Here is a 288,358-nt window from a genome sequence, read left to right as displayed (position 1 = left end):
AGTACAAACACATCAATTCTTTGGCGCTCAACCTTCTTCACAGTCCAACTCTCACATCTATACATGACCACAGGAGAAACCATAGCCTTGACTAGACGGACCTTAGTCGGCAAAGTAATGTCTCTGCTTTTGAATACACTATCTAGGTTGGTCATAACTTTTCTTCCAAGGAGTAAGCGTCTTTTAATTTCATGGATGCAGTCACCATCTGCAGTGATTTTGGAGCCAAAAAAAAATAAAGTCTGACATTGTTTCCACTGTTTCACCATCTATTTCCCATGAAGTGATGGGGCCAGATGCCATGATCTTCATTTTCTGAATGTTGAGCTTTAAGCAAACTTTTTCACTCTCCTCTTTCACTTTCATCAAGAGGCTTTTTAGCTCCTCTTCACTTTCTGCCATAAGGGTGGTGTCATCTGCATATTTGAGTTTATTGATATTTCTCCCGGCAATCTTGATTCCAGCTTGTGTTTCTTCCAGTCCAGCGTTTCTCATGATGTACTCTGCATAGAAGTTAAATAAGCAGGGTGACAATATACAGCCTTGACGTACTTCTTTTCCTATTTGGAACCAGTCTGTTGTTCCATGTCCAGTTCTAACTGTTGCTTCCTGACCTGCATACAGATTTCTCAAGAGGCAGGTTAGGTGGTCTGGTATTCCCATCTCTCAGAATTTTCCACAGTTTATTGTGATCCACACAGTCAAAGGCTTTGGCCTAGTCAATAAAGAAGAAATAGATGTTTTTCTGGAATTCTCTTGCTATTTCCATGATCCAGCGGATGTTGGCAATTTGATCTCTGGTTCCTCTGCCTTTTATAAAACCAGCTTGAACATCAGGGAGTTCATGGTTCACTTATTGTTGAAGCCTGGCTTGGAGAATTTTGAGCATTACTTTACTAGCATGTGAGATGAGTGCAATTGTGAGGTAGTTTGAGCATTCTTTGGCATTGCCTTTCTTTGGGATTGGAAGAATTCAATAATTTTTTATGCATTCTGGATGCAAGTTCCTTATCAAATATATGATTTGTGAATATTTTTTGCCATTTTGTACTTTATCTGTTCACATTCTTCCTGGTATCTTCCGAACAACATTTTTAATTTTGAAGAGGTCCAATTTAGATTTTTTTTTCCCCTTTGGTTTTTGTGCATTTGATGTCATATCTAAGAAACAATTGCTTAACACAAGGTCACAAATATTTACCCCTACATTTTATTTCAAGAGTTTTATATCTTCAGTTGTTACTTTTAGGTCTATAATGCTTTTGAGTTGCTTTTTATATACAGTATAAAGCAGAGAATCCAACCTCACTCTTTTGCATGAGTGTATATCCGATTGTCCCAGAAAAGTTGCTTAAAAGATGATTCTTTATTGAATTTCTTGTTAAATGAATTGATGAACATTGTAAGAATGTATTGTACTTTTGGTTCTATTCCATTGTTGTAGAAGGCCTTTCCTATGGTAGTGCCCTACTGTCTTGATTACTAGGCATGCATGCCTGCTAAGTTGCTTCAGTCAAGTCCAACTATTTGCGACCCTGTTGACTGTAGTCTTCTGTCCATGGGATCCTCCGGGTAAGGATACTGGAGTGGGTTGCCATGCCCTCCTCCAGGGGATCTTCCCAATGCAGGGATAAAACCCGCATCTCTTACATCTCCTGAATTGGCAAGCAGGTTCTTTGCCACTAACACCACCGTATAGATTCAGAGTAAACTTTGAAATCGAAACACATGAGTTCTCTAATATTGTTGCTCTTTTTCAGTATTGTTTTGGCCAATGTAGGTCTCTTGCATTTCTATATAGATTTCATTGTCAGCTTATAAATTTCTCCAAAAGTCATCTGCTGGTACTTTGATAGGGATTGTTTCACATCTGTAGATCAATTTGGGGAGTATTGTCATCTCAACAATATTGTCTTCTGATACAAGAGCCTGGAATATATTTAGGTCTTTAATTTCATTTAGGTCTGTTTATTTAGGTCTTTAATTTCCTTCAACAATGCTTTATAGTTTTATAAATCATTTATTAAGTTCAGTTTACCCTTAAGTATTTTAACATTGATACTACTGTAAATAAAACAGTTTTCATTTCATTTTCAAATTATTCATTACTAGTATATAGAATGCAATTGATTTTTGCATATTGGTCTTGTATTGATCTAAACCACGCCAGTCACACAAGTACAACAGTAAACAGAAAACTGGAACTGCAATGTGATAAATTTACAAGTGAACGATGCTAAATTTGGTAGAGTTTGTAACCAGTCTGCTAAAAGGATTCGTTAGAATTACATTTTAAGCTAGTATTTATCAGAAAATTAATTTTGCTTTTTGAGAAGACATTGTCAGAGAACTTAGAAGTATGAATGATGGGAAGGAGCAGGCAGGCCAGAGCAGCAGCACGACAAAGGACCTGGAGGCAAGATTACGCTCTGTTCTGCTGGGTCCTGCCAGTTACCCTACAGTTTTATGCCATTTGTACATTCTCTTAATAAAAGAGCATTAAGCATAGAAGTACTTTTCTTCATTAACAACATCCTAAGTCTTTTCAACATGCTGTCCTCAGAACAGTGTTTTTCGATTGTAGTGAAACCTAAAGAAGTAGATTTTTGTTCAATCTGCGCTTCTTGTTTTACACAGTTTGTGTGTATTCTCCCCAAACCACTTCTGCTCCCATTCCCCAGGGACTCTATTCCATTTTCAATCTTAACTTCATTCTCGTTTTCAAAATCACTCATGCAGTACACAGAAATAGAAATGTAGGCTGCCTGAGTCAACCTGAAAAAGTAACCATCCAGTGCAGCCTCACCCACAAATGAGTCTGTTACACTTTCACACTTCGTGCAGACCTCCCTTCCAGCCTTTCTCACATGTCTTACAGCTTTCAGTGCACTAATCTGTCCCCAGAAACCCCCCTTAAATTAAAAAAAAAAGCATGCCTTTTTCATTGCTGCATCCCTAGGGCATAGAGCATATTGTCTGGCCCACAATAAATGCTTAGAAAATGTTTTGCAAATGAGTGTGCAAGGGAACTGTCTCTTGAGACTCTCGTTTTCCCTTCCCAAGTCCCCAAACAGCTCTACAAGCACAACTGCTTTGGAATAAATTTCTAAGCATTTCTTCTGACATTTCTTTAGAGAAATACTTTTACCAAAAGTCAACAGAGTTATTGAGCACCTGCTGTGTGAAAGTCTCTGCCATATGGTACGAGGGGTACAAAGAACAGAGCTTTTGATCTAACTGGAGGCACAGCTTATTGACATGAGAAAAATAAGTGCAAACATTCAGCAACTGTATACGATGTGCCAGGCATGGGGATTTGATGAATGTGGTGGCAGTGGCTTAGTTGCTAAGTTGTGTCCAACTCATTGTGACCTCATAGACTGTAGCCCACTAGACTTCTCTATCCATGGAGTTCTCCAGGCAAGAATACTGGAGTGGGTTGCCACCTTCTCCTCCAGGGGATCTTCCTGACCTAAGGACTGAACCCGAGTCTCCTGCATTGCAGGCAGATTCTTTAACAATTGAGCCACCAGGGCTGTAACTCAATTCTTGCAGCAAGCTCATGAGGTGGACACTGGCAAAGTTCTCTTCTACAGTTGACAGGATGACCCACAGGTGGGATAAGTAGCTTGCACAAGGTCATTCATCAACAGCCAAACCAGGATTTGACCCCCAGACCATCCTTGACTCCAAGATATGTTCACTTAATTCAATGTACTACTCTGCATATACAAGGCCACAAATGCAACTGGCAGGTAAAAATTTTAATTTCTCCAGCATTTAAGAGGAACAAGTAACCACCTTAAGGATGTTCACTGGAGGACTCAAAAAGATGGTAGATTTGAGTTGACGGCAGAGAACTAAGCCAAATTTAAAGACAAAGTCAGGGAACTCTAGGCAAAAGGGAGATGTGGACAACCCTACAGAGGCAGGGGTTCCTCCAGTCGTTGTGGTAATAATGAGTAACAGTGCTCAGCGCACGATCTAGGCAATGAAGATTGCACAAGACAAACTTCCTTCTCTCATTAACCTTACAGAAAAAAATAAATAAATTCAAAAATAAAGCACTATTGTCTGGTGGTGAAATGTGCTTTTAAAAAAAATTATAAAAGGGGATAGAAATGAACACAAGAGGTGTTCCTATTTTCCATCATGCTTGAAGGAAGCAGCCTTTCTGACAAAGTGACTTCACCAGATACCCAAAGGAAGAAGAGGAGGGAGCTGCGTGGAAATATGGGGAAAAGGCAATGCTGGGAAGAAGAAATAGAGAGTCCAAAGACAAGTACTGTGTTATATCACTTATGGACTCTGAAAAATATGATAAATTAGTGAATATAACAAAAGAGAAGAAGACTCAGATACAGAGAAGAAACTAGTGGTTACCAGAAGGGGAAGGGCTCTACAGGAGTGGGAGAATGGGAGGTGCAAACTGTTGGGTGTAAGACAGGCTCAAGGATGCAGGATAGAGCCAATATTTTGTAACAACTGTAAACGGAAAGTCATCTTTAAAATTTGCATTGCATTTTTTTTTTTTAATTAAGAGAAAAGATTCTGAGTGAGGAGAAATCTGGGAGGTGAGACCCAACAAGTAGCCAAGGTCAGGTTGACAGAGTCTTGTGGACCATTGCAAAGGCTCTGAGTCTAAAATGGAAAATTTGGAAGACGTGCATGCTGCCCATGCAAGGCTTCTAGCTGAAGGCTCCTTGTATCAAGAATAAATGAACAGGAACCAGCGACATTGGAGGTACAGTCTTCTTAAATGTTCATGTAGAGCAGCAAGGAGCAGTGAACTGGAGAAAGTAGAATGGAGGTGGACTTGGCCACCATGCTGGCAAACTTGGGCGCTGACTCTAAGCACTTGAAGGGTTGGAGGCAAACTCTGCCAAGTACATGATACAAGGCTCACATCTCCTGACTCAAATGTCTTCCTATATTATGAATATTATGAACATTGGTGAGGTTCAGATTACTACTTTGACTAGATGAGACACAGGAAACCAAAGAGACTCCAAATTAGCAAGAATATAAACATCACTGATCCTGGGCAGGGGAGATATATTTCAGAAAAATTCTTAGTGACAGCAGACACCTTCTGAGCATTTCCTAAGATGGACCATAAAGAAGGCAGAGCACCAAAGAACTGATGCTTTCAAACTGATGCTGGCAAAGACTCTTGAGAGCCCCTTGGACTGCAAGGAGATCCAACCAGTCAATCTTAAAGAAAATCAACCCTGAATACTCATTGGAAGGACTGATGCTGAAGCTGAAACTCCAATACTTTGGCCACCTGATGCAAAGAGCTGACTCATTGGAAAAGACCCTGATTCTGGGAAAGATTGAAGGCAAAAGAGAAGGGAGCATCAAAGGATGACATGGTTAGATAGTATCACTGACTCAATGGACATAATAAATTTGAGCAAACTCCAGGAGATAGTGCAGGACAGGGAAGCCTGGAGTCCTGCAGTGCATGCATCTCAGATAATTGAACACAACTTGGCGACTGAGCAACAAGGAACTCTGATGTATGCTTTTTTTGGATTGTCTTTTGAATCTTTATAAGAACTTGAGAAATCTAGTGCATCTTGATTTCACAGATATGGGAATTGAAATAGGTGAGGTTAGATGACTTAGTCAGAGTTACAAGATAAGGGTGAAGCCTGGGAGTGTTTTCATTAAAGAGGATAATTGCTTTACAATGTTGTGTTAGTTTCTGCTGTACAGCAAATTGAATCAGCTATCAATTCAGTTGCCCAGTTGTGTCCCACTGTTTGCAACCCCATTGACTGCAGCACACCAGGCCTGCCTGTCCACCACCAAGTCCTGGAGTTTACTCAAACTTATGTCCATTGAGTTGGTGATGCCATCCAACCATCTCATCCTCTGTCGACCCCTTCTCCTCCCGTCTTCAGTCTTGCCTAGCATCAGGGTCTTTTCCAGTGAGTCAGTTCTTCACATCAGAAGGCCAAAGTATTGGAGTTTCAGCTTCAGTCCTTCCAATGAATATTCAAGATTGAATTCCTTCAGGATGGACTAGTTGGATTTCCTTGAAGTCCAAGGGACTCTCAAGAGTCTTCTCCAACACCACAGTTCAAAACCATCAATTCTTCGGGGCTCAGCTTTCTTCACAGTCCAACTCTCACATCCATACATGACCACTGGAAAAACCATAGCTTTGACTAGACGGACCTTTGTTGGCAAAGTAATATCTCTGCTTTTCAATATGCTATCTAGGTTGATCATAACTTTTCTTCCAAGGAGCAAGCATCTTTTAATTTCATGGCTGCAGTCACCATCTGCAGTGATTTTGGAGCCCCCCAAAATAGTCTGTCACTGTTACCACTATTTCCCCATCTATTTCTCATGAAGTGATGGAACCAGATACCATGATCTTAGTTTTCTGAATGTTGAGTTTTAAGCCAACTTTTTCACTCTCCTCTTTCACGTTCATCAAGAGGCTCTTTAGTTCTTCTTCGTTTTCTGCCCTAATTGTTGTATCATCTGAATATCTGAGGTTATTGATATTTTTCCCAGCAATCTTGAATCAGCTATATGTATGTACATATATATTTTTTTTTCTTCCCCTCCTTCTGGAGTCTCCCTGCCACCCTATCCCAACCTTCTAGGTCATCACAAAACACCAAGCTGAGTTTCCTGTGCTACACAGCAACTTCCTACTAGCTAGCTCTTTTACACACTATAATGCATATATTGTCAATGCTACTCTCTCTATGGTCCTTTTCTGGATACTACCATACAATTGCATGGGCTTCCCAGGTGGCATTAGTGGTAAAGAACCAACCTGGCAATGCAGAAGACATAAGAGACATGGGTTGAGAAGATCCCCTGGAGGAGAGTATGGCAACCCGCCCCAGTATTCTTGCCTGGAGAATTCTGTGGACAGAGGAGACTGGTGGGCTACAGTCCATAGGATCGCAGAGACTGAGACACGACTGAAGCAACTTAGCACACTTGCCCACACGTATAGATATTTTACAGCCATGCTGCTTAACCCAGGGTTTATGAGCAATCCCTAGCAACTCCCAAGAAACTGTCGATAATGGATAAACTATTTCTCTGTGACGCATAAACTGAAAACCTGGTTAGGAGTTGGAAGAGAAAGTGGAGGAACAGTGGGTCAACTGAGACACAAGGGGAAACTGAGAAGAATGTGGGATTCGTCAGTCCAATCTTGGTGATATTAGACCCAAAAATGGTCATAAAGTCAAATTCAAAGTTTTTAAGACAAGACAAAAATTTTAAATATATAGTTTCCTTTATAGGATTCTTATGGGTATCCAAATAATTACTCAGAAGGAAATCCACTGAGAATTTAATCCTCATTCTTCACTTCTCAAGAGTTAAGAATGGCTTGCCCACAACTGGAGAGTCTTAAGTTATACTAGCTCGAGGTACTCCTCTCTTGTCCTAGGGTTTATCTCATTGCCCAACTCAGAATGTCATATCTGATTACCAGTCTAACCACTGTGAGAAGAGAGACAGAGTTTCCATATTAGCCATCCACCAAAACCCCACACTTCACTCCTAAAGAAAATAGGGCTTCTTTCTGGCTCTGTGTGTTGTGTTCAATGTTGTGGGCTGGAAGTTTTTTCCTATTACATGTGACTACCCCTGATTTCTCTGTAAAAGTCTGACATGAGAGTAATGAGTCCTTCATACTAATCCTACAATATATAAGCAGAAGCAGGGTGTCAGGGAGCTTCCCCTTGGCAATATCTTTTATCCATTGCTTTGATTTCACTTAGCAGAAAAGACCTCAGGGCAAGGGGGCAGTCACCTCATTCTTCCCAACTGTGATTAAAGGTGATGCCTACTGAGGCATCCCATCTTATTTGTACAGTGAATGGATTTCTCACCACCTAAACACTTAATATATGTCTTAACCACATATAATTGGCAAAACATATTTTGGTTTTTTTATACTAGTTCAAAGGAAACCAAATCACTTGTAGGTGACTTTGCAGAAGAGAGTGCTGATTAAATTTAATAAAATCTGGTTGAGTTTCTACCTTTTCAGGCAGAAGATAAAGAAAAGAGCCAACAATTCAAAATAAATAAGATGGGTGGTCCTTAGACGTTTCCTAAGAATGGAATAGAAAGGTCATGGAGGAAGAAAAAGCAATGGGATAAGAGGACAACTTTGGCGTTCATTCCTCCTCTTAGCTCCATCTCTGTGTATACACCACCTGTGTATCCATCTGCCTGTGTATCCATCTGTCATTGTCCTATCCATATTCCTTCCCCACTTATTATCCATTGTAGGTATGGATAATTTATATAGTTTTATAACTATATATAGTTTTATAATAATCAAACTATTGTAGATATGTCTCTACTCATCCATATCTCCACTCTTAATTTTTCTTCATTTTATAGGCATTTTATAGGCATATACTGTAAACTGGATACTTAAGGCCCCAATCAGTTCCTCTATTAGAAAATATATCATAATCAATGTAGTAAAAACGTGCCCTCAGTTTACAACACAGATGGGGAGAATCTGACACGTTGACTCTGGTGACAATTCAGAGGGATAATCAAAGTTAGCAGAGGTTCTTAAGGACTCTGAGTGGGTGATGCCTGAAGGAGATTCAGTGAATAGAAAGCAATTAAACACTCAGGAAAGGGAGGTGGAAAAGTATGTGGAGAGAACAGTGTGCACCAAAATAAGGAGACATAAAAGAGAAGTCGGAATCTGTTCAATCTGGAAAGGTGCACACAGGACCAAGTTAAATCTTTGGTTCCACTTTGAAGTTGTTTTTCAACAAAAGTCATGAGTGTAACTGGAGCTCTGCCCAGAGCACCTGCAATTCAAACGTAAATACTGCAACCGGGCTTAATTCATATTGCCAGAAATAGGTGAAAGCTGATGTCATGTAAAACACTCAGACCATCAACAAAGGCTTGAGTGTACTTTCAGTTTAGATTATAAACATGAAAGCTAGGATGTCATTTGACCCTATCAGGAAAACACAGTACTGTTAAGAGAGGAACTGTTAAGAAAGGTGGGGGAAAAACCAGAGGGAGAGATAGAAACAAAAAAAAAGGCAACCAGCACTAGATATATGCATTCTTTATCACCTCTTGGAGAATTTGTGTTTCCATTTAATATGTTGCCGTCCCAGGTGAAAACAATTGAGAATTTCAGTTATTTATCCAAGTAGGATTAAGAATCTAGTTTCAACACTGACATGCAGATAGAACACGCTTTCCTCTTTGGATTCAGTCTTTTAAACAGAGCGTATTAAAAGTCGCTTTAATTGGCATTTTGCTAGAAAGTTAATGCAAACTTACCAAAAATAGCTTGTGAGAGAAGCAGATAAGAACACAAAAGACAAATGCATTCTAATTGCATAAATTCTTTTTCTTTCATTCAAATGCCCTTTCAAAGGCAGTTTTAAAAATAGTGTTTGACTAACTTAGCCTTGGACAGTCTTGTCTCTCTGGCAGACTCCATTATTCCTTGAGGGATCTCTTTTGCTCCTGCTTCTAAACTTCTGTTCATATATTGTTGATTAGGAGGTTTCTTACTCACTCAACCAATATTATTGATGATGCTTTGCATAGTTCTTGCTACATAAAATCTCAGTTTGTTTAACTCTCTTCTGTTTATCCCTTTGACAAGAAAGCTACATTTTCATGTGTATCCTTTGAGAACAGATTAAAAATCTTGTGTGGTAAGAGGTTTCTGGAGTCAACTTTAATTCTTTTCACAAACACAAAGATTCATGAGGTCTACTACGTGCCAGGTAATAAAGGTAAAATATACACAAAAATCCTCACCTCCAGAAAGTTCACTTTCTTATGGGCAAGATAAATAAATAGAAAATTACAGCAAAAATCAGTATGTGAGGTCTTGAAGATCTATACTGAGACAGACAGAAAGGTTAAGAGACACAGTCTTAGAAAGTGGAGAATGAAAAGTTTCTATCCCCACTACATAAAATATGGAAGGTCTTTTGCGTCATGAGACGGTATTAATCCTGTGGGTCACTGGGCTTGTCCAAGGTCTTCTTAATTGTTCCCCCCCTTTTTTTAATAAACTCTTCATTTGCATACTTTTTTCATATAATAATCATATAATTGGGCTTCACAAGTGGCACTAGTGGTAAAGAATCTGCCTGGCAATGTATGGGATGTAGACCAGGAAGATCCTCTGAAGGAGGAAATGGCAGCCCTCTCCAGTATTCCTGGCTGGAAAAATTCCAGGGACAGATGATCCTGGCAGGCTACAGTCCATGGGATCACAGTCAGACTGAGCAACTGAGCACAACGCAATCACATCATTACCTCTCTCCTGAAGCCACAAAAAAGCCATTGAGTATATAAATTAAAGTCTACTTCATTTGGCTGTCTCTTTTCTCTAGTTTGGATTTCTCTTGCTTTTCTACCTTCGTTACATGTGCCCTTTTCTTTCTCAAACCCACACACCTGCTCTTCTCTCTCTGAAGCAAGTGTGCTGGTAAGACTATCACTGTATGACTCACAGAGCACAAGATGGCAGCATAGGCACCACCATGCCCGTCATGGTGACCGTCACGTCTGTGGAGCACTGGGTAAAATGTGTAGTGTGATACTGATACTCCTCAGGAAAACTTGTGTCTACTCCATGAAGATGAGATTACTCTCTTCGCTTGCAGATGAGGAAGTAGGCGTTTGGAGGATCCCTACACTTGACCAAGGGAACTGGGGCATAGGCCAGGGATGGGGGACAGACGCTGGGTTAATCAAAACAGGAGCTCAAAGGCTGGCTCACAAGATTGAGTCTATGAGTGGTTCTGTGCTGTGTGCGGCACTTAGTCACTCAGTCACTCAGTCGTGCCCAACTCTTTGTGACCCCATGGACTGTAGCCCACCAGGCTTCTCTGTCCATGAGGGTTCTCCAGGCAAGAATACTGGAGTGGGTTGCCATGCCCTCCTCCAAGGGATCTTCCCAATCCAAGGATCGAACCCAGGTCTCCCCAGTTGCAGGCAGAGTAGTTCTAGAACTGCCTAAATTCTTCCTTCCTGGTTCTTGGGTAGGGGAAGGAAAAGTAGAGGAAGGAAGCAGGAAGAACTGACAAGGCAAGCCTGAGCGTGAAGCTAGGAGGACTGGCCCTGCATCTCTTGCTCACCACTGCTCTAATCTCATTTGACTGTCATGGCTGCCTGACCTCTCACAGAGGGGCCAGCTTTGTCCAAGATCCTGTAGACGCATAGGGCCCGGAGGGGCTTTAAACCTCTGAGGTGGTACAGCCTGCACCCTCTGCTCTACTAAAGCTGTATGCAACACATTAGCTGAAATTCCTGAGTGTCAGGTCAGCTTTGCTCTAGTAGCGTCTGACCTTCTACCTCGGCTCTGGAAATAGAGCTTCCTTGTCACTTACAAGGCCAACTTTCCACGTGATGACCCAGAACCAGTCCCAAGCCCTAGTCTTTTTTTGCGTCTCTCTACTCCAAGATTGATAACTAGATTTCTACCCCAACCCATCAATTACCCATTACCCTCATTATCCCCAATTTTTCAAAGGCTAAGCCCCAAAGTTTCTCTTCTGTATTCTCCTTTATGTCTTCAGGTAGAAACTTCTGCTAAAAGCCCATATCCTTAATGTAAAACTTAGCCAATGCTACTATCTTACCTGCCAATTTGTAAACATTTCCTGGTTTCTTCTTTCTGTTATTCTGTCTTTCACCCAAGCCTTATTTTACTATTTTATGTATTTTGACCCTGATGCTAAATAAAAGAGAATACCACAGACACCCCACAACCTGCAGAATAAAGTCTCAACTTCTTAACATACACGATGTGTCCATGATGATGATATGAACCCCAGAAACCTACCCAGACTCGTCTCTTACCATCATCTCTACACACGTGATGACACAAGGCCACCAAACTGCCTGGATTTCCCTCAGCATTCCACTCTGTTCATCCCACTCCCCATCTGTATGCCTCGAGATATTCTTTTTCCTGCTTGGTAAACTTCTGTTCACCCTTCAAAGCTAGGGCTCATGCCTTCTCCTCCTAGAAGGTGAAATTGGCCTGCCTTCTTGAGGGGAGAGAGAAAATGTGTGTATTTGTACTAGCTTCTGATAATCTGTACCATCCTTTTTCCTTTCGTGAACTTTTGTCTTTCCATTCATCTATCCTCAGAGTTTCATCCAGTGGCTACATTGATAGAAACGTGAGCTGAAATCCATTTGATTATTTACCTAGCTTATTTCAGGGCACAAAATGACAGTCCTGGGGGCCCTCATGGTTGTCAGATGTCCTTAAAAGATCAGGGTGCTCTCTCCTACTGAGCTGCCCATGGTCTCAAAAACATTTGTAAAGTAATGCTCCAGGCAACCACCACCAACCAGTATGAGATGGAAGTTGAACCTCTGTTCATCAAAAGTCTCCATGAGAACAGTGAGAAGGCAAGCCTCATCCTGAGAGATGATATTTACAACGTACATCACAAAAGACCAGCCTCCAGGCCTTATGTAGAATGCTGGCAAAGAAAGAAAGAAAAGAAATGGCACATTTGCTACCTTTACCCTAGAAAGGAAGATTCCTGGCCTGAGAACAGTGGGGAGACCAGTTGCCTAAGCTTAGCCTTCGTGCACAGAGAAGAAGAGCACTATGGGATCACAAAATTGTTTGATGTCAACAGCAGGTGTGAGTCAGGCTTGTGACTCCTCCTTGGCTCTGCCCACCTGCTTTGTCCCAGAGCCAGCCAAACCCAGACTCCTAAGAGCAACTTTGTGTCCTTGTAAATAGCTACCAGGGACTTCAACCTAAACTTGGCTCTCCTTGATCACTGTACCCATCAAATAAACCAAGATATTTATGGACCAAGATCCTTACAGGGGATCCAGAAAGGAAATAGACTTTCAAACCAGCACTGACAAAAAACATTATAACGGTGAAGACCAATGATTCTCTTTGTTGTGGCAACTGGGATTTGGTCATAATCAAGAAGACAGACAGCAGATGCAGTTGCAAGTTGTTGAGCTGTGTTTCTTACTAAATTTCTGTGCCTTCAATGGTGAGTCCATTCAACTTTTTTGCTGTTAAGTTTCTCTGTGGGGGAAAAAAAAATTGTCACCCTGATCTGCATAGTAGAAAACCTGAATAAACAGGAGGGGAAACTTGAGCTGGGGGATGTCAGGATTCCCTCACCTGACAATACAGTGCTTTTGCTATCATGTCTGAGAGGTGATGAGTCTTGGTTCAAAGCCAGAATGTTAGAACTGCAGATGATTTGTAGATTGATGGCCCTGCAGGAAGCAAAATGGCTAGGCTTTGGTGTCTGGGAACCCAGGTTCAGGCTTTGCAAATGCTGGAATTGAGGGCAAGTTCCTTAACTGCTCTCACCTTTAGCTAACTCAATTATAAAACCAAGTGAAGGATGTCTTTGTACACGTTTGCTGTCAGAAGGAAATGATCTAATGCCTGTAAAACCCCAGATTAGTACAAGCCTACACAGATGCTTGTGGTGTAGTCGTCTGTCCCCTCTTATTAGCACTTCTTAAAATAAAATTTAAAAAATGAAATGAGTATGTTTATCTAATGCCATAGAAAGAAAAACCCATAGACTAACTTTAAACATGTACTTTAAGAAAGTGAGCATGGGTGACATGATCCAAAATTGACCCTTTAGGAGAATGACACTGATGTGTGGTGATCAAGAAGGTCCACTCTCTGGGGCAGGGGACATCTCTAGTCATCCTCTGATAGATCTGCTAGCTCGGCTGTAACACAAGGCTAATACTCTCTGAAAAATGATGAAAATAACTCTGGGCAAATTCTAACAGGCATCCGGTAAAGAACTTCTATAAATTACCTGACCAGCAAGGTAAATACAACACGAGGTAAAGTATCTGGCACATAGCAGATACTTAGAATGGATGAGTAAGTTAATGAGTCTTTGGAAAAGGACATAGGTGCAGGGCAGGGTAGGTAGCAGACGAAAATAATAATCATAGAAGGTAGCATATTATCAATTGTTGATTGTGCTCAGTTCAGTCAGTTCAGTTCAGTCACTCAGTCGTGTCCAACTCTTTGCGACCCCATGGACTGCAGCACGCCAGGCTTCCCTGTCCATCACCAACTCCCAGAGTTTACTCAAACTCATGTCCATTGGCTCGGTGAGTTGATTGTGCTAGGAATTTTGAAATGCTCATTCCTTCTACACCTAACTTGGGAGACAGGGAGTATTCTAGTCCTCATTTTATAGAGAGGAAAACAGAAGCCCTGAGAAGTTCCCTAGCTCACCCAGTATCCTATAATTAGTACATAATGAAGCAAGACTTTGACAGTCTTCAAAGCCATCTTTCTTAAGGCTATCTCAAGCCGAGACTAATAGAGACTTAAACTCTCAGTGGAAAGTGAAGGGGAGAAGGTGGGATATTGTCTCAAGTATCAGTAGTAGTGGCCTGAAGGGGATGGTTCCCAGGGGATGGATTGTAGCCCTGGGTCGAGGCAGACATGGGGTGACCTGGCTTTGGGGTTCCTGCGGTGGGTGGGGAGTGCTGCAGGTCCTTCAGAGGCATCCCAGAACAGCCAGCTGTGGAGTCAGGAAGCCCTGTGTCTAAAACTTGGAGGGCAGGAGGAGTCACAGAAGACAACGCCATAGCTACTGGGGTAAATAAAATGGAGCTCTCCAGCAGATTATTTTTTCTTCTCTTCGAGGCTATTCATCAGCTTTTTCCTAATCTTGGGTTGTACTCTCTGAAATCTCTCGCACAATGAATTTCCGAAAATGAAATGTTGCAGCGTTCATGGTCCTATTCACTGCCCCCAAGAGGGACTGGCATAAATAATTCACATTATCCTCTTTAGGATCACATTGGCAAAAATATATTAGCCGATATAATTGTCTGACACTTCGAGGAAGTGAGGTTTCAAAAATAGGAGCCCGTGGAGAATGAGGGAGGGAGAGAGAGAAAACACCTGACTCCCTTTGCTTCCTGTGGTTATTTATTTTAAAGATAAGACTTTTTTGGCCTCAAGTTTCTGGCATATTTATATATCTACTTATAATGTGCAAACCATTTCCAGGTTCTTAATGCACCAGTTCTCACATCTTCTACCTGTCCTCAGAAACTTCAGTCTTAGTTTGAGTGTCATGGCATTTCAGAATTGGAAGAAATTTAAACAGCATCTAGCCTCCAGTCAGAGCTATAACCCTTCTCTCTCTGTGTTTAGCTAAACTTAGCCAAAATCACTCAGTGACAGCAGGAACCATGCCCCAACACACAGTCCTTCCACAACAAAAGTTTCCCAAGAACAGCCTATAAACCTGCAGAGGCTACACTTGTTATTAGGATAAAGAACAAAAAGCCTTAGCAACCATCTCAAGCTCCTTCTTACCACAGGACTTGTGCACATGTTGCTACCACTGTGTATTTTCCATGTTTATTCAAATTCATCCAAACTTTAGTCCTGTGCTGGATATAGCTTGCAAGGACTCACAAGGGCTGACTATCATACTTCCAGGAATGGTTCATGCTGGTTGTTAAACAGAACTGTTATTCAAAAATGAACTTACGAAAACTCATGAATACATTATATTAAAACAAAGATAATAAATACTCATTGGAAAAGACCCTGATGCTGTGAAAGATAAAAGGCAGGAGGCGAAGGGGACGACAGAGAACAAGATGTTTGAATGGCATCACTGACTCAGTGGACATGAGTCTGAGCAAGCTCTGGGAAATGGTGAAGGACAGGGAAGCCTGGCATGCTGCAGTCCACGGGGTCACCAAGAGCCAGATACAACTGAGCAACTGAACAAAAACAACAATAAATACTCAAAAAAATCATCATCTCCTGATTCTTTTATTACCCTTTCCTACACCTTAATTTTTCTTTCCAGATTCATTGGAGATGTAATTGACATTTAACATTATGTAAGTTGCACAGCCTGTTGATTTGATGTTTATATATTGTGAAATACTTACACCATAGTGTTAGCTACAGTATCTCCATCATGTCACAGATTTACTGTTTCTTTTTTTGTGATGAGAATATTTATGATCCACTCTCAGTGACTTTCTAGTATATAATACAGTGTTATTAATTATAATCACCTTGCTGTACTTTTAGGTCCTCAGCACTTATCCACCTTAAAACCGGAAGTCTGTGCCCTTTGGTCAGCATCAGCCCCTGGCAGCCACCATCAAACTCTCTGTTCCTGCAAGTTCAACTTTTTAGATTTCACATATAAGTGATACCACATAGTATCTATTCTTTTAAGTTCAATTCTGTGTGATCAGAACACTCAGTTCAGTTCAGTTCAGTTGCTCAGTCATGTCTGACTCTCTGAGACCCCATGAACTGCAGCACGCCAGACCTCCCTGTCCATCACCATCTTCCGGAGTTCACTCAAACTCACGTCCATTGAGTCGGTGATGCCATCCAGCCATCTCATCCTCGGCCGTCCCCTTCTCCTCCTGCCCCCAATCCCTCCCAGCATCAGGGTCTTTTCCAATGAGTCAACTCTTCGCATGAGGTGGCCAAAGTACTGGAGTTTCAGCTTCAGTGTCAGTCCTTCCAATGTGATCTATATGATGGCAATTACCATACCTGGCTTTCCAACTCCATCTTCAGACATACCCAATTGAGAGCCTGAAAGCAGAAAGACCATTTGAAAACTCAAAAATGATAAACAGAGCTTTTTTCCCCCTCTCCTTTCCCCAGAGAGCTGGTTGTTAAACCTTAATAGCACACCACTGCTTCAATATCACTCACTTCCCATAGACGCCTGTCTGGATCTCCAGTCTAGGTCTAATTCGTATATGGTGTTATCTCAGAATTTCTCAATAAATAGCTGTAGAGTGAATATCAAACTCGAGTTATTAGAAATCTCTAACTTGAGTTGAAATCTTCAGCCCCTTTTAAAAGAGAATAATAATTTAGCATCTTAACACATGAATGATAGTTTCTTTTGAGAACTATCTTCTTTTGAAGTTACATCAATAAGTTATTTGTGGTTAAAGAGAATGCCTAGGACTGGGTGTTAACAGGAATTAAGGCACAAAGGATGTGGTTAAACCACCTGCCTGAGAGGAGAGGAATGGGTAAACTGAGAGCATAAGGCCAGAAGACTAGGAGCTGAGAAGTGCCCAGTGAGAAATCCCCAGTGGTTGACTGGCCAGAGAGTATTTAAGAAAAAGAATATCTGGCATTTTATTTGAAGTTTTGTTGATATTATGTAGATAATGCTGGTCTTCCTCTCTGACTGTGGTTACACAATGGCATGAAGTCTTCTATACACAGAAGTTGTGTGTGTGCCTATGAGTGTAAATTAAAGGAAGGGCCACGTTTTGTCCTTGAATTGATGCCACAATTCAACTGGTGTATGACAGCAAGATAATTGATAACCTGAAATGATTTAACATAGACTGGACTTGAGAACTAGAGGTGATTATAATAAAGTAATACTTGGAATTTAGGAAAGACTCCTTGCCAGCTTTAGATTTCCAATTCAGAAGACATATAAAATGGGGGATTGGTTGTTGTTATTGCTTTTCCTTGGATCTTAAGGTGTTAGAAGATGGGAAACATTGACCTCAGTAGTGATCCTGTTTCTAAATTTAGAGAACAGAAAATGGTCATTTGTGGCTGGAAGTCCTCTTTGTATAAATAGTATAAACAGTAGAATATGAAAGAGAGTGAAAGTGAAAGTTGCTCAGTCATGTCCAACTCTTTGTGACCTCATGGACTGCAGCCTGCCTGGCTCCTCTGCCCATGGAATTCTCCTGGCCAGTATACTGGCCAGTATATATATATTGAAATAAGGAGAAAGGATACATTGCAGAATAAGGACCATTGAGTAGGTAGCAAAATCTGCAGCAATTTGTTAGTAAAGTGTCTCTTGACCAAGGTGGAGCCTGGATATCTTGCTTTAGGCATTTGTTGTTGTTGCTTAGTCACTAAGTTGTGTCTAACTCTTCTGCGGTCCCATGGACTGTATCCCACCAGGTTCCTCTGTCCACAGGATTTCCCAGGCAAGAATACTGGAGCAGGTTGCCATTTCCTTCTCCAGGGGATCTTCCTGATCCAGGGATTAACCCATATCTCCTGCAGTGACAGGTAGATTCTTTACTGTTGAACCAGTAAAGGAAGGCTGCTTTAGTCACTAAGTCAAGTTATCTCCAAAAGCTAAGGTCAACTATGCAAAAACAAGTATATCACATATGCACAAAGAGAAAATATTGCCTCATTGATGCTTCTTCTCAACACAAGATCTAATAATTTAAAATAATTCCAAACTCATCACATGCATGCAGTCTTCTAAGCATAATTTGGCAAATATTGTTTGGAAGAGACAAGAGAGAGGCTCTGTGTAGGAGGTATCAGGGTTTTGCAATGTCTTCACCACTGACACCCAGGGCTTAATAACCCTCTATTGTGTGGGACTGTCCGGGGCATTCTAGGATGCTGAGCAGGATCCTTGGTGCCAGTTTACTAGATGCCAAAAGTGCTTCCCCAGGTGTGAAAATGAAACATGTCTCCAGACATAGTCAGCTCTCCTCTGGGAAGCAAGATCTGTAGAGAATCAAGCTAAACTTGAAGATGGGAAGGACTTGAGAGGCATCTCTGCAAGTTTCTGAGCATGTGACCTGGGGAAAATTTCCTAAGCCTTCTTTCTTGGTCTCCTCATTTCTGAGTTCAATGTTTGATGTGTCGTGGGTTTCCTGGGAAAATCCAGTGAGGTGGTGCATGTAAAAGACTGAGAACCACGTCTAACAAAACATAAGGGAAGGTCTTGAGCAGTGCTATGCTTATTGTATGGATGTGAGAGTTGGACTGTGAAGAAAGCTAAGCACTGAAGAATTGATGCTTTTGAACTGTGGTGTTGGAGAAGACTCTTGAGAGTCCCTTGGACTGCAAGGAGATCCAACCAGTCCGTTCTAAAAGAGATCAGCCCTGGGATTTCTTTGGAAGGAATGATGCTAAAGCTGAAACTCCAGTACTTTGGCCACCTCATGCAAAGAGTTGACTCATTGGAAAAGACTCTGATGCTGGGAAGGATTGAGGGGAGGAGAAGGGGATGGCCGAGGATGAGATGGCTGGATGGCATCATGGACTCGATGGACGTGAGTCTGAGTGAACTCCAGGAGATGGTGATGGACAGGGAGGCCTGATGTGCTGCAATTCATGGGGTCGCAAAGAGTCAGACACGACTGAGCGACTGAATTGAACTGATGCTTATTGTTAATTATCTTTCCCATTTTATCTATTCATTTGTGTAGAATCTCATGTACATAAAGTTGAGTCAAAATCACTTCTTGGATCATGGTAAAATATCAGCATTTGCTTACACAAGCCTCAAAGCTTCTTTCTTTCCTTCCTTTTATCCCTCATTCCTTCTCACATTTAACTTAAGTGGAAGAAATTCATCAGAACAGGCAATTCTACCATCAGATACTTTTTGTACATGTGCATGGCTTTAGTTTTAACAGTCCATTGAACAGTAAACCTCATTTTCTGTCTTACTTTTTAACCTATGACTGTGTTTTGTTTTCATATTTAAATTCTATTCGAGTATAGTTTTGGAGTATAGTTGATTTGCAATGTTGTGTCAGATTCAGGTGTACAGCAAAGTGATTCAGTTATCCATGTGCATATATTCATTCTTTTTTTCAGATTATTTTCTCATATAATTATCATAGAATGTTGAGTAGAGTTCCTTCAGTAGCTGCTTGTTGGTTACCTATGTTATATGTAGTAGTCTGTGTATGTTCGTCCCAGTCTCCTGATTTATTCCTCCCCATCACATTTCCCCTTTGGTAACCATAAGTTTGTTTTCAATATCTATATGTGACTATGTTTCAATATCTCTGTGTACCTCTACTTCAGTGGTTCTTAACTTTGAGCACATATCACAATTCCCTGGAGGGTGTGTTAAGACAGAGGGGTAACTCTCAGATTTTCTAACTCATTAAAATTACAGTGGGGCCATTCATCTGCATTTCTAATGAGTTACCAAGTGATGCCTATGTGTCTGGTCCCCATACACAGTTTGAGGATCACTGCTCAAGTTCATTTCTTCTAGCTGCTACCTAGAGCCCCATTACTGCATCTTCAGTATTTGACTCATTCATTCCTTTCATGATGGCTGACCTGGCCATCTCCACTTCTCTGAGCCCACAGACAAGGCTGCCATCAGCACCATCCTTACATATGTCCCTGTACACATGGGCGGGACAGTCCCTATGTCTGTCCCCAGGAAGAGCATTGCCAATCCATAGGGCAAGAACACACTTTATGTTCATGATACTGCCCGATCACTCTGGGATGGCTGAGCTGGGCTAAGTCCCCACCAATTGTGACTAAACAGCTTTTCCTCCATTTAATACAAGAGGAGGGCTTCACCAATGGCTCAGCAGATAAAGAATCCACATTTCAATCCCTGGGTCGGGAAGATCCCCTGGAGAAGGAAATAGCAACCCACTGCAGTATTTTTGCCTGGAGAATCCCCTGGACAGAGGAACCTGGTGGGTTATAGTCCATAGGGTCACAAACAGCTGGACACAACTGAAGTGACTTAGCATGCACACAACAGAGGAGAATCCAGGAAGGAGGAAGATAATGAAGCTGACCCTCTCCTCCTCGACCAGGAACAGAGCTAAAGAGTGAAGAGTCTTGGTGACAACCGTGATCTGACTCCACCCAACTAGTTTCCTACCAAACAATCTTTCGGTGGCTTTGAGTTCCACCACACAATTTTCCATGACTCTCAAACCGACCTTTATTATTCACTTCACCCTTAAAGTGTGCTTATTTACCCTCCCTGGTCTCACAGCCTTAAACTGGCAAATAAACAATCTTGCTGTTGAGAGTTTTACCAGTTAAAAGAGTAAAGGCACTCGGTCTATATGAACTTTCCTCAGGGCTGGGTTGGACCGCTGCGCCCAGTCAAATTCCAATCTTTTATGGTGTGAGTCTGTGGCATATTTCCCATTTGATCCCATGAGAGCCTCAGACCTCTGCCTTGGCTTTCACAGAGTGGGGTGGCCGGGACCGTGCTGTGTCTAAGGGAAGGATTCAAGACTGAGTGTACTGCTCAGAGCTACCTATTGCTTGTGACCTTAGAGAAATTACCCTTTACTCTTCTATGTCTGTTAGAGGTGATAAAACAGCTTCATGGCAATGGTTCCATTTGACCTTTATCCCCCATACCAGGTAATTCCAGGCAGGCACTTTCTTATGCAAGTAGGGGATGGAACTTCCAGTGGGTGATTCTAGGTCACATGGATATAAGAGGCAGGGCTGAAATCCTGAAGTAGGCAAGTCCTGTCCATTCTACAGCACTCTGATACATCTCTGAGCTTCAACTTTAACCTATATAAATAAGAAGTTGAAGGATTTATTGGTTTCTCGACCTCGATGAGTTTCCAATCGATATCTTAGTTATTTTGGGGTGTCATTGTCACCCCCCACACACACACATCCACGTGTTGAATTTCTAACCACTAGCATCTCAGAATGTGACCTTATTTGGAAATATGGTTGTTGTAATTAGTCAGGATGAGGTCCTGTTAGAGTAAGGTGACAGCACACAAGAGCATAAAACAGAAGCCAACTGTTGCCTGCAAACCACCAGAAGCTGGGAGAGAGGACTTCTCTTTCACCCCTCCAAAGGAACCAATCCTGCCAACACTTGACTTCAGACTTCTGGTTCCCAGAACTATGAGAGAATGAATTTCCATTGTTCTAGACCTTTCAGTCTAGAAGAAAAACTATGACCTTGGAAGAAAAGCTATGACCAACCTAGACAGCATATTAAAAAGCAGAGACATTACTTTGCCAACAAAGATCCATCTAGTCAAACCTATGGCTTTTCCAGTAGTTGTGTATGGATGTGAGAGTTGGACCATAAAGAAAGCTGAGTGCCGAAGAATTGATACTTTTGAACTGTGGTGTTGGAGAAGACTCTTGAGAGTCCCTTGGACTGCAAGGAGATCCAACCAGTCCATCTTAAATGAAATAAGTCCTGAATATTCATTGGAAGATCTGATGCTGAAGCTGAAACTCCAGTACTTTGGCCACCTGATGCACAGAATTGACTATTGGAAAAGACCCTGATGCTGGGAAAGATTGAAGGCAGGAGGAGAAGGGGATGACAGAGGATGAGATGGTTCGATGGCATAACTAACTCAATGGACATGAGTTTGAGCAAGCTCCGGGCATTGGCGATGGACAGGGAAGCCTGGCGTGCTGCAGTCCATGGGGTCACAAAGAGTCAGACACAACATGACTGGGCAACTGAACTGAACTGAGACTTTCCAGTACACAGCACTTTATTATGGTAGCCTTGGGAAACTAAGACACCCTCTAATATATTTACAGTACCCCAACTGGCAGACCCCTTCGTTTTTCATTCTAGTTCCTACCTGTGGCACAGGGTTTCCCTTTAGCTGAGGGATCGGGGACATGAGGGTAGAGCTTTCTCTTTCTACATCTAGGACCCATCTAGGGGGCAGTCCCATCTGGTACTCATCACCAAGGAGCAGGCAGAGTTGTCTCTGCAGGTGCTGCCAACTTGCCAAACAGTGACATAAAAGTCCGAGTCCCTCATCTGGTATAAAACCACCAAAAATTGATATTGATAGCAAAATGGAGATTAAGTGCCTGTGTAAAGTGATTACGCACAATTAAATGAATTTTAAAGAACATTTCATCCCTTAGGCTACAGGCAGTCACTTCTGGCATAAGCAGTTCTTTACCAAAAGGATCCCCTTGCCATCTCCAAGGTGTTACAAAAAGCTGGAGGAGAATCATGCCCCTTGTCTCATTGCTTTGGCTCTTCTACTTTGCAAGTTAAATAAGCTCTGAACTCAATAGATAGAGGGTCAAGGAAACCCACATGTGCAGTTGCCCCCCACCTCTCAAATCCCAACCACAGGTCTCTCCCCTGGACCCTTCCTCTGCAGGTGTCCTGTTCTCACATGTGTATTCTTGTCTCCACCCTCTTCCCCAGGATTCAGTAAACACTGGCCTCAGAAATAATGCATGTCAGTTCTCCCCATAGCATCTGCTTGAGTCTTAAAATTTTTCAAACAGTTGCATTTGAATGACCTTTCTCTTGAGCTTCCCAGGTGGCCCTAGTGGTAAAGAAACTACCTGCCAGTGCAGATGTCAGAGATGTGAGTCTGATCCCTGAGTCAGAAGATCCCATGGAGAAGGGCACAGCAACCCACTCCAGTAGTCTTGCCTGGAGAATCCCATGGGCAGAGGAGCCTGGAGGGCTACAGTTCACAGGGTGGGAAAGAGACACAGGTGAAAGGACTCAGCACGTACACATGGCCTTTCTCTTATCCCCATTACTAAGCCTCCTCAGAGAGAAATCATGGGTTCTATAAGTGAGTCAGATGAGTCACCAGGAAAAGGGGAGGCTCCCTTCCCACACAGTGAGTTGGGGAAGAAGCCCTGGACGCTATCTACTTCTCCCTGGGAGAGTCTCCAAGCAAACTCATGTCTTCCTCATCGGGGCAATTTCCTCTGCAAAGCTCCATCTGATTTATTCTTTTATTCACCCCATATTGAGCATCTTCTGTGTTCTAAATGCTCAGTATACAATGGTAAACAAAACAGATTAAGCCTCGGTGAAGTTTATGTTCTAACTGGGGATATGGAAACCTAACTATGAATATGACAACCAGGTGAGGCATAGAACATTCCAGAAGGTGATTTGAGCTATTAGAACAAGGAAAGGTAGACAAGGAAGAGGAGGAATGAAATTCTGAGGATGGAAAATAGATACTGTAGAATTAAATATGGATGCAGCTGGGCCTCTCCCAGGAGGGACATTTGAGCCAAGACTTGAAGGATGAGGTGAGGAAGTCATCCATGCAGATATGTGGCAGAAAATCTGGGAAGACGGAATATTGGGAAAGATGGGACCATGGTTGGAATAGTCAAGGACAAGAAAAGAGGCCAGTGTAGCTGGAGTAGAGTAAGCAAAAAAGAGATATCTACATGACCTATGTGATAGATTCATGTATATGAAACTTTATACAGTTTTTCTTCCTAATCATAGTTATTCTGAGAGTATCCTTCAACACCTTGGCGGTGGTGGTTGTTTAGTCGCTCAGTAATGTCTGACTCTTGTGACCCCATGGACTGTAGCCTTCCAGGCTGCTCTGTCCATTGGACTCTCCAGGCAAGAATACTGGAGTGGGTTGCCATTTCCTCCTCCACTCAACACCTTTATTTCACATCAAATATCTCACAAAATATCCTATGCTACAATTTCTGGGCAAGCTCATATGTCCATCCACAGTCAAAAATAACCAAAGCCACACTGCCTTCCCTTCCCCCTCTCTTTCTCTCTGCCCCCTAGGCTCCTAGGCCCTCTCTGGACTGCTCCAGAGAATACTAGAATTTCAGTCAATGTAGATTAACGTGATATAACTGGAAGAGACACAAGAAGTCCTACAATTTAAAGATTTCCAAACAAGCTATTTCAATAAACATTATCTACTCTGTACCAGTAAGTAAGATTTTGAATGACACACACCTTTTTTTTTTTTTTTTTTGGTAATGTTATCATTGCTGTGCAAGAATCAAAAATACTAAAATGAACAAATAATAGTCCCTGCCTGGAGAGAAAAAGGAAGTGGCCAGAAATGCAAACAAAGAAAAGATTTCCCTTAATATAATAAGAGCTAGCATTTCCTAATCCTACACACATTTTGAGCAGTTTTCTGAACACATTCTATGTGTTATTTCTGTTAACCTTATATCAGTTCTGAGACATGATCCCATTTGCATCCATTATGTTACAAGGAGAAAGATTCTGAGAGGTTAACAAGCTTCTCTGAGTTAAAACAATCGGTAAATGGGAAAAGTGAAGTTCAGTTTCTATCAGCGCTACCCGTTTGATCTCTGAGCCTCCTAACACGCTCCACTGGCACATGATTAGAAACTTAACAACATCTATACTCAAGTGCTGTGGGAACAGAGAGTCAGAGTCAGCCACTCTCCCTCCATGGAATAACCAGAAAGCCACCCAACGCTACAGAATGGGTTTACAAGTGCGGAAAAGAACACACCTGTGGAAGAAACATAAGCTAAGGGAATGAAAAACACAGAGATTTCAGCTGAATTAGAAGGAGATGAGGCAGGAAAGGGGGGTTAGGGGCATGCCGTGAGATCCTAGTGATTCCTGTTTAGGAGCTTGGATTTTATACAGAGGATAATCCATAATAATAATAAAATAATAATTTTATGCAAGCACAGTGGTAAAGAATCTGCCTGCAAAGCAGGAGACTTACAGGAGATTCGTGTCCCTGGGTTGGGAATATCCTCTGGAAAAGGACATGGCAATCCACTCCAGTATTCTCGCCTGGAGAATCCCATGGATGCAGGAGCCTGGTGGGCTACAGTCCATGGGGTTGCAAAGAGTTAGACACAACTGAGTGGCTGAGCACACAATGGTATTCTATCCTGATGAACGAGCGATTTTACTCATCCCTCCACACAGAATTGGTGAATTACTCCCATTTTTCATTCACCTTATTTCCTGACTTATTCAAAGACTAATAATTTGGCATCCACCTCTGAAAATAAGCCTCATATGCAGTCAATAAGCAATTATTAAATTCATGGCATGTATATTCATAGTTTTATGCCAAGCAGTAAGGCAGGCTTTCGGGATAGAATAGGCATTTATAGACATTGGCTGATTATTTGGTTAGTTGGTTGGTTGGTTGTTTGTATTGGTAATGTACTTGATAAATGGAATGTATAAATGAATTACTGTGAGCTCCCTAAATTCAAAGCCCATGTCAAACTTGTTCTTGCATCCCCCTAGTGCTTAGTACTGTACCTTATATACTGTTGGCCTCAATAATTATTGTTTGAATGAAAGATAAGGTGAACAAGTATTCACCCATGATGAACGAAGGAATGTATGAGCATATAAATAAGTAGAGGAATTGATTGCATGAAGAAATGAAGGAATAATTAAATGTGCTCACGTTCTACCCTATCTCTGTCTTCCCCTCAAGGAAACAGACTTTTACAAGCACGTAACATATTATCTCTACACTTATTTCAACCTCTTTCCCCAAAACACAACCCAGAAGTAACCTATATTCCTGGTTAGAGGAATGTGTCAATGTGTTCTTTTTATTTTTTCTAATTAAACATTTAAAATGTAAGATTACTATAGGTTTTCATACAGTTGTTATGAAAACAAAACAAAACAAAAAATAGTGTGCCCTTCACTCAGTTCCTCCCAATGGTAATATCTGTGAAACTATAGCACAGCATCACAACTGGGATGTGGACATAGATAACAGTCAAGACACAGATTTCCATCACATGGATCCCTCTCGTTGCTCTTTCATTGCCACATACCCCTTCCCCCCAAGCCCCATTTCCTCCTCAACCCTTGACAACGACTTAACTGTTCTCCTTTTCCATCATGTTCTCACTTCAAGAATGGTAAATAAACGGAATCAAGCTAGAAGTAAACTTTTTTGAAATTGTCTTTTTTCACTCATCATGATTCTCTGAGGAGTCATCCAAGTTGTTGCATATAGCAACAGTTTGTTTCTTTTTTGCTGTTTCCACATATAATTTTTTTAACACCAAAAATAATTTCTATTGTGATATAGCCGATTCACAATTTATTTTTTTACTACTAAGTAAAAAGAATTTATTTCTTTTTACTTGCATATGCAGATGACACTACCCTTATGGCAGAAAGTGAAGAGGAACTAAAATGCCTCTTGATGAAAGTGAAAGAAGAGAGTGGAAAATTGGCTTAAACTCAACATTCAGAAAACTTAAGATCGTGGCATCTGGTTCCATCACTTCATGGGAAATAGATGGGGAAACAGTGGAAACAGTGTCAGACTTTCTTTTTGAGGGCTCCAAACCACTGCAGATGGTGACTGCAGCCATGAAATTAAAAGACGCTTACTCCTTGGAAGGAAAGTTATGACCAACCTAGATAGTGTATTCAAAAGCAGAGACATTACTTTGCCGACTAAGGTCCGTCTAGTCAAGGCTATGGTTTTTCCAGTGGTCATGTATGGATGTGAGAGTTGGACTGTGAAGAAAGCTGAGCACCAAAGAATTGATGCTTTTGAACTGTGGTGTTGGAGAAGAGTCTTGAGAGTCCCTTGGACTGCAAGGAGATCCAACCAGTCCATTCTAAAGGAGATCAGCCCTGGGTGTTCTTTGGAAGGAATGATGCTAAAGCTGAAACTCCAGTACTTTGGCCACCTCATGCAAAGAGTTGACTCATTGGAAAAGACTCTGATGCTGGGAGGGATTGGGGGCAGGAGGAGAAGGGGACGACCGAGGATGAGATGCCTGGATGGCATCACGGACTCGATGGACGTGAGTCTGAGTGAAATCCAGGAATTGGTGATGGACAGGGAGGCCTGGCGTGCTGCGATTCATGGGATCGCAAAGAGTCGGACACGACTGAGCGACTGAACTGAACTGAACTGAACTGACTGAAGTAGTGTTTGATGTTATGAAAGTACCAGATTGTTTAATCGCTCACCCATTGAAGGACATTGGCATTCTTTCTAGGTTTTTACTGTTATGAGTAATAACCTGTATTTGTGTATACATTGTTGTGTGAGCATACATTTTCATTTGGGGAGGACAAATGCCCAGGAGTGCAATTGTCAGACATTAGTGTTTCAAAAAGTGGTAAACAATTTTCCAGAGTACCTATACCACTTAGCATTCCCACTAGCAATGTATGGGTGATACAGGATGTGGAAAAACTAGATTGCTCAAACATCACTGGAATGCTACAGACACTGTCCATAGTCATATATTTTATTTTACCTGATCTAACAGGTAACACTATCTCATTGAGATTTTGATTTGCATTTTTCTGATAGCTAATGATGTTGAACAGTTTTTCATGTACTTATCTGCCATCTGTGTAACCTCTTCTGTGAAATGTCTGTTCATGTATTTAGCTCATTTTTTTTTCTAACTGAATTCTTTCCATTGACTTTTGCAAGTATTTTACATGGTCTAGATATCAGTTCTTTGCAAGTATGCGGTTAACAAAGGTTCCCCCTCACTCTATAGTTTGTACTTCATCCTTTTAACAGGATCTTTCACAGAGCAGAAGTTCTTCAGTTTTATGAAGTCAAATTTATCCAGTTTCCTCTTATCAATTATGCTTCTGGTGTCAAGTCTAAGAACTCCTTGCTTAGTCCTTGATTCAAAGACTTTATCTTATTTTTTCCAAAAATGTCTTATGTTTTACATTTAAGCCTATGATCCATTTTGAGTTAATATTTATATGAAGTGTGAGCCTCAGGTTAGGTTAAGTTTCTTTTTTTTTTTTTCATTGCCTCTGTTGTTCATTCGCTCAGTCATGTCTGGCTCTCTGCAACGCCATGGACTGCAGCATGTCCGGCTTCCCTGTCCTTCACTATCTCCCAGAGTTTCCTCAGACTCATGCCCCTTGAGTCGGTGATGAAATCCAATTGCCTCTGGGTGTCTAACTATTCCAGTACCATTTGTTAAAAAGGCCATATTTCATCTATGGATTCACTTTAGCACCTTTGTCAAAAATCAGTTGGGCATATTTTCCCGAACCTATTTTGGGGTACTCTGTTCTGTTCCATTAATCTATGTGGCTATCCTTCTCCCAGTACCATGTAGTCTCTTTCAATATTTGTATTCTTTTATTTGTGTTTTCAGTATTGCCTCATGTCTCAATTTTTTTTCAAATCTCTTATTTAAATGAGGGTAATTCAAAGTGAATATTGATATTCTCAACTCTTTGTATTTTTTAAATTGAAGTATTGTTAATTCCAATATCACGCTAGTTTAAGGAGTACGGCACAGTGGTTCAGTTATACATGTGTATTTGCTGAAGTTTAGTCACTAAGCTATGCCGGACTCTTTTGCAATCCCATGGACTATAGCCCGACCAGCCTGCCCTGCCCATGGGTTTCCCAGGCAAGAGATACTGGAGTGGGTTGCCATTTTCTTCCTGACCCAGGACTTGAACCTGTGTCTTTTGCTTGGAAGGTGGATTCTTTACCACTGAGCCAACAGGGGAAATGGTGCATACATATAGATAGGTAGATAGATAAGCTAGCTAGATAGATAAGCTAGATAGACAGATAGACAGATAGATGATAGATAGCTTTTAGATTCTCTTCCTTTATAGGGTTTTTAAAATATCATGTCCAACTCTTTGCAAACCCACTATACAGTCCATGGAATTTTCCAGGCCAGAATACTCGAGTGGATAGCCTTTCCCTTCTCCAGGGGATCTTCCCAACCCAGGGATCGAACCCAGATCTCCCACATTTCAGGAGGATTCTTTACCAGCTAAGCCACCAGGGAAGCCCCCAAAATATTGAGTATGCTATACTCTAGGCCCTTGTTGTTTATTTTATATATAGTAATTGTGCATCTGTTAATCCTAATCTCCTAATTTTTCTCTTCCCCCATCACCCTTTCCTCCTTGATAACCATAAGATTTTGGAGCCCCCCCCCAAAAAAAAGGTCAGCCACTGTTTCCACTGTTTCCCCATCTATTTGCCATGAAGTGATGTGACTGGATGCCGTGATCTTCGTTTTCTGAATGTTGAGCTTTAAGCCAACTTTTTCCCTCTCCTCTTTCACTTTCATCAAGAGGCTCTTTCGTTCTTCACTTTCTGCTATAAGGGTGGTGTCATCTGCATATCTGAGATTATTGATACTTCCCCCAGCAATCTTAATTTCAGCTTGTGCTTCACCCAGCCTGGCATTTCTCATGATGTACTCTGCATATAAGTTAAATAAGCAGGGTGACAACATACAGCCTTGACGTACTCCTTTTCCTGTTCGGAACCAGTCTGTTGTTCCATGTCCAGTTCTAACTGTTGCTTCCTGACCTGCATAAGATTTCTCAACAGGCAGGTCAGGTGCTCTGGTGTTCCCATCTCTTTCAGAATTTTCCACAGTTTATTGTGATCCACACAGTCAAAGGATTTGGCATAGTCAATAAAGCAGAAATAGATGTTTTTCTGGAATTCTCTTGCTTTTTTGATAATCAAGCAGATGTTGGCAATTTGATCTCTGGTTCCTCTGCCTTTTCTAAAACCAGCTTGAACATATGGAAGTTCACAGTTCACATATTGCTGAAGCCTGGCTTGGAGAATTTTGAGCATTACTTTACTAGCGTGTGAGATGAGTGCAATTGTGTGGTAGTTTGAGCATTCTTTTGCATTGCCTTTCTTTGGAATTGGAATGAAAACTGACCTTTTCCAGTTTGGGACATGAGTTTGAGTAAACTCCAGGAGTTGGTGATGGACAGGGAGGCCTGGCGTGCGGCAGTCCATGGGGTCACAAAGAGTCAGACATGACTGAGCAACTGAAATGAACTGAACTGAACCATAAGATTGTTTTCTATGAGTTTCTTTCTGTTTTGGAAATAAGTTCATTTATATCTTTTTTTTATAAATTATGCAAATGACAATAGATTAATCTCCAAAATATAAAGATGGCTCATACTGCTCGATATCAAACAAACAGACAAATCACAGAGTCTTCATTACAGTAGCTATGTAAGTCTTGCAATTGGGTAAACTGATTCCTACATTTTGTTCTCTTGCTCGAAACTTCTGTTGGCTGCTCTAATTTCTTTGCCTTCTCATATGAATTTATAATAATTTTATCTATATATGCCAAAAAATCTTGCTGGGATCTTGATAGTAACTGTGTTACACCTATATATCAACTTGAAAAGAATTGAGACCTTTACCATATTGAGTATTTCAATCCATGAACCAAATATATATCTATTTAGATCATCTTTGATTTTTTTCATCAGCATTTGTGGCTTTTATCTTACAAATTCTGTATATATTTTCCTAACCTTATGCCTAAGCTTTTGTAATAATTGTAAAAGTTCTTTTTATTTTGTTGTCTGTATGTCACTGTTAATATATTGAATACAGTTGATGTTTTAATGTTTATCTTTTATGTTGGGAACTTGCTGAACTGATTTCTTAGTTCTAGAAGTATTATTGGTAGATTCCTTGTGTTTTCTATACAGGCAGTTATACCATCTACTGATAAGAACAGTTTTATTTCTTCCTTTCTGATCTGTTTTACTTGTATTTTCTTTTCTTCACTTACTGCATTGGCTAGAAATCCCAGCATTATGTTGAATAAGAGTGTTGAAAACAGATATCTAAGGAGAAAGGAGAAAACATTCACTCTTTCACCATCAAATATGATGTTAGCTATAGTTCTTTTTTTTTCTTTTGTAGATGCTCCTCAACAAGCTGAAATTTATCCTTCTACTCCTATTTTTCAGAGATTTTATAATGAACAGGCATTGAATTCTGTTAAATGGTTTTTCTGCATCAATTGATAAGATTTTGTGATTTTTTTTCTTTAGACTGGTCATATAGTAGATTACGTGAATTGATTTTTAAATACTGAACCAGACTTGTGTCCCTGGAATAAACTTCATTTGGTCATGATATATAATTCCTGGGTAGTATGTTAAGACTCTGGATCTTCAGTTCAGTTCAGTTCGGTTCAGTCACTCTGTTGTGTCCAACTCTTTGTGACCCCATGGACTGCAGCACGACAGGCCTCCCTGTCCATCACCAACTCCCAGAGTTTACTCAAAACTCACGTCCATTGAGTCGGTGATGCCATTCAACTATCTCATCCTCTGTCATCCCCTTCTCCTTCTGCCTTCAATCTTTCCCAGCATCAGGGTTTTTTCAAGTGAGTCAGCTCTTCACATTAGGTGGCCAAAGTATAGGAGTTTCAGCTTCAACATCAGTCCTTCAATGAAAATTCAGGACTAATTTCCTTATTTAAACCTATGTTTTAACTGGTCTCCTCTAATACAACTCTGAGATGGGAGGATACCACACCATTAATTCCAGGGATAGTATAAAGTCTAGATACCCCACATGACCTCAATGTTACCCTTTGTTTTTGCTGGATAAGGATGGGACATCACCCCACCATACCTCATGCATACCTCCTTGTTTGGGGGAGTAAGAAGGTCTCATTATGACCCCCTTCTGTGACAGCATACCAGTGTGTGGGGGTAGGGGAGAGAAATGCATTACTGCCCCAAAAGTTTGGAGACCCACGCTGTCTCCACAGAGAGATGGGGAAGAGGCTCATTACTGCCTGGTAGGGGTGAAAACCTCAGCTTCCCATTTGGCCTCCCTTGACACCACCCCAGCAGGGACTTGGGGTCCCCTGTTACACCCAGAAGTGTAGAAGCCTAGGTTCTTCACTCAGTCTTCGCTGCTATGGGTGGGCCATGGGTTTTCATGTGGTGTTTGGCTGCAATAAAGTGGTTATTTCCTAGAAGTTTTCTGTTGTCTAGCACACACCCTTTTCCTACTCCTCTGGGTAGAGAAGGCAGGCTTTGGTTAAGGTGTTTTTTCTTTTTCAGTTTTTGGTTTTTATCTCTGCCTGTTGGCATCTCGGGTGGCTGGCTTCTTCAGCTCCAAGTCTGGGATATGCGAAGACAAAGAAAATTCAGGGAACCCATAACTTTGTTTCTCTTTAGGTCCACAGATTTCTAGCCAGTCCATCATCTTCTTCACACACTGCAGAGTTTTCTTACATTATTCTTGATGTAACATCTAGTGTGTTTAGCTGGACTTAGTGGAAAGACTAGGTCCAAGTACAATTACCCCATCTTCCCAGAAGTAGAAGTTTCCAGATGTTCCTCATGGTTTTCCTATTAAAAATATTAAATTGTTCACATCCTTGGCCTCAACAGAGACATCCATGTATTTCTTATTAACCAATTTACTTGGCTTTACCAGAATTCTAAACCTCAAAGCTGCCCCACAAAAAAAAAAAAAAAAAGTGAAATGAAAAGAGGAAAAAACAAAGTTGTGGAAGTTTTCCTGAGCCAGAGAGTGCTAATGTTGCCACTTATAAAGAAGCCTCTTGAGAATTAATTCAGATAAAAACTGCTTATTTTGATTTAATATTGCTGAAGCCTCAGTTCTGGGGCATTCATTCAGAAATCCCAATTTTAAAAATAATCTTGCATGCTCAACTTTTGGTTAGATATCATTAAAAACTTCCCTACCTTTTCACACAGTAGAGACTCGGGAAAATAATTCATCTCTTCTTGATGACTCAGACCCCAATTCTAAGCTGCTGGGGCAGCTCTCCTCTCTGCCAGGCAACTGCAAGCTCTTAATGCACGTTTCCACAGCTGCCTTTCCCACATCCCTAATTTCTGCTCATAATGTCCTAGGGAACTGGAATAAAAAAACCTTTCCTGGTAGAGCTGTGGGTAGACACAGAGTCAAATGCTTGGTCTAAGGACACAGGGTCTCACCTACCATACAACAAGTAATTGACTCGTGGTGAGTTTCATAATAATTATAGTGTAACTGAAGAAAGGTAACCTTAATTTAATGTTCTCAGTTATGCTCTGGGTGGTTGAGCTTGCCAAACAAGGTAGAAGAAGAGGAGGAGGACAAAGGAAAGAAAGAAGAGCAACTAAGTGTCATTTTGACAATGACGAGTATGCTGTTATCTTGTTGGAAATATATGAAGGGTTGTTATGAACCAGATAGTACACTGGACCCACTACAGATATTATTATTCTGGATATGTCTTACTCTAAAGAGTCACAATAAAGCATATTATACACATTTTTAAAAGGAGAGAACTGGGGCTGAAATTAAGTGGATCAGTTGCCTGAAGTCGCATATCTTGCACACAAAGTAGCTGGATTAAACCCAGTTCTGCTCTTATCCTTGCCATGATAATGGTGTCAGGGTAGGAGTCCCAGGTCTGGCTAAGCACACAGATGATAAAACCCATGCTAAATACAACACAGCTACCTAGAAAAGTGCTTCTCAAACTCTAATGGCTACACAAGTTGCAACTCAGTAAGTCTAAGAGAAGTCAACCCTGAATATTCTTTGGAAAGACTGGTACTGAAGCTGAAGCTATGATACTTTGGCCACCACTGGCTCATTGGAAAAAAAAAAAACTCTGATGTTGGTGATGTTGGTGAAGTTGGTGATGGACAGGGAAGCCTGGCATGCTGCAGTTCATGGGGTTGCAAAGAGTCGGACAAGACTGAGCAACTGAACTGAAGTGAACTGATGCTGGGAAAGGTTGAAGGCAAAAGGAGAAGGTGGCAGCAGAGGAAGAAATGGTCAGATAGCATCACTAACTCAATGGACATGAATCTGAGCAAGCTCCAGGAAATAGTGAAGGACAGGGGAGCCTGGCGTGCTGCAGTCCATTGGGTTGCAAAGAGTCAGACATGACTTAGTGACTGAACAACAAAAATAGCTAGGGCCAAGAAAGTTAACTGGTAAGAAAAATCAGCCAGGTTCCGAGTGGGAAAGCTGGAACCAGGCCAGCTGCCCTGAAGAGCAGACTCCTCCAAGGACTAGGAAAAAGACAGAGATTTCAATATTTTAAAAATCTTTTAAAAAGAAAGATAATAAAAAATATCATTTTTTTTAACATGGAACTAAGCCAGGGTGTCAAAACAAAAAGATTTGGTGAAGAAAACATGAACGGTATGTGTCTCCAAGACGCTGTGTCCCAGGTTTCTCCGAGACAGTTTGTTTTATGGATTAGTATATATTTTCATGTCTCAAAATTATTTGGCAGCTATTCTTTCGGAGAGGATGTTCTGTGACCCAGCAGTGTTAGGTTAGAAGGGCTTCTGTGAGATAAAGACCAAAGTCAAAGAGCACTAGCTGTTGCTAAGAGAAAATGATGATGTTCGACCCTGTGTTGGACACCAGGTCCCACGCTGCATTAAAAAGCTCAATGCTTCCCTGCCCCCAAAGCCCATGATGTTGGTGCCACAAGGCAATTAAGAGCACAGCTGCTCCAGACCTAGGGTTGGCCACCGGCTCACACCTTTAGAGAAAGATGAGTATGTGGGCTACAAGGTCTAAATCTGTGATGTTATCTACAGATTCTCCTCTTTGATGAGGGGGTACGACCTTCACACCTTGAGCTGGAAGCTACCCAATAGGTCAAGCCAGATCCCAGGGCTACAAATATCTCACATCTCATTCTCCTAGTCAAAGGCCTCAGCATGGAAGCAGGCTTCTAGCATCTGGTTTCCCATTCCTAAAGCAAATAGGATGTCCTACTCATCTGTTCTGTGCTGCCGTCTTGTCAAATCATTCATTTGGCTTTTAACGAGTAGGTAATATGCTTGAAATTCAAGGGAGATGTAAGGGACGATGTAAGGGAGATGGTTGGATGGCATCACTGACTCGATGGGCATGAGTGAGCAAGCTCCAGGAGTTGGTGATGGAAAGGGAAGCCTGGCGTGCTGCCGTCTGTGGGGTTACAAAGAGTCGGACACAACCTAGGGACTGAACTGAACATGTTTACAATTGCCTGTCTTGCTAATAAGACAGGCCCTGAGTTTGAGGAGGTGGCAATGTAAAGGGAGACAAACCAAGAGCAGCTGCACATCCCTCTAATACGAACCTGTGTGTGTGTGAGTGCTCACTCAGTCGTGTGCTGTTTGCGTTCCCATGGATTATAGCCCACCAGGCTCCTCTGTTCATGGGATTTCCCAGGCAAGACTACTGGAGTGGGTGTCCCTTTCCTCCTCCAGGGGGTCTTCCCAACCTGGGGGTCGAACTTGCATCTCCTGAGTCTCCTGCACTGGCAAGTGGATTATTGCCACCTGGGAAGCCCATCCCTCTGATAGTATCGAGAGTAACCCAAAACACCCTCTGGGACACACCCAGGTAGTTTGGGAGAGAGCCAAGCACTCCGGGGTTGAACACATCACAGCTGTTGCCAGGAGTATGGCGATGCCATTTCTTCAATCAAGGACCTTCCTCTCCAAAGCAACTGTTTCCTCTGCTGTCATCTGGGGACCAGGGCCGTGCTTGCCTTGAGGGTCTGTTGTGAGGCTGAAATGAGTTGATACTTTCAGATGGCCTGGAATAGGGTCCATCAGGTAACTAGGGTCAGACAAACATTAGCTCTGATTATTAGAAAGGACTATGATAAATGTGCCAATAATAAACATACAGAGAAGCCTGGTGTCTTTTCATTTTTGTATTGAGTGTTTCTTAGCCCACTTCTTTTCCCTCTATTTTTATTTGTGGCCACCTTCACATTCACCTCCTTCTTGGGAAACTGGACATCCACCTTGGCTGTGGTCAGTCTCTCTGAGTCTTGTCCCTCCTGCTCCCCCATCGCCATCAGACTGATGAGCACGAGAAGCAAGCATTGTCAATACCTCGCTCCGCTGCTAGAAATCCAAGGGATGTGTTGCTCCCACAGCCTAGATCCATGCCCTTTCCTCAATACAGCTCCCACAGAGAGGAGACCTGGGTTAGCTCTCTTTTGTTTATTACCTTGGTGGACCTAATTTATCCTCTGTTCCCTTTCATAAGTGTTCTGGTCTGGTTAAGAGCATGGCTGCATCTGAATCCCAGCTCTGCTGCTAATTAGCATGTAACTTTGGACATGTTGCTAATACTTTTATTTTTGCATTCGATTCTTCATCTATAAAATAGGGAAAGGTGAGGTGAAAGTCGCTTAGTCAGGTCTGACTCTTCGTGACCCCATGGACTATACAATCCATGAAATTCTCCAGGCCAGAATACTGGACTGGGTACCCTTTCCCTTCTCCAGGGGATCTTCCCAACACAGGAATCGAACCCAGGTCTCTCACGTTGCAGGCAGATTCTTTACCAGCTGAGCCACAAGGGAAGCCAAAATAGGGGAAGGGTGGTGCCTAAAACAAGGAGTTGAGAATATTAAAGAATTAATAGATATGAAGCACTTGGAATAATGTCTGGAGATAATAAGTGTGATGTTAGCTCTCTTACTATTGTCTGCTACATTAGTAATAGTCATAGAATGATGCAGAAACATATTTCTGCTTCCAGAAGTAAAAACCCAATGGACATAAAAATTTAAATAGCAGCAATAAGTGATGCTGACACAAACGGGATGTGAGCCCAGGTCTCTCTGACATCAGCATTGACTACTGTCCGATAAGCCACTTTTCCTCCCACTACCTCCCTCCATCAGAGGGAACCACCTACTCTTCTCCGAAAGAGCCAGAGCATCTTTCCCTTCTGTTCCATTGCCGAGAAACCCCGCATCCCACTTTGGTCCAGGCCTTGGTACAGCAAAAGCTTCCTTTGTTCTCAGCATTTAGTGCAAGCATAACTTCCTCCTAGGAAGGGACTAACCATCTCTACACTGGCTCAGGTGACTCCCTTGAGTTGGAACACACCTTGCACTTTGCACCATCATGACACATGCTGCCCTGTATCACTGTAAATCTCTACCTCTGTGCTATCGGATGCTGAGAGTGGCATCCAGCTCACCTAAATGAATAAATAAATGAGTGAACCTTGGCTGGGTCCTTAGGAAACCTATGACCCCAGGCATTAGAAGGGGTAACTCAGAGACCTCACAGAAGGAAAGGAGATTCATGGTGCATTGACCTTATCAGTGACCAGCTGGGTAACTCGGACTCCACCTTTTAAAATTTATCTATTTATTTATCTTTGGTCATGCTGGGTCTCCACTGCTGTACACTGGCTTTCTCTAGCTGCAGCGAGTGGGAGCTGCTGTTTGTTACAGTGCGTGGGCTTCTCACAGTGCTGGTTTCTCTGGTCGTGGAGCACAGGCTCTGGGCACACAGGCTCAGTAGTTGCAGCTCACAGGCTCTAGAGCCCTGGCTCGGTAGTTGTGGCCCATGGGCTGAGTGGCTCCAGGGCACGTGGGATCTTTCTGGACCAGGAATCGAGCCTGTGTTCCCTGCGTTGGCAGGTGAATTCTCATTGACTGTACCTCCAGGGGAGTCCAGACTCCACCTTCTTTATCTGGATGAAAGCGATAATAAAAACCCCGCCTCGGTACATTTACAGATTTTGGAGGAGGGATCAAGGAGGAAAAATGAATGCAACATGACAACCTTGAGAGATGTGCACAAATGACATATATTCTCTTGTCCCAGTCATGTCCCCACAGCTGAAATCAGACCCTGATATTTTCAGAGATGCTTCAGGAGTAATTGAAGCTTGTCCCTTGCCCAGTGAAACCCTAGTGCTTACATTGGCATCTACACTGGGGAGCCCCAGCATGTGGCCCTCGGAAGGGAACTTCCCTGTGGAGTCAGTTCAACACAAAAACAAGCCCAGGGGATGTCTCTAACTTTCCCCCAAATGGGCCTCTTTAGCTTTGTACTTACAGTGAGAAAAGCACCACCCTGGGGAGGGCACTGGAGACCCAGGAGGTCATACCGTAGATGACCCTCTTGAAAAGGAGTATGTCAAGGCTGTATATTGTCACACTGCTTATTTAACTTCTATACAGAGTACATCATGAGGAATGCTGGGCTGGAGGAAGCACAAGCTGGAATCAAGATTGCTGGGAGAAATGTCAATAACCTCAGATATACAGATGACACCACCCTTGTGGCAGAAAGTGAAGAGGAACTAAAATGCCTCTTGATGAAAGTGAAAGAAGAGAGTGGAAAAGTTGGCTTAAACTCAACATTCAGAAAACGAAGATCATGGCATCTGGTCCCATCACTTCATGGCAAATAGATGGGGACACAGTGGAAACAGTGTCAGACTTTACTTTTGGGGGGCTCCAAAATCACTGCAGATGGTGACTGCAGCCATGAAATTAAAAGACGCTTACTCCTTGGAAGGAAAGTTATGACCAACCTAGATAGCATATTAAAAAGCAGAGACATTACTTTGCCAACAAAGGTCCATCTAGTCAAGGCTATGGTTTTTCCAGTGGTCATGTATGGATGTGAGAGTTGGACTGTGAAGAAGGCTGAGCCCCGAAGAATTGATGCTTTTGAACTGTGGTGCTGGAGAAAACTCTTGAGAGTCCCTTGGACTACAAGGAGATCCAATCAGTCCATCCTAAAGGAGATCAGCCCTGGGTTTTCATTGGAAGGACTGATGTTGAAGCTTAAACTCCAGTACTTTGGCCACCTGATGTGAAGAGCTGACTCATTGGAAAAGACCCTGATGCTGGGAGGGATTGGGGGCAGGAGGAGAAGGGGATGACAGAGGATGAGATGGCTGGATGGCATCACTGACTCGATGGACATGAGTTTGGATGAACTCTGGGAGTTGATGATGGATAGGGAGGCCTGGTGTGCTGTGATTCATGGGGTCACAAAGAGTCAGACAGGACTGAGTGACTGAACTGACTGACTGAACTGATAGAGGGCCAAATTGAGAAAGAGAAAGGGGGTGAACTGCTGAAAGACACACTTGGCCTGATGCTTGGAGAGTGTGAGACAGGTGGGCTCTCCACTGCACCTGTCTCCTACTTTCCTTCCTCTTGAAGGATGATGTCTGGAATCTCTTTGTAAACATGCAGGCGTGTTGCCCCAGCCAGGGAACAGAGCAAGGCTCGCACACACACACCCTGCCCCTGCTTCCTTCTCACATGGCACTCGCTCTGTCTCCAGACAGGGCTGCTGATACCCGAGTGAAGAAACAGGGAGCCGTCAAATAAGATGAACTAGCAGATCACACAGATTGTGGGGCTTCCCTGGTGGCTTAGATGGTAAAGAATCTGCCGGCAATGCAGGAGACCCGGCTTTGAACCCTCAGTCAGTAAGATCCCCTGGAGAAGGGAATGGCTACTCACTCCAGTATTATTGCCTGGAGAATTCCACAGACAGAGGAGCCTGGCAGGCTACAGTCGATGGGGTCACAAAGAGTCAGACACAACTGAGTGACTAACACGTGAACACTGACGCACAAACCAAAGAACTTGGCTTCTGAAACTAGTCTAGCACCTTATACTTTTTGCACACCCTTCATCCAATGTAAACAGCACATTTGTGCAACAGTGCCAATAGAAGATAGAAGAACAGCCCCCAAATATGTCTATGCCTTCATTCCTGGAGCCTGTAAATGTGTCATATCACACGACAAGATAGAGTTAAAGTTGCAAATGAAATCAAGGCTGTTAAGCAATTGACCTTAAAATAGGGAAATTATCCTGGATGATTTGAATGGGCCCAATGTAATTACTTCCCAATGTAATTACAATGTAATTGGACTTCCCTGGTGGTTCAGACAGTAAAGCATCTGTCTACAATGCGGGAGACCCAGGTTCAATCCCTGGGTTGGGAAGATCCCCTGGAGAAGGAAATGGCAATCCACTCCAGTACTATTGCCTGGAAAATCCCATGGACAGAGGATCCACGGCTACAGTCCATGGGGTAGCAAAGAGTCAGACATGACTGAGCGACTTCACTTTTCCTTTCCAGTGTTATTACATTATCAGGGCTTCCCTGATAGCTCAGTTGGTAAAGAATCTGCCTGCAATGCAGGAGACCCTGGTTCAATTCCTGGGATGAGAAGACCTGCTGGAGAAGGGATAGGCTACCCATGCTAGTATTCTTGGGCATCCCTTGTGGCTCAGCCTCAGCTGGTAAGGAATTCCCCTGCAATGCAGGAGACCTGGGTTTGATCCCTGGGTTGGGAAGATCCCTTGGAGAAGGGAAAGGCTACCCACTCCAGTATTCTGGCCTGGAGAATTCCATGGACTGGATAGTCCATGGGGTTGCAAAAGAGTTGGACACAACTGAGTGACTTTCACACATGCAATGTACTTACAGGGATCCTTAAGTAGGAAAGAGGAGGGAAAGAAAGAGGGAGAAAAGAGTGACAGTCAGAATGATGCAACATGAAAACAACATGAAGTCAACTTAGCTGGCTTTGATACAGGAGGGGCCATGAGCCCCAGAATGCAGGCAGCATCTAGAAGCCAAATAGGTAAGAGAAAGGATTCTTCCTGAGAGTTTCCAGAAGGGAACACAGCCCTGCCCACATCTGAATTATAGCTTGGACCCATTTTGCGCTTCTGACCTCAACAACTATTAGATTAAAAAATATATATATATTGCTTAAGCCGGTAAGTGTTTGGCAATTTGTTATAGTAGCAAATAAAAAAAGTAATATACTGTCTAAGAATAACTAGTATGTCCCAGAGTCACACCAGCTGGGGGACAAATGAGTCCCCACAACATAAACGTGTATTTTGTTCATCCTTTCTCTCTACTTCCTGGAGAGGGAACCATCAAACAAAATGAATTAGCAAATCTCATAGCTCACAGGGCTTCCCTGGTGGATCAGATAGTAAAGAATCATCCTGCAATGCAGGAGACCCGTGTATTTTGTTCATCCTTTCTCTCCACTTCCTGGAGAGGGAGCTTCAGCCTCCAGACTCTATTCCTCTGACCTTGTCACCATTGGTCATTCCCAGGAGTGTTTTAACTGAGTTGACCTATAAATGCTTATAAAGAGGCCCAGACAAAATCTTACTCTCTTCAACCCTTTACCAATGTCCACTCCAAAGTCCACCACAGCTTTCCTGGCTCCACAGAGGCACTTCTTTGCACTCACTCTCTGTTCTTGAACCAAACCATCCTGTTCTCTCTGCGTTCAGACGCCACTCTGACCACACTGTTCGCACAGAGCCATGGGAGTGAGCCCCTGATGCAACCAAGAGAAATGTTATCCCATCAAATCAGGCATCCACTGGGTCCAGCTTCTCCTCCCTAAATCTATCAGCCAGCTCCCCATGGACTCGTGTCCAGGAAAAAATCCGAGGGCCAAATACCATCTCATATAAGGAAGCCCTGCTTTCTGACTCCAGAAACATTTCTGTAGATCAACGATCTCTGTGTCCAACAGGATGAGTTTACTGGGAGTTCCTTGCCTTCTTCATCAAGCTCACGGGGCTCAAATCCAGATAGACCCATTTAAGGCTTAATTTAAGAAAAGTAAGAAAGCCAGCTGGCTTCCCAGGTGGCTCAGTGCTCACGAAACTGCCTGCCAGTGCAGGAGCCACAGGAGATGCAAGTTCGATCCCTGGGTCGGGAAGATCCCCTAGGAGGAGGAAATGGCAACCCACTCCAGTATTCTTGCCTGGAGAATCCCACGGACAGAGGAGCCTGGTGGGCTACGGTCCATGGTTTTGCAAAGAGTCAGACGCAACTGAGTGTGCACACGCACACACACACACACACACACACACACAAGAAGGCCAGCAGGAACCAGTCTGCTTTGATTTGTATGCCCTGCAGATCCACTGTGTGCCAGGCCTTCTACCAGACTCTTTATATAATTGTGTTGCTTATTTTTCTCGGTTCAGGGCTCTGAGCTTCAGAGAGTTAACCCTTCCCACACCCCTCCATCAGGAAGCAATGCGCTTAGAACATCGGACTCAGGGAGGCTGGACCCTATGGGAACAGAGGCCCCGCCCGCACCAGCTGCCCTGGGCAAAGATGTCTCCTCCTGCATACAGGGGCGGGTCTGCTGTCCTAGCAGCTCCGCCCTGCCCAGCCTGCGGAGGAGGTGGCGGACTCAGCCCTCCTCCAGCATACGGTTGATCAAGGAGGAGGGAGGGGACGGGCTGCAGGTGGCACCATCCCCAGGGCCTCAGGGTAGGCAGCTGACATCAGCCGGTGAGAAAAAAAAAGAATCCATTTTTAAAACAGCATAAGAAAAATTAAACTTGCAGGTCCAATATTTCCTATAAAAAATCAAGTAAGGAAATAAAAATGGTTCCAAGTTATTTTATTCTGAATTTATTTTTAATGCCAATGACAACAAAATCGCTCTTTTGCGTGAGTCATTTTACAAAACAGAAAACATGATTTCCTGAAATCGCATTTTTCAGAAGCTGAAAGGAAACCACACTCTGACATGAGGAAGATGGAATGTAGCTAACTCTCTTCAACCGAGGGTCTCTTTCTCTGGAATGTTCTCCCTTCTCTAGCTAACTCCTGGTTCTCTCCGTAAATTTTATTTAAGCTGTTACTTTCTTAGAGAATCCATTTCTGGTCACCCCTCCTTTTAAATGAGGTCCCCCACATTACACAATCTCAGAAAACATTGTACTTTTTCTTCATTGCACTTCCTGAAGGTGTGTTCATTATTCTGTATGAGTTCGCGTGCCAGAACTCTTGTGACGTGATGAAGTATGTCAACCCAGACACAGCCCTGCTGTCTTAGAGCTTATGGTTTAATAGGGGGAGCAAGAAAGGTTCTGTGTCTCTCTCAGTCAATAACACTAAGAGATGCAGAATTCCCCAAAATGAATGTCTTTAAGTCAAGAACTCTGAGCACACAAAGCAGAGGACTGTGTTTACACATTAAACAAAAATCAAGATGTATAGCTCTCCTACCAGACATGTTCACCCCATATATGTCCCCCCAGCCACTGACCCAGTGTTAGGCACATGTTAGATGCTCAATAAATGGTTAGTGAAACTCAGTGAAATGGAAAGTTGTCTACTTCTGACACATAGGTTAGTGGTGTAGGTACTGCCTGTGGCTGTGAGTTCAAAGCTGAACCCAACAGGTCTAACAGACAAATATGTGGACTATTATCACTAATGACCCTGCAAAACACATGCCAACTCTCATCCTTGGCATGGAGTCCAAATCTAAAGAAGCATTTTTCAGCTTTAACTTCATTCTTCTCTGGACTGGGTTGGGTCCTGCTGACATGGCCTTCTGGAGAAAATGCACCTGAAATGACATGAGCTTCTGCTGGGCTTTTCTTCATCTCTCTCTGGCTGGTCCTTCTTACCATCTTCTTCAGCCGGTTTCTAAGATGCTGGTCCTGCTTAGACTCCTCTCCCTCTCCTCCCACCTGAGGCCAGCAGGCATCAAGTGGAAAGGCACAGGTCAGCTGCCATCTAGATGAGGTTTCATTTATCTGGTTTGCTTAACAAGCACTCGTTCAGCAATGACTAAATTCCAGGCAGTGTTTTAGGTGCTTTATAAATAATAATTCATTTAGGGTTACAACTTAACCATATAGGATTAAGGGCTGGCTGGTGGCAGAATTCTAGACTCGCATCCAAGAAATGATGGCACAAGGGAGTAGAGTGAGAGTCTGGCTGTCCCACAAGCCTCCATCCAGCACCTCCTTCCTTGAGAAACAGCCAGTTGGCTGTATCCCTGTTCTATAAACACAGCTGCAGAAGCCCCCAGTTACCACTTCTGTCCAAATAGTATTCTCTCAGCACCTCCAACCTGATGCTAATCCCACTGTATCCATTCTTGTTGTATGTGAATCATCCCAGGCAGATCACCCAAGTACTGCCAGCCCTGAAGATCTCAGATTGGACTGTCTCTGCCTCCTTGCTCCATCTTACATGTTTCTTTTTTTTTTTTTTAATCAGAGTATAATTGATTTACAATGTTGTATTAGCTTCTGCGTACAATAAAGTGAATCAGTTATATGTATACATATATCCCCTCCCTCTTGGACCTCCCTGCCATCCATCGCACCCTTCTAGGTCATCACAGGAAACCCAGCTGAGTTCCCTGTGCTCCACAGCAGGTTCCCACTAGCTATTTATTTTACACTTAGGAGTGTATTTATGTCAAGCCTAATCTCCCAATTCACCCTACCTTCCCCTCCCTCTCCTGCATCCACACATCCATTCTCTACATCTGTGTCTCTATTCCTGCCCTGGAATTAGATTCATCTATACCGTTTTTCGTGTTAATATACAATATCTGTGTTTCTCTTTCTGACTTCCCATATGATTCAGCAATCTCACTCCTGGGCATGTACCCTGAGAAAACCACAATTCAACCAGTGTTCATTGTGACACTATTCACAATAGCCGGGACATGGAAGCAACCTAAGTGTCCGTTGAAGATGAATGGATAATAATGTGGCCCAGCTACACAATGGAATATCACTCAGCCATAAAAAAGCACAAAACTGGGTCATTTGTAGAGATGCGGATGGACCTCGGGTCCATCTTACATGTTCCTGAAGACCCATCTAACTTGGCCACAGTCCTCAGAATCTTCCTCTTCTCCACGGCCCATCAATTCTACTTCTCCCCTGTTTCCCAGCCCACCTTGGGCTCTCTGCTCTCTCCCCCGGCACCTTCTTTCTGTCCCTTGGCACCTGGAGAGTTGTAAGAGTCTCCTCGCTGGTCTCTCCTTTGGGTTCCCACACACAGAGGCTTTCCTTCGCATCTCCTCCAAATAACCTAACAGATAATGGAAATCAGATCATGCTACTCCTCTACCTAAAATCATCCGATGGCTTTTTATTGTCTTCAGAAAAAAGCAGGGACGTCTTTGCCTGGAAGGGGCAAGATAAACACACTGAAATGTCTAGCCTCACTCCTTGGCATTGTGTCTTCAATACCTGTGTGTCACAAGTATCCCAAGATGCAGGTTTCCATCCCTGCCTTGCTTACCTGTCCCTTTTGCCCCAAATTAGGCAACTCTCTCTACATGGAATGTGTTTCCTCTGACTGGTTAATCATTCCCTCCCTACTGACCACAATTGAGATGGTGTAGGATAGCAGGTAAGTGTACAGAATGTGGACCAGTCTGTGAGTTCTAAGTTGCTTCAATTGTGTCTGACTCTTTAGGACCCTATGGACTGTATCTTGCCAGATTCTTCTATCCATGGGATTCTCCAGGCAAGAATACTGGAGTGGGTTGCCATGCCCTCCTCCAGGGGGTCTTCCTGGCCCAGGGACTGAACCCACATATCTTGCATCTCCTACATTGGCAGACAGGTTCTTTACCACTAGCACCACCTAGGAAGTCCACGGACCAGTCTATCTGGATTCAAATCTCCAGTCATGTACCTGCAGTGTGACTTCAGTTTGCTCGCCTTCCCATGCCTCGGTTTCCCCATCTATTGATATGAAACAGAAATGACATAACCTACCTCACTGAGTTATTTCAAGGACCAAATGAGCTCCTATATGTGAAGCCCTTATTATGGTGGCCCATGGCAGGTACTGTGTATGTTTTTATTATGATAAGTTCCCACATATTACTAGGTTCATTCCCAAGCCCTTATTCATCTGTTTGCTCATTCACCAAACAACTTGTCTGCTTATTTTCAGTATCTCTTACTTCACAGCAAATTCCTTGAGAGCAATGGGGACTGAGTTTTATTTGTCCTTCTAGTATTTAGCATAGAAGATGGCAAAGACCAGGAATTTGGTAAAGGTCCATGATACATGCAGGCATGCAAAGTCACTTCAGTCGTGGACCGTAGCCCACCAGGCTCCTCTGTCCATGGGATTCTCCAGGCAAGAATACTGGAGTGGGTTGCCATGCCCTCCGCCAGGGGATCTTCCCAACCCAGGGATTGAACCCACATCTCTTATTTCTCCAGCATTCACAGGCAGGTTCTTTACCACTAGCACCATCTGGGAAGTCCCAACATTTGTGGTACTAGTGAATAATACTTGTTTTCACCTGTGTTCTCAACCTGGTATAGAGGGGCTGGGACACACACCTATCATGTAGGACATTTAACCACACTAGTTAGGAGAAAGGCAAGGAAGGAAATATTTTCAAGGGGAGCATTTTGGTCTATGTCTCCAGGCAAGAGATGCAACCAAGCCTGAAATAGCTAATGTCTGCTTGCAATGTCTGCAGCATGACTTTAAGCATGTCCTTCCTGGTCAAAACACTGAAAAATAAATAAAACAAATATATCTTACTCTTGGTTAGAACAGTTGGATGGCGGTATCCTCATGGACATCTTTATAGAAGAAATGGAAGAATTAATTCAGGGCTTAAAGAAATCTTGACTAGGCAAGGGTTAAAGCTGGCCAAACATTTTACAGACCCAAAAATGATCACCATTTTTCACTAAATTGAAATCACTACAATTTGCTAACATGTAAGCAGTAAACCAGTTAAATAACTTAATTTCTAAAAGCAGATTCTGTGTGTGTGTGTATATATATGTATATATATATATATATGCAGAACTGTAGCCCACCAGGCTCCTTTGTCCATGGAATTCACCAGTCAGGAATGCTAGAGTGGGTTGCCACACTCTTCTCCAGGGGATCTTCCAAATCAAAGGTTTGAATCTAGGTCTCCCACATTGCAGGCAGATTCTTTACCGTCTGAGCCACCAGGAAAGCCCACGTGTATATATAATAATGAGTATTTATATTATGGTATGTCATTGAGATATATACATATTGAGGTATATACATATATACATATATACATATTGTACAGATCATTGTACATAGTCTGCCATGTCTTCTGTGCTTAGTCATTCAGTCGTGTCCAACTCTTTGCCACACCAGGGACTGTAGCCGGCCAGGCTTCTCTGTCCGTGGGGGTTCTCCAGGCAAGTATACTGGAGTTGGTTGTCATGCCCTCCTCCAGGGGATCTTCCCAACCCATAGATTGAACTCATGTCTCCTGCATTGCAGGCAGATTCTTTACCATCTGAGCCCCCAGGGAAGCCCAAGAACACTGGAGTGAGTACCCTATCTCTTCTCCAGTGGATTTTCCCAATCCAGGAATCGAACAGAGGTTTCCTGCATTGCAGGCAGATTCTTTACCAGCTGAGTTACTAGGGAAGCCCCCATAGTTTGCTGTGGTAATAGCATGTTCCTATTTGCTGTAGTCTACACAAAACTGTGTTTCTTCTACTTTGTGATAAACAGAGATATGTTTGTAGGTAATTTTCCATACTCATTACCATTGCCTTCTCATTTCCTATAAGAACCTAAATTCTTAAAGAAGCCAGCTCCTCTCAATAGAGATGAAGTACATGGCTTGGAGCCAGGAGGTCTGAGCCCCTGTATCACCACTGCATTCAAGATGCATGATTAACAACTCACTTCTCTAAATCTTGAGCTTCCTTATCAGTAAAACTAAAAATAGTACCTACGTCCCAAGTTAGGTTCTGAGGTTTCAGTGAGGTAATGAGTGTTAAGTTTTTGGAGACTCGGAAACACTGGGAATGCATAATAATAGCCCACCTACATCCCTCGTGCAAAATAATGGATAATTCCAGGGTCTCTGTAAAGTCATCATGAGTATTTATTTGCTTTTGGAATTAGGCTTGGTATCCTTTTCCAGCTTCCTTTCAGTTCAGTTCGGTTCAGTCGCTCAGACATGTCCGACTCTTTACAATCCCATGGACTGCAGCAGGCCAGGCATTCCTGCCCATCACCAACTCCCAGAGCTTACTCAAACTCATGTCCATTGAGTTAGTGATGCCATCCAACTATCTCATCCTATGTTGTCCCCTTCTCCTCCTGGCTTCAGTTATTCCCAGCATCAGGGTCTTTTCCAAGGAGTCAGTTCTTCAGATCAGTTGGCCAAAGTATTGGAGTTTCAGCTTCAGCATCAGTCCTTCCAGTGAATATTCAGGACTGCTTTCCTTTAAGATGGACTGGTTGGATCTCCTGTCTGTCCAAGGGACTCTCAAGAGTCTTCTCCAACACCACAGTTTAAAAGCATCAATTCTTGGCCACTCAGCTTTCTTTATAGTCTGACTCTCACATCCATACACGACTACTAGAAAAACCAAAGCTAGATAGACCTTTGTGGGAAAAATAATGTCTCTGCTTTATAATATGCTGTCTAGGTTGGTCATAACTTTTCTTCCAAGGAGCAAGCGTCTTTTAATTTCATGCCTGCACTCACCACCTGCAGTGATTTTGAAGCCCAAAAATATAAAATCTCTCACTGTTTCCACTGTTTCCCCATCTATTTGCCATGAGGTGATGGAACCAAATGCCATGATCTTAGTTTTCTGAATGTTGAGTTCTAAGTCAACTTTTTCACTTCCCTCTTTCACTTTCATCAAGAGGCTCTCTAGTTCTTCTTTACTTTCTACCATAAGGGTGGTGTCATATGAATATCTGAGGTTATTGGTATTTCTCCCAGCAATCTTGATTCCAGCCTGTGCTTCATCCAGTTCAGCATTTCTCATAATATACTCTGCATATAAGTTAAATAAGCAGGATGACAATATAAAAAGGCAGAAAGATAGGACACTGAAAGATGAACGCCCCAGGTCAGTAGGTGCCCAATATGCTACTGAAGATCAGTGGAGAAATAACTCCAGAAAGAATGAAGAGATGGAGCCAAAGCAAAAACAACACCCAGTTGTGAATGAGAGTGGTGATGGAAGTAAAGTCTGATGCTATAAAGAGCAATATTGCATAGGAACTTAGAATGTTAGGTCCATGAATCAAGGCAAATTGGAAGTGGTCAAACAGGAGATGGTAAGAGTGAACATTGACATTTTAAGAATCAGCAAACTAAAAGGGACTAAACAGATGAATGTAACTCAGATGACCATTATATCTACTACTGTGAGCAAGAATCCCTCAGAAGAAATGGAGTAGCCTTCATAGTCAACAAAAGTGTCCAAAATGCAGTACTTGGATGCGATCTCAAAAATGATGGAATGATCTCATTTCTTTTCAAAGGCAAACTATTCAATATCACAGTAATCCAAGTCTATGCCCTGACAAGTAATGCTGAAGAAGCTGAAGTTGGATGGTTCTGTGAAGATCTACAAGGCCTTCTAGAACTAACTCCGAAAAAAGATGTCCTTTTCATTACAGCAGGGGACTGGAATGCAAATGTAGGAAGTCAAGAAATATCTGGAGTAACAGGCAAATTTTGCCAGAATACAGAATGAAGCAGGGCAAAGGCTAATAGAGTTCTGCCAAGAGAACACATTGGTCATAGCAAACACCTCTTTCAACAACACAAGAGAAGACTCTACACATGGACATCACCAGATGGTGAATGCTGAAATCAGATTGATTATATTCTTTGCAGCCGAAGATGGAGAAGTTCTATACAATCAGCAAAAACAAGACTAGGAGCTGACTCTGGTCAGATCATGAACTCCTTATTGCCAAATTCAGACTTAAATTGAAAAAAGTAGGGAAAACCACTTGCCCATTCAAGTATGACCTAAATCAAATGCATTATGATTATACTGTGGAAGTGTCAAATAGATTCAAGGGATTAGATCTGATAGATAGAGCGCCTGAAGAACTATGGATGGAGGTTTGTGACATTGTACAGGAGACAGTGACCAAGACCATCCCCGAGAAAAAGAAATGCAAAAAGGCAAAATGGTCATCTGGGGACGCCTCACAAACAGCTGTGAAAAGAAGAGAAGTGAAAGGCAAAGGAGAAAAGGAAAGATATGCCCACTTGAATGCAGAGTTCCAAAGAGTAGCAAGGAGAGATAAGAAAGCCTTCCTCGGTGATCAGTGCAAAGAAATAGAGAAAAACAATAAAATGGGAAAGACTAGAGATCTCTTCAAGAAAATTAGAGATACCAAGGGAACATTTCCTGCAAAGATGGGCTCAGTAAAGGACAGAGATGATATGGACCTAACAGAAGCAGAAGATATTAAGAAGTGGCAAGAATACACAAAAGAACTGTACAAAAAAGATCTTCATGACCCAGATAGTCACGATGGTGTGATCACTCACCTAGAGCCAGACATCCTGGAATGTGAAGTCAAGTGGGCCTTAGGAAGCGTCACCATGAACAAAGCTAGTGGAGGTGATGGAATTCCAGTTGACCTATTTCAAATCCTGGAAGATGATGCTGTGAAAGTGCTGCACTCAATATGCCAACAAATTTGGAAAACTCAGCAGTGGCCACAGGACTGGAAAAGGTCAGTGTTCATTCCAATACCAAAGAAGGCAGTGCCAAAGAATGCTCAAGCTACCGAGCAATTGCACTCATCTCGCAGGCTAGTGAAATAATGCTCAAAATTCTCCAAACCAATCTTCAAAAATATGTGAACTGTGAACTTCCAGATGTTCAAGCTGGATTTTAAAAGGCAGAGGAACTAAAGCTCAAATTGCCAACATCTGCTGGATCATGGAAAAAGCGAAAGGGTACATCAAGGTTCCCTTTGCTAGGTTTCTTTTTTATTCACAATGACCTTTGGTTTTCTGTAGAGTAATCCTATCAAATCTTGGGGTTTACTGAATAATTATAGTGTTGGATGCATTGCATAGATTATATCATTTAATCATCACTGTAGTTCCACTTCTTTTACTCTCAAAGTCAGCACCTTCATCTCTATCCCATGCTTTAAATCCCATAGATATTTTCCCCTTTACCAAACCTGTTTCTTCTACAATTCCTATTGAAATTCAAAAACTTTATACATGAGTTTACACCCAGGGTTATCCACAGATAGATAGCTAGATAGATAGACAACCATGTAGATAGATAGACAGAAAACAAATTGAATCATAAAATTGTGGAGGCTAAAAACGTTCCAAGATCTGCTGAGGGAGACCCAGGAAAGTCAATGGTTATTAAAACTTCCAGTCTGAGTCCAGAACCCTCAGACTCAGGAGAGAAATGATTTAAGTTTCAGTTTGAAAACCGATAGCTTCAGGACCCTAGAAGAGCCAGTGTTTCTGTCCTGAGTTCAAAGGCGGGATAAGCCCAATGTCCCATCTCAAACCATCAAGTGAAAAATGTTCCCTCTTTTGTTTATACCCAAATCTTCAAATGAGTAGCGAAAGCCCACTCAGGAGAGGGCATTTGCTTTACCTTTACCTACCATTCACTCTGCTGTTCAAAAGTCTATTTTAGCTTTTCCCGCCAGAGTCCTATCTATATCACAGAAATCAACACAAAGCAATCAGCTCTCCCATAGACACATATTCTGTTCTTGTCTTCTTGGCCCAGTTTGATGATCATGATGGTGAAAATGATGATAACACTTAACTATGATTTTTTAAAATTCCTGCAACTTATCACAATCCTTTCATAATTTGCCTCACTTCATTCACACAAGCTGAAGCACACTGCCCATTGTTTAAATACGCAGACCAAAATTTAGATACAGGGACTAGTCTGCTCAATATATCCAAGAGAATGAAGAGCCCAGTTGGGTTTCGAAAGTAATTTCTGTGTGACTCCCTAGTCCCTTCTCCACCTAGCACATTAGATAGCTTTGCCAAATGTAGCCAAAAGAAAGAAAATCAAAAGCAAATTTATCCATTACATATCCAGTGGACCTGCTAACTGCATAAAGAATGCACTCTAGTATAAGAAGTCACTTGTGTTGAACCCTTGAACTTAAACAGTGAATGACTTGGGAGAAAAGAGGCAGTCATGATATTCTCCTTCACAAGTTTATTCACCACTGTAATCTTATTTTCATTGCTCTTATAGATACCACCAGTAGCTTCTTTTGCTTACTAAGAGAGATGATTGGCTGAAATTTCTTGGCTACCCCAGGGTTAATTCTGCAGGGAACCTTTCTAATTATGTCAGCTGTGCAGACTTTTATAAGATTGTCTTGGTTCTCAGGAAGTCTACCCATTCAAACATCCACGTCCCCAGACTTCAGATGCTAAACGAACTGTGCAAAAGCTCAGCAATTCCTCATGGGTAACATTGGGGTGAGAGCAGGCAGAGGGCCAATGGCAATAAGATTACTGCCCTGAAAGTCTCTGGTACCCTCTGGGGATTCCACTGACTTTTCTTGAGTGGAATTTAATTAAGATTTCTTTTGCTATCACAGGCATCTGTAATCATTCACCTGTAGCAAGAAGTGTATAGGTTGAGGGAATGATAGGTTTGTAAGAGATTAGAGACAGAGATTTCTCAGTTGTTCCAGGAAAATAAGATGCCAAGGATTATGTGCACCACCGGGCTTCCCTCATAGCTCAGTTGGTAAAGAATCTGCCTGAAGTGCAGGAGATCAGGGTTTGATCCCTGGGTCGGGAAGATCTCCTGGAGAAAGAAATGGCAACCCACTCCAGTATTCTTGCCTGGTGAATCGTATGGACAGAGAAGCCTGGCAGGCTACAGTCCGTGGGGTCACAAAAGTCAGACACGACTTAGCGACTAAACCACCACCATGTGTAAGATAGCTACTTGGAACCTGCCATACAGGGAGCTCAGCTCGGTGCTCTCTGATGACTTAGATGGGTGGGGCATCACGAGGGAGGTGCATAACGGTGGGGGTATATGTACGTGTGTGTATATATACTGATTCACTGTGTTGTATGGCAGAGACTAACACTGCATCATAAAGCAACTATACTCCCATAAAAAAAATAAAAAGCTGCCATGTGCTGATCACATAACCTGCCCTTCTTCAGTTTACCCTAGACTAGTACACTGGTTCTCAGACTAGACTGTGATGTGCATGAGAGCAAGAAAACATGTTTAGAATGCACAACCTGATGCCTGAATTCCAGAGATTCTAAATCATAGATCTTAGATGGGGCCTTGGAATCTACATTTTAATGTGCTTCAATGATCCAGAGAAAATACTTTTAACACCTACCATAAAGGGAATCTGTATTAACCTGGTTTTCCAGAACACAAGAGCTTAAGGCATTAATGGTTGATGGCTTTATTGGAGAAGCTGATCTTCAGTTTAGTTCAGTTCAGTTGCTCAGTCGTATCCAACTCTTTGTGACCCCATAAATTGCAGCATGCCAGGCGTCCCTGTCCATCACCAACTCCCAGAGTTCACTCAAACTCACATCCATCGAGTCGGTGATGCCATCCAGCCATCTCATCCTCTGTCATCCCCTGCTCCTCCTGCCCCCAATCCCTCCCAGCATCAGAGTCTTTTCCAATGAGTCAACTCTTCGAATGAAGTGGCCAAAGTATTGGGGTTTCAGCTTTAGCATCAGTCCTTCCAAAGAACATCCAGGACTGATCTCCGAAGCTGGAATGAGGGCAAATGGGAATATGATATGTTCAGTTCAATTCAGTCACTCCGTCGTGTCCAACTCTTTGCGACCCCATGAACCGCAGCACACCAGGCCTCCCTGTCCATCACCAACTCCCAGAGTCCACCCAAACCCATGTCCATCCATTGGTGATGTCATCCAACCATCTCATCCTCTGTTGTCTCCTTCTCCTCCTGCCCTCAATCCTTCCCAGCATCAGGGTCCTTTCAAATGAGTCAGCTCTTCTCATCAGGTGGCAAAAGTATTGGAGTTTCAGCTTTAGCATCAGTCCTCCCAATGAACACCCAGGACTGATCTCCTTTAGGATGGATTGGTTGGATCTCCTTGCAGTCCAAGGGACTCTCAAGAGTCTGCTCCAACACCATAGTTCAAAAGCATCAACTCTTCAGGGCTCAGCTTTCTTTATAGTCCAACTCTCACATCCATACATGACCACTGGAAAAACCATAGCCTTGACTAGACGGACCTTTGTTGGCAAAGTAATATTTCTGCTTTTTAATATGCTGTCTATGTTGGTCATAACTTTCCTTTCAAGATGTAAGCATCTTTTAATTTCATGGCTGCAATCACCATCTGCAGTGATTTTGGAGCCCAGAAAAATTAAGTCAGCCACTGTGTCCACTGTTTCCCCATCTATTTGCCATGAAGTAATGGGACCAGAGGCCATGATTTTAGTTTTCTGAATGTGGAGCTTTATGCCAACCTTTTCACTCTCCTCTTTCACTTTCATCAAGAGGCTTTTGAGTTCCTCTTCACTTTCTGCCATAAGAATGGTGTCATCTGCATATCTGAGGTTATTGGTATTTCTTCTGGCAATCTTGATTCCAGCTTGTGCTTCATCCAGCCCCGCATTTCTCATGATGTACTCTGCATATAAGTTAAATAAGCAGGGTGACAATATACAGCCTTGACGTACTCCTTTTCCTATTTGAAACCAGTCTGTTGTTCCATCATGGGTTGCTGCTGCTGCTGCTAAGTCGCTTCAGTCATGTCCAACTCTGTGCAACCCCATAGACGGCAGCCCACCAGGCTCCTCCATCCCTGGGATTCTCCAGGCAAGAACACTGGAGTGGGTTGCCATTTCCTTCTCCAATGCATGAAAGTGAAAAGTGAAACTGAAGTCATTTAGTCGTGCCCGACTCCTAGCGACCCCATGGACTGCAGCCTACCAGGCTCCTCCGTCCATGGGATTTTCCAAGCAAGAGTACTGGAATGGGGTGCCATTACCTTCTCCATGATGGGTTGGGAAAGTGAAAAAGTGAAAGGTGTTAGTCGCTCAGTCGTGTCTGACTCTTTGTGACCCCATGGACTGTAGCCTGCCAAGCTCCGCTATCCATGGGATTTCCCAGGCAAGAATACTGGAGTGGGTTCCCATTTCCTCCTCCAGGGGATCTTCCTGACCCAGGGATTGAACCCAGGTCGCCTGTATTGCAGGTGGATTCTTTACTGTCTGAATCACCAGGGAAGCCCCAATAAGTTAGAAGGGAATGTCCATATGGTAAGATGGCACCAAGCTGGCTAATCACCTTATGTCACTTCCAAGAAATTATTCTATCTCACTCTCTCATGATATTCCCTTCCAAGTGTCTTCACAAGTCACTGTGCTCTGGACAGTCTCTTTGGGGTTATGAAGAAGAGCTTATCTGATAACTTGCATTTCCCAGTGTCAAAGATAAACCCCAAAGAGGTCAAATTCCCCTGTACTTCCACTTATTCTGCCTGGGCCTAGGTGAATCCTATAGCATCTCATCCTTCAGCAGCAACAGGGGTGCTCAGTGTAGCAGGTGAGAGGCTCAAGGTGTGGCTATGAGGCTGGGGGCTGGCAGGCTGGGAGGTACAGTGGGATAAATGCAGAGAACAAGGCTAAGGAAGCTCCTGTAGAATGTGACTATAGCTGGATCTGGGTCTAAACAGATAGCGAAGGGGACCAGAAGTGGCACTTAAAAGCCACTGGATATATATTCCAGGGCGAGCCTCTTTACCCCATCTACTTGGGGAAGACACTCTAAATGTGGACAGGAACAAAACAAAGGCAAACCACGGGGACTGAGCTCTCTGTGAACGAACTATGAAACTCTGAACTGGAAACCCCTCTGTTTTCTTCCCCACATGCTCCTGTTTTGAACAAGTTTGACTGGAGAACTGTGTGCCTGGAAAGTTGACCTGGACCAAGCTGAGAGGAGAGGAAAGCAAGCATTGAGGGTGTCACCTGGTGGGAAGAGGTTTTATTCCCACTTTGTATCTCTCTCCTCTGTCATGATATGATCCAGATGGCCCTGCAGGGTCAGAGTGAGCATAAAGAGAAGCCAGTGTACAACAGGACCTCGAGTTTAGTCTGGGAGGAAAAATGGAGCAAGGAAGGGCTTTGGAGTTGGCCAGGTAGAGTTAGGTTCAGTCCAGACTCAGTCACTTTCTGGTTTTGTAACACAAACTCTTAAAGTACAGTCTGTTTCTTTTAAAATAAAGGGTAGTGCTCACACACAATAATATACACAGAATACCTGGGGCCAAACAGGTGCTCAACTGGTATGAGTGCCCTTGTTCCTCACCTTCTGGCCCAAAGTATAGTGTAAATGTGCAAACGTAAGCTGAAGGCCCACCCTTGGTACCTCCTCTGTGTGTGTGTGTGTGTGTGTGTGTTCACGAATGCTCAGCTGTGTTTGACTCTTTGCAATCCCATGGACTGTAGCCCACTAGGCTCCTCTGTCCATGGGATTTCCCAGGCAAGAATATTGGAGTGGTTAGCCATTTCCTCCTCCAGGGGATCTCTCCAACTCAGGGACTGAGCCCACATCTCTGGAACCTCCTGCATTGGAGGGGGGAATTCTTTAGCCACTAGTGCTGCCTGGGAAGCCCTTGGCCCTTTCTAGTTTTATAGAAATTAAATAGAATTTGGGAATCTTGTATGAGTCAGCAAAAAAAAAAAGTGAAGAATACATTTGCTTGTGCTTATGCCATTGGTGTTTATGCTGCTCAAAAGACTGATGTAGCAATTATAGGGTATTTGTGGATAATTCAGGGGTGGGCCCTAAAAATGGTGCCCTTACGTCTATCACAACCAATAGCAAAAAACCTGAGGAAACCAGGGCACCGTATTGAGAAGACAGGGCAGTCTACGTGTTGAAAGGCCCCAAATGCATTATCTCAAGAGCTATTTAAACAGGGATACAGCTGGTCTTCCTAGGATGTCTGACCACTACCACCACAAGGTGATTTAAAAGCTGTGGCCTCCCCACCCCTGCTATAATACATGGCTATAATCTATCATATTTGTATTTCTACAGGACCTCAGATCATTTATTTAAAATTACATTATAAAGGCATTGCTTCAATGAGAATAAAAGTATATTTGGAACTGGGGATTTATGGTCTTACAGTATGAAGATTGTTTTTACACAGGAATTTCCAAAATGATGTTTCAGAGTAAGTACCACAAACTGTGTGGCTTACAACAACAGTGATGTGTTCTCTTACAGTTCTGGAAGCTAGAAGTCCTGAACCAAGGTGTCAGCTGGGTCAGCCTTCCTGCAAAGCCTCTCTCCAAAGCCTTTCTTTGCATCTTCCAGTTTCTTGGAGACTAGGTATTCCCTGGCTTGTGGCAGCAGAACCTCAATCTCTGCCCCTTCTTCATGTGAATGTCTTCTCCTTGTGTGTCTCTGTGTCTTCTCAGGGTGCTCTCTTTTCTGCGTGTCTCTCCTCTTTTTTTAAGAACACCAGTCATCCTGGTTGCTGCTGCTACTTCTAAGTCACTTCAGTCGTGTCCGACTCTGTGCGACCCCATAGACGGCAGCCCACCAGGCTCCCACGTCCCTGGGATTCTCAAGGCAAGAACACTGAAGTGGGCTGCCATTACCTTCTCCAATGCACAACAGTGAAAAGTGAAAGTGAAGTCACTCAGTCGTGTCCGACTCTTAGCGACCCCATGGACTGTAGCTAGGGGTCACATAATGACCTCATTTGAAGTTGATTATATCTTCCACGTGGTGCTAGTGGTAAAGAACCAACCTGCCAATGCAGGAGATGTAAGAGATGCGAATTTGATCCCTGGGTCAGGAAGATTCCCCTGGAGAAGGAAATGGCAACCCACTCCAGGATTCTTGCCTAGAGCATCTCCATGGACAGAGGAGCCTGGAAGGCTACAGTCCATGGGGTCACAAAGAATTGGACTGATTGAAGAAACTGAGCACACATACACACACGTACTGGGGATTAGGACTCAATTCAACCCAAAACAGGCTTTAAAGACAAAGCATAACTAAACAAATAATGTTTAACTACATCATTTATGTTTCCTTCTGAATCTTTTCTTCCATCATCATCATCAGAACCACTGTCACACTGCTTCTTATGCACTCTCATTCCATTCACACCAACTGTGATGGTACGCTAGATCCAAGCAGAACTGTCATGTAATAATGGAATATTACTCAGCCATGAATAAGAGTGAAATAATGCCATCTGCAATGACAAGGATAGATCAAGTGGTTATCATAGTAAGTAAGGTAAGTAAGACAGAAAAAGGTAAATATCAAAGGTATCACTTCCATGTGGAATCTTAAAAAACGTGATACCAATGAACCTATTTAAAAAACAGAAATAGACTCATAGACACAGAAAGCAAACTTAAGGTTTAAAGTGAAGTCGCTCAGTCGGGTCCGACTCTTTGCGACCCCATGGACTGTAGCCTACCAGGCTCCTCCGTCCGTGGGATTCTCCAGGCAAGAGTACTGGAGTGGGTTGCCATTTCCTTCTCCAGGAGATCTTCCCAACCCAGGGATCAAACCTAGGTCTCCCGCATTGCAGGCAGACGCTTTACCATCCAAGCCACCAGGGAAGAAAAGTGGGCTGGGGTAAATTGGGAGTTTGGATTAACACTAATATAGTAACACTAATGTATATATAACAATCAACAGGGACCTACTTGATAGCACATAGAATTATATTCAATATCTTATAATAACTATAATGGAAAAGAATCTAAAAATTATATATATATAATATATATATATATTATATATGTGTGTCTGTCTGTCTGTCTGTGTGTAACTGGTTATTGTTGTTTAATTGCTAAGTTGTGTCTGACTCTTTGCATCCCCATGGACTTTAAGCTGCCAGGCTCCTCTGTCCATGGGATTTCCCAGGCAAGACGACTGGAGTGGGTTGCCATTTCCTTCTCCAGGGAATCTTCCCAACCCAGGAATCGAACCTGTGTCTCCTGCATTGGCAAGTGGATTCTTTACCACTGAGCCACATAATATATATAACTGAATCACTTTGAAGTACATCTGAAACTAACATAACACTGTAAATCAACTATACTTCAAATAAAAATAACTACATTTTTAAAAGGAGACCCAAATAAAGCAGCAGTTCTGAAAACCCGATAGCTTCCCTGATACCCCAGAATTAGCAATACTTCCCATCTGAAACTCTGTTACATATACAATAGACTTATAATAAAAATCCTGTCCTCTAATGAAATAAATGTTTAGAAGATGTAGTACATATATACAATGGAATATTACTCAGCCATAAAAAGGAACAGACTGGGTCATTTGTAGAGACGTTGATGAACCTAGACTCTGTCGTACAGAGTAAAGTAAATCAGAAAGAGAAAAACAAATATTGTATATCAACTCATATATATATGGGCTTCCCAAGTGACACTAGTAGTAAAGAACCCATCTGCCAACGTGGGAGATGTAAGAGACACACATTCAATCCCTGGGTCAGGAAGATCCCCTGCAGAAGGGCATGGCGATGCACTCCAGTATTCTTGTCTGGAGAATCCCATGGATAAAGGAGCCTGGTGGGCTACGGTCCATAGGGTCACGGAGCGTCAGACACAACTGAAGTGACTTAGCACACAGCATAACCCATATATGTGGAATCTAGAAAAGTGGTACAGATGAACCTCTTTGCAGGGAAGAATAGAGATACGTACATAGAGAACAGACAGAATGGACTGTAGACATGGTGGGAAGGAGACGGTGGGGCAAATAGAGAAAGTAGCATTGACATGTACACTCTACCATGTGGGAACTAATTAGTGGGAAGCTGCTATGAAACACAGGAAGTCCAGCCTAGCACTTTGTGATGACCTATAGGAGCAGTATGGAGAGGTGGAATGGAGTCTCAAGACGGAGGGATATTTGTATATATGAAGGCTTCCCTGGTGGCTCAGTGGTAAAGAAGTCACCTACAATGCAGAAGACACAGGAGACTTGGGTTCAGTCCCTGGGTCAGGAAGATCCCCTGGAGAAGGGCATGGCAACCCCCTTCAGTATTCATGCCTGGAGAATCCCATGGACAGAGGAGCCTGGTGGGCTGTAGTCCATAAAGTCTCAAAGAGTTGGACACAACTAAGTGACTCACACACACACACACACACACACACACACAGCTATGACTGATTTGTGATGTTACACAGCAGAAACAAGTACAACATTGTAAAGCAATATCCCTCCAATTAAAAAAAAAAAAAAAAAACATTGAAAAGCTACCGGTTGGGACAAGCAACCTGAAGCTAAGAGCTGGGAGTTTGTCCTTGCTCAATGGTTTGCCACTTGTGGATCCTAGGCAAGACTTGTAACTGAACTTCTTTGAGTCTCAAAGAGACGTTGTGGACCAAGATTCAAATGAAGAGATCCAGTGTTTAGAAGAGAGTCTGAAAATAGTAGTTACTCTACTGATGTCAGCTATCGTTATTCTTCTTTCCTTAGAAAAGTAATGTTGGTTTCCTTCTCCTTCCCTTAGAAAATATTAAAGAGAGTGCATTAAAGAGATTAAAAGCCCTGTCCCTACTAAAAAACCAAAGGTCCAATTTCATTTTGAATGTTGAACTTGACTTGATTCCTCTGTTCTTCTACCCTCCACAAACTGTTAATCACACAGGCTAAGCGAAGCCTGTCGAGGACTCTAAGGCAGCGTTTGTGCTGTTTTCTTTTTTTCTTAATTCAATTCTTACTTCAAGACCTAAATTCAACTGATGTGAAGACAGATGGCATAAGGCCCTTTGCCCTGCCAATTTAGCAACCCTGGCAATGATTCAGGTCCTTCGTGGAGAGATAGCAATTTTGCCTACATGGTCTAAAAATACTACAGTGTTTTTAACCTCTGGGAAAAATGTTTGGCAAACAACCTAAAGCAGATTTGGTGTGTGTGTCAGGGAGGACTGGGGTGGGGAGGATGATGTCATATTCCCAGCCAGGTTTGTCTAAACAAGGCTCTGCTCACAATTTACATGTAGAATTAGGATACATAGCTGGACTGGGCTGGCAGGAGATTTGGCTAAGACACTGGGCTTTGGTCCACTATGTTGGTTCTTCCCCAAGTCACCACAGTGGCTTGGTCACTTCACCTCAAAAAAACTCCACTTCCCTATTTTAAAATGAGAGGTTTAATCTACAGCCAATTCAGTCCAACAATTACTGGATGATGCAAGTTCGGTTTTTGGTATTGTGATGAATTCCAAGATGAGAAATAACTACAATCACCCTCAAGAAATGTACTAATTTATTGAGACATATACACTCTCAAAGCTCATCGCTTGGTTCCCTCTACTCAAAAATCTCTTCTCTCCAAAATTACACTTGGCTGGGTTCTTTTCAACACTCAGGCCTCAACTGAAAAGTCACCTCTGCAAAGACTCAACCCTAAATCACCTGATATAAAGAAACTCCTAACCCATACATCCTTTGTCACTCTTTGTCCTCTTATCCTACATCATTCATTCATTGCACTGTGCTTTCTTTTAAGAATTTATTTATCATTGGCATCTCTTCAGGGAGAGTAACCTCTACCTGTCCCATGGTCCTGGTAGAACAAAGCAACTAATATTCTGAAGGCATTATGGTGCCAAAGCCAGGAAGGGACACCTGGAGATGAGGGGGCAAATGAATCTATCACCAATGTGGTGAGAACCTAATGATTCTGAGGTTGCTTTTTTCACAGTGTATACATATGCATGCTAAGTCACTTCAGTCATACCAGACTCTTTGAGGCCCTATGGACTGACACCCAGCAGACTCCTTTGTCCATGGGATTCTCCAGGCAAGAATATCAGAGTGGGTTGCCATGCCCTCCTCCAGGGGATCTACCCTGCCCAGGGACTTTTTCACAACAGTGAAATTCGCTCAGTAGTGTCCAACTCTTTGCGACCCCATGGACTATACAGTCCATGGAATTTTCCAGGGGAATCCCCTTCTCCAGGGAATCTTCCCAACCCAGGGATGGAACCCAGGTCTCCCACATTGCAGGCAGATTCTTTACCAGCTGAGCCACAAGGGAAGGCCAAGGATACTGGAGTGGCTAGCCTATCCCTTCTCCAGCAGATCTTCCCGACCCAGGAGTTGAACCAGGGTCTCCTGCATTGCAGGCAGACTCTTTACCAACTGAGCTATGAGGGAAGCCCTTTTCACAATAGGTAATAGCAAAAATGACACCAACATCGAGGCATTATTGTGATGATTACATTATGCCTTTAGGCATAGGACCAAGAACAATATCTAGTATATATTGAGGTTTTAACTTTTCATGTTAGTCCCATGAGGCTCTTCTGGGGAAAATTAATGTGAGCTAGGCAACAAATTCAAATTTAATGGAGATTTATTAATTGGTAAACCACCTGACATTCTGTGAACAATGAATTATAGGAGCCTTAGGAACCTGGGCAGAGATTTTAAGGAAAATCTCTTTCTGCATTTACTTACCACCTTCACCTCTCTGATGGCTAAAGAACCTTAGCATGGAAGCAGCAAAACTAGGCCAGGAGATAAATCCAAAGATCAGGAACAGGTTATGTTCAAAATAATGGTTTACCTCTGACCCATGAGCTGTGACACTGAGTCCTGAATTTCCCTTTTTTGGAGTCAGCCTTTCTGTGAGATGTGTCAGAGTGGTTGGGCCAAGAATCAGAGAAAATCTGAAGACCCTTTTTGGAAAGAAGAGACTTCAATGGGACAATATCCACTGGCTCTAGTTCCCCAGATATGATCAGATGTGTTTGAATGTCAGCTGTGTTTATGCCTGAGATTTTCCCCAAGAATCTATTTCTTGGCAGTCAGGAAAACTGACCAATGGGCAACAGAGATGCAGGTGAAATGGAGCACATAAGAAATACAGAAGAGGATAAGCCTTAAGTTCAGCAGAGGTTCTTCCCCATCCAAAGATATCAGAGTGATACGAGAGGGAGAACACGTGGGGGCCTCATGGGATGTGTCTTAAAGGAGCTAGTATAAGAGATGAGAAGGGAAAGGCAATCAGTGTGAGGCAAGTCCCATTCAGGGGCCCATGGTCAGACCACCCAAGGCACCCACAAAAACAGATGCTGCTGCTGCTGCTGCTAAGTCACCTCAGTCATGTTTGACTCTGTGCGACCCCATAGACAGCAGGCCACCCGGCTCCCCCATCCTTGGGATTCTCCAGGCAAGAACACTGGAGTGCATTGCCATTTCCCTCTCCAATGCATGAAAGTGAAAAGTGAAAGGGAAGTTGCTCAGTCGTGTCCAACTGTAATAAATCAGAAATTGCTGTTGTTGCTGTTTAGTTGCTAAATGGTGTCCAACTCTTTACAACCCCATGGACTGCAGCATGCCAGGCTTTCCCGTCCTTCATATCTCCCGGAGTTTGCTCAAGTTCATGTCCACTGAGTCAGTGATGCCATCTGCCATCTTATCCTCTGCCATCCTCTTCTCCTTTTGCATTCAATGTTTCCCAGCATCAGAGTTTTTCTTCCAAATCAGAAATACAGGTGCCAATTAATCCAAGTTTTCACACAGTAACTCCCATACTATTGGTAAAAAAAAAAAAAATCCAGAGATTTTGATCCATTGCAGGAAACAGTGCTCTCAACCAGGGGTTTATGAAATAATCAACGCACCTATCATTGGCGCTGGACAGTCTCTTATGTTCCCAGGATAGCTCTATGTGCAAGTTGCAAAGTACAATCCCAGGCTGACACCACCCGATACCAGCTGTGTGACAGGAAGCTGAACTTGGCAGTCACCACCTACTGAAAGGAAGACACCCAAGACCACATGGGGATATTGCGATGCTCACCCTGAACCCACAAACTGATCGCCTAAATTTGTTTTATTCAAACACTTTCAAGAGAGACATGAGGAGAGTGGAAGAGTAACAGGAAAGTGGTAAAGTTAGGCCAGACCTTGCTCTTCTTTTTCTCCTGCAACACTTTATCTTGGCCTTAAGAGAAGAAGTAAACTAAGAATAAAATCTGTTTCTGCATAAAATGGTTATGAGAGAGTTAATTCTTAGGCAGATTGATTCTTAAGAGTCCAGGACCCTCGAGGAGGAGAAAGAGGTCCGGGCTCCCAAGGAGAAGGGGACAAACATTATTTTTCTACATTACTCTGTCTTAGTCACATAGGACATTTTTTCTTAAACTCTGAGTTGTTATAACAACAAACTTTCTTTAAGCCTAATGATTACACAATAAACAATTAATTCATCTTGCTCAAGGGTATGTTTTTCCTTAAGCTCTGTACTAAAGGTTATATAAAAACAATGTGTCTTGCTAGAGGATGTATTTCTCCTTAACAAGAACCTTTTCTAAATCCAGCTTGAACATCTGGAAGTTCATGGTTTATGTACTGTTGAAGCCTGGCTTGGAGAATTTTGAGCATTACTTTGCTAGTGTGAGATGAGTGTGATTGTGCGGTAGTTTGAGCAACCAGAGATCAAGTTGCCAACATCTGCTGGATCATGGAAAAAGTGAGAGTTCCAGAGTTCTACCTACTTCTGTTTTATTGACTATGCCAAAGCCTTTGACTGTGTGGATCACAGCAAACTGTGGGAAATTCTTAAAGAAATGGGAATACCAAATCACCTGACCCGCCTTCTGAAAAATCTATATGCTGGTCAAGGAGCAACAGTTAGAACTGGACATGGAGCAACAGACTGGTTCCAGATTGGGAAGGGAGTACATCAAGGCTATATATTGTCATCCTGCTTATTTAACTTATATGCAGAATACGTCATGAAAAATGCCAGGCTGGATGAAGCACAAGCTGGAATCAAGATTTCCAGGAGAAATATCAATAACTTCATATATACACATGATACCACCCTTATGGCAGAAAGCGAAGAAAAACTAGAGAGCCTCTTGATGAAAGTGAAAGAGGAGAGTGAAAAAGTTGGCTTAATTACTTTACAATAACCTCCAATTAAAATAAATAAATTTATATTAAAAAAATAAATAAAGTAAAAGATCATCGGCTTAAAAAAAAAAGTTGGCTTAAGATCATGGCATCTGGTCCCATCACTTCATGGCATCTAGAAGGGTAAACAATGGAAACAGTGACAGACTTTCCTTTTGGGGGGGCGGGACTCCAAAACTACTGCAAATTGTGACTGCAGCCATGAAATTAAAAGACACTTGCTCCTTGGAAGAAAAGTTATGACCAATATAGACAGCATATTAAAAAGCAGAGACATTACTTTGCCAACAAAGGTCCATCTAGTCAAAGCTATGGTTTTTCTAGTAGTCAGGTATGGATGTGAGAGTTAGATTATAAAGAAACCTGAGTGCTGAAGAATTGATGCTTTTGAACTGTGGTGTTGGAGAAGACTCTTGAGAGGCCCTTGGACTGCAAGAAAATCAAACCAGTCCATCCTAAAGGAAATCAGTCCTGAATATTCATTGGAAGGACTGATGTTAAAGTTGAAACTCCAATACTTTGGCCACCTGATATGAAGAGCTGACTTGTTTGAAAAGACCCTGATGCTGGGAAAGATTGAGGGCAGGAGGAGAAGGGGACAAGAGAGGATGAGATGTTTGGATGGCATCATCAATTCAATGGACATGAGTGTGAGTAAGCTCTGGGAGGTGGTGATGGACAGGGAAGCCTGGCGTGCTGCAGTCCATGGCATTGCAGAGACTGTGACAGGACTGAGCCACTGTGAACTGAACTGAACAAGAATCTTCGGACTAATTTGTTATCTTATGTTGTGGCAGTGGGTCTGGTAAAACATTCTATTGTTAGCTCTAATCTTGTTAATTTAAGGTGTGTGTTGTGGGAGTGGGTCTGGTGAAAGTATAAAAGGCCTGAATGAGACTTGGTAAGTGGGGCACTCTCTAATATCTATGTCAGAAGCTTTCGGTGTCTTTTTCACTGTAATAAAACTACTGCCACACAAGAACTCTGAGTATTCAAGCCTGGGCCCTGATCTCAAAGCTAAACCTTCTTTCAGTGCAGTTCAGTCGCTCAGTTGTGTCCAACTCTTTTCGACCCCATGAATCGCAGCACGCCAGGCCTCCCTGTCCATCACCAACTCCCAGAGTTCACTCAGACTAATGTCCATCCAGTTAGTGATGCCATCCAGCATCTCATCCTCTGTCGTCCCCTTCTCCTCCTGCCCCCAATCCCTCCCAGCATCAGAGTCGTTTCCAATGAGTCAACTCTTCACATCAGGGGGCCAAAGTACTGGAGTTTCAGCTTTAGCATCATTCCTTCCAAAGAAATCCCAGGGCTGATCTCCTTCAGAATGGACTGGTTGGATCTCCTTGCAGTCCAAGGGACTCTCAAGAGTCTTCTCCAACACCACAGTTCAAAAGCATCAATTCTTCAGCACTCAGCCTTCTTCACAGTCCAACTCTCACATCCATACATGACCACTGGAAAAACCATAGCCTTGACTAGATGGACCTTTGTTGGCAAAGTAATGTCTCTGCTTTTGAATATACTATCTAGGTTTGTCATAACTTTTCTTCCAAGGAGTAAGCGTCTTTTAATTTCATGGCTGCAGTCACCATCTGCAGTGATTTGGGAGCCCAAAAAAAATAGTCTGACACTGTTTCCACTGTTTCCCCATCTATTTCCCATGAAGTGATGGGACCAGATGCCATGATCTTCGTTTTCTGAATGTTGAGCTTTAAGCAAACTTTTTCACTCTCCTCTTTCACTTTCATCAAGAGGCTTTTTAGTTCCTCTTCACTTTCTGCCATAAGGGTGGTGTCATCTGCATATCTGAGGTGATTGATACTTCTCCTGGCAATCTTGATTCCAGCTTGTGTTTCTTCCAGTCCAGCATTTCTCATGATGTACTCTGCATAGAAGTTAAATAAGCAGGGTGACAATATACAGCCTTGATGTACTCCTTTTCCTATTTGGAACCAGTCTGTTGTTCCATGTCCAGTTCTAACTGTTGCTTCCTGACCTGAATACAGATTTCTCAAGAGGCAAGTCAGGTGGTCTGGTATTCCCATCTCTTTCAGAATTTTCCACAGTTTATTGTGATCCACATAGTCAAAGGCTTTGGCATAGTCAATAAAACAGAAATAGATGTTTTTCTAGAACCCTCTTGCTTTTTTGATGATCCAGCAGATGCTGGCAATTTGATCTCTGGTTCCTCTGCCTTTTCTAAAACCAGCTTGAACATCTGGAAGTTCACGGTTCATGTATTGCTGAAGCCTAGCTTGGAGAATTTTGAGCATTACTTTACTAGCGTGTGAGATGAATGCAAGTGTGCGGTATTTGAGCATTCTTTGGCATTGCCTTTCTTTGGGATTGGAATGAAAACTGACCTTTTCCAGTCCTGTGGCCACTGCTGAGTTTTCCAAATGTGCTGACATATTGAGTGCAGCACTTGCACAGCATCATCTTTTGGGATTTGAAATAGCTCAACTGGAAGTCCATCACCTCCACTAGCTTTGTTTGTAGTGATGCTTCCTAAGGCCCACTTGACTTCACATTCCAGGATGTCTGGCTCTAGGTGAGTGATCACACCATCGTGATTATCTTGGTCGTGAAGATCTTTTTTGTACAGTTCTTCTGTGTATTCTTGCCACCTCTTCTTAATATCTTCTGCTTCTGTTAGGTCCAGACCATTTCTGTCCTTTATCAAGCCCATCTTTGCAGGAAATGTTCTCTTGGTATCTCTAATTTTCTTGAAGAGATCTCTAGTCTTTCCCATTCTGTTGTTTTCTTCTATTTCTTTGCATTGATCACTGAAGAAGGCTTTCTTATCTCTTCTTGCTATTCTTTGGAACTCTGCATTCAGATGCTTATATCTTTCCTTTTCTCCTTTGCTTTTCGCTTCTCTTCTTTTCACAGCTATTTGTAAGGCCTCCCCAGACAGCCATTTTGCTTTTTTGCATTTCTTTTCCATGGGGATGGTCTTGATCCCTGTCTCCTGTACAATGTCACGAACCTCCATCCATAGTTCATCAGGCACTCTATCTATCAGATCTAGGCCCTTAAATCTATTTTTCACTTCCACTGTATAATCATAGGGATTTGATTGTATAACCATACCTGAATGGTCTAGTGGTTTTCCCTACTTTCTTCAATTTGAGTCTGAATTTGGCAATAAGGAGTTCATGATCTGAGCCACAGTCAGCTCCCGGTCTTGTTTTTGTTGACTGTATAGAGCTTCTCCATCTTTGGCTGTGAAGAATATAATCAATCTGATTTCGGTGTTGACCATCTGGTGATGTCCATGTGTGGAGTCTTCTCTTGTGTTGTTGGAAGAGGGTGTTTGCTATGACCAGTGCATTTTCTTGGCAAAACTCTACTAGTCTTTGCCCTGCTTCATTCCGCATTCCAAGGCCAAATTTGCCTGTTACTCCAGGTGTTTCTTGACTTCCTACTTTTGCATTCCAGTCCCCTATAATGAAGAGGACATCTTTTTTGGGTGTTAGTTCTAAAAGGTCTTGTAGGTCTTCATAGAACCGTTCAACTTCAGCTTCTTCAGCATTACTGGTTGGGGCATTGACTTGGATTACTGTGATATTGAATGGTTTGCCTTGGAGATGAACAGAGTTCATTCTGTCGTTTTTGAGATTGCATCCAAGTACTGCATTTCAGACTCTTTTGTTGACCATAATGGCTACTCCATGTCTTCTGAGGGATTCCTGCCCGCACTAGTACATATACTGGTCATCTGAGTTAAATTCACCCATTCCAGTCCATTTTAGTTCGCTGATTCCTAGAATGTTGACGTTCACTCTTGCCATCTCTTGTTTGACCACTTCCAATTTGCCTTGATTCATGGACTTGACATTCCAGGTTCCTATGCAATATTGCTCTTTACAGCATCGGACCTTGTTTCTATCACCAGTCACATCCACAGCTGGGTATTGTTTTTGCTTTGGTTCCATCCCTTCATTCTTTCTGGAGTTATTTCTCCACTGATCTCCAGTAGCATATTGGGCACCTACTGACCTGGGGGGTTCCTCGTTCAGTATCCTATCATTTTGCCTTTTCATACTGTTCATGGGGTTCTCAAGGCAAGAATACTGAAGTGGTTTGCTATTCCCTTCTCCAGTGGACCACATTCTGTCAGACCTCTCCACCATGGCCCGCCCATATTGGGTTGCCCCAGGGGCATGGCTTAGTTTCATTGAGTTAGACAAAACTGTGGTCCTAGTGTGATTAGATTGTATAGTTTTCTGTGAGTATGGTTTCAGTGTGTCTGCCCTCTGATGCCCTCTTGCAACACCTACCATCTTACTTGGGTTTCTCTTACCTTAGGCATGGGGCATCTCTTCACGGCTGCTCCAGCAAAGTGCAGCCACTGCTCCTTACCTTGGATGAAGGGTATCTCCTCACCACCACCCTTCCTGACCTTCAACGTGGGACAGCTCCTCTAGGCCCTCCTGCACCAGCACAGCCACTGCTCAAATCCAATATTGTTCACCATAAGCTTTCAGTTATTTTTAAGAAATCAATTTCTAAATAAAACTATATATCAAATTTGCTCTGGAGACCAAATTAGCATTAAAATTTAGCACGTTCTTTTTTATGGCTGAGTAATATTCCATTGTATATATGCACCACATCTTCTTTATTCATCCGTCACTGGCCATTTAGGTTGTTTCCATATCCTTTACCCTTTACCCTCTGAGTCATGCAGGATTTTCCATATCCTGGCTATTGTAAATAGTGCTGCAATGAACTTGGCCTTAAAGCCTGTCCTACAGAGTGAAGTACTTTAGAAAGAGAAAAACAAATAGTGTATATTAACACATGTGGAATCTAGAAAAAAATAGTATTGATGAACCTATTTCCAGGGCAAGAATAGAGATACAGATGTAGAGAATCAACAGGTGGAGGAGAGTAGGATGAATTGGGAGATTGAGATTGACATTAATACACTGCTGCTGCTAAGTCGCTTCAGTCATGTCCGTCTCTGTGTGACCCCATAGACGGCAGCCCACCAGGCTCCCCCACCCCTGGGATTCTCCAGGCAAGAACATTGGAGTGGGTTGCCATTCCCTTCTCCAATGCATGAAAGTAAAAAGTGAAAGTGAAGTTGCTCAGCCATGTCTGACTCTTAGCGACCCCATGGACTGCAGCCTACCAGGCTCCTCCATCCATGGATTTTCCAGGCAAGAGTACTGGAGTGGGGTGTCATTGCCTTCTCCCGTTAATACATTACCATGTACAAAATAAGCTAGTGGGAACCTGCTGTAAAGTACAGGGAGCTCAGCTCTGCTCTGTAGTGACTTGGTAGGGGTGGGTATAGGGATGGTGTTCTAAGAGGGAGAAGATACATGTATACCTATAGCTAATTCACTTTATTGTACAGCAGAAAGCAACACAACATTGTAAAGCAATTATACTCCAAAAAATTAATAAAATTAAATTTAACCATATGTTATAGAATAAAAATAAATAAAAATTGCTTTCAAAAAGTAAATAAAGATAAATTAAAATATTACTTTGGGGGCTCTAGAATGGTATCTCATTCTGATTAAATTTCCATTTTCCTAATTATAAATGAGATTGAGCAAGAAAAACAAAAGAAATAATTTCTCTAGAAAAATTGAGTACTTTTTGAACTCTATACTATTTTGGCATTTTCTTATGAGTCTATATTTATTCTAAAATAAAAAGTTTAAAAATAAAATTATTTTTAAAGTATAGATGAAAACTTCAGTATCTCCTCATAAGCATTAAATTCATAGAAGTTGAAAACATATCTTAAAATCTGTCTGAACGGGTTCCATGTTGTTGACATATTTTCTGATCTACATGTATTTGTGAGATAATTTTATCATTTCATGCACTGAAAAAAAATGCTACGAGGTTAGGAGTGTCCCACTCCCTTTCACAGGCAAGAAACAAGAAAATTGGTTAAATTAGATAGCTTGCTGAAATCCATTCAATTAGTGGAGCCAGGAGGGATTTGAGCTAAGCTAGTGTAACTCCAAAGCCTGACAGTCTTGGAGCTCTGCCTCCCAGGGGCGTTGCAAGAGCCAGTAAAGGCCTTCTTTCTCTCCATCTCAGAATCCATAGTCTGACTTGAATATGATTGGACTTTAAAATTCCTGCTTTTTTTGCCATTCTCCCAAATCATCCCACCCTCTCCCTCTCCCGCAGAGTACAAAAAACTGTTCTATACATCTGTGTCTCTTTTGCTGTCGCCGTATATGAAAGGAATCGGCAGTCCAGGTTTGATGCATGATACTGGATGCTTGGGGCTGGTACACTGAGACGACCCAGAGGGATGGTATGAGGAGGGAGGAGGGAGGGAGGTTCAGGATGGGGAACACGTGTATACCTGTGGCAGATTCATGTTCATGTATGGCAAAACCAATACTATATTGTAAAGTAAAAAAAAATTAAAAAAATAATATGCAAAAAAAAAAATCCTGCTTTTTTTGTAGGATTTTGTTTTGTTTTTTTCTGTAAGTCTTTCTTGTGACCTACCCAAAGGCATCATAGCTTGAGTGGACTACCTAGAAAGTAAAGACTGGATAAACTCACAGTGGGCTTCCCTGCTGGCTCAGTGGGTGAAGAATCTGCCTTCAATGCATTAGACACAGGAGACATGGGTTTGATCCCTGGGTCAGGAAGATCCCCTGGAGGAGGGCATGGCAACCCGCTCCAGTATTCTTGCCTGGAGAATCCTGTGGATGGAGGAGGCTAATGGGTTACAGTCCATGGGGTTGTGAAGAGTCAGACTTGACTGAAGCGACTGAGCATACACAAACTCACCTTATCAAGTGCTGACATATGATTGTCCTACTCAGACTCACAGGCGACTCTGAACCCATCCTGGATCCTCTACTCGCACACGTGGGGGGCCACTTATCCATCAGCTAGCATTGCTGGTGGCCCCGTGTTCTGCTTTAGTGGCACTGTGAGAGACCCCAGGTGAAACCAAAACACCCAAGGTTAATTAGATGCGAGGTGCAGTACCGCACACAGGAGATAAGTAATCTGACCTCGCATTATCCCTCCAGGTAAGCATGACCACCCTCATTGCACATGTGAGACTCAGAATTGTCGTCTTTGCCCCAGGCCAGCTAGTCTTTCAGGGGTGCATCTGGGTAATTGTGATCTGGCTGTCAAACCCAAACTCCTCTAGATTTTCCTAATACCCTCAGGGACAATGGACCCAATACACTGGTTGAGGGGAAGAGTGTGGTGGACAAGAGATAAGGATTCATGAAGGAATTAATACAAAAGCAACTGTTATCCAAACAGAAGAAGAGTCATTCTCTAAGTATGGTTCTGTTTTGTAAATAAATTCATTTGTATCATTTCTTTTTTGGATTCCGCATGTAAGGGATGTCATATGATATGTCTCTTTCTCTGTCTGGTTCACTTTACTCAGTATGACAATCTCTAGATCCATCCATGTTGCTTCAAATGACATTATTTCATCGTTTTTAATGGTGGAGTAATATTCCATGGTGTATATGTACCATGACTTATGATTACCAGGTGAGAAGGCCAGGGGGAAGGTGTAGTTAGGGAGTTGCACGTACACACTGCTAGATTTAAAATGGATAACCAACAAGGACCTGCTGTATAGCACAGGGAACTCTGTTCAATGTTATGTTGTAGCCTGGATGGGAGCGGAGTTTGGGGGATAATGGATACATGTGTATGTATGGCTGAGTCCCTTCACTGTGTACCTGAAGCTATCACAACATTGCTAAGTGGTTATACGCCAACATAAAACAAAAAGCTTAAATTTAAAATTAGTTAATTTAAAAAGAAGAAAATTAATATGAGAGATTCTTTTGACCATGGAATGTAGGATATAGATAACAGGAAAAAGGGAGGGATGGGTTGGAACTTGTGGGTAGCTGGGCTCAGGCTCAGAGAGAATTTTCCTTGTCCATCCAGCTATGTCTGTATCACACTTCGTTTTTAGCATTCCAAGCCCCTTTTGCTTTTCCAGGTTCCCCCACTGAGCTCCTTTGTCTCTTCCACCCAGGCATTTAGTCATACAATTCTTTTGACCTTGACTCTTCTTCCTGACATTAGATTTACTCTTCCTCCCTCCTCTCCTCTTCCCTTCCGACATCCATTCTTTCTTCCTTCCTGCTTCCTTCCCTTCCTCTCCCCTCCTCCTTTTCCCTTTTGTTCTAGCAAATCCAACTCATCTTAGAGGCCCTGACTTTAGCATCACTGATGCTCCCAAGGAAAGTCATTCCTGAATCCAGACTAGAGCATATTTTCTTGTAGTGCGCCAAAGGGCTTTCTTTGTTTCTGTCTCAGAGGGGCATCACCCTGATCTTTAATTTGTGTTCAATGTGTCTCTAATCCATTGGATTTTAAGCTCCATAAGGGTAGGGACAAGATTTTCTTTTTTTACCTCTGTATCCCACACTTAGCCAGTGTCTGTCAAATAGCAGGTAGGGGAGGTCAAGTGTTGCTACCTGAATGGGTGTCTGATTAGGTCATTTCATTGCATTTACCACAAGTTGCAGTTTTATAGATATTTGTGAAGTCCACTCATTTATTTTTTCTTCCTCTGACTTGAAAGTTCCAGGAGGACAAGATTAGCTTGTCTTTCACCAAACTGTATTTTCAGCACCTAATGGACTGTTTGGCACATAGTAAATATTCAGTAGATAAGGGATGGATGATGAGCTAACAAATGAATAAATGAAATTGCTGAAAAGCTATAAATATCACCTCCAGTATTAGCCATATTTTCACTGTACCAAACTGTTTTCTATTGTTTGACATGAAGCAGGGAGTTTCATAGACATGGGTTCCCATTGCAGTCCAGCCACTAACTAGATGCAAATATAGGCACAATGATCTCCTTTCTGTTTCTACCCTTCGTGTGATCTTCTCCCACACTCCTTTGGATTTGGCCGTGCGTTTAGCTTTGGCTAAAGAAGCCATAGTAAGCAGGATGCAAGCAGCATCTCAGAAAAGGCTTGAATCCTGAGACTTTCCCGTTCTTGCTGCCCAGGGCGCATCGGGGGTGGATGAGTCCTAGCTAGCCTGCTGGATGATGATAAGCCTTGAAAAGGAGAACTCGGGCATCTGGATGACCTCCTGACAACTGACAGAAACACGAATGGGACATTTCTACATCGCCCAGCTGCCTGCCAACCCACCAGCAGACACCTCATGGTCAGATTGTCCTGGCTGTGTCCGCCTCCCCACATTTGTATATTAAAGTCCTAACCTCCAGTGTCTCGGAATGTAACCTTACCTGGAAAAAGGTCTTTAAAGAAGTGCTGTTGTTCAGTTGCTAAGTCATGTTCAATTCTTTGTGACCCCATGGACTGCAGCGCTCCAGGCTTCCCTGTCCTTCATCCCCTCCCAGAGTTTGCTAAACTCATGTCCATTGAGTCAATAATGCCATCCAGACATCTCATCCTCTGTCATCCCCTTCTCCTCCTGCCTTCAATCTTTCCCAGCATCAGGTTCTTTTCCAATGAGTAGGCTCTTAAAATGAGGTCATCAGGATGGGACCTAATTAGACGTGACTGGTAAGCTTAAAAAAAGGAAATAATGTGGACATGGACAAAGGAAGAGTCCTGTATACACATGACGACCATTGATCCTTACCTCACGTCCCTTGGAAGAAACCACCTCTGCCAACACCTTGATTCCGATTCTAGCCTCCAAAACTGGGAGACAACGCATTTCCATTGTTTCCGCACCCACTTTGGGGAACTTTGTTATCACAGCCCCAGGAAATGAACGCAGGTCCAGCCCAAACTACCGACAAAGCGACCCACACAGCAGCAAACTAAATGAATGGTTATTGCTTGGAGCCTCTAACGCAGCAAAAGCTAACTGATTAGGTGGATAGATTATGGAATCTCTCTAGGCTGCAGTTTTCACAATTACAAAGGGATTTAAACAGACTTTCCTTACCTGACTATCAGGAAGATTTAGTAGAATAATGTCTCCAAATTGCTCAGGACACTACCTGGCATATGAGTAACACTTAACCAGTGCTTGGGGCCTCCCAAGTGATGCTAGCGCGAAAGAATCTGCCTGCCTGTGCTGAAGATGCAAGAGACACGGGTTTGATCCCTGGATCGGGAAGGTCCCCTGGAGTAAGAAATGGCACCTCACACCAGTATTCTTGCCTGGAGAGTTCCTCAGGCAGAGGAACCTGGTGGGCTACAGTCCCTGGGGCCTCAAAGAGCTGGACATGACTGAGCATGATGCGTGACAAGTACTTACCTTAGCATCACCTTTGGAGTGTATGGCAAGTCAAAATCAGAGTTCTGTATCTCTGAAAATATAAACTTCTATACCTTTGAGTATATTTTAAATAATGATGGAATTCAACATCATTTTATATAAAACATCAATTTACATAAAACTAGAGTATCGAGTGGTGAGCACCAAGAGAACAGCAGGCACTTTACAAGGACTTGCTGTCAGTCTAAATGAACTCAGATTAAGGCAGAACAAAATTAAAATATACTGAGCAACTAAAATGTTCCCCAAACTTTTCCCCATGCATTTATTGAACAAATGAACATCATTCAGTTCATTTCTTGGAATATCTCTAAAAGGTAAACATTACTATTCCTCAATCATAGACAGGGAAACTGGTTGAGAAATAAACTGTGACTTGTCCAAGATCACATCACTAATCATTTAGTACAGCAAGAAAAAGACCAGACTCCACTTTCTCTACATCATACCTGAAGGATTCAGTCCACATGCCTTGCCTGGGGAAGGGGGGTGTCTCAGGAAGCCATCAGCAACATCATGTCACAAGATAAATCAGTGTTCCTGAGCTGTGTGCTTAGTCATTCAGTCGTGTCTGACTCTGTGACCTCATGGACTGAAGCCAGCCAGACTCCTCTGTCCCTGGGGGTTCTTCAGGCAAGAATACAGGAGTGGGTGGGCATACCCTCCTCCAGGGGATCTTGCCAACCCGGGATCAAACCCACATCTCCCGCATTACAGGCAGATTCTTTTCCATCTGAGCCACCAGGGAAGCCCAAGAATACTGGAGTGGGTAGCCTATCCCTTCTCCAGAGGATCTTCCTGACCCAGGAATTGAACTGGGGTCTCCTGCATTGCAGGCAGATTCTTTACCAACTGGCTACTAAGGAGGCCAAATCAGCGTTTCATGTGTATATAAACCCACATGCTTCCATGTTACTCAGCAATGTTTCCAGATGTTCTGGTAATTTCAAAGTGCCACATGAAGACCTCATGTGTCTTTAAGGACACCCTTCGGGTTGGAGACCTCAGCCTCCTATAGCTTCATTTATTGCACTGAACTCAAGAAGAGGAAGTCCCAGCCCTACACAGGTCACACCACCCAAGCTCTGCGGCTGCATTTCACAGGAAACCAAACCTAAACGGACCTAGGAAGAGGGTTCTGCTGAAGGACACTGCTGAACATTGAGAATATTTCAACCCTCTGCCTCCTGGATTACCGGCTCCTGGAGTTCTCCGTGATGCCCTCATGGATCCCTCATGCAAGAGACATCTCAGCACAAGGCTGTTTGCACTCCCAACACTGCTCAGGTAAACCTTGTAGGCCAGCCTCATCTCACTGTCATAGAGGACCATTAAGAGAGAGCTGACAGCAAGAATAAAAGGTGTTTTCTAACATGAATGATGGGCCATCTATAAAGCATAGAAAAGGAGAAAAGAAACCAGCTCCCTTGATCGGTTTTTAAAGATCCCTTTCTTTGCCGGAAGAAGGAATCAAGATACTGACCCACAAAAATTTAAAAATGAAACGTTTTCAATCTTCTCCTGACTGTTGGCAACTCAGATTTAAGGTCAGGCTGGTCACCAGCTTTCTTGACTGATGTTCATGACAACAGCCACCTGGAAAGGCAACCTCCATTCAAAGTAGGCCATTGAAAGTAGAAGTTAACTCCTGGAGCCTCTGTGGGTGGATATTTCTTAAATGTTCTAGATTGAAGCGGTTTTTTTTTTTTCTGTGTTGGGCTCAAGGAGTGTGGACTTTGCAATCATGCTCATTGTCTTCCCTCTCCAGGGGCAAGGAGCTCAAGAGGGAGAGTGGAGTTGGAGTGAAATGCCCACCCCTTATGGGTGCCAGGAGGCATCTCTTTTAGATGTTTCTTCTTCTTAGAGATAAACAAATGATAGAGTTAGAATAAGACAGAAAAGAGAATGTGTCATCAAAGTGTCTATACTTCAAAGGATACTGATGTAGCTGGACTCCATCAGTACTGATTTCACTAGGATGTACCCATTAACTTACCTAATTATCTCTATTGTGGTGTGTGTGCATGCTAAGTTGTTTCAGTCATGTTCAACTCTTTGCAACTCTATGGACCATAGCCCACCAGGCTCTTCTGTCCATGGGATTCTCCAGGTAAGAATACTGGACTGGGTTTCCATGCCCTCCTCCAGGGGATCTTTCCCACTCAGGGATCAAACCGTCATCTCTTACAATTCTCCTGCCTTGGCAGGTGGATTCTTTAACGCCACCTGGGAAGCCCCTCTATTGCAGCACGACCTCTCAATGCTGTTACTTTGGATCTTCAAGAACCACCCAGACCACAGGGAACAGTTATGTCAAAAATCAGAAAGTCAGTTGTAGGTTAGGAACAGTTATCTCAAAAATCGAAAAGTCAGTTGTAAGTTAGGCAAAGGTCAGCAGAGAAAGAACAAAGTTTCAGAGATTATCTGAGAAACTTAAGATAAAACGTGCCCTAGAGAAGCAAGAAGGTTAACTGGGGTTTATTTATCTCTTACCAACCAATCTATGGCAATCCACTCCAGTATTCTTACCTGGAGAATCCCTTGGACAGAGAAGCCTGGTGGGCTACAGTCCACAGGGTCATAAAGAATCAGACATGACTTAGCAACTAAGTGAACCAGTCTATATGCATTAACTCACTTAATCCTTACACCCAAACTTGAGAGTTAGATATTGTTTTGCCTGGTTTACAGATGAAGAACTTGAGTGGCCAAGTTAATATTCAAAGTTGTCCCATCACTAATATCGGTAACAGAGTAGAAAACTACCCTGATTTGCACCTGATTCTGGCTGATATAAAAGGTGGCCACTGTTTCTTCACAGCATCATAGAGCTCACTTTGAGTCCATTCCTAGAGGGGTTTTTACACTGGCCCTCTTTTTAATTAATTAATTAGTTATCATTATTTTTGTCTCTACTGGGCCTTTGTTGCTGTGCACAGGCTTTCTCTAGTTGCAACAAGTGGCCACTCTTGATTGCAGTGTGCAGGCTTCTCATTACAGGGCTTCTCTTGCTGGAGAGCACAACCTCAGTAGGACTGCACGCTCAATAGTTGTGGCATACAGGCTCAGATGCTCCATGGCATGTGCAGTCTTCCCAGACCAAGGACCAAGCTCGTGTCCTTGGCATTGACAGGTATATTCTTAGCCACCTGGGACATCCTTACCCCAGCCCTCTTAATGGTGACATTGCTTTTCTTTTCTCCAAGGAGCTCTTTCAGATGATTTTATGAACAACTCCATTCTAAAACCAAAGATTATGGTTTTCTGTACCGCCTGGCCACCCTGGCTTAATGCCCAGGAACCTGTCTCTAGCTCGCTTTGCCATAAGTCAGGTGCTCTCTTGAAAAGACTGTAGGATTTTATACCTGAGTAAGCTGATCAGGATCCAAATTCCACAGCTTGACCAGATATGCTACTTTATTCCCTCCAGTCGTACATCTTTATAATGGAGCAAGAGCACATCACTAGTACTGACAACTTTTTTTAGCCTCTATAATATGATACGTATATTAAATAACATACAGCATATATTAATATCAGGTTGGCCAAGAAGTTCATTTGAGTGTTTCCATAAGATGTAACTGAAAAACCCAAACATTTTGGCCAACAATACTTAGTATGCACTCAATAAATGTTGTTGTTGTTGTTGTTGTTGTTTTTCTCTTTCTCATTGGAAAAGACTCAGATGTTGGGAAATTGAGGGCAGGAGGAGAAGGAGACGACAGAGAATAAGATGATTGGATGGGATCATTGACTCAATGCACAAGTTTGAGCAAACTCTGGGAGATAGTGAAAGGGAAGCCTGGCATGTTGTAGTTCATGGGGTTGCAAAGAGTCAGACATGACTGAGCAACTAAGTAATAACAATTAAGTATGTGCTCAATAAATGTTATTTTTTTCTCCATTACTTTCCTTTCCTTACCCCACATCAGCTCTGGCCTTATGCTTAAAACATGCTCACAATCAGCATGAAATTTATTAATATAGAAAATTTATGAATATTTTATTTTAATAATCTCATTAGAGAATATATACCACAGTTGCATAGCCTATAGAATCAGCAGAGTCCTTGGGCACTTTTTTTTTTTAATTTAATGATCTTAACAACTTAACAAAGTAGGCAGGGCAATGTTAGATTTTGAAACTGAGGCTCAAAAAATTGATGAGGATGGACAGTATGGTGATATGGAAAAGAGGCTTTGAGATCAGTCAAAGTGAATATGAATGTGGTGTATGATTTAAATATGTGTTTGGGGGTAAATGACTCAATCTCTCTGAGTTTTGGTTAGCTGTTGTTTGTATTATGTAGCTTGAAACAGTGTGGGTTAGTACACACTAGAGGTTGCTATGAGGATGAAAGTGAAGGCATATATTGTGTCTGACACAGAGGAGACATTCAGGAAACAGATAAATGGCAACTGTATAGTGTTGCTGCCACATCACAACAGGTAGCTGAGCTAGTGCTGGAAGTACCATTTTACAAATGCCATCACACAAAGCAGTCAAGCTCACCCTCGTAGGCAATCACCAAGGTCCACCAAGACTTGAGTTCTGGATGGTTGCTCCGGGCTATGCCTACGCTTCCTAGCATGAAATAAATGTTCAAAGGAATTAAATTATTGAATAGAGATAAATAGTTAAATCTAAGTCAGATTTAAGATTTTTAACAGATTGAACAAAACTTTCAGCAGTTTGGGGAAGTAACTTACCAATAAGGCTGAGAAACATCAGATTATACAGGCTAGATAGGAGTGGCTTGATAAAGAAAAATGATCATGAAAACCAGAATTACGGGAAACAGTAATCATAGAAATTTTGCTATTTTTGTTACTTTCGCAGACAGAATACTTTGGGAATCATCACCCTGTTTATTCAAAATTAAGGTTAAGCGGTTTAATTTTAACCATGTTCTCCAAATACCAGTGACCAGAAAAATTGCCATTTGAATGCCTGCTGTGTTCTGGGCAATGAACATTCACTGTTTTCCACTGTTTTAGTAGATAAATTAGTTCTCACTCTGTAAAAGAGGATACCAAGGTTCAGAGAGAATCCATACACTGTCCATTTCACAGCAGACAGAGGAGCCATGTCTGTTGAAATCCCAAGCTCCTGCTCTTTGCACTACATGCCATCAGGGCCCTGCTGAATGTGTTCAGGGTCATGATCATGGCATCACTTTCCTTCCAACTAACCAGTAGCATTTTAGGACTCCCAGATATACCATTAGCAATAGTAAAATATGTGTGTGAGTTTGGATTTTTGTACTTCATTGGTGATGCTCACTGAAACATTGCCTCCCAAACATCTACGCCTGGGAATTAGAACCCCACCAGTTTAGATGGCTCTGTGAATAGCTATTTGCCCTATGAAATAAGATGAGCCAAAAGGTCTGGACATAACATAGTAATTCAGTAGCCATGTGTTTGAGGGCACAGCCCTTATTGTGATGTCTTCTCTGTTGATTCTAGCAAGAGGTAAAGATGAAGGATGGCCAGTAGTCAAGCCCAACATCTGAAAGAATTGAGCCTTTAGAGGGCACCCAAGGACCCATGTTTCATCATCAAATCAGCAGATTCAGAAGACTAATTTTATACAAGGCACTCTGAGTTAACAGGACTTGAGGGCATTGTCTCACTCTGGTATTCTGGCCCATACATCCATCTTCTGTGACTTTGTTCAAGTGTGAAGGGTGTGTTCAAGTTGTAAGTTCCCTCCCAGCAGGTAAATCTACACGAGATATCAAATAACTGTCAGGAGCTAACTTGATGAGCACAGAGTACGAGCTGTGTCATTACAGTAGCTGGATTTGCCCAGTTACTGATGATCTAATGACTTGATAGGCACCTAGGAGCCAGTCTGTGCCCTACCCCCCACCCCATGGCTAATTATCAATATTCATAGAGCTGGGCGAGTCTAGGGATCTGCTGGCCAGCTCCATCTCCCTCCGGTACCCTCCCAGAGTCCCTCCACACTCTGCTCATCCCAGACTCCTATTTCTGTTCCCAAGTTCTCCCTACTAAACCACCCCATCCATCTGTTGAGAAATAGATAGCCTGGGTTTGAGTTCAAACCTTTCCTTCCTAGCAGGATGATTTTAGACAAGCTATTTAACTTCTCAGAAACTCAGGCTATTATTTACAAATTGGAATTGGCAATACCTAACTTCTGAATGTGTGGTGAGAAATGAGATGTAGTATGTAAAATTTACATACTATAGTGTCTAACAAGTATGAAGTGAAATATAAATGAGAGTGGCTACATTATCATTTTTAGCACTGTTATCGTGAGTTATTTTATATTCAGACAAACTATCATTAGAATCTTTGGGAGTTTGGGTCTCTAAGAATGTTGACCTAAAGAAGTCTTATTATAAGGTGATTTCTACAGAAAGGTGATCTCGTCATTTTTGCATTTATTTTAATCAGCCATTTATCAAAGCCTTAGGAGTATCTTCCAACTCCCCAAATGTACTTATCCCCTGAAAACACAAAGGTTTAATGAAAAATTGATGCCAATTCCTTTAGAATACTTTCCTTGTCAATTTTATATCCTCAGTATTCTTCATGGTACATAGAAATTGCTCAATAGTTACTTGTTGAACTAGATTTGCCTAACGGTTAATAGTTTACAAAATACTTTCACTTCCATGATCATGAGGTCTTATATCCCTATTTTTTTCAGAAGAGAGATATACAAGCTCAAGTTGTACAATTCACTGTACTATCTGGCATACCTGGACTTAGAGACCTGACTTGCCCCTGGCTAGGGAAGTAATCCTGAATAGAAAAGGGGATAAAGAAAACCTTAATTACATGGAGGAAGTTCAGTTCAGGAGTTAAGTTCTAAATGCATTTGAAGTCACAAATTAAGTGATGGTCTCATCTGAATCCATCCTGTGAATGTGTCTGCTGGACAGATTTGGCTCAAGAGGACTTGTGCTGAACACAATGACAGAATGGTTCAATACTGAAAAATCTGGGTCACTCAGATTGTTGCCTTACAATGGAGTCTAAATTACACAGGATGTCCTGCATAGTGTTCTGGCACTCAGTAAATAGTATCATCATCATTATCATTATTATTAGATTATATTACTCTTGAAAGTGAAAGTGAAAGTGAAAGTCACTCAGTCCTGTCCAACTCTTTGCAACCCCATGGACAGTAGCCCGCCAGGCTCCAGGGAATTCTCCAGGCTAGACTACTGGAGTGGGTTGCCATTTCCTTCTCCAGGGTATCTTCCCAACCAGGGATTGAAGCCAGGTCTCTCACATTGCAGGCGGATTCTTTACCACCTGAGCCATCAGGGAATACTGGCTTTTCAGGCCTCTTCATGTATTTTTAGGTTTCCTTCAAACTTCTTTGAAGTCCTTATGGTGAAACAGGTCCTCAGAGATGACTAGCATACAGCAGGTGTCTAACAAATGACTGCTTGCAGAATAACAATGCTTTCACCATTGGACATGAAACATCCGTGGGAGGTAGGCTGTCCTGTATGTTCTGATTGACAGATAAATAGATAGGCCCATCCCTAAATCTCAGTTTATTTTCTTACATCTTTCTTTTTCCCAAAATTTGCCTCTGGTTCTGCCCTAATGCATTAATCAGTCAGTGGAGAATTCATCCCAGTTGGGACTAATCTGGGCCTGCAGTTGTTGTTTAGTCACTAAGTCATGTCAGACTCATTTGCAACCTCAAAGACTGTATCCCACCAGGCTCCTCTGCCCATGGGATTTTCCATGCCAGAATACTGGAGTGCATTGCCATTTCCTTCGATAGGGGGGTCTTCCCAACCCAGGGATCGAATTTGTGCCTCCTGCATTGCAGGGGGATTGTTTATCCCTGAGCCACCCGGGACCCCAGGCCTGGCAGTGCCCACCCCTGGTCAGTGTGCTTCCAGCATCATCTCTGAGTGCCAAATGAGAAAGGAGCGGGGTCGACAAGTAAACTTAGAAAAAATAAGAAAACACCAAACTAGGCTCTTGATAATCTGCATTTTATTTTGCTCTCGTTCCATTTTATCTGAACAGTAAAATAATACTAAGGAGAAAAGAGCAGAAAGGGGAAGGGTGGAGGGAAAGGAGGAGGAAGTTGAGGAAGAAGGAAGAAGGACAAAGGGAAGAGGGGAATATGTGAAAGCAAAATGAGCGAAGGCGGAGAAGAGAGGCTAGAGAGGCCACAGACTACAAAGTAAGGGGGGAGGGGGCAGGGGAAGATATTACTAATTTTGCTACTGGAAAAAAAAGGAACTCTTTCTGCAGAAGAGAAAAAGAGATGGCTTTGAAAACCAAAAGCACTAAGAGGAATAAATTCCAAAGCAATAGACTGCACCCAGTTCATTAAGGGTGTTTTCAAAATCACTTAAAATAAAAAATGGATGCACGTGAACATGGCCTTAAGATATTGAAGGGAATTATTTGTTATCAAGACAGTTTCAAAATCTTTTTAAAAATATGTCCATACTTAATAGAAAAACTAGGAAAGCAACCTCCCATATTCCTTTAAAAAACAATCTATAATAGCAATCCGCTTGACTTCAAATGCCTCCATTCATCGAAAATCCAATAAAATTAAAAGTTAAATTAAGTTTAGCTGATTGTCCTGACCAGGACATAGAATTAGAAATCCAATCAGCATATATCTTTCTCTAACTATGTGTACCTTTAAAATGTAACTTTCTCATTTGTGATAGGAAAATTACATATGGTGGGGACCAAATAAATGAATATCTGCATCTGAGAAATCTTGATTTCAATATGTTTGCTCAAAATTTGTGCACCATGCACACACAAACACACACACACACACTTCCTGCCCCTCTTCACAAAATATACAAATGTCCACATGTCGCACCCTCCTTCAACTCCAAATAACAGCCGTCACTCTATATATATTGGGTGTGATTGTATAGGGAATTAGACGAAGGTTGCATTTACTTTATATTCATTTCTTTTCTTGTTTTAATGAGAAAAAGCATCCACTTTTAATTTAGACCTGTTCCTCCAGCCTTGACCCAGTTTTGGTTGCAGATATACACCTTACCCTTATGACTGATTCTAACATCCTCTTCAGCAATTCTTAGCTTGCTTCTGGTCATTTCCTATATCTATTTAAGTACCTTATCATTATTACAACTATGTTTCTTAAACTTTGCAATAAACAGAGGCTAGTATTTTTATAAGCTTCATCTTTGAGGAATAACTGAGAAATGCTTGAGAGCAAAAAAAATTTCCTTACTGCAAAAGCATTGTTTTCCCTTCATGAAATATTAATTTCAGATCAGGTTGAAATGCAGCAGAAATATTTATGATAAAAATGTCTCAGTTTGGTAGCATGGGTGAACTCCCAGTGGAGAACAAGAGTTCTCCTGGATAACAAGGAAATGTGATTTGTTACTTTACATGTTTCCAATTGTTTAAACTGCTTATGATACCATAAGGGTATTAATTATTTAGGGATTAAGATTCTCCCCCAAATTCCATCTATTTATAAAGCAATTCTTTCCTTCCTAACACATCCACTGAGACCCCAGGTGGGTTACGAGCTCAGAAGTAGCTTTTCTGCTTTTAATGCCCAAATTTAATGTACATTCTTTTGGAGGTCTTAAGCAGGCTCCCAGTCTATAGAATCTTGTTTCTTTAATTTCAGTTTTTTTCTGAAATAGTGATGTGTTTTAACCATCAAATTCATTACCCTTACGAAATACTTTTCAACCTACAAAGTGAGCAAATCTTTGGGATCATCTCCAAAATGGTGGGATTAATGGCCCAAATGGATGACTAGGGTAGGAACCCCTTTACTCTCAGAATCCCAGTCAAGCCATGCACCTCTCTTGACATGGCCCTCTTTATACATTGTGGGAGGTGAAAGAGACTTATAGGGAGGGCAGGGTAGGATGGAACAGCTATTTGTCAAACAGGTTCATTTTGGATTCCCAGGGCACCCCAGAAGCCTAGGGGTCTGTAAACCCCAGGGAAACTGTATTACTGAAATGAAAGCATAGATGCACAGGGCAAAATAAATTAATGACGAGCATATTCCAGCCCTTTTCCTTAGGCTTTGGAGCCTGGTACACATTCAGGCAATTCTAGCACTCGGCGTTGCATTTATGATTAGCCCTGTGTTGGCTTCTACCTCTTAATGCAGTTGGTATTTTCCCTTGTTGGAGAAATAAACAGGCATCATGAAAAAGGAAAAAGGTATCTTCTTCCTGTGGATTCCCAGAGGGCCTAGGGGCTCTTCCTGCTCAGACCGTTCCTGACCTTGGGACCTAGGAAACCGGGTACAGTCTCTTGGTACAGGCAGGATGCAGGCAGCATCCCCATGGCAGAACCAACTCTGGACATGTTAGCACCATTTGTAATAAGCCCCCTGCTGTGACTGACAGATGGTACTGGAGCATCACTTCCCTTTCAGCAAGAGCCATGCTTTGGCTTTATTTCTGTGGCTAACTGGGAAGAGAAACTGAAATCAATGCCTCAGTTCCTATAGAAAATGAATGCACAAAATGCGATGAAATTTCCTCATTTCTGGGGTGCTGCAGCCTCTCAAGGTGCCTGAATGAAGGCAAGTACCTCATGATGCTATTTTATCTCAGAATCTCAGATCACCTCTAGATCCTGGAGAAAGACCTGCAGGCCTGGGGGGTAGCAATGAGGGGTGTGGGGAAAGGTTCCTCAGCCTGGAGACACTTCCTCACTCCCATTATCATGTCCCAAGTAGGGGTCAGGGTTATTTCTAAGGAAAATTATAGGGGCCTCGGGAAGAAGTTCTTGACCCACAGGGAGCTGGTGGATCCCCTCTGGGCATGCCTCTGCTGTATCCCACTAGCTCCTTATGTTCCTCTAGTACTTATACAGCATTAATCTCACTCCCTCACAGTTATTTATGGCACTATGGAGAACAGTATGGCGGTTTCCTAAAAAGTAAAAATAAAACAACCGTATAACCCAAAAGCAATTTCCCTACTGAGCACATACCCTAACAAAACCATAATTCAAAATGACACGTGCAAGCACATGTTCATGGCAGCACTAGTCACAATAGCCAGGACACGGAAACAGCCTAAATGTCCATCAACAGAGGAATGAAAGGGAAGATGAGGCATTTATATGCAATGGAATATTACTCGGCCGTTAAAAAGGAACAAAACTGGGTCATTTGTGGAGACATGGGTGGACCTCAAGACTGTCACACAGAGTGAAGTCAGAGAGAGAAAAACAAATAATGTATATTAATGCACGTATGTGGAACCTAGAAATGTAGTACAGATAAACCTATTTGCAAGGAAGGAATAGAGACACAGGCATAGAAAACAGACGTGGACATGGTGGGAGGAAGGAGGGATGAGCTGGGAGATTGGGGTTGACCTATGCACACTACAATGTGCCAACCAGGTACCCAGTGGGAACCTGCTATTACAGCCCAGGAAGCTCAGCTCAGTGCTCTGTGGCGACCAAGAGGGGCAGGGGGAAGGGAGGATGTGGATGTGTACATACAGCCGATTCACCTCATTGTTCAGCAGAAACTGGCACAATATTGTAAAGCAACTATACCTCAATAAAGCAATAATAAAAAATAAAACAAAGTACTATGGAAAAAGCAGACAAATGCTATGAGGACAGAGCCTTGCTCTGTGGTGTCTAATCCCTAGTATCTGGACCATGTCTAGCACTTAGCAGACCTCAGTACATGTTTGCTGAATACATGAATAAATTCTGAGCAGGGAATGGCAACCCACTCCAGTATTCTTGCCTGGAGAATCCCCATGGACAGAGGAGCCTGGCGGGCTGCAGTCCATGGGGTCTCAAGAGTCAGACACGACCGAGTGACTAAGCACACCACGGTCGTGTGGACTTGGATTTTACTTACTCTTTGCCTACAGACAAGACCTGACCTAGAAGTTGCTGCCTGGCGGCCTTTACCACTCTGACCTGTGTCGTAAATGTTGAGATAGAAGCAGATTTCCTTTCAAACTTTCACTGGAAATTAACTCAGAAATAACTCTAAACATATGCAGGATTCTTGCTGACCTGTGAGTTCCTGAGTTTCCATTTATGATGAGCTTAGGACTGCTGGGGGTGGGGGGTGGGGTGGGGGCTTCCCTTGTGGCTCAGGGGTAAAGAATCTGCCTACAGTGAAGGAGATACAGGTTTGATCCCTGGGTCAGGGAAGGTCCCCTGGAGAAGGGCATGGCAACTCACTCCAGTATTCTTGCCTGAAGGATCCCATGGACAGAGGAGTCTGGCAGGCAGTCCATGGAGGTCACAAAGAGTTAGACACAACTGAAGTGACTGAGCGTGCATGCAGGACCTTCTAGGAGAATCAAGTGTGGTAACTGTACTTTCTGTAAGAGTGAGAAGCGTTAGCGAATGGTAGGTGCTGAGCAGATGGGAATGAGTAGACTGAGGTTCCTACATCCACTTCCTCTGCCTCACTGCCCGGTAACATGCCTGGGGTATTTAAAAAATACCAATATCTGGACTCCAGCCTGGTAAAGCTGACCCAGACTTTTGGAGGCATCAATATATTGCTTTGGCCAAAAAGTTTGTTCAGGTTTCCATAACATATTACAGAAAAATCCAAATGAACTTTTTGGCCAACCCAAGAAAGAATCCACACCTCCCTCATCTGGTGGTCATGATTTGCAGGTAAGCATTTCTTATTTCTGGAGACTAAAACCCAAAAGTGACATAGGGCATTTAATTATAAAAGTTCAAGTTAACGTGAATCACCATTTCTCCATGTCTTAGCTACCTTCTGTTCTCATGTCTTCGCTACCTTCTGTTCTCATGTCTTCACTACCTTCTGTTCTCATGTCTTCCTGACAATAGTCTTACTGACAGCTATTATGTTACCCCCATTTTACAGATAGGCAAACTGAGGTTCAGAGCAGGTAGACAAGGTGTCCCAACACCTAACTGAAACATTTGAAGGCCAATGGTTTGTAAAACTATCTTGTAGAGCAGGCTACCTACCACCTGTGAATGTTTGGTTTGGTTTTGTATAAAATAAGGATGATAATACAGATCATATGGGGTTACTGTGACAGCAGCTGGGGACGCACAGTGGATGCTCAGTGTTCGTTCCATCTTTTTAAAAAGTGTATATGTTGGGAAGGGACGGGCATGGTCTTTAATAGGTCACAACTGTAGAACTGACGGACATGAAACTGTGTCTGATTCACCACATCCCATTCTCACCACATCCTTTACAAAAATGACTCAGGTCAGGTAAGACCTCAGCGCTCTCAGACGGGGCTTAGACATTCTGAGTAGAGCACAGCCCTGTACACCTCATGGAGTGTCATCCATCCTGTCTTGTGGACAGCACCACTTGGCTGGCTCATCCTCTGATATGGGTCAGTAAGACCCCAGTTTTGCTTTTGAAATGCCAGAGAAATTGGGCTCCCTTCATAACATTTTAAAATTCTTTTTGTACAATGGATTGGTCACATCTCTTAAAAGCTGCTAGTAAAATCTCTCGTTTAAACTTTTATTAAGATTTTAAAATATAAACCTAATAAGCATTGATGTTACAGACTGCATAATTTTCAAAGGTTTAGGTACAAAGCAAAAGCTAAGAATTCCTTCCGCAGCCGCTCCTCTGTCCACCGCTGATGCCCTAAGTGTTAGCACTTTGTCAGAAGTCTTTCTGCAATTTTGCTCTGCAAGAAGCTCTATTAAAGAAGACACTAAAATGTGAGAAACATAACAACATACGTCCAACTTTTTAAAACCATTCTTTGTCACCAAGTATGGAGGGATTGCAGTTTTTTAATGGATTTTTTAAAGGAATCTTTGAGCTGGAAGAGATCTATTGGGCCCAACCTTTTCATTATTCAGATGAAAAAAACAATGAGGTCCAGAATATTCCAATGTTTTGTTCAAGGCTACACCGGGGATGGCCGGAAAAGAGCTTTCCTGACCACCTCCCCAAGGCCTCTGATCCTAGGTTATAAGCTTCAGAGGAAAATACCCTGTATTTGTGATTCCTTCACACTGTACATAAGCTCAAGCCAAAAGCTAGGCACAGGGGTGGGTAACCCTCCACAAAGATAGCCTTATTTTGACTCATTTCAGCATAACTTAGAACTCCTGGTTAATGCACTCAAAGGAATGAAGGAATTATAAGCAAGACATTCAAAATCATAAATGCTCCCAAAGTGGGAAAGGGGTTACAAATTTGATGTGCATTACTGTAATCAAGTCACTGAATTCCTCTAAATAGTAATATCCAAAAATCAATGTCTATAACCATGCTCTGTGCTTAGTAACTCAGTCGTGTCTGACTCTTTGTTACCCCATGGACTGTATCCCACCAGGATCCTCTGTCCATGGGGATTCTCCAGCAAGAATACTAGAGTGGGTTGCTATGCCCTCCTCCAGGGCATCTTAGCAACCCAGGGATTAAACCCAGGTCTCCCACATTTCAGGTAGATTCTTTACTATCTGAGCCACCAGGGAAGCCCAAGAATACTGGAGTGGGTAGCTTATCCCTTCTCCAGGGATCTTCCCAACCCAGGAATCAAACCAGGGTCTCCTGAATTGCAGCCATATTCTTTACCAGCTGCACTACCAAGGAAGCCTGTCCATAACCATACATATCCAAATATAATATGACCAATGTTAAAACAACTTGCAAGCTTTACTTTGTTATGCAAGGGAATGCACATCCATATTTCCATAATGTTTATAGTTTGTAGGATATTTTCAGAGGCATCAGCTTATTTCACACTTAATACTGGAAAGGGATGACATGGACATCCCCATTTATAAAGGAGGAGAGGCCAAGTGCTCCTACAAGGTCATGAGCTGGTTATTGACAGCACTGGAAGTCAGTTTTCAGTCCAGGATTCTTCCAGTAACTGATGTCCACTGTTTGTGTTATATTGATGAAGTCCTCTTCCTCACTGGACAAAACTACTTACAAAGAGGCCATGAACTAGACACTCCACACTCATCCAGAGAGAATGGCCAGAGTACCTAATGGCCAACCCCCCTTTCCCTGTGTCCTTTGTTGACCTAGAAGCACAGGGTGAGGGTTGCTGTGGGGTAGGACATAGAGTATCTGGGGAACTGGAGTTTAGTCCCAGTTTTTTAGCAACTTTCTTGAAGTCAGTGGTCCAAGATCACACAGCTCAAGTCCAAATCCCATCCTTTGTTGAGCATGGTCCTTGACAATCAAAACCCAAGAGCCCTTCCCAGGTTCTTTTCCACATGCTACCAACATCCAAGCTGCTGGCCTCTGTGATCCCATCAAGCCGTGCAAAGTCTCTGTGTCACACTATATATTCTTACATCTTCACACCCTTGCACATGGCACCCCATTTACCCAGATCAACTTCTGTAAATCAAGAAGATGCTGACTTAATCTGCAAGATCCAGATCAAGTATGATCTCCTTTATGAAGATCCCCTGGGCTGTCCAAGACAGAGTCAGAATTCATTCTGTTTTATCTGCATCTGTTTTTACAAAGCACTTTGCTAACAACAATCGTAGGGGGAGTTAGAATAGAATCTACATTACACTGAGTTTTGGAGAAGGAAATGGCAACCCACTCCAGTACTCTTGCCTTGAAAATCCCACGGACGGAGGAGCTTGGTGCAGGCTACTATCCATGGGGTCGCAAAGAGTCGGGCACAACTGAGCGACTTCACTTTCACTATATTGAGTTTTAGGCATGCCTGGAGGGAAGGCACAATATTTGAATAAAGTTAGTTTTCAGTAAATGGCTATTGGATAGATGAATGAATGGATGGGTGGATGGACAGATGGACATATGGGTGGCAGAATGATCTAGGAGTACCTAAAGCTCAGTGGGCAATATGGTTGAATTGCTAGGAAATGGAATGCTTGAGTCCTGTAGATTTGGGCTCTTACTGCAGATGGGTGACCTTGGGTGCATAATTTAATCTCCAAGGATCTCATTCTTTAAAAGTGAAATCCATTCTCTACCCCACTGCACTAGCTGGGAGCGCTAGGAGGCTGATGGATAGAAGTCATATCAATGGCTCCTCACACTTGGCTTCCTGTTGAGTTTGGTCAGTGGAAGAGATTCAGGGCAGGAGACCCATGAGATGTAGATTCTTATTCCACCCACCACAGCTCAATCCCTGCGAGTCCCTCACCTGAAAGTCACAGTTCTTTTCCCACCAGCCCTGATTCTGGATCCCCGTGACCACTGGCTCCCTTGACCCCTCCTGGCACATGCACAGTCACAGCCCCTCAGGTCCTTCACGGTCCTTCGGGATCCCCTACAATCTGCCCAGATCTTTTAAACCATCTATTAAACTGTTCTCAAATTACCCAATTTGAGGGTGCCATCTGTTTCTTGCTGGAACCCCAACTGATCCCATGGGTAATATCGTTTATACCTCCCAGAGTCTCTGTGCAGCTAAATGGGGATCATGGATGTAAAGTCCTTGTTGAATACTCTCAGGGTCTCTGCTGCTGATTTATATGGTAAGTGGGACTAATGATCTCTCCAACGCAAGCAAATACAAGCCACAAATAAACTGTGGTGTCCTACGTGAAGCGGTATATAAATGTAACTCCCAATAAATATTTCATGGCGAAGTCACACTCTGAAAGGAAAAGCATCCTTTCTGCACGCACATGGCTCCCCAGAGCAGAGCTCCGGCTAATGCGCCCTGGGCGCCCCGGGGAAGCACGCAATGGCAAGTCAGGCAAAACCAGGCTTGCTCGGGATAGGTTTGCCCAGCTCCCCGGGGGGCAGATTGGATGAATACTGACAGAAAGAGGACAGCATGTCAGGGAAGACGTCCTCTCCCCCATCCCCTCCTGAAATAAACCAATTATCAACCTGGATTGGTTCTCTCTCTGTCGTTTCCTCTAAGCTGCCACCTGTATCCCGTTTTAACAGGGAGCGACAGGAGCCTGTTCACCAGAATTAAAACATGATGGGGAAGGCCCAGCAATGAGCTTGCTTTTGTTTCCACAGGCTGAGTTGAAGATCCCTCTCATTTGCCGCGTGCCAAGAAAGATGAACAGACGGTAAGTACCGCGAGCGCACATCTTGCGTTTCCTCCGTGGGGACGGGAGTAGGGTGCTGGGGAGAGCTACCGGAAGGATGCAATGTGCCCACGTGGAAAGGCCAGGCTTGAGGATGTGTGGGTGCTCAGCGATTTCTGCAGGAGGTTCCTTGTTCTTCCCCAGTGCAGTTGGGGATGTGGGGTTAGGCAGAGACTAGATACCCAGCATTGGAATGCCAGGAGGGCATCCAGAAATACCTCCCATCCACCTCCCACCAGGGTGTGAAATGAGAATTAATAGAACCGCAGTATGCACACTTATTCCCACAGCAGAGAGCCTGGAATCCAACTTTCTGTCTGTGGAACACCCAGAGCGGATGCTGCGGCTGGTTTAGGATACTGTCTCAATGTGTATCTGTATCAGCAAAAAGTCATCCCATTTTGGAGGTAGTAAAAAAGATAGCAGGCCTCCAAAGTGTAAGAAATATTTATGATGAAAAACAAAAGTCCTTTAAATTGGGGTATTGGGTGCCCTGATTTTAAAATCAACCTGCTTATTTATTTATGGGCTTTATTTTGCCTTTGGAGAGGCAGCACTGTTTTTCTCCTCTGTGTGAAAAGAGCAGTCGTGTGAGAAAAAACAAGGATTACAGGGTCAGGGAGACCTAGTATCAACCCCTTGCTTTGCCCTGCCGTTTTATAGCCGTACAACATTCAGGAAGTTTTACCTGTTAATAACTCCCTGGATATTTAACCCTTCCCCTGGGAAGAAGGATCTGGCCTGGAGAGGAAGACTGCCTAGGGGTAGCTCATGGTAACCAGATGATGCCTGGGTATCACAGGTGGGCACTGGACACATGGTTGACACCAGGGTGACACAGAAGCACAGCCCAACAAGAGACTTAGACCCCTCTTGGGCGGCAAAGTAGGGTTAGTTTGACAGTCTCAGCAATATTTGCTGTGGACATCTATCTGGCTTGGACGTCGTGAGTCCCTCCCCTTTAGTCCTTGCTTCTGTTTCTCTCTGCAATTCTGCTCTGTGCCAATAATCTCCTTCCTAAATAGGATAGGTGTCTCCCTTTCATGACTTGAGATGGCTTTGTTTTTAGCCAGATCTTGGTCCCTCAGCAGTTGCTCTCATCAACCTTCCCAACGGGTAGTTTTTTTTCAGCTGTAGAGTCATATTGGATGTGAAGCTGCCCATACACAGGCCAGAAAACAAATCAAATCATCATAACATCATAATCATGAGTTTTCTCCTCTGAGGATGTTGAATCTGAATCCGTACTTTCACAAGATCCCCAGTTGATTTATATAACCTTGTTAAAGTCTGAGCAGCATCTGATTGTAGAGGAATGGTTCACAGAGCTGTCTCTATCGCACTACCTTGCAGAAGTATCTTGAATACTTGTCAACTCGGGGAAGGCAGTTACGTATCAAAGTTTACATGAGTGTAATATGGAAATTTTCTTCCCTCCCTCCACACACACACACAAATATACACACTGTACATACACACGAGATTTTGTTCTGCTACACCTTGAAGGGAGCATGCCTTCCTCTGTGAAAATCATTAACCCAGTTAGTTCAAGGCAGTAGATTTTAAATCTGACTGATCATTAGAATCATCAAGGAAGCTCCAAACAAAATTTCAGCAACTTTCCCCAGACCAAAGAAATCAGAATACCTGAACAGTGGGCCGTTCTATTAATGCATAACTGAGTCTAACCTGCAGCTAAGCTTGCAAAATTCTGGTCTAAGGTATCTTACGATTCCATAATCTAGAATTCTGATTTTCTCATGTGAAATTCTAAATGGCCTTTGTAACTACAGCTATTTACTCTGAGCCACTGGGCATTTTTACAAAGAATGAATAAACATAAATGAAAGGATGATATAGAAATAGATTATATATTTATGCATATCCACACACATATGGGTACATGCACGGTGCAAATATATGCACACGCTTTCCCCTTCAAATATATCAGCTGGGTCAAAAGCATTTACTGTACTTGATTTTTATTGCTTGTTTCACTTAACATAATCTCTTCAAGCATCATCCATCTAGTGTCGATTTCTTTCCCTTTTTTTTAATTCCTTCGGTGAGTTTATTTATTTATTTTTTGGCTCATTTGTTTTTGAGAAGTACAGAACAAAATACAATTATTTGAAGACAACTGCTCTACAATATTGTGTTGGCCTCTGCCACACATCAACACGAATCAGCCACAGGTATACATGTGTCCCATCCCTCCTGAACTGTTCTCCCATCTTCCCCACCATCCCAGCCCCCCCTCAGGTTTCACAGGACACTGGGCTGAGCTCCTTGTAGAAGGTAGAACGGCCATTGCCAGTGACTGGGGCAGGGCAAATAAGTAGCTGTTTAAAGTATACAGAGTTTGCTTTGGCAAAATGTTGTGAAGTTTGGTTGCACAATAGCATGAATATACTTACCACGACTGAACAGTATACTTTAAATGGTTGAGATGGTAAATTTAAGCTTTAAATTGCTTTTCTGCTATTTAACATGAGGTTCCTTTGGGATGGACATGTACAGTCTGTTGTATTTAAAATGGGCAATCTACTGTACGGCATAGGGAACTCCACTCAGTGTTGTGTGGCAGCCTGGATGGGTAGTTTGTGGGAGAGTGGTTACATGTATGTCTATGGCTGAGTCACTTCACTGTTCACCCAAAACTATCACAACATTGTTAATCAGCTGTACTCCAATATAAAATTAAAAGTTTAAAGAAAAGGAAAAAAAAAAAACATTTACTGAATAGTATATCCTATGCCGGGCACTAAGCCAGGCCCCTCCCTTATGAAGATGAATAAGGTCTAGCCCCTGCCCTCAAGAGCATTAGCTGTACATTAAGCAAAGCATTTTAGTGTTAGGTAAAAGTGATGGGAACACTCCACAAATGCTAGAGTCCAGCTGTCCTGATTCAAAATTGCTTCTGAAATTAGCAAGCTATTCTACATTTACTGTCTCTGCAACCGGACTCCTTAGTAATCGATCAAGCTACACAAAGCCTCATTCCTTGGAACAAACCGGTGGAGTTAGGGTAGACTGATCACATTGGCCCACTGCTCATGACACCCTTGGGGCTGGATACGGGAGTCCCCGATTTGGTTTCCAGTATCTCTCCATCATTCTGGACAGAACAGATAAGAACTGTGGTGCTGCGGTTCTGGATATTCTGGAAGAGACCATTAGAGTGATCGCTTCTAGGCCTTTCCAGTAAGAAAATGCCCTCCCTGGCCCAGCTCCTTTGGGAACTCAAACATTCAGATCAGGGACTGATGAGGGAATAATCACCCCCAATATGCCCCCTTTGAAATGTGCTGAGAGGGTGTAACAGTAAGCTCACTTTGTTTACCTTTAAAATGATTCTTAGTTCTGTGGAAATTTCAGAAAATATACAAATATACCAAGAAGAAAACAAAAATCACCAATTACCCTAGGACCCAGAAACAACCGTGTTTTGTTACCAATCCTTCTCATTGTTCTATGTCTTGTGTAATATTTGGAGATTTCAGGAAGTCTATTTTTAAAACGTATATTGTTTTCAGTTATTCGTTCAATAACACTGTTTTATGTTATAATCACTGTCCCACGTTAGTAAGTTCTCTTCAAAAGCAGAGTGTTTTAAGGCTTGTGTTGAAATAAGATCGGCAATCCCATAGCCATAACTGCAAAGTCAAGAGGCTTCCAAATACTGAAAAATTTTGGTGACTGGAGTGAGAACAAAATTTGATCCTCGATGAAGTGAAGTTATGGACGTTCGTCATTTATCCCACTTAGTGTGAAAACCCACCCACTTCATGTTTAATGACTACTTGCTGCTCCAGAACTTACTGTAAATATTACACAGTATTCAATACATGCACAATATTACTTTTCTAAATTCCAAAATATCTGGACTCTCTGGCCCTAAGGAATTTAGAAAGCAAATGGTGGATCTGTATTTTATCTGGTGGATTGTTTTATCTTGACCTTGGCTTTGGACATATCACTGGTTACCTATAAAGTTTTATGAGGCAGTTTTATTGCTGAGATCTAACTTAATACTTTATACTCTAGGAGTAATAGACTGTTTCACTATGGTCCCCAGCATGCGACGCTGGGTGTCTTATCACAGGTAATACAATTATCCTGTGATAGTCTAGTATTACATAAGAACACAGGCTCAATCAAATCATCTAACAAAACTTACTACATTTTTTTTCTTGCTTTGGGCAACTTGTCTCTCATGTCTATTTTGGAATGAGTTTCGATGGCTAAAAAAAGTTTGTCTCTAAAAGAGAGAGTCTTAATGGTATGGAACTCAAGTTTCCACATATGGTTGTAATCCCGTTAGTAATAGCTCTAAGAGATAGAATTAAAACTCTCCTTTTTTTCTTCAGCATGCACACATAATCTTTATTAGAACCTATGAAAAAGTGAAAGTGTTAGTCACTCAGCTGTGTCCAACCCTTTGTGATCCCACGGACTATGGCATGTCAGGCTCCTCTGTCCATGGGATTCTCCAGGCAAGAATACTGGAGTGGGTAGCCTTTCTCTTCTCCAGGGAATCTTCCCGGCCCGGAGATCAAACTCAGGTCTCCTGCATTGCTGGCAGATTGTTTATCACCTGAGCCACCAAGCAAGCCCCCATTAGGAACTGTATACTGTGTTTAAAACCAACCACCAAGCCTGTTTCACCTTTTAGTTAATTCAAGATCACTTTACCTCCAAAACTTTTCTATTTCTGTTCTGTACCATTGTTGTCGTTTTGTTCAGTCACTAAGTTGTGTCCAACGCTGCAACCCCATGGACTGCAGCATGCCAGGCTTCCCTGTCCTTCACTGCCTCCCAGAGTTTGCCCAAACTCAAGTCCATTGAGTCAGTGATGCCATCCAACCATCTCATCCTCTGCCGTTCCCTTCTCCCCCTGCCTTCAATCTTTCCCAGCATCAGGGCCTTTTTCAATGAGTGGGCTCTATGCATCAGGTGGCCAGAGTATTGGAGCTTCAGTTCCAGCATCAGTCCTTCCAATGAGTATTCAGGGTTGCTGTTCTGGAAATACATTTTTAGATGAGTGGACCCTATACACAAATAGAACAGGAATGACTGGTTAGATCATTCCCACTTGAAAGCTTCTTCCTCTCTTTAAAGAGTTCAGTGGTTTTTAGTATATTCACAGAATTGTACAACCATCATCCTCAATCAGTTTTAGTGTTTTCATATTCTTTATACATTATAGATACAAGTCCTTTATCAGATGCCTGAACATTTTCATCAACTCCAAAAGAAACCCAATTAGAGACTCTTCTTGAATAGTCTTAGGATAAAAGGCTCACTACCTTCTGATATAGTGAGTTTAAAAATTATAAGAAAGGGTATCTTTGTACTGACATCAGCAAAGCCAGCTTCAGGTCAATGCCAATCATTAATCATTAAGCAAAATAATGATACTTTCCCACAGTAATTTACTCACTGGAATTCAGCATCTAGTTATGAAAATATGTGCTTAGTCATTCAGTCGTATCCAACTCTTTGTGAACTCATGAACTGCAGCCCATCAGGTCCTCTGTCCATTGGATTCTCCAGGCAAGAATACTGGAGTGGGTTGCCAAGCCTTCCTCCAGGGAATCGTCCCAACCCAGGGATCGAACCCAGGTCTCCCGCATCGCAGGCAGATTTTTTACCAACTGAGCCACCAGGGAAGTCCAGTTATGAAAATGAAAGGGTAGAAAGAAAAATTCCTACAGGCCAGTAGGCCCTACAGGCCAGGCACCCTACTAGTCAATTTGCAGGAGGATCTCTGCCATGCTAACTGGCTGTTCAGCACTAAAACATGCTTCCCATATCGCCACATAAGATCTGCCACCTTGGATAACCACCCAGTTTGGAGTCAGTTGAAGCCACATCTCTCTGACTCCGAAGTCCATGTTCTTTGTGCCAAATTGAGCTGCTACACAATGATTAGGAAAATAATCCTGTGTAATCTCACCAAGGACACATTCCCAACCTGAATGACTGCTTTCCTTGTATGGGCATATTTTCTCTTTCAAAATTCTCCTGATGAAATTCTCTGCGTCACTGGGTGGCAATGGCTATCAGCTTCTCTCGAAAGGGTTCAGTTCAAAGTTTAGTACACAGGAAGTCCCAATAAATATTTCTCTCTATATGTATTGGATGTGGCATATCAGTTTTATGATGAAATGATAAAATCTTGTGTAGACCCCAGGTCATTATTTCCCTTCCTGATACATGTGAACACCACTGCCTTTGACCTCAGGGAGCAACTGAGTTTTGATTTGCAGGAATTAATAAGTGTAAATCCCACTGAACCATGGGGAAATGAGAAGCAGCGATTTAGGCATCCTGAGATCAGAGCCTTGCATCCAGCAGGGGAATCAATGTGGCTGGCCTCCCAGTTACTCAGTAGTAATTACGAACCAACTCTCGGGGCAACCAGGCTCGCCCACTGGTGCTATCAAAGTCATGGAGCTAGGATTCAGCTTCGTGGTTGGCTGGCAATTAAAAAGCTACAAGCTGTGAGAGAACATAGCTGAGATACAGGGCGAGAGTTTGACCGAGGTTGCAGACAAGGCCAAAGACACTATTGCAAGAGTAGCAGGTGTGGTTAGTCCTGAGACGTATGAAGATGGGTGGTGATGATAGACTTTCTTCTCTCTTAATGGCTGAATTGCCAGCTGGGGATGGAACTAGCTGACTGAACTCACCTACCACCACTTGGGAAGCTTCCAGATGAACAAACTTAGTCTCCTGCTAACTAGCCATAAGGCTGGACTTTTCTTTGTATGGGTGGCCTTTAAAAACATCACAAAAAGTAAAGAAGGTTGTAACTTATTTTCATCTTTGAGTTTATTGTTCTCATTCAAGTAATATATATTCACTGCTAAATACAAAATATATTTACATAAAGAAAAATAGCACTAATCAAAACCTCTGAAAAGGAGTCAACATTACTGGATTTTTGCTTTATGGCTTTTTCATACAACTATGCATCCTATTTTATTTTTTTAACTTGAATGTATTATAAATATTTTCAAATGTTACTAAAGTCATTTTCATAGCCATAGAACCTTCCATCATTTAAGCAGCTCATATTTTATATTCTTCCACTGCTAAAAAATAACACAACCCACAGACAAATTTGACAAACTCTATTCATCTAACCATGTCCAAATGTTAAAATGCTCTGTTTCGTTACCTGCAATGAGCAAATCCAGCACACCCAGGGAAACTTACAAGTCTGGCCAGTGTTTGGAGAAACTGACCCAATGATAGCTTATAATGATCACATAGTATTTTATTATATAAAGATGCAGAGAAATCAGAAATAAGAACGAACATTTATGGTTGGATACTGCATAAAGATCAAATTACCAGTTGCTTGCATACTCTCCTTTACACACACCTGACATCTAAAAGGGGTTTTGAGACAGTTAAGCAACAATGTACGCAATAGGTGTAGCACCCTGTCTGGCAAACGGGAAGCCAGTAGATATTGTAGCAGATGGTGCTTTCTAACCATGGCAGCAGTAACATCTCCCACCACACTTGCTCTAGTGCGTGACCTGGACACTCCCTATTCAGAAGTGAATCAATTTCTCCACTTCCCTTAGCTTATGAGGGCCTATGGCAATGTTGATCGATGGTATATGGCAGAAGGGACACTACCCAGTCTGGGCAGAGGCTTTAACACCAGGCAACTCTGCTTTCTCCCTTTGGAAGACCACGTCCACCTGTCACATGCTATGACCGTCAGGCTGTGAGGAGCTCCGATCTGTGGATAAGTCCTGGGGAGAGAGATCCCATGGAGAGGCAAGGGGCTGACGGTCACTGGGCACCAGGCTTAAGATCAGGAAGCCTTCTGGGGCATTCAGCTCAGTCCAGTTTTGAGAACGCAACAGCACGATAGAACCTGAGAGGAACCCATCCAGCTAAAAGCCAAGAGAGAAAAAAGTAAACTGTTTCTAAGGTGCTGCTTTGGAGGAGGGTCTGAGGTAGCAAGAGGTGACTAGGACAGATATTGTCCTTTTTATTTACATATTTTTATTTGTTTGGCTACTCGGATTCTTCTTTGCTGTGCACAGGCTTTCTCTAGTTGTAGCAAGCAGGGGTGCTGTTCATTGCGGTGCTTGAGCTCTAAAGCAGGGGCTCAGAGGTTGTGGCACACGGGCTTCATTGCCCTGTGGCACATGGGATCTTTCTGAACCAGGCATCGAACCCACATACCTTGCATTAGCAAACAGATTCTTAACCACTGGACCACCAAGAAAGTCCTTTGTCTGATATTTTTATCATCATTGCAGTTATTACCACAAGCTAGACTCTTTGCTGTTGGATATTCAGGATTCAACTTAGATATTTGTAGGACTTGGAAAAACATCCATTCCAGAGGAGAATGACAATAAACAAACAGCTCCTTGCGGGCAAGCAGAGGGCCAGTAAGGAGTTCTTTGTTCCATGTGTGTGCAAATTGCTAAGGGCGCACAGAAGAGGTTCTGGTTATTCTGTGAGAGAGCATATCTTGGGAAAGGGTATGGTGGTATTAGAAAAGACATCCTCAGAGGAGGTGATAGTTGAGCTGAGCTAGGGGAATGATGGGAATTTACCAAGTAGCAAATAGAGGAAGAGTAGGGATAGACTGAAGAAATCACTGCAGCTGGAAAAGCTCAATCAGGATTTAATATAAATGGTAGTGTTACATTGACTGATAACTTGAATTTTGTTGCTTCAGAACTGAATCTAAGTAATTGAAGAGAGAATTTCTTGGCAATTTATGATGGCTGGTGGAATTCTATTTCCCATATCTCTTTAACGATGGGAAAAGAAGGCCCTTCAATCCATAACCAGAAGGAGGATAAAGGCCTGAATCTCGGTTACAATGCCTAAAATCTCATGTTGGAGGGATGGATGTTTGCTGCCCTGCCATGTTCTTTGTAAACAGGCTGCAATTAGAGCATTTATCCTACCATTTGGTGCCATTTTGTTTGTTTAAACAAAAATGCTTTGAATAATGAAAATTCTACACAGGTCAGTTTCTGTAGACTTTTCTAAGGATTCTGTCAGCAAAGATACAAGAAACTTCTTGAGGAACAAACTTGAAGATTTTTTCTGCCATTTCGCAAGGTTTCATTCTCTTCCTTTATTATCTGCAATTGCTTTAAATATTGAATAGGAACAAAAGAATAGCCATAAAATATGCATGAGGTATAAAGAACAATAAAACAGTCGATATGTTCACTCGTTCTCAGTTTTTTTAATTACTATTATTTTTGCAGTTTTCATTCACTTTTCTGTCATCACAACTCCCTACCTCCAGCCCTTCACACACAGGGGAGCAACTGTCCTGAATTTTGTGTTAATCATTCACTCACTTTTATTTTAAATTTTACAATATATGGCTATATCATTAACAATAATTTGGTTTTGCTTGTTTTTGAACTTCAGATCAAAAAAATCACACCAGAGGATCTATTGTGCACCCAGACTGCCTGGTTTTTAATAACTGTTTCCTTTGGTTCCCTTATGAGATCTTGAAAGTTAAAGCGATTGTCCCTCAGTCATGTCCGACTCTTGAGATCTTGAGTGTTAATAAGTGTCTGTTTTCTCAGCTACAAAATGAAAATAATAGCAGTGCTTTCTTTGTAGTGGTCTTATGACCATTAAATGAGCTGACTGATATAATAAGACATTTATACATAAATGGAACATAATCTGGGTTCTATATGTAATAGTCATCATCATTCTACAATCTGTTTTATGACTATCCCAGCTTACATTTCAGAGGTAATCCTTTGCTATTGTGGATAATCATAATTCCTTCAGTTTCATGCCTATGTAAGATTTTTTTACGTGCATATAATACTATTTATTGCTGTCTGATCAATAGACATTTGGATTGTTTTCCAGATTTTCCTTTTGTCAGTGCTGCTAAGAACACTCTTGCTTGTGTCTTGGAGTATATGCTCAAGAGTATCTGTGTATAAGGGCTTCCCTAATAGCTCAGCAGATGAAGAATCTGCCTGCAAGGCAGGAAACACAGAAGACACAGGTTCACTCCTTGGCTCTGCAAGATCCCCCGGAGAAGGAAATGGCAACCCACTTCAATATTCTTGCCTGGGAAATCCTCCATGGACAGAGGAAGCTGACAGGCTACGGTTCATGGGGTGGCAAAGATTTGAACATGACTGAGCAAATAAGCACACACACACATCTGTATATAAAGGTACATTCTCAGGATGGAAATTTCTGGATCACAAAGTATGCCCAGCTCTAAATTCCAACAGGTCATGCCACAGTTTCCAAAGTCAGCAGGCCAGTTTGCACTCCCACAAGTGTGTGTACGTGTCCTATTGGCTATCCCATCTCATCAATCGTCCATACTGGCAGTTCTCTGTTCACCGAACTGGTAGGTGGTTTTAATTTGCCTTTTGTTGACCACAGATATGGTTAAGCATCATTTCAGATACCTATTAGCCATTATGCTTTTCTTTTTTGCCCACAGTACCAGTTGAAATCATTTGCTCACTCCTCTGTAAGGCTTTTTGTCTTTTTCATATTGAGTTATGTGAGTTATTTCTTTATTCTGTACATTTTCCCAGTTTGTGACTTAAGTTTCATTCTCTTTTGATGTTTTCTTTTGCATAATTTTGAGGCAGTCAAACATCAACAACTTTTCTTTTTTTATTCAATTTTAGTATTGTTTGAAAAAACTTTCCTTATCCTGACATCAGTAAAGTAGTTCCCTAGATTGAATTCCAAAATCATAAAATTTGCTTTTAATCAGCCTGCAATTGATTACTTTGAGTATAACATGAAATCCTAAAGGAAATCAACCCTGAATATACACTGAAAGGCCTGAAGCTGAAGCTGAAGCTGAAAGTCCAATACTTCAGTCACCTGATGCAAACAGCTGACTCATTGGGAAAGACCCTGGTCCTGAGAAAGACTGAAGGCAAAAGGAGAAGGGGGCAGTAGAACCTGAGATGGTTACATAGCATTATCAACTCAATGGACATATCTCTGAGCAAACTCCAGGAGATAGCAAAGGACAGGGGAGCTTGAGTGCTATAGTCTGTGAGGTTGCAATGAGTCAGACACTACTTGGTGACTGAACAACAAAGTGAAGTAGGGGAGAATTGTTGTTTTTCATACAGATAATTTACTCAGCAACATATAATAAAAAGGCCTACCTACCCTTTCTACACTGATTTGCAACATCATAACCAAATTTTCTTACACAGGTGGATCATTTTCTGGCCATTCTCTGCTGTGCCATGCTTCCCCATGTCAATTACACAAGTTCTAATTACTATAACTTTGTAGTAACTCATGGTATCTAGAAATTTGCAAACCCCAGTTTGCACTTTATCAATGAATTGGCTCTTGAATATGTATTCTTTCAGCTCAGTTCAGTTCAGTCACTCAGTCATGTCCAACTCTTCACGACCCCATGGACCACAGCACGCCAGGCCTCCCTATCCATCGCCAATTCCCAGAGTTCAGCCAAACTCATCTCCATCGAGTCAGTGATGCCATCCAACCATCTCATCCTCTGGCATCCCCTTCTCCTCCTGCCTTCAATCTCCTCCTGCCTTTCCCAGCATCAGCATCTTTTCCAATGAGTCAGCTGTTCACATCAAATGACCAAAGTATTGGAGTTTCAGCTTCAACATCAGTCCTTCCAATGAACACCCAGGACTGATCTCTTTTAGGATGGACTGGTTGGATCTCCTTGCAGTCCAAGGGACTCTCAAGAGTCTTCTCCAACACCACAGTTCAAAAGCATCAGTTCTTCAGTGCTCAGCTTTCTTCACAGTCCAACTCTCACATCCATACATGATTACTAGAAAAACCATAGCCTTGACAAGATGGACTTTTGTTGGCAAAGTAATGTTTCTACTTTTTAATATGCTATATAGGTTGGTCATAGCTTTTCTTCCATGGAGCAAGCATCTTTTAATTTCACAGCTGCAGTCACCATCTGTAGTGAAAAAAATAAAGTCTGCCACTGTTTCCATTGTTTCCCCATCTATTTGCCTTGAAGTGATGGGACCAGATGCCATGATCTTCATTTTTTGAATGTTGAATTTTAAGCCAACTTTTTCACTGTCCTATCACTTTCATCAAGAGTCTCTTTAGTTCCTCTTCACTTTCTGCCATAAGGGTGGTGTCATCTGCATATCTGAGGTTATTGATATTTCTCCTGGCAATCTTGATGCCAGTTTGTGCTTGATTCAGCCCAACATTTTGCATGACGCGCTGTGTATATAAGTTAAATAAGCAGGGTGATTTTATACAGCCTTGAGATACTCCTTTCCCAATTTGGAACCAGTCTGTTGTTCCATGTCCAGTTCTAACTGTGGCTTCTTGACCTGCATACAGATTTCTCAGGAGGCAGGTAAGGTGGTCTGGTATCCCCATCTCTTGAAGAATTTTCCATAGTTTGTTGTGATCCACACCGTCAAAGGCTTTGGCATAGTTAATAAAGCGGAAGTAAATGTTTTGTGATTTGCTTGATCTAATAAAATAAAATTGACTTTAAAGAATTTACCCAACTTATAATTTGTATAATTTCTCAATTTGTTACTATACTTTATATTGTCTTTCCATTTCCTTGTCCTTTTTTCTTTGTTTTTTCTTCTTTTTGGTGTTCAGTTTCTTTTTTCTGGTTTTATATGCACATATGCCTGCATGTGTGCATATATATTTTTTCTCACTCCATTATACCTCTACTGGTTTATTAGGTATGACTTATAATCCTCTTTCTGTGATCTCCTTAGATATCTTTAATATATAATTAAATTACAAACATCTAAGGGACTCCCCAGATGGCTCAGACCTAGGTTCAATCCTTGAGTCAGGAAGATCTCCTGGAGGAGGAAATGGCTCAGCTGGACATGACTGAGCAACTAACACTCATTTTCAAGGTTATTTAACCCTCTTTTAGAATAATATATGCATTTGTCAATACTTTATTTCTAATCATCCATTCACAATTTATATGCTACTGCAGTCATATATTTTAATTCTATATTATTTGTTAACCCCTTGAAACCATTCAGTTCAGTTCACTTGCTCAGTCCTGTCTGACTCTTTGGGACCCCATGGACTGCAGCATGCCCACTTCCCTGTCCTTAACCAACTCCCAGAGCTTACTCAAACTCATGTCCATCGAGTCGGTGATGCCATCCAACTATCTCAACCTCTGTTGTCCCCTTCTCCTCCTGCCTTCAATTTTTCCCAGCATCAGGGATTTTTCCAATGAGTTGGTTCTTAAGACTGTAGTATTGTTTTAAACAGTCAGTGCTTTAGAATATTCATCCCAATATTTAATGTATATTTGGTCATTTTTTTCTTTTTATTTCTCATATATTCTTGTGAAGATCACTTACTCTCAGTAGAGCACAATTTGGAATTTTCTTTCATGTCAAGGCCCCCCATAAGAATATTAAAATGTCTTTACTTTTCCCTCATTCTTAAAATGATATCTTCATTGGACAAAAATTCCAGATTGACCGTTATTTCCCCTCTGAACTATAAAGTTATTTTTCTACACTCTGCTTCCAGCCACTGTTGGGACTGAAAAATTAATTATCAGTATAATTGTCATTTTTTTGGAGGTAATATTTCTTTTCCATCTGGATGCTTCGAGGGTCTTCTCTTTGTCTTTGGTTTTCTGCACTTTCACTATGATGAACCCAGTGAAACTTATTGATTTGTCTCATTTTGGACACACTGACTGTGTGTCCCATGGACAGAGGAGCCTGGTGGGCTACAGTCCATGGGGTTGCAAAGAGTCAGACACGACTGAGCGACTAACACTAACACTTGTGTGGGGGCAGGATCTCCTACGAGTCCCTGAGCACAGAAAATTTTAAGTTCTCAATATTTCAAATTCTCAATGTTCTATGAGGCCATAAAAATCAAAGCCCATCCGCCACCCCCATTTTAGCAATGCCATCAAGGACAGGACTGTTTTCAGAGTTCCGTTTCCATCTCTGAGTTCTCCCTGCATTTAAATCTGAGCTCTCTCAGAGCAGTTCTTACTGTTGCCAGCAATCGATTGCAAATTTTTTTCAACTATTTTCTACGGAAGTTTTAGTCAGATTATCTTGTTCATTATGCCACAAGAAATAATTTTTTTCCTTTCACCCTATGGAATTCAACTTTTTAATTTATTTTGGCAAAAATTTTTTTCAGTTTTTTTTAATTTAAATTTTATTTTTTTACTTTACAATACTGTATTGGTTTTGCCATACATTGACATGAATCCACCACAGGTGTACATGAGTTCCCAACCCTGAACCCCCCTCCCACCTCCCTCCCCATATCATCTCTCTGGGTCATCCCAGTGCACCAGCCCCAAGCATCCTGTATCCTGTATTGAACCCAGACTAGCGATTCATTTCTTACATGATAGTATACATGTTTCAATGCCATTCTCCCAAATCATCCCACCCTCTCCCTCTCCTACAGAGTCCAAAAGTCTGTTCTATACATCTGTGTCTCTTCTGCTGTCTCACATATAGGGTTATCATTACCATCTTTTTAAATTCCATATATATGTGTTAGTATACTGTATTGGTGTTTTTCTTTCTGGCTTATTTCACTCTGTATAATCGGCTCCAGTTTCATCCCCCTCATTAGAACTGATTCAAATGTATTCTTTTTAATGGCTGAGTAATACTCCATAGTGTATATGTACCACAGCTTTCTTATCTATTCGTCTGCTGATGGACATCTAGGTTGCTTCCATGTCCTGGCTATTATAAACAGTGCTGTGATGAACATTGGGGTACACATGTCTCTTTCAATTCTGGTTTCCTCGGTGTGTATGCCCAGCAGTGGGATTGCTGGGTCATAAGGCAGTTCTATTTATAGTTTTTTAAGGAATCTCCACACTGTTCTCCATAGTGGCTGTACTAGTTTGCATTCCCACCAACAGTGTAAGAGGGTTCCCTTTTCTCCACACCCTCTCCAGCATTTATTGCTTGTGGACTTTTGGATCCCAGCCATTCTGACTGGTGTGAAATGGTACCTCATTGTGGTCTTGATTTGCATTTCTCTGATAATGAGTGATGTTGAGCATCTTTTCATGTGTTTGTTAGCTATCCATATGTCTTCTTTGGAGAAATGTCTATTTAGTTCTTTGGCCCATTTTTTGATTGAGTCATTTATTTTTCTGGAATTGAGCTGCATAAGTTGTTTGTATATTTTTGAGATTAGTTGCTTGTCAGTTGCTTCATTTGCTATTATTTTCTCCCATCTGAAGGCTGTCTTTTCACCTTGCTTATAGTTTCCTTTGTTGTGCAGAAGCTTTTAATTTTAATTAGATCCCATTTGTTTATTTTTGCTTTTATTTCCAGTATTCTGGGAGGTGGATCAGAGGATCCTGCTGTAATTTATGTCGGAGAGTGTTTTACCTATGTTCTCCTCTGGGAGTTTTATAGTTTCTGGTCTTACATTTAGATCTTTAATCCATTTTGAGTTTATTTTTGTGTATGGTGTTAGAAAGTGTTCTAGTTTCATTCTTTTACAAGTGGTTGACCAGTTTTCCCAGCACCACTTGTTAGAGAGATTGTCTTTAATCCATTGTATATTCTTGCCTCCTTTGTCAAAGATAAGGTGTCCATAGGTGTGTGGAAAATTTTTAATTAAAAATAGAATAAAAGAATTTCCATGTTTTCAGTTTTATCAATGATGCTTATTTTTATATAAAGTAACACATCCCTGGGATTGATGTGTTCTTTACTCAATATGATTCATCACAGCTTTGCAAATGCTCATTCAAGGAACATGAATTAAGTTCTTACTACTTGCCAGACTTGTGTTATTCATATTTGTGTACAGTATCTCATTCCATGTACTCATCAGAGATAGAGGATTCTAGGGCTGCCCTATATATTAAAAAGGAAAAACAGTATCAGATAGAAGTCTGTACAAAGCTACTATTGCTTGTTATGTGCCTGCATTAATAGGTCTATATATGTTCTACCAGTTAATCCTTGTATGCATAAATGAGCAAACAAATAAACATAGCAATAAATAAATCCAAAATACATGAATGACCTTAATGCTGTGAGGGCTTCCCTGGTGGCTCAGAGGTTAAAGCGTCTGCCTCCAATGCAGGAGACCTGGGTTTGATCCCTGGGTCTGGAAAATCCCCTGGAGAAGGAAATGATAACCCACTCCAGGGTTCTTGCCTGGAGAATCCCATAGACAGAGAAGCCTAGTAGGCTACATACAGTCCATGGGGTCGCAAAGAGTCGGACACGACGGAGCGACTTCACTATCACTATAATGCTGTGAACGAATGGTTATGGAGTTTGGGCTCTAATACCAGCTATGACAATTCTTAAGACTAGAAGGCTGGACTGCTCATGTCATTTCTCTGTCCCACAGTGCCCAAATCAGTAGGAGATAATAATACTCCATCTAATGTAATAAAAGGCATCCCCAATGGCTCAGTAGTAAAGAATCCACCTGCCAATGCAGGAGACCCGGGTTTGACCCCTGAGCCAGGAAGATCCCTTGGAGAAGGAAATGGCCACCCACTCCAGCATTCTTGCCTGGAAAATGCCAGGGACAGAGGAGACTGGCGGGCTAGAGTCCATGGGGTCACAAAGAGTTGGACATGATTTAGTGACTAAACAACAACAATGTAATAAAAAGATGGGTTAAATAAATAAACTGTAAATAACACCAGTACTAGGTATCTCTTTCCTCTTAATCAAGTTATCTTTGATAACTTATCAGTTGTATGAGCTTGGACAGGTTACTAAACCTCTGTGCACCTCAATTTCTTAATCTATGCAACGTAAATAATAATAATTAATATAATTATTTTATCATCAATATAATAATTATTATATTATTGTTTTATTACATTGTCCTGATTACTAAATGACTTAATATATGAGTGCTTAGAACATTATCTTGAACATGGTTTAAACCTTGATAGATTTTAGCTATTCTCAGCAGTTACGGTCTCAATTTAAGAGAAACTCTAAATTGTACTAGCTTTTTCAACATAAGAAATAACATTTTAAAAAATTTATTTCCTCTAATTGTAAAATAGGAACACATTCATATGACACACAAAGATAAATCAGAAAGGCATTTTTAAAAAAAAAGTAAAAGCAGCCAAAAATGGCACTCCTGTTAAAGATTGCTGTAACATTTGAGGTTTAGAAAATTCTGAACTGAACTGAGACATATCTAATTGTCTCTTTATAATTCAGCCACTGAAATAGGGCCAGTTCAGTTCAGTTCAGTTCAGTCACTCAGTCGTGTCCGACTCCTTGCGACCTCATGAATTGCAGCACGCCAGGCCTCCTTGTCCATCACCAACTCCCGGAGTTCACTCAGACTCACGTCCATCAAGTCCATGATGCCATCCAGCCATCTCATCCTCTGTCGTCCCCTTCTCCTCCTGCCCCCAATCCCTCCCAGCATCAGAGTCTTTTCCAATGAGTCAACTCTTCCCATGAGGTGGCCAAAGTACTGGAGTTTCAGCTTTAGCATCATTCCTTCCAAAGAAATCCCAGAGCTGATCTCCTTCAGAATGGACTGATTGGATCTCCTTGCCGTCCAAGGGACTCTCAAGAGTCTTCTCCAACACCACAGTTCAAAAGCATCAATTCTTCGGCGCTCAGCCTTCTTCACAGTCCAACTCTCACATCCATACATGACCACAGGAAAAACCATAGCCTTGACTAGATAGACCTTAGTCGGCAAAGTAAGCAATGTCTAAATTAAGACTTTAATTGATTCAGTCCTCTATTCTCTTCTTTCTCCATCCATATGTTAATTCAATCCAGCATCTATATTCATTTGTGCATCCATTCATCTATTTATTTCCTATGTGCAAGGCTCTGTGCTGGCTGTTAGGGACAAATAGCGGGAGATGTCTCAGTCCCACATTTAACAATCCAGTAGAGCCAATAGAACAATGGATCAGTAAGCAAGGAGTTTCCAAACAGTGTCGTATATTATGTGCCAGATGAAAGCGCAGGGTAGTGCAGGAACTCAGAAGTAAGGGCACCTGCATCCACCCCAGAGTGGTAAGTGAGAGGTGCTGAGCTGCGGAGACTTAACGTGAGACTCACAGAAAGTTTTATTCAGAGCTTGTATTGAAGACAAGTCCCTGGCAGCTCAGCAGTAAAGAATCCGCCTGCAATGAAGGAGACCTGAGTTCAGTCCCTGGTTCAGGGAAATACCCTGGAGGAGGAAATGGCTACCCACCCCAGGATTCTTGCCTGGAGAATTCCACAGACAGAAGAGCCTGGCGGGCTACTGTCCATGGGAGTTCAAGGAGTCAGACAGGACAGAGTGACTAACTCACTTTCAGGAGTTTGCCAGGTACAACACTTTCAGGAGTTTGCCAGATGAGAAATGCATTCCTTGGATGAGAATGCTTAGTGATGTCTGGAAAACCTGCTTCCTTCTAAGCCAATGAAGACTGCTGGTTCTGTCCTCCCAGGAAGACCAAATCTCCCTTGAGAGCTGAAAGTAAGGGCATTCAGTCCAGTCGCTCAGTCCTGTCCAACTCTTTGCAACCCCATGGACTGCAGCAGGTTAGGCTTATCTGTCCATCATGAACTCCAAGAACCTGCTCAATCTCATATCCCTCGAGTCAGTGATGCCAACCATCTCATCCTCTGTCATCCCCTTCTCCTCCTGCCTTCAATCTTTCCCAGAATCAGCAGCTTTTCCAATGAGTCAGTTCTTCGCATCAGGTGGCCAGAGTATTGGAGTTTCAGTTTCAGCATCAGTCTTCCAATGAATATTCAGGATTTATTTCCTTTAGAATTGACTGGCTGGATCTCCTTGCAGTCCAAGGGACTCTCAAGAGTCTTCTCCAACACCACAGTTCAAAAGCATCAATTCTTCAGCACTCAGCTTTCTTTATAGTCCAACTCTCACATCCATACATGACTACTGGAAAAACCATAGCCTTGACTAGATGGACTTTTGTTGGCAAAGTAATGTCTCTGCTTTTTAATATGCTGTCTAGGCTGGTCATAGTTTTAATTCTAAGGAGCAAGCATCTTTTAATTTCATGGCTGCATTCACCATCTGCAGTGATTTTGGAGCCCAAAAAAATGAAGTCTGTCACTAATTCCATTGTTTCCCCATCTATTTGCCATGAAGTGATGGGACCAGATGCCATGATCTTCATTTTTTGAATGTTGAGTTTTAACACAGCTTTTCACTCTCCTCTTTCACTTTCATCAAGAGGTTCTTTATTTCCTCTTCGCTTTCTGCCATAAGGGTGGTGTCATCTGTGTATCTGAGGTTATTGATATTTCTCCTGGCAGTCTTGATTCCAGCTTGTGCTTCATCCAGCCTGGCATTTTGCATGACGTATTCTGCATATAAGTTAAATAAGCATGGTGATAATATACAGCCATGATGTACTTCTTTCCCAATTTAGAACCAGACCATTATTCCATGACTAGTTCTAACTGTTGCTTCTTCACCTGCATACATATTTCTCAGGAAGCAGGTAACGTGATCAGGTATTCCCGTCTCTTGAAGGATTTTCCACAGTTTGTTGTGATCTACACAGTTAAAAGCTTCAGCATAGTCAATAAAGCAGAAGTAGATTTTTTCTGGAATTCTCTTGCTTTGTCTATGATCCAATGGATTTTGACAAATGATCTCTGGTTCCTCTGCCTTTTCTAAATCCAGCTTGACCATCTGGAATTTCATGGTTCATGTACTGTTGAAACCTGGCTTAGAGAATTTCGAGCATTACTTTGCTAGCGTGTGAGATGAGTGCAATTGTGCAGTAGTTTGAACATTTTGGCATTGCCTTCCTTTGGGATTGGAAGGAAAACTAACCTTTTCCAGTCCTGTGACCACTGCTAAGTTTTCCGTATTTGCTGGCATATTGAGTGCAGCACTTTAACAGCATCATCTTTTAGGATTTCAAGTAGCTCAACTGGAATTGCATCACCTTCACTAGTTTTGTTTGTAATGATGCTTCCTAAGGCCCACTTGACTTTGCATTTCAGGATGTCTGGCTTGAGGTGAGTGATTGCACATTGTGGTTATCTGGAAGAAATGGATTGGTGGTGGTGGTGGTTTAGTCGCTCAGTTAAGTCTGACTCATTGCAACTCAATGGACTGTAGCCCACCAGGCTCTTCTGTCCTTGGGATTTCTCAGGCAAGAATATTGGAATGGGTTGCTATTTCCTTTTCCAAGGGATCTTCCCAACCCAGGGGTCAAACTTGTATCTCCTGCTTGGCATGCAGCTTCTTTACCACGGAGCCTCCTGAGAAGCCATTGAATGGATTATTAGTAAGTAAAACTGAGTTTTTTTGTTTTCTCAAGGTTTGGGCACCAAGGTTTAGAAGGGTAGAACAAGAGGACAGCCATCGGCTCAGAACCAGAAAGCCTGAGCCTACATCCCCTGTCTACCATTCACAAGGTGTTTGAACCCAAGCAAGATCTTTATTCAATGAGTCTTGGACTTCCTTATCTAAAAAGAAATACAATAGCATCAATTTTCTCCACCATCTTTCCTTTGCTGGACGCTTAAAATGCCAACATGTTTGATTGTGAGGATAAATGACTGCAGCTACTGTAAAAAGAGGTTATGCAAAAAGAGATTAAGCTTTGAAATCAACCAGACTACAGTCCCAATTTTTGCTCTGCCACTGGCTAGATAAGGGTTATATGATATGCAGTATGTAAAGCACCTGGGAAATGGCCATCGTCAAATCCTCTTCACTGTTGGTTCTTTGAACTTGGAGTCATAAGACAGTAACACCTCCAGCATTTAGTGACATTTTGAGACTAAGATAAATTTCCCTGTTACCTCATCTATAAATAGAGATGTCTCACAAGATTTTGGCCCTGTGATGTCACTTTAGGTAATATGTGGGGAACGTCTTAATCAACTCAATGGTACTGAAAGGATGTGACCAATCATTACATGGTAATTTGTACAATGAGATATATTGCTGACAAGATGAGTAACATGGTGAGGGCCCTGTCCTACAGTACCAGAATGAGGACAAGAAATGAGACATAATGATGTTTCTCCTGCTTTCTGATCTATGCAGAAGGTAAATTGCCAGAATCTAATGTCCAGAAAGGGGCTTCCCAGATGGCTCAGTGGTAAAGAATCCACCTGCCAATGGAGGAAATGTGGGATTGCTTCCTGGGTTGGGAAAATACCCTGGAGGAGGAAATGGCAACCCACTCTACTATTCTTGCCTGGGAAAACCCATAGACAGAGAAGCTTGGCAGGCTACAGTCCATGGGGTCACAAAGAGTCAGACACAACTTAGTGACTAAAGGACAACAAAGTACAGAGAGGCCACAGCAGAACAAGTGGATCCAGTATAATTGGATGTAATGCAATGGACACTAATTTAGAATCCAGGGCCCAGATTTCTTTTTAGATTCTGACCCATACTGACCTTTTGAAGATCAGAGCAGGAGCATCTTTGGACTGTAGGACAGATGACTTGCCTGTGTTTATCGGGCAATTGTTATTTTATCTTGGAGAATAGCTGATTTACAATGTTGCATTAGTTTCAGGTGCACAGCTAGTGATTCATATACATACATCCTTTCTTTTTCAGATTCCTTCCCCATACAGGTTACTACAGAATATTGAATTCCCTGTGCTATACAGTAGGTCCTTATTGATTATCTGTCTTATATATAGTAGTGTATATATGTTAATCCCAAACTCCTAATTTATACCTCTCTCCCATGTTTCGCTTTTGGTAACTACAAGTTTGTTTTTAAAGTCTATGAGTCTGTTTCTGTTTTGTAAGTTAGTTCATTTGTATCTTTTTTTTTTAGATTTCACATATAAAGTGATATAATATATTCCTTCCTCTTTCTGATTTATTTCACCTAATACTATAATCTCTAGGTCCACCCATGTTGCTGCAAATGGTGTTATTTCATTCTTTTTACAGTTGAGTAATATTCCTCTGTATACATGTACCATATCTTTATTCATTCTTCTGTTAATGGACACATAGGCCTTGCCTACATGTAAATAGTGTGTTCGTTACCATCACCTAGAAAAGTATCTTTTATGAGTCAGCTGAATGAATAAATGAAGCCCTTTTTACAATTAATTTTCTCCCCTATGCAATGGAGATCATAATAGCTGTCTGTTAGAATTACTGGGATAAACAAAAGAGGTCTCGCCTAGGACACAGTAGGTGCTTGACATAGAGCACGTCTCTCCTACACTGATGAGAAGCTCTGTCCTATCTTGCAGGAGGATTTAATATGGCCTTTCCTACAAGTTCCACCAGAGATCTCTTTGTATGTCCATAAGTTAAGTGCGCTTACAACTTCCAAACGGCTCTGTCTTAAGTTGCCTTCTTCATTGGAATTAATGATAAACAGAACAAATCGTTTCTGGTAATAACACTCAAGATACAAAAAGGGCAGATATCTAGCTATTCCCCATCCTTAAAAATATTCAAATTCATAATCCAGCATCTTAGAAACCTCATATAAAATAATCAGATAAGAGAAAGGGATGGAAGATTTTGAAATTTCCCTAATAAGCCTTAGATTATAACTGCAGTTGCTAAGTCCCCAGTTTTCATCAGAGCTATAGAGGGAAACCATTGAGAAAAGGAATGATTTCTTGAAAGACAGCAAGTTCTTGGAAGTAAACTCAAGGTTAGTCTGGGATAAGTCATGTCCCCTGTGCATCATACAGAACCTGGACCCAGGTGAGAAGTGAGGCCTGATCCCTGGGCCAAGGACCTGACACATAGGAAAAGCCTGGGAGGTGGAGAAATGGCAACACTGCACAGGAAATCCTGGGGTCAAATGTATACAATGTTCAGTGATGGCAGCAAAAAGACTAGAAAACGCTGCCTGAAGATAAAGAGAAAGGTCCAGAAAGGCTGTCTCAAGAGTATTTTCTTCAGTGTAGTCTTAACAATAAGAATCTTAGCTCAGCAAAGTCTTCATATTGCCAGATTCATAGCTTTGAAAATAATGCTGGGATTAACCAAGCTTCTATCACTATACCTGTGTAAAGTGGGTCCTAGTGGGCAATAAACAGATAGGAATAATGGTTTGAATGCTGGGCTATTTGAGTTCCTGTGAGTCATAGAAAGTTTCATTTGCCCATGAAAACACCCAGAGTTTTAGATACAAGAAAAAGAAAGGAACAGGTAAGAGGAGACAGTCTGCCTCCATCACATCAGCATGGCTCAGAGAGACGGGACTTTATCAAAGTAGTGTGTCAAGAGAGCCACGTTTTTCTGCCAAGAAACACATGGCTTAGTTGCCCACTTCTGTCTCCTCCACTCTGTCTTCCACGGGCCAGGTTCACTGGCAGTGAGAAATTTTGTCCTGACAAAATAGATTTGTTTGGGCTCATCTGCTCCAGAGCTGATAATATGTCCTAGAAACACCTCACTGGGCCGTGTCATTTTGCACTTCAAGTCTTGGGTCTATTTCCAGAATTGAAACATAAGCGACATAGACTGTCTCTTCTTCCAAAGCTCTCTGGGTCTAAAAATAAATCTTAACCTTGCAAAGCTCAGTCTGTGATTCACCTTTGCTTTAGTTTTGTTTAAAAGAAATATTAAAGTTAGCAGAACTGCAATCAGAATTTTAAAATTTCAAAATGAATATCTACAGATACAACCATAATACGTGTGTTGGAATGTGTGCATGTGTGTGTGTGTGCATGTGTGCCATTTCTAAATTACCAGTGTGTACCTGATACAAGCATTATGTCATAGGATGATCCTAAAGATTATATGTATTATTATATATTTGCCATCACTTCATGGCAAATAGAAAGGAAAAAAAAGGGGGAAATAATGACATATTTTATTTCTCTTGGCTTCAAAACACTGCAGACAGTGATTGCAGCCATGAAATTAAAAGAAGCTTGCTCCTTGGATGGGAAGCTATGATAAACCTAGACAGTGCATTTGAAAGCACAGATGTCACCTTGCTGACAAAGGTCCATACAGTCAAAGCTATGGTTTTTCCAGTAGTCATATACGGGTGTGAGAGTTGGACCATAAAGAAGGCTCAGTGACGAAGAATTGATGCTTTTGAACTGTGATATTGGAGAAGACCCCTGAGAGTCCCTTGGACTGCAAGGAGGTTGAACCAGTCGATCCTAAAAGAAATCAGCCCTGAATATTCATTGGAAGGACTGATGCTAAAGCTAAAGAGACAGTACTTTGGCCACCTGATACAAAGAGCCAACTCATTGGAAAAGACCCTGATGCTGGGAAAGATTAAAGGCACAAGGATGTGGGGACAACAGAGGATGAGATGGTTGGATAGTATTACCCACTCAACGGGTCTGAGTTTGAACAAATTCTAGGAGATAGTGAAAGACAGGGAAGCCTGGCATGATGCAGTCCATGGGGTCACAAAGAGTTCGACATGAAATGGCTACCCAACAACATCAACAACACATGTATTATTGTCTTCAAAAGTAAGCTAGACAAAGTGCTGTGCGGTGTGCTTAGTTGCTCAGTCATGTCAGACTCTTTGCAATGCCATGAACTGTAGCCCATCAGGCTCCTCTGTCCATGGGGATTCTCCAGGCAAGAATATTGGAGTGAATTGCCAGGCCCTTCTCCAGGAGATCTTCCCAACTCAGGGATCGAATCCAGGTCTCCCACATTGCAGGCAGATTCTCTACCATCTGAGCCGCCAGGGAAGCCCAAGCTAGACAGAGTATGTACACTCAAATCTATCTGATTTTAACGCTGTGTTACTTCTACTTAGCCATGCTCATTTATAAGGTTCTTACCCTCAAAAGGAAAGGAATTGGTATTTTAAGAGCCACGTAGAATCTCAGGACAATAGAGTTAAAAGTTTCCTTGAAGCACATTTACTCACATTTCAGGCATCGAGTGAACTGTCTGTTACAGCTTGGGCACCGAATAGACACTAAGCACAGCCACGTGGATGTATTGTCAGTCATCCCTTCCGGTGTGTCATCACACCCTGTCATTAGCTGTTAGAGGCAACACGTGCTGTGACAAAGGATAACGCAAGATGCTTGACATTTCAGAGAGGAGCATCCACCTCAGGCTGGGGCAGGAGCCCAGAGATGAGCAGCATCAAGGAAAGTCTTTTGGAGGAAGTTTTCTGTTTTCACCCTCCTCCCTTTGGGGGCTTTCCAGGTGGCACTAGTGGTAAAAAAAAAGAAAAAGAAAAAGAAAAAAATCTTCCTACGAATGCAGGAGACACAAGAGATATGGGTTCAATCCTTGGGTCAGAAAATGGCATCCCTTGGAGTAGGAAATGGCAGCCCACTCCAGTATTCTCGCCTGGATAATCCCATGGACAGAGGAGCCTGGTGGCTACAGCCCATGGAATCGCAGAGAGTCGGACACAACTGAGCAGCTGAGCACTACTCCCTTTTATGGTTTGAGGTCTTGCAGAACGATTCACAGTAGTCAAGATGTGAAAACCACCTAAATGTCCATCAATGGATGGATAAAGAAAATGTGATACATGCATGCGCTAGAATATTATTCAGCCTAAAAATGAAAGGAAATTTTGCCTTCTGCAATAACGAGTGAACCTGGAGGATAGTAAGCTAAATGAATTAAGCCAGCCACAGAAAGACATACTGTGTCATTCTACTTCTCTAAAGTATCTAAAATAGTTAAATTCATGGAATCAAAGAGTGGAATGGTGGTTGCTGGGGCCTGGGGAGAGGAAGAAATGGGGAGATATTAATCAATGGACATAAAACTTCAATTAAGCAAGATGAGTAAGTTCTATAAATGTTTTGTCTAACATGATCCTTACAGTTAACAGTGTACCATCCATGTAAAAATGTGTTGACTATAGATCTCATGTGCTTACCATGACCAAATAATTAAAAAAAAAAAAAAAAAGAACCAACTCAGGAGTCATAGCCAGGGAAAACATTACCTACAAATTCAGGGAGACCCATGACAGGCACCCAACCATCAACTGGCATCTTCTAACCGTTGCCAGCTAGCAAGAATCAACACGAACACCCTCTCCATGCTATGCAGAAGTGGAAAGCTCTACCTAAGAATTTCACAAATCTCAACATAAGTAACTGCTCAGAGCTCTCTCTGGTTCAGAATGGAGAACAAGAATTAAGAAGCAGCAGGAAATTTTATCTCCACTTAGAATCGTGCTGAGCCACGTTGGAACAAGTGGGAAAAGAAAAATCTGAAATACTGATCCTGTCTTTACTTTGAGATTTTATATTTCCTAATAGTGGACATTTTGCATTAATTTTAAAAAGTCGTGCTCAAACTATGCTTGGCTTGATTACTGAGTTTTTTGGTGCCCCCTTAAATTTTGTTTCCAAAGTGTATGCCTCACCTGCCTCCCCCTGATCTCCATCCTAAGCCTCTGGTACATTCTGGGCTATAGTGCATAGACTCAAAATTGGGCTCTGCCTCCTACTACTAGTGACAAAACCTCACTGTGCCTCAGTGCCCTTATCTGTAAAGTGGGGAGAATGGGAGCACCTCTCACTGAGTTGTGAGGTTTAAACTGAGTTAATACCTGGGCTGTGATAGAACGTGGCCGGCCCCCTGGCAACTACAGCATTAAGTTATAACAAGGACACACCATAAGTGTGAGCCATCGTCATCCTGCTCATCCCCATTTCTCACCATAGCAATGACCAAGATAGCTCTGGTGTGTGAAGCAAGGCTTGTGGCTGAAGATTGAAAAGCGAAAGAGAACAGAAACTTCATGGCCTCCACCACGCGCAACTTAAACCTCACAGTAGACGTTCGTCCCCTGGGGCCTCTTTTCATGAGGGCTCCAGCCCTCGAGATGCTCAGCTTCCTACCCTCCTCTTGACCCCTCCCTCTGTCCTGCTCTGTGTCTCCTTCTCACCTTCTTGCTCCTATGCTGTCCGAGCTCTTGTCGATCTGTACAGAACACGGCGGCCTTCTCCAGTCCCGTCTTCCTGTGTGAGGAAAACATGAGGCCGGTGTGTTTAATCGAGATGCAGACACAGGGAGCGAACTTGTGGACACAGCGGGGGAGGAGAGGGTGCCACTGACACGTATACGTGGCAGCTGCTCTTCAGTCACTAAGTCACGCCTCACTCTCCGTGACACCAGGGACTTAGCTCTCTAGACTCCTCTGCCCTTGGGATTTCCCGGGCAAGAATACCAGAGTGGGTTGCCATTTCCTTCTCCAATATATACATTACCATGTGTAAAACGGATAGCTAGTGGGAAGTTTTCCAGGTGGCGCTGGTGGTCAAGAACCCGCCTATCCGTGCAGGTTAGACGTAACAGAGGTGGGTTCAATCCCTGGGTCGGGAAGAGCCCCTGGAGAAGGGAAAGGCTACCCCCTCCAGTATTCTTGCCTGGGGAATCCCATGGAGGGAGGAGGCTGGCGGGCTACAGTCCACAGGATAGCACAGAGTTGGGCATGACTGAAGCGACTTAGCACAGAGGGAAGCTGCTGTACAGCACAGAGAGCTCAGCTCAGTGCTCTGTGATGACCTCAGGGGTGGGATGGGGATATTAGTGGGAAGGAGATCCAAGAGGGGGGTATATATATGCAAACACTTAGTTGATTCAAGTTGTTGTATGGCAGAGACTAACACAGCATTGTAAAGCACTTATCCTCCAATTAAAAGAGAAAGTGTTTAGCACAGGGCCTGATGCATAAAAAGAACTCAGTAAACCCTACTGTTTCATTATTTATTATCATCATGTTTTCAGTCGCTAAGTCGTGTCTGACTCTTTGTGACCCCATGGACTGCGGCTACTGGGATAGCCTTCGCTACTTGTCCTTCCCTCCATTTCACTATTAAAATGATATGTTATTGATATTAAAAAAAAAAAGACTATGTACATGATAACTTGCTGCACAACAGGGAGCCAGCCACCCACAAGGAGTCTGCAGGGAGCTGCCTTGGTATCTGATTTCCCAGCCCGGGGTGGTTTTGATTGGAGACACAGTTTCAGTGCATCCACACAAAGGAAGTAGAGTCACTGGGTTTCTTGCTTAGAGATCCCAGAAAAGGTGTGCAGTGAACAAGGGAAAGGGCAGTCCTCTGTCCCGGGTCACAAGAGTGCAGGAGACGGACAGCAGGGTAGCAAGCACCTGTTATTTACAAGGTGGTCGGGGAAGAGGTCACTAACTCCGCACAGACTCAACTTGAAGTGGTTATTTTAGAAGGTGCCCTGAGCAAGGAAAGCAGGAACCTGTAGCAGGAACCCCAAGCTCAGGTCCTTATCTGAATGTCCAGACTCTAGTTGGGAGCAGGTAGTCACAGTGTGAGATGCCTGGACAGTAACTCAAAATGTCTGTTTTCTCAGCAGACAAGCTCAGGTTCAAGCCAGCTAATGTAACTTCTTTTTTTTTTTAAATGTGCAAAAAGAACATCCCAGAAACAGAAGAGGTTTTAAGTTATTAACAAAGAACCACTACATAAGAAAGCCCCCTCTTCACTTTGTAAATAGGAATATAGTGCAAATAGATGTAAAAGGAGATGAACACTTTAGGATTAAATGCAAACCCTAAAGTTGTATTGAGGTTGAGATTTTCATTGCTGTTGACCAAAAAAAAAAAAAAAAAAAGCTGGGGGGATTTCCATGTATGATGATGTAAGGACCTATGATGATAAATATAAGAGTGTCCAAGAACTTGTTGTTTGTTGTTTAGTTGCTAAGTTGTGTCTGACTCTTTGTGACCCCATAGACTGTGGCCCACAGGCTCCTCTGTCCATGAGATTTCCCAGGCAAGACTACTGGAAGGGGTTGTCCCTTCCTTCTCCAGGGGATCTCTCCAACCCAGGAACTGAACACACATATCCTGCTTTGGTAGGTGGATTCTTGACCACTGTGCCACCAGGGAAGTCAAAGAACTGAGATTTTGGTGATTTTGGTGACACCAACCACAAGATACTTGGTGTCGGTGATTCCCAGAAACATATCAGAGGAATTTCCCTCTGGGACATTTGGACTTTCAATAGTGATGCTGAGAGTTTACACTCGTGTTGTTACTGTGGAATGTGAAGTCCTAATTTTGAAAGCTGTTGGGGGCATGTTAGAAAGTGGAGGGATTTTGAGGATGTAGGGATACTAGTGGGCTTCCCAGGTGGTGCTGGTGGTAAGGAATCTGCTTACCAATGCAGGAGACATAAGAGACATGGGTTTGATCCCCACGTCAGGAAGATCCCCTGGAGGAGGGCACAGTAACCCACTCCAGTATTTCTGCCTGGAGAATCCAATAGTCAGAGGAGCCGGGTGAGTTACAGTCCCTGAACTTAGCTTGCAAGCAAAGACCAAGTCCTAGGCGGTATATGTAACTTTGGGGATTCCCCGGTGGCTTGGATGTTAAAAAATCTGCCTGCATTGCAGGAGACCAAGATTCAATTCCTGGGTTGGAGAGATGCCCTGGAAAAGAGAATGACAACTCACTCTAGTTTTCCTGCCTAGAGAATTCCATGGACAGAGGAGCCTAGCAGCCTACTGTCCATGGGGTCGCAGACAATCAGACACAACTGAAGTGACTTAACACACAGACAGACACTAGTACAGCCACTCCTCCCCCCAGCCAGACCCTCCTAGACTATTATACTCCTACGCACGGCAGCGAGTAGAAGTATCTTTTCTTAATGTGCTATCTTTTGTTGCATCATCATCTACCATGGTGGCAGCAGGAAATTCTGAGATGGTAGCGATCGATAAGAGAAAGGAAATCAGTCATTATCAGGCAACCACCAAAGGCTATCTTGCTGCTTCTGGACAGTGAGCACCATCAAGATAAGGGCGCCGTCTCTCTGGGTCACTGCTCTATCCTCAGTATGCAGCTAGACCCTGGCACAGAGCAGTCTTTCAGTAGCAATTTGTTTCATTTATTTTATTGAAGCATAGTTTATTTTCAATTAATTTCGGCTGCACAGAGAAGTGATTCAGTTGTAAGTGTATATATACATTATTTTTCATTTTCTTTTCCATCATGGTTTATCACAGGATATCGAATGTAGTTTCCTGGGCTTTACAGCAGGACCTTATTGCCTATCCATTGTAAATGTGATAGTTTGCATCTTCTAACCCCAGACTCCCGGCCCATCCTTCCTCCACTCCATACCCCTTTGACAACCACAAGTCTCTTCTCTGTCAGTACATTTCTGCCTTGTAGAGAAGTTCATCTGTCTCACATTTTAGGTTCCACATATAAATGGTATCTGGTACTTTCCATAGACATTGATGGATGGAAGTTATTGCCAGTGCAGCTGAAAAAAAGGAACCTAACGATGGAATCTCATGACTGATGTCATAGGAGCTCTTCCCTCTACCGTCATCCCGGGGAGGAGAAACCTGCATTTACCTCTTTCAGGAAAAGCCATTCTTATGCAGGTGACATAAGTTAGAAATCCAGCACCAAAGAAAACCATGATAATAGCCCAGATCCTGAAAACTTACTTCCTAAAGTTGGACCAGCCATTTAAAAATACCATGTCTGTCTCTCTGTCCCCCTTCCTGTGGGCATATAGCCTGTTCTGTACTTGATAGATCTATTGATCATCCATCAGTGTGGATTTGCCAGGTATATACTAAAATAATTTTTAAGTGTGACTTAGAGTTTTGCAGTGCTTAACATTTTGAATGTCCTTCAAAGTCCACTGTTTTACCTAGTCTTCCCAGGAGCTCTATAGGAATATCAAGGCATATATAATTATTCCCACTTCAGGGTTTAAGGTAACTGATGATTTAAAGTTAGATGACTTTCCCAGAGCCATTCAGTTAATAAATGACAGTGCAACCCAGTGAGATAGATTATGGTTTTTGCTTTATTTGTTTTCCATTTCTGTTAAGTAGATGGGGACACAGAAGCTCCAAGATTGCTTGGCTCACCCGAATTCATTCAGGTGCCATTGGTGGCAGTACCAGGACTCAGGCCAGCAAAGTCAGATGACCTGGGTTTTCTTTCTAACATCCGTGCTGCCGTGCTGTCTTCTCCTTCTTCATTCTCAGTCCCCTGCCTCTGTCCTGTCTGGAATGACCCCCCTTTCCCAATAGGTTCACCTTTATGATGTAAATCACATCACTGTCTGACAAAAAAAAATGTGTCCCTTATTCCTTCAGACCTCACCGAGCACCCTGTCAGTACCCGCTCGCCCTGACTTTGCATTTGTCCATTTTGCCCCTGTATCTCAATCCAAAGCTCTCTGAAGGCAAGTGCAAGGTCTTGGCCATCTCTTCATATCCCGGAGAACTCTGGGATGGGCGCCAGGTACATGGCAAGGGGCACTGAACATGAAGTCTGAACATATACGGCACTGCAAGCTGAAAATGCAACGAGCTGTATATATGGCAGATTCATTTATTCATTTTTACTCTTACATATACTTCGCTTTTTTTCCCCCAAAACTGATGCTAAAAGATGTTTTTCATGTATTCGTGACTGCAGTTGTATTCTTGAGAAATTGAAAGTGAAGTCACTCAGTCATGTCTGACTCTTAGCGACCCCATGGACTGTAGCCTACCAGGCTCCTCCGTCCATGGGATTCTCCAGGCAAGAATACTGGAGTGGGTTGCCATTTCCTTCTCCATAACTGAGAGAGCCATATTAATGGGTGCTGTATTAGAAGAATGCACTTTTGTCATTCATTCCTTCTCTCACAAGTTCATTCTCTCAGATGAAGAGGTCTAACAGTTGTCTACAAGTATCCTGCCCAGCATCTGGGGGAGGGGGGCTCCTTCAGCCCCACAGGACAATCTGGGTGGGGCATCACACCATCCAGTACAGAGAGCCTTGGTGTAACTTGGATTCTTTCTCAGGCACAATGGGGAAGCCCGTGGAGCGAGCCTGGTATTTGCAATTGACCCGTCACTCCCTGTCAACTCTTGTTTTCTGTTGACATGATGCTGAGCCCTTGGTGCAGACCCAGATTGAATCAGCGACCCAGACTATGGGAAGCACCAGACTGTTTCTGCCTCCTTTGAGGCCTCTGCTCTGAGCAGCATTATTCCAGTCATGCCCCTGCAGCTACCCATCCCCCGCAAGCATGCCATCCACTCCAGGGGGACTGTGACACCCCACTCCACTCCATGTGACCTGCCACACACAACCCAGCTGTCCCTGGAAAGCCAATTCCTTTCTACGTAGAGGTCTAAAGCAGGCTTCAAAGCACAATCTTACTCCCCTATAGCTTTAAGACATTAGGGCAAAAATCACACATTCTGATCTAATACTTGATTTTTTTTTTTTTTCATATGAGAAACAGCCCCGCCACGCTCAGAGGCTGGGGACTGGGCGAGCTTCCAGAGGCAGCTGCCTTGAGCCCATCTTAGCTGTGGCTTCACTTCCAGCTGTAGCAAAGGTCTGCCTCTGAAGCTCCAAGTACGGGCTCCCAGGCGGGCGCTGCCTGCTGGCTTCAGGCATCTGCCTTTCATCTGCCTCTAAGTAGGTTTCACGTTGCTGTTTTTAGTTCTTGCTACAAGGACAGCTCTTGGGCGGGGAAGCAGACACCCGCAGCGCTGGAGAGAAAGCAGAAGCGTGATGATGGGAGAGTAAGAATAGTCTCATAGCAGGTCATTCTTGTACAGCTCTGTGTAGTCTGTAGACTGCATCTTCAGTCTCCTGACAAGAGCTAATGGCCTAGCCATAGCATCCCTGTTTTACTTAGGGATTAGAAGTGAAGAATGTTTATGCAGCTTGGTTAAGATTGCACGGCATTGAGCACTCAAGGAAGAACTGTGATACTCAAGGGGTGTGGGTGTGTGTATGTCTGTTGCAGAGAGAGGCGAAGAATGAATGACACAGGTGCAGAGGCAGAATCAGAGAGAAACCTTTCAGATCTCTTCCAAAAATTTCAGTCCAGTCCCTGACCAATGCAGGAATGTCCTGGATAGATGCCAAAAACCAAAAGCTTACTCATTACCTCTCAAGTTAGACTCCAGTGTTGTTGACTCTAAAGACCAAAGAAGTGAAAATGTTAGTCACTCAGTTGTGTCTGACTCTTTGGGACCCCATGGACTGTAGCCTGCCAGGCTCCTCTGTCCATGGCATTCTCCAGGCAAGAATACTGGGGTGGGTTGCCATACCATTCTTAAGGAGATCTTCCTGACCCAGGATATTAAACTGAAAATAGAAGGTAGTGAAACAGAACACAGACTCTAAACGATGGGCAGTTCTGGAGCTGAGTCTCAGCCATTCCACTTTGCATGTGACACAGAAAAGTCAAAGTGTTAACTGCTCAGTTGTGTCTGACTCTTTGTGACTCCATGGACTGTAGCCCACCAGGCTCCTCTGCCGATGGAATTCTCCAGGGAAGAATACTGGAGTGGATATGTTACACAGAAGAAGAGCTTAATATTGCTGCATCTTGGATGCTTCACCACACAGTAGTAATAATGTCCTTCGTGAGAAAAGCTATGTAAAGCTCCTAGAACTTTCCAGGAGAACTTTCTGTAATGATGGAAAATGTTCTAAATCCGGACTCTCCAATATGGTAGCCACATGTTACACATGAATATTGAAAGCTTAAAATGTGACGAGTGCAACCGAGAAACTGATTTCTTGAGTTAATTTTGAGTAACCACAGGAGCATGTGCAGATCTGGGAACTACAAATCCATGACCCCGTTTGTCCTCCGTGACAGCTCTGTGACTTATACGATGCAGAGATGATGCATGTTATTAAGGAGGAAGTTGAGTCTCAAAGGAGACCCTGCTGAAATCTCACATGGGCACCTCATGTCATCAGTGGGCTCCTAAGTTTGGGAGCTGTAAAGTATCCCCACCCGCCCAGCTCAGTAGGCACACGCAAGCCCCAAGGCCAGCCAGGCATGGCCTGAGCAGAGAAAGTGTTTTGCCGAGAGTGCCAAAGCCACTGACTAAGTATTATTCATTGTGTCAGTGTTAAGGCATTCTGTCTAAACCATTTCCCATCACTGACAGGAAAGAGTTGGCTGGGGAAAAGGATCGGAGTTTCACGCAATCAGTTTCACGCAGCCTCACTCAGCAGGGCAAGAAAGAGCTTAAAATTTGATGCTAGACTATGTTCTGCATTAGCCAGAAATGGTTCTAACTCCAGATGAAGAGTATTCTTAAAATTCCTTCAATACAGTGGGTTTGGGCCTTGATATATACCAACATTCCTTGAGGAGAAAAGCATCTATTATGGGATGAAGTGTATCCTCCACACCCACCAAGTTCATATGTTGAGGCCCTAACCCACAGTACCTCAGAATGTCACAGTATTTGGAGATAATCTCTTTAAAGAGGTCATTAAGGTTAAAATGGGCCTTCCCCGATGGCTCAGCAGTAACGAATCCATCTGCAATGCAGGAGAACCAGGAGACGTGAATTCAATCCCTGTGTTGGGAAGATCCCCTAGGGAAGGAAATGGTAACCCACTCCAGTACTCTTGCCTGAAAAACTGTATGGACAGAGGAACTTGGCAGACTACAGTCTATGGGGTTGCAAAGAGTCAGATATGACTGAGCATGCCCACAAGGTAAAATGAGGTCATTAGAATGGATCATAATCCAGTATAGTCAGTATCCCTGTAAAAAGGGGAAATATGGATACAGATGTACAGAGGAAGACCAACCCAAGCAAACTTACACTGTCATCCTTGGGTTTCTATGGAGGCTTGTTTCCAGGCCTCCCATAGATACCAAATCCATGGAGGCTCAGGTCCCTTACATAAAAGAGTATAGTATTTGCATAGAAACCACACACATTGTCTGGTATAATACCTAGTAGAATGTAAATACTATGTAAGACAGCTTACCAGGTGGCACAGTGATAAGAAACCCACTGCCAATGCAGGAGACACGAGAAACAAGGGTTCTGTCTCTGGGTTGGGAAGATCCCTTGGAGGAGGGCATGGCAACCCACTCCAGTACTCTTTCTGGGAAAATCCCATGGACTGAGGAGCCTGGCAGGCTACAGTCCATGGGAGAGTCAGACACCACTGAGCACACACACAATTGTAAATACAATGGAAACGCTACATAAATGGTTGCTGCTGCACAGCAAATAGAAGTTTTTCTTCTTGAGACTTTCTGTAATTTTTTTCCAAATATCTTCTATCAGTGGTTAGTTGGATCCATAGAAGCAAAGCCTGCAGATACGGAGGGCTGACCATACAGCATTTATATGATCAGTCTTCCCAGATGATTCTAGAAGCACCACAGGTGAAGAACCTCAGCGTTAATTCACCAAGGGACAACACTCATTACATAGATGTCAACAGCAAGGATGATAATAATAACTTAAAGCATTATAGCTTTTTAGAATTAATACAGCATTTTCATATACATTTTTACAATGTTGTTGTGAGAATTAATCATCTTCCCAATTTACAGAAGAGCCTCTGGAATCTTGTTTCAGTTCACAGAGTCTGTAATTAATAAAGCCAGATTACCCACACTACTTCCTGGACTACTCAATCCTGGGCAAATCCATTTCATCACTTTATCTGCTTTTCGCCAAAACCGTCTTTCAGTGAATGTGTATCCCAGTTTGCCCAATGCACTGCGTGTCTACTGCATTTTCCCAAAATAATTATGAATAACACCCTCTTTCACTCTCAGAAGCATCTGTGTTTACACGATTTATCTTATGATCAACTTACAGACAAGGCACTTTTCCCAGTAAAAGGTTTCCTGTGGTGGTTGTAGTGGATGTTGTTTAGTTGCTAAGTCATGTCTGACTCTTTGTGACTCCATGGACTATAGCCCTCCAGGCTCCTCTGTCTATGGAATTTCACAGGCAAGAATACTGGTGTGGGTTGCCGTTTCTTTCTCCAGGGGATCTTCTTGACCCAAGGATTGAACCCATATCTCCCACACTGGTGGCACTGAGCCACCTGGGAAGCCCATGGTAAGGGAAGGTCTTTGTGCAATTCATGGTCTCACAGGCACATCTATTGGGTAAAACATAGACTGAACAGTGGGCTGTTTTATAGAGAACAAAGCACACCCAAGGGCCCAATTCAAGAGACCAGGACCCTGATTTGACCTGCTTCAGGCTTGCAGTGGGAATTTAGATAAAGAAGAAGGAATTCAGCCAGATGAATCTTAGTTCAATTCAGCTTGAATTCTCTGGTTAATTTGATGAGTACTTAGTGTGTTTAAGCACCATCCCTACTGGCTCAGACAGTAAAGAATCTGCCTGCAATGGAGGAGACCCTGGTTTGATTGCTGGGTCAGGAAGATCCCCTGGAGAAGGGATTGGCAACCCACTCCAGTATTCTTGCCTGGAGAATCCCATGGACAGAGGAGCCTGGTGGGCTACAGTCCATGGGGTTTCAAAGAGTTGGACAAGACTGAGTGACTTTCACTTTTCACTTTCATTTTCAATGTGTTTAAGGGACTGTGAGTGGGAGTGGACAGTAAAACGGGAATGATCAGGGTGTTCTGGGGCCTTTGGGGGAAGGAGGACATATAGTGATGATGATGATTTGCACCCAGACATCTGAAATCTGCATTCATTAGTTGGTTACAATAGCAAACGAACCCCAGAAAGATCAGTGGCTAACCATAAAAAAGTTTATCATTTTGTTCATGCAAAGTGTGTGGTGATTCCCGTGGTGCCCAGGGTGGACCCCTTCCAGTGGTTCAGGGATGCAGCCTCACATCTGGCAGCTTCACCCTTTGGAGCAGGTACCCGAGGCAAGGACATCGAGAGCCAGGCAGTGATGACCCCCTTCCTGTTTTGCTCACACTCCATTGACAAGAACTAGTTGCCTGGTTCTGCCTAGGAAGTGGGTTACCTGCTAAACCCCACCCTTTGAATTTCAGTCCCCAGCTAGCATTTCAACCCTGTGGCCTACACTTTCCTGCCTGCCTCCCCAGCTCCAGACAAACTCTCAATGGACAACACAGAAGTCGTCCCCATGCCTTAGGTTTCTACTGTCCCCTCCTGCCTTTCTTAACCTCCCTGTCCCTCAGCCCAACACCTAAGTGATATCTGCTTGTATCCATTTCCTAAAGACGCTACAGCAAATGACCACAATTTTATAAATAGCTCAAAGCAATAGAAACGTGTCCTCTAACAGGTCTGGAAATCAGAATTCTGAAGCCAAGGTTGTCTGCAGACAGTGCACTCTCTCCTAGCTTCTGGTTGCTGGCAATTCCTGCTGCTTCTTCACTTGCAGCTGCCTCCTCCATCTCTGCCTGGCCATTCCGTGGCCATCTTCCCTCTGTGCGTCTGTGTCTTCACATGATGTTTCGCTCTCTGCGTCTGACTCTTTTTTTCTCTTCCTATAAGGTCCTGAGTCATATTGGATTAAGAGCCCACCCTACTGCAGTATGAACTCAACTTATATTTTAATCACACCTGCAAAGACCCTATTTCTAAATAAGGTCATATTCACAGGTACCAGGGGTTAGAAGTTCTACACACTTTTTGGTGAACACAGTCCAACCCAAGTCACTGTTTGAGAAGCCTCCTCAGGTGCCCTGGAGCAGAATTACCACCTTCTGCCTCTGTGTTCTCATGGATCATATGCCATATACCACAGGATGGCTTTGTTCCAGTGTGGGAGTTACTGGTTTGCACACTTCTCTTTCCCATTTTGTGGACAGGGATGATGGCTTGGTATCCTTGACATCTTTCTAGGAGCATTTCTCATAATGCCTGATGCTGTAGTCTTGTCTAGAACAAAGGAGGGGTTTTGGCGACGGGTATTCCCTTGAATTCCAATCTTGCCACGTCCTTGCCACATCCTAGCCACGTAGTTGGAAGAAAACATTTAACCTATAAGATTTTCAGTTTCTCCTTTTTTTAAGTTGAGAACCCTAACCCAACCAAGCCAGCTGAAGCCACAAAAGGAATTCATCCTTTCCTGAAGAAGACCCAGTCCAACCTCACCTTACCAAAGTTCCCTCTAGCGATTATATTCTCTGGACCTTCCTCATCTCTGATGACTTTCACTAATCTGAATGGACCCGAAGGGAAAAATCAGATTGTTCTCCTGAGCTCTGCCCAGGTAGGAAGCTAAAGAGCTTCAGGAGGCTTGAGCAGTGACAGAGATTTCAAAAAACCGAAGTTTGACTGGGAACGCTGGAAGCACAGAGGTGTCTCTGAGAAGCAGTAGGGCAACTCACACACAAAGTAATTAGCGCTTCCAGCATACAGGCTGGCAGAGAGCAGCATAAGCCCACAAGGCAGGATTGGGGCTACAGCATTATTTTCTCTTCTGTTAGATCAAATGCAAAAAGGTAGACAGCGTGAAGCTTGAGTTGCAAGGGGAAATAACAGGCAAATGTAGTAAACAGAACTAATTAACTTCAGCTTCATTCCCAGGTTACAAAGGGCCAAGTAGGCACAGCAAGCTGGCGGGGTAACAGTGGGGTCTCTGGCTTTGCCTATTGACCCAAAGATAACTTGTAAGATACCTCCCAAAGTGCCTGCCCAGGTGTCTCCTTTTATATCCAAAGTGTCCAGTGGAATGCTTTTTTTGAGACAAGTATTCACCCTTCCTCCTTCATCTTTCCTCATTGTCTCCTCTTTTCTCAGAAGCCTTCTCTTAAATCCCCGCTGGCTTCTGTCCCCATTCTCTGAGCTCTCAGCCAGAATCCAGTGCTGACCAAGACAGGGAGTGTGACGCAAGGTTACAGGCAGGGTTCAGGACAGGACTGTCTGTCTGGACCCAGCTCAACCTGTGTGATCTTAGCAGGCAACTGAACCACCCTGGATCTCATTTCCTTTGTCTGTAAAATGGAAATTCTAATGCAACTTCACTGGTTTCCTAAGTATGCACGGGAGAATGCAAACGCAATGCATGACCATCCTCTTCTCATGATGGGACCCAACATGGTTTACCCTTGTCCCCTTCCAACCCACCTCACAGGGCTGCCACGGGGAGTCAATGAATTATTGCATGTGAAGGCACATCACAAAGTCGAGCACTTTTTATGTTGCAATTGCTGGTCCTATTGCAATTATGTCTACCTCTTATATGTACAGCTTTCAGCCCAACTCCATCTCTACTGTCCAGTATGGTGTGGAGCAATTATAAGGGCTTGTGGTAGGAAGATGACCAAACTCTGGATCTTCAGAGAACTTGTAGAGATCCAAGAAGGCATCGTGGTCGAGAGGAAAGAGCATTAGTTCTGGGATCAGATATACCTGGCTTAAGGTGTGCCATCTTCTTCAAATTGTTCACCTCCTTTTCCTCACTTGCAAACTATGGTCAAAATTGAACTTCCTACATAGGGAATAATGATAAAATGAGAGAATGTATTGAGTTGGCCAAAAAGTTCATTCAGGCCCAAGAAAACTTTTCAGCTAACCCAAAGGAGTGTTAACATACCACTCTGAATATAGTAAGTACTGAGTAAACATGCACTCTCATCAGATCCTCTGAGAAAACGCCAAACCACTAAAAATGGTGAGGAAGATAATCACAATTAACAGCACAAGTGATGGTGCTCTCAAGCTGAAATAATGTTCAGTTCAGTTCAGTCACTCAGTCGTGTCCGACTCTGCTACCACATGGACAGCCAGCGCTCCAGGCTTCCCTGTCCTTCACCAACTCCTGAGTTTACTCAAACTCATGTCCATTGAGTTGATGATGCCATCCAACCATCTCATCCTCTGTCAACCCCTTCTCCTCCTGCCTTCAATCTTTCCCAGCGTCAGAGACTTTTCACATGTGTCAGCTCTTAGCATCAGGTAGCCAAAGCATTGGCGTTTCAGCTTCAACATCAGTCTTTCCAATGAATATTCCAATCCTTTAGGATTGACTGGTTAAATCTCCTTGCAGTCCAAGGGACTCTCAAGAATCTTCTCCAACACCACAGTTCAAAAGCATCAATTCTTCAGCACTCAGATTGCTTTATAGTCCAACTCTCACATCCATACATGACTAATGGAAAAACCATTGCCTTTACTAGACAGACCTTTGTTGGCAAAGTAATGTCTTTGCTTTTTAATATGTTATCTAGGTTGGTCATAACTTTCCTTTCAAGGAGCAAGCATCTTTTAATGGCTTGCAGTCAACATCTGCAGTGATTTTGAAGCCCCCCAAAATAAAGTCTGTCACTGTATTCACTGTTTCCCCATCTATTTCCCATGAAATGATGGGAACAGATACCATGATCTTAGTTTTCTGAATGTTGTTTTAAGCCAACTTTTTCACTCTCCTCTTTCACTTTCATCAAGAGGCTCTTTAGTTCTTTGCTTTCTGCCATAAGGGTGGTGTCATCTGCATACCTGAGGTTATTGATATTTCTCCCGTCAGTCTTGAGTCCAGCTTGTGCTTTATCCAGCACAGCACTTCACATGATGTACTCTGCATATAAGTTATATAAACAGGGTGATTTTATACAGCCTTGATGTACTTCTTTCCCAATTTGGGACCAGTTTGTTGTTCCATGTCCAGTTCTAATTGCTGCTTCCTGACCTGCATACAGATTTCTCAAGAGGCAGGTCAGGTAGTCTGGTATTCCCATCTCTTTCAGAAGTTTCTACAGTTTATCGTTATCCACACAGTCAAAGGCTTTGGCATAGTCAATAAAGCAAAAATAGATGTCTTTCTGGGACTCTCTTGCTTTTTCCATGATCCAGCGGATGTTGGCAATTTGATCTCTGGTTCCTCTGCCTTTTCTAAAACCAGCTTGAACATCTGGAAGTTCATGTATTGCTGAAGCCTGGCTGGGAGAATTTTGAGCATTACTTTACTAGCATGTGAGATGAGTGCAATTGTGTGGTAGTTTGAGCATTCTTTGGCATTGCTTTTCTTTGGGATTGGAATGAAAAGTGACCTTTTCCAGCCCTGTGGCCACTGTTGAGTTTTCCAAATTTGCTGGCATATTAAGTGAAGCACTTTCACAGCATCTTTTTTTAGGATTTGAAATAGCTCAACTGGAATTCCATCACCTCCACTAGCTTTGTTCTTAGTGATGCTTCCTAAGAACACTTGACTTCACATTCCAGGATGTCTGGCTCTAGGTGAGTGATCACACCATCGTGATTATCTGGGTCATGAAGATCTTTTTTGTATAGGTCTTCTGTGTACTCTTGCCACCTCTTCTTAATATTTTCCGCTTCCATTAGGTCCATACCATTTCTGTCCTTCATTGAGCCCATCTTTGCATGAAATGTTCCCTTGGTATCTCTAATTTTCTTGAAGAGATCTCTAGTCTTTCCCATTCTATTGTTTTCCTCTATTTCTTTGCACTGATCACTGAGGAAGGTTTTCTTATCTCTCCTTGCTATTCTTTGGAACCCTGCATTCAAAATCTGCATGGCTTAAGTTAAGAACATTTAACTTAGCTTTCATTCTATAAATGAAAAGAAGTTCCAGATCTTAAATGTTTCTGTTATGAGTAGCCTCTCCATATTTGCTTACCTGGGTCTAAGTTTGAGGTATTTTTAAAATATTGCTTAGTTAAAGATATGTGATGAATGCAGGAGTAGTAAGAACATTGAAAGTGGTGGAAATAAAATGGAGAATTTTTATGTGAGAAAATGAATAAAAATAATGAATGTCCTGGGTTTATTTGCCATGACTCTTTCAATAGTAGGAACATTCTGAAAGACAAACTGTGAATCTGTTGTGTTTGAAAAGTGTGGTCAATATGCACCAACAATATATATCAAAAGAAGAGGAGAATGATTGTCAGACCCTGGGCTGGACTGGGTCTAATAGGATTCATGGTAAACAAAGAGAGCCAACCCGTGCTCTTGTGGTATTACAATATGGTGGAAGAAACAAATGTTCCACAAAGAGTCACACAAAGGTCAGATATGCTCAATGAAAGTTGTATGTTTGGATATGTCTGAAATGCTCTGCAGATTGCAAGGACAAAATAGAAGTCCCCTAATTTCTTCTTTGGTACTCCTTTACATGGAGCACTGATAAGTGCTAAGGAGGCTGTCTGCACACTTCATGGACCAGGAAGCCAGCAAAAATGATGGTGGATGTAGAGGAGGTCAGATAGAAAGAAGTGGACTGAATTAGGAGGTGGTTTGAAGAGAAACTTTCCAAGACTATGATGGCTTGATCTGGAGGTATTAGATGGTTGAAGATGATTTCTGAACTCTTTTATTTCACAACTGGATAACAGAAGTTTCCATTTACAGAACCAAGGAGGGCTGCAGAGATGGATGTCTGAAAGATAAGAGTCACATTTTGAATATTTTAATATTTAGATGCTTGTCACCCATATAATTGCAGATATCAGGGCCCCCCCTACACAAGGGCTGTTCATGCTGTCAACCACCATTTAATACTGTAACACAAACTTTGAAACAGGTAATATACATATCAAGCCCTCTATTCAGAAAGAAAGCTGGGGTTCAAATAAAAAGATCTCTAACCAAACATATTGGAGCTTTTATTCTATTGTCATTAACTGCGTGACATCTGGAGGAAAACCGGGAAAATCCTTTTGTGGTTCAAGCTTCACTAAAATCTGGGAATAATCCCCACATCATCAAGTGATTCTGAGAATAAAAAGAGAAAGACATTGTTTTATAGCCAGACACTATAATTTCCCTGTTCACTTTTCCATTTCTCTTTCTTTCTCCTATTGCCCTGTTACTTGGTGGTAGAACTGGAGTAAGTTATTATCAGATGTGTAATGAAAGATTGTTGAAACTGTTTGGGAATGCTAGAAAATTATTTGCCTTACCCCAAGTTCCTGACCAGTTCAGACAGAGATAGATAGATGATAGGTTAAATAGATAGAATTATATAGATCTATATATCCAAGAGATATAAATATATCAAGTGTCCTCATCTTATTTTGGAGAAGGCAATGGCACCCCACTCCAGTACTCTTGCCTGGAAAATCCCATGGATGGAGGAGCCTCGTAGGCTGCAGTCCATGGTGTCTCTAAGACTCGGCCACGACTGAGCGACTTCACTTTCACTTTTCTCTTTCATGTATTGGAGAAGGAAATGGCAACCCACTCCAGTGTTCTTGCCTGGAGAATCCCAGGGATGGGGGAGCCTGGTGGGCTGCTGTCTACAGGGTCACACAGAGTCGGACATGACTGAAGTGACTTAGCAGCAACAGCATCTTATTTTCCAACACCACAATGGTCTGAACCCTTTCTAGCTCCCTGTAATTGTGATCTCCACTCTCCAACTGTTTTGTCTTCTTTCTCTTCATCTGAGCATCTGAGGCAGAGGCAGTATCTGTATTCTTTCTCACCTGTCTCTAGTCTACAGCCTTCTGCTTTACCCACTGCTGCCCATGCTAGAGCAGAAGGCAATTAAAGGACTTCAGAAGGCAACTGGAGCTCAGCCTTCATGAGAGACAATGTGTACCTGTGACGCCTTGGAAGTGCTTTTCGATCAATATGCTCCGTGCAGGGGTCACTCAGAGGGTACTTAGATCCTTTGGAGTTCTTCAGGAACTGAGCTCGGCATGTTGACCCAAAGCTGAGTAGACACCAGGAGGAGCAGGAAGGAAATGGAGGCCCAGCAGAGAAGGTTTTCATTAAGCTGTCATGGGAAGTGAGAGTGGATCAGGAAATGTTGATTCCCAAAGCGGCTCTGGCATTTGGCAAGATTGCTATGAAACAGGAGTGAGGAGAGGGCATTGTTTTGTGTTTTTCTCCTCTACACTTTCTGCAAATACCTTCCTCACAGCCCTTGTTCATTTCCTATCCGTTTGTTCAGCAAATGTGCATGGAGATAAATGTGTATGGGCATAAACATCACCCTCAATTCTACTGACATATTGTACGGGACTGCCTACTACGGCATACATACAACAACAGTGCCTGCCTGGCTTGTGGGAAGCTTCCCATAAATAGAATTTATTGGTGTGATCACTAAAGAAGCCTATGAACTTACGAATGAATGGAAGGATGGATCAATGGATGAATGAATCAATGAATGAATGAGAAGGAAAGGAAGGATACTCAGCCTAGCCTATGAGATTGCGTAAGGAATAAGAATGAGGTGAACTAGAACAAAGAAAGATAAGCTTTCTCTCTCAAGCTGTGTTGGTGTAATTTTATTGGCTCCTGCCTTCTCAGAGTTCAAACTTCATTTGGAGAGAGCATGCACCCATCATTTCTGAATCCCCAACACGTAGTGCAGGGCTCTGCAGAGAGTGAGAAGAAACGGGGTATGTACCTGGATGAGGAGATGCAGGTTAGAATCCTGGCTCAGCCACATGCTACCTGTGAGAGCTCAGCTCTGGGCTCTTTGTTTTCTCCTCCACATAAGAATCCACCTGCAATGTGGGAGACCCGGGTTCGATCCCTGGGTTGGGGATAATCCCCTGGAGAAGGGAAAGGCTACCCACTCCAGTATCCTGGCCTGGAGAATTCCCATAGTCCTTGAGGTTGCAAAGAGTCGGACATGACTGAATGACTTTCACTTAACTTCACTTCCACATAATAAAGGTCATGAGAGCCTCTCTCAGAGTATCTCACAGAACGGTCACAAAGCCCAGAGGGGGACAAATACATGTCCCCGTAAGTTGTCAACCATCAACCGCTATTTTGAGGCAAACTTGTGAACAAGACATCAGCAGGCTCAGGAGTGAAATGACAGAAAAACAAGCCCAACTGAACTCATGATACAATACTGAATCAGCAGCCAAAGGGCTGGAGAATTTTCAGAGAAAATAACCTGATTCTCAGAGCAGGAGCTTAGGAAGGCAGTTCTCTGGTGCATCCCTTAAGTATCATCCGTCTTCCGTTACTTCTGACTCCTGCAGGCCTCAGAGGTTCTCAGACACTGTGCATCGACTGGGGTGGCTAGCAGCAGCAGAAACACCAGGCATGGCTTTTTTTAATTTTCCAAATTTTTATTAAATGTTTCTGAAGCTTTGAAAAAAATAGATGTTTGGGCTTGTGGAGGCTCTAATTCCATAAGTCTCTAGAGAGACTGTGACTGTTTACTTTAAAAAGGCCCCCAAGGAACAGTCACAGTGGGGACCACTGTCCTGCTCACCACCGTGTTGCCTTACCACCACGTGCCTTGCTGCTGGGAAGATGTTGCCATGAGACCTGCTTAGGTTTATGAGACATTGGTCTGGGGGGTAGGGGCAAGGAGCTCCTCACAGGTAGACCTGCATGTTCTGTGACGTTAGCTGGAACTCCAAATCTTGGGTTAAGGTCTGTCTGGCCATCCTCTCTCCAGCCTTGAGAGATGTTAGCATCTCCTCACCCTGGCTGGGTCAGAGTTTACTTCTGGTTCCCAGAATGAGTGAACTGTCAGGGGATCTCCCAAGTGAACACTCTATTGCCTTGAATCTCAACTGTCCGTATGTTTTGGGAAGTCAAGCCCCCTCTCATCCCTCCTCCTTAAGTCCAGGCCAGTTTAGCTCTAGTTAAACCACTAGTGGTTATAACCACTAGTTACTGAGCAAGGTCCTTTATACAAGCCCACGAGGGAGGCTGGTTTTGCTATCTTCACTGAAGGTGTCAAGACAGAGGCTAACACCGTTTTGTGTGTCCCAGGCAGCTAAGAGTGGAGTTCACCTCTCCCTGACTCCAACCCTTACCTCCCAACCCCTCTACTCCATTCTGCAATGATGCTGACACCTTTCTAGGGGCTGCCATATCCTGGTGAGTAAGGTAGAAACAATCCCTACCTTTTAGAAAATGAACATTACTTCAGAGAGAAAAAAGGAGTAATATCTCAGAAGTCATTGTTATTATCAGTCACTTAGTCGTGTCCAACTATTTGCGACCCCATGTGCTGCAGCACCCCAGGCTTCCCTGTCCTCCATTATTGCCCAAAACTTGCTCAAACTCATGTCCATGGAATCGGTGATGCTATCTAACCGTCTCTAACGGGCAGATGATGAGATGGTTAGGTAGCATCTCAGAAATAGATATTTGCAAACTCCATGAAGTCCAGGTATGATGTATAAGAGGGGGCACTGATGTCATCTGAGTTAGAATGTTACCTTGCATTGAAATCCAAAGGACAATTGGAAAACAAAGCAAAGAGTGAAGAAAGATAAACAAACATCCCACCTGGAGGAACCACGTGCAGAAAGACTTTGAATTTGAAGGGATAATGGCCTTTTTGAGGAAATGAAAGGCCAGGAAGGCCTGAGTTAGAGAGGAGGCTTGGCGTCAACCTGCAAAGATCAACAAAAGACAAGCCATGTGGTCTTTGCTCTGAGAACAAGGAGACGCCGAAAGTGTCAGGCGTGGAAGTAAAGTGTTAGTTTCTCAGTCATGTCTGACTCTTTGCAACCCCATGGACCAGGCTTGCCAGGCTCTTCTGTCCATGGAATTCTCCAGGCAAGAATACTGGAGTGGGTTACCAGTGGGATGAACATAAACAGATACATTTTAGAGTATCCGTAGGCTGCTTTCTGGAAACAGACTGGAGGGGGACAAGAAAGAGAGAGTGTGGCAAGTCCCTAAGAGGCTCCTCTCCAAGTGCCAGATGGTGCTGAAGTCCACCTCATTGTCCGCTAAACCTCATACCCAACATCAGCGTCTACAGAAGCAGAGGCTGCAACAGGGATTCACGTGCGAGTAACTTACGGAACTCCTGCTGGCAGGAGAATCCTGCAGGGGGGAAGACACAAGGAGGGGCTGGAGAGTTATAAAAAAGGTTTTCCTGATCCTGTAGGAAGCTCCTGGGCCTGAGTGTCATAGAGATTGTTGAATACAGAGGCAGGGAGCTGAGTCAGCAGCTCAGGATGCCCTAGTGGGTGAGAGTGAACAATCCCTCTTCTCAGGCATCACCAGAGGGCTCCAGTCAGTGAAAAGGGTGCAAATCTTAACAGTTACCCCCCAGCAGCAGAGGAGGGGTGTGCCAGTCCAATAAAGGACCCAGTGGGGTCACCAGTATCATCTGCTGCACTTCTACTGTGGACCCAAGTGGTCATATTGTTTGAATAAGTGAGTCAATATAAAACAAACTTATGGTTACCAGGGCATAAGAGAGGAGAGGAGGGGTAAACTGGGAGATTGGGACTGATACATACATATTATTATATACATATGTAATAAGGATCAACGGAATGGCATAGTGAACTCTACTCAATACTCTGTAGTGACCTATATGGGAAAAGAATCTAAAGAAGAGTGGATTTATGCATATGAAATGGCCACCCACTCCAGTTTTCTTGCCTGGAAAATTCCCTGGACTGAGGCCTGTAGTGGGCTACAGTCTATGTAGTCTCAAACAGTCAGACAAGACTGAACAACTGAGCATAACTAATTCAGTTTGCTGCACACCCGAAACAAACATAACATTGTAAATCAACTATATTCCAATGAAAATTAATCTTAAAAAAATATTGTGGTGTGGTTTAGTCGCTAAGTCATATGTGACTCTTGTGAAAGGAGTCTTATTTCACGCAGGCTCAGAAGGTCAGTCAGAACACCGGGCACTCACAGGCCTTCGCTACAAGGCCAGGCTTGGGAAGTGTGTGTGATGAGCCTCGTCTTCTACATAAAGGAGGTATTTGTGCTCCAATGTCTGGAGCTGAGTCTGGGTCCACAGTTCTGGGGCTGAAAAACTCAGTTTTCACCAGTAAAACAGATCCATTCTCTGTGACTGTCAACCTTCCTGCCAACCATGGAGAGGGGGAAAAATAAAGTTTAAACCCTTGGAAGAAGAAGGCACAGCTGACGTGGTCATGCCTCTGACATTAGGTGATGTCTACCCAGCATAAGTAAACCGGAAACTAGGAAAGCTGGGTTCTAGAGCTAGATCTATGAAAGAAAGTGGGCAAAAAGCTCTCCCTGCCTGTGGTGCAGGTGAGGAAACTGAGGAACACAGAAGCAAAAAAAGCCTCCTCAAAATCCCATAGGTAATGAGTGTCAAGACGAAGTCATTTTTGAAAGCACACACCATGCATTTGGGACATTGTTATAATGTAGTCTAAAAGCTATATTCTGAAATATTGTGCAGCCATCAAGTATCATTTCATGGAGGCATACTGCACAAGCAACATACACACACACCCTTAGCACAATAAGTGCCCCCCTCTCTTCATTCCATTAACCCTAAAGGAAATCAGTCCTAAATAGTCACTGGAAGGACTAATGCTGAAGCTGAAGCTCCAGGAATTTGGCCTCCTGATGCGAAGAGCTGACTCACTGGAAAAGATCCTAATACTGAGAAAGACTGAAGACAAAAGAAGAGGGCAACAGAGGATGAGAGGAATAAATTGGAAGCTTGGGATTAACATACACAGGACTATATATAAAACAGATCATTGTTGACTAAAAAGAGGCACAATGTGAGAGTTGCGAGTTAAGTTTTATTTGGGGCAAAAAGGACTGCAGCCCAGGAGGCAGCCCCTCAGATAGCTCTGAGAGACTGCTCCCAATAGGCAGTGGGGGAAGGCCAATATATACGATTTTGGTGAAGGAAAAGTTCAATACAATTAAGCATTCATTTTACAAAAGATTTTCTACTAGTCTTGAGGATCTGATGTCATCATGAAGAGATCTAGTGTTTTTCTAGATATGAGGAGATGCAAGGATTGGGATCATAAAATCTGTTCCTGAAAATATCCAACTGTATAAAGACCTGTCCCACCAGATTCCCTGGAGCAGAGTGACTCACTCCACCCTGAAATCCCTCAGGGGGTGTTGAAGGTCAGCAGCTGCAGATGTATATCTGAAACTAACTCAACATGGTAAATCAACTCTACTCCAATAAAATATTTTTTAAAAGACATCTTGAGATTAAGGTCTAGCAAAGCACATTGGTGTTTACCTGTCCCAGTATCACTGCCCTCCCTCAGTTCTAACACTTTGGACTGTTTAAATATGACCTAAACTCCTCAGGCTCCATACTTTTCCACTTGGAGTGGGGAAGAGAGAGTTCAGTTCAGTCGTTCAGACCCCGTGGACTACAGCACACCAGGCCTCCCTGTCCTCCTTCATTGTCTCCCCAAGTTTGCTCAAACTCACATCCATCAACTTAGTGATGCCATCCAACCATCTCATCCTCGGTCATCCCTTTCTCCTCCTGCTTCAGTCTTTCCCAGCATCAGGGTCTTTTCCAGTGAATCAGTTCTTCGCATCAGGTGGCCGAAGTATTGGAGCTTCAGCTTCAGCATCAGTCCTTCTAGTGAATATTCATGACTGGTTTCCTCTACAATTGACTGGTTTGATCTCCCAGCATCAGGGTATTTTCTAACGCATCGGCTCTTCACAACAGGCAGCCAAACAATCTATGCAAACAAAGGGTTAGTACTCAAAGACATTTAAGTATTTTCTACTCCTTAAAATCTTCCAAGGCCTAGAATTTAAGGACTCAAATGTCCAAACAAAAATTTTTTCTGGTCTCTAAGCAACCTTTGTTCCCAAACCACTTGTCTTGATCACCTAGACTGCAAATACCAAGTCCTGTTTGGCCCAGATGAGAACCATTCAACAGTTGTACATTTCTCAGCATTGCAGTCACAGAAATACCTGTACTAAACAGCTCAGTGCTGATCCACAGTGAAAATTTGTGGCATGTTCAATTACCCTTAGAATTGTTCATCTCTTACCCGTGGAGCCCCAGCGTCTAATCATGGAACAAGAGGCTTCAGTTGGAAAGTTGTTCGCTGCACACAAAGGCAGTTCAGTGAGAAGCCATGGGCTCTGGGCCTCCCCAGTGCAAAACAAGTTGTCCATTTTCAAACCTGAATCATCCTTCTCTTGGCATTTTGTTCCTAACATCTTCCTGAGAGGACAGAATAACAGTGAATCTGATGTCACTATAGGGAATTTCAGGATGGAAAGAACTCAAGGAGTACAAGTTTCAGGGGCTACCATTTGTGGGTCTTCACTGGATGTAGTCTGTTTCTCGTGTAGACATGAGCCATGTTTCTAGAAGCAAGTCTATCTAGCAAAGCTCTATGCCCCTGACTCCAAGGACCCCTATGTGGAAAGGCCCCAATGACACTTAACCTTATACTGAGTTAGAGATTTATTCACCCATTTCCCTATTTAAATTTAGTTTGTTTTATTGAAGAATAGTTGATTTACAATGCTGTGTTAGTTTCAGGTGTACAGCAAAGTAATTCAGTTATACATATGTGTGTGTGTATGTGTGTGTGTGTGAGAATATGTATACATATTCTTTTTCAGATTCATTTCCCTCCTATTATTGTTGTTTAGTTGCTAAGTCATGTCCAACTCTTTTGAGGCTCCATGGACTGCAGCCTACCAGGCTCCTCTGTCCATAGAATTTCTCAGGCAAGAATATTGAAGTGGGTTACCATTTCCTTCTCCAGGGGATCTTCCCAACCCAGGGACTGAACTCACGTCTCTTGCATTGGCAGGTGGATTCTTCACCACTGAGCTGCCAGGAAAGCCCTCTTTTCCCTTATATAGCTGCCTATGCCATATTGTAGGTCCTTGTTGGTTATCTATTTTGTATATGGTAGTGTTTATATTACCCATCCATTTCCTATTTCACAAATGTTTAATGAATATCAGTTATCTACCAGTAACCAGATAGGAATTAGAAACCAAATGAGATCCAGTCCCTGCCCTGAAGAATCTCCCGAACTCAGTTACACTGCTACTCTTCCGCCCTTTCCAGAAAGACGTTTATACTCTCTCTCAAAGGACAGACAGACAAGGAAGTTAGTGCTTATAATCTGATATGCAAAACATGATGAGGAAACAAACACAGACCATGAGATCCAGGAGAGAGACCGCTTAACAGGGCAGGCCGGCAAGCTAGACTGGATCTTGGTTTTGAAAGATTTGAAAGTAAGAATCAGCCAGCTGCCTTACAATCTGAGCAGAAGAAACGCTATGGGTATGAGATGCAATATTCCATGGGTGTGAACATGGTACCTTTAAGGGAAAATGAAGGGAGGCAGACCCTGAGGTTAGAGAGAACCCCACTGAGCAGCTCCAGATGTAATCAGCGAGGATCCTGAAACAGTTAAGTTAGCGTCTAAGGGAGGTGATTCTGTAATACCTGGGTTTCTGGCATCAATGTTAACATGGATACTCTGGGTACAAAACCCCACTGAAAAAGATGAAATCATTGGTCCCTCCCCCCAAAAAAGGCTCAGATGCCCAGTAAAATGGTGCCCTTGGGAATGGAGGTTGCTCTAGCTTGTGTGGGTTGAATGTACTGTTTCCACTTCTGAGCTTTAAGTTTCTCATTTTTACAGTGAGGAGCTGTGAGCTCCAAGGGATGCGGGGTAAATTCAAGGAGATGGATGCATGCCTCCCTTTATCTTGATATATAGAATTTCCCTCATAGCTTGGATGCCCAAGGGGTAAGAAGGAGTGTCCAGGCTGTAGATTGCCCACATTCTTTTGCGCAAAGAAAATCGGGGCTTGTTATCTAGGTGCCTTCTTTCTACGCCACTTAGAACCTCTCAGTGAATACTAAGTCAGAGCACTATGGAAAGAATCTTGGGCTTTGAGTCTAAGAGGAATCAGTTTAGATGGCCCTGCCACTCATCACTAGGGGACAGGGTGTTATATGCCTCTTGGCCTCAGTTTCTGCATCTGCAAAACGGGGACAAGAACACCAGTCCTCTTAGAAGGAGAGCACCTCAGTGTCTGTCTCCCTTCATTTTCCCGTAAAGGCACCATATTCCTCACCCATGGAATGTTGCATCTCATATCCATAGAGTCATCTCAAAGGACTCCCTGAGCTGCTGTTTTCCAGTCACTAAGTTGTATCTGACTCTTTCTGATACCACTGACTGCAGCATGTCAGGCTCCCCTGTTCTTCACTATCTCCTGGAGGTGGCTCACATTCATGTCCATCGAGTCAGTGATGCTAGCCATCTCATCCTCCACCACCCCCTTCTCCTCCTGCTTTCAATCTTTCCCAGTATCAGGGTCTTTTCTCATGAGTTGTCTCTTTGATTCAGGTGAACAACGTATTGAAGCTTCAGCTTTAGCATCAGTCCTTCCAGTGAATATTCAGGGCTCTTTTTATTTTTTTGTGCTTTGACTTTTTGTAGAGTCCTTTTTAATATTGTGGAAATCTATTCAAACCCATTTATAATGCTGATTGTCCTCTTTCCTTGCATTTTTATTTCTTTTCTTTTCCCATTATACTCCCTACCCTCATATCTCTCTCTCTTTCTCTCTCTCTCACACACATGTCTGTGTTTCCGGCAGAAATGAACCCAATTTTAATAACTAGTGAGGTCATGGTCACACAGAGACCAGCCAAGGTGCTCTGAGAAGGACAGCAACCCATAACATTTAATTTTATTCCAACAAGGTGTTGCCCACATCATTATTACCTAGACATGGTCCTAAAGAGGCCATCTGTCTAGACTTGATACCTATCCCTGGCTTACTGGCAGCAGCCTGAGAACTCTGACTGTTTAGAAAACACAAAGCTTCTAAAAACAGAGGGAATTCATTTTCCTAACAGGTGATTACTATGCTTAACTCTAATTTAACATGAAAGGCTGGGCAATTGCTTTCAGAGATAGCTGGGTGTCATTAGAATGAATTACAGCACTTGGTCCCTGGGTACTCGCCAGTACAGCCACAGAGGCTAAGCCTTTAGGGAGTTTCAGCTGTTTAGTAGAATTATCGATTTGTATGGCCATCACCATAAAACACTTTTACATTTCCATCATCCCCATTTACTATTAATCCCTGTCTCCCAACCCCCACCCTCTGCCCCAGGCAACTTCTCATCTACCTCCTGACTCTGTAGATTTATCTTTTCTGGACATTTCATGTAAATGGAATTGTACAATATGCAGTCTCTTGTTTCTGGCCTCTTTCACTTGACATGTGTTTGAAGTTTGCCCAAGTTGCAGCATATAAAATAGTTCATTCCTTTCTATTGCTCAGTAATATTCCATTGCATGAATATACCCCATTTTGTCTATCCATTCCCTGACTCATGAGTTTGTTCAGTTCAGTTCAGTTCAGTTGTTCAGTAGTGTCCAACTGTTTGTGACCCCGTGGACTGCAGCATGCCACATTTCCCTGTCCATCACCAACTCCCAGAATTTACTTAAACTCATGCTCACTGAGTCAGTGATGCCATCCAACCATCTCATCCTCTTCTCTTCCCACCTTCAATCTTTCCCAGCATCAAGGTCTTTTCAGATGAGTCAGTTCTTCACATCTAGTGGTGAAGTGTTGGAGTTTCAGCTTCAGCATCAGTCCTTCCAAAGAATATTCAGGACTGATTTCCTTTTTTATTTCTTTCAGTTTTATTTATTTTTTTTACTTTACAATATTGTATTGGTTTTGCCATAAATTGACATGAATCCGCCATGGGTGTACATGGGTTCTCCATCCTGAACCCCCATGCCACCTCCCTCCCCATCCCATCCCTCTGGGTCATCCCAGTGCACCAGCCCCGAGCACCCTGTCTCATGCATTGAACCTGGACTGGCGATTCATTTCACATATGATAATTTACATGTTTCAGTGCCATTCTCCCATATCATCCCACCCTCGCCCTCTCCCACAGAGTCCAAAAGACTGTTCTATACAGCTGTGTCTCTTTTGCTGTCTCGCATACAGGGTTATCATTACCATCCTTCTAAATTCCATATATATGTGTTAGTATACTGTATTGGTGTTTTTCTTTCTGGCTTACTTCACTCTGTATAATAGGCTCCAGTTTCATCCACCTCATTAGAACTGATTCAAATGTATTCTTTTTAATGGCTGAGTAATACTCCATTGTGTATATGTACCACAGCTTTCTTATCCATTCATCTGCTGATGGACATCTAGGTTGCTTCCATGTCCTATTATAAACAGTGCTGCGATGAACATTGGAGTACACGTGTCTCTTTCAATTCTGGTTTCCTCAGTGTATATGCCCAGCAGTGGGATTGCTGTGTTGTATGGCAGTTCTATTTGTAGTTTTTTAAGGAATCTCCACACTGTTCTCCATAATGGCTGTACTAGTTTACATTCCCACCAACAGTGTAAGAGGGTTCCCTTTTCTCCACACCCTCTCCAGCATTTATTGTTTGTAGACTTTGGATAGCAGACATTCTGACTGGCACAAAATGTTATTTCATTGTGGTTTTTATTTGCATTTCTCTGATAATGAGTGATGAGCATCTTTTCATATGTTTGTTAGCCATCTGTATGTCATCTTTGGAGAAATGTCTGTTTAGTTATTTGGCCCACTTTTTGATTGGGTCATTTGATTTCCTTTAGGATGGACTGATTGGATCTCCTTGCTGTCCAAGGGACTCTCAAGACTGTTCTCCAACACCACAGTTCAAAAGCTTCAATTCTTTGGTGCTCAGCTTTCTTTATAGTCCAACTTTCACATTCATACATGAGCTTTTAGGTTTGTCTTATTTTTTTCCATATTTGGCTCTTATGAAAAATACTGCTGAGAACATTTTTGTGCAAACCTTGTACAGATATTTAAGCGTGGAATTGCTGAGACATATTATAAATTTGGTTTAAATGTTTTAGAAACTGTCTTGAGAGTCTTGATTCTTTTCAATAAACCATTTATTCTTCCCTTCACAACTAAAAATCTAGTGATTCCACCCTGAGGAGCACACCCAGTTCATTCTATCTCTCTGCTCACACCACTTCTTACAGCCTAGGATTAAAAACAAAAACAAAAGCCATTCTTTATCTCTTGGTTAGACACTTAGTGGAAGAGAGGTGAAGGGTTTGAACCACAAAATGAGCCTTCCAGAGAAGTATGAAATCTATTTTTTCTCTCTCTTTTTTTCTGCCTACATGGTGCAGGGAAAAAATGAAAACGCATTAGAAGGCACTGGGAAATCAAACCTTCCACTTCAAAAGGTTGGTGTGGTTCCTGAATCACTAGCTAGAGTCTTTATTTGTAATGCTCTGAGCACACATTAACTGTTACCTAATTAGAATTTAATTTACTGGAGAGCTGCAGGTACCTACCAAGTGCCTAGCATAGAAATTACTTCTCTCATTTCCAATGAGCAGCCTCCCCACTTCAATAGGTTGTGATCCCACCAATAGGAAGCCCATACCTTGTAATTTCTTTGTAATCAGGTTGCAGATCACGAGGGAATTTTGAATCTTTTCTCCTGTTTTGCTCCCAAGTCAGTTGACAAAAAAATTTTAGGTGGAAAAAAGAAAAAGGTATTTGAACTTAGATCTACCCTGAGTTTATAGCTCCTCCAGCTATGAAATAATAGATGCTGGGGGACTGATCCAGAAGTACAGCAAGACGAGTATTAAAGTCATCAGTGTGTTAGGAAGGGGATACAAAAACCCACTGATTTACATTCACTCTGGAAGAGCAGAGGGGAGGAAGGCAGCATGATTCTATGGGATTCTGTTCCCTTTGTGTTCCTACACTTGAAAGGAGAATAGAATTAACTTTTACTGGGCACCCAGCTTCACATCCCATCTGCCAAGGCATTCTTATTGTTCCCATGTCGACGTGAGAAGCGTGTGACTCAGAACAGTAAAATCAATGCCTCAGGCTGAAACCCAGGGTCTAATCACAGACGTAAACGTGCCAGCTATTTCTGGCACCTAAACAGAACTCATTCTGCCTTTAGGACACTGTAAACGTTCAGGGTGGGTTAGCCAGTGGCGTTCCAGTAAATTTTAATAAATGTCTGACAAACAACTCCTTGGGTGGGGGGAAATGCATGCTTATATAAGTACACAAGTTTGTTACAAATTTTAGTGATATGATCATCCATCACATACCATTTACAAAGAATAATGAAATATACAGTGTTCTTTATCATCCATCCCATATAGCCAGTTGATTCTCACAGAATTATTTTATTGATTTTTGCTAAACTCATAGCCTTAGCCAACCTCTGGTTGCAATTGACAAGGGATGACAGTTCTGACATCAATTTTGATTAATATTTTCCTTTACACGAATGAGTAAAACAGAAATGAAACCACAGAGAAGAATGCCAGAACTTCACTGGTTTGTCAGCGATGTGAACAACCTCTTTGCTGATCCGAAAATACCTTCTGGAAAATACCTTCTCGGTTTTTGTGCTATTCACAGTGGCTCAACTCGAGACATGACTCACGTTTAAATTAAACCTGCTTTACTAACATTTCTTCCATCATTAAATCAAACTCTGATCTGTAGCATGTGCTGATGCCTGCGGGTAAGTGCTCCTAGTGTGGAAAAAGTCAGTGCCAATGTGAAGTCATGAAATGCACTGTGGTACGTTTCTATCATACATCAGCATATGTACATACATACAGCAAACAGGTATGACAGACAGAAATAGCACCAAGACCACAGGTAACAGTAAACTATGGTAAAATAAGTAGGAAGTAATGCATGGCACAGTGGTAAAGAATCTGCCTGCCAGAGCAGGAGATGCAGGTTTGATCCCTGGGTCAGGAAGATCCCCTGAAGGAGAGCATGGCCACCCACTCCAGTATTTACCCAGGGAAGACGGCCCCCTCTCCTCGCTCCCATGCAGGTCCAATGTTGCAGTCCTCAGTCATTACTGATCTTTTGTTTAAAGGCTCAGGGCTTTCTCTGAACACTGACAGTTATTAGTTGACCTTGGTAAAGTTGTTTGACCTTGAGACTCATTCCTTTTATTGTAAAGTGGGGAAGTTCATACTTTCATCAGAGTATCACTGTGAGGACTGATAAAGCAACCAGCACAGAGACAAGACCGCACACCTGCTCACTAACTAGGAGTTTGCACCCCAGTCTGCCCCTCCCTATGTCCTGGGGCTCCATACCTGAGTAGGTGCACAGAGCTACACTGACCCCCATTCACTCTTCTCGTCTCTGTCATTATCATTTCCAATTTCTGTGCCCAGAGATAACTGACCACATGACCTCTCTGACTAAGAGAATGCATACACATAAAAAGCAGTAGTAACAAGGCTTTTCATGTATTAACTCAATTGATTCTCCTGACAGTTCGATGAAGAAAGTGTTTTTGTTTGCTCTGTTTTGCAGATGGGGAAAATGAAGTCCAGAGGGAACAGGTCATTTACCCAAAGTCGCATTATACCTTTCCTACTTGATCACATGGCCTCTAGTTACAAGGCAGATTCCGGTTCTGTAGGGCCGGGGTGGTACCTGGGATTCTGCATTTCTGGCCAGCTCTTGGGAGTAGTTGCTGGTCCAGGAACCACACTCTGACTGGGGAAGAACTGGATTGGCAGGCTAAAGAGCAGACCACGCCACCTGCGTGCATGCACGCTCAGTCGCTCAGGGCTGTCCAACTCTTTGCAGCTCCATGGACTGTAGCCTGCCAGGCTTCTCTGCCCATGAAATTGTCCAGGCAAGAATACTCGAGTGAGTTGCTGTTTCCTACTCCAGGGGATCTTCCTTACCGAGGGACTGAACCTGAGTCTCTTGCTTCTCCTGCATTGGCAGGCAGATTCTGTACCGCTGAGCCACCAGGGGAGCCCCAGACAGTGCCACTTAGCTGATTCCAAAGTTCAATTTCTCTTCTGGGAAGTAAGAACTCTGTACCAAGCAGGAGTCTTCTGATGGGGACACCTGGAGACACCACACTATCAGAAATGTCTGCAGAACAAGAAAGACAACACAGATCCAGGACCCTATGTGAATAAGCTTCACGTACCCAGGGCACCTGGCTTCTCCATAATGATCGTGTTTACCATTATTCAAGTCACTCACCAACGTGCTACACACCATACACCCAGGATGACTCAGTTCAGTTCAGTCACTCAGTCGTGTCCGACTCTTAGGGACCCCAGGGACTGCAGCGGCCTCCCTGTCCGTCACCAACTCCCGGAGTTTACTCAAACCCATGTCCATTGAGTCGGTGATGCCATCCAACCATCTCATCCTCTGTTGTCCCCTTCTCCTCCTGCCTTCAGTCTTTCCCAACATCAGGGTCTTTTCAAATGAGTCAGTTCTACTCAGTTCAGTTCAGTCGCTCAGTCATGTCTGACTCTTTGCGACCCCATGAATCGCAGCACACCAGGCCTCCCTGTCCATCACCAACTCCAGGAGTTCACCCAGACTCATGTCCATTGAGTCAGTGATGCCATCCAGCCATCTCATGCTCTGTCGTCCCCTTCTCCTCCTACCCCCAATCCCTCCCAGCATCAGGGTCTTTTCCAATGAGTCAACTCTTCGCATGAAGTGGCCAAAGTACTGGAGTTTCAGCTTCAGCATCATTCCTTCCAATGAACACCCAGGACTGATCTCCTTTAGGATGGGCTGATTGGATCTCCTTGCAGTCCAAGGGATTCTTGAGAGTCTTCTCCAACACCACAGTTCAAAAGCATCAATTCTTTGGTGCTCAGCTTTCTTCACAGTCCAACTCTCACAGATCAGTTCTACTAATGCCCCACAAAAATTCCATACCACTAGGCCCCTGCCAACATCTCACCAAGACATGTGTTGCAGAGAAAATTTAATCACTGAATCCATTGATGTTTGAGCTGAAAGAACTTCACTGCTCAAATAATCTGAGTTCTTACTCTATAGCTGGAGAAATTAAGGTCCAGAAATGGCAAACACTCCATGAGGTAGAGGCTAGGTGATCACCCTAGTCTCACCCCATCACTCTCCAGCCAGAGTGGCAGTCTCTAGCCAGGGAGGGTGGCCTGGGCATTCAGGGCACGTGGTCAGCCCCCTGGTCTCTGCTTCCTCTGGAGTCCTACATGCAGCTTGGTCTGTGCTCCAGGTGGGACAGAATATCTCCAGGAGGCTGTCATAGACAATGTCAAATAGATAAACAATGTGAAACAGAAGAGAGGAAATTATGCTTCGGCTGCCACTAAGTCGCTTCAGTCGTGTCCAACTCTGTGCAACCCCATAGATAGCAGCCCACCAAGGCTTCCTCGACCCTGGGATTCTCCAGGCAAGAACACTGGAGTGGGTTGCCATTTCCTCCTCCAATGCATGAAAGTGAAAAGTGAAAGTGAAGTCGCTCAGTCATGTCTGACTCTTTGCGACCCCATGGACTGCAGCCCACCAGGCTCCTCCATCCGTGGGATTTTCCAGGCAAGAGTACTGGAGTCGGGTGTCATTGCCTTCTCCAAAGGAAATTATGAAATGCACGAAAACTTGCTTTTTAAAATGGTTTTTGGAGGAACCATTATTGGGGAGAGATTAATCCTATGGGCAGAGTTGGGAGAGGTGATGCAGAATGTTATGGAGTTTTAAGCTTTGTTATTCGAGTAATAGCACTCCCTTGATCCCTGACTCCCAGTATTCCTGGGACCCTGGGGTCCCAGGTAGCATCAGTTTCTGCCCAGGTTAATGTAGTAACTTCTCCAAAGGTCTCCCAGTTTCTACCTTATTCACCAAGGATAAAACTATTCTCCACAGAGCAGGCAGGGAGATCCTACAAGAACATGACTGATATCACTGTGTTCCTCTGTCAGAGACACTGCCATGGCTTCACGTTTATTCGAAGCCTCGGTCCCACCCTCTCAATTACATCATGTCTCACCCCGTATGCCGTCATGCCCCCAAAAGCACTTAGATGGTCTTCCCAACCCATCCCCACACTCAGTCCAATTCAACCATGCTGACCCCCTCACCTTGACCCCACCACCCAGCCAGGATTCTGCCTTTAGGCTGTCCCCCCAGCCATCCCTGGGGCTGGATGCTCTTCCTGCAGACTCCCCACAACTGACACCTGCAGCGCCTTGTCCGTGCTCACTCCTCCTCAAGGAAGCCCACCTTGACCACCTCATGGGAAGTCACACCTGTCTGCACATCATTCTGTGCGGTGATTGTCGGCTTTCTCTCCCTAAGGGCAGAGCTCCTTTTCTGTGTTGCTCCATGGAAGTGAGGTATCTTTACTCTGTTCACTGATATCTCCCAACCGCAAGGACAAGCCCAGCCTGGATACTTGGAGCTGTGTGGCCATGAGCAACGTGTTTGGCCTCTCTGGGCTTCTTTTGTCCCATTTGTAAAGTATAATAATGGAGAAGGAAATGGCCACCCACTCTAGTATTCTTGCCTGGAGAAATCCATGGACAGAGGAGCCTGGTGGGCTACAGTCCATGGGGTCACAAGGAATCAGACACGACTGAGCAATTTTCACACTTCAAAGTATAATAAGGCAACAGAAATAATTGAGAAAAGTGGTTGACACTTTAATATTTTGGATCAGTTTATCCATTATCCCTGACTCCAATCTCATGCTTCTTCATTGGGACCATATCGGACAGATCTGGCATTAAAGCTCAGTTTCATCACGTCCCCTCAAGCTGTGTTGAACCCTTCCTCTGGGTGGGGCTCTGTACTAAGAGCTAAAAAGACAGGAATGCCATCTCTTCTCTGACGGATGTGGGTATGTTCCTTGAGTTGTGTCAAGAATCAGTTGCTGAGAGGATAAAACAAGATGTGTCTGAAACAAGAGAACTTGCCTTAATTGTTTATCTGTGGACCTCTTGTAGGAAGTTGGGCATGTTATTTATGCTGTTTCTCTACATACTGACAGAGATTTCAGGGGTCGGGCCCATTCAGGGACAGGCCAGTGGCTCATGACGGCTGCCTTAGGGTCAAGTGGGTGCTGTAGAGAAAGAACTGTGGAGAGATGTCAGGGACCAGACCAAGGGTGGCTGTGTGTCATGCTCAGAACACAGACCTTAACAGAACATGGACCATAACCAAGGCAGTGGAAATGACAGATTTTAGAATGAAGACCCTGGCTGCAACATGGCAGATGGATTGAAGAAAATGAGATGTTAAGTGGAGGGATTATTTTGAGAAGGGCTGCAGATTCCAAGGCAGAGAGGGGGCACCAAGCCCAGGAGCTGGCATGATATACAACTTTCTCCTTTCTCATCCCATACCCCTGACCCACCTTGATTTCTCTTCCTTTCTTTTTCTTATACTTTATTATTTTTTTGTTTGTTTTATTTTTGGTTGCACCGGGTCTTCACTGCTGTACACAGCCTTTCTCTAGTTGCGATGCTTGAGCTCCCCATGGAGGTGGCTCCTCTTGTTGTGAAGCACAGGCTCTAGGCACGTGGCTCAATTAACTACGTGTGGCTTGCAGGCTCAGTTACTCCATGGCATGTGGAATCTTCCTGGACCAGGGATCAAACTTGTGTCCTCTGCATTGGCAGGTGGATTCCTATCCACTGCACCACCAAGGAAGTCCCTCCCCTTCCTTTCTTTTGGGCCTTCTGGAGTCAGGAAGTGTTGGCCCAGGAGATGGAGGGAAGGATATTGTCTTGGGGAGCTTCATTCTCTACATTCTAAGCATGAGGTCCCTCCTGACACTCCTGCAGACCACCAAAGAAGGTCCCTTATGACCCTTTACTCTTGGGCTTTAATGGATTGTGTATAACCAAGCACAAATCAAGCTTTTGTTTTGAGGGTTTTTAAAAGATAAGCATATTTCTTTTCTCTTGTTTTCTACCCTGCATCCAAAATCTTTCAGGCATGACCATCTATGAATTAAATTCTACTCTGAATACATCTATGGACCTATAAAAAGGGTAATTCAGTGTTGTTTTTGTATTTGCTCATTACATACATTGATGGCCTATTAGAAGTTACATCCCTGACAATCAAGATGAGGTTGGGGGGGTGGGTGTTGTTGGAGAAAGCATTTGAAAATATGTAAGACTTCTATTCTTTAGCTCATTTGTTTCCTCTCCCTAAATCAAAATTTAAACAACTAAAAAAAAAAGCAGGAGAAAAGGTTTTATAGGATTTCTTGAAACCTGGACATAAAAGGATTCAGAATTACTTTCTTGTTTTCTAAATTAGGTTATCTTTCTTTTGTCTTTCCGTCCTCAAGGAGATTAAAAAGAAAAAAAGAGAATTTATTTAGAAGGCATGCAAAGAGGCTTAATTGGAAGACAAGCACTGGGGAAATGAAAGGGACCTCAGGCACCACACGGGAGCCCGGAGCTGATCCAGAACTTTGTGTGTCAGCATCTGGTTAGTGTGGGCAAGTCATTCCACTTGTCTGGACCCAAGTTGTCTCATCTGTACAATTAACAGGTTCAACATATGGTGGCTGGGCGGGGAGGGGCAGTTAGGGAGTTTGGGATAGACTTGTACACACTGCTATATTTAACATGGATAACCAACCCACTGTATGGCACACGGAACTTTGTTCAATGTTAGGTGGCAGCCTAAATGGGAGGCGAGTCTGGGGGAGAGTGGATATATGTGTGTGCATGGCTTAGTCCCTTTGCTGTCCACCTGAAACTATCACAACACACAATCGGCTATGTGTGCATGCTAAGTCACTTCAGTCATGTCTGACTCTTCGTGACCCTATGGAGCCCACCAGGCTCCTCTGTCCATGGGATTCTCCAGGCAAGAATACTGGAGTGGATTGACAGTTTCTTTGCCAGGGGGTCTTCCCGACCCAAGGATCAAAACTGCATCTCTTATTTCTCCTGCATGTGGCAGGTGGTTTCTTTACCACTGGTGCCACCTGGAAGGCCCTAATTGGCTATACCCTAAGACAAAATAAAGGTTTTTTTAATTAAAAATTAAAAGGTTCAAGCAGCTTCAAGATGATACGCATGTATCTTTCCATGGAGACCCACACTCTGGGACTCTCTGAAGCTGTAACTCGGGGAAAGCAAAAAGCAGCATTCAGACACCACCCTCTACTCTGCACCTGCAACCCATAGGCAGCTGGTCTGTTCTAGAATATTCCAACTCCATTTCTTCCCTTAGTAGCAGTAGTGTTAGTCACTCAGTCATGTCCAACTCTTTGCAACCCCATGGACTGTAGCCCGCCAGGCTCCTCTGTCCTTAGGATTCTCCAGGCAAGAATACTGGAGGAGGTTGCTATTCCTTTCTCCAGAGGATCATCCCAACCCAGGGATTGAACCCGTGTCTCCTACGCTGCAGGCAGATTCTTTACCATTTGAGCTACAAGGAAGATTTGTCCTGCCTTAATGAACAAGAATTAGTAATTCCCTCCAGAGATTCTATGGATCTTCTCAAGAGCAAACGTTTCTTCTGCTGCTGGTCTGCAAGAGGGAGCGGCAGGAGTTCAGAGCTTTGATGAGAGGTGCAGTCACCAATAGTGACCACATGGGTGGCCACCTCTGAAAACTGAGGTCTGATCCATTTCATCAGAGAATCCAAAGCCTCTCCCTGAGTCTGGAGAATCGAGAGGAGGAAGGGCAGCCCACGCGGCCTAAAGGAGGACCAAGGCTACCTCCTGGCCAGGTGTGAATCCACAGGCAGCTGTCAGAGCTGGGTACCAAGGGAAACTCCGGTCAGAGCCAGGTGGACTGTCCTGAAATCAGGTAGCCATTCAAATCAGGAGTAAATGAAACAGGAAGCCATGGGGGGGAAGAAAAACGGAGGAGGTAAGCTTCTTGTTCACTAGCTTGGTTCCCACTCATGGGCTGCCAGCTTCATGAGGGTAGGACTTTTTGTGTCTTGTCTGTATTCCCAGGCATAAGACAATAACCAGCACATAGTAGCTACTCAATAAATATATGACTGGAGGATGGTACCAGGGTCCACTGCTCAATTTCAATTCAGTTTCAGTAAAGGACTTGAGTCTGAGATGATTTAGTTTCCAAGACCGTGAACTATCCAAGAGGATACAGGAGGAGAGGGACCAGGTTCAGGATAGAGTGAGGGCTTAGGGAACATGGCTGCCATCGGCCAAGATGGAAAGTGAGCTCCATTCTAGCTCATGAAGGATATAGCACATCTGTCCAGATCCTTTGGGGAAAGATGAGCAGAAAAGATGGCATCTGTGCTGGGCCCAGCAGATCAAGAATTTGATGTTGTGGAGATGTTAGAAAGAGAAGAGAAAGAGGGAGAAATGAATCACAGGCAGGGGAGACCACATGAATGGAGGAAATTTCAATGTGCTGTCTTTCAGCCTAGCCAGAGGTTCGGTTTGCCTGGAATGTTGGTTTGTAAAACAAAACAGAGAGTTGAAATGATGGCTGAGACAAAATTGGCAGAGGATCTTTGAGTAGAAAGGGACAGATATCCAGGAGAACAGTTAAGAGGTTCTTGGGTCCAGATGAAAGATCAAGGGAGATTCCACAAGCACAGGACCCTTAAGTTAATTCACTCTGCCACCAAGTTCTCAAGTTCTGTTAGGTATGCTCATGGTTTTTAGGACTTTGCCATAGACTTTCAGCTGCTTATGAAGCAAGACTCTTATCCCCTTCAGTTTAATGTAGGAACAGCAAAGTGTGCAGAATATATCCAATAATGATGCTTCAGGAAACATACCAACCCATCCTACTCTGAGTGTACACATGGAACAACCATAACTGGGCTATGGTTAAGTTACATGGTTGAGATAACTCAATGAAGCAGTAAAATAGTTAGGGCCAGAACCCTAACTCTAAAGTCACAGGACCAAACTCTCTTTCCACTCCAGTTGTCTGTCCCCAGAATTATCGTCCAGAGTTGCAGCTAAAACTTCATAAATGGAAGACACTGGACAAGACAGACAGAAGGCAATGCCCTCAGTGCTGAAGCTGCTTTGAAATATAAGTCTGTCTTGTATCTGGGCTCTTCCCTCACTTTCTGCTACACACGTACTGTCAGGCAGGGCAGAGATACCTCCAAATTGTGTACTGTGACCTCCTGGTGTGCACAGACAGAAGGAGATACAGGACCTTACCGCATCCCTGTCTCTGAGCAGTGTTTGAAACAATGCCTTATCATCAGTATCTGCTTCCCAGCAACTGTAGCCTCCTGTGAGAAGCTAGTGTGTGTGTGAGATCTTCTTCTCCAAGATCCTTTGCCAGTTTTGAATGGGGAGGCTGCATGAGCTTGAGAAAATCGGCCCTAGGTAAATAAATTCAAATTCAAACTTTAATGGAGAACAGTGTGGAGATTCCTTAAAAAACTACAAATAGAACTGCCTTATGACCCAGCAATCCCACTGCTGGGCATACACACCAAGGAAACCAGATTTGAAAGAGACACGTGTACCCCAATGCTCATCACAGCACTGTTTATAATAGCCAGGACATGGAAGCAACCTAGATGTCCATCAGCAGATGAATGGATAAGAAAGCTGTGGTACATATACACAATGGAGTATTACTCAGCCATTAAAAAGAATACATTTGAATCAGTTCTAATGAGGTGGATGAAACTGGAGCCTATTATACAGAGTGAAGTAAGCCAGAAAGAAAAGCACCAATACAGTATACTAACACATATATACGGAATTTAGAAGAATGGTAATGATAACCCTGTATGCGAGACAGCAAAAGAGACACAGATGTATAGAACAGTCTTTTGGACTCTGTGGGGGAGGGAGAGGGTGGGACGATTTGGGAGAATGGCATTGAAACATGTATAATATCATATATGAAATGAATCACCAGTCCACGTTAGATGCAGGATACAGGATGCTTGGGGCTGGTGCACTGGGATGACCCAGAGGGATGGTACGGGGAGGGAGGAGGGAGGGAGGTTCAAGATGGGGAACACATGTACACCTGTGGCGGATTCATGTTGATGTATGGCAAAACCAATACAATATTGTAAAGTAGTTAGCCTCCAATTAAAATAAATAGATTTATATTTAAAAAAATAAATAAAAGAAAAAAGTCTGTATGTCCTTCAGCTTTTCTGGGTTCAGCAGTGCAAGCGCATAAAAGGCATCCATCATCCCAGCTATGGCATATCAAATTTGCAAGAGCCTGGGCTTTGCTCAGATGCTCGGGACTGGTGAGGGGTGGGGCAAGGCGGTGTTGAACATTTCCTAGGTTTAGAAGAAGCTATGCACAGGAATATACAACTCAACGGAAGTTTGTGCATATCACCGATGTGGCCTGAAGACCAAATCGAATGAACAAAATAGGAAACTTTAGTTCAGAAAAGTTGTTTGTGACAACTCATGCAGTGACTATTTTAAGAAAACTAGAAGTATAGCATTCTGCTGCAAAAAATAATTACAATGGCCCCTCACGTGCAAGAGCAAAGATTCAGAGAACCAGTCTGTTCTGACTTGCTGGCATCTTCTGGAATTAGCTGAAGAACTTTTGAGAACTGGCCTGACATTTTCAGGAGTCACAGAAGGTTATAAAACAGGCAGCAGGAGGAGTCTAGCTGACTTGGCTTGTAGGTTTGTCAAATACCTTCTGGATGCTAGTAACTAGTGTCCCGTCTACTCACACTTGCATACTTAGTTCAGTTCAGTCGCTCAGTCGTGTCCAACTCTTTGCGACACCATGAATCGCAGCATGCCAGGCCTCCCTGTCCATCACCAACTCCTGAAGTTCACCCAAACTCATGTCCATCGAGTCAGTGATGCCATCCAGCCATCTCATCCTCTGTCGTCCCCTTCTCTTCCTGCCCCCAATCCCTCCCAGCATCAGAGTCTTTTCCAATGAGTCAACTAGTATATGGGGCAGACAGACACTAAAGTGGCCCCCAGTTACCTCTTCACCTGGTACTTGCATCCCTCCCTGTGTAATCCACTCCCTCTTAATTGTGAGCAAGGTCTGTGATTGCCTGTAAACAACAGGAGATGGAAAAATTGACAAGATGTCATTTCTGTGATGACATTACATGTGATCGCAACTTCGCTCTTGTCTGCTTGATTTACACATTTTGATAAAGCACGTGGCTATATGAGGGAGGCCCAGGTGGCAAGGAACTGAAGGCATCTTCTTACCCACATACACCGAGGAAGCAGGGCTCTCAGTCCAACAAGCCATAAGAAACTGTTGAACCTGCCAACAATCCCATGTGCTTAGAACCATGTAGAGCCTTTCCCAGTTGAGCTTTCAGAGGAGACCCCAATTCTGGCTGACACTTTGATTGCAGCCTCAGCCGAGACCATAAAACGGAGGACCCAGCAAAGTCATGCCTGGATTCCTGACCCTCAAAAGTTCTGCGATAATAGCATTTTGGCCTGGATGAAAATGTTCATCATCAGCTGCCCTTCTGGGTCCTCCTGGTTGCCCACCTCTGCTATTCCTTGCTTATTGGAGTAAGAATTGAACCCTAGATAATAAAGTAATCACCAACATGCAATCAATATGTGAGGGAGTTATTATAACTCCCCCTTCCTTGAGTGTAAAATGGGGATGATGAGATAAACTGGTGACCTATTCTGTTGGCAGAACCAGATTCAAATTCTGATGGAGTACAAATGAGTGCTCTTAACATCTGTGTCCACACCACACCACATCCTGTGAAGACCAGCATCTCTCTGACTCGCTTCCCCACTCCTTCCTAGGGGATGCCCTACCCTCAGGATCATCCTGCCCTGGGCCCCATCCTTCCTTCTCCTCTCCCTCCATTCTCTCATTCTAATGAAAACTATAGTAAGACCTATGTTGAGCTTGGGATCTCATACTCTCTAGAGTCTGAATCCAATGTGACACTGTACTAGCCTTTTGGAGTCTCTCCCTCTCAACTTTCTTTGGGAATTGTCTCAGTTGAATAGAGTTGCCTCACCTGGGGCAGCCTGCATCCACTATCTGGTTCATCCAGGAGTACAAAGGCATGGCCCCGCCGCCACAACTCAGGATAGTTCTGAAGGGCCCTGGTGCCAATCTCAGAGCACAGCCCAACTCTTCCCCCTTCCAAATTCTGCTTCCTTCCCTGCCCTCCACAGCGACTGATGCCAAGATCTTACCCTAATGGACTTCCTGCACATCCTCTCCATCTCAGTGTTTCCTCAGGAGCCTGAGCGTGCATGTATGCGTGCTAAGTCACTTCAGTCGTGTCTGACTCTGTGCAACCCCATGGATTATAGGCACCAGGCTCTTCTGTCCATGGGATTCTCCAGGCTAGAATACTGGAGTGGGTTGCCATCCCCTCCTCCAGGGGATCTTCCCGACCTCAGGATTGAACCTGCATCTCTTGTGTCTCCTGCATTGGCAGGCAGTTTATTTACCACTAGTATTCTCCAAGCCAGGCTTCAGCAATACGTGAACCGTGAACTTCCAGATGCATAAGCTGGTTTTAGAAAAGTCAGAGGAACCAGAGATCAAGTTCTCAACATCTGCTGGATCATCGAAAAAGCAAGAGAGTTCTGGAAAAACATCTATCTCTGCTTTATTGACTATGTCAAAGCCTTTGACTGTGTGGATCACAATAAACTATGGAAAATTCTGAAAGAGATGGGAATACCAGACCACCTAACCTGCCTCTTGAGAAATCTGTATGCAGGTCAGGAAGCAACAGTTAAAACTAGACATGGAACAACAGACTGGTTCCAAACAGGAAAAGGAGTAGGTCAAGGCTGTATATTGTCACCCTGCTTATTTAACTTCTATGCAGAGTACATCATGAGAAACCCTGGACTGGAAGAAGCACAAGCTGGAATCAAGATTGCCGGGAGAAATATCAGTCACCTCAGATATGCAGATGACACCACCCTTATGGCAGAAAGTGAAGATGAACTCAAAAGCCTCTTGAAAGCAAAAGAGGAGAGTGAAAAAGTTGGCTTAAAGCTCAACATTCAGAAAAATAAAATCATGGCATCTGGTCCCATCACTTCATGGGAAATAGATGGGAAAACAGTGGAAACAGTGTCAAACTTTATTTTGGGGGGCTCCAAAATCACTGCAGATGTTGATTGCAGCCATGAAATTAAAAGACACTTACTCCTTGGAAGAAAAGTTACAACCAACCTAGATAGCATATTAAAAAGCAGAAACATTACTTTGCCAACAAAGGCCCATCTAGTCAAGGATATGGTTTTTCTAGTGGTCATGTATGGATGTGAGAGTTGGACTGAGAAAAAAGCTGAGTGCCAAAGAATTGATGCTTTTGAACTGTAGTGTTGGAGAAGACTCTTGAGAGTCCCTTGGACTGCAAGGAGATCCAAGCAGTCCATCCTAAAGGAGATCAGTCCTGGGTGTTCATTGGAAGGACTGATGCTAAAGCTGAAACTCCAATATTTTGGCCACTTCATGAGAGGAGTTGACTCATTGGAAAAGACCCTGATGCTGTGAGGGATTGGGGGCAGGAGGAGAAGGGGACAACAGAGGATGAGATGGCTGGATGGCATCACTGACTCGATGAACGTGAGTCTGAGTGAACTCGGGGAGTTGGTGATGGACAGGGAGACCTGGCGTGCTGCGATTCATGAGGTCGCAAAGAGTCGGACACAACGGAGTGACTGAACTGACTGAACTGACCACTTGGGAAGCCCCCTCAGAAGCCTAATATGTGGCAATTCCTGAGGAGAAGGAACATGAGCTGAACACAAGATGAAGAAATTTAACAGAGTTCGGGATAGGCTTGGACTGGACTCTTAGGGTTATGGTGAGCTTTTGCTGGACTAATTTGTAAAAACTGGCAAACAATGACCAGTAAGTTGTAATTATAGCATTATACATTATTATTATTCATGATCTTGGAGTCAGCAATCCAGCTGCATTGCCCTTGAAAGAGAATTAAGGCATAGGGAAAATTTGTGTGATTTCTTAGGGATCTGCACGCTCATTGGAGTGGAATGAGAAGCTTCTGGAAAAAGCTGAACTTGTTCTCAGTGCTTATTAAGAGAAGTGTCATTTCACAGCAGAAGAAATGGTAGCTTTTCATCTGTGCTGGTCAGACTGTACCTGCCATCTTGGGTGTACCTGGGAATACTGGTAAAGGTGAAAAATTAGAGGAAAATGGCCAGGAAAGCTTGGGACAGACATCTGCCCCAAAATAGGTTGCCCCGCCTCACTGTTCACCTTCCAGCTCACCTCGTCATCAGTCTGGAAAATGCTGTACATCCTCATTCATCGGGCTTACCAGGTGGTACCAGTGGTAAAGAACCTGCCTACCAATGCAGGAGGTGTAAGCGATTCGAGTTCTATCCGTAGATCAGGAAGATCCCCTGGAAATGGAAATGGCAACCCACTCCAGTATTCTCGCCTGGAGAATCCCATGGACAGAGGAGCCTGGCAGGCTACAGTTCATGAGGTCACAAGGAGGCGGACACAACTGAAGCGACTTTGCATGCACCTCATCCATCAATCTGTGGAAGCCTTCCTTGACTACCCCCTCACTTAAAGATGTTCCCATTTATTTCTTTTTCCTTCTAGACAATATGCATTTTTGTCGTTATACTTCTTGTTTTGTCCTGCTGGAGATTTGGGTCTTATTTATTTTCTGTACTTTAGGATGGGTTGGGTTAGATGTTCTGTGTATTGGGTCCTCTAGGGCTATAGTGAGAGAAGGCAATGGCAACCCACTCCAGTACTCTTGCCTGGAATATCCCATGGATAGAGGAGCCTGGTAGGCTGCAGTCCATGGGGTTGTGAAGAGTCGGACACAACTGAGCGACTTCACTTTCACTTTTCACTTTCATGCATTGGAGAAGGAAATGGCAACCCACTTCAGTGTTCTTGCCTGGAGAATCCCAGGGAAGGCAAAGCCTGGTGGGCTGCCATCTATGGGGTCGCACAGAGTCGGACATGACTGAAGTGACTTAGCAGCAACAGCAGCAGGGCTATAGTGGCTTAAATCAACCATGGGGTTTAAAACAACAGAAAGGTATTCTCTCACTGTTCTGGAGCCCAGAAGACTGAAATCAATCCTGAGGGCTGTGTCTCCTCTGAAGCCTCTAGCATAAGATCCTTCCTTGCTTCCTCCAGCTTCGGGTGCTCCAGAAGCTCCTTGGCTTGTGGCACCATCACCCCAATCTCTGTCTCCGTCCTCCCTTGGGATGGCACACGCCCTTCTCTTGTGTTTCTTCTCCTATGGTCTTCTTTTCTTAGAAAACTTGTCCTTAGATATGGTATGTGTGTGCATACTCAGTAGCTTCAGTCGTGTCCAACTCTTTGTGACCCCATGCACTGTGGCCCGCCAGGTTCCTCTGTCCATGGGCTTCTCCAGGCAAGAATACTGGAGTGGGCTGCCATGCCCTCCTCCAGGGGATCCTCATGACCCAGGGATCAAACCTGCGTCTCCTGCAGCTCCTGAACTGCAGGCAGATTCTTTACCCACTGAGCCAGCTGGGAAGCCCAACTTTGACTACAAGGCCACCCTAATCCAGAACAATTTCATCTCAAGATCTCACCTTAATTACATTGTCAAAGACCCTCTTCTCAAATAATTCAGTTTTGATAGATACTTCTTTCTGTAGACACCCTTCAACATACTACAGCCAGTATATACTGATTCAGCTATGCAGAACTGACTTCTGTTAGATCTACCTGAAAACTCCTTGGTCCTGAGAAGAGAGAGTGTAAGAAAGGGATGGAACAAGAAGACATGTGAAGGAGGACTGGACGAGTTTTGTCAACTGACCACTCAGGAGGGAGGTGCCAAGGAGGAAAAGGAAAGCAAAAATAGCCAAAAATCATAAAACCAGAAATGATAAGTGGATAGTTAAGTAGAGAACCTGGCTCCTGCAAGGTGATATGCTCTTTCTCAGCAGAGGACAAGGTGATTACAAGAACAATTAATTGGCTCACCCACTGGCACTCTGTGCCTCAGTTTCCCCACAAGCCTATGGCACTTCCCCTTTTTTCTAGATGTGCTGAGTTCACTGTTAAGTAAACTAACCTGTGTTGCTTCCCTGGGGGGGACTTGATGAGGATCAGAGATAAGCAATAGAGCAGTTGTTTAAACTCGCTCATTGGATTTCTTTTACTAGTGGATGAGGCAGGCTGAACGGCCCACAGGAAGGACAGCTGGTCTTAGATGTTTGATGTCTTGAAAATGGTGCATAACTACCTATACTACTGCCATATACAGAATCATGAATGCAGGCTCACAAATGCCAAGGCCAATTTGTGGAAACGTTGACTGTCTCCTTCCACGGTCAGTTATCAGTTTAATGCAAAGCAAACAGTTTTGACCTGGTATGATAAACATTCTTAAATAATATTTTCTGTGATATACTGAGACTTTATAATTCTTTCATTATGGTACATTTTTTTTAATGTGTTCCTAAAACCTGGAACCCTAAGGAATGATTTGAGCCAGAAAGAGCTGGTGGAGAGGAAGACTGTGGGGTGGGAAGACTGGGGGGTGGTGTTCCTTGTGATTAGCAAGCAAAACTCCATTCCAAATAACTGGAAAGGGATGGGGAGAAAGGGAGAGCACCTCTTCTAGTGTTAAACCTTCTACTGTTCTCTGTTCTTTTCATGTATTTTAAAAACAAATAAACTTAACTGCTTACTGTCCAGATTCAGCTCAGTTCAGTTCAGTCACTCAGTCATGCCCAACTCTTTGCATCCCCATGGACTGCGGCACACCAGGCCTCCCTGTCCTTCACCAACTCCTGGAGTTCACTCAAACTCATGTCCATTGAGTCGGTGATGCTATCCAACCACCTCATCCTCTGTCGTCCCCTTCTCCTTCCACCTTCAATCTTTCCCAGCATCAGGGACTTTTCAGATGAATCAGTTCTTTGCATCAAGTGGCCAAAGTACTGGAGTTTCAGCTTCAACATCAGTCCTTCTGATGAATATTTAGGACTGATCTCCTTTAGGATGGACTGGTTGGATCTCCTTGCAGTCCAAGGGACTCTCAAGAGTCTTCTCCAACACCACAGTTCAAAAGCATCAATACTTCAGTGCTCAGCTTTCTCTATAGTCCAACTCTCACATCCATATGTGACTATTGGAAAAATCATAGCCTTGACTAGATGGACCTTTGATGGCTGTTAACTTGCCAGCTTTGTTCATCTGTTAAATAATCTTTTGTGGGAAGGACAGCACCACCTCCTCATTCTTTGTACCCCCCACCATGCCCTCTCATTCTCGCTCCTGTTCCTTAGTGGGTCTCAGAGGGGCCTGACCCTGAGTATCAGCCAGCTACACACCCTGGGTCCCCCAGGGGGAGCGTGCATGTAGCACAAACCTGGCAGATTAGAGACCTGGTGTGGAGCACTGGCTGGGCCATCAGCCAGCTTGGTGACCTTGAACCGGATCCCCTCCACTCTCAATGTCCCTATTCCCTCATCTGTAGCAAAGAGCTGAGAAGGTTGCCTGCGCATCTTAGGTTACTCAGGTTAACTGCCCTGCTGAGGGTTACTGTAAAGATGAAATAGAAAAAGAGCTTGAGTTAAACTCTCTTCCTAAAGATAAAAAAGCAAAAGTAGATTCTCTGGAAAGGTCAGAGGAAGCTCCCAGGCTGTTGGGTTCTTGGGGATCCCAGGAAGAGGTTGAGAAAATTCCAAGAACCCCCCATATTCTCCTAAAATTGAACTGGTTAAAGCCTTTTCAGCAAATGTTACCCTGGCTGTCAGAGCACAGAAATGTTGCCCATACCTTAGAGATGTAATGAAACCAAGGGTCTCCTTCTCAGTGCAGGGACACATCAGAAGTTGCCTGGTATCAGAGAGACCTAAAGGATCCTACACGATAGAGTGAGTGGTTCACTATTGTGTAAGAGCCCAGGTGGTCAGGGCATTCATTTATCTATTTATTATTACTGCATCATTTCATATCTTAAAAATATTCCTGAGGTCAGCTAGTCCTTGTGCTGGGAAAGAAAATATTCCCAGGATATGCATCTTTTCATAAAAATCCTCTACTCTAGGGGAACATGAACACCTAAACAGGCACACATACACAGAAATATGATAAAAATATGATCTGCTTGTCCATGGCCTGTCTCCTGACAACCATAAAAGATTCACCAGGAAGGCTTCATGTGTCTTCTTTACAACTTCATCCCATTGCCGGGCACAAAATAGATCTGATATCTATAATATCTCTAAGATTGTGTTGAGTTAATGAATAAATGGATTCATGAACAAATGAATGAATGGTAGAACAGAGACACACCAAAAATACTAAAACGTCCTAAGAGGAAGCAGCACAGAAGACCTCACAAGGAACTAATGTTTGAACTAAGCCTTGAAGAATGGAAACTATTATTGCAGGAAAGAGCCAGTTCTGACTCCATACGGGAACTGTTTCTTGCTGTTGGAACTGTTTGACTTGCTTTTCATTGCTTTTGTTATTGTAATCATCCATGGTATCCTGCTTCAGAAAATCCTGCCCCTCTGCCTGATTATTAACTAAAGTGTCTTTGTTCAGGACCTTGTCCACCTGAGGATGTCAGGAAGGAAGAAGTATCACACCCCCCTGTCCTAAGGTTGCCTTTCTAAGAGATATTTGTAAGATTAATGGCCTTTTAACTTCGTTTCCTCACTGCCCCCCATCTCTGTTCTATAAAAGAAACTGGCATCCAGACTGCAATAAGATGGTTATTTTGAGACACTAGTCTGCCATCTTCTTGGCAGTAAGCTCTCCAGATGAAGTATTCCTTGCCTCAACACCTAGTCTCTGATTCACTGGCCTGTCATGTGGCAAGCAGGGACAATGTGAGGGGCCTGGTCAGAGAGCAGGACTAGCAGGAAATAAGAATACAAATAATACAAATTGTATCCAAGGCCTCTGGAGCAGGGATCCTGGTAAAGACTGTGGACTCTGTCCTGTGGAAATGGAGGAGGGGTGGGGATTTCAAGTAGAGGTGACTTGGTTATATTCTGCCAGCTAAAAAGATGGTTGTTCTCATTGCAGTTTGGTGGGTGGATTGGAGCTCAGGAAGCTAGGGGGTTGACACTGGAGTCCAGGCTGGAGAGAATGAAGGCAGAGCTAAGACTAGGTATCATTTAAAGGATTGAAGAGAGATGTTTGGGACTCAGTTTCTAGGATCTGGTAACAAATTGTGGAGATGGTGAGGATGGAGAAGACAAGGGAGGGAAGACTCAAGGTGAGTGCACAAATAATTGTTTGGAAGTTCTGTGAACAATGGGGCCATTCACTAGGAAAGGGCCTGAGTCAGCTGGGGGTGACCAGTTAAAAACTTCCAGAAGGTAGATGTTTATGTCCAGAGCTTAGAAATGAAGTCAGAATGCAGATAAAGATTTATGAATTGAGCTTTCACCTAGATAAATAAAAAACAATGAAATAATAAAATGTATTGAATATAAGATAATACAGTAATGAAACAACTGTGTAATTGTGGAATAACAAAAACTGAAAAATAATGGAATCATGCATCATCTTTCTAGATGATCAATTTACACGGTGACAAAATATATCCAAACAACTCACTACGTTTTTAATTTATTGTGTTGCAGTTAATAGGCTATACAAAAAATCCTAGATGGATATTTCTCTCTGTCTGACTTTACTCAGTATAACAATCTCTAGTTCCATCCATAGTACAGGGAACTCTGCTTAATGTTATGTGACAGCCTGGATGGGAGGGTAGTTTTGGGAAGAATGGATACATACACATGTATGGCTGAGTCACTCTGCTGTGTGCCTAAAATTATCACAACATTGTTAATCAACCATACTCCAATATAGAAAAAAAGTTTTAAAAAATCCTGGCTGGAGAGAGAGCCTCAGGTCATCTTTCAGCATGCCCTGCACAATCAGGTACCGTCCCAAGCCCTGGACATGCAGTCTCCTGCAGTCTCTGCCCTCATGGAGACGGCAGTTCCTCAGTGTCACAGTTATGAATACAACCTACACGTTAAGTCAAAGGACAACTAAAACTCAGACAAGTGCTAGAAGGGGTCTGTCTCAGAGGAGAAAGAAGGTTTCTCTGATGAAATGACAGGTGAACTGAACTCAGAAGCTTGAGTTTGATGCAGGGGAAGAAGAAAAACAAGTGTTTGAGAAAGAGGGACCAGTCCCTGGAAGAGCCCTGGGGGAGGGAGGAGAGGAAAATCTAAGGTCCTAGAAGAAGCAGGTATGGCCCAAGTAGAGAGAACCAGGAGGGCAAGCAGGTCCAAGGAGTTACCCTGGTAGCGGCCAAGGAGCATTCGTGGAGGAAGGGATCATCCGTTAACGTCTAATAGAGCTCACAAAATGCCTGCAAGAAAAATGAAAGTATATTAAACTTGGCTAATGAAATGAACTAGAGATTCTTTATGATAGAGAATGCCTTACTGAATTTGAACAAATTAACTCAATTTAAAATTAGTTAATCTCTTCATAGGAAATAGCATTGCAAAGTCCCTAAATTATACAGGATTTCAATACATATTATTTGGATCTGAGTTGCTATTCTTAAGTCATCTTCCTCCCTACCCCGGATGATGTTTGCTAGTTTTCGTCGAATTCAGCCAGCATAGGAAAGCATGTAAGACATTTCCTGGCCTGCAGGCACTGTCCTTGTCTGACAGCCTCCCTCCACACCGGGTGGCACGCGTGTGATTCTTTCTGCTGCCCAGAGCAATGTCATGGAAATTCAGGGACCTTAGGGAGGGCACCACTTGACCACGCTGATGTGAGAAAGCCCACGTCTTCATCCAGTTAGGGGCACTTATTCTACCCCAGGCTATTGCTCCTTGTAAAATAAAGCTCTTACCAAAAAAAAAGTATATTTTCAAGTAATTGGATTATCTTAAGTCCAGATTTTGTTAACTCCACTGAAAATGCAAAGGGAGATTTGGAATTACGTGTGAGACGTTAATTACTTACATCTCACTGAGTAGTTATTTCTATGAATGAATGCACTTAATTAATTTTTCCCCTCACTTCTTGCTATTTCCTGACGATAATCTATTTTCTTTCATCACAGGGACAATAGAAAAATAGCCAAAGAAGGATCCAGTGATTTGAAATTCCAGAACTTCGCTCTGCCGAAAAATAGGTCAGAATATTTCTTTGTTCATGAATAAAGGAGTAAAACTTTTGATGCTGTGGCAAGTAAGCTGACCAGCACACACACACACACACACACACACACACACACACACACATCATTAATGGGATAGACGTATATTGCTCTCAGTGATCTTAGACGTTACAGGGAGACCGAGATCTAGAACAAGAAGTGACTTGACGTAGGTTGAACTTCCAGACTGCCAGCACGGACGTGATGCAAGTGTTGGTTATGGGAGAGGGATGCAGTGGGAGCTGGGGTTAGCAGAGGTAAGCTATTATATATAGGATGGATAGACAAGGTCCCACTGCACAGCACAAGGAAGTAGAGTCACTATCTGTGATAAACCATAATGGAAAGGAATATAAAAAAGAATTATATATCTATGCATGTGTATGTGATAAGTCGCTGCAGTCATGTCTGACTCTGTGGCCCCATAGACTGTAGCCCACCAGACTTCTCCATCCATGAGATTCTCCTGGCAAGAATACTGGAGTGGGTTGCCATTTCCTACTCCAGGGGATCTTCCCAACCCAGGGATTGAACCCACATCTCTTACATCTTCATTGGCAGGTGAGTTCTTTACCACTAGAGCTACATGGGAACCCCCTATACACACACACACACACACACACACACATATATAATTGACTCACTTTGTTGTACAGCAGTAATTTACAAACATTGTAATTCAACTATACTTCCATTAAAAAAAATGAAAGATTATGTGTAAGGTAAAATAGCCAATAAAAAAAATAAAAATTTTTAAAAAGCACCGCCCAGTCATTCATAGCATTTCAGACCAGGGCTATTTCCACCACTCACCCAGGTCTCTAAACAGCCCAAGAGACAGCCTTTGAGGGGAAAGCTTGCATCCTTCAGCTGCCGAATGATGTAAGTGATGAATCATGGGAGGATCCGGCCGTGAGTTCACAGCCGGGTCTCAGAAGTGAGGAGACTGGAGGGAGCCACGTGCCCACTTGGTTTCTTTCCTTTTTCTTTCAATTGAGTGAAACATTTATGAGCAATTATGGCATTAGGACAGGCTCTTGAAAATGCTGAAACGAGAGGCAGAGTCCTGTCTCCAAGGGGCTCGCAGCCAAGTCTGAGAGCTCAGAAAGAGGGCCACTCGATGAAATAAGTGACAAGGGACCAATTGTGAAGCCAGCTCTAGCTCTGCGTTGAGCCAGGTCTGATTCTGAGCAATACCCCGTTGCCCAGAAGGGTTGTAGGCCTGCCTGCCCCTAGCCAGAGCCCCTCACCAAGTCCTGCCAGAGCTGTCTGTATACCTAAAGGAACCCAAGAGTTTCCAGGTGTCATAGCAACACTTAGCATCCCAGCAAACTTCAAATCAAGTCAACCTTCAAACATCCGTTCAGTTCCTACTAAGTGCCAGGTACTAGAAGCGTTCTTGGCATGCTAAGATGTGCTTGAATATTTTCCCTAAGCAGAGTGAATGCATGCCTGTAAAACAGAATACTTGAAATATTTTCAAGGCTGCATTAAGCAAAGGAAAATTTGTGGCTGTTCTCAGACTTCTTCAGTGTTTACATTCAACACATTTGAATAATGCCTTTTAAGTCAATATTTCTGATTTCTTGATAATAGCAAGAGATGGGAGATGGACGGGTTAGAAGTCTTCCTTCAAATGGAGATGGTTGCAGCAATTACATACCTCAAAGTAATATTTACAGTTACATTTGCAAAAGAGAGAGAGCAGTGCTTTTTTCCGAAGCAAATTATTTCAGGATGTGTCATAGCATGCTCGAGATATATTAAAAAGAGCAACAGACGATGTTTCTGCAACCTGTTCCAAACCATTTATAAACCCAAATTAAAAAGAAAAAAAAAACTCCTATATACATACAAATCTTTGTACCACTACATATTTTATAATGAAAGTATTATATGAATATAAATTAGTATCTGAGATCTATAAATCAAATCAAAATGTCTAAAAACTACAGATTTGGATCTACCATCATACTTTCAGAACTAGTAAATGGATGCTTTCATTCTCCTCTCAAGTGATAATTATCAGCATCTGGCGATGAAGCAGTAAGGGCAGCACCCCACATGGGCAGGACCAAAGGACAGAATAGGCTCTGCTCCCCAGCTGAGTGGCCTCACTCGGACAAGCCCCACTCCAATGCCTTGCTTCTTTTAGAAATGGTACTTGGAAACAAGAGCAGACTGAATTAACTGGCAGTCAGGTGCTTAGAACTCCCACACTTTCACTGCTGAGGGCCCAGTTCAGCCCATGGGTGGGGAAATAAGATCCCACAAGCAACATGAAAAAAAGAAAAGAAAAGCAAGAGTACACTGTCTTACCCACCATCAATCCCCCGGATATAAGGTAGTGCTTGTGTTTGGGGAATAGATGCCTGACCTCAGCAGCATGCCTGGAACACAGTAGGTTCTCAATAAATAACAAGGGCCAACAGGTCCTGAGTGCTTGCCACGGGCTAGGTGCTATTTTAAGAGCTTATATGCCGAGAAAGGTAAATATCATATGAAACCGCTTGTATGTGGAATCTAAAAAACTGGTACAAATGAACCTATTTGTAAAACAGAAATTGAGCCACAGATGTAGAAAACACGCTAATGGTTACCAAGGGGTAAAGAGGGGGAGATAAGTTGGGAGATTGGGATTGACATATACACTCTACTATACATAAATAGGGGCTTTCTAGGTGGCGCTAGTGGTTAAGAACCTGCCTGCCAATGCAGGAGACTTAAGAGACCTGGGTTTGATCCCTGGATCGGGAAGAGTCCCTGAAGGAGGGCATGGCAACCCACTCCAGGATTCTTGCCTGGAGAATCCCATGCACAGAGGAGCCTGGCGGGCTACAGTCCATAGGGTCTCAAAGAGTCAGACATGACTGAAACAACTTAGCATGGCACTCACGGCACATGTATAAATTGATAGCTAATAGTTCAGTTCAGCTCAGTCGCTCAGTCGTGTCCGACTCTTTGCAACCCCATGAATAGCAGCACGCCAGGCCTCCCTGTCCATCACCAACTCCTGGAGTTTACTTAGATTCACGTCCATCGAGTTGGTGATGCCATCCAGCCATCTTATCCTCTGTCGTCCCCTTCTCCTCCTGCCCCCAATCCCTCCCAGCATCAGAGTCTTTTCCAATGAGTCAACTCTTCACATGAGGTGGCCAAAGTACTGGAGTTTCGGCTTTAGCATCATTCCTTCCAAAGAAATCCCAGGGCTGATCTCCTTCAGAATGGACTGGGTGGATCTCCTTGCAGTCCAAGGGACTCTCAAGAGTCTTCCCCAACACCACAGTTCAAAAGCATCAATTCTTCAGTGCTCAGCTTTCTTCACAGTCAAACTCTCAGATCCATACATGACCACAGGAAAAACCATAGCCTTGACTAGATGGACCTTAGGCGGCAAAGTAATATCTCTGCTTTTGAATATGCTATCTAGGTTGGTCATAACTTTCCTTCCAGGGAGTAAATGTCTTTTAATTTCATGGCTGCAGTCACCATCTGCAGTGATTTTGGAGCCCAAGAAAATAAAGTCTGACACTGTTTCCCCATCTGTTTGCCATGAAGTGATGGGACCAAATGCCATGATCTTCGTTTTCTGAATGTTGCTCTTTAAGCCAACTTTTTCACTCTACTCTTTCGCTTTCATCAAGAGGCTTTTGAGTTCCTCTTGACTTTTTGCCATAAGGGTGGTGTCATCTCCATATCTGTATATGTGCAGTGTCATCTGCATATTTCTCCTGGCAATCTTGATTCCAGCTTGTGTTTCTTCCAGCCCAGCGTTTCTCATGATGTACTCTGCATATAAGTTAAATAAGCAGGGTGACAATATACAGCCTTGACGTACTCCTTTTCCAATTTGGAACCAGTCTGTTGTTCCATGTCCAGTTCTAACTGTTGCTTCCTGACCTGCATACAGATTTCTCAAGAGGTAGGTCAGGAAAGCAATGCCAAAGAATGCTCAAACTACTGCATAATTGTACTCATCTCACATGCTTATAGAGTAATGCTCAAAATTCTCCAAACCAGGCTTCAGCAATACATGAACCGTGAAATTCTTGATGTTCAAGCTGGTTTTAGAAAAGGCAGAGGAACCAGAGATAGCTAATAAGGACCTACTATATAGCACAGGGAACTCTACTCAGTACTCTGTAATGACCTATACAGGAGTAGAATCTTAAAAAGAAACTGGATGTATATATGTGTACAACTGACTCAGTGGTGGTGGTTGGTGGTTTAGTCTCTAAGTCGTGTCCAACTCTGCAACCCCATAGACTATAGCCTGCCAGGCCCCTCTGTCCATGGGGTTCTCCAGGCAAGAATATTGGAGCGGGTTGCCATTTCCTTCTCCAGGGGATCTTCCAGGCCCAGGGATCAAACCCAGGTCTCCTGCAATGCAGGAAGACTCTTCACTGACTAAGCAATGAGTCCTTGCCAGTAACATTGTAAATCAACTATATTCCAATTTTAAAAAATGAAAATAAAAAATCTCAATAGGTAGTGTCTCACTGCAGCCTAGCAGTCACATTCTCACTAAGAGAACACAGGCTGGAGATGGTGAATAACTACCCTGAGGCTGAGGTGTATAGCAAACAATAGGCCTGAGTAGGATAAATATTACCAGTCTCTGAAGCAACCCTGGCTCGGCATCACTGACCTCATGACTGCCATCCCTCAGTTAGGTGTAGGGGTCAACTCCAGCGACAGGTACAGAAGGGCTGTCCTCCCCCACCCACCCCAAACTCAAGCATGCATGGACCTCCTGGTAACATACAAGATAAAATGCAAAGCTCGGTGCTGGGGTTTCCACAAAGGTGATACTGCCCCAGGAGACTATCCAAGAAAAACACCAGATCACATACCTGTCCATTACCCATGACCTGTCCACAAGACTGAGACAAATGTTTTCTAGAACAGCCCATGGAATCTACCTGGTGGAGTCCTGAACACCCACCGCACCCCCATGTGGGCAGAAACAGAAGCACCGTCACTAATGTTTTCCAATGGAGTCCAAACTTGAATCAATAGCTGAATGCCTAACAAGTGCCAGACTCTCCATAAAAGAAACTTCAGCATTTAATCCTCTGAAACAGGTATTGAGTTGGCCAGAAAGTTTGGGAAGATGTCACAGAAAAACACCAACGAACTTTTTGGCCAACCCACTTTGATCATTCCCATTTAACAGATGAGGAAAGAAAGCCCGAGAGAGGCAGAGGCGCCGCGTCTTGGTCACAGCCACAGAGCCGGTAACTGGTAAGAGCTGGATCTGGATTCAGAGTCTGACTTCAAATCCAGGGCCTGTTCTGGGTTCTAAGTTTTCTGTTCCTGTGAGTCTCAAACCTCCCCTTGTCAAGACTCCTCTATGAATAAGGAGCACATGTCCTGAGAAAGTTCATCCGCACCCACATCACGAAGCCTCCAGCAGCGATTCTTCGAGCTGACATGTCCTGAGAAGGACATCCCCAATCACGAAAATTCCTAGCGGCGATTCTTAGAGCCAGTCCCTGGACCAGCAGTATCAGCATATATGGAAACTGCTTGGAAGTGTAGGTCCTCAGCCCCACCACTGAATCAGACACTTGGGTTTTAGAATCTGAGCACCTGGATTAAACAAGGCCTCCCAGTGATGATGATGGCTGGGCACGTTTGAGAACCTCGGCATCAAACATTGTTACCAAGAGTGCAAGCTTTGGAGCTGGAGTAAGAGGCCTCTGGGCTCAGCCCTCTCAACTAGGTAAACGAGATGGAAAGAAGAAGATGTAAGACGGGTGCAGGAGGGTGGGATGGAAATGGGGGAGAACGCTGTCCTCACCTGTGAGAGATCACTTGTAACAGGACACAAGACACTGTGCCACATGCAGGAACTGAAGCAGACACAGGCCCCGGGAGCTCGGGAGGTGGTAAGGCTTGGGAGCCGCAGGGCTTTCTCAAGCCCACTTTCTAGGGAGAAGCGAAGCCAAGGTTCACACTCCAAGTGCAGGGCTCTGTTTCCATCCCCATTCCTGACGAGGCCATTCCTAACAGCGTCGCTCACGTCGCCCACATTCATACTCTGCCCAATGCATCGCCTCATTTTCTAGGGATTTTTCTCTCCTGCCATTAACACCTGCTGCTGCTGCTAAGTCGCTTCAGTCGTGCCCAACTCTGTGCGACCCCATAGACAGCAGCCCACCAGGCTCCCCCGTCCCTGGGACTCTCCAGGCAAGAACACTGGAGTGGGTTGGCATTGCCTTCTCCAATGCATGAAAGTGAAAAGTGAAAGTGAAGTCGCTCAGTCGTGTCCTACCCTCAGCGACCCCATGGACTGCAACCTACCAGGCTCCTCAATCCATGGGATTTTCCAGGCAAGAGTACTGGAGTGGGTTGCCATTGCCTTCTCCAATTAATATCTGCAGCAATAGCTAACTCCAGAGGACCAGGTGGAGCTGGCTGTCAATTCTCAGGTCCCAGGAGGCCGGTCCTCCTCAGGACCTGCTTCCCTGTTCTATTCAGTGCACTGGGAGGCCCCCTGCCGGCTATCCTTGCCAGGCACCCCTGAGATCACAGCTCAGCTCGGGATGGGTGGCCACTGCAGTAGGTCTGTGCTTGACTTCCCTGGTTTTGCCCTTCCTGTTCTTCAACCGCTCTGAGGATCTGCGGCGCTGAGAGAGATGTTAAGAATCACTTCTGTTCCATCTGGTCCCCTCACTGTGCAGAAAGTGTCCTTCCTAAAGATTCCCCCAAGCTGAGAGCTTTACGGAGGGTGCCAGGTGCTTTCAGAGGATGCACAGGAGAGTGTGCTGTCCCGCCAGCTCTCTGTGGTGTTCCGCAAGGAGCTCCTGTGTAAGCTCCTATGTGGAAGATGCTCAGTAAACACGGCTGAAGGGAATAAGAAGAGTGGGAAGGAAGTAGATAAAGTCAGGATACCCCAGGATGCTATGAGCTTGTACTCCTCCCAGCACCTGGCAGAGACTGGATCATGGAATAGGTGATAAAAGAAACTTTTGACAGAGCAAGAAGGATGGAAAAACGAAAAGAGAGAGAAGGGAATTGCCTGGCAGTTCAGGAGTTAAGACTTGGCACTTCTGCTGCCCAGGGCCTGAGTTCTATCTCTGGTCGAGGAACTGAGATCCCACAAGCTAGGCTGCACAGCCGAAAAAGAGAGAGAGAAACAGGGAGAGATGGCAGAACAAATGGGAGAGGGACAGAGAGCATGTGGAGGGTGGAGGGGATGGTAGAGTCAGGTGTTGCTCTGCCCACTGGAGCTAAAGTTGTCCTGGCAAAGCACTGCACTCTGCACCGCTCACTTGTCTGCTGTATGACCATCAAACTGCCAAATGAATTTGTTATCCTCTTTCAATATTTGTCAGGAGCTTAGATAGCATATATGGAAGGCATAGCATATATGGAAGCTCACAGGACATGCTTTCTGTCCCCAAAGAACTTACAGTCTAGTTGAGGAAAGAAGGAAAAAAAGGAAAAGTGAAATTTAATATGAGATTTATGTAAGAAGTTAATAACTATAGACTGCTTTGAGCTACACGAAGTGTACAATTAGAGCTGGAAGGGCTGACATAGAAGCTCAGGGGAGGGAAGGCTCTGGGACCCTGGTAGGGTAGGATGCCGAGGAGGTGAGAGTCAGACTAGGCTGGCCCCAGCCAAGAGTGTGGTGGGGGGTATGAGCGTTTCATGGTTCAGAATGAGATCAAAGCCTGGCAGTGTCTTTCTCAGGATCACTTCAGGGAGTTACATCCTCCCAAATATTTTTCCGTAAAAACGAAATAGAAAAGAGAAGATTCTTAGACCTAGTCAAGGATATCTTTCACAAAAATATGAATCCATAATCCTCCTATGCTGTTGGTGGGAATGTAAATTTGTGCAACCACTATGGAGAACAGTGTGGAGGTTCCTTAAAAACTAAAAATAGAGCTACCATATGATCCAGAAATCCTACTCCTGGGCATACAACCAGAAAAGACAAAAACTCTATTTCAAAAAGATACATCCACCCCAAAGTTCACTGCAGCACTACTTACTATTCACAACAGCCAAGACTTGGAAGCAACCTACGTGTCCATCCTCAGATAAACGGATAAAGAAGATGTGATATATATACAGAATGGAATATCACTTAGCCGTAAAAAAGAATGAAGCAATGCATTTGCGGCAACATGGATGAAGCTGGAGATTATCGTATTAAGTGAAGTAAGTCAGATGGAGAAGGACAAATATTATATGATATTGACTAATATGTGGGATCTGAAAAAAATGATACAGTGAACTTATTTATGAAACAGAAATAGACTCACAGACATGAAAAACAAACTTATGTTTACCAAGGGGGTAGCGTTAGTTGCTCCATCGTGTCTGACTCTTTTGAGACCCCCATGGACTACAGCCCACCAGGCACCTCTGTCCATGGAATTTTCCAGGCAAGAATACAGGAGTGGGTAGTCATTCCCTTCTCCAAGGGATCTTCCTGACTCAGAGATCAAACATGGGTCTCCTGCATTGTAGGTGGATTCTTTACCATCTGAGCCACCAGGGAAGCCCCACTGAGAAGGAAGGGAGGAGGGATGACTTGGGAATTGGGTATTAGCAGATATACATAGATTAACAGTATGACCTACTGTATAGCACAGGAAACTATACTCAATATCTTATAATAACCTATAGTGGAAAAGAGTCTGGAAAAGAATATATGTATATATAAATGAATCCTGTTGCTGAACACCTGGATCATTGTAAATCAGTTATACTTCCATTTTTAAAAGAACATTTCCATCACCTTCCCCCAAAAAGGAAGGAACCATTATTCACTTATTAAATACAAGACTTGATCTGATTCCACCTTGGTGTGAATTTCATCTGCTTCAAAGGAATAAGGAGTCGTTCCTTATTCTCCGATGTCAAATTTGTAATGAAAACTGGAACCAGTCCCCAGGGGGGACTTGCATGCCCACCCATGGACCAGGTTCCTATGTGCTGAACACCCTGCAGGCCTCTCTGGGGGAGGTCGAGTCTGCGTGTGGACCCAGACATGGGCTGTGGTGGGGCTTGAGGCTGTCTCACTCCGGGGTTATTCTCTCACCTGTGTTTCCCTGCCGCCTGCCTCACCGTCATCCAGCCGCCCCTTCCCTCCTCTGTGCTCATTCAACAACATGCTTTTGTGCATAAGCCACATTCCAGGCACTGTGTTAGGTACCTGGTCTCCCCTTTAGGAGCTAAGGGCCTGGAGTAGGAAGTTTGAGAAGGGGAGCTGGGCTCCACTCTGGTGATACGAGTGTGGGTTCCAGGTGCCAGGTGATCAGAGCAGGGTTTGGGTGCCCATGTCAGAGAAGAATAAAAACCCACCCTGCTTAGGCCTGTCACACCTCTTCCTGAGACTGTTACACCTCTGTCCTTCCCTCTCCACTCGGACACGTGTGCCGCGACATCACTTTCCTGAGATGCGGCTCTGAGCATCCTTTATCCTCTGCGTTGAGATGCTGTCACACTACCTAGAGGTCAACACAGTCCTTCCAGCTTATCCCTCAGGTTCCCTGCCTCCTGTGCGTTTCCACACCTCCGCCCACATGTCTCCCTGATGCAAACCCTCCCCATCCCTCAGGGAGGTGGAGAGAAGAGGCTGGGCCCATCAGGTGGGAAATGCCACACTAATATCCCATCGAAGCCCTGACGCTGATAGCAAGATACTGACCAACAAGAACTGCGATGAAGTGGGACTGAAATGAGCTCCCGACATGCTGCAGATCGAGCAGGAAGAAGGCATTCCCTCCTTTCTGTTTTATATTTAAAATGAGTTTTGCTGTTGTTTTTACTCCTTAAATTGTGTCCAGTTCTTTTTGTGACCCCATGGACAGTAGCCCACCAGGCTCCTCCATCCATGGGATTCTCTAAGCAAGAATACTGGCGGAGGTTGCCATTTTCTTCTCCAGGGGATCTTCCCGACCCAGTGATCAAACCTGCATCTCCTGCGTTGGCAGACGGATTTTTTTTTTTACCACTGAGCTACCAGGAAGCTCCTAAAATGAGTCTGAAAAGTGAAAGTTGCTCAGTCATGTCTGACTGTTTGCAACCCCATGGACTATACCATCCATGAAATTCTCCAGGCCAGAATACTGGAGGGGATCTTCCCAACCCAGGGATCAAACCCAGGTCTACCCGCATTGGAAGTGGAGTCTTTACCAGCTAAACCACCAGGGAATCCGAAGAATACTGGAGTGGGTAGCCTAACCCTTCTCCAGCAGATCTTCTTGACCCAGGAATTGAACCAGGATCTCCTGCATTGCAGGCAGATTCTTTACCAGCAGAGCTACTAGAGGCAGTGACTATTAAAAAGATCAGTCATTTTCCCCCAAACCAGAGAACTTTATTCTAAAGTAATCCTTCTAGTTCAGAAGCAGAGCTTTCAATGAGGTATGGAGCTGAGCCAGTTAATCCTGGAGGTTGGGGAGAGGGGATGAAATCACCCCAACCACTTCCCAGGGGTTTTGCTGCCGCCTTCTGGACCAGCGGCGGGTGCCTGGGGAGACCCAGAGGGGCCCACCAGACTCGAGAGGGTGATGAGGAATTAATCTCCAAGCCAGGAGCCTGACCCTGGAGACAGGATTAAGTCCCGTCTCTATGGGACCGGAATAACACACCGTCCAAACTCTGTTCCCATGGATAAGACAACACGCGTGTGCCCTGTCCACTCCATCAGACCCAGCTCTCCCAAGCAGCAAGGCAGGGGAGTTTACTCCAGTGCCCTCGAAAAATTAAAAATGATTAAACCTTTTAAATCATTAAGAAGTATTAAAAATTCAAACTAACTCAGAAATTAAACATCTTCATTTGTAATGAGCCTTAAATATTGAAAACCACCAACCTCTGGAGCCCAGCTGTGTTCACTCCATACCCCGTGATCTGCCCTGCCCACCACGTGGACACCTGCCTATACAAGCAGAAATAGAGAGAGACAGCTGCTTTCCTCAGGGCCCAGATACCAAAAGGAGCAGAAGGGTCGGGAGGGCAGAGGGGCGGCTGCCAAGCGATACACCATTCAGCTGCAGCCTGTTCACACGTGGCCACATGATGGATGCTGTTGACGAAAGCAAGCCAGGGAACATCCTTGTCATTCCCTGGCAAGAGGCAGCTTACTAACCATGGGCCTTGCTTGAGCACAGAGAGAATGCATCAAATCTCCAGGAAGTCTGCGAGCGGCATCCTTCATTAATCACCCTGGGCTGTCAGGCTGTGAAGAGTGTTAACACAGGAGCCTTTTCAGAGCGCTTGTCAGCTCCCAGTGTTGAGACGTGGTCTGTACTCCAGCCAGACATACCCCTGGAGTCCAGGATGCCTCCCCAGACCCCTCCTTGCAGCCTCCCTCCCCACCCCACCCCACCCCCACCCCGGGCTTTTGGGCTCAGCTGGAATAACAACATCATTCCTGCCTGGCTGCCGCTTCCTCTGCTAATTCATCTGGCTTGCACTGACGCACAGAGGACCCTGGGGTGCACAGTCCCGGAGGATATGACATATGAATGAGCACCGTGGCTTTGGGGCCCCACCAAGAGGAGTCAGCAGATAAACCACTTGCAGATGGCTTTACAATTGGGAGGAAGCTTCCAGAGGCAGGGAGCCTGGCAGGCTAAGTTTTTGCCTCGGCTGGTAAATAATAAGGCCATTCCTGTCACTGCCGATGGTTTTCCGTGTCACTTTAGACATGTGACTTCTAAGTTTTAGTTGCATCCGCAAAGCAGGGAAAGCCCACAGGCCAGAGCTGAGCCCTGCTCAATGCCTGAACAGGTGTTTTTCCCTTCAGATATGCTCTTTTTAGCATCCCAAGACCTCAGTCCGGCCTCCAAGAATCTGAAACCTGCAACAAAATTGGACATTATTTCCAACGTGCTTTCAGATGTTTATGGTCTTTAAGTGTAAAAACTGGGTGGCTCAGTGGGAAAGAATCCACCTGCCAATGCAGGAGACACGGGTTCGATCCCTAATCTGAGAAGATCCCACCTGCCACGGAGCAACCAAGCCCATACACCACAACTGCTGAGACTGTGCTCTGGAGCCGGGAGCCACCGCTGCTGAAGTCCACATGCCCTAGAGCCAGTGCTGTGCACCAAGAGAAGCTACCGCAATGAAAAGGCTGGGCACAGCAACTACAGTGTAAGCCCCACTCGCCACAACCAGAGAAACGCTTGCTTAGCAACAAAGATCCAACTCAGCCAAAAATGAAATAAGTAAATAAATAAATTTTTAAAAATAAAATAAAAATGGGGGTGAGGCCAAGATTAGACAGAGAACAAAATCTTAGTTTAAAACCTGAAGCTCCTCCTCCAATCCCAGGAAGAGGGTGCTTCATCCTCAAAGTCCAAGGGTCAGGACCATATCCTGCCTGTGCTCACACGCTGCCTTCTGTCCACAGCCTGCCACGCCCGCATCAAGCTGCCTGTACCATCACAGAAATATATCATTTCCATGTCACACGTCAGGAGTTGCGACTCTGGGGAGCCTTTCGTGGCATTAATCAAAGACCAAGATGTCAGGGAAGAGGCCATGTGTGGAAAGTGTCAAGAGAGAGCTCTCAGGCCCCAGATAAATGATCTGCTCCTTCCTGGCTGATTTACTGTTAATTTCGGCAGGATCTCAAGCAACTTGAAAGAGAGCCAAGAGCAAACCACAGGGTACCTCAGGGCAGCGCACAGTCCTTCCAAAGCGTGACTGGCCAGCGCCTGCAGGCAAGGGCCAGGGTAGGCGGCAAGGATCTTGGGGCGGGTGCGGGAGGGGGGGGTTGTCCCACAGGCTGGTGGCAATTCCTTCGATCTTGGCAGGATGGGATGAGCCATGGAGCCCTGCGAACCCCACATTTCCTCCATGAACTTGGAACAGTGGGAGCGACCCAACAGAATCGTTTGGGGCATGAACCTTGTGAGAAGAGGGCAACAGGCTGAGCTGGAAGTGGGACTCGTGGGCTGTGATCTCCTGGTGACTACGAGCTCCCAGCTTAACTCTTCTGTACCCGGTGTCCCAGCCACCACCAACGAGACCTCATAAATATTTACACCCGGCATGTGTTGCGATGCTCAATTAATTGCTCCTGTGACGCACTTTGAGAGCCTCGGAGGATAGGTACCCTGCAAAGACCAAGGGTTATTAAAGGCACAAACAACGAAGCTCACAGCAGGCTCATCCTTCAGAGCTTTCATTACCCCAGGGCCTTTCAGATCATTGCCTGAAATCTAGGGAAGAGGAGCTTCCAAAAGCACACTGCCCAAGGGGGAATGTGGTGGCCAGGAGAAGACCTCGTTGGTCTTCCCAGATAACTTCACCACTGAAGACATGCAAAGGCCTGAAACTCTTTGGAAAAAATAAATAACAATTCATCCTCAGTAGTCATCAAGGAAGTGAAAGAGATAAAAAGAATCAAGTAGCAAGTAGGAAAAGTTGTTTTAAATGGTTTTAAATGGTCGTGGATTTAACAGTGGTAAGATGTGATGAGATAATCACCCCTCACTCTGTAAACAAGGATATAGATTGAAAGATTGGTGCAAACTGTCCAGAAGGCATGTGAGTGATATGAAACAAGGAGCTAAGAAGAGTCACATTATCATTGTCAGATACTTGATGGAGTCTCTCCAAGGAAATACTCAGCGATCGGATTCAAAATGCAATCAGCAGTCCACAAAGCAACATGATTTACAGTTGCAAAAGGGGGCAAGAACCTAATTTCCCCCTCCAGAAATCACACATCAGATAAATAGCGTGTTTTTGAGTAACAGTTAAAGATCTACAATGCAGTGGCTTTACAATGCCATGTTAGTTTCTTCTGAACAATGAAGGCAATCAGCTGTATGTATACATATATCCCCTCCCTCTTGGTCCCCCCATCCCACTTCCCACATCCGTCTCCTCTAGGTCACCATGAAGCACTGAGTTTGAGCTTCCTGTGCTTTATAGCAGGGTCAATATACTTTACCTATGGTAGTGTATATATGTCAGTCCTAATCTCCCAATTCATCCCTCCCTCCCCTTCCTCCAGCACGGGTTCACACGTCTGTTCTCTATATCTGCAGGAGCCTACATATTCTTTCATATTATTTTTAGGCATCTATATATCAAAATGGATGCAGACATCCTCATACATACATGAGCACATATGCCTGAGCCTCGCCGAAATATTACCTGTGGTGCTGACCATTTTTTTTTCTAGATGCACTTCTCTATTTTTCTAAATTCTCTGTAATGAGATGTTCCTTTGGGTCTAGAACAGCACAAGCACAAAGGAAGTGCTCTATAACTTGATCTGTGACCTGCCTTCGGTGACTACCTGCTCCTCTGGGGAGGACAATGAACTGAATGCAGCAGACACTTACCTTGGTTCTCTTTTCTGTCCTAGGTCATGGCCCGGAATCGACAGTGCCACAGGTAAGTCAGGGCCCCCAGGCACCGAAGCAGTGGGAATGTCAGCAGGAGTCTGTTATTCCTCCTTCCATCCTTCTCCATTTTTCCTTGGATAAAGCTATTGGCCTGTTTAAGGCGACGTTAGTGACTTAGAGTCTTTCCCTCTGGTTGCTCCCAGCCTGGAAGTCTATGATGTCCATCGCTTTGGAGGCTGCCAGATGAGGTGGAGATCCTGGCTCTCCATTTATTAGCTGTGTAGCCTTGGATGAAGCACAGATCCCTGTGGGCCCCAGTTTCCTCATCTGCAAAATGGGTAGAACTCTGCCAGAGTGCCAGTATTTGTGGCCACTCATTAGTGTTTGTTCAACTAGACTGTACATAATGGGCTCCTAAAACACGAGTTGGGCAAATGAATGAGTCAGAAACCACTTTTTGTGCTTCTCCTACATCTCTTTTAAAAGGGCCTAGTTCCTGTTAGTAGACAGTTAGGACCCTGTTAAAGTTTGAATAAAGTATTATATATATTTATTCATCTTAGAGTATTGTTATATCAAGGAAGGTCCCATAAAATTTCCTAGAAAACTAGTGGCTAGAAATGATGACTGAAACAAGACTTTGAAAAAAAGAGAGAAATCGGGAATTCCCTGGCTTTCCAGTGGTTAGGACTGCGAGCCTCCACTGCCAAGGGCCTGGGTTTCATTTCTGGTCAGGGAACGAAGATTCCACAAGGCATGGCCAAAAAAAGAAAAGAAAGGAAATGAGAAATTGACCAGAGGGAGTGTGCAAAGAAGCAACAGAGGCTTTGGGAGTGATGTCATCACAAATGAATTCACAGGATTCATTGTATTATATTATATATAATGAATTATTCTTTATATTACTTATAATGTGTTATATTCATATAACATAAGTTGGAGAGTATAACCAGTACCTGATGTGCCCCGCACAGCAGCAAGAAGGAGGAAAAAGCAAAATCAACTTTCCAAGTATGAATATAAATAGGAAAAAAACGAGCACCCAGGTCTAATCCTTCTTACAAAAGCTTCTCAGTCAGGTCCTAAGAGAGGTTGCCCTGACTCAGCCACTCAGTCATGTCCAACTCTTTGCCACCCCATGGGCTGTAGCCCGCCAGGCTCTTCTGCCCATGGGATTCTGCAGGCAAGAACACTGGGGCGGGTGTCCATTTCTTTCTCCAGTTCTCTCAAGGCTGTTGTTCCTAAATCATACTAAGTCTCTGTTGTCAAGCATATTCTCCCCACATGCTTGCCACCTCTCAACACCTTCTACCATCCACTTAGAGTTTGGGGAGCAGCGGCGGAGGGGCTGTAGAAAATTCTATAGGGGATGGTGCCTCAAATGAGGTTGCTAATCTGATTCGGTGGCCGGCAAATGTTAAGTGTGACCTATATTCTCTCCCTTGGGACTTGTTCTCCACCTGCCTTAAGGGAGAGGAAAACTGACAAACAGATTCCGTTTCAATAACAGCATTCTAGAGACACAAGCAAGGAAACACAGAAACAAATCAACCCCGCCTCCAAAGCTGATAGAGATGAAGCTGCCCAGACTTGCCCAGAGCACTTGAATCTATACCTTAACAAAAATACTTAGTGAACCAGACCACCCCAGCCTCTGCAAGCTTACACACTAGGGCCTGTCTACTGAACTAGAATAAAGCTGATGTAATTAAAGACGGATGTGGTGATTTATATAAAAGTTTATCACATGATATTTATAACATTCCCGGGTACTTTAAAGGTGCTTGCAATTTTGTATCATGCGACTCATTGAAAATATGGTAAAAATACAGTTGAAATTAAAAGAATGTCTATATGAAAGAATACTATATAGACATTAAAAATGATAATCTTGAAGCATAGTCACTGAGGGGTATATTATAGCAAGATATTGTATGAAATGGCAGGCAAGAAAACACACACACACATTGTGATCACATACACATAATTTATATCCTGTCCGTATATGTGTGCCTGTACGTGTGTTATTGATTTTGCTTTACTTAAACATTTATAGTGGCTATCTCTCAGTTGGGAAAGAATCTGCCTGCCATGCAGGAGACCCCGGTTTGATCCCTGGGTCAGGAAGATCCCCTGGAGAAGGAAATTGCAACCCACTCCAGTGTTCTTGCCTGGAAAATCTCATGAACAGAGGAGCCTGGCAGGCTACAGTCCATGGGGTCACAATGGGGTCACACAACTTAGCGACTAAACCACTATATCTTGGTATGGGAATATTATTGTGACTTTACTTCTCTTTTTTGCTCATCTGTATCTTATGATTTTCCTACAGCAGCACATTTTTTATGCTCAAAACAACCTATCAAAAACAAAATTCTTTAGGCCTAGGAGAAGACAGACACATATCCAAACTTGGACAACCTGTCAATACCAACATCTTTTGTGATACATAGAAAACAGTGTCAAGTTTTTCCACAAAATAAACTCAGGAGATTGTCTCCTTTCACTGAATAAAGATTGATATTGGAGAGGACAGCCCATTTAGAAAGTGTGTCCTTCCATCTTAAGTCACCATACACAATAAAAATTCTGATAAAGATGTTTGTTGGTTGACTCAATTAAACAGACAACAAATTTCATTTTTACAGGAATACTTGTTTTGTTTTGTTTCCTAAGGAAAATCAATCTTAAAGTTTTTTTTTTTTTTTTTTTTTTTTTACGCTCATTTCTAAAAGAAAAAATAATACAAATTTTAAGACTTGGCAGGGGGAAATGATAGGTAAGGAACATGTGAGCATCCACTGCCACCTGCTGGCCATTTCTAGGTAGTGCAATATCTGTATTAATATAGCAGAGGCTCCTTCTCCCCCCAAAATGCTGGGGAAGCTGGTGAACAGAAACAAATTGAAACGTTAACAATCAAATTGCAGGAAAAAGCTCTCCACCCAGTTTTCATAAACACAAGCCAGGATTCCAATCATCCAAGGCTGACAAGCCCACGGATCTACAATTGCCTTTAAAATCCAGTATGTATCAGAATCTCAGCAGCGAAAAATGCTTATCACAAGCTCATGCCAGGGTTTGTTCTTTGGCAGAGATATAGTGAGGCGAGAAGGATAATTCTAATTCAGGTAGTGCTAGGATAGTCTTTTGAGAATCACTGGCTGAAGAAAAAAATATAGACAGGTGGATGGAAACTTATCAAGTCTGCCTCCACCAAGAGGCAGCTGCCTGTTTAACTATCACCATTCATTCATCCATTTATCCGTTCATTCAACCAACTGAGGCAGTTTCTTAATATGTCAGATAGTCTAACTAGCTTTGACCACGAGTTTTTGTCTGTCTGTTCGTTGTAATTGATAATAATTTTACTTAATGCACTTATCAAAGCACATGTAACATCAGTACACTAAAGTACTCTTAAAAATACAAAATGCCATCACAATTCAATGAGGTATCTTGACCACAAGTTTTTGAAAAGGGAAATAAAAATGAAAGTTTCCCAGGAATTGGCTTGTCTGAGATTCTCATACCATACTTTACAGATGAGGAAACTAAGAACTAGAAAAGAGAAGTGAATTTCCAAGAGCTATCTGGTGAGAACCTTGAGCCTGTTCTCCCAACTCCCATAAATGTTTCCCATATAGCTATGTCTGCAAGTTTAGACTATTTGTGACTTGAAATTCACAGATCATAATCTTCAGATCAGGAGACTATGATTCAGTGAATAAAACTGAAATTCATTCACTGAAAACTGAAATCTAGCCAAAAGTGCTAGATGACTGAGCAGGTAGATAGATAGATAGATAATTAATAAATGGATAAATAGACAGAGATTTAATATGTATTAAATATATAACATACATAAAATTGTTGTTCAGTCGCTAAGATGTGTCCAGCTCTTTGCGACCCCATGGAAGGCAGCACACCAGTCTTCCCTGTCCTTCACTATCTCCCGAAGTTTGCTCAATTTCATTTCCGTTGAGTCAGAAGTGTTATCTATCCATCTCATCCTCATACATAAATTACCTATGTCTGTATATTCTATTTCTATTCTTTCCATGCCTGCTTCCCTCCTTTCTTCCTTCTTCCTTCTCCTCTTGACTATATAAGTCATACAGTCAAGATTTATTCAACATCATAAACCTTGACTCAGAGACTGAAAGTAACTCTAGGAAGTCCCTTCCTGCCTTTCCCTATAGCCATGGATGGATGCCGAACAGAAGAGGTTCTAAAGTTTGGGACCAGCCAGGGTGCAGAGTGTAAACGACCCCCATCTTCACAGACCGAGAAGAAGAACAGGCTGATGCCTTCCATCCCCAAATACCTTCAAGTTTTTAAAGGATAAAAATAGAGAAAGGCATCCTCATGTGGGAGAAAGAACCTGGGATATGAGTGTAGAATTCGAATATCAGTGAGTCCTGAGAATGAGAGAAAATGGAATGAAATTAACCTATCAGGTGGGGTGCCTAGTACGTGCCAGAGCTTTTATAAACTTGTCTAATTTAGCTGTAGGGTACACATTTTATTCTTTTCGATGCATGATTAGCTAAACAGGGCCCAAGCGAAACTAGGGAACTTGTGGAGATGCCAATAGACATAGACGCCAATAGCACAGAATTCAGCTTCATCACAGCACACGTGTTAAGTTGGGCCCCAAACAGTGTCAGCCTTGGTTTCTCAGTCACTGACCCCCAGAGCCTCTTGGTTAGAAGGGAGCTCTGCTCGAAGAATCCTTCTGAATAACTGACAGGTGCTTGTAAACAGTTGAATGCTGGAAAGGCACATATTTTGTCTGAAAATGGGCACTAATGAACAAATTTCAAATATAGATCTGAAGATCTAAAGATCTGGACTGAGTGAAAAAAGATTTGGCCTTGAAGTTGACCTTGAAAAGACATGAAATGCAGAACACAGCAATTCCTTAGGGGGGCACTGAGCCAGGGAGTTATTTATTTAAGCTTCTCAGCAGTTATTTGGGGTAGACACTCTTATTCCTGAGCTTCCCAGGTGGCGCTAGTGACAAAGAACCCTCCTACCAAAGCAAGAGATGTAAGAAACTCAGGTTCAACTTCTGTGTCAGGAGATCCCCTGGAGGAGGGCATGGCAACCCACTCCAGTATTCTTGCTATGGACAGAGGAGCCTGGAGGGCTACGGTCCATAGCGTCACAATGAGTCCAACACGACTGAATGACTAAGCACGTAGGTGCACACTCTTATTCCTACCAGGCTTATAAGCTTGCCTGAGGTCCCCTGGCCAAGATTTGAACCTAGAACTTCTCATTATGCTTCTGCGAAACACGGGCCCCTGACTTTGATCAGAGGCTCTACTGTGTTTGTTAATGGAGAATGCCACAGCTGAGAACAAAATTTAAGGCAGCAAGACACTTTTAAAATGAAATCGTGGAGCTTAGACATGGCAAATGTTTATTTTCTACGTAAGTCAAGTCCAGAGGTAAACAGTTCAAGGCTATTTGGCAGCTCTGTTCCTTGAAGTTCTCAGAAACCCTGCCCCCTCCTGCCTTGCTCACTCTCATCGTCTAAAATAGTGATGTCTGCAGGAGCGAGGAAGGGAAGGAAAAGAAGGAATGAACAGCACACAAAAATTGTCCTCAAGAAAGTCTCCTGGAGACTGTGAGTTGATTTTCCATCTCTTCCATTAACCAAGACTTGGCCCATGGCCAAGTGATGATAAGGACACGTAATAAGGACTTGCTCTAGGTGGCCACAGACCCTGCTACCCATGAGGGGTTCTAACGCGGAGAAGCAAGGGGAAATATGTGGGGGACAGTCTTGGCTCTGGGTACTTAGTGATGGGAAGTTGGGATTCACCAGCCTCTTGCTTTTACCAGATATTTATGAGTGAGTTCCAGTACTTGGGCCATTTGATGCGAACATCTGACTCACTGGAAAAGTCCCTGATGCTGGGAAAGATTGAGGACAGAGGGGAAGAGGGCACCAGAGGATGAGACGGCTGGATGGCATCATTGGCTTAACGGACATGATCTTGGGCAAACTTCGGGAGATGGTGAGGGACTGGGAGGCCTGGCCGGCTGCAGTCCACGGCGTAGCCAAGAGTCGGACATGACTGGGCAACAACCCTCACCCTCACCATACCTCTCTCCCCTGTGTCTCTCTCTCTGAAATCTTGTGACTGAAATGAAAGCAGAAGCTCATTTTGCTTGGGGAACCCATCTGCTTTGGGAATACAGTCATCTGAAGGGCCTGTGAACTGACTCCTCTTCGTAGAGAAACACAAAGTTCGAGGACTCTGCGTTTACCTACTTTGACTCCTCTTCTCACACCAGAGAAGCATACTCTCTTCCCGGGACCAGTCCAGGATTTCCTTCTCCAGTGACCACCTCCCGGTAGCAGCACTCAGATGCCCGGACAGCCACCCCATCCCTGGAAAGGGGTCGTAGACCAGGCAGCAAGCTTGCACCTCCAGGAGCTTAAGTTCATGGACCTGTTTATTAGTGAAAATTGTCTGAGTCTTTCTGAAGTGTTAGTCGCTCAGTCGTGTCTGACCCTTTGCAACCCTGTATACTGTGTAGCCTGCCAGATTTCTCTGTGCATGGAATTCTCCAGGCAAGAATACTCTAGAGTGGGTTGCCATTCCCTTCTCCAGGGGATTTTCCAACCCAGGGATCAAACCCGCATCTCCTGCATTGGCAGGTGGGTTCTTTACCTCTGAGCCACCTGGGATGGCCCACCTTCCACGGCATGAGAGTTGGAGTATCTATGTCAGTAATTCCCAGACTTCTGAGGCCAGAGTAAATACCACCGTGGAAGCTTATGTAAAAAGCAGTTGGCCTGCTCATGGACCCAAGTTTGCTTTCTTCTGTTTTATAAAGCAACCAAGATGTGACTGGTCAGGGGGCCAAAACTTGGTGGGTATATTGGACATTCTTGCCACACTTCTGTAGTCACGAGGTGTCCACGTTCAAGACCAAAGTCTGGGGCAATTGCCCCTGCCAATAAGGAAATCCCCCTGAGTTTACATGGCACATATTCATCTTCACTTCCCTCTTAAAAATAACTTTTAGGGAAATGTTGTCTTTTGTAAAAAAAAAAAAAAAAGATGTCTCCTTGAGGGGCACACAGAAGACACAGAAGTCAGTCAGTTCTCTGTGGCCGTGAGGTGCCAGTGGGTGATGGTGACATGGCATCACCATCACTCTTTCAGGAAAGCTACTGAGCCTTCCTCATCTTTCTAGAAAACAGCTTGCTCTCTCTCTGAGAAGCCAACCTACCTGTCAGTCCCAGGGAGACTCAAAGACCTGGAAGAATTGGGAGGAAGCCACTAGGGTGAGGATCTGGGTCCAGCAAGAGAGAGTGCCAAAGTCAAGTTCGCTCAGCAAGGGAGAGGATCAAGTTCATCTTGGAGTTCCATCACTGGCTCCATGTCCTGGGTGTTTCTGCAGCAGGCTGGTCATTTATTGTCACTTCCCATACACAGAGTTAAGGAGCAATCAGAGCCTGCGGTCTCACCACTGCCTCAGAGGAGGCAAGCACCATTGTCTGTAACTGTGTAATATATTCGTCAGCTTGCTTTGTTCCTACACGCTATGGAGAAGTTGAGCAGGGTATATTAATCAGGGAGGACCAACATCTATAATGCATAAACTTCAGAGCTTAGTAGTTCTGTTTCCCTGGTGGCTCAGACAGGAAAGCGCCTGCCTACAATGCAGGAGACCCGGGTTCAACCCCTGGGTTGGGAAGATCTCCTGGAGAAGGAAATGGCAACCCACTCCAGTATTCTTGCCTAGAAAATCCCATGGATGGAGGAGCCTGGTAGGCTACAGTCCATGGGGTTGCAAAGAGTTGGACAAGACTGAGCAACTTCACTTTCACTTAGTAGTTTAATAAAATAAAGGTTTATTTCTTGCTCACATCACAATCCAATGGAAATTGAAGGGAATGGCAACCCACTCCAGTATTCTTGCCTAGAAAATCCCACGGACTGAGGGGCCTGGCGGGCTACAGTCCATGGGGTCACAAAGAGTCAGACATGACTGAGTAACTAACACTCATACTTCTTCCAAACACTCATTCAGGATTCACTCTGCTTTTTCCCAGTGGCTTGCATTATCCCCGAGGGCCTTGGGGTCCTCCTTCTCTGGTCAGCCACTGGGGCAAGAGTGAGAGATGGAAGGTCAAGTGGGATGTCCTGGAGTGGGATCTCCCACACCCACTGTGTCCCAGCGGCCATGGCACCAAGCCAAGGCCACCCAGTGGAAGAAACACCAGGAACTGTGCACCCGAGCAAATGGGGTTTGATGAGCACACAGCATTCTCACCGCCGTGCTGGCTGCTGAAGGAGTTAGGACCACGGCTGGAGGATGCTCCTAATTTTCACCTGCTGTTGATAGTCAGGGATGGTCTCCCAGGGCAGATGACATTTAAAATACAGTATGATGGATGATGCTTTCGAACTGCGGTGCTGGAGAAGACTCTTGAGTGTCCCTTGGACTGCAAGGAGATCAAACCCATCAATCCTAAAGGAACTCAACCTTGAATATTCACTGGAAGGACTGATGCTGAAGTTGAAGCTCCAATACTATGGCCAGCTGGTGTGGAGCTGACGCATCGGAAAAGACCCTGATGCTGGGAAAGACTGAGGGCAGGAGGAGAAGGGGGTGAAAGAGGATGAGATGATTAGATAGCATCACTGACTCAATGGACATGAATTTGAGCAAATTCCAGGAGATGGTGAATGATAGGGAAGCCTGGTGTGCTGCAGTCCATGGGGTCGAAAAGAGTTGGCCACGACTAAACAGCAATAACAAAACAATAGTGATGGATGAGAAGGATCCAGGCCTGGGCAGAGCTGAGACGAGAACATTCTGGACTGGCGGACAGCGCATGCAATGTCTCGGAGGCAGAGGAGCTTAGCATACAGCATGGACTTGAGAAGAGGCTGATGTGTCTGGAGTTCAGAGGAGGAAGAAACTGGAAAGAGATGAGACCAGAGACGGGGCAGGAGCTGGGCTGTGCTGGGCTGTGCTGGCCTCCGGGAGCCACAGCAGGCAATCTGGATTCTGTTTCATGGGCCATGAGTGACGGGAGCTGATTTACAGGTTCAAAACTGTGCTTTTAAAATTATATTTCCAAAACTCTGCTTTGTTCATAACACAGGAGGTACTGAGGGTCACAGAGATAAAAGACAATCCACTCCCTTCCCTACAGGAGGACAGCATGTGTATACAACAAAGAAGCAATCAGATGCTGCCTCTTTATTTAAGTGTCGTGGTGAGTGAGACAGAAAACAACAGCTCTAACGATTTAGGGAGATTAAAGTAACCTGGAGGGGTCAGAAACGGAAGCCCCAGGAGAATCTCAAAGGACACTGAGCATATTGGAAAACAAAACAGAAGAGGCAGGGACTCCAGGTGGAGTCAACACAAGCAAGGACTCAGAAGGGGCGTGTACCGTACGTGGGGAATCCAAGAGGGGCTCAGACTGCCACGCTGCTGAAAGAAGAGACTTCTCAGCTCTCCATGAAGACGTGGTTACAATGACTACGCCTAAGGAGGCCAGTCTCCTAAAATGAAATGATACTGAACCTGGACTTAGTGGCATTGCTGTCCTGGATCATGAAGATCGGAGAAATTCCCCAGTAATTCTATGCTCATTTGCTCCTGCCAGACTGGCTGGTGTAACAGGCGACTTTATTCACTTAATTCATGAGAGAGTGTGTGTGTGTGTTAGTCACTCAGTTGTGTCCAACTCTCTGACCCCACTGACCACAGTCCTCCAGGCTCCTCTGTCCATGGGATTCTCCAGGCAAGAATACTGGAGTGGGTTGCCATTTCCTTCTCCTCATGAGAGAGTACAACTTGCTAAAGGGCTGAAAAAGCTGTGGGTTTCTCTGCCAGGGATCTCAGTAGTGGGTGTAACTGTAGTGGGACAGGAAGATGGTATTAGTGCCTCGGGGGGTGGTCACTGCTGCTCCCACCACCAGGATGGACAGTGGGCAGTGCAGACAGGATTCCACTCCTCCTGGCTCACTGTCTCAAGGAGATTTGCTTTGGCTACTTGACACTTGCCCCATGCTTGAGTCCTAGGCAAATTCCAGAGAACTGCGTTTCCACTGAGCCAAAGTTTCATGAATTTACACATTATACCTTACAAAAGACTTGGGCATGCTGACCCAAATTCACGACTATTAATTTTGAATTTCAGTATGGGAAGAGAGGCTTCCCAGGTGGCACTAGGGGTAAAGAACCCGCCTGCCAATGCAGGAAACGTAAGGGCCGCCAGTTCGATCTCTGGGTCAGGAAGATCCCCTGGAGGAGGGCATGGCAACCCACTCCAGTATTCTCATCTGGGGAATCCCATGGATGGAGGAGCCTGGCGGGCTAGAGTCCACAGCGTCGCAAACAGTCGTACACAACTGAAGCAAGTTAGCACACCTACACGTGGGAAGAGAATTTAGGGTGAATGGACAAAAGTTAAAGAACATGATGAAACCAGACCAAAAGGGAGCAATACATATCATACCATAGTCCTCTACACTATTTGGACACAGGCCAGAAATCTGTCCGCTCTTTTCCAGGACTGATGCTTTTCCTTCACTCAAAGCAAACGAAAAGCTAAGCTGTGTGCAGCTTCCAATCCTGAGACCTGCTAGAAGCTTCTCACATATGTGCTAATAAAGGGAACATGATAAGAGCATTTTCTGCCTACGGTGTTCCTAAATTCAGACTAACAGCATGAACCCATACTGTAATTTAGGAAAATTAAGTCTATGAGGAAGCAAAAAGACCTGTAGGCCATGTGAGCAATTCTTTGGTGGTTTTGCATAATCTGAGGATGAAATGTGAAACATTTACCCTGACTGCACTAGATAACCTTTGGGCAATCTTTCATTGATCAAGTTCAAAAGAAGCAGTTGAGTGTTGAAGCACCCCTGGCTGAGCAATATTTATTCCGCAAATGCCTATCAAGAACTCACATGGTCCATTTGGGCCCTGCACCTGAAGCCAGGGAGAGATGAGTAAGTAGCTACGGTCCCTAAACTCAAACTCGAAGGGGACGACAGAGGATGAGATGGTTGGATGGTATCACCGACTCAATGGACATGAGTTTGGGTAAACTCCAGGAGTTGGTGATGGACAGGGAGGCCTGGCAGGCTGCAGTTGATGGGGTCACAGAGTCAGACACAACTGAGTGACTGAACTGAACAGAAGCTCAAACCATGTAGTCTGTTCAAGAAAACAATGTCTGGATAGATAACAGTGTGTGGATAGATTAGGCAAATGCAACATGTGTGTCAGAGGGGGAGCGGACAGCACCCCAGGTCCTTGGCTGAGATGCTGCTGAGTCATCACTTGGGTGCAACTAATTTTGGGGCGGAGTTCCTTCTAACTTTGCTTCTCTTTCAGTGGGAAGGCTGACCTGCTGTAGAAAAAAACCAGCCTTCTGAGTTGGGATTTGATTTTCTTTCCTCCTTTTCCAATTGCCCCTGTTAGGCAAGAGCAGCTGATAGAGCGAGAAGCATGAAAATGTGCACTTCATTTTGAGCAATTACAGTCAAGAACAATTAAGTGAAATGAGGACAAGATTTTGGGAGAAAAACAAGGGCCCAGTCTTTCCAATGTTTTGCAATAACATTTTGTTGTTTCTGTTGGCAGGACAGTACCAGACTATTAACGAGCCTCTTCTTGATAGTGTAAGTCAGCAGCTTTCTTTACCTATTTTGTCAGTCTTTGATATTTACAAAGTAAGTGGCTTTTTTCTATGTACTTGGTGAATTGTAAAACATTAAACTTTTCCAAATGGCATGATTTCCTGGCAGAGAAAAGTGCATTTCAAGTCTTGGGTAGAACACAGTATTTCTACAATGCATGTAAGTCAAATCATTGTGCTGTATGCCTGAAACTTACACGGTGATGTATGTCAATTATTTCTTGGTAAAGCTGGATAAATAAATAAATATATTGAGGCATTAATACAGAAAAAGACAAAGAAAAACATATTTCAATTCCTCAGCTATAAAATGGAGATAAAAATAAACTCATAATGGTCATTGTGAAGACGAATTAAAGTGAAAATAGCAACATATGATGCTGGCAAGTGTGTGGTGAGAAAAGCACTTCCCAACACTCACAGTGAAATTTTAAATAACAAGAAATTCTTTGGAAAGCAACTTTATAAGATTAACAAATATAAAAATATGTATTTTCTTCAATCCCATGATTCTATGGGACAAATTAAAGAATTAACCTAAAATTTGGATGAATAAATAAACACTCATTTATGTTTTATAATATATTTTAAATGGTAACAGACTGGAATCATGTTATATATTCAATAATAGAAAAATCATTGAATGTATTATGATATATTCACATTGTTCTGTGGTTCAGCCACTCAGTCGTGTCCAACTCTTTGTGACCTTATGGACTGCAGCACGCCAGGCCTCCCTGTCCTTCACCACCTCTCGGAGTTTGCTCAGACCCATGTCCATTGAGTCGGTGATGCCATCCAGCTATCTCATCCTCTGTTGTTCCCTTCTCCTCCTGCCTTCAATCTTTTCCAGCATCAGAGTCTTTTCCAATGAGTTGGATCTTCACATCAGGTGGCCAAAGTATTGGAGCTTCAGCTTCAGCATCAGTCCCTCCCATGAGTATTCCCGACTGATCTCCTTTAGGATGGACTGGTTGGGTCTCCATGCAGTCCCAGGGACTCTCAGGAGTCTTCTCCAAACACCACAGTTCAAAAGCATCAATTCTTCAGCGCTCAGCCTTCTTCATGGTCCATCTGTCAACTCCACACATGCTGCTGGAAAAACCAGAGCTTTGACCAGACAGACCTTTGTCAGCAAAGTGATGTCTCTGCTTTTTAACATGCTGTCTAGGTTTGTCATAGCTTTTCTTCCAAGGAGCAAGCGTCCTTTAATTTCTTGGCAGCAGTCACCATCCACATTGATTTTGGAGCCCAACAGTATGAAATCTGACACTTTCCATTTTTTCCCATCTATTTGCCATGAAGTAAAGGGACTGGATGCCATGATCTTTGTTTTTTGAATGTTGAGTTTTAGCCATCTTCTATTAATAATATTTACAAAGAATTCTAATGACTAAAAGAAAAATTTAAATTTATAATGTGAAATCAGCTAGCTAATATTATAAATAATTTAATTATTAACAATTATGTGTACATAATTTAAATAGCTTTAACATATCTATAGATGATAAATGGAATAGATAGAAATGATAGAGATAGATGATAGATATATGAGATAGAATTTACCTGTAAAATCTTTGGTTCTTTACTTTTTGAAAGACTTCTTTAAGAATTAAATTAAAGCTATGGATTCTCACCCTAGGACACACACACACACATTCATGCATGCACAAACAATCAATCAATCCCAAAATATTTTATAAAGTGGAAGGCTTATACATACTGAGCTTTTAGTAAGAACCCCCAATATTAACAGTAGACAGATACTAAAAAGGTTTATGCTGTCTCGTGGAGAACACAGACTTACTAAATTGCATTCCACCTTTTATGTTGAATAATCAGAGTTGCCATGAGCCAAAATGAAGCCCAAAAAGTTTTCCAGATAGGGGCCTGGTGAGTCCCCACTGTGCTATTGCTTACTTGGAAACCAGACTCATCCTATAACTAGTCTTTACCTTTACCAAACTGCTTTGATAGAGTGATGATAGAAAAAGGCATGCACTTGGAGGCTTAGGACTAGTAAGCCCTATATAAATATATATTTATAATATATGTTCTGCATTATTCTTGTTCTCTAATATATATATAGAATATATATTATTAATATATATAACAATGAGAATAATACATATTAAATTATTAATACATATTATATAATAATATATAATGGTATTTTATATATAATAACAAGAATAATATATATTATATATATTAGATAATATACATATATAGAGAGAATATACATATTAAAGAATGAGAATAATGCAGACTTAGAATTTAAATTTAAACCTATATAATTCTAGTTTCCTACACTATAGTAAAATCACCTCAGAGATTTTTCTGCTTATACAATGAAATAAAGTACAGAAAGCACCTAGGACATATAAACTTCTTAACAAGTGTTAGAGAGGCTTTCAAGAGAGGTGAACAAAGCATGATGGGTCGGCTTCCTTTATCTCAGACTTTCTTTAATAGTAGCTGTTATCACAGTAGCAGTCATCATAATATTTACAGCTAGTATTTATTGAGTGCTGACCATCAGGCAATATGCTCAACATTTTACATATGTTGTCTCATTAAGACACTTCTGGTAGTCTGTTTATCACCTTACTCAAAGTCTAGTGTACTTTTACCACTTTTATTTCAGGCAGAAGAGCTCTTTCCAACATTTCTTGTAAGGCTGCTCTAGTGGTAATGAACTCCCTCAGGTGTGTTTGTCTGGGAGAGCCTTTATTTCTCCTTTATATCTGAAAGGTAACTTTGCTGGGTAGAGTATTCTTCACTGACATCTTTTATCTTTCAGTATTTTTGACTATTCCCTGGTAGCTCAGTGATAAAGAATCCTGTAATGCAGGAGATGTGGATTCGATCCCTGGGTTGGGAACATCCCCTGGCAAACGGAATGGCTACCCAGCCACTCCAGTATTCTTGCCTGTAGAGTTCCATGGACAGAGGAGCTTGGTGGGCTATAGTCCATGGGGTCTCATGGAGTCAGACATGACTTAGTGATTAAACAGCAAATTTTGAATATATCATTCCTCTCTCCCCTGGCCTGTAGAGGTTCTCTTAGATATCTGCTGATAGCCTAATAGGAGTACATTTGTAGGTGACTATCTTTTCCCTGACTGCTTTTAAAACCTTCATCGTTGACCTTTGACAGTTTTGATATAATGTATCTTGCAGAAGATCTTTTTGCATTATGATAATTAGGTGTTCTATGAGTTTCATGAACTTGTATATCCAGTTCCTTCCTCAGGTTTGGAAAGTTCTCAGCTATTATGTTTTTAAACAAATGCTCCCTTCTCCCTCTCTTCCCTTTCTGGCATATCCACTATTCTCATGTTGCTTCTTTCTAATGGAATCAGATAGTTCTCATAGAATTTTTTCATTGCTTTAAAATCTCACTTTCTTCTCCTCTTCTACCTGAGAATCATTCTTAGATTCCTTTCTTTGAGCTCACTGATTCTCTCTTCCATATGGTCTGCCCTATTTCCAATGCTTTCTAATACCTTCTTCAGCTCATGTACTGAGTTCTCAAGCTCCAGAATTTCTGTTTGGTTCTTTTATTTTAGAGTCTTAGTCTCTTTGGTAAGTATTGCTTCTGTTCACTGGTTTTACTCCTGAGCTCATTGAATTGCTTTCTGAGTTTTCTTGTAACTCTAAGTTTCTCCATGACAGCTCTTTTGACTTCTCCATCAATTGGATCATCGTCTGCTGTGACTTAAAGTTTGGTGTCTGGATAATTGTTATGTTCATGATGTGAGACTGTGTTACCATGGTTTTTCATGGTTCCTGATGAGCTGTTCCTCTACTAGTGCATTTGTGGTAGTAAACACCCCTCTTGTTTCCATAAAGCTTTGTTTACTTTGACTCTGAAAGATCCACACATTGGTAATTAGAAACCTTTCTTCTGATTTTCAGTACACACTGCTAAAGCACAAGGTTTTGTTTTGTTTTTTGTTTTCTTACCTCAGCTCCATTTGAGAATCGGCACTTTCCACCCTCCACTGCTTCTAGCAGAGTGGCCCCTGGTGCCCTGGTCATTTCTGCTTATGTCTCTGGGGTCACTGCGGACACCTTTCTAATACCAATGTCACCGCTGCCGTTGACATCTTTGTGTCCAGTGTTGCTTGGCACATTGGAACTGCCACCGTAGCAAGGGATGGGGAGCCAGGTGAGACTGCCAGGGGCAGGGGGTGACAGAGTCACAGGGGCGCCTGGAGGTTGCTGCCCAGTGCCCTGTGCTCATGGGCACCGCTGTAGCCATGACCTAGAGTCATGGCACCACCTCTGCTGCTGCCACCAGGCTTTCTGGGGCTCAGGGTTAGGGGCACTACTTCCACTCTTCCCCCAGTTCTACCCACTCTATATATTCCAATCTAGCCTTCTTCAGATGAACAAACACGTGGGGCTCTCTGGAGTCCCAGTGTCTTGGGCAGAGGAACCTTTGTTGAGTTCAGTTCAGTTCAGTCACTCAGTCATGCCCGACTCTTTGAGACCCCATGGACGGCAGCATGCCAGGCTTCCCTGTCCATCACTAACTCCCGGAGCTTGCTCAAACTCATGAGCATAGAGTCGGTGATGCCATCCAACCATCTCATCGTCTGTCATCCCCTTCTCCTGCCGCCATCAGTCTTTCCCAGCATCAGAATCTTGAAGGAGTCAGTTCTTCACATCAGATGGCCAAAGTATTGGAGTTTCAGCTTCAGCATCAGTCCTTCAATGAATATTCAGTATTGATTTCCTTTAGGATTGACTGGTTGGATCTCCTTGCAGTCCAAGGGACTCTCAAGAGTCTTCTCCAACACCACAGTTCAAAAGCATCAAGTCTTTGTTTAGTTATGGATGTCTTAATTGTTGTAGATTGAAGGGGAGAGACAAAAGGAGTGTCTCACCCCACCATGATGCTTTCCAAGGATATCATTACAATTCTGCCACCATGAGACATTAACTCCCCTAGACTCTAGACTCTTAAATCTTTAACTCACAGCCAAGGGAATCTCTATTACTCCCCTGGCCAGCACTGTAGCCTATAATCTTTGTCATTGTTGTACCTTCCATTGACTTACTGAAATGTCCCTTCCTTAGGAAAGGAATTGCATAGCAGTCCTGGCTGGAGCAAAAGGCCACACAGATGATGACTATGAAGACCCTGAACTTCACATGGGAGAAGACTGGCAATCAGTGAAAATCTTACCAGCCAGGCCTATTAAGGAATCTGAATATGCAGGTAATGTTTAGGGCCTGAAATCTGAAAATCACATGCCCATGCTGCAATACTGTAGAGTGACTAAAGATGCAGGTTCTGGATTAGCAACTCTAGGTTAAAATCCTGCTTCCACAGCTTATTACCTGTGTGACCTGGAGCAAGCACCTGAAAACCATTTTCTAAGACAGGGTTCAATATATCTGAAGATAGAGCTTACCCCACGTAGCCCAGATAGTTACATGGAAGATGCATGTTGAGTTCTCAGAGGAGGACTCAGTGCAGAGTCAGAGCTCTATGGCTATTTATTATTATCATGATGGCTTCCCTGGCGGCTCAGATGATAAAGAATCCACCTGCAATGTGGGAGACCTGGGTTCGATCCCTGGGTTGGGAAGGTCCCCTGGTGGACGGCATGGCAACCCACTCCGCTATTCTTGCCTAGAGAATCCCCATGATGATACCTTGAGTCTGAGAAACAACGGATGAACATGGCAGAAGACGGACAAGCAGAGAAGTGGGCAACATCCCTGTTGAGACAGAGTTGCAGAGAAGAGAGCAGAACAAAAGGGAAGACTTTTAATATGGCTGGTCTGTCTTGCTCATAGCCAGCATATAAGTAGCACAAGAGCATGGCAGCAAAGCCAGGCTTTGAAGAGAAAGAAAAGCTTATTACACACCATCTTTTCTTCTTTGTAACTGGGGCACCTTACACAGCTTCAACAAGGTCTCTGAACCTTAAATAAAGCAAAGTGTTGTGAGGGAAAAGAGGAAGCATTTGTGATTTGAGAGCCTGACTTACTGAAATGAATCAACAGAAGTCCCTTTGAGGACAATCACCTTGTAAATAATAATGATATCCCTTTGTTCATCCACTCAATATGCATTAATTAATATCTATTGTATGCCAGGCATCATGTTAGCATTGATCAAGAGATATAAAGGTAAGTATGATAGAATAAGTTATAACGCATATAACTATGTTAATTATATAGCTGTTGTTGTCATTCAATCACTCAGTCATGTCTCACTCTTAGCAATCCCGTGAACTATAGCCCACCAGGCTCCTCTGTCCATGGGATTCTCCAGGCAAGAATACTGGAGTGGGTTGCCATTTCCTTCTCCAGGGGATCTTCCTGGACCAGGGATCTAACCCATGTTTCCTGCGTTGGCAGGTGGATTCTTTACCACAAATCCACCAAGGAAGAACAAGTATATAGAAATATATGTTAAGTATAAAATATGTATGTTAAGTATGTAATGTGGGCTTCCCTGTAGCTCAGCTGGTAAAGAATCCACCTGCAAAGCAGGAGACCCCAGTACTATTCTTGGGTTGGGAAGATCCCATGGTGAAGGGATAGGCTACTCAATCCAGTATTCATGGGCTCAGATGGTAAAGAATCTGCCTGCAACGTGAGAGACCTGGGTTCAATCCCTGGGTTGGGAAGATCCCCTGGAGGAGGGCATAGCAACCCACTTCACTATTCTTGCCTGGAGAACCCCAATGGACAGAGGAGCCTGGCAGGGTCCTACAGTTCATGGGGTCGCAACAAGTCAGACATGACTGAGTGACTAAGCACATACCAGTGTGTAACATAGAAAAGAGATCCAGGGTGGTGTGCAGGTGGGTGAGGTCTAGGAAGATTTTTGAAGGGCATGACACAGTCCAAGCCTTGAAGGATGAGTAGAATTTCCCAGGTGGTTAAGAGGAAGAAGAAGGTTCGGGTCCAGACTTTGGCATTTATGTATATGGACCAAGAGAAGTGATTTCTCCTCTTTGAGCCTCAGTCTCTTCGTCTGTTAAGTGGACGTAGAATTACATGCTCATGCCTATATTGTGCGGAGAAGGCAATGGCAACTCACTCCAGTACTCTTGCCTGGGAAATCCCATGGATGCAGGAGCCTGGTAGGCTACAGTCCATGGGGTTGAAAAGAGTCGGACACGACTGAGCAACTTCACTTTCACTTTTCACTTTTATGCACTGGAGAAGGAAATGGCAACCCAATCCAGTATTCTTGCCTGGAGAATCCCAGGGATGGGAGCCTGGTGGGCTGCCGTCTATGGGGTCACACAGAGTCGGACACAACTGCCGTGACTTAGCAGCAGCAGCAGCCTATATTGTGATGGTTCATTAAGTTTGTAGATGTGCAAATATTTTGTCCATTACAGTGTGCAGAGTCATGTAAAGTATGACTTTAAAATTTTTCTCTTTTTTCACAGATACACGCTATTTCAAGGGTATGATGGACACACCACTGTCTTTAGATTCCAAGACCTCTCTCCCCACAGACAGGCAAACCTGGATGAAGCTGGAAGAAGTAAGTAAAAGCTTGACTGCATGAACCAAACATATGGAGGGCACTGCCTAGCAACCAAGAGCTTTACCGTCTCTCATTTCCAAGGCATCTTTTTGGAATGCCTTGGTGATGAGCAGGTCAAGCTCAGTGAGGTGCAGAGTGATTCAGCTGGAAGGATTATGGTCCTTTGAATAGGTAACTAGAAGGGAAGAGAACTAACATTTGTGAGAGATTTTCTGTGAGCCAGACATCAGGCTAAGGACTTTCACCTGCATCTCACTTAATACTTATCCTGTTCTCAAGGAGCAGAATTTAATATAATTTATATATAATTTATATAATTTAATAATAATATATCATTTTGTCCAAATTTAGGCCCAATGATTCCAACTGCTAATGGTATGGTAATAAGTACAGACAGCCCTCCATATCTGTCAGTTCCCCATCTGTAGATTCAATCGAGGATTAAAAAAAAAATTCCATTAAATTTCAAGAAGCAAAACTTGAATTTACCACATGCCAGCAACTATTTACATAGTATTGACATTGTATTAGGTATTACAAGTAATCTAGAGATAATTCAACCAACCAAGGATTTTGTGGTTCCTTAATATGTACTTGATGAAAAAATCTGAGTATAAGCGGACCCACACAGTTCAAACCCATGCCATTGAGGGTTTCACTGTATACAGAAGGATATGCATAGGTTATTTACAAATATTCTGCAATTTCATATGAAAGACTTGAGCATCCACAGATTTGGGTATTCAAGGGGCGTGCTGAAAGTAATTCCCGGCAGATACGAAGGGACAACTGTAGGTCAACCTCTCTGAACCTCTTTCTTTGTAAACCCATTGGCCAAACAGGAGTAACAATCTCTGCCATGCTTACTTCAAAAAGCTGTTGAATATATCTTGTAAATGTAAGTGCTCTAGCACATATAATATTTTGTTTTTAATAACATTGCACAAAATACAAATTAGTCATCCCTGAGGTTGCAAGGCTATCAGTCATAGCATTTGGGTAAATTTCATGTCAATGTTTTCTATGCAAGGAAGTCTTTGTTGTATAGTATATACTGGTTTTCCTTCCTTTGCACATTTGTTTCAGTCATGCAATTATCTCCCATGTCATAAAACAAGCATCAATAAGCATAATCTTTACAGATACTTCACTCCTCATATAAGGTTTTTAATTATTTTATTTAACCATTGAGTGAAAACATTTTAAAGGCTTTCGGTACATATTGTGAAATTTGTCCCTGAAAAATCATTTCAATTTACTGCCCCCGTCAGAAGCCCTGTATTAGAATTTCCACCTCATAGAATTCTCTCCAAAACTGTGCATTACTTTTTAATTATAATTTTTAAAAAAGAGAAAGAGATTTTGCTGTTCTTTCTTTAAAATTTGTTTCACATTTATCAGTGACTGTGAACACATTTAAATATTTATAACACATTCATCCTTGTGCATTATCTATGTAAATGGTTTACTCGTTTAACTAGAGGGTTTCTTTTAAATATTGACAAGAAAAGGAAACTACAATTTTTACCAAGTCGTTCACACAGAACAGAGCCAATAGAGGTTGGGAGAGCAAGATAAGGGATGAAATATTGAACACTTCCTCTTTACACAGATACTAAGCTAAACATTTTAATCATTCACTCAACAAATTCATTTACGAAACATATATTGGGTGCCTGCCATGGACCAGACACAATTATCCACTCTGGTATGCAGCAGTAAACCACCAAGGCCCTGCTCTCATGAAACTTACATCTAGTGGGTGGAGACCTATGATATGTAAATGGGTAAAGAATAGATACTAAGACGATGTATCAAGTGATGAGCTTTGAAAATAGAATGAAAGCAAGGCAGTCAGGAAAGAGGGGAATGAATGAATGAATGACATTTAATCCTTAAAAACCTTGCAAGATGAATGTTATAATTCTCATTTTAATGGCTCCAACTTTTGAGCTCTGCCTCTTTGGGCCAGTTACTTGCCTTCTCTGAGCCTTTACAGTCTAAGCTATACAATCTCATAGCTTTCATGATAATCCATACAGAGTACAGTGCCTGGCACAGAGAAGTCAGCCACCAGATGACACCTCCCTGAGCACAGGGACTGTTTTAGCCCCAGCATCTAGCACAGGGGCTTTATGTCAAAGGTTCTCAGTAGATACTGGTCACATGGATGGAAGAGCTTCTAGATGGTGCTAATGGTAAAGAACCTGCCTACAAGTGAGGAGACACAGGAGACTCAGCTTCAATCCCTTGGTCTGGAAAATCCCCTGGAGGAGGGCATGGCAACCCACTCCAGTCGCCTTGCCTGGAGAATCCCATGGACAGAGGAGCCCGGTGGGCTACAGTCCACAGGGTCACACAGAGTCGGACATGGCTGAAATGACTCAGCACAGCACACAGCACATGAATGGAAATGGACAAACAAACTCAGTTATTTGAACTGAAATTGGAAATATGACTAGCTTGAAATATGAGGGCTTCCCTGGTGGCCCAGCTGGTAAAAAGAATCCACCTGCAATGGAGGAGACCCAGATTCGATTCCTGGGTCGGGAAGATCCCCAGAGAAGGAAATGGTTACCCACTCCAATATTCTTGCCTGGGAAGTCCCATGGACAGAAGAGCCTGGCAGGCTCTAGTCCATGGGGTCGCAAAGAGTCAGACACAAATTAGCAACTAAATCACCTCCACAGCTTGAAATATTAACAGGAAAAGAAACCCAGTCTCCTTTCCCCCATTTGATTTCTTTGTTTTTTAACTGGGTATAGTTGTTTTACAGCATTTTGTTAGTTTCTGCTGTACGACTAAGTGAATCAGCTCTGTGTACACATGTACCCCTCTCCCTCCCCACCCCAATCCCACCAATCTAAATGTTACCACAGGGCACCAAGCTGGGACCCTCTTGCACTGTTGGTGGGAATGTAAATCGATACAGCCACTATGCAGAACAGTGAGGATTTTTCTTGAAAAACTTAAAATGGAACTACCTACCGTATGACCCGGAAAGTCCACCACCAGGCTTATATCCTGTTGTAGTTGTTCAGTTGGAGAAGGCAATGGCACTCCAGTCCAGTACTCTTGCCTTGAAAATGCCATGGGCAGAGGAGCCTGGAAGGCTGCAGTCCATGGGGTCGCTGAGGGTCGGACACGACTAAGCGACTTCACTTTCACTTTTCACTTTCATGCATTGGAGAAGGAAATGGCAACCCACCCCAGTGTTCTTGCCGGGAGAATCCCAGGGACGGGGAAGCCTGGTGGGCTGCCATCTATGGGGTCACACAGAGTCGGACACGACTGAAGTGACCTAGCAGCAGTAGCAGCAGTTGTTCAGTTGCTCAGTCCTGTCTGACTCTGTGTGACCCCTTGGACGGCAGCAGTCCAGGCTCCCCCTGTCCTTCACCACCTCCTGGAGCTTACTCAAACTCACGTCCACTGAGTCAGTGATGTCGTATCCTGGGAAAAAAACCTAATTCAAAAATACCCAGCTTGATTTCTGTCCACATGGACATTTTCTCTAGTCTGTCCTGCAGAGCTGTCATATTCAGCCAATTCAGTTGCTCAGTCGTGTCCGACTCTGCGACCCCATGACCACAGCCCACCAGGCCTTCCTGTCCATCACCAACTCCTGCAGTTTACCCAAACTCACATCCATTGAGTCGGTGATGCCATCCAGCCATCTCATCCTCTGTGGTCCCCTTCTCCTCCTGCCCCCAATCCCTCCCAGCATCAGTGTCTTTTCCAATGAGTCAACTCTTTGCATGAGGTGGCCAAAGTACTGGAGCTTCAGCGTTAGCATCATTCCTTCATGCTATGCTACGTCGCTTCAGTCGTGTCTAATTCTTTGCGGCCCTATGGGCTGCAGCCCACCAGGCTCCTCTGTGCATGGAATTCTCCAGGCAAGAATACTGGAGTGGGAGGCCATGCCCTCCTCCAGGGATTCTTCCTGACTCGGGGATCAGACCCGAGTGTACAATTGTGTCTCCTGCACTGGCACACGGGTTCTTTGCCACTGACACCATCTGGGAAGCCCCGTTAGACTGGTTACAGTGATCTTAAAGCACTAAACCACTGTCCATCTTTTCGTTTATTGAGCACTTGCTGTGTACAAAGCACTATGCTCAACAATGGGAATTTAAACAACAAAAAAGGAGCCAGTGTCCACAGTCTAATGGAGGAGGCAGGTTTGAAATAATAATATGAGGGGTTAAGGCTGAGGTGACACAAGATGCAAAGAGCAGGGAGCTGCATCACTTAGGCCAACCAGAGGCTTCTGAGACGCCTTCTGCAGGAAGCAAGGCAAAGCAGTCCTCTGCACCAGTAGCACAATGCATCGTTATCAGTGGCTCGCTCCTGGGAACATTTTGCCCCCTAGTGGATATTTACAGTGACTGGCGACATTTTTGGTTGTTAAGACTTGGGGAACGCTGCTGACATCTAGTGGGCAGAGGGCAGGAATGCCACTAAGCACGCTGTAAACGCACAGGGCAGCCTCCCACAGCAAATTGCCCGGCCCCAACTCTCAATGGTGCCGAGGCTGAAAAACTTCTGTTATAATGAAACCTGTGTTATAATATGCTGTAAACTCAGAACTGAGTCCATATGATTCCACCTTTTGCATCTAACCGATTATTGTTCTTAGTTCCCTCATAATCTAGCATTTTACAGGTATATAGTAGACATTCAGTTCAGTTCAGTTCAGTCGCTCAGTCGTGTCTGACTCTTTGCGACCCCATGAATGGCAGCACACCAGGGCTCCCTGTCCATCACCATCTCCCAGAGTTCACTCAGACTCACATCCATTGAGTCCGTGATGCCATCCAGCCATCTCATCCTCGGTCGTCCCCTTCTCCTCCTGCCCCCAATCCCTCCCAGCATCAGAGTCTTTTCCAATGAGTCAACTCTTCGCATGAGGTGGCCAAAGTACTGGAGTTTCAGCTTTAGCATCATTCCTTCCAAAGAAATCCCAGGGCTGATCTCCTTCAGAATGGACTGGGTGGATCTCCTTGCAGTCCAAGGGACTCTCAAGAGTCTTCTCCAACACCACAGTTCAAAAGCATCATTCTTCGGCACTCAGCCTTCTTCATAGTCCAACTCTCCCATCCATACATGACCACAGGAAAAACCATAGCCTTGACTAGACGGATCTTAGTCGGCAAAGTAATGTCTCTGCTTTTGAATATACTATCTAGGTTGGTCATAACTTTCCTTCCAAGGAGTAAGTGTCTTTTAATTTCATGGCTGCAATCACCATCTGCAGTGATTTTGGAGCCCCAAAAAATAAAGTCTGACACAGTTTCCACTGTTTCCCCATCTATTTCCCATGAAGTGATGGGACTGGATGACATGATCTTTGTTTTCTGAATGCTGACCTTTAAGCCAACTTTTTCGCTCTCCTCTTTCACTTTCATCAAGAGACTTTTTAGCTCCTCTTCACTTTCTGCCATAAGGGTGATGTCATCTGCATATCTGAGGTTATTGATATTTCTCCTGGCAATCTTGATTCCAGCTTGTGTTTCTTCCAGTCCAGCGTTTCTCATGATGTACTCTGCATGTAAGTTAAATAAGCAGGGTGATAATATACAGCCTTGACGCACTCTTTTTCCTATCTGGAACCAGTCTGTTGTTCCATGTCCAGTTCTAACTGTTGCTTCCTGGCCTACATACAGATTTCTCAAGAGGCAGGTTAGGTGGTCTGGTATTCCCATCTCTTTCAGAATTTTCCACAGTTTATTGTGATCCACACAGTCAAAGGCTTTGGCATAGTCAATAAAGCAGAAATAGATGTTTTTCTGGAATTCTCTTGCTGTATTTGATAGAAAATGAAAATAGCCCTGGGGAGGGGCATAAAGTACTTCTAGGCCTGGGATCCTATGCCAATACCATCAAAGTGTTGGTCCCTCTGGAGAAGATGCAGCCAAAAAACTCTCTCGTGCAAAAGAGCTAAATGGATCCAAATGTCCAAAGACACAAAATGGAATAATGGCCAGCTACAACTAGGGATTATCATCCTAAGTGAAGTAAGTCAGAAAGAGAAAGAAAAATACCATATAATATCACTTGTATGTGGAATCTAAAATAGGATACAATGAACCTATCTACAAAACAGAAATAGACACACAGACGTAGAGATCAGACTTGTGGTTGCCAAGAGGGATGGGGGGAGAGAGAGGGATGGACTGGAAGTTTGGGGTTGGTAGATGCAAGCTATTACATTTAGAAGGATCAGCAATAAGATCCTAATGTATAGCACAGGTAAATAATTCAACGTCCTGTTATAAGGACTAGTGGCTCAGATGGTAAAGCGTGTGCCTACAGTGTGGGAGACCCGGGTTCAATCCCTGGGTCAGGAAGATCTCCTGAGGAAGGAAATGGCAACCCACTCCAGTATTCTTGCCTAGAAAATCCCATGCACGGAGGAGCCTGGTAGGCTACAGTCCATGCGGTCGCAAAGAGTCAGACACGACTGAGCGACTTCACTTTCTTTCCTGTTATAAACCATAATGGAAAAGAATATTAAAACAGAATGCATATAGGTGTGTAACTGAGTCTTTGCCATACAGCAGAGATTGGCACAACATTGTAAATTGCCTATTGCTGTTGTTGTTCAGTTGCTTAGTCGTGTCCAACTCTTTGCAACCCCATGGACTGCAATACACCAGGTTTCCCTGTCCTTCACCATCTCCCAGAGTTTGCCCAATTCATGTCCATTGAATTGGTGATGCCATCCAACCATCTCATTCTCTGTCATCCCCTTGTCCTCCTGCCCTCAATCTTTCCCAGCATCAGGGTTTTTTTCCTGTTAGTCGGCACTTCACATCAGGAGGCCAAAGTATTGGAGCTTCAGCTTCAACATCAGTCCTTCCAATGAGTATTCAGGGTTGATATCCTTTAAGATTGATACTTCACTTAAAAATTAATTAATTTTTAAAAATAGAATTTGGCCAGCAAAGAGGAGAAGAGCAGGCACTAAGGAAGCCTGATCCCTAACCCCCTAATCATGGGCACCCAGCAAGACCAAGACCATGGAGACTCTCCCCTGCTCCAGGCTAGCAGTGGGAGGTGGGCAGAGCATTGGGAGAGACCCTCTCTCCTGGGCAGGTGCACAGGGAAGATTGAAAGCTGAGGAGGCAACAAGAACTTGACAAAAACCCTCCAGCACACCAGCCTCCCTGGGGTCTCCCTGGAAGAACTGGAAGCTGAGGGTGTGATGAAGGAAGCCACAGCAATAACAAAACCGAAACCATACTTGATGCCTGACTATGTTGACCAGCAGAAGAGGCACATCACGTGTAGGCAGAATTCTGTGGTCCAGGGATCCACAGAGGAAAAGAGGTGGACTTTGAACCTCAAGAAACATCAAGACCTAACAGGTAAAAGGGGGCTCAATGACCCTCCCTCCCCTTCACCTTGACCACCTCAACTTGGCACCAATAAAGTATCCTGCAAAAACTCTATATTAGTCAGGGTTCTCTAGAAGCATAAGCAATAGGTAGATCCGTTCAGTGCAGTTCAGTCGCTCAGTCGTGTCCGACTCTTCGTGACCCCATGAATCGCAGCACACCAGGCCTCCCTGTCCATCACCAACTCCCAGAGTTCACTCAGACTCATGTCCATTGAGTCCGTGATGCCATCCAGCCATCTCATCCTCTGTCATCCCCTTCTCCTCCTGCCCCCAGTCCCTCCCAGCATCAGAGACTTTTCCAATGAGTCAACTCTTCGCATGAGGTGGCCAAAGTACTGGAGTTTCAGCTTTAGCATCATTCCTTCCAAAGAAATCCCAGGGCTGATCTCCTTCAGAATGGACTGGTTGGATCTCCTTGCAGTCCAAGGGACTCTCAAGAGTCTTCTCCAACACCACAGTTCAAAAGCATCAATTCTTCAGTGCTCAGCCTTCTTCACAGTCCAATCTCACATCCATACATGACCACAGGAAAAACCATAGCCTTGACTAGACGGACCTTAGTCGGCAAAGTAATGTCTCCCCAAAGAAATAAAGTCTGACACTGTTTCCACTGTTTCCCCATCTATTTCCCATGAAGTGATGGAACCGGATGCTGTGATCTTCGCTTTCTGAATGTTGAGCTTTAAGCCAACTTTTTCACTCTCCACCTTCACTTTCATCAAGAGGCTTTTTAGTTCCTCTTCACTTTCTGCCATAAGGGTGGTATCATCTGCATATCTGAGGTTATTGATATTTCTCCCGGTAATCTTGATTCCAGCTTGTGTTTCTTCCACTCCAGCGTTTCTCATGATGTACTCTGCATAGAAGTTAAATAAGCAGGGTGACAATATACAGCCTTGACGTACTCCTTTTCCTATTTGGAACCAGTCTGTTGTTCCATGTCCAGTTCTAACTGTTACCTCCTGACTTGCATACAGATTTCTCAAGAGGTAGGTAGATAATAGATAGATAGATATTAATAGATAGATGTGTGTATACTCAGTCATGTCTGACTCTTTGTGACTTTCTGGACTGTATCCCACAAGGATTCTCCGTCCATGGGATTTCCCAGGCAAGAATGCTGGAACGGGTTGCTATTTCCTTCCCTAGGGTATCTTCCCACCGAGGGAGCAAGCCCCCATCTCCTGTGTCCCCTGCATTGCAAGTGGGTTCTTTACCACTGAGACACCTGGAAAGCCCCCAGTAGATTAATAAAGTAGATACACAAATGGATAGACAGATAGGATAGAAAGCTCGAGACATATAGGCATATAGATGTATACATATAAATAAATTAGTGATTATGGAGGCTCAAGTTCCACAATCTGCCATCTGAAAGCTGAAGACCAGGAATGCTGGTGGCCTCTAACTTCCAGCTCAAGTCCAAAGGCACGAGCACCAAGAGAACCAGTGATGTAAATCTTAGTCATCAAGGGCAGGAGAAGAGCAATGACCCGAGTCAACAGTCAGGCAGAGAGAGCAAATTCTCCTTTCTCCTCCCTTTTTATTTTATTCAGGCCCTCCATGGACTGATGCCCACTGGCTTTGCAGAAGACAATGAGCCTTACTCAGTCCACTGATCCAAATTATAATTGCATCCAGAATCATTTTCACAGACACACCCAGAAATAAGGTTTCACCAAATATCTGGATACCCTGTGACCCTGTCAATTTGACACATAAAAATAAACATCATAGACCCCAATACTTAGCTAGGCTTAAAGGCTTTCCAAGGCATTGGGCACCATTAGTATGTCTCCATCACCTTCTTCAGGATTCCTTGTAGCTCAAATGGTAAAGAATGTGCCTGCAGTGCAGGAGACCTGGGTTCAATCCCTTGTTTGAGAAGATCCTCTAGAGAAGAGAATGGCAATCCACTCCAGTATTCTTGCCTGGAGAATCCCACGGACAGAGGAGCCTAGCAGGCTACAGTCCACGGGGTCACAAAGAGTCAGACAAGATTGAGCTACTAACACACATCACCTCCTTCACCCTCATATCTAAAGATTATACAGCAAGCCCTTAATAGTTCAACTCTGCCTTTAGCTTTTTTAAGTGGTGATTTCTCTTTTTATTATGTGGGCCTTTTTTTTTTTTGAGTCTTTATTGAGTTTGTTATGGTATTGCCTCTGTGTTATGACCATGAGGCATGTGAGATCTGAGCTCCTCTACCAGGGATCATACCCACACCCCCTGCACTGGAAGATAGAGTCTTGGTCACTGGACCACCAGGAAAGTCCTATCAGTGCCTTTAATACAATTAACAATGACAGCTCACAATTCTTCAGCTTGATTGGTGTTATTTCCTGTTCTAGGCACATAGCCTATCTCATGCAGTTCTGCCAGCCTTGTGAAGTATCAGTTCTTCTATTACCCCCATTTCACAGCTGAGGAAACTGAGGTTTAGAAAGTTACATGACTGGCCACCTTCTCATAGCCAGCACATGATGAAGGTGAAATCCCAACAAGGGCATTTACACGAGGCTACACTTTGATCTGTCTGCTCAATCCCTGTCATGGACTTGATCATGTATATTGATCTTCACAATAACTCAATGACATGAATTGACATGAACAAAATTTTCCCCATTAAAAAAGATGAAAAAAGAAAATCGAAGGCTCCTAATATGGTAAATGCCTTTCCAAAGTTTCACAGCAATAAGAGGCAGGATTGATTCTCAAACCAAATATTTTTTATGCCAAATTACCACCTGAGGGACTCTCAAGAGTCTTCTCCAACACCACAGTTCAAAAGCATCAGTTCTTCAGCGCTCACTGAGGCCCCTACACTCATCACTGGCATGGTGGTGTTTACACACGTTGAATAGTTGCCAACAATCACACAGGGTGATCTGTAAGAATGATGAGTCCTGGACACATAACCTAAGAGATCTAACCATACTGAGTGGCAGGTCATGAAATGGAATAGTCACAATTTAAGAGATAATTGTAATTCATTGTCTTCTACAGGTGGAAAAACCCATTTCCAAGGATATCAGAAAACAACATGTTAAAGGTAAAGTCAAATCACAAAGTTTGAAATATATCTGTATATTTTTAGATTTTTCTCAACAAGGTTATCTATTAAATTAACCTTCATCTAATAAGGTTTTCTAATTTTGGAAAGACTCTCTCACATCTTATGCCTTTTTATCACCTTACGGTATTAATGAGGAAGTTGACTGTGAAAAGTCATATTCCACGTTGTACAATCTGGAAAGAAATTATTTTGAAACATATATTTCTTGCCTCAAATACATAGCTAAGTTATTTCTCTAAGCATACCCTTGTAAAATTGAAAGATAGACATCTAATTTTAAAATGTTGATTAATTAATATGAAAACAGATTTTAAAGCTTTAGGCAAAGCAACTCAATTTGGAGATGAAGATACAGGTAAGAAACCGAAAGGAAACAATCAATTTCAGTAGTGCTGGAAGCACAGGTGGAGGGCAGCCACAGTAATTTAATTGAATCCTATACATTATAGCTTCTGTCATCACTTTCCACAGTGTCCCCTTCTTCTTTTTACAATGTCCACTTGGAAGAGATGACAGCCCCATGATTTACATTTCCTAGTAACTGAAACATATCAAATTCATCTTTTATGTGTCTTATGCTATACTCTATAACATATTACTAACATGAAATGTTCATTAATGGGAAAGTGTATTCGTTAAGAGTCCTAAGAGGGAAGAGATGGCACATCCAAATTAGGATCATTTTAAAATGTTTATTTATAAAGGAACCGTTTACTAAGGTATGTGAGCTGTTGGGGAAGAATGTGGGATGATGCAGGCCCTAGGGCATATAGTTCAGTTCAGTTCAGTCGCACAGTCATGTCCGACTGTTTGCAATCCCATGAATCGCAGCACACCAGGCCTCCCTGTCCATCACCATCTCCTGGAGTTCACTCAGACTCACTGCCGGAGTCCGTGATGCCATCCAGCCATCTCATCCTCAGTCGTCCCCTTCTCCTCCTGCCCCCAATCCCTCCCAGCATCAGAGTCTTTTCCAATGAGTCAACTCTTCTCATGAGGTGGCCAAAGTGCTGGAGTTTCAGCTTTAGCATCATTCCTTCCAAAGAGATCCCAGGGTTGATCTCCTTCAGAATGCACTGGTTGGATCTCCTTGCAGTCCAAGGGACTCTCAAGAGTCTTCTCCAACACCACAGTTCAAAACCATCAATTCTTTGGCGCTCAGCCTTCTTCACAGTCCAACTGTCACACCCATACATGACCACAGGAAAAACCAAAGCCTTGACTAGACGGACCTTAGTCGGCAAAGTAATGTCTCTGCCTTTGAATATACTATCTAGGTTGGTCATAACTTTTCTTCCAAGAAGTAAGCGTCTTTTAATTTCATGGCTGCAATCACCATCTGCAGTGATTTTGGAGCCCCCAAAAATAAAGTCTGACACTGTTTCCACTGTTTCCCCATCTATTTCCCATGAAGTGATGGACCGGATGCCATGATCTTCATTTTCTGAATGTTGAGCTTTAAGCCAACTTTTTCACTCTCCTCTTTCACTTTCATCAAGAGGCTTTTTAGCTCCTCTTCACTTACTGCCATAAGGGTGGTGTCATCTGCATATCTGAGGTTATTGATATTTCTCCCGGCAATCTTGATTCCAGCTTGTGTTTCTTCCAGTCCAGTGTTTCTCATGATGTACTCTGCATGTAAGTTAAATAAGCAGGGTGACAATATACAGCCTTGACGTACTCCTTTTCCTATTTGGAACCAGTCTGTTGTTCCATGTCCAGTTCTAACTGTTGCTTCCTGACCTGCTTACAGATTTCTCAAGAGGCAGGTTAGGTGGTCTGGTATTCCCATCTCTCTCAGAATTTTCCACAGTTTATTGTGATCCACACAGTCAAAGGATTTGGCATAGTCAATAAAGCAGAAATAGATGTTTTTCTGGAACTCTCTTACTTTTTCCATGATCCAGCGGATGTTGGCAATTTGATCTCTGGTTCCTCTGTCTTTTCTAAAACCAGCTTGAATATCAGGGAGTTCACGGTTCACGTATTGCTGAAGCCTGGCTTGGAGAATTTTGAGCATTACTTTACTAGCGTGTGAGATGAGTGGAATTGTGCGGTAGTTTGAGCATTCTTTGGCATTTCCTTTCTTTGGAATTGGAATGAAAACTGACCTTTTCCAGTCTTGTGGCCACTGCTGAGTTTTCCAAATTTGCTGGCATATTGAGTGCAGCACTTTCGCAGCATCATCTTTCAGGATTTGAAATAGCTCAACTGGAATTCCATCACCTCCACTAGCTTTGTTTGTAGTGATGCTTTCTAAGGCCCACTTAACTTCACTTTCCAAGATGTCTGGCTCTAGATTAGTGATCACATCATCATGATTATCTGGGTCGTGAAGATCTTTGTACAGTTCTTCCATGTATTCTTGCCACCTCTTCTTAATATCTTCTGCTTCTGTTAGGTCCATACCATTTCTGTCCTTTATTGAGCCCATCTTTGCATGAAATGTTCCCTTGGTATCTCTAATTTTCTTGAAGAGATCTCTAGTCTTTCCCATTCTGTTCTTTTCCTCTATTTCTTTGCATTGATCGCTGAAGAAGGCTTTCTTATCCCTTCTTTCTATTCTTTGGGACTCTGCATTCAGATGCTTATATCTTTCCTTTTCTCCTTTGCTTTTTGCCTCTCTTCTTTTCACAGCTATTTGTAAAGCCTCCCCAGATAGCCATTTTGCTTTTTTCAATTTCTTTTCCATGGGGATATCTTGATCCCTATCTCCTGTACAATGTCATGAACCTCATTCCATAGTTCATCAGGCACTCTGTCTATCAGATCTAGGCCCTTAAATCTATTTCTCACTTCCACTGTATAATCATAAGGGATTTGATTTAGGTCATACCTGAATGGTCTAGCGGTTTTCCCTGCTTTCTTCAATTTAAGTCTGAATTTGACAATAAGGAGTTCATGATCTGAGCCACAGTCAGCTCCTGGTCTTGTTTTTGTTGACTGTATAGAGCTTCTCCATCTTTGGCTGCAAAGAATATAATCAATCTGATTTCAGTGTTGACCATCTGGTGATGTCCATGTGTGGAATCTTCTCTTGTGTTGTTGGAAGAGAGTGTTTGCTATGACCAGTGCATTTTCTTGGCAAAACTCTACTAGTCTTTGCCCTGCTTCATTCCGCATTCCAAGGCCAAATTTGCCTGTTACTCCAGGTGTTTCTTGACTTGCTACTTTTGCATTCCAGTCCCCTCTAATGAAAAGGACATCTTTTTTGGGTGTTAGTTCTAAAAGGTCTTGTAGGTCTTCATAAAACCATTCAACTTCAGTTTCTTCAGCGTTACTGGTTGGGGCATAGACCTGGATAACTGTGATATTGAATGGTTTGCCTTGGAGACGAACAGAGATCATTCTGTCATTTTTGAGACTGCATCCAAGTACTGCATTTCAGACTCTTTTGTTGACCATGATGGCTACTTCATTTCTTCTGAGGGATTCCTGCCCGCAGTAGTACATATAATGGTCATCTGAGTTAAATTCACCCATTCCAGTCCATTTTAGTTCGCTGATTCCTAGAATGTCGACGTTCACCCTTGCCATCTCTTGTTTGACCACTTCCTATTTGCCTTGATTCATGGACCTGACATTCCAGGTTCCTATGCAGTATTGCTCTTTACAGCATCAGATCTTGCTTCTGTCACCAGTCACATGCACAACTGGGTATTGTTTTTGCTTTGGCTCCATCCCTTCATTCTTTCTGGAGTTATTTCTCCACTGATCTCCAGTAGCATATTGGGCACCTAATGACCTGGGGAGTTCCTCTTTTGGTATCCTATCATTTTGCCTTTTCATGCTGTTCATGGGGTTCTCAAGGCAAGAATACTGAAGTGGCTTGCCATTCCCTTCTCCAGTGGACCACATTCTGTCAGACCTCTCCACCATGACCCACTCGTCTTGGGTTGCCCCGCAGGCATGGCTTGGTTTCATTGAGTTAGACAAGGCTGTGGTCCTAGTGTGATTAGATTGACTAGTTTTCTGTGAGTATGGTTTCAGTGTGTCTGCCCTCTGATGCCCTCTTGCAACACCTACCATCTTACTTGGGCCTATAGCAGTTGCATCATTACCACTCCTAAACCCAGAGATGAGGGGACAGCCACAGAAAACAAGAAGGCGCTCAGCACCTTGAGAGGAGCAGTGGCCATTTTTGAGGGACATCACCAGCCCATGTGGACTTCCCTGGTGGCTCAGATGGTAAAGCACCGGGAGATCCAGGTTTGATCCCTGGGTCAGAAGATCTCCTGGAGAAGGAAATGGCAACCCACTCCAGTACTCTTGCCTGGAAAATCCCATGGACAGAGGAGCCTGGGAAGCTACAGTCCATGGGGTCGCAAAGAGTCAGACATGACCAAGCGACTTTATTTTCCTTACTTTCCTTTCCTTTACCAGCCCAAGTGGACCTCCCAGGGTGGAAATGAATGGAATACACGCCCCAACCTCCCTCTCCAAACTCCCTCTTGTCTCCTGCTGGGACTTCCCAATGGCCAAACCCAACCAGAAACCACAGGGCCAGTTTGCCTGTGCTGGTTGGTCCCCTAGGATTGAGAGTAAGTAGGTGGAGAACTGTGGACCACACAAACAATGGACCTGGAGGCACAAGAGAAGATGCCCACAAAGGGAAGTGAGGCGGAAGGAGCAAGGAGAGTGGCTGACGTCCTGGCTCTGCCACACCCTGGCTGTGTGACCTTAAGTGAGGCACCTAACCTTTCTGAGCCTTTACTTTCCTCCTCTTGAAATGTGAAGTCGCCAGGGCTTTTATGACGCTTCAGTTGAACTGCATAAGCAGAAACAGGGGACAAGGGCTGTTCCCTGCCCCATCTCTCCTCTCCATCTTCATAGCCTGACTGATCCCTGTCTATCTGCCCTCTGAAGTGAAGTGAAGTGAAGTGAAGTGAAATGAAGTGAAGTCGCTCAGTCGTGTCTGACTCTGCGATCCCATGGAATGTAGCCTGCAGCCTGGTAAGCTACAGTCCATGGAATTCACCAAGCAAGAATACTGGAGTGGGTTGCCATGACCCCTTTAAACCGTCCCAAATAGGGAAGCTTTCCTATTCCTGTTGAGTCCAAGAACATGGAAATGCCTTTGATGTACACAGCCCTTGATTGAGAGCTTTCCTTCAGTAACTGATGTACTAGTATCGCTAGCCCTTAGAAGACCACATGAATTATATAGCAGTTTTTTCCTGCCTGACAGAGAAAGGGCCCAGAGCACAGAGGGATCCCAAAGCAGACCATAATCATTTGACCTATACAGAGGTCCTAAGTCATAATAGAACCTTCATAGCCATTTATGGAGAAGTGAGTCCTGGAAAGTGAAAGTCGTTCAGTCGTCTCCGACTCTCTGCGACCCCATGGACTGTGCAGTTCATGGAATTCTCCAGGCCAGAGCCTTTTCCTTCTCTAGGGGATCTTCCCGACCCAGGGATCGAACCCAGGTCTCCCGCATCACAGGCAGACTCTTTACCAGCTGAGCCACAAGGGAAGCCCTGAGTCCTGGGGAGAAAGGTAAGAAATGGGTTTCACAATTCTTCTCTTTTTTCAATAGTTCACTGTAGACATGAAGCTTTATTTCTTTGATGGCAGAATCTTCTTTGACCACCATTCTACATATATTAATACGTCTGTGTGACAATCCAGATGGTTCTAATACCAATTCCAACGTGCATAGGGAGCAGTTCTCCCACCCACACATCATCAGGCAATTCTCTGGACACCAGCTAGGTGTCCTACAATTCAATCAAGTTCGGGCACTGTCCACCCAGAGGCAGCATCAGATGAACAAGTTAAGGGTTTGGTCCTACCAGACCACACCTCACCACCATTGCAGATGCTGTCATGAACCGATTGTCACCTGTGCTTCTATAGATTGAGGGTTCCATCCACCCCTTCTGTGGGTTCAATTAACTTTGTTAGAGTGGCTCACATAACTCAAAGAAACACCTTACTTACTAAATCGCCAATGTGTCATTAAAAGGATGTAACCCAGGAACAGTCAGATGGAAGAGACACAGAAGGGAAAAGGCGGGGAGCTTCCATGGTTCTTGAATCTCTGTGTGTTCACCGACCTGGAAGCTCGAAACTCTTGGGAGTTTGTGGAGGCTTCATTACGTAGGCACTGCTGATTACATCATTGGCTGTTGGCGACTGAACTCAATCTCAAGCCACTCCCTGCTTCCTAGAAGTAGGGGTAGGTTTAGATTTGGGAGACTGTAAGTTTCAACCCTCCAATCACATGGTCAGCTCCACTGGCCACCAGCCCCCATCCTTAGGTAGGATCTAAAAGTCATCTCCTTAACATAACAAAAGACGCTTAGATAGCTCTCCTCACTTAGGAAATTCCAAAGGATTTACAGAGTTCTGTGCCAGACACAGAGATGAAGACTAAATATACATTTCTCATTATAAATCACAAATCACAACTCATTCATCTATTTATTTATACCTCATCTTAGCTCACAACTGTTGGAGTAGTTAACAAAAGCTTGCATGGTATAGCAGAAAAAGTTTTAAATCATAGGAAATATAGAGACAGACAAAGGTAAATATGAAATTCGGGATCCTAAGTCGCAAGTCATTGCATTCTATTAAAATTAAACTACTAGTTTGCCTCAAGCTTCCCAGTAGTCTATGCAAAAAGGGAGAGCCTGCTTTTTCATGTGAAAAAGCATTCATTGCCCCAAGTAAGAAAAGAGTAAAGCAATTCCTCAAGGAGTACAACAAGAACACATCTTTCAGAGTTAAATTAGTCCTGCCAGTTTTATAGGGGATGATGGCTGGCATCCGGGTACCATGGCTGAAAAATATAGCTGTTTTTGTAAAACTAGTACGTGCGTGCTAAGTCACTTCAGTCATATCCAAGTCTTTATGACCCCATGGGTTGTAGCCCGCCAGGCTCCTCTGTCCATGGGATTCTCCAGGCAAGAATACTGGAGTGGGTTGCCATGCCCTCCTCCAGGGGATCTTCCCAACCCGGGGATCGAATCCATGCCTCTTAACGTCTCCTGCATTGGCAGGTGCGTTCTTTACCACTAGCACCACCTGGGAAGCCCCTTTTAAAAGTAGACCCCAGTGTAAACTGCAGAGGGGACCTCAGTGAAAACAAAGCTCACAGAAGTTCAGCTTGTAAGTTGCATGGAAAACTTCTTCAATGAGAGTAATTTTCTTTGTGTCTTCTCTTCCTACACTTCCATAATTGATGGTTTTGTATTACTATCCAGAGCTCTAAGGGACTGTACTGAGAAAGAAGCTGGAAGGGAGAAAAGTAATATGAATATCCTCATTTTTTGGATCAGGCATCTTTCTGGAAAATGCTTGAATGATTTATGTGTTTATTACAAAATTCTGTATGTTTGATGCAAACACATTCTCAGATAATTTATTCATTCTCACAAAATGTCATAGAGAAAAACATATTGGGTGGTTCACTCATGGCAGAGTTTTATGGTGATATTTTTCATCAAGTTGAGCAGTTATAGATTTATGTTAATGTACATTTCATATTATTTTTCTTGAAATCATATTCTGACATTATCTGGAGACTGTCAGATTTCAAGAACTTATCTTCCCTGAAGCTTGGCTTCTTCTATTCACTCCTAAAAATGGATAAAAGTTTATTTGGGGGCAAAGTATTCATACAGTGTAAGTTGGTTGTGAAAGTGTTAGTCGCTTAGTCGTGTTTGACCCTTTGTGACCCCATGGACTGAACCCCGCCAAGCTGCTCTGCCTCTGGATTTTTCCAGGCACAAATACTGGAGTGGGTAAACATTCCCTTCTCAGGGGGTTGTGATGAACCATTAATTAGCATTAGCCATCGATGCAGAAGAAACTCTCTCTTTTTAGATGAGGATAGCTGTAACATTCAAAAGTGGTATGGCTTAGCGTCTCTCTCTTTTCTTCTTTTTTTAAATTGGAGGATAATTGCTTTACAATGTTGTGTTGGTTTCTGCTGCACAGCAACACGGATCAACTCTAAGTGGCTGAGGTTCTTAACACTGAGCAGAAAGGAGGCTAAAATGAGTTTTTCTTTGCCTTCCATGTAAACCAAGCACAAACTCTAAGCCAATTTCCTTAGAGGTGAAAAGCACGTCATATATAAGAATGAGTTTATAACAAAATACGATAAACTATCCATGAAAAGAAAGAGGGAATTACACACAGGTAGCTGAACCTGTATATCCAGAAACATGAGCTTGGTTAAAAAGAAGTACAATAGAATTCCATATAATGCCATCAAAAGACCTTTCTACCAGTTTGCTTTTTATCACATTTAGATGGCAAAGAGTTTTGAGTTAATCCGAATCTACCCCCTCATCTTATGCCAAGAGGCTTCGCAAAAGAAGTGGCTCACATAAGGTCAAAGAGCAAGCAATCCAATCCTAGACCAGAGCTCAGTCTTTTGTCAATATGGTAATGTTTCCAGGGTTTTACTATATTTGCTAGTATCTAAAATTTTTTTCTGCAAACTCCCTAAATGATTTCTCACTCACCGAACTCCAGTATTCTTGCCTGGAGAATCCCATGGACAGAGGAGCCTGAAAGGCTACAGTCCACAGGGGTGCGCAGGGTTGGACACAGCTGAAGTAACTCAGCACAGCACTTAGCACAAACTATGCAAGGTCTTCGGAGAAAGAAATGGCAACCCACTCCAGTATTCTTGCCTGGAGAATCCTGTGGACAGAGGAGCCTGGTGGGCTGCTGAGTCGGACACGACTGAAGCGACTTAGCATGCATGCATGCGTTGGAGAAGGAAATGGCAACCCACTCCAGTATTCTTGCCTGGAGAATGTCAGGGACAGAGGAGCGTGGTGGGCTGCCGTCTATGGGGTCGCACAGAGTCAGACGACTGAAGCAACTTAGCAGCAGCAGCAGCAGCATGCAAGGTGTTAGCGCAAAAGACAGGAATTGATGGATGATACTGCCCTCTAGTGGCAAAACACGGCGACACAAAACATCACAAAAAGGATGGAATTTGCCTTCCTATAGATTATATCCTTAAAAATCACGAGCTTTAGGCCACAGACCTAGAAACAGTCAGAAATAAATTTAAGATTATCCTCCTACCACCATTTTAGATTTAAGTTTATTTCAGACACAAACAGTGGCTCAAAAGTGATAGAAGTCATGTTCCTGTTCAAGTGCAAAAAAAAAAAAAAAGGAAGGAAGAAAAAAAAAGTGATGACACATTGATACAAGATCAGTTCAAAGCTAATGTTATACATGTTGTAATATTACAGATGTTGAACTACAGGACAATATTTTGTCTCACCGTCACACAGAGAAAAAGAAAAGTGTTAGATAACCGCTCATGTAACAAACACACATTTCAACAGAGAGCAATAGGGAAGCCACAAATAGAAGAGTTAAAAACAAGGCAGCTACAACGCCGTGTGATAACTACCAGGGTAGAAGTGCACTTTATTCAAAATCACTTTGCGCCAGGGCACAGAAGACCTTAGGCCACGAGGAGCCCATAGTCTGGTCAGGCCTCTGCAATCCGTAACTGTGCCCCAACAGGGGAACTGTGAGTCCTAGGTCTGATTCACATAGCAGGGCACATAGAGCTGAGGGGGGAGACAATGACCTCAGGGAAGGTTAAATATTATGTCTGAAATGCAGCAGCAGCCAAAATGTGGTTGCATGAAGGCTGGATCTGGGGACAAGGATTCCTGGGTTCAAATCCCAGTTTTACGACTTTTCTTTTACAAAGAACTTAACCTCTCCAAGTTCCCATATCTCTGAAAGGGAGGAAATGCTCCTACATCATCAGACACCTGTCTCTCGTAAGGTACTAACTGATGCAAATCCCATAGCACAGTTGTTGACACATGATGGACCCTCGATCAAGTGATACTGGACCGAACTAATGACTTTCACAACTCTTTCCTCCCTCACTTATTCTTGCCCTTCTCCCCGCCCTGGAATATCTCCCTGCCTTCTGTGTAGGCTGAAACCATGTTTGATCTAGTTTGGTGCTGAGCAAACACAGTAAATCTGTTACTGATGAATATAAAAATAAATTCCTTAACCTTAAAGATCAGACTTGACTGAACATTGTTTTTCCCACAGCAAACACATAGCGCCGTGCAGAGCACATAGTGGATGCAGAGTAAACCCTACAGTAACTCTAAAAATTAGCCCGTGTTAATAAAAGTATATCAGATAAGCACTGTCCGGGGGGGGGGGGGGCGGGTCACAGGACCACCGAGAGATCAGCCTGTGACGCTTAGCCACGAGTTCCCATTATGTGGGGGCCTGCAAGGGGCAAGCCAAGAAACCCAACTGCTTCTGGAGCCATCTCTGTTTGTGATGTGAACTTGTTAGTGAAAGTTCATGTGCCCAACGCACAGTGAGGCCACACAAACCGAAACGGTGGTGTCTGGAGCAGAGAAAGGTTTATTGCAGGGCCAGGAAAGGAGCTGGGTGGCTCATGATCTAAAAACGCCTGAGCTCCCCGAAGGGTTTTGGCAAAGCATTTTCAAAAGCCAGGTGAGGGAGGTGGGCGACAGCGTACATGAGGGAACAGGGTGGTGTCGCAAGGGTTCACATCATCAGTCCTGATGAAGCCTGCCGCTGTGCTCATGGTCATCAAGTAGTTAACATCTTCTCTTTGGTGGGGGTTTAGCATTGATAAAGCAACTCAGGAAACATGCATCAAATACTGCTATCCAGGGCCTTCAGAGAGGAGCTAAAGCAGAGGATATGATGGAAGGTCCCATTAGGTCCTGCTCAGTTATAAATCTAGGCAAATGATTTTCCTGGGGCTTCCCAGGTGGCACAGTGGTAAAGAATCCACCTGCCAATGCAGGAGACCCAAGAGATGCAGGTTCGATCCCTGGGTTGGGAAGATCGCCTGGAGTAGGAAATGGCAACCCACTCCAGTATTCTTGCCTAGAAAATTCCAAGGACAGAGGAGCCTGGCAGGCTACTGTCCATGGGGTCGTGAAGAGTAGGACACGATTAGGTGACTGAGCATGCGCGCACACACACACGCGCGCGCGCACGCGCGCGCGCACTCGCATATCCCATCTGTAGAAATACGGTAGAAAACAATGGCCCCTAGCATTTTGTGAATCCATGGGTATGGTTCATACATACAAATCCACCCACTCCACTGCTCACCCACCCCATCGCCTCTGAAGCCTTGGTCCTTCCCTTCACCCTGCCTACCCACCTTGCTTCCACTCCCTGAGACACTGAGGTCAGCCAAAAAGATGTCTCCCAGTCTTGTTTAGAAAGAGACTTCTATCCCACACCCGTTACTAAGCCCCAAGGTGCAGCTGTTGACATAGAAGTTCCTAAGAAATTGCACTTTCCAACATTACTTGAGGAGCTGTTAAAGTCAGCAAGTCCCTCCCACATCCCAGGCTTTGCCTAACTTAATCCCTCCCCACTCAACCCCAAGAGTGGTGTCAGCAATTTACTGCTGAAATTAATTTCTGAAAGTTTCCACAGACTTTCTCAAAAAACTAAAAGGTTTCTCAGAATAGGCCTTATGAAATATACACTAGCCACTTGGATCATTTCTTCTTTGAAAGCTTCTATAATTAATCATCAGGGCATGAAATTCCAGTGGTTCACTTTCATGTATTAATATTATAAAACTCTTAGACATCATAAATACTGCAAAGAGGCCAGGTTTTATCCAATTTTTTCCAGAGTCTATGTTTTAATTATGTAATATTACACTGATGCTTTGTTTCCAAAAGTGTTGATTGTCATGACCATATTTCATAAACAAAGGGTATTGCATATATTTAACACAAACTGACTAGGAGCTAATTGAAAACAAGTGTATTTTATTTACTCCTAACCATCCAAGGAACTACACTTCATGTTCTGTGCTTTATAGACACGAAAACAAGCCCGGAACGTTTAAATAATTTGCCCAAGATTACTCAGTCAGTGATGGTGGGGAGGAGTGAGATTAGAACCCAACCTGTATGATTTCAAAGATCTCATCTGCGTCATCATCCCTTCCATCAAGAAACAAATTCTTGAATGTCTATCTTCTTGTCCGACCGTTTAAATCACAGATGAAAATACCAAACAATAGAGCAAGCCTGATTTGTACCTTCCATCAGTTTCTACGGTGCAAATACTTCCACTATGGCAGATTTCAGGACCACTAAGCAGGAAGATGGGAAGACATGCCTTATTTTAGTGATTTCCACCATAGACACGATAGAGGTAAAGAACTTCAACAGCATAGACAGATGTGGTAGAATAATCAGGAAGTCATGAGTTTCGAGCAAATGCTACCTTTTTCATAACTTCAGTGTACATTTACATAATTTTTTTTTCATAATGGCTGTGTTTAACACCTGCATTGCAGAATCCTGAAAAGTTAACAACCAGCTCTTATAAACAGGCATCAGGCACACCACCCCTGCCCCAAAATGGACAAACAAGTCTTGCGATACTTTCTTCTTCTCCTGGTTGTTGTTCAGTTGCTCAGTCAGGTCTGACTCTTTGGAACCCCGTGGACTGCTGCACGCCAGGCTTCCCTGTCCTTCACCATCCCCCAGAGCTTGCTCAAACTCATATCTATCGAGTCAGTGATGCCATTCAGCCATCTCATCCTCTGTTGTTCCCTTCTCCTGCCTTCAGTCTTTCCCAGCATCAGGGTCTTTTCCAATGAGTTGGCTCTTCACATCAGGTGGCCAAAGTATTGGAGCTTCAGTTTCAGCATCAGTTCTTCCAGTGAATATACTGGTTTGATCTCCTCTCAGTTCAAGGGACTCTCAAGAGTCTTCTCCAGCACCAAGTTTGAAGCCATCAGTTCTTCAGCACTCAGCCATTATTGTCCAGCTCTCACATCCATACATAACTATTGGAAAAAACCATAGCTTTGACCATATGGACCTTTGTAGGCAAAGTAATGTCTTCTCCCAGAGGCTTTGCTTTAACTTCACAGACCCCTGTGAGGTTAACAACTTCATGACTCCACTCTAATAAATTATGGAGATAATCAAACCGGGTCCAATAGATTCTACCTCCATGCTATGTTCAGCTCACCACATGGTCTCCCAAGAAGCAACACATTTTGCAGCGGAAGTGAGTTTTATCTTGTCGCAAACTCAGGAGCAAAATGACAGTCGAGCAGATGTTGCTAATTACACATGTAGCCACCAGATGGCGAGCACGCCAGCCTCCTCCTAGAGAAAACTGCCTGATTGAATTTCAAGATGAGAAAAGACCCCAAAGAACACCTGTTTGGGTCTTCTGATGCGACAGGGAAATTTTGTAGCATTTGAGTTGTGTACCTCATCAGGAAGGTAGATTGCCATTTTCGCAGTAATTTTCCATTATGCAATAATTTTCTAACAGTGGGTATGCAATAACAGTCATTACTTGAAATGCATTAACTCATTTATGCCACACATGAGTTCCCATGAAGTATGAGTAACCAAGTCTCACTTTTCCAGAATAAAAATTTCAACTGTTTCTCAATCCATTTGTTTATGTCATAAGTATTTTTTGAGCACCTGCTATGACCCTACCAATAGTAAGCAGCACAATCAAAATGCAAACTGAAGAAGTCCAGCTCCAAATCTCATCCTCTTCCAGTGTATACCTAAGTTGTTATTACTTCTTCAACAAGCCCTGCTGCTGCTGCTGCTGCTAAATCGCTTCAGTCGTGTCCGACGCCATGCGACCCCATAGACGGCAGCCCACCAGTCTCCCCCGTCCCTGGGATTCTCAGGCAAGAACACTGGAGTGCGTTGCCATTTCCTTCCCTGGGGATCTTCCCAACCCAGGGATCGAACCCGGGTCTCTTACGTCTCCTGCATTGGCAGGCGGGCTCTTGGCCATTAGCGCCACCTGGGAAGCCCAGAATATACACCCAGGAGAGGAATTACTATACCACGCAGTAGCTCTGCATATGAGGAGGATACTAACTGATGCCCGGGAACACTTCCATCATAAAAGGGGTACACAACTTACAGTGTACAGAAAAGATGCATGGATGCAGTGTGTGTGCGCTCAGTCATGTCTGACTCTTTGGAATTTTCCAGACAAGAATACTGGAGTGGGTTGCCATTTCCTACTCCAGGGGAGCTTCCTGACCCAGGAACCAAACTCGAGTCTCCTGCATCTCCTGCTCTGCAGGCGGATTCTTTACCATTGAGCCACCAGGGGAAGCCCATACAGAAAAGAGGCACCGTGGTTAAGGCAAAGTTCTCATCACAGCCTAAATGAGCCCATGTGACCCCGTGCACACCCTCACCTCCACCACCGCTGCCTGGAGAGTGTTGTGGGTTGTGCTTAGTCACTCAGTCTTGTCCATCTCTTTGAGACCCCGTGTACTATAGCCTGCCAGGCTCCTCTGTCCATGGGGATTTGCCAGGCAAGAATACTGGAGTGGGTTGCCATGCCCTCCTCCAGGGGATCTTCCTGACCCAGGGACTGAACCCAGGTCTCCCACACTGCAGGCAGATTCTTTACCGTCTGCACCACAAGAGAAGCCCAGAGAGTAGAACTCTTTGGTTCTCATCCCACCCCAGGGCCTTAGTACTTGCTGCTCCCTCTGTCAGGGATGCTTGCCCAGGTATTCTCATGGTGTGTGCCTTCACTTTCTTCAAGCTTCTGTTGTCACCCCGCTCCACAGAGGTCTTCTGGCATCTGCATGAAAACCAGTAGCCCCATCACCCGTCTCTCACACACCAGACCTTCACTTTTCTTTGTAATGCTTATCACCACCTGCTATCATATACCTTTGTTTGTTTTCTATCTCCTGCTACTGGAATGTGAGTTTACATGACAATAGAAACTTTTTCTTCTGGTATTATATTCCCCAACACCTACATCAATAAATCTATTAAAAATGAATCCATGCCTGACATACACGAGGGGCTCAAGAACAAGTGAATGAATAAAAGCAAGATAGATGTCCTTTTCTAAACTCACAATCACTGAATCAAATGAGATGCATATCTCTGAAGCAATAAATGGAATGTTCCTACTGAATTCCAGATACTCAGTCTTTTTATTGATGTTTGTTTTCAGTGAATTGAATTGATCCCCAATAGATACAGTAGTAGGTATGAAAAAAGGTGTCTTGGACATCCCACATCTAGCTTCACAGGGAAAGTCATCAGCATAAGCTGATATAAGATAGTTTCTCAGGGAGCTCTGCTGCTGAAGCTAATACACAATAAAATGAGGGCAAATTAGTTTCCTGCTTTCTGATTTAGTGCCTTAAGGAAGCACCCTGTGGCCTAAATTTTTTAGTAATCACATCAAAATAGTCAACGACTTAACATTAACTAGATTGTTGCTGTTTTTGAAATACAACCTGGGTCATATTTTTGTATTTTTACAGTTTCAGAACATCTGCAAATTTTGTCTCCCATTAGTGTTTGAATTCATGCAGAGAAGTCTATATTTTCTAAAATGCATTTTCAAAAAACAAAATAAGGCGAATGGTAATTTTGTCCAATGAGGTAGTTTTTTTGTTATTTGGGTTTTGTGTGTGTGTCGTTTTTTTTGTTTTGTTTTGTTTTGTTTTTTTGGTGTCTTTGAGTTTTATTGGGAAGGGGAATCCATTGTAATGTCGGAGGTCAGACTGATAGATCTCGTGCCTGTGAAATAAAATCCATTATCTGGCTCCTCTGGAGAGGTGTGGAGCCCTCTCAGAAGAGCTGGACTGAAGAAGAAGGCACTTATCTCCATCTACTCCTCCTTCCCTCACTTAGTTAGGCCTAGAAGAACCTTTAAAATCATCCAGACTAGTGTGTGTTCTGCTGTGTTCTTTTTGACCAGATAGACATTTTCCCAAAAGAAATCTTAAAGGAGATCCAATGGGAAGTAGACAGAGATGGAGCCTCAACAGTGACAAGGGGTAATGAGCTAGAAACCCAGCCTCTCAGCCTTACAGTTTCCTCAGGTGTCCCACCCCAGGGGACTCTTCACAGCTAAGTTTTAAAACAATGATTATTCCAATTGTGTCATCTCACAAATAAGGAAAGGAGACTCGGGCAGTGCTCAGTTGAGTTTTAAGTCTCCTATGATAAGATACTTGATTCATGGCAAATAGATGGGGAATCAATGGAAACACTGACAGACGTTATTTTCTTGGGCTCCAAAATCACTGAAGATGGTGACTGCAACCACGAAATTAAAAGATGCTTGCTCCTTGAAAGAAAAGCTATGATCAACCTAGACAGCATATTAAAAAGCAGAAACATTACTTTGCCAACAAAGATCAATATACTCAAAGCTATGGTTTTTCCAGTAGTCATGTATGGATGTAAGAGTTGGACCATAAAGAAGGCTGAACACCAAAGAATTGATGGTTTTGAACTGTGGTGTTGGAGAAGACTCTTGAGAGTCCCTTGGACTGCAAGGAGATTCAACCAGTCAATCCTAAAAGAAATAAACACTGAATATTCATTTTTGGAAGGACTGATGCTGAAGCTCCAATACTTTGGCCAACTAATGTGAAGAGCCAAGTCATTGGAAAAGACTCTGATGCTGGGAAGGATTGAAAGCAGGAGGAGAAGGGGACGACAGAGGACAAAGTGGTAGGATAGCATCACCGACTCAGTGGACTTGAGTTTGAGCAAGCTCTGGGGGATGATGAAGGACAGGGAAGCCTGGCCCGCTGCAGTCCATGGGGTCACAAAGAGTCGGACACGACTGAGCTGCTGAACAACAGCCGTGATAAGATACAGTCATCTCACTGACTCCTCTCACCCCCTATAAAACAGCATATATCAGGTCACATCCATTTTTACAGATTAGCGAACACTGCTTACTCAAAGAGCTCTCTCTGACACCCCAGACCAACTTAGCTCCCATGTGTCCCTTCAATGCCACAGCCTTCTCTTCCTGAAGTGTTTTCTACAGGAAAGGCAGTGCACGACCACCCTTTAGGTATACGCGCTATGGCAGCAGGGACAGCGTCTCTCATCTCCACCATTATGTCCCCAGAAGCCAGAACTTGGCCTGTAAACACAATAACGGGAAACACCTTGAGGGGAAGGATTGTGTTGCATTTGTCTTTAGGTCCAGAGCTTGGCCCTGGGCTTAGCTCAGAGTAGCAGCTCAATAATTGAGTTAAATTGCACTGTGGAAATAAAGAATACTTCAGAATGAGGGTTCAGTCGTTTGACTCTTTGAAACCCCATGGACTGTAGCTAGTCAGGCTCCTCTGTCCATGGGATCCTCCAGGACATTGCCGTTTCTTCCTCCAGGGGATCTTCCCAATCCAAGGATGGAATCTGGGTTTCCTGTATGGCAGGTGTATTCATTACCACTTAGCCACTGGGGGAGCCCATAAAACTACATCGAAGTCAGGAGAATCCTTTCCAGGCCCCATTCAAGCTTTTTCTAGGGTCAGATGGTCTTGGGTAATTGTCCTCCCTAGCTTTGTCTTTCATCAAATAAAGTAATTGGATTCTGGGGTCTTAGAAAACCCTTTCATCTGAAATGTTCTGTGATGCAGTTTTTCTCTTCTTAGAAATGCCTGATGAAAGTGGGAGGCAAGAACTTCAATAAGATGAACATATATAAAAGGATATCAATCAACAGCTAATGGTTAAGAGAGGACCTCAGGGGTCACACCGCGAGATAAGATCTTCATTCTACCGTTTACTAACTGGGGGTTTGGAGGTGAGGTACTTAACTTCCCCATGCTCCAGTTTCTTCATCCAGAGCAAAGGCGAGGATTAAATGAGATCACATAACGGAACTATTTAGCATGGTGTTGGATAGTCATAAGACGGCAACAAATGTTCATTGGTATTGCACCAGAATTATTCAAATGGGAATGATTTCCATTTAAACATATGTAAAGATAACTTATATGCAGAGAACATCATGAGAAATGCTGGACTGGAAGAAACACAAGCTGGAATCAAGATTGACAGGAGAAATATCAATAACCTCAGATATGCAGATAACACCACCCTTATGGCAGAAAGTGAAGAGGAACTAAAAAGCCCCTTGATGAACGTGAAAGAGGCGAGCAAAAAAGTTGGCTTAAAGCTCAACTTTCAGAAAACGAAGATCATGGCATCTGGTCCCATCACTTCATGGGAAATAGATGGGGAAACAGTGGAAACAGTATCAGACTTTATTTTGGGGGGCTCCAAAATCACTGCAGATGGTGATTACAGCCATGAAATTAAAAGATGTTTGCTCCTTGGAAGGAAAGTTATGACCAACCTAGATAGCATATTAAAAAGCAGAAACATTACTTTGCCAACAAAGGTCGGTCTAGTCAAGGCTATGGTTTTTCCAGTGGTCATGTATGGATGTGAGAGTTGGACTGTGAAGAAAGCTGAGCACTGAAGAATTGATGCTTTTGAACTGTGGTGTTGGAGAAGACTCTTGAGAGTCCCTTGGACTGCAAGGAGGTCCAACCAGTCCATCCTAAAGAAGATCAATCCTGAATGTTCATTGGAAGGACTGATGCTAAAGCTGAAACTCCAATACTTTGGCCATCTCATGCAAAGAGTTGACTCATTGGAAAAGACCCTGATGCTGGGAGGGATAGGGGGCAAGAGGAGAAGGGAATGACCGAGGATGAGATGGCTGGATGGCATCACCGACTCGATGGACGTGAATCTAAGTAAAGTCCAGGAGTTGGTGATGGAAAGGGAGGCCTGGTGTGTTGTGATTCATGGGGTTGCGAAGAGTCGGATACAACTGAGTGACTGAACTGACTGACTGACTGAAAGATAACTTGATGACATTTGCCATAAACTCACTACTGTTTCTTCCTATGTTTTAGGAGACAAACCCACAAAGGGAAACAAGGTAAGAAAAAGCATTAAAATGCATTTGTTACCCACTCTTTATTTTAGAAGCATAGGAATATGGACAATGTGAAGGCTTAGATGGCACTTGAAGAATATACCCTAGAAGTTTGGTTGGGCTTTGTTGTTTGTAAACCAAAAAAAAAAAATTGTTAACCATTAGCTCTGCTCAAAGAATAACTGTAATTTCTGGTTCTCTTTCCTTTTGCAGACACCTTTACCACCTCCTCGGTAAGACACTGAAAAAGAGAATTTTGTTTCACAATATACTTACATGATTAGTTCCAGAATTTGAAAAGAGATACACAGACATCTGACACTGAAAAACTAATGAGTTGGTCAATGAACAAGAGTAAACAAGCCTCATTCATCCAATTATTCATTCATTCACAGTCATATTATCCCTTCACACATCCACCTTTAATAAACGCCTTGCTTCCCTGCTTCCTATTTCTTTCCCTTCACTTAGTACAGAAGTCTCTCCCTCCTCTAAGTACAGAAGTCTACCAGAGTCCTGGCACTGGGAAATGCCTTCAAGGGACCAACAATATATAAGTATATATTTATATAACTACTTATATCTTTATACATAAGTACATGTGTTTTATGTACTTCCCTGGTGGCTCAGATGGTAAAGAATCTTCCTGCAATGCAAAAGACCTGAGTTTGACCCTTGGGTTGGGAAGATCCCCTGGAGAAAGACATGGCAACCCACTCTAGTATTCTTGCCTGGAGAATCCCTTGGACAGAGGAGCCTGGTGAACTTCAGTCCATGGAGTCACAAAGATTCAGACATAACTGAGTGACTAAGTACACACAAACATATGGGGGGTGAAACCAACCGATCTGATTTCTCAGGCCCTTAGTTGGCCACTGTGTTGTCCTACGTGGACCCATGAGGTCCTCCATTATAGCACTTCCTACCATGGTGGGCCACCTTCTCACCGCTCCTCTCTTTGCCCTCCCAGAGGGCAGCTTTTTGAGCCAAGGTCTGTGTCTTTTTCTCCCTCTGTGTCCCCAGCATCACCAACAGGGCCTGACCCACTCTGTGAACAAGTGACGGCCTAGGGGAATAAACTGGTGTGCGATTGGCTATGGAACATTGTCCCATCTCATTGGAGAAATTAGAAAGGTGAGGTCTTTCAATCTGGGGCAAATGGAAGGCTACAATCATAGTTTCACCCCCAAGCCACCTAAAATGTCAACAGCTGGCATAGACCTGTGACACCCTGTAGCAAATTACATCACACTCTGGAAAAAAACAGAACCAGACCGGAGGGCAAGCTGCAGGGAGAGAGACTGAGACTCGTTAGAAGAATGAGTATTCTGACTTTCAAAGCTCCCTGTAAAGTAGTGAGCCATCCCCCAAACTGCCGTTTCCAAACAAATCAGGGGACACAGAAGGCAGAGCTGTCTGAATTCTGGGTCTGAGGAGCCATTTGTATGTCAGACCTTCTCAGCTCCTCACTCTGACTCTTCTTTTTTTTTAAATATTTATTTGTTTTAATTGAAGGCTAATTACTTTACAATACTGTAGTGGTTTTTGCCATACATTCACATGAATCAGCCATGGGTGTACATGTGTTCCCCATCCTGAATCCCCTCCCACCTCCCTCCCCATCCCATCTCTCAGGGTCATCCCAGTGCACCAGCTCTGAGCACCCTGTCTCATGCATTGAACCTGGACTGGCCATCTATTTCACATATGGTAATATACTTGTTTCAATGCTATTCTCTCAAATCATCCCACCCTCACCTTCTCCCACAGAGTCCAAAGATCTGTTCTTCACATCTGTGTCTCTTTTGCTGTCTCGCATATAGGGTCATTGTTACCATCTTTCTGAATTCCATATATATGCATTAGTATATTGAACTGGTGTTTTTTCTTTCTCAGTTACTTCACTCTGTATAATAGGCTCCAGTTTCATCCACCTCATTAGAACTGATTCAAATGCATTCTTTTTAATGACTGAGTAATATTTCATCATATACACATACCACAGCTTTCTTATCCATTTGTCTGCCGATGGACATCTAGGTTGCTTCCATGTCACTCTGACTCTTCACACAGGCCACCCGTCAAGCTTCCAAAGAAGTACCAGCCCCTCCCCCCAGAGCCGCCGAGCAGCAGGCCACCATTCCCCCAGAGACACACCTTCCCCGAAGCGCAGAAAGGGGCCAGGTGAGAGGCTTGCTGTTGCTGATGATGAGGTGATCAAGGGATGGGGGGAGGGGGAGGACGGCCACTTCTTGAAGCAGACTCCCCAGCCTGGTAGGGAGAGCCACCCCCACCTTGAGGGGAAGCATCTCAGAAGCCTGTAGTTTGACTCCTTCATGGACAATACACTTTCTTTTTATGTCCTTCTTCCTTACGTTGCAAAGAACAGGTTGCGGGGACCCAGCAGGATGGGGTTTGGATCCCAGTTGAGCCACTTCTGGCTGCAAAATTTCAGGAAGCTCTTAAATATCTCTGAATCCTGCATAAGAAGAAAATAACCATCCTCATGAGGTAGAATTGTGGTGAGGAGCTAAGTTTTGTCAAGTTCTAGGGTAACATCTGTCACAGCATAGGAAAGAAGAAAGAACAATCACTTAAACAGCATCTCCTATCTGTACCTGACAGAATTAGACAGCCATAACCCTATCTGGGGGCTTCCCAAGTGGCACTGGTGGTAAAGAACCCGCCTGCCAATGCAGCAGACGCAAGAGACTCAGGTTCAATCCCTGGGTTGGGAAGATCCCCTGGAGGAGGGCATGGCAAACCACTCCAGTACTCTTGCCTGGAGAATCCTGTGGACAGAGGAGCCTGGTGGGCTACAGTCCATGGGGTCGCAAAGAGTCGGACATGGCTGAAGCAACTGAGCATACACGCCCACAGCCCAGTAAAGTTTGATTTTCTAAGGCTTGAAAAGGCCAAAGAACCCACCCCAGTAGAGGCATATAATAGATGCCTGGTAAAAGGGCTCCCTACCCACAGGGCACAAAATGTGACTAAGATTCAGAGAAGTTAGGTGACTTGTCAAAATTATAGGGTTGGTAAATGACTGTTAGTGAAAGTGAAGTCACTCAGTCGTGTCCAACTCTTTGCGACCCCATGGACTGTAGCCTACCAGGCTCCTCCCTCCATGGGATTCTCCAAGCAAGAGTACTGGAGTGAGTTGCCATTTCCAAAATATCCAAAGTCCATTGCAGGACGTTGGGAATGCCACCAGAACTAAGAGAGCTTTGTCTTACTTTTTTTCTTTTTTTTTTAACTGGAGTATAGTTGATTTACAATGTGTTGCTTTCAGGTGTACAGCAAAGTGAATCAGTTATTCATATACATATATGCACTCTTTTTTTGGATTCTTTTCCCATATAGATCATTACAGAGTCCTGAGTAGAGGTCCCTGTCCTATACAGTAGATCCTCTTTAGTAAACTGTTTTATATATAGTAGTGTGTATATGTCAACCCCAGTCTCCCAATGCATTCTTCCTCCTCTTTCCTCTCTGGTAATCATAAAATTGTTTTCTACACCTGTGGCTCTATTTCTGTTTTGTAAATAAGTTCATTTGTACCATCTTTTTAGATTCCACATAGAAATGATATCATAGTATATTTGTCCTTCTCCGAATGACTTACTTCACTCAGAATGACAGTCTCTAGTTCCATCCATGTTGCTGCAAATGGCACGATTTCATTCCTTTTTGTGGCTGAGTAATATCCCACTGTATATATGTACATCTTTACATATTCTTCTGTTGATGGACATTAAGGCTGCTTGGCTATTGTAAGTAGTGCTACAATAAATATCAGGGTACTTGTATCTTTTTCAATTATGGTTTTCTCTGCGTTTATGTCCAGGAGTTGGATTGCTGGATCTATTTTTAGATTTTTAAGGCACCTCCATGCTGTTCTCCATAGTGGTTGTACCAATTTACATTCCCACCAACAATATAGAAGGGTTCCCTTTTCTCCACACCCACTTCAGCACTTATTGTTTGTAGATTTTTTGATTACGGCCATTCTGACTGGTGTGGGGTGACACCCTATACTTTTAATTTGCATTTCTCTAATAATTAGTGACATTGAGTATCTTTTCACATGCTTTTTGGCTATCCATATGTCTTCTTTGGAGAAATGTCTCTTTAGATCTTCTGCCCACTCTTTGGATTTTTGTTGTTGTTGTTGTTATTGAGCTGCATGAGTTGTTCGTATGTTTTGGAGATTAATCCAGCTCCTAAAGTAATGAAAATAAAAACAAAAATAAACAAATGGGACCTAATTAAACTTAAAAGCTTTTGCACAGCAAAGGAAACCATAAACAAAATGAAAAGACAAGCCACAGAACGAGAGAAAATATTTGCAAAAGAAATGACTGAGAGCCTTGCTTTAGGAAGAGAGCTTTGGATTTATTTATAGCTGTGCCCAGCTATGTCATCAGACGGCCATTGCTAATGACCATGTGGGAAAGATCACGTGAGGCTGTTGTGAGGTTCACTTTATCTGAAAACAGAAGGAAGGCTGGAGATCTGAGTGTCTTTGGCCAGCGCAGGCTCTCTGCCTTCCTGACAGCTGCTCCCTGGGTCCCGTGGGCTGAATCACCCTCTGGAGTGACTGTGTTTACATCTGGGGATCAACTGCCCAGTGAAGGCAGCCAACAGCTGCAGCCCTTCCAGTTGGCTTTGCTCACCCCAGGTGGTGGAGCGGTCCCGAGTCTGTGTCTCAGCCCCCTTTGGTCTCTGCTTGCTCTGCCCTTCTCTGCCAGGCACACTGCAGTCCATGGGGTCGCAAAGAGTTGGACACTGAACAACAACAACAACAAACTTGGCTTCACAAAACGATTGCTGAATTAGAGACCTTCAGTTCAGGAAAATGCCATTTAGATCAGTCATTGACAGCCGGAAGCCAGGCGAGAACGCTGAAGTTTGGAGAATGCTGGTTAGACATTCTCAACCACTTGTGGGTCATCATTATGATTTTTGCAATACCCATGTGTTTCATAGCTTTTTCTCAGCTCTCTCTCTCTTTTTTTTTTTAATTTAAACAGATGTATTTAAAAGGGAAACGTAGCTCTACCATAAGTAACCACAACACAGTTTCTGAGCAAAACTTTCAGTCTGGAGGAGGTTTTTTCTGTTAAAGGGGAAGAAAAATAATGTTAGAGTGATGTTCAAGATATATGGGCTTTCCTGGTGGCTCAGATGGTAAAGAATCTGACTGCAACACAGGAGACCTGGGTTCGATCCCTGGGTCAGTAAGATCCCCTGGAGGAGGGCATGGCAACCCACTCCAGTATTCTTGCCTGGAGCATCCCATGGACACAGGAGCCTGGCAGGCTACAGTCCATGGGGTTGCAAAGAGTTAGACATGACTGAGCAACAAACACTTTTAAGATATACTAACTGCTGAGTGGAAACTCTCTCCTTGATATAATTAGAAAGAGGAAAAGAAGAAAACTTTCCCACTCTGTATCCATTGTAATTTGAAAGCCATGATACATGCACCAAATAAAAATCAGCCTGAGAAGTCAGGAGCATAATCATTGCTTGCTGCAGCTCTAGCCGCAAATGGCCACTTTGGAGTCCTCAGCATTCTGCAAAAAGCAATGCTTCAGTCCGCAGTTTTCTGATAAGGACACAGAACTGCAGACTGGTCACTGAGCTCTGAAATTTCCTTTAAGCTTCAGCCAACTCAGTGGCCCAAGGTGCAGGGTTCAGCCAAAATATAATTTAAATAATGTGTGTGCTACTTTTCAAAAATTTACTTTTAATTGGAAGATAATTGCTTTGCAATGTTGTGTTGGTTTCTGCCATGTGAGTGTGAGTGTGTTTGTCACTCAGTCGTGTCCAAATCTTTGCAACCCCATGGACTATAGCCCACCAGGCTCCTCTGTCCATGAGATTCTTCAGGCAAGAATACTAGAGTCAGTTGCCATTTCTTCCTCCAGAGGATCTTCCCAGCTAGGGATCAAACCCGGGTCTCCCGCATTGCAGGCAGATTCTTTACTGTCTGAGCCACCAGGGACAACGTGAATCTATGTTCCTTCCTTCTTAAACCTCCCTCCTACCCTCTATTCCATCCCACCCCTCTAGGTCTGTCACAGAGCCCTGGGTTGAGCTCCCTGTGTTGAACACAGCAACTTCCCATGAGCTATCTATTTTACACGTGGCAATGTTTATATTTCAATGCTACCCTCGTCCCACCCTCTCCTTCCATTGCTGTATCCACAAGTTTGATCTCTGTCTGTGTCTCTATTCCTGCCCTGCAAATAGGTTCATCAGTACCGTTTTTCTAGATTCCATATATATGCTTTAATATGCAATATTTGTTTTTCTCTTCTGACTTTCTTCACTGCATATAACGACAGATGAATGGATAAAGAAGTTGTAGTACATATATACAATGGCAGTGTGTGATATTTTTATCAACAAAGCACTCATTTGCCTAACTATGGTTTTCCCTCTTCAACCTTGCTGACACCACCTCAGCTCAGGCAATCTTAGTATGTATATTCTGATGATTTGGGAGATGGAAAAAAAAATCCTTATACATACTGAGAAACCATAAAGAGAGAGAAAGTATGTATTATAAAGAAGATACGTGAATTCACATTCATGAACGGAAACTATGTATTTTAAAGTGAGAACTTTAATTATTGTTATAGTTTTACAATATAGATATATAATGATAGGTATTGCCTATAATGATATAATCTATCATTATGGATATTGCCTTTAAGGAAAACTGGGTTAAGGGCACATGGGATATTTCTGTATGATTCCCTACCACTGTGTGAGAACTACAATTATGTCAGAATTAAAAGTTTAAGTTAAGGAGGGTGTGACTGTTAAAAGTTTCTTGCAGATGTAAGGTGTTCTTCTTCTCCAAATAGCTTTCACATGTATTATCTCATGAGAACCTTAACCAACCCTTTTCATTTCTGTCTGCAGTTATCCATTTCACAGGTGGGAAAATGAAGCTTCAGAGAGGAAACTTTACCTATTGAGTGTGATGGAGCTCAGAGATAAAAGAGCAAGGACTCAAATCCAATTCATTTGAAACTAAGCCAGAAACAAAGAGAGGTTCAGGAAGGACTATTTTTACATTAAAAATAGTGTTATCCTCAAATACACAATGAGCACCAGTTATGCACAGGAAAGAGTGTGCAAAACTTATATTGTGTAGTCAAGGACCATGTTTTATTTATTGACCATCTCCAGCAGCCAACCATGGGGCAATTTATGAGTGGAAAAATGCTCTCAGACAGGCAGGCTGGGGCTAGCTGGGGAGGCCAGAGTACCCCCCGCCTTCCCTGCTCCTCCATGCTGTCACTTTGTGTGGGTCTCTCTTCATAAATCTCATTGAAAGGACCCCCAGAAAGCCCACTACCTTCATTTCACATGTGAGGGGGGCAACCAGCTCTTGGGGGTCTTGTCACCACAGGCATTTCAATGCCCAAGGACGTTTGTTGCTCCGAGAGAGGACATCTTACTTCCTAAGTGGATTCTCACTTAAAAATCCAGGTTTTGAAAGTTACCAATTTCAAAGGCCAGTTTTCCCAAAGTCTTAAATTTCCATCTATAAATATGTGCTGTGCTAAGTTGCTTCAGTCGTATCCAACTCTTTGTGACTCCATGGACTGGAGCCCGCCAGCCTCCTCTGTCCATGGGATTTTCCAGGCAAGTATACTGGAGTGGGTTGCTATTTCCTTCTCCATCTATAAATATACTGCTCCATTTACAAATGGAGCGCTTTTATCTAAGAAAGACAATCCCTCTGCCTGTCACATTACATAGTTTAAAACGGAAGACCTTGAGGAACACAGTTAAATATCCTTAAATTTTTGAAATGCTTTTATTCGCTTCATGTAATTGATTTTTTAAGTACTTCAAATGCTGACAGGGCAGGTTTAAACCCTAACAAGCCAAACTTTAACATTTCATTTTTATAAATCTAATAAAGTGAATGTATAATTATAGAAAAATTCAAGTTCTCTTAAAAAGTTGGAATGGTTTAGAAATGAAGTTGAACATAGCTTGACTCTTATTAACTTAAAATCACAAGTCTAAAAGCAATTACCCATTTTAAATTGAAGCCACATGGCCGATCTGTCAGTATTTCTAAGATGCCAGAGTTTCTCAAACATTAAAAACACTGAGATTGGCCTCATTTTAACCCCAAATGAATTAATACTTTGGGTGTCTGTTCTACTTTATTACTTCTATTCATACCTCTTTATCTTCCACTTGCTCTGTTAAGAGGGAGAGGCAGGGTACAGATACATTATATCAGATGGGCTGATGAAACAGGTTAAAAAAGCATGGGACCTCGGCATACTCGCCTCTTGCTTGGAGATCTAAGACGAGGGTATAGCTTCTGAGTGCTGTATGCTGCACCATCGTACCTGATACACACAGACCTTTATCACCCCAGCTCCACAGCCTTAAACTGGGATTGGTGTCGCAGCCTTAATCTCTCAACGCCTCTTCTGTTCCAGTCTTCTCACAGATGGAGGTGGACAGAGGTACACATCACCCCAACTCCCTTCATAGCCGCGTCTTCTGGCTTTGCCCACATTCTCACAAGAGTGCCCACTGGATGCCCAACATTTTCCTTTTTATCTCCAGCACTGCTCACAATGAGGCTTCCCTGGTGGCTCCTTGGTAAAGAATCTGCCTGCAGATGCAGGTGATCTGGGTTCCACCCTGGGCTCGGGAAGGTCCCCTGAAGAAGGAAACGGCTACCCACTCCAGTACTCTTCCCCGGGAAATCCCACAGACAGAGGAGCCTGGTAGGCTGCACTCTATCCCGTGGCAAAGAGTTGGACACAGCTGAGCGACTAAACAATAACAATTTTCACAATAAGCTTCTAGGATAAATATCCTTGTGGCCACTTTCAGATGAGAAAAGATGAGGTTTAGAGAAGCTAATGAACTCAACTGTCAATATAAATGGACGGCTTTGAGTTTCTTCTGAGACCATCCAATGGTCCAAAGTCCACTTTATCAAAGTCCCTCTCAAATTCTTCTCCCACCATTCAGTTTCATGTTCTTTCTTGTCTCAGATCTCCTCTCATTATCAGCATCCTTTCTCTCACACAGGCCTTCCTGGACCACAGCTTCACACCTAAAATTCTTTATACAGCCTCAAAGTTAAAACAAAAAAGGTGGGGGGGCGGTTTAAATCAAGGTAATAATAGCAGGTCCTTCTGTGCTAATGAAATCTGACATAGAAAACCAAATGTCACTAGGAATGATGATGTTATTTAAATTCTTCTAAAATGAGAGGCAAGTTTATTCATGTCCTTTCTGTCACCACCTTTTATATTGGCTCGTAACTTCTTCTGCTTAGAAAATTATGAGAAAAATAACCTGGCTTTAATTTTATAGAACAGTGATAAATATCACACTGGACTATGGGCTATTAATTTGGCAATGAAAATGTAATCAAAGAGCTTTAAGGGCTCAGAATGATTTTATCTTGATCATTATGAGCTGTATTTTATGTAACGTCATATTTCTTTCCCTTACAGACAGATAAGCTTAAAGAACTTAAGTGAGGTAAGTAGCAATTCTGTCCTAGGAAACAAAAAAGGGAATTTTTTTTGCATTAACTGTCTGTGATGGGCAAGATGCTTAATTATCATAACAGCTATGCTCAATATGTATTAATAGCCTATTCTTTTTAATTACTTTTAATTGGAGGCTGCAGTCCATGGGGTCACAAAGAGTCAGACACGACTGAGTGACTAAACTGAACTGAATTGCTTTACAATGTTGTATTGGTTTTTGCAATGTAAACTAGCAGTGAATATACATATATCCCTTCTTTCTTGAGCTTTCCTCCCTTCCCACCCTCTAGGTAGTCACAGAACACCAGGGGAGCTTCCTGAACTATATAACAACTTCCCACTAGCTGTCTGTTTTACACAATTATAATGTACCCTATTTTAAAGGTGATAAAACTAAAGCAAAACAAGGTAAGCCTGAGATTTTAAAATGAAATTCTTATTTGCCACCACATTCAGTGTTTATTGGAAGACATGAGGTCTCCACCAATGACTTCCATTCTTCAGCATTTCAGAAGTATATGTTGGAAATTGTGATACACTTTCCTGATTATTAGTTGCTCACAAGAAAGACAGGAGTGCAAAGAGGAGTATATAGGACCTGATTTAGAATCCCACTCTGCCACCAACGACTTTGTGAACTTGAGCAAACTCTCCTGCCCTCACCCCACTCCTGTTCTGTTCTGTTTTCCCAACCAAAAAATAGTCAGGTATCCCCAACTTGGCAAAGTCAACGTCAGTCAAAGTTAGCGCATAAATGTCCAGGTGAGCAGTAGAGGCTCCCTAAGTGGCATGAAGGTCAGGTCAGAGGGAGCTATCTTAGAGTCCCTTAGATATTGACTTCTTTAAGCCCCAAAGAAGAAGGTCTTTAAGCCAGTGGTAGGCCCTCATTTCACTCCCCACTGGCCTTCTAAAGGATTTGGTTCTTATCTTAATATTTAACCTATGTCTTTATATATAGAACTTGGAGGTTGATCCCCTTCTTTCGTTCTTTTGATGTCAAAAACTTGGCCTCCATGCACTGAAGCTGAATGGAATCTCAGAGACAGAGTTTTGGTTGAAGCAGAAAGGAATAGCTTTATTGCTTTGCCAGGCAAAGGCTGTCACAATGGGTTCCTGCCCCTGAAAGCTGTGTGTCCCAACACTAGAGGATATAGTGAGGAGTTTTTTATAGCGATAGTTCAAGGGTGAGGTTGCTGATAAGATTAGCGTGTGTGCAGGGCCTACGTTCATCTAATCTGTCTCCAAGTGGTCCCCTGATGAGTTTCTACGGTTCCTGGGGTCATCAAACTGTGACCTTTCTCTGGAATGAAGAACTGTATCAGGTAGTTAACATTTTCATTTATTGGGGGTTTTAGTAGTACTTCAGAAGACCATCCCCAAGAAAAAAGAAATGCAAAAAGGCAAAACGGTTGTCTGAGGAGGCCTTTCAAGCAGCCATGAAAAGAAGAGCAGTGAAAGGCAAAGGAGAAAAGGAAAGATATTCCCATGTGAATGCAGAGTTCCAGAGAATAGCAAGGAGAGATAAGAAAGCCTTCCTCAGTGATCACTGCAAAGAAATAGAGGAAAATAATAGAATGGGAAAGACTAGAGATCTCTTCAAGAAAATTAGAGACACCAAGAGAACATTTCATGCAAAGATAGGCTCAATAAAGGACAGAAATGGACCTAACAAAGCAAAAGATATTAAGAAGAGGTGGCAAGAATACACAGAACTATACAAAAAAGATCTTCACGACCCAGATAATCACGATGGTGTGATCACTCACCTAGAACCAGACATCCTGGAATGCGAAGTCAAGTGGGCCTTAGGAAGCATTACTACAAACAAAGCTAGTGGAGGTGATGGAATTCCAGTTGAGCTATTTCAAATCGTGAAAGAGGATGCTGTGAAAGTGCTACACTCAATATGCCAGCAAATTTGGAAAACTCAGCAGTGGCCACAGGACTGGAAAAGGTCAGTTTTCATCCCAATCCCAAAGAAAGGCAATGCCAAAGAATGCTCAAACTACCACATGATTGCACTCATCTCACATGCTAGCAAAGTAATGCTCAAAATTCTCCAAGCCAGGCTTCAATAGTATGTGAACCATGAACTTTCAGATGTTCAAGCTGGCTTTAGAAAAGGCAGAGGAACAAGAGATCAAATTGCCAACATCCACTGGATCATGGAAAAAGCAAGAGAGTTCCAGAAAAACATCTACTTCTGGTTTATAGACTATGCCAAAGCCTTTGACTGTTCAGTTCAGTTCAGTTCAGTTCAGTCGCTCAGTCGTGTCTGACTCCTTGCGACCCCATGAATCGCAGCATGTCAGGCCTCCCTGTTCATCACCACCTCCCGGAGTTCACTCAGACTCACGTCCATCGAGTCCGTGATGCCATCCAGCCATCTCATCCTCAGTCGTCCCCTTCTCCTCCTGCCCCCAATCCCTCCCAGCATCAGAGTCTTTTCCAATGAGTCAACTCTTCTCATGATGTGGCCAAAGTACTGGAGTTTCAGCTTTAGCATCATTCCTTCCAAAGAAATCCCAGGGCTGATCTCCTTCAGAATGGACTGGGTGGATCTCCTTGCAGTCCAAGGGACTCTCAAGAGTCTTCCAACATCACAGTTCAAAACCATCAATTCTTCGGCGCTCAGCCTTCTTCACAGTGGATCACAACAAACTGTGGAAAATTCTTAAAGAGAAGGGAATACCAGACCACCTGACCTGCCTTCTGAGAAATCTGTATGCAGGTTAGGAAGCAACAGTTAGAACTGGACATGGAACAACAGACTGGTTCCAAATTGGGAAAGGAATATGTCAAGGCTGTATATTGTCACCCTGCTTATTTAACTTATATGCAGAAATGCTGAGCTGGAAGCACAAGCTGGAATCAAGATTATCGGGAGAAATATCAATAATCTCAGATATGCAGATGACACCACACTTACAGGAGAAAGCAAAGAAGAACTAAAGAGCCTCTTGATGAAAGTGAAAGAGAGTGAAAAAGTTGGCTTAAAACTCAACATTCAGAAAATGAAGATCATGGCATCTGGTCATATCACTTCATGGGAAATAGATGGGGAAACAGTGGAAACAGTGTCAGACTTTATTTTGGGGTGGGGGGCAAAATCACTGCAGATGGTGGCTGCAGCCATGAAATTAAAAGACGCTTGCTTCTTGGAAGAAAAGTTATGACCAACCTAGACAGCATATTCAAAAGCAGAGACATTGCCTACAAAGTCTGTCTAGTCAAAGCTATGGTTTTTCTAGTAGCCATGTATGGATGTGAGAGTTGGACTATAAAGAAAGCTGAGCACCGAAGAATTGATGCTTTCGAACTGTGGTGTTGGAGACGACTCTTGAGAGTCACTTGGACTATAAGGAGATCCAACCAGTTCATCATAAAGGAAATCAGTTCTTTACTATGAAAGGACTGAATATTTATTGGAAGGACTGATGCTGAAGCTGAAACTCCAATACTTTGGCCACCTGATGCGAAGAACTGACTCATTTGAAAAGACCCAGATGCTGAGAAAGATTGAAGATGGGAGGAGAAGGGGACGACAGAGGATGAGATGGTGGGATGGCATCACTGACTCTACAGGCATGAGTTTGGGTAAACTCTGGGAGTTGGTGATGGACAGGGAATCCTGGCGTGCTGCAGTCCATGGGGTCGCAAAGAGTCTGAGGGACAGGACTGAGCGACTGAACTGATACTGATATAGAAGAGCTCAAAGATATTGTTATGTTTATCTGCTGAGGCAGAACCAGGACTCTGCCCCAAGGCTGCACTATTGTTTCTTGGCTGCTCCTCCTTTGTCTCTGCATCCCCTCCCTTTCCTGATTAGCAACTATTTGAGTCTGCCATTTAGGACTCGGGGAAGGTCATGGAGTCCAGAGTCTGTTCCCTATAAAAACAAGGAACAGGGGTCACAGAAAGGCCTCTGTCCCTGGGAGCCCCACAGGTCCTGCTCAGGTTCATTTTCTCTCTATTTCTTTCTCCTTTCTTCTCTCTTTCCTTCCTTCCTTCCTTTCTTTCTAGTATTATGAGAATGTTAGAATTGAGTCACACTTCTAGCTTGCCCCTCAAGCACGATAGTTATGACCTCCAATCCATAAGACAAGAATGTCAAGGAGGGTAACACATGACTGCTGCATGAGAGGTTATATTCAAGACTCCACTCCTTGCTTATCCTCTTTTGCAAGTTGTTGGACTTTCCAAGTGCCACCAGGAGGGAGAAAGTAGGGGTGGTCCTCTGCAGCGGAAGGAACTCACACATCTAAAGGGGCTCCACCCTTTTCTTCCTGCAGATCAGCTAATGTGTCCCAAGTAGGCTGTCACTCAAGATGACTATTATTCACTGCTCAGTATGAAAGGACAATAGGCCCACCAATCATGAACAAGAAGGAAATGGGAATGTCTGCCTTGGACAGCAGGGATCCTGCAGGACAGTTTGTTTTTCTCACAACTTTCATTGGCATTCTGCTGGAAATTGATAACATCTAAAGAACAACAAGGCCTAGTGGAAGAACACATTTTTCTTCTTTATCTCTTGCCAAGACACTTCCTCATTGCTCTTGCCAAAACACTTCCTCATTGTTTGGACTGAGAGTCAAGGTCATTTCTCTATTCCAAAAACCCATCTCACAGGACACATGCCATGCTTGTGTGAGTGTTACATTCTTGTTTAAATTACATCTTGAGGACCAGAATTCATTCCAGCAGAAGTGAAGTGCCACCTGCCACTGCCCCCCCTCCCCCCCAAAAAAAACAACTAAGAGAAGAAAAGAGGGCTTCCCTAATGGCTCAGACAGTAAAGAATCTGGCTGCAGAGCAGGAGACCAGTGTTTCATCCCTGAGCCAGGAAGATCCCCTGGAGAAGGAAATGGAAACCCACTCCAGTATTCTTGCCTGGAGGATTCCATGGACAGAGGAGCCTGGCTGTTGCAAAGGTTGCAATAGACAGAGGAATCTGTGGGGTTGCAAAGAGTCAGACATGACTGAATGACTAACACATACACATAAGAGTAAAAGGAGCCTCAGAAAAGTGGCAAGAATTGCCAGCTGGCAGAAAGATGGAGCCAGTGCTGAAGCCTGAACTCTCAATCTACTCTTCATGTCCATAGTTCTGCCCTAGGAAATATGTGACTCGCCTGAAATGAAATAGTGAAAAAAAGAAGAAAGAAACAAATGAAAGGATGGGATGAGAAGAAGGTGGGAAATGAAAAAGAAGGCATTAGTATTTAACTTGAATATGTTAATTTTCTAACAAAAAAAAAATCTAGATTTCACTCTACCTTTTTCTATTTATTTTATTTTTTTACCTTTTGCAATCCTCTTTAATATCTGGCTGAACAGAGACAGCTGGATTCTTTTTTTTTTCTTAACTTTATTTAATATTGGAGTATAGTTGACTATAGGGCTTCCCTTGTGGCTCAGCTGGTAAATACACCTGCAATGCGGGAGATCTGACTTCGAACCCTGGGTTGGGAAGATCTCCTGAAGGGAAAGGCTACCCACTCCAGTATTCTGGCCTGGAGAATTCCATGGACTGTATAGTCCATGGGGTGGTAAGGAGTCAGCCATGACTGAGCAACTTTCACTTCATAGCTGACTTAACAATATTGGGTTAGTTTCAGGTGTACAGCAAAGTGACTCAGTTATCCATACACACACATCTGTTCTTTTTCAGATCCTTTTCCCATATAGGTTATTACAGAATATTGAGTAGAGTTCACTGTGCTATACAATAGGTCCTTAATGATTATCTGTCTTATATAGTCTAGTACTTCCCCACCACCACTTTGCCCTTTGGTCACCATAAGTTTGTTTTCTATGTCTGTGAGTGTGTTTCTGTTTTGTACATAAGCTCATTTGTATCATTTTTTTAATATTCCACATATAAGTGATATTATTAATATATTATATTTGGACCTAGAGATTATTATATTAAATGAAGTCAGAGTAAAGAAAATATCTCTCCACTTTTCTAATTGCATTTGATTTTAAATTCAGAGCCCTCAAGCAAAAAGTTGGCTGGGTCTCAATTAAATAAAACAAGGGCTCTCTCAGACAGAAGGCTTCTCAGCTGTGTTTACAGCAAGGCTTTCCCTCTCCTTTGACAAGCCTGAGAACCACAGCACAGAAGACTGTGCACTTTGAACTGCCTGGTTCAAAGTTCTGGAAAGGACTCGGTGTGGAGACTTTCAGACCACTCGTGGAAATCGGTTCATTCATTACCCTATTTATGTAGCCTATTGTTGTTGCTGTTCAGTCGCAGTCGTCCAGCTCTTTGTGACCCCATGGACTGCAGCACACCAGGCTTCCCTGTCCTTCACCATCGCCCGGAGCTTGCTCAAGCTCAGGTCCATTGAACCGGTGATGTCATCCAACCATCTCATCCTCTGTCGTCCCCATCTCCTTCTCTGTTGTCCGCTTCTCCTGCCTTCAGTCTATAGTTTTGCCTTGATTTGCTGGCCATGAGGAAATGTATGTCCTCTTTTCAGAATCCTAGGGGATGCCAAGATCCTTAAGATAAAAGGGCTTGTCTGTTGGCCAGCCTTAGGCAAGACATACAATGCCTCTCTGAGATACTTGTTGATACAGGTTTCTTGTCTATGAAGCCAGTGTGAGTCAGGAGACCTGGGCTCCAGAGCCTGCTCAGTGACAAGATAATTCTGGAACTCTGGGCAAATGGCACCACCTCCTTGCAGACTTCATCTGCAATCTACCAGCTTTAACTTTTCACGGACCTCAGACCACTTTGAAAATTTGATGTAAAGTATGATAAACCTTTCCAACCCCAGAGAAAAATGCATGTATTTACAGAAGAAAAAAAAATTGACTTTTAATTTCAGAAGGTTCATAAACGCCACTAGGCCATTCAAGAACCTCTTCCATCCCCCAGGTTAAGAAGCTCTTGTCCAAATGATATTTGTAGACCTCCTCAACTGCTGTAATACATGAAATGGACTTTAGAGAATTATTTGCCATTAAGTAAATACTTCAGCAAATACTGTACTTCTTGCAAGGCATTTTAATTCTTCAAGAGTGTAATAGGACTCCAGGATGAAATCCAAATAAGCACATAGACTTTCATAATGAAGAATGATCAGGAATTCACTATTAAGGAAAGAAAGAGAAAGAAAATGTTTGGAAAGAAAAATTGTGGCATTAAAAAGAATATTGTGAATATTTTCATGCTCATCTTTAAAAATAAAAATTCCAAAGCAGGTATAAAAAAAATAACCGAATGACAACCCACTCCAGTACTCTTCCCTGGAAAATCCCATGAACGGAGGAGCATTGTAGGCTACAGTCCATGGGGTCGCAAAGAGTCAGACACAGCTGAGCAACTCTACTTCATCACTTAAACACAAACTCTATTAAAATTTTATCATCTCTCTTAAAGTCCTGTTTTCTATAATACAACAACACACACACACACAAACACACACACACACACCACACACACACACATACACAAACACACACACACACTGCTTTTAAATATATCATAAGCCCCATTTTTATCCTGAAGTTTTTATGTAACTTTGAGACATTGATAAAATATAATTTTATGCCATACTGTATATAAATAATTGCAATGAATTTCTAATTTTGCAATAGTGAATATAGCACCAAAATTTATTTAATATGTCCCACTTAGAGGGTCATATAGATTGTTTCCAGTGTTTTTATATTATAAGTAATGATGTACTGGACATCTTTATACATGGAACTTGATCCAGATTTCAGGTTGTTGTCTTAGAAGAAGAAACTTATCAATGGAATTATTGGAATAAGAATAAGAGCATTTCTAAGGCTCCTAATAGCTTTGGTTAAATTGGTTTCAAAAATATTCAAAGCAATTTATAGTCCCATTAGCAGACTGTATATTTGCCTGTTACTTCGGAGTATAAAACAAAGAGTATAAAATTTTTATTTTTGCCTAGTCTTTTGGAGGCATAGTCACAGATTTTTAAAAGTCTATACTAACAGAAATGTTGCCCAAATTCTACTAACCAATACACACAGAGTATAATATAAAATTCTAGATCACTAAGAGTCACTCAATAATATTCTCTTTTTAATTCAATACAGGTCCTTGGAACAGAGAAAGGTGAACTGTTTATATTTGTTTTCTTATTATAACACCATTAGGCTAAGTCTTATTTCCAGGTTAATAGCATTAGTCTTTTTTTAAAAAAAGGATTGCTTGTTTCAGGCCTTAGGATATATGGACACATGTGTGTGTACATGATGACATGATCCAGATGGATTCAGGGACTCAGAGTCTATTCAAGAGTCCTGTGATCTAAACAGCATGATTAAAATTGGGCATGGGGTAGAGTTCTTTCTTCAGCTACAGGCCAGTGACAAGGAGGCACACTGTCACCCCCTAACATTTTGGAAGGATATTGCTAGCCTGCTGCTCCACAGAAGCTCTGGGTCTCTCCATCTTTGATGTCAGTCACTCACACACATGTCAGCCCTCATGCGTGCACATGTACACATGTATACACACTGCTGGTGTCACTATTGTGGAAGCATGGAATTCAACACTCACTCACTAGCTGGGAGGATGCTAATCTGGTGATACCTTCATGCCCACCTTTGAGATACTGTTCACCATTCACTTAGAATGATGAGTTATGTCCAGAGCCGAAGGGCCTGAACTATGGCCCAGAGTTAACACTGCCAGCCTAGTTTGACAAACCAACATTGGGTTAAGATTTCAGAGACTCACCACCAGCTGTTTTGTTTTGGACAAGTTGCGTTGCTTCTGTGAGTCAGAAGTCTTCTCATTTTACATTGAGGAAGTTACACTTGAGTGGGTCCTAATGAAGAGTTTCTGATGGAGGAGTAGGGGTCTGTTGGGAATGCTAAATAATTTTAAAACCTAAAGGAAACTGTGCCTATTTCCTCAATAAAGCTCAGCATTCTAACTGAAACATTCAGGAGTTGTTGCCTCAGACTTCAGTGATTATCAATGCAGCAATGTGACATTGGCCAACTCACGGGGGTAGCTGTTGATGACCTGAAATGATTTTATGGGATGTGCGACCAGTGGACCAGTCACTGACTCCAATCACATTTTAAGTAATCACGGTCCTTCAATCAAAGATGTCCAGTTTGTGATCAACCTTGGACACAGCACAGAGGAACAACCAAAATTAAGACATGTCAGTGTTTACGCTTCCTTAACTTTATTACTTACAACTGTAACTAGAAGAGTGTTTTATGGGCTTTCCTATCATTGTTTTATTATGTGACCTTGGTAATTCTGGATGGCTGGTTAAAATCTACCCAGGATTAAAAGGAAATAAAAAGTGATAATACCAATGAAGTGAAAGTCGCTCAGTCATGTCTGACTCTTTGTGACCTCATGAACTATACAGTCCACAGAATTTTCCAGGCCAGAATACTGGAGTGGGTAGCCTTTCCCTCCTCCAGGGGATTTTCCCAACCCAGGGTTCAAATCCAGGTCTCCCACATTGCAGGTGGATTCTTTACCAGCTGAGCCACAAGGAAAGCCCAAGAATACTGGAGTGGGTAACCCATCCCTTCTCCAGTGGATCTTTCTAACCAAAGAATCAAACCAGGGTCTCCTGCATTGCAGGCAAATTCTTTATCAACTGAGCTATCAGGGAAGCGCAGTAATACAAATGACATATATAATTACTAAATAAGTCCAGTTCCTATGGTTGGCACAACTTTTCAAAACTTGAAGATCAAAGAGGAATAACTGAGAAAATGCATGTCTGGTGGGAACCAGGCAGGAACCACTGGTCTACACCCGAATCCTGGGAGCTCTCCTGCCTTATCACAGGAGACAGGAGAATTCAGGTGTGCGTGGGCAAGCATCCAGCATCCCCATAACCTACATTTCTCTAAACGGTTCTTAAGTTCAACATGTTTGCTTATGTTTCTATGTAAAATTTCATCTGAATGCAGAATTCAACTTCAACCCACTTCCACTTCAAGCCTGTCTAATACCAAATGCCTTCGAATGCAATATTATATATTTGGTGGAAGTTTAAGAATGAGTTCTAGATTTAATATTTTTGAAAATATTGATTATTCAACATTAAAGCAATTTGTATAGCCTCAAGGACAAGCTACCCCCAGGACCCAGGGTTTTGCAGAATATATGGGTTACATTTTCCACTAACCACCAACTGCTCACTGTTAACAACAGAGATTATTTGGATGAAATGACAGCCATTTCAAAAGATCTCTAATGGCCCCCAATCATTTTCCTTTTACAACCTGACCAAATTCTGTGATGCCGTTACACAGTTCCTTATCACCAGATGAAGCCTGAAGCACCTCATCTGGCACAAAACCAAAGTCCTCAAGAGATTCCTCTTGCCGTTGCCAGGTAAGGAGCCAGGAATTCCTGGCTGGGTCCCAGCTTGGGGATCAGCCCTGTGTTGCCTGGGATAATGACTCACGGGGTCTCCTGAAAAAGACTCTCTGGCCTTCGATAATGAAACCCAGTGACAAGATCCTAAGGAAACCAGTGAATCATAGTTGTTGTTGAAGTTAATAGGATTTAAATTGGCCATGGGGTAGAAGTCTTTTTTCAGCTATAGGCATTGTTCTTCTTGACTTTATAAGTGACTGATTGTGCGTTAGAGACAATATTTGAAGACACGGGTATTCACTAGGTAGGATTAACTGGAATGGCAGCTAATCAACATGGGAAGAAAAGTTGACATTTCTAACCAGTCTCAGTGGATGACTGCACAGAAGCTGACAGTCACTTTGGAACAGCACTTTATAAATGAGCAGGGGTTGAAAATGCCATTATCTAAGTAAACACTTGCCTGATTAGGTTATTGTGACAACTGTCATCCCAACAGAAAAGTCGAGGAGGCTAATGAGGCTGGTGATTCATTGGCTGAGGTCACATTAGTAGTAGCTTCCTTAACATCCCGAGTCTCTAAATTAGTACTCCCAGGCCCTCCTGCCCGCAGTCTGGCCAGCGGCTCCAGCCCCGTCCAGGCCACTCTCCATGACTGCTAACAAAGGAGATTTGCGACATTTGCGAGTGCTATCTCTCTTCCTATAGCACTTCCCCACCACCCTTCAAATTTCCCTCTCTCTGCCATCTCCCTATTTGGGAAATTTCTCTTTGTTCAGTAGAGCCCAGCTCAAAGCCACCCTGAATCCAGGAAGTAGTTCTTCCCCATTCCCCAGAGGGAACACATGAGGCCCAGGGAGGCTGAGTCCCTTACTGCTGAAATCAAGTCCAGCTCCACTCTTCAGTAACCCATCGCATCTACACTGATTTGAATCAGTGTAAAATTCAACTTCAATCCACTTCCACTTCTGCATGTAGATGTGATGGGTTACTGAAGAGTGGAGCTGGGCTTGATTTCAGCAGTAAGGGACTCGGCCTCCCTGGGCCTCATGTATTCCCTCTGGGGAATGGGGAAGAACTAACAAACCATGTGGCCTGGGGCATCATCTCTCATCTTCCATGTGAAGTTGAGAGCAGAGCCAGACCTATTCAACATGCCCACGCGCTCACTAACCACCAGCTCTCAATGCCATTGCCAGGCCCTGTATGTCAGGGGCATTGTCTCCACCCTCCGTTCCCTCCCCCGCCATCACTTTCTTGTGCTATTTCACACCTTTGGTGACTTTGTTCTCACTCTTTGGTATGTGGGCATTAGTTCTACAGCTTCATTCTCTTATTAGACTGTTTTCTGTTTAAGGCCCAATCTGACACAAAACCCTTGCCCATACAACACATTGATACCCTTTCTAATGTACTTGTCTAAAAGGAAACAAAAAAAATCATCATATTATAGAGAAAAGATCATGAGATTTCAGTTGGACCCACATCTGCAGTAGTTGTTGTTTAATGCAGCTTGGATGCTTTTGTGTTTGTTTAATTAACTGAACAACATCTCCTGATTTGGGGGGCTTCCCTCATAGCTCGGTAAAGAATCTGCCTGCAATGCAGGAGACTTGGGTTCGATTCCTGGGTAGGGAAGATCCCCTGGAGAAGGAAATCGCAACCCAGTCAAGTATTCTTTGAATCCCATGGACAGAGGAGTCTGGCAGGCTACAGTCCATGGGGTTGCAAGAGTTGGACGTGACTGAGTGACTTTCACTCACTTAGTCACTCCTGATTTTTCTTTCTCTCTTAAATGACTGCATCTTCTAAGGCTCCTTTTTCCCAAACTGACCTCTAAATATTGGTATTCTTCAGATCTTTCTGAGGACCTTTTTCCTCTTGGTAAGAGTGTAAGCAGTTTATCCATCCTCATGGTGTCAAATGTCAGCTCTATATTGATTGTTACTAAATCTCTGTCTTCTGCCCCAATCACCCTTTTTAGCCCCAGACCCATGTCCAGTTAACCAGCAAGCAGTTTTCCTTGAATCAGTAACAGGCATCTCAAACTCAGTGTTGGAAACTGAACTCCTGACTTATACTTTCATTTCCAGACCCACACTACCCTTTTACAAACTTTCTCACCTCAATAAATGGTATACTCTCTTTCTCATCTTCACTCTTCCCATCCTGTTTATTAACAGCCCCCTAAATTCTCAAATCTCAACTCATAACAGGTCTTGAATCTGTCCATTTCCCTAGCTCCCAGGAAAACTTGAGAACCAAACCAATTTTGTCTAGATTAAGTGACATTCTTTTTCTGTGCTCACCTCCATGGTGGTGTTTACCCCATATTGTGATTGTTGTATAATTATGTTTTCCCTTCAAAAACTAAGCTGCTTCAGGGCAGAAGTCATGTCTATTCATTCGCTATCTCCCAAAACATACAATGTACTTAGTAAGCGCTCAATCAGTGTTTATAAAATGAAAGAATTATCATTTCTGTTTTAGTTCAGGTGCTTTTTCTTCTATTTTTATAAACTTTGTACTTAAAACCTAGAATATCTTCAGAGGATATTACTCTTCTCTCAATAATTTCTGAAAATCTTAAAAAATTAGGGCAGCAAAATTTTACTATCCAAGATTTAGTTGCTGAGTTCAGTCCAGCATTTTTGCAACCCCATGGACTGTAGCCCACCAGGCTCTTCTGTTTCTCAGATTTCCCAGGCAAGAATACTGGAATAGGTTGCCATTTCCTTCTTCAGAGGATCTTGCCGATCCAGGGATCAAACCTGTGTCTCCTGCATTGGCAGGAAGATTCTTTACCTCTGAGCCACCAAGGAAGCCAATAGTTCTATATATTTCTGACTGCACTGGGTCTCTGTTGCTGTGTGTGGGCTTTCTCCAGTTGCCGGGAGTGGAAGTTACTCTTTGTTGTGCTGCGTGGGCTTCGCATAACAGCGCTTCTCTTGTTGTGGGGCGGGGGCTCTAGGCTTCAGTAGTTGTGACCCCCAGGCTCCAGAGCACAGGCTCAATAGTGGCAGTACAAGGGCTTTAGTTGCCCTAAGGCAAATAGAATCTTCTTGAACCAGAGATGGCATCTGTGTCCCCAGCACTGCCTGGATAAGAATCGGGGAAGCCCTGTATGATTTTTTCCCTAGACATTTAACAAAATTTTACACTGACTCATAGTAAAGGGACTGTGAATTGAAGGCTTAGATAGCAAAAGAAGCCTGACCAGTGATGACAGCACAATGCGGCGGTTCAGTGATCCAACGGCATTGCTGTTTGTGAAGCAAGTCGTAAGACTCTAGGCGTCCATGGAAATGACAAAAACCAGATATGTATTCAGTTGATTTCATTGCTGCTGGTAAAGGGATGAATTTCGCTAAATTAACCCAGAGGTTTTGTTCAATTGCACAATCATGGCATAGAGCATGTTCCATGTAACTAGATTTAACTTCAGCAACACCTAGAGTTTATGATGATGATGCTGACCACAATACAAAATGAACCAGAAAATTAGTGCTGTTACCCAAAGCTAAACATTAAGTGCTAAACTAAAGCTGTTGATAAACAGTCTTGGTAATGTTATTACTGTATTTAGAAATGCATATTATTTTATTGTCTTTATTATATTTTTATAATGCTTTTTTTCTTTATGGAGTTCCTTCCTTTACACACAGTTTTCTTACCTAGCTCACATTTTAAGAGGAAATGAAATAATTTCTTTGCCCTTCTTCCTTGCTATGCATGACTCACCCTCAATTGGTAAGCCGTTATTAATACTACAGAGTAGGAGCTGTAGTGTTTTCTACAGTGACCATATCTACAAGGCAAGTCTGAAGTCATGGCTTCCAAAAGTAAAGGATTCTGATGCATGCTCACTGAAGTGACATGGAAAGAACATATATGAGTCAGTCAATTTGTTCCACATCTAATGTCAGTCTGTCTTGAGAAAGGAAGGAACCAGCCTCCTACACCTTATAAAACAGATGATTCTTCTAACTCATCCAGTAAACTATAAAGTGCTCTGTAAATATGACTTAGACCATGAGTACTGACCCAGCTAAAGTAGAAAATACTAACATTCTTTCAATTGTAATATTTCCTTTAGCTCTTCATTCATGACACGCAACCCGACTGTGCAAAACCGAGGTAAGAACACTTTACCTAAGAATTATAAAATAAGCAGGTAAGTCTATTCCTGCACCATGAATTAGCCTTGGTGAAACTAAGAGTCCCTCAGCTGATGCATGTAGATGTTAATTCTCTGGTTTTCATTGATAGGTGGCATTGTATTGTGTTAATATCACATAAATTTTATCCACAATTAAATATGATCACTTAGGTGATTTCCAGTTTTTTCCTCTTATGGACATTAGTTGTGAGAAATATTGTAGATGTCTTCCCTTGTATATAATATGTACATATTTTCCAAGTACATAATAGGATAAGTTCTCTTTTTAAGAGGGAAATGGCCACATCTTAGAATATTCCTCTCTTCAGTGACACTAGATTCTGGTAGCTTAGTTGCTAAGTCATCTCCAACTCTTGCGATCCTATGGGCTATAGCCCACCAGGAATTTCTCAAGTAAGAACACTGGAGTGGCTTTCCACTTTCTTCTCCAGGGGATCTTCCTGACCCAGGGATCGAACAATATCTCCTGCACTGCAGGAGGATTCTTTACCACTGAACCATCAGGGAAGCCCAACCCTAGATGTAGTTTCCAAACTAGACATATCACTTTGACCAACAGCTTATGAGAGCCCATTGTTTCCTATCCTCTCCAACAGTTGTTTCCTGGCAAACTTTCAGTTTTTGCCATTCCACTGGTTGTAAAATATATTTATCGTAAAAAGAGTCTGTGAAATGGAGAAAATAAAAACCAACCTCTTACTAATTCATTGAAAAGATAAAAATCAGAAGGATACCATGTCCATGGAGATGTCAAAGGTAGCCTATAAGTATAGTGTTATATCACTCTTGGTGATTGGTTTTGATATTGTTAGTATTATTTGGCCCAAACCAGATATGTCATGTCCTTTTGTCTTTCTTTCTTCACTCCCTACGCCATAGAGATTCTGTGTTCGGGCCTAATCTTTCAATCTTTCCCTGCTGAGCCACAGAAAGGTGGCTGGACTCCATGGGATAGAGTGGAAAGACTGAGGGCTCTGCTGACCTTGATCCCACTTCTGCCTCTTTGAGCTTCACACTCCTCCATCCATAAAATTAAAATAATGATATTAACTCACAGGGTCCCACTTCTGTCTCTTTGAAAATTCAAATACTATTAACTAACAGGGTTAATACATACACACACACACACACATGCATGCACACACACACACACAGCCCTCTGCTTAGCACATTGTAGGCAACTGACACATTTTAATATCCTTCCTTCTTTTTTTGCATTTCCTTTCCTTCTCCAGTGATTCTCTCCCTAACTGATCCAGTGAGACCAAGAGATTCCTCCGCCACCTCCATCATGTCCTTATTTCTCTTTGCCCTGCACCATCTGGACCTTACATGCGGAAACCAATATAGAAAACTCATATCCCCAGATGTATGCATCCCTAATAAGAGTTTCCCAAGAGAGGACTCCTTTTCTAAAGGAGGGTGGCCACATGGCTCAATTCCTAGAAATTGAATGACAGAAACAGCAGTCTTGGAGGCCAGATCTTGGTGTATGAAAAGAAAAAGACCTGGAAGATCCAGGTGGAAGGTCCAGGGGCTCAATGGGCCAGGAAAGGCTTTTCGGATGGGGGTTTTGAAACTGGAATTATTGCAGAGATGGAGAAGCAGAATCATAGATTAAAGAGGAATCCAGAGTCTTGACTTGAAAGACAAAATCTTGAACACATAAAGAAATAAAGAGCAGTTGAAGAATGGAACAGTGGTGTTAGTGAAGTGGAAAGCCTTCAAAGACATGAGTCCAGTCAAGCATCCTCTGACTGGGAGTGTATCATTCATACTGGGGTCATGTAGACTGTTCTCTACTCATCGAAGAAACAGGTTTGCATAAAGAAACATCCTGGGATGGACAGGGAAGATATTTTTATCTCCAGTGCCTTCAAACACCATTAATTCCTCTTTGGGGCAACAAATATCCACCACACATGTGGTTTATGCCCCAAATTGGGCTGGGCCTTAAGAATACAGAATAGAAACAGCCTCATCCTTTAACTGACCAGTGCTTGAACTTCTCCATCAATTTATTCAGAGATTCATTCTCCTGGGTAAAAATACACCCTTGGGTCACCAGTGCCTGGCAGAAATTAGGTGCACAGAAAACAGGACACAATCCAGGCATGTGTAGAGCTCTAAGTCTAGCGGGCTCTCTAAAGTTTGCTAGTTTTAAGTCGGATGTCTCATGTGAGGGGGAGGGGGACAGTGTTCCACAGGGAGAAGAGTGAAACCTACTTCTCCATCAATGTAGGTATCATCATCTCAATTTAACAAATGAGAAAAGACTTTGAAAATATTCAGTTATACTTCTTTTTAAGGATGGTACTTTATTTATTTATTTTTAAGGAGTATAATTGCATTACAACATTGTGTTACTTTCTGCCATACAACAATGTGGATCAGCTATATGTATACATACATCCCCTCTCTCCTGGGCTTCCCCTCCACCCCCCTATCCCACTCCTCTAGACCACCACAGAGCACTGAGCTGAGCTCCCTGTGCTATACAGCAGCTTCCCATTAGCTATCTATTTGATACATGGTAGCATATATATATCAATTCTACCATATGCCCAATTATAGTTATTCTTGACTGTTCAGTTAACTAGTTAATACATAGGTTTTTCTCAATTTTCTGATAAATAAATTTAAGCTAAACTACTGGGAGCCTACGTAGATGGATCTCCAGACAAAAAAGAAAATTATCTTGATATATTGGCAGAAAAACCAGAAAGTTTGGGTTATAATTAAAAATATTAACTTTTGAGATGTTGGATGATTTCTTTATTTCAGTTTTTGTCCACTAAAGTTTTCTTTTTCTATCTGCCTTTTATAAATTTTTTGTCATACATGACTCTTTTCTTAGAAATTTTTTGTTAAATTTTATATGGGGTAAAGTTAAAATAGAGACATTACTTTGTCAACAAAGATCTGTCTAGTCAAGACTATGGTTTTTCCAGTAGTCATGTATGGATGTGAGTGTTGGAATATAAAAAAAGCTGAGTGCAGAAGAATTGATGCTTTTGAACTGTGGTGTTGGAGAAGACTCTTGAGAGTCCCTTGGACTGCAAGGAGATCCAACCAGTCCATCCTAAAAGAAATTAGTCCTGGGTGTTCAATGGAAGGACTGATGTTGAAGCTGAAACTCCAATACTTTGGCCACCTGATGCAAAGAGCTGACTCATTTGAAAAGACCCTGATGTTGGGAAAGACTGAAGGCAGGAGAAGGGGACGACAGAGGATGAGATGGTTGGATGGCATCACTGACTCAATGGACATGAGTTTGGGTGAACTCCAGGAGTTGGTGATGGACAGGGAGGCCTGGTGTGCTGCGGTTCATGGTGTTGCAAAGAGTCGGATAGGACTGAGTGACTGAACTGAACTGAAAGTTAAAATTTGCTAATAAATAGATGTGGAGAGCTGCTTAAAATAAAATGGTTTTATTATAAGTTTCAAGAAAAGCTCTAGAGCTGTTTCTTTATTACACTGTAACATTAGTAGTAGCATTCATTGAGTGACCAGTATGGGTCAGGCTCTGTGCTATATAAGAGATTTATATACATAAGCATTTTTAAATATTAGTAATTATTCATATCAATATGGTTCCATAAGTATTGATATCAGTATGGTTCTATTGATATCAGCTTTTAAATATTAGTAATTATTGATATCAGTATGATAACAGTATGTTTTATCCATACTATTTTCATTAGACTATCCTAATTTTCTTGACCACTTACCCATATTATCCCCAATGTTCTTCATTTACTCTGTGTCAACCTCTTATTAAATATATATATATATTTATTTATTTACTTATTTGGTTGCACAAATCGTTGTGGTCTTAGCTGTGGCACACAGAATCTTCAGTCTTCTTGTGGCAGGCAGGATCTTTAGTAGGGGCATGTCAACTCTTGCAGGGGACACAGGGGACTGGGTTTGATCCCTGGGTCAGGAAGATCCCCTAGAGAAGGAAATGGCAACCCACTCCAGTATTCTTGCCTGGAAAATCTCATAAACAGAGGAGCCTGGCAGGCTACAGTCCATGGGTTGTAGAGAGGGGAGTTGGACATGACCGAGCGCGTGCACACACACACACACACACACACACACACACACACACACTGAACTCTTAGTTGCAGCACATAGTTTCCTGACCAGGGATCGAACCCTGGTCTCCTGTATTGGGAGCAGAGTCTTAGCCACTGGACCATCAGAGAAGTCCTCAATCTCTTTATTAATGTGACTCTCCATTCTCCAGGTAGGAGAGTCCTATTTCCTGGGATTATAAAACGCAAATGCAGTGCTTTATGTAAAACTTTCCAAAGATGACCACCATTACTTTAGAACAAAGTCAACTAAATTCTTGTAGTGGAACTACATACTGGAAATTTCACTTGTTTATGAAGCAAAGATCCATCCAGGACTTCTGGTGAAATTACATGGCAAAGTTGTTTTTTTGTTTGTTTTGTCTAACTCATTCTCTGAACAGACGACAGGTGCACAGAGCTGTTTCCAAATGCTCTTTTTCAAGTAGGATTCTTAAATATTCAAGCAAGGCACTCAGAGTTGAAATACAATAAATCAGTTGCCACAATATCATGAAAAATTCATAATCACTGAACACATGTATGCTACACAAACTGATAGGAAATGCTGATAACAGTTATTTTCTTCTCTTAAGAACATTCTCACTGTTTCGATCCATGTTGAAAAGATAGTTATGGCTATTTAAATAATAAGTTTTCTTGTACTGCTTCATTAAAATTTAAGTGACCAAACACTTTTCTACAACAAACATTTGACACATGTATTTCCTATATTCTCAGACTCCACATTAAAAGTCACAATCCAAAAAAATAAAAATAAAAAAATAAAAAATAAATAAAAGTCACAATCCTTGGAATCCTCAAAATAGAACTTTCAATGTTTCAGGAGTACTCTGCTCTTCTTAGTAAACTTACAGAGAAATCCGGCATTTTGATGACAAAAAAGAAACAGAATAAATACACATATAACTTAAATGTTATAGTAACTGGTATATAAATGTTTGCTAATGTTTTATTTAGCATCTTGTCTTAAAAAACATAGTGTGAAAAGTATTCTATTCTTTCAAAGTTCTTGTTAAGCTACTGACCAGAATTATAACTTTTATGTTCTCTAGACTGGATTAAGATTAAATAACTTATAATTCTGCCTTCACATTAATAACTCCTTTTCCATTTTATATGTTATCATTGTCCAGAATTTTATTTTATTATGATGCTGTTTTCATGCTCTCAATGATTTGTTATTTTTATACAGTTAATTCTTGCTTTAAATTACTAACATTTATAAATATCTTTGTTAAGCATTCCTTCTAACAACTGACTTCTTCCTTGTGACCTTCAGTCAATTCAGTTCAGTCACTCAGTCATGTCCGACTCTTTGCGACCATATGGACTGCAGCATGCCAGGCCTCCCTGTCCATCACCAATTCCTGGGGCTTACTCAAACTCATGCCCATTAAGTCAGTGATGCCATCCAACCATCTCATCCTCTGTCATCCCCCACTCCTGCCTTCAATCTTTCCCAGCATCAGGGTCTTTTCCAATGAATCAGCTCTTTGCATCAGGTGACCAAAGTATTGGAGTTTCTGCTTCAACACCAGTCCTTCCAATGAACGCTCAGGATTGATTTCCTTTAGGATGGACTGGTTGGATCTCCTTGCAGTCCAAGGGACTCTCAAGAGTCTTCTCCAACACCACAGTTCAAAAGCATCAATTCTTCTGCACTCAGCTTTCCTTATAGTCCAACTCTCACATCTATACATGACCACTGGAAAAACCATAGCTTTGACTAGACGGTCCTTTGTTGGCAAAGTAATGTCTCTGCTTTTTAATATGCTGCCTAGGTTGGTCATAACTTTTCTTCCAAGGAGCAAGCATCTTTTAATTTCATGGCTGCAGTCACAATTTGCAATGATTTTGGAGCCCCCCAAAATAAAGTCTGCCACTGTTTCCACTGTTTCTCCATCTATTTTCCAAGAAGTGATGGAACCAGATGCCATGATCTTAGTTTTCTGAATACTGAGTTTTAAGCCAACTTTTTCACTCTTCTCTTTCTCTTTCATCAAGAGGCTCTTTAGTTCTTTGCTTTCTGCCGTAAATGTGGTGTCATCTGCATATCTGAGGTTATTGATATTGCCTTGTGACCTTAATTTCTTTTTCTTTTTTTCTTAATTTCTTGAAATTCATTTCTATTAGGTTTACTGGAATGACACAGTGAAAATATGTTGTTTTTATTGCAGTAGAGAATACACCACATCAAAACTTGACAAAGTGGTAATATCTTAAAGCTTAGGTGCCATGTGAAATCAAAACCCTTTCCAGAATTTTTTGTATTCTGTTACTATGAAATCCATTGGTCTATCTTCCCTTTTAAAAACTCTTACCCCCAAAAAAATAAATAAATAAAAAATAAAAATAAAAACTCTTACCCAGACATGATTTTGTAGCATCATAGATTAGTCACTTGGAAAACAGTGATTCACAGACCTGAGCAGATCTTTCCCACATTAACATATTTTATTACATAATATTTTTAAAAATCACATTTGTAAGTAATACCTCCAATCTCATCAGAAAAGTCCAACTGTGGATATGCTATTAAGTCACTGTGGCAGATACAAGTTTTTCCAAACTCCAGTTTGCACTTGAAAAGTCTAATTTTAAACTTGGCCACAAATACTGCCAGTTGTTTTCCATGAAGTGACAGGCTCACTTTGTTCATTTTTAGTAAAGCATCTGCCAAGCGCTCAATCTGAATAACCGTAATTTGTCTATTAGTCATTCTTTCAGGTTATAAAAGATGATCCATTAAAACAAAAAGTTATTCTTTTGCATTTTAAAACAAATGGTGTTTTCTCAGTTGGAAACAAGCTTGGCTTGTTTAAGAAACTAAGCAAAGTTCATTACAGCCAGGACAGCATGGACAGTAGAGGATGGATGAAGAAATAAGAAGAGGAAGATTATATAGGACCTTATTGACAGAAGTTTAAATATTTGGATTTTCATCCAGGTCATCATGGAAGGATGTGTACCACGGGTGTAGTAAAGTCAGAATTACATTTTTTGAAGGTGACTCCAGATGCCCTAGGGAGACAGGGACAAAATCTGAAGCAAGAGAACAGTCCAGAGGAGACTGCTCTCAAGAGTGAGATGATGGTGGTAGAGGCTAAGTTGCCATAGACATCGGAGGGAGTGATGGGTTCCAGCACAGTCATATTTAAACGTGAATTTACTTTTCCCAGATCATAAAGAAAGCATGCCATCCTATGCTCCTCAGAGATGTCAGTCTCCAGCCGGCTCTGGCCCTCAGGAAAATCCACTACTTCATAAAATCACAAGCAGGAAGAAACCCTTCCCTGCAAGGTCTGATGGCAAGGTAAAACAGACACTTCCTACAGCACTTTTCTAGATGACATTAGCACCTAAAGAGGGGAAGATCCTCTGGAGAATGGAATGGCAACCCTCTCCAGTATTCTTGCCTGGAGAATCCCATGGACAGAGGAGCCTGGTGGGCTACAGACCATGGGATCACAAAGAGTTGGACATGACTGAACTAACTGAGCATGCACACAGCACCTAAAGAGAGCTTTCTTGAACAATGCCTAAAAAGGAGATCATTATGGTTGACTCTGAGATTTCCCTTCTGGCTATATATTATTGGGGGTTAATATTTTTAAAAATATTTTGTTGTATAACACTGCATCTTGCCATTTCACTAAAATTTTCAACTTGCATATTTCCATATTCTTAAAGTGCTTTTGTAAAATTTAATCCAAAAAATAGAGATATTTAGAACTGTGTTGTATGTGTATTGGTTGTTCAGTAGTGTTTTACAATTGATGAAGATTTACATATTGCAACTGTTTTTCCAACAAAAGATTCACAAGTTGTATGCTCATTTCATGTGAACAGTTCAGCAAGCATTTGCTGAGCACTTATTCTATACCAGACAACGTGCTAGAAGTTATGCTCTCTGCCCCAGGGGAGATGTAAAAAGGGGCAGAGATGCAAACAGATGTAATAGTAGATAGATTCTTGCTTGTCCTTCATCTATTTCCTGCTTTCTTTCTAAAATATTCTCCATTCCCACAACCAGTTCTTCTCAAGCCATGCTGCACTCATATTCACCTATATGGGGGGATAAAACTTTCTTTTAGTTTCTACCCTCTTCCCTCCATCATGCTGCAACATTAAATTAAAGTTTCTTTCATGATAAGGTACAGAAGGACATGTTCCTTCTGGGTCTCCATTCCAGAGCTTCATAGGCTAAGAGTTCTGCTACAGAGCTTGAAAAGATTTTAAGCAGGAGCAGAGCACATAGAATATCTCTAGTCAGTTCACTTCAGTTCAGTCGCTTAGTCATGTCCTACGCTTTGTGACCTCATGGTAACTGCAGCAGGCTTCCCTGTCCATCACCAGCTCCTGGAGATCGCTGACTCGTGTCCATTGAATTGGTGATGCCATCCACCCATCTCATCTCCTGTCGTTCCCTTCTCCTGGGGACCAATCTTCCTGAGGAAGATTGAAGATCTTTCCCAGCATCAGAGTCTTTTCTAAAGAGTCAGTTCTTCACATCAGGTGGCCAAAGTATTGGAGTTTCAGCTTCCACATCTGTCCTTCCAATGAATATTCAGGACTGATTTCCTTTAGGATGGACTGGTTTGATCTCCTTGCTGTCCAAGGGACTCTCAAGAGTCTTCTCCAACACCACAGTTGAAAAGCATCAATTCTTTGGTACTCAGCCTTCTTCACAATCCAACTCTCACATCCACACATGACTACTGGAACAATTGCTCATATTCCTGCAATGTTCCAAGTGCCATTGGTTGTCCTTATACTTAGTGTTAATTTTGACCTTAATTCTAAAAGAAGTCTCATATTCCTAAGTTTGACTTTGTGCATAGTTTGCACATGGTATGCACATAGAAATGTTTGTACATGGCTCTTCTATTGCCCCATCTTACATACCTGGCTTTCTTTTCATCATCTCCTTCATAAGCACTGGAATCCCAGAGTCCTACCTAGGTATCTATCCAAAAATTACACCCCTCCCAGAACCTGGATTCTTTAGGCATGGGAGAGGCTTGCACTAAACCAGGATTTCCCTGATTTCAACTATTTGAATGCATGTTTATGATCTGTGGCCTATCGGTATATTATCTATAATAATGTTAAACTTAGTAATATCTTTTAACTTTTTTTTTCATTTTACATCACTGCTCTATTAAACCAGTATTACATACACACACAGAAAGTAATCTTAAAACTAACCATGACATTCTACTTCTAGGTATACACCCAAAGAAATGAAAGCAAGGACTCAAACAAATTTTTGTACATTCATGATGACAGCAGCATTATTTACAATAGCTGTGAAGCATAAACAGCCCAAATGTTTATTAACAAATAAATGGGTAAATGAAATAAAGTAACATTATTCAGTTGTACTTTGGCCACCTCATGCGAAGAGTTGACTCATTGGAAAAGACTCTGATGCTGGGAGGGATTGGGGGCAGTAGGAGAAGGGGACGACCGAGGATGGGATGGCTAGATGGCATCACAGACTCGATGGACATGAGTCTGGGTGAACTCCGGGAGATGGTGATGGACAGGGAGGCCTGGCGTGCTGTGATTCATGGGGCCGCAAAGAGTCGGACACGACTGAGCGACTGAACTGAACTGAATTCAGTTGTAAAAAGGAATGAAATCCTGACGTGTTACAAAATAGATGAACCTTAAAAACATAACACTAAGTGAAATAAGCCAGACATAAAAAGACCAGTATAGAGTCTACTTATAGAATAAGTAAGTTCATAGAGGCAGAAAGCAGCGTGGTGGTTGCCAGTGGAGTTACTGTTGAATGTGTGGAGTGTTTCAGTTCGGTATGATGAAAACGTTTTGGAGCGGGATAGCATGATGGCTGCCAAGCCATGTGAATGTGCTCAGTCATTGCATTGTACACTTGAAAGTGGCTACACGGTAAATCATATGTTGTGTATAGGGGCTTCCCAGGTGACACAGCGGTAAAGAACCTACCTCCAGTGCAGGAGATGAAGGAGACTTGGGTTCCATCCCTGCGTCGGGAAGATCTCCTGAAGGAGGAAGCAACAACTCACTCCAGTATTCTTGCCCATGAGATCCCACGGACTGTAGCCCACCAGGCTCCTCTGTCCACGGGATCACAAAGAGTCAGAAACAACCGAGCACACACACATGGTGTGTATATTTTATCACATCTTTAAAAAAAATTCATTTTAGCTCAAACAAAACAAGGCGATTATATTGTAGTAGGAGGCCATCACTCACGAATGGACCTCAGCATAAGGAGAGATTAGGGATGCCAAAACAAGAGACTTCCCTGGTGGTCCAGGGTTTAAGACTGCACTTCCAGTTTGATCTCTGGTCGGTGAACTAGGGCACAGGTTTGATCTCTGGTCGGTGAACTAGGGTCCCACATGCTGTGCAGCATGGCCAAAAAATAAATAAATAGATACATGAAAAATAAATAAATATAATCCATCCATTTAAAAAGTCTAGATATTTTTTAAAAAATAAAAGAAATGTCATTAAGCACCAAAATGAAGCATCCCTGTTGGATTATTCAGAGGGCTGAAAAGAAAAGTGAAAGGGGCCCATCTCTCCCTCCAGGTCATTCAGAATTGCCTCACACTGTTTGAACAGCACCTAAACACACCAGCTCACACTCATGATCACACCTGGAGAACTACAGAGTTATGAAATCTCTAATAGCCATTCCTTCTCCAGGGGCTCTTCCCAACCCAGGAGTCTCTTCAAACCCAGGTCTCCCACATTGCAGGAGGATTCTCTACCAACTGAGCCACCAGGGAACCCCAAGAACACTGGAGTGGGTAGCCTATCCTTCTCCAGGGATCTTCCCAACCCAGGGATTGAACTGGGGTTTCCTGCATTGCAGGCAGATTCTTTACCAACTGAGCTAGCAGGGAAGAAGTAGCTCCAGCTTCAACTAACAAATAAAACCAGAGTAGAAGCAGCATAGCATGACTGAGCCCTGCCAGGCTCCCAGACTGGCAGAGAAGCTCCCCAGGAGCAACAGACATTTCTCAGCACAGAGAGCTCCCTCTTCCACAGGGAAGTGGGGTTCTGGGCTGCCCTTTGTTCTGGAACCTGGTACCTGACTTTGCTGGAGGGGAGCAGGTCCTACCTCTGGACCTTCCAGCACACACCCACCCCTGGCAGTAGGGACTAGGTAAAGGGATTCATTCCAAAGGATGCCTCAAGTAAGAGGTGACTTTGCCCCCAAGCTTGATGGAAGACAATGGCAGAACCAGGGAGGAGGAGGAGTGAGGAGCCTAAACAGATTCCAGGCAATGAGGCTAGCTCATGTCAAGCCCTGAAACCATGTGTGTCCAGACAAGAGCAAGCACAGCTGGCTGGCCAGGCCCTCGTCCTCAGATCTGGTGGGGGCAAGAAGTGAGGGGGGAGAGTCAGGGGGAAGCTAGCCCATGCCTTTCCCAGTCAGTGATGCTCACATGTGCTTGGTGAACCCATCATTGCAAGATCAGGTTTGTGCTGGGAGGACCAGGGATTTTGAAGACCAAAGATTTGATGTCACATCCCTAGTTCTTGCCACATGGAACAGAAATTGACTTCCTAAGCCTCCACTGTCGTAACAGTGTCTGCCCTGCAGGATTCTTGTGGCCATGGACTGGGATAAGAATGAGGGAGGGCCTTGGAGATGTTGCACTCATGGAAAGGGTTATTTAATATTATTATCCTCGGAACTCAGTAAAGGCATTGCAGATCCATGGCACATCTCCCTGACTGCCCTACCTTCTCTCTGATGCGGTGGATTTTATAATCAAAAGAAATACATTTGTTTAAATATGATACCATGGCACAGAGAGAAAGCCAGACAGACTTAGGGTTCAAATCCCAGTCCTACCACAGGTGAGTTTAGGCAATTGACATAAAGATGCTCTCAGGACTTCCCCGGTAGTCGAGTGGTTGAGAGTCCACCTGCCGATGCAGGAGACATGGGTTCGATCCCTGGTCCGGGAGGATTCCACATGCCACAGCACATGTGCTACAGGTACTGAAGCTAGCGTGCCCTAGAGTCTACGCTCTGCAACAAGAGAAGCCACCGAATGAGACGCTTTCAAACTGCAACTAGAGAGTAGCCTCTGCGCGCTGTAACTAGAGAAAGTCCACGCAGCAACAAAGACCCAGTGCAGCCAAAAATAAATAAATAAATGAATAAACAATTTTTAAATAAAAATTTTAAAATAAAATTAAAATTGTTTTAATTAGTTATCTTTCCCTTTCCCCTTTAATTCTCTTTCCCTCCCCTGCTGTTTTTATGGTGACTAGGGCCTCGTAGGCATCAAAAATAACATACATCCCACCTCAATAAGCTTCAGCAGGTACAGGTTCAGAAAGCATTGATGATAAAGGGTTCGTTATCCATTTTGAGTTTGGTGCCAAAACACCTTTCTCAGTAGATGGAGTAACGTTTCTGGTTACTTTCAATGACAGATCTGTCATGTCAATTTTACAATTCCTAAACTGCTGTTACTTTGTCTGTGTCCATCTCAAGATCAAGATAGGCAGTTTTTACTGCATATTTGCTATAAATTCAACTGTGATCGGTCACTGAGTGTGTGTTCAGTCACTCAGTCATATCCGACTCTTTGCGGCCGTGTAGACTGTAACTTGCCAAGCTCCTCTGTCCGTGGAATTTTCCAGACAAAACTGGAGTGGGTTACCATTTCCTACTCTAGGTGCTCTTCCCAACCCAGGGATAGAAACCACATCGCTTACATCTCCTGCACTGGCAGGCAGGTTCTTTACCACTGTGCCACCTGGGAAGCCCCATGATTTGGCACTGGCGGGACAAAAGCAAACTTTAATTAACAATCCTTCCCTTTGACCCTAAAACATTCACCATTTCACGTGTACTGCAGGATGTCCAGCACAACGAATGGTACATCGGAGAATACAGTCGCCAGGCAGCGGAAGAAGCGTTACTGAAGGAGAACAAGGTAACGGCTTCTCCAGGGCATGTTGGCATTGTTTCTGTAGTCATCCTAGAGTTTTCTGCCCATAGGTCATAGGCTGTAATTTCTCACTGCTGGGGAGGTTGTCACTGAAAACGGGTTTTCAAATAGTTTAAATTTGAGACTTGGTTGTACCACTTAACAGCTGTGTGACTTTCTCAAGTTCCTGCTGCTGCTACTGCTGCTAAGTCGCTTCAGTCGTGTCCGACTCTGTGCGACCCCATAGACGGCAGCCCACCAGGCTCCGCTGTCCCTGGAATTCTCCAGGCAAGAACACTGGAGTGGGTTGCCATTTCCTTCTCCAGTGCATAAAAGTGAAAAGTGAAAGTGAAGTCGCTCAGTCGTGTCCGACTCCTAGCGACCCCGTGGACTGCAGCCTACCAGGCTCCTCTGTCCATGGGATTTTCCAGGCAAGAGTACTGGAGTGGGGTGCCATTGCCTTAACATCTGTAAATGCAGGTTTCTTTATTTGTTAAATGAAAATAGTAAAATCAACCCTAAGGATCTATTTTGGAGACCAAATGTGGAGGTTAGGGTAGGAACGGAGGCTGCAATGGAAGGTGCTTTCCTTCTGCTTTGTTCAAGATTCATGTCCTTTCTATAAGTCTGCCCAAGGTATGGTTGGCTTTTTACATCTCACTTCTTTAAGAAATAACAGGGATGATAAATGCTGAAATAGTCAGGATGTGATAGATCATGCTGTAGTAACAAATAGCCCCAAGATATCAGTTGCTTAGCATAACAGAACTGTATCTGTTTCTTGAGCTTCATGCTCAAGACAGGTTTGGGTGGGTAGACCCAGACGGCTAGAGGCTCCATCTGAGTGTATGCTCACACCAATCACACACTGGCTTTCAACACATTCTCTCAAACACAGTATGCTGCATCTCTGCTCACATTTCATTGGCCAGACTGAACCACATGACCAGACTCAACTGCAAAAGAAGTGGAAATGTGTGAAAAAAAAAAAGTTCCAAAGCTACATGGGATCAAAACAAGAGAGGACTTGGGATAACTGTGATCAGATCAAATCACTACTATAAGAATCATCACAAATAGAAAATAGTTGTTAGGCAACTATCTCTACTATGTGCCAAGAATTAGAATAGATTGTTTAGAAGTGACAGGAAGGCTCTCAGGACCAATGGAATATCAAAACTTACCTCAGCTAACCATTGTTGAGTGAGGAAATACAAAAATGGATGAGTTATTTAATTAGTGGATGGGTGAATAAATGACAGGTCCCCAATAAACTTTAATACAATTTAGCTCTCAGAATTGATATCATTAAATTATTAATACATATTATATATAATTATATTATATAATAATATATTGCTATCAAACTACTAAGTTAATTATATGTAAGTTGCTAGGGTAAACAGAATAATGCTCCTCCCACCACAATATATCCACTTTCTAATCCCCAATATCTGTGTCTCTGTCACCTTATATGGAAAAAAAAAATTGCAGATGGAATTAAGTTTGGAATCTTGAGATAGGGAAATTATTCTGGATTATCAGGGAAGGTTGACTATAATCACAAGGGTCCTCATAAGAGGGAGACAGGAGGCTGAGAGTCAGCCCTAGAGAGCCATAAGGCAAGCACTGGGGGCAGCTTCTAGAAGCTGGAAAAGGCAAGAAAATACATTCTCCCCTAGAATCTCTAGAAGGAACACAGCCCTGCTGGCACCTTGATTTAAATCCAGTGAGTACCATATCAGACTTCAATCCACAGAACTGTAAGAGAATATATGTGTGTGTTAGGCCATTGAGTTCATTCAAATTTGTTATAGTAATAGTACATCTGATAACAAAGTATCTTGAACGTATTAGGAATTAGCAAAACTATCTCATTCTCTAGATAAGGAAACCAAGGGTAAGGTTTCAATTACAAAGTGGAGAAAGTGCCAGAACCTGTATTAAAGATCAGTGCTGTCTTCAAAAGATCACAGCAGCCTCTAGGAGCCACTGTAGTTCTTTATTTTCGAAAAGGGACTACAAAGGACTCATAGGTGGCTGGGTGGCGCTTGCCTCGAGGACTCTGCCTTCCCTCTCCCCGAGGAATCCCACACACGGCTGACCTCTGCTGCGTCTAATGGTGGCATGGTCGTGCCCGCTCCAATCCTGTCTCTTCTTGGCTAATCAACCATGACACTTCCTGAGTCTCTCTCCCAAGGGAAAAGTAGCTCTTAGAAGACCTATTTCCAAGAGCCCCTTGTGTGGATGGTGCTAGAAGGGCAATGTACATGCCATATAATGTCCTTCCCACTACATTTGGGCATTTTCAAGGCTCCCTTTCCTCCCCTTCTGTGTGCCTGTTTCCCAAAAAGCATTGAGAAAACAGAATCTCAGTTGAATGACTTCATATTTTCCTATTTGGTTTGTCTCAGTTTTGTCAAAACATGTTTCCCATTTATGTAAGATTATTTAATTCAAATTGCAGGGTTGCCCAAATTCACTGTGACAAACTCATTGCAGAGTGTTAAATGATAAACCCCCAAACCAGCCACATGTCTTGGCCTCCTCTCACTTTAATCTTTGGCAATGTTCTGTGCTTGAGTCTTAAGGCTTTAATTATGGCTAAATGTTTTTGGCAGACCAGGTTCCAGAAAATTTCTTAAACTCACATTATGCACTTGGAGATTGGTGTATTTATAGCAAGAATATGGCCTTGGCTTTTTGGTATTCCGTTGATTAGTTGTGATGTGTCAGGGGATCCACTTAGACAACTAGAACCTAATTCCCTTACCTGTAAAATGGGGATAAAATACCTCCTCAAACCTTATATAAGGATCAAATAAAATCTGTATAAAGTGCTTGGCATCTTGAGAGCAGTTTTTCAGTAAATCTTAGCTGCCAGCATCATCATGACATCACTATAGTTTTATAGTATTATTTATAAATTTAATATAGTGTTATTATAGAGTATTATAATCATTATTACATATGCATGTATATAATATCTATAAACATATAGAAATGAAATATAGTCGACAGAGGAGATAATTACCAATATAAATTACATATATAACACCTATCACATAAAGAATGCATTGTACTGTACATATAAACTAGATCTACTCTACATATTTATAACTACATATCCAACAATCAATGCAATTACAGTTAAAGATTTTTCAGTATTTTTCCTCTTATAACTGACATGATGTAGCCACAGAACTAAGCCTTATATGTGTACCTGTTCAGGAAGATTGCTCCATTTCTTAGCCTTTTATGACCAGATCTTCATCCTGAGCTACTCCCCAGGGTGTGCATGATTATTTGATATTATATGTATAGCTTGTCTAGTCACAGCCTTCAGACCATTTCACACTGTGGGCTTTCTTTTGGAAACCTCTGCTGTCCCCCCTTGGCTTCTGTGACACTGAAGCTTCTGATTTTCAGTCCATCTCTGAGACATCAACTTGGAACGTTTTTTGTCTCCTCTGCTTTGCCCTGCACTTCCTGTCACCTCATCCCATGCTCTATTTTCTATTTCTCCTTCATAAAGTCTTTCCACTTACTTTGACATCAGTGACTGAAGCCATCTCCCCATGCGGAGGATCAGCATCAATGCTCAGATCCTCTCCTACTCAAAGCCTGCGTGGTTCCTACTGTCTCTAGAATAATACCCGGAACATTAACAGAACAGGAAATGCATGAACCCTGGCAGATGGAGGAAAGCACCCCTAGAGAGGGGCGGAAAGGGAAGTCAGAGGGGGTGGCTTGTGCAAACGCTAAGAACCTGAAAGCAAGATGGTGCCCCTGGGAAATGGTAGCTTGACCAGCACCATCATCCCAGGGCTGGAGGCTGCAGGAGTGACCGAGATAAAACTGCAGGAGAGTCTGGTACCTTGGTCCATGAAGATCATGTTATAGTTGTAGCCATGGCACTGAGGACAGCGGGAGATATTGCAAGATTTGGAAGAGGAGGGTGTTGTGATCTGAATGGTCCACTTCTCACAAAATAACAACCACCCCTAGACACATTGTTGTTCAGTCGCTTAGTCGTGTCTCTTTGCAACACCACGGACTGCAGTACTCCAGGCTTTCCTGTCCTTCACTATCTCCTGGAATTTGCTCAAACTCATGTCCATCAAGTCAAGATGCCATCCAACCCTCTCATCCTCTGTTGTCCCCTTCTCCTCCTGCCCTCAATCTTTACCAGCATCAGGGTCTTTTTCAATGAGTTAGCTGTTTGCATCAGGTGGCCAAAGTATTGCAGGTTCAGCTTCAGCATCAGTCCTTCCAAAGAATATCCAGGGTTGATTTCCTTTAGGATTGTAACCCTCAGTAAACACCTACTGAATTAAATTGAATAAAGAACTGGCTTGTCAAAAACTAAAGTTTCTTGGGGATCTCAGATACACAGGCTTCACTGCTGTGCCTGTTGCGAGGGTGGATTCTGGTTATGAAGATCATTGTGAAAGGGGCTGGAAGGATCATTGTTCTTCCTTTTGCTTCAGGATGGCACCTTCTTGGTCCGAGATTGCTCTGCAAAATCCAGGGCGGAGCCCTATGTGTTGGCGGTGTTTTATGGGAACAAAGTCTACAATGTGAAAATCCGCTTCTTGGAGAGGAATCAGCAGTTTGCCCTGGGGACTGGACTCAGAGGAGATGAGGTGAGTATAACCCAATGGCTTCCCTTTTGCAAGCAAAGGACAGCAATAAGGGGAGCTTTGAAGGCATTCACAGGGATTCTCTAGTGGCTCAAACTATAAAGAGTCTGCCTGCAATGTCGGGGACCCAGGTTCGATCCCTGGAGAAGGAAATGGCAACCCACTCCAGTATTCTTGCCTGGAAAATCCCATGGATGGAGGAGCCTGGTGGGCTGCAGTCCATAGGGTCACAAAGATTTGGACACAATTGAGCAACTTCACTTTGGGAGATGCTGGCTGTGTCACTCCCAAATCCCCATGACTGCAGATCAGAGAAGAGCTGCCCTGGAGGTACAGAATGTAATCTAATCCTTCCAGCCCCTTCCACAACCATCCTTGCCCATGTCTTAGCTCACAGGACCTACAGCCAATCCTGACCTTTCCGTACACCCTCTCTCCTGCTTGGTCCATTAAAGAAAACTCATTCTGTAACACACATCTCCATCCTGCCTGTCAGGAAGCCTTGCCTGAGGCCCATGTTAATGCCACACTCCTTCCCTACCCAGCGCTGAACTCACACTGCAACCATTTCTGGCAACATCAGCAGTACTGGCATCAGGAATCAGTAGGTGTGTGTCCCCACATTAACCGCGGGCTCAGTCACTGCATCCAGTGCTACACTGAGCGTGACCAGCCTCGGTACACATCTGCTGAGAGGCAGCGAGGTGAAAGAATGACTCAATTAAAGCATTCATTAATAACTGAATAAATAGATCAGAGAGAAAAGGGAAAGGAGATTGATTTCTGCTGTGTTTATGCTAGGCCTGGTCTGTCTGCCTTATCTTATTTTAACCCTCAACAGCTCTTTGATAGAACAGTGGTTCCTACCTTAGAAGTAGGGAAACTGAAGCTTAGAAAATTAAGTCGAGGGCTAGAGATGCACAGGTGGTGAGAGGGCAAAGAGAGGCTGTTCTTTCAACTCTTCTGGAAGGAAGGTAGGAAGGAGGGAGGGAGAAAAGAGAAGGCAAGATAGGGTTCAAGTTCTATCATCATTTACTAAGTGTGTGAACTCAGGCCAGTCACTTTACTTCTCTGGGCTTTCAGTTCAGTTCAGTCTCTCAGTCGTGTCCAACTCTTTGTGACCCCATGAACCACAGCACACCAGGCCTCTCTGCCCATCACCAGCTCCACTCACACTCATGTCCATCGAGTTGGTGATGCTATCCAACCATCTCATCCTCTGGCGTCCCCTTCTCCTCCTGCCCTCAATCTTTCCCAGCATCAGGGTCTTTTCAAATGAGTAAGCTCTTAGCATCAAGGTGGCCAAAGTATTGGCCAGCTTCAATATCAGCTTCAATTCAGCTTCAACATTAGTCCTTGCAATGAACACCCAGAACTGATCTCCTTTAGGATGCACTGGTTGGATCTCCTTGTAGTCCAAGGGACTCTCAAGACTCTTCTCCAACACCACAGTTCAAAAGCATCAATTCTTCTGTGCTCAGCTTTCTTTATAGTCCAACTCTCACATCCATACATGACTACTGGAAAAACCATAGCTTTGACTAGATGGACCTTTGTTGACAAAGTAATGTCTCTGCTTTTTAATATGCTGTCTGCTGCTGCTAAGTCACTTTAGTCATGTCCAACTCTGTGTGACCCCATAAACGGCAGCCCAAAAGGCTCTCCCATTCCTGGGATTCTCCAGGCAAGAACACTGGAGTGGGTTGTCATTTCCTTCTCCAATGCTGTCTAGGTTGGTCACAACTTTCCTTCCAAGGAGTAAGCATCTTTTAATTTAATGGCTGCAATCACCATCTGCAGTGATTTTGGAGCCCCCCCAAAATAGTCAGCCACTGTTTCCACTGTTTCTCTGGGCTTTAGGTTCTTCAAATGTAAATGTGCTTTGCAAGTTTGGACTTCTGTAATTCAGTGATTCTCATGTACCCCCCTCTGTTTATCTGTCGGTGTATGTTATAGGCTGAATTGTGGCCCCCTCCCAAATTCCTATGTGAAAATTCTAGCCCCTAGCACCTCAGAATGTGACCAAGTTTGCAGACAGGGTCTTTTTGTTTGTTTTTGCTTTCTTTATTTATTTTGGCTGCATCAGGTCTTAGTTGAGGCCTGTGGGATCTTTTGTTGCGGCACACAGACTCTCTAGCTGGGGCACATGAGCTCCAGGGCATGCAGACTCAGTAGTTGTGGTCATCGGGCTTAGTTGCCCCGTGGCATGTGGGATCTTAGTAGCCTGTATGCATGCATGCTAAGTCACTGCTTAGTACCCTGACCAGGGATCAAACCCAAGTCCCCTGCATTGCAAGGTTTCTTAACCACTGGTCCACCAAGGAAGTCCCCTAGAGATGAGGTCTTTAAAGAGGTGACTAAGACAAAGTGAGGTCACTAGAGTGGCCTCTGACCCCATAGGCACGGTGTCCTTATGAGAAGAGGAGATTAGGACATAGACACACATAGATATGCAGTCACAGAGAGAAGAGACACTTTCAAGCCAAGGAGAGAGGCCTTAGAAGGAACCAACCCTGCCAACATCTTGACCTTGGAATTCTCACCTCCAGGTCTGTGAGAAAATTAATTTCCATCATTTAAGTTCCCTCCCACCCTAGTGGGTGGTACTTTGTTGTGAAGGCCCAAGAAAACTGCCACAGTAGGAAACCAGAACTGTCACACAGACACCTATTGTTCTCCAATAGGTATCAGAACGACTGTTGCCACAGCTGCCAAAATGCTTCAGGAAGGCACAAGTCTGGACATCCCAGCTTAAACCCAGGGCCTGACCCAGAGTCCTTTTCTGGGAATCACACGTGGCTGGAGAGGGTGTTCAGCACTGGCCAGGCCACCGTGGGGTCAGTTCACCAGACTCTGCTCCAGCCTGGGAAAGTTTCGGCATAAAGGAGAACATGAGTGAATAAATAAATTAATACATAAATAAATCTTCCAAATATTGCCAAGTAAGAAAGGGATCAAAAGGTTAAACTGCCAACATTCAATAGATCATGGAGAAAGCAAAGGAATTCCAGAAAAACATCTACTTCTGCTTCATTGACTATGTGAAAGCTTTTGACTGTGTGGATCACAATGAACTGAGGAAAATTCATGGGCATACCAGACCACCTTACCTCTCTCCTGAGAAATCTGTATGAAGGTCAAGAAGCAACACTTAGAACCAGATATGAAACAACTGACTGGTTCAAAGTTGGGAAAGGAGTATGACAAGGCTTTATATTGTCACACTGCAAGTACATCATGTGAAATGCTGGGCTGGATGAATCACAAGCTAGAATCAAGATCGCCAGGAGAAATATCAACAACCTCAGATATGCAGATGAAACCACTTTAATGGCAGAAAGTGAAAAGGAACTAAAGAGCCTCTTGATGAGGGTAAAAGAGGAGAGTGAAAAAGCTAGCTTGAAACTCAACATTGAAAAGACTAAGATCGTGGTATTTGGCTCCATCACTTCATGGCAAATAGAAGCGGGAAATGTGGTACAGTAATGGACTTTATTTTCTCAGGCTCCAAAATCACTGCAGACGGTCACTATAGCCATGACATTAAAAGATGCTTGCTCCTTGGAAGGAAAGTTATGACAAATCTAGACAGCATAATAAATAGAGGGACATCACTTTGCTGACAAAAGTCTGTACACTCAAAGCTATGGTTTTTCCAGTAGTCATGTACAGATGTGAGAGCTGGATCATAAAGAAGGCTGAGTGCTGGAGAATTGATGCTTTTAAACTGTGCTGCTGGAGAAGACTCTTGAGAGTTTCTCAGACTACAAGGAGATCAAACCAGTCAATCCTAAAGGAAATCAACCCTGAATATTCATTGGAAGGACTGAGGCTAAAGCTGAAGCTCCAATACTTTGACCAGCTGATTCACTGTTAAAAAAAAAAAAAAAAAAATCTGATGCTGGGAAAGACTGAAGGCTAAAGGAGAAGGGAGTGGTAGAGGATGAGATGGTTAGATAGCATCATTGACTCAATGAACTTAAATTTGAGCAAACTCCTGGAGATAGTGGAAGACAGAGGAAACTGGCATGCTGCAGGCCATGGGGTCACAGGGTTGGACATGACTTAGTGACTGAACAACAAAAACAAAGGGTTTCAGCAAAACTAAAAAGAGGAGTTGCAGCTATTTTCTTTTGTGATGAGGATTAGTGAGTAAATGAATGTCGAACACTAAGACACTACCTGGGACATATCAATAAATGTTAGTCATTATTATTTTTTTATTATTCTGACTGGGTCATGGGGATAACTAGGACATGGTTCCCCTTAGGTTCAGATAGTGTGTGCCTGCTCAGCCATATATGACTCTGTGACCTTCTAGGCTCTTCTGTCCATGGAATTTTCCAGGCAGGAATACTGGAGTGAGTTTTCATTTCCTACTCCAGAGGATCTTCTTGAGCCAGGGATTGAACCCACGTCTCTTGTGTCTCCTGTACTGGCAGGCAGACACAAGATTCTATACCACCACACCACCTGGGAAGCCCCTGGGTCCAGATACCTATGGTTAATGGAATTTCCCAGCTCAATTTCCCTTTATTCTTCTGCGTCTTCTGCCAGCTCATAGAGTTTCTCATTTACCAAAAAAAAAGGCTTATCTGACTCTAACTTTAAGTGCTTGGGATTCCTTTTCCTTCGAGAATACAAGAAATGGAAATCACGTTCCCTAAAATGTGCTGGCTCTCTCTGAGCTGCTGTTTTCACTTGCTCTCGCCTTTGAAAACACTCTGGAAAGGATGTGTTATTGAACCCCTTTTACCAGTGAGGAAACCAGGCTCTAAAGAGGTTACAGCTTTTTCCAAGCTATAGTTTGGTCTGCTTGTGAAAGAGGAAACAATGACCCTATGATAACTTCCTAATAGTGTTGAATCAAGTTGCCAGCCAGTTCACTGCCAGCCTCAGCAGATAAACAGTTGTCATCCTGACCACCCTTGGATTAGACCATCAGCTTCCCGATGAATGGCTCTAATTATCGCTACCAAAGACCGCTTAAGAATTCAAATACGTTGGGTTGGCCAAAAAGTTCGTTCAGGTTTTTCCATCCCATCTACAGAAAAACTCAAATGAAATTTTTGGCCAAGCCAGTATAACTGACTCACTTTTCTTACACCTGATACACTGTAAATCAACTATACTTCAATGAAAAATAATTAAATAAAATCAGAATAATATATCATTTTCCTAGATTTTTACAATATTTATAGTACTTTTAGGCCTAAAATCATAATATTTTGAGATTTTTCTCAATTTATGAAAATTTTCATCTGCATAACCTAAAAAATGCAAATGCTTAAGAGGACTCTTTTTGTATTATTATGGAATTTTATCCTCTCGTGCATCTCCCATTCAAGTCTCCTTTTCATGTTTATTTCACACTTACATCATTTATTATGCACAGACACTATACTGTGCAGTTAACAATTATTAATTAACTTGATCAATTGGATCCTCATAGCAACCCTTAAGGTAGGTGCTATCAATAGCACCATGTAACTGAGGGAAACTGAGGCGCAGAAGCATGAAGTCACTGGCCCACAGACATGTGCATGCATCCATACTAAATCGCACAGTCACTGTCCCACTATTTTCAACCCCATGGACTGTAGCCCTTCAGGGTCCTCTGTCCATGGGATTTTCTAGGCAAGAATATTGGCATGTTTTGCCATTTCCTTCCCCAGGGGATCTTCCCCACCCAGGGATCAAATCCACATCTGCATTTGGCAGGCAGATTCTTTACCACTGAACTACCTGGGAACCAGGGCCCACAGACACAGCTGGGGTTTAATATAGTCTGCAAAAATATTGCCTGTCTCACATAGCCTCAGACAGCATCATAACAAATGCAATGATCCCCAACCTGTTTGAAAATAACCTAGTTCAGTTGAAAATTAGTTAACACCTACCTGGAGCTTAGTGTGAGCCAGACGCTGGGTGAAGAATCACAATTTACAGGCGGTTCTTCCTGCCTCTCTTCTGGAGCTGTGCCCTGGTGTAGAGGGGGGTGACCTAGATTGCTCTCAGTTCCACCAGATTTATCATCATTCTATTGAGCCCTTTGCCTTTAGGAGGAAGAATCTCCCATTGCTAAGAAAAGATGAAAGAATTTCCTGCAGCAAGGCTTTGCTCAATGAAAATCAGCTACTAGCTATTTTATCTGTTGCTTGAATAAAGTAGCATCTTAGCTGACTCTGCAGGAGAACCATAATGAGGCACAGGGTTTTCAAGGATCGTTTTGATTTCCTGTGGCTTGTCGGCTGTTTTGCAAACTGTAGAATTTAACTCTGCATACTGTGCAGGGTCACCTCTAACACGGGAGCTATTTTGAGAGTAAGATGAGATGATGTAAACAGGGTTCTAGACACATAGAGGGAGGCAGGTGATTAGTAAGTACCACTTCTGCCTTCAATGATTCCCTAAAGTCCTTTCACTGGATCTGTGTGCCCTGGGTTTGAATGAAAAACTCACAAAGGGCCATAACAGTTGCAGCAGCCTGGTCTGGTCCCCCGGGAAGGCACGGCTTGTCGACACCTGTCACAAGCACAGAGGTAAGCAAATCCACATAGGCCTGCAAAGAATGAGCCTAGGAGAGTCCAAGTTGCAGCATATTATAAAGTTGGGTCATTCTGTTAGCCATGTGACTAGCAATTCATGTCTGAATTTAGATTTAGGGAGCACCTGGAGCTTCCTGTGGCTGCTGTAACAAAAGACCACAAAATTGGTAGCATAAAACAACAAATATGTATTCTTTTGAAGCTCCGAAGTCTAGGATTTTGCAACCAAGGTATTGGCAGGTTATGCTTCTTCTGGAGGCTCTGGGGGAAGATCCTTTCTGCCTCTTCCAGCTTTTGGCGGTTGTCAGCAAACCTTGGCTTCCTTGGCTGGTGGCCACATCACTCTGATTGCTGCCTCTGACATCATGCCACCTCCTCGTCTTCTCCAAGTGACTCTTCCTCTGTTTCTGTCTTATGGGAATACGTGTGATCGCTTTTAGGGAGAGCCTAGGTTGAACTCCTCTCTCGAGGTCTTCCTCTCAGGACTTCCCTGGTGGTCCAGTGGTTAAACATCCTCCTGCCAATGCAGGGGACATGGGTTCAATCCCTGGTCCGGGAAGATTCTACATGCAGAGGGGAAACTAGGCTCAAGAGTTGCAACTATTAAAGCCCACATCCCAGATCTCATGCTCCACAACAAAAGAAGCCACTGCAAAGAGAAGCTAGCACACGGCAACTAGAGAGCAGCCCCACTCACCACAACTCAAGAAAGGCTGTGTGCAGCAATGCAGACTTAGGAAAGCCAAAAATAATTAATTATTTTTTAAAAGACCTTCCTCTCAAGATCCTTAACACAGTCCCAACTTTTGTCATGCAAAGTAATACTCTTTTGCTTAGAAATATTCACAGATTTCAGGAACTAGGACACAGGATATCTCATGGAGGCCACATCTCTCATTTGTTCAGTATTGGGCCACGCCTTCATTTTATGTCTACGTTATGCTAGATCTAATGCTTCATTCTGGGGACAGAAAACAGAGGAAGACAGGTCTCTGCCATCCAGGGGAATACTCTGTTAATCTGTGCCCATCAATGCTTGCACCTAAGCAGGGCTATGATTTGAAATATTTAGCACCTGATAGAACACTGGCCCTGGACCCACCAGTGAGATACCTATTTGTTAATAACCTGAAGATTTCTACTTGCTGCCAAGGTTTAGAACTCACATCTGTCAACATTGCTGTGGAGTTAGTAAAAAGAAGTGATCTGCAAACGCTTGTGATAAATTGCTGAAAATTATGATAGACGTTTACTTGATAAAGTTTAAAGACTAAGAAACAGAGACAATTAATCAATGAGTTGATTTTTCACTTCTCAGGTCTGTTTCTCCTCATTCTCTCTCTGCATCTCTCTCTCTCTCTTCCTCTTTTTCTCTTTTCTTCTATTATTCCCATGTGTGGATCCAAACAGAATGGTTAACCTTTCTGGAAGAGAAACATTGCCTATGGTTGGTATTTAGGGCAATTGCAAAAGGTTTAAACAAATTTTAATATCTAATATTAGGATGGTATTTACTGTCCTCCTGAAAAAGGGAATTTAATATAAAAGTTTTAAGAGCTTAATTATAATCTTTCTAAAAGTTATCTTTAGAGTAATATGTCAGTTGTTGGCCTATCTCTGGAAGTCAGTAATGAGATGACAGAATAACTTACTATGCCCAGCTTGCTTCCTACTACTTGTTAAAACTACAATTTCATATCAAATATCATCCATGGAGTAGATTATAAATAATTAGTATTGAATTCATTATTTGGGGACTATCCTAGAGAAAATAGGAGTGAGATTACAAAGCAAGCATTTTTCCCTCTAAAGATTAATCCAGAGAAAAAAGAGCCAAAATAGGGGAATAGATTATCTCTGTGAATACATATAAGATATAAGAATGTACTCACACCAAGATATTCTTATAATATGGAACCAAAATACTAGATGTCTATACCAATCCCCAACAGAATTTGAATGTAAGTAATGGCTTTGTAATGTTGACAAAAATTCAAGTCTGGAGATTATTTCCATAGCGCTTTATCCCTACATGAAAAGATCTATTTGGAGAGGGAATTCTTTTCCATCTGCCCCGATCTGAATGCAATGCATGAGTCTCCATGAGGACAGAGACCTTGACAATCTCATTCCCTCTTGAATGTCCCTCAGGCCTGCAAACACTCCTGTGCTGGGCAGAGGAAGGATGTAGAAAACTACAGAGAATCAAAAGTGTTAGTCACTTAGCCATTCCTTTCTTCAGAGGATCTTCCCAACACAGGGATCGAAACTGGGTCTCCCTCATTGCAGGCAGATCCTTTACCGTCTGAGCTACCAGGGAAGCCCAAGAGAATCAAAGTCATCCCCAACACGGGTCCCCCCTTCACACTGCACCATCTGGACCCAGCTCTGTTTGGAACACTGGGTTCACAGGCCATAGGTAAATTTGCATCAGGGAAGAAACTGATACACATCCAGAAAAACCAGTTTGCATTCCTGGTCCTGCCCCCACTGTGTGACCTCTGAGGAAGTCGCTCCCCACTCTGAGCTAGTTTCCTTGGCTCTTCAGGGAAGGTCCATTCCTGCACTGCTCACTTCACAAAAAGTTACAAAAAGCAGAAATTCCTGTCTGTGTTCACATGTGCTCAACACCTGTCTTTGCACACACATCTTCCTCTGCTCTTAGTATCTTTAAATCCACCTTGTCCACTTAACTCACCCACACTAAATAGCCCATCTCAAGCCTGTATCTTCCACAAAGCACTTCCTGATTCCTCTATATTTGAAACCACCTTCCCTTGCATTAAGTCACCCCATCACTTTATCTGTACATCTCTGGAAACATAAAAGTGTAACATTCTGCTATTACCTGTTTATTGCATAAGAAATCCAGGTAAGAACACTAAATTGGCCAGGAACTACCAGGCCAAGCCCTGGGGTCATCAGTATTCTTCCTGATTAGTCTAGAATGCATCAGAACAAGAGGGGTGTACAGGAGAGAGGCTGCACTGCAGATGTTCCCATCAATTTACAAAGTGAAGTCAAGACATGATCGTCCACATTTTAATTTGTCACAGTTGGCGGACAGGTAAGGGAGGCACCAGGGAGTCTCCATGGCTGACTGCAGTGTAATTAACCCATTTGCACTGCTTATCATGGGAACACATAACCACAGAGTGGAAACTGACCAGTGTGACCTGATTCTGGTGAACAGTTCATGGGTGGGAAGCTCTGAGAACTGTGGAGGGCTCACTTCTGGTCACTCTCCTTGTCTTAATCTTACCATTTATCATTCAAGAGCTTCTTTGCTACATCCTTTAAAAAAAATCAACTTTCTCCAGGGGGAAAATGTGAGAGGGAAGGGATAAACTGGAAGACTGGAGTTGACACATACACACTTCAGTTCAGTTCAGTCACTCAGTCGTGTCCGACTCTGCAACCCCATGAATCACAGCACGCCAGGCCTCCCTGTCCATCACCAACTCCCAGAGTTCACTCAGACTCACGTCCATCGAGTCTGTGATGATGCCATCCAGCCATCTCATCCTCGGTCGTCCCCTTCTCCTCCTGCCCCCAATCCCTCCCAGCATCAGAGTCTTTTCCAATGAGTCAACTCTTCTCATGAGGTGGCCAAAGTACTGGAGTTTCAGCTTTAGCATCATTCCCTCCAAAGAAATCCCAGGGCTGATCTCCTTCAGAATGGACTGGTTGGATCTCCTTGCAGTCCAAGGGACTCTCAAGAGTCTTCTCCAACACCACAGTTCAAACGCATCAATTCTTCAGCGCTCAGCCTTCTTCACAGTCCAACTCTCACATCCATACATGACCACAGGAAAAACCACAGCCTTGACTAGCCGGACCTTACTACTATATATGGAATACATAACTAATAAGGATGCACTGTAGAGCACAGGGAACTCTACTCAGTCCTCTGTAGTGACCTATATGGGAGAAGAATCTAGAAGAATGGCTATACGTATATGTATAACCAATTCGCTTCGATATATACCTGAGGCTTACACAGCATTGCAAATCAACTATTTGTTGCTATCATTGTTATTATTCAGTCGCTCAGTCATGTCCAAATCTGCAACCCCATGGACTATAGCATGCCAGTCTCCACTGTCCTCCTCTGTCTCCTGGAGTTTGCTCAGATTCATGTCCGTTGAGTCAGAGATGCTATCTAACCATTTTATCCTCTGTTGCCCCAATCTGCTTTTGCTTTCAATCTTTCCCAGCATTAAGATCTTTATCTCCTATACTCCAATCAACTATATTCTAAATCAACTATACTCCAATAATTTTTTTTAGATCGCTTCCTGATATACCTTTACAATCTAAAAAAAAAAAAAAAAAGTCAAATGAGTTACCCTCTTTCCTAAGTAAACTGAAGTATCTTAGGCTGTACTTTAACCTACACACACAAACGTCCTAAATTTTCACTAACTTTCTTTTCTGTGTTTCAGAAGTTTGACTCGGTGGAAGCCATCATTGAACACTACAAGTATTTTCCTATTATACTTATTGACGGGAAAGATAAAACTGGGACCCACAGAGAGCAGTGTTACCTAACTCAGGCCCTCCCTGTCAACAGACACTTCTCACCTAGGTAGCCTGGTCATTGTTTCATCTTCAGATAAGTGGACCCAGTGCTTCTATCATTTTTTCCTTTGTTTCAAAAAGATTATTTTCTGTGGCTTCAAGGGATTACTTCTTTGATTCTGTAGAAGAAAAAAAAAATTCTATCATGGAAACTGGAAAATCAACATGGTTTTGAAAGCTCACATCACAGAAGAAACATGTATAAGATGGATGTAAAAATAAAAAACTGGTTTTTAAAAAACATCTTCCAATGAAAAGAAGTACAAACATGATAATTATGCTCATGTTACAGATGAGCAGCCAAGGTTAGAAGAAGCTGTCGCTTCAGGGTTTGCAACTGGCGCTTGACAAGTCTGGGTGAGAGTCCCCAGATCCATGATCCTTCTAGTACCTGGTGCTGTCCTCTTGATTTGAAAACTGTTTGGACTTGTGAATTCAGAATGTCTTTATGACTCCTTATGTTAAAGATGTAGGTGAATGTTAGCACTTCTTTATTTGTAATTCTAGAAATTTAATTATAGGTCAGGATGTGGTATGGAAAAACAGATCACTTGTGAATACCACTTGAAGGACAGAAATCAGAAATGTTTTTAGTATGGTGTGAAATGGCTTTCCGCATAGCTCAACAGGTAAAGACCTCCTGCAGTGCAGGAGACACAGGAGACATGGGTTCGATCCCTGGGTCAGGAAGAGAGGAAATTGGCAACCCACTCCAGTATTCTTGCCTGGAGAATTCCATGAACAGAGCAGGCTATAGTCTGTGGGGTCGCAAAGAGTCAGACACAGCTGAGTGACTGGCACACACAGGTATGAAATGACCACAGTACCATTACCAGCCTACTCCGTTTAGAGTAGCTTTAAGCCCAATGGAATTAACAAATTCATAGTAAGGGAGTAAGGCAAAGGCTGAGGGAAAGTAGAATTTTTATAATTCGGATTGTGGACTGCCATTCAAAGGGAAAGAACTGTCCTCAAGTTTGTGCCAGTATCTTACAGGAACTTTGTACATATCATGATATAGTTCCCCTCTGAATACTAAAAGGATTACATTTTATTCCTGTTTCATAACACAGATGAAGAAATAGGCTCAAAGACGTCATTGATGTTACTCCATATAAGAGATCCCAGATTTTTATTATCGTTGTGCCTAGTTTCATCCAAGCATATCTCCCCAGGTACATTCTCTGCCCTAGGCAATTTTATAATCAGGTTGAAAATTTTAAGAGAGACAGGAACAATTTGAAAATGCAGATTTACTCACGTTAAAATATTTAAACTCTTGTAGCAGTGTAAAGTTTATTAAAAAAAAAAAGAGAGAGAGTGCTGATTGAAATTAATAGAACACCATGAACTTCAAAAGTTTTCAAAACCTACATGTGAAATACATGGAATATTTATGTAACTGTATAGTTTTAAGGCAGAAGTAAAGCCAGAAAGAATGAGAAGGCAAGAGATATCAAAGGAAACAAAACAAGTGACATTTCCTGGGCAGCATGGAAACAGACTCTGCAGAGAGGACACGAGCTTGGGGGCAGAAAGAATCTTACCCTCACCCTGAAAAGCTATTGAAAGATTCCAGATAACTGATTCACTTCTTACTGGGGCCATGCCATTCCATGCTGTGTTCTCAAAAAATGTTTCGGAGTCTCCTCAAGCATTGTTGTTAAAGTCCAAGAACATCAGGTGGTGGTTGCTATTGTATAGGCTTGTGTTTTTAAAAATCCTTTATTATTTCTTAAATGTATGTGATGAAGCTACAATAAAAAAAGAAGAACCATCTTAAAATGCTCAAAAAGCTTAGACATATGAAAATTTTCTGGAAAGAAATAACTTTCTTAGTAGTGACAGAGGTTGCTTCAAAGGAGTGGGATTAGGGGACCATGCTAGTTGAGTGTTCCAGAACTCAGACGCCAAGATAGGAGTTAGATGTGCAAACATTTATTGGAAATAATGACTGAGAGAGAGTGGAAGGAGGAGGAACAGCAGTAGGTGGGAAAGACTTCAGGCTATGATAGAGGTCTGACACCTGTGAGAGGGTGAGGGAAGAAGAGAAGAATGGGAAGAAAAGGCATCAGATTGAAATGCAGCTTTGGGAGGGGCTTGGTCAGCCTGTTGGCAAGATCAGAGCAAAGACTGCCCACAGAAGACAGAGCTTGTGTTGTGCAGAAATGGCCATGTCTTAGTAAACACCATGCTAAGTCATGGCCGGAGGCTACCCAGGAAAACATGACCTTCACATGCTCTGGGAGACCCAGAAGGTGATATCTCGAGAGGCCAACAAATAACTTTTTACTCAGTAACTTCTTTCAAGAGCAATTCAAGGGGCTCACCTCCATGCCTGCCACAGTGACATTCTGATTTTCAGTGTTGATTGTAATAAGGACATTTTGCTTGTAGTAGATGACAAAAGAATAAGAATATACAAATGTCAAAGGTACTTTATTTTTACAACAGTTTGTAAAGAAGGCAAGGGCAGGTACTCTTATCCATTTTATAATTAAGGAAACTATGTCTCCTTGGCCAAAATCTTAGAATGACCTACTTGTGGCTAGAACCAAAGTCTTCATACACAATTTTCCTATTCAGTGTCTAGATATTTGTTGGATCTGTAATTGAAAGTTCAATGATTTGGGCTTGGCATGCCCAAATTTCAAAGAGTTTTAATCCCTTTTCAACCATTTTTTCAGTTGTCAAGTATCACTTGAAACCTAGCTTCAACACAGTAGTGGAATTTTAGCTTTATCTGATCATAGCAACTATTCATTCAAGATACTTCTTTTTGAGTAAATAATTTCCATTCTGGGTCAATTTATATCTTCCTCATATTTAATAATATCTTGTTAAAAGCACTTGTTTGTGTATTGCATATATGTGTTACTAGGCATTCTTATAGATGTTGGAATAATAATAGTGAATTAAGTGGGAGAAACAGACAATAAATAAGTATACGATGAATAACAAAACCTTAAGTTAGTTTCCCATTTCTTTGATGTGTTTTCTTGACACTTTTCACTAAGTGCTTGTGAGTGAGGCCAATATTAGATATTTTGATGAAACTCATTGAATTAGATTTAAAAAGTATTGAACCAGAAATTTTTAACATTTCCCAAAGAAAACTGCCCCTCTTGATGTGTGTGTATAACCTTGTAACCATGTTATAGATTAACTCTTCTGCTGAAATTACTATAGAGGAATGAAATTTTAACCCACTGTCAAATTTAGTTCATTGCTGGGTGTGTGTGTGTGTACATACATTTTTTATAAGATAGTCTATAAAATAAATGATGGGCACAGTATTTCTGCATAGACTTTCTATCTTGAGTAACATTTGTTCTAGCAAAGCATATTTTTGTTTTTTGTTTTTTTGGTTTTTTTCACATTACAACAGTACTAATGTTCCGTTCAGTTCAGTCGCTCAGTCGTGTCCGACCCTTTGCGACCCCATGAATCGCAGCACGCCAGGCTTCCCTGTCCATCACCAACTCCCAGAGTTCACTCAGACTCACGTCCATCAAGTCCGTGATGCCATCCAGCCATCTCATCCTCTGTCGACCCCTTCTCCTCCTGCCCCCAATCCCTCCCAGCATCAGAGTCTTTTCCAATGAGTCAACTCTTCGCATGAGGTGGCCAAAGTACTGGAGCTTCAGCTTTAGCATCATTCCTTCCAAAGAAATCCCAGGGCTGATCTCCCTCAGAATGGACTGGTTGGATCTCCTTGCAGTCCAAGGGACTTTCAAGAGTCTTCTCCAACACCACACTTCAAAAGCATCAATTCTTCGGCACTCAGCCTTCTTCACAGTCCAACTCTCACATCCATACATAACCACAGGAAAAACCATAGCCTTGACTAGACGGACCTTTGTTGGCAAAGTAATGTCTCTGCTTTTCAATATGCTATCTAGTTTGGTCATAACTTTTCTTCCAAGGAGTAAGCATTTTTTAATTTCATGGCTGCAGTCACCATCTGCAGTGATTTTGGAGCCCAAAAAAATAAAGTCTCACACTGTTTCCACTGTTTCCTCACCTATTTCCCATGAAGTGATGGGACCAGATGCCATGATCCTAGTTTTCTGAATGTTAAGCTTTAAGCCAATTTTTTCACTCTTCACTTTCACTTTCATCAAGAGGCATTTTAGTTCCTCTTCACTTTCTGCCATAAGGGTGGTCATCTGCTTATCTGAGGTTATTGATATTTCTCCCGACAATCTTGATTCCAGCTTGTGCTTCTTCCAGCCCAGCGTTTCTCATGATGTACTCTGCAAAGAAGCTAAATAAGCAGAGTGACAATATACAGCCTTGACGCACACCTTTTCCTATTTGGAACCAGTCTGTTGTTCCATGTCCAGTTCTAACTGTTGCTTCCTGACCTGCATATAGGTTTCTCA

General features: G+C 43.0%; 1 protein-coding gene across 1 annotated transcript; it reads left to right on the top strand.

Moving 5' to 3' along the window:
* Positions 1-121,598: 121,598 nt before the first annotated feature.
* CLNK (cytokine dependent hematopoietic cell linker) lies at positions 121,599-284,659 on the top strand. Its single transcript, XM_040237336.1, has 20 exons — positions 121,599-121,699; positions 123,041-123,188; positions 124,387-124,454; positions 168,177-168,248; positions 182,629-182,657; positions 194,246-194,283; positions 199,389-199,530; positions 201,728-201,825; positions 212,237-212,282; positions 231,037-231,062; positions 231,273-231,292; positions 233,133-233,243; positions 240,578-240,605; positions 248,702-248,720; positions 250,901-250,982; positions 255,064-255,104; positions 262,430-262,563; positions 268,130-268,207; positions 272,692-272,847; positions 283,838-284,659. The coding sequence occupies exons 1-20, from the start codon at positions 121,599-121,601 to the stop codon at positions 283,982-283,984; spliced, it is 1,584 nt and encodes a 527-aa protein (XP_040093270.1). The 3' UTR covers positions 283,985-284,659.
* Positions 284,660-288,358: the final 3,699 nt, after the last annotated feature.

Source organism: Oryx dammah, unplaced genomic scaffold, assembly GCF_014754425.2.
Source record: "Oryx dammah isolate SB20612 unplaced genomic scaffold, SCBI_Odam_1.1 HiC_scaffold_3, whole genome shotgun sequence".
Taxonomy (NCBI): Eukaryota; Metazoa; Chordata; class Mammalia; order Artiodactyla; family Bovidae; genus Oryx; species Oryx dammah.
The sequence above is the reverse complement of the archived record's forward strand: the minus strand, read 5'-3'. Positions and strand labels throughout refer to the sequence as shown.

Coding starts and splice junctions, on each gene's coding strand:
- CLNK (XM_040237336.1), top strand. CDS start 121,599: ATGGTGGCAGCAGGAAATTCTGAGATGGTAGCGATCGATAAGAGAAAG. Junction 231,063..231,272: donor AACCCACAAAGGGAAACAAG/GTAAGAAAAAGC, acceptor TTCCTTTTGCAG/ACACCTTTACCACCTCCTCG. Junction 268,208..272,691: donor CGTTACTGAAGGAGAACAAG/GTAACGGCTTCT, acceptor CTTTTGCTTCAG/GATGGCACCTTCTTGGTCCG.